This window comes from Ovis canadensis, chromosome 9, assembly GCF_042477335.2.
Source record: "Ovis canadensis isolate MfBH-ARS-UI-01 breed Bighorn chromosome 9, ARS-UI_OviCan_v2, whole genome shotgun sequence".
Taxonomy (NCBI): Eukaryota; Metazoa; Chordata; class Mammalia; order Artiodactyla; family Bovidae; genus Ovis; species Ovis canadensis.
Genome location: NC_091253.1, coordinates 39,167,528 through 39,429,225, shown reverse-complemented (window position 1 = coordinate 39,429,225; position 261,698 = coordinate 39,167,528). Strand labels below are relative to the sequence as shown.

The 261,698-nt window shown below is 43.5% G+C and overlaps 3 protein-coding genes, 1 long non-coding RNA gene, 1 other non-coding gene and 1 pseudogene across 15 annotated transcripts; 3 read left to right on the top strand and 3 right to left on the bottom strand.

Annotated features, from left to right (window-relative positions):
* Window positions 1–73,516: 73,516 nt before the first annotated feature.
* Window positions 73,517–74,039, bottom strand: LOC138445845 (ribonuclease H2 subunit C pseudogene; annotated as a pseudogene).
* An 11,372-nt stretch (window positions 74,040–85,411) lies between these two features.
* KLHL38 (kelch like family member 38) lies at window positions 85,412–97,254 on the bottom strand. The gene is made up of 4 exons (XM_069599934.1): window positions 97,011–97,254; window positions 94,960–96,547; window positions 87,899–88,004; window positions 85,412–86,754 (listed from the first exon to the last, which is right to left on the bottom strand). Exons 2-4 carry the CDS (start codon window positions 96,385–96,387, stop codon window positions 86,465–86,467), a joined length of 1,824 nt encoding a protein of 607 aa, XP_069456035.1. The 5' UTR covers window positions 96,388–96,547; window positions 97,011–97,254; the 3' UTR covers window positions 85,412–86,464.
* TRNAG-UCC (transfer RNA glycine (anticodon UCC)) lies at window positions 93,510–93,582 on the top strand. Its single transcript has one exon. It is a non-coding gene; the product is annotated as a tRNA-Gly (tRNA).
* A 28,953-nt stretch (window positions 97,255–126,207) lies between the features above and the next one.
* On the bottom strand, window positions 126,208–183,956 carry ANXA13 (annexin A13). Of its 2 annotated transcripts, XM_069599932.1 has the most exons (12): window positions 183,867–183,936; window positions 182,453–182,575; window positions 157,596–157,713; window positions 149,693–149,787; window positions 145,751–145,921; window positions 142,355–142,388; window positions 142,170–142,249; window positions 140,502–140,570; window positions 139,989–140,090; window positions 135,350–135,425; window positions 131,028–131,140; window positions 126,208–126,801 (listed from the first exon to the last, which is right to left on the bottom strand). In XM_069599932.1, the coding sequence occupies exons 1-12, from the start codon at window positions 183,915–183,917 to the stop codon at window positions 126,682–126,684; spliced, it is 1,152 nt and encodes a 383-aa protein (XP_069456033.1). In that variant the 5' UTR covers window positions 183,918–183,936; the 3' UTR covers window positions 126,208–126,681. The 2 variants fall into 2 exon arrangements, with proteins under 2 accessions (XP_069456033.1, XP_069456034.1); XM_069599933.1 differs by lacking the exon at window positions 182,453–182,575 and having other exon boundaries at window positions 183,867–183,956.
* Window positions 157,400–202,630, top strand: LOC138445719 (uncharacterized). Its single transcript, XR_011258977.1, has 3 exons — window positions 157,400–157,737; window positions 158,449–158,517; window positions 202,270–202,630. It is a non-coding gene; the product is annotated as an uncharacterized lncRNA (long non-coding RNA).
* Window positions 202,631–209,510: 6,880 nt separating this feature from the next.
* Window positions 209,511–254,516, top strand: FAM91A1 (family with sequence similarity 91 member A1). Of its 10 annotated transcripts, XM_069599930.1 has the most exons (25): window positions 209,511–209,853; window positions 214,963–215,047; window positions 216,207–216,358; window positions 217,914–217,971; window positions 218,660–218,727; window positions 219,410–219,523; window positions 220,741–220,831; window positions 221,241–221,303; window positions 224,054–224,160; window positions 224,696–224,734; window positions 225,229–225,341; window positions 225,764–225,879; window positions 226,708–226,820; window positions 227,140–227,226; window positions 229,626–229,758; window positions 233,488–233,636; window positions 235,212–235,346; window positions 235,480–235,593; window positions 239,201–239,273; window positions 241,237–241,386; window positions 243,712–243,816; window positions 244,365–244,488; window positions 245,654–245,723; window positions 251,129–251,149; window positions 252,665–254,516. In XM_069599930.1, the coding sequence occupies exons 1-25, from the start codon at window positions 209,782–209,784 to the stop codon at window positions 252,713–252,715; spliced, it is 2,403 nt and encodes an 800-aa protein (XP_069456031.1). In that variant the 5' UTR covers window positions 209,511–209,781; the 3' UTR covers window positions 252,716–254,516. The 10 variants fall into 10 exon arrangements, with proteins under 10 accessions (XP_069456031.1, XP_069456025.1, XP_069456024.1 ...); XM_069599924.1 differs by lacking the exon at window positions 252,665–254,516 and having other exon boundaries at window positions 226,711–226,820; window positions 251,129–252,053; XM_069599923.1 differs by lacking the exon at window positions 252,665–254,516 and having other exon boundaries at window positions 251,129–252,053.
* Window positions 254,517–261,698: the final 7,182 nt, after the last annotated feature.

Sequence of the window (261,698 nt, the reverse complement as noted above, 5' to 3'; positions counted from 1 at the left end):
TACCTTTCAGGATTGTTTAGAAAGTATTTTAAATGGGATTATTGTTACCGGTTCTTTTCCCTTTGGTTGTGTAATGCCCTCACGTGGCACATAGCCTCTTAGTAATATGTAATTCCCTGATTCCTTTTTAAAAGTTGAAATATAGTTGACTTACAATATTATATTAGTTTCAGGTGTAGAGCATAATGATTCAGTATTTTTATAGATTATACTCCACTTAAAGTTATTACAAAATAATGGCTATAGTTCCCTGTGCTGTTCAATATATCCTTGTTGCATATCTATTTTGTACATGGTAGTTTCTATTTCTTAATCCTCTACTCCTATCTTGCCCCTCCCCCTACTATTATCCATTACTTTGTTCCCTCTGTTTTGTCTGTTTCTGTTTTGCTATAGATATTCATTTTTATTTTTTAGATTACACATATAAATGATAAAATATTTGTCTTTCTCTGACTAATTTCACTAAGCATACTATTTTTTAGGTTCACCCACATAGCTGCACATGGCAGATTTTTGTTCCTTTTTTATGACTGAGTAGTATTCCATTGTGTATATACACCACACCTTCTTTATCCATTTGTCTGCTGATGGAGACTTCTGTTGCTTCCATATCTTGACTATTGTAAATAGGGCTGCTATGAACATTGGGGTGCATGTATGTTTTTGAATTAGTGTTTTCATTTATTGTGGATGTATTGCCAGGAGTGGGATTGCTGGATCATATGGTAACTCTTATTTTTAGTGTTTTGAGGAACTTCCATACTGTTTTCCACAGTGGCTGTACTAGTTTACACCCCCACTAACAGTGTGCATCCATATCGTCATCAACATTTGTTATTTTAGACTTTTTGATAATAGCCGTTCTGATAGGTGTGAGTGATATCTTATTTTTGTTATTTGCATTTCTCTAATAATTAGTGATGTTGAGTATGTTTTCATATGCGTGTTAACTATCTGTACATCTTCTTTGGAAAAATGTCTACTCAGATCTTCTGCCTGTTTTTTTTAAAAAAATCACATTGTTTGTTTTTCTGATATTTGAGTTGTATAAACTGTTTACATAAGTTGGGTATTAACTCCTTGTCAATAGTATCATTTGCAAATATTTTCTCTTGTTCAGTAGGTTGTCTTTTCATTTTGTTGATTTTCTTTGCTGGGAAAAAGTTTTTAAGTTTAATTAGGTCTCATTTGTTTATTTTTGCTTTTATTTCTTTTGCCTTAGGAGATAGATACAAACAGTCTTGCTGCCATTTATGTCAAAGAGTGTTCTGTCCATGCTCCCTTCTAGGAGTTTCATGGTTTCAGAATTTACATTCATGTCTCTCATTTTGAACTTGTTTTTGTGTATGGTGTGAGAAAAGGTTCTAATCTCTTCCTTTTACATGTGGCTATCCAGTTGTCCCAGCACCACTTATTATTGAAGAGACTCTCTTTTTTCCAGTGTATATTATTGCTGCCTGCGTTTGTAGCTCAGCTGACCATAGGTGCATAGGTTTATTTCTGGGCTCTCTATACTGTTCCATCGATCTGTGTGTCTGTTACTGCCTTACTATCATGCCGTTTTGATTATTGTAGCTTTGTCATATAAACTCAGTACTTCCCTTATTCTTAACTCTGACTTTGGCCATGTAGCTTGCTTTGGCCGATGGGATGCCAGTGGATGTGATGTGAGCAGAGGATATCGTGTGTGTGTTTGTCTGACTGGGCTTGTCTTCTTGTACTTCTACCAAAACCATGGCAAGAAAATACTCGAGTAGCCACTGCTTCTCAAGCCTTGGTCCTAGGATGCAACACATGAAGCAGACACCCCACTTGTCCCACAGATATGGTAGCAAGAAATAAATATTTATTTTTGAATGCCACCCTGATTATTGTGGTCTTTTATTACACAGAATTCTTGTGTCAGTTGCTGACTAGGTTTGAGTAGATAAAACTCTATGGAAGTTTTAACTTAAAAAATTTAAGCACAAGTAGGAAATCACAATTTTGAAGTCCTTGGCTTTTTGGCTAGGAACTAATCTCAGGAAGCTTCAGTGTTTGTCTCTAGTCCTTTGGCTTTCTCCTTCTGTGACTATCATATCTTAGCTCTGCCATTACTAATGTCTGAGTGACTGCTTTAGATTCCCCACACCATTAAAAATCCAACTTGACACTTTTTCCAACACATAGTTTCTAACCAGGAAGCCTCGTAATGCTGAGTCCTTCAGTATAAAGAATGTACTCGGCCATGTCTAGACCAATTACCTTGACTCTGCAAAGGCTGTGAAGTTGGAATCCTTATCACGACTGAGCAGTTGAGAACCACAAAGACAAAATGTTAGTGTGATGCCTGTGGACTCAAGATATAGAAGCAGAAGGGTACTCTGAGAATTTCCCAAGGCCCAGTCTGGGGAGGAGCATGGCCTAGGGGCTTGAGCAGTTCACACAATGCAGGTACTGTGGCTGAGTTCCACTGCACAGATATTGAGCCTCTGCCTCTGCTGAACAGCTTTGTGCAACAGACTGACCAGATCGCATGCTGAGTATTCAGTTATTTATCTATGTTTCTCCCCTATGGGCTGGGAGCTCCTTGTTGGCAGGGCTATGTCATCACAGTGCCTACCATAGTGCTTGGTACATAACAGATTAACCATAAATAACACAGTGAATGTTGAGCTAACCCTGGGATGCTGGTAGTGCCATGTCTTTACCTAACTGACACCTTATTATTTCTAAGCACATGCAGAATAGGGAGATAGGAGAGTAACGTTCCCTAGTCCTGCCCTGCATATCTGAATTTTCCAACAATGATGCCTTACCAGTTGATGAGGCAAATAGAGAAGGTTGTGGCTTCCCTCAAAATGATGTTTTCATGTGCTTGTTACCTTGATGGCAGATACTAGCCATACTGAAGATAGTGTGCCAAGAGCTTTGCAAATGTAATCCTGCTTAACAATCCTCACAAAAGCCTGTGAGCTAGGTACCATTATTCCCATTTTATAGACGAGGAAACTGAGGCTCAGAAGAGTTAAATAGCCTGCCTGGGATAAACCAGCTAGTATGTGGTGGAACCCAGGCTGGTACCCAGATCTAACTTCAATTCCAACTGGAGCCAGATTGACTCAAATCATAGTTCCCTCCTGAAATGGCTGTGTGACCTTCGGCAAATTACTTAACCTCTCTGTGCTACTCATTGTGAGGATTTATTGAAGTAATGTGTAAAAATAACATATAATAGTGCTAACATCAGTAGTAGTTATTATTTTCATGCAAAATTTGCTTAAGTCCATTTATGCCATTTCCCCACCAAATTTTAAGTGTTGAGGACATGGAGCACAGCTCACTTAGCTACTTTCCAGATATGAGACAATGTGTCTATTGGAGCAAACTGTACAATGAAACGATAGTTTACATATTGTTAGTAATTATTTATTGCACTTGAACTCTGGAAGTGGGCCTTATTCTGTTCCAAAGACTACATTTTCAAAGTTAAACCTGGCACAGTTGTAGCCTGATTACTACCATGTAAGGCTGTTTAGAGAAGCTGTTTGTAGAGAGAACTGTGAAAAACTTGGTAAGTATAATAAATATGATAAATATGTTTCTAATTCAAAATGACATATTTTTATAGCTTTGGCTGAGGGACTGACTTCTTCTCCCTGAAATGTAATGATATTTTGATTTTTCATAGTTTCTCTTTCTAAAAGGGTGTTTTTTTTCTCTGTGTGAAAAATACTTAGCAGCAGTAATTGTGAGTTAAAAATAGCTTGTTGGGTTGGGCGGGGGCTGGAATCAACAAGTTTGTTGGCTCAGCCTGTTCAAGTTAGAGTAAATTTTATAAAGGAGGAGTTAGTGTGTTTTCAACCTGCTAGTGTAGTCACGAGGAATGCATGTTTAATGCTACAGAAATTTGCATATGACCTTGTGCCTTGGCTGTCTGGGGCAGGGCATCCTTGAAACAGTGTGAACTATGTCTGCTAGGTGTGTTTGAGCAGGAACTGCCAGCTGTGTGTTATTTCTGGGTCTCTGGCTGCCAGGAGTCCTGCCAACAAAATTAAAGTTGGTCAGACACATGTCACTGCAAATATTCTCATTACTTTAATGAGAATCATTTGCTGTTCTTCAGATGGGGGTTTGGTTCTGTTTCTGAGAGAGGGTCAAGGACATTTTGCTATAATCCTTCTTTTATAGGTCAACTTTAATGAAAATTCTTTTTTTTTCCTCTTGATAAGTAGCAGAAAGGATTTGGAGACAAAACTACTAACTTTTGTATAATATAGGGAAATAAATGAAACGGCAACATTTACACCAATAGCCCAGACTTCTAGTGTCTTTTTAAAAACTCCACAGATTTTAAAATATGTGAATGTTAAATTTTGTTATATTAAAGTTTTATGTTACATTTGTAATGGATATAAAGCTTTAAGTACAGTATGAGTGCTTGAAATTGGTTAAAACTGTCTATAATTCTTCAAATAGTATCTTGAATGGTTGAGTAGCAAATCTGAGTTCTGAGATTTCTCCTATGCAAAAGTAGCTCAAACTAAAGTTTGCCTAGGCTTTGTGTCTGTGGTTTACTTACTTATCAGCAGTCATGTTCACATAACTTTGTGAGGTATGTGATTTATTCCGTGAATCCAGATGAAGGTGAAGAAACTAATGACCCAGATGAAGAGACTAATGCTCGGGTATGTTAACCACTTGCTTGAAAGTCTGCTTATAAAAATCAGAACCAGCTTTTAGAGGTTACGTAGTCCACTTCCGAAGGAAAGAAACTCACTCAGGAACAGAACTAGTTAGTAGCAGTCCTGGGAACTGAGAAACATGATACCAAGCCAATAGGGTTAGAATATTCCATTAACCTTTTCGTACTGACCACTGTCCCTGAGAAAAGTAAAATTTGAAATAAAATTCAAATCTTTGCTTTGCACATTCCAATGATTGGATTTTATCAAGAGTTTCATCAGTGAGTTTGGTCCAAAGAATAGAAGAAAAATGGTCACAGGTATTTGAACCCTTAAAGAGACTCCTCTTCAAAGTTAGGCTCCTGAAGAAACAGCACATTTGAGAAATCAAGTGCCTTGTAAGTCATTACTTGAGCATCAGATTGAATGCAGATGTACAGCTTGTTATATTTTGACAAATTGTAATCACTGCAGGTTTGGACTTGTCAACCCTAGTGATTGGAGAGATGGTTTATGAATTATAGAGAGTGTGTTTCCTCATATGAGTCAGCTACTGATTTGTCAAGTCCTGGAGAAGTCACTTCACCTGTTTGCTGTTCATTTTTCACATTTGTGTACACATGCATGGAACAGACTTGGTTATACAATTCTATGACATCATTGGTTGAAGGGTGATCAATAACAATCATTATAAATTTTCATTGGGAAATAGGAAAACAGTTCTCTGCTGTGCTTTTTCTTGGGTCAGTTGTCTATCTTGTCTATCTCGGTCTGTCTTAGCCATGGTTTTCCCCAGAGTCTATAAGTGAATTTTCTTCTCTGATGTGTGCCCGATGCCTGGTGCATAGGAGGTCTCTGTGTATGTACAATTGAATTTCTAAGTCATAGCCTAGAACTGTGGTCTCTGAACTGAAAACCATTTTACTGTTTGCCTCAGGTGATTCGATGAACCCATGATTTCTTTTAAACAACAGTACATTCATTTCAGGAAGAAGAAGGTAATTTTAAAAGAAGTACAGAATGTTCATCTTTCCCATTTTGATTACTGCCTGAGAAATTCAGTCCCTTAAGAGACATAATATTTTCAACCAAGATTTACTGTTGATAGTAATTTAAGAAATAATTTAGTCTTTTAAACATCTGCTTTGCTAAAAATGGTACTCCATAAAAGCTTTTGCTAAATGTCTTCAAATGGTATGTTTATTAAAGAGATGGTACGTAAATTAGATTGTTTCTTCTATCAACCAAGTAAAAGGAGAGGTTATCTTTCTTCTGTTTTTTGATCATCTTACAGGCTGTAGAATTTATGATAGAATGTCATTCATTCATTGTCTCAGCAAGGATACATCACACCTTTGCTATGTTCCTGGTCCTTTTCTATCTAAAGCAGCTTAGAGAACACAGAGATGACCATTTACTCTCAGAGGGTGTATAGGCTATAGGGAAAGAGAGACGCATAAAAATACACTCCTAAAACTGCATGATATGTGAAGTGATTGAGGTTTGCGTGGAAGTCGTTGGGACATCCACAGGGAAGGATAAAGCACTGAAGCCAACCTGGGACAGTCAGGCGAGGCTTCCTGGAGTTGCTCCTGGGGTGAGTCTTAAAAGATGAGTAAGAACTGATGTGGGAATTCCCTAGTGGCTCAGTGGTAAAGAATCCACCTGCCAGTGCAGGAGATGCAAGTTTGATCCCTGGGTTGGGAAGATCCCCTGCAGAAGGGAATGGCAACCCACTCCAGCATTCTTGCCTGGGAATTGCCATGGACAGGAACCTGCTGGGCTATAGTCCTTGGGGTCACCAAAGAGTTGGACATGACTTAGCAACTAAACAACAACAAGGAGCTGATGAAGCAAAAGGAGATAAAGATGGGAGTGGGGTGGCTACATAGGTAGGGGAGACAGACCAATGACAAGAGGAGGGGAATGGCACTGGGTGCAGCAGAGTTCAGACTATGAAGCAGGGAGTGAGGAGAGCTGGGGTGGGGGTGGGGGGCATGGCAGAGAGTTCAGTGAGGATTGTTGGAAAGCCTGGACTTATTGCTCTAAGTGGTGGGAGCCAGGGAAGAGCTGTCAGCAGGGGAATCTCATGGTTGATGGTGCTGTAGATACGTATCTCTTGGGTGTCAGAGGGATTAATGGAGAAGCATGTGGACAGGAGACAGGGGACAAGTTAGGAGGATGTCTCCAGGCAGCAGCTGATGAGCATCAGAGCCAGGAGAGAGGCACCTGGGGCGATGAGGAGGGGATGGACTTGAGATGTGTATAGGAGGTAAACACTGCAGGATTTGGCAGTCGATTAGATGCAAAGGATGAAGACGGAAGTGCTGAGGAGGGCTTTCAAGATTCTAGCCTAGGTGAAAGGAAAAGTGAATGCTTGGATGGGAGGCTGAAGACTAGAGTCTCATTGTTTGAATGAGGCCTCACTTTCACTGGTTTAAAGTCGAGAACAGAACAAACTCTGTGTTTTCTTTGTCTGGGGGTGGGTAGGGGAAATTGCCTGTGTAGCTGGAAGGACCTTTTCCTACTTGCCCAGACCTGCCCAGAAGGAGGCAGGAACTCTCTTTGAAACAGCATCCAGAGGGGCTCTTCTCTTTTGCCCTCCCCTATCTATCTGGTCCATATGAGATGGCTCTTCTCTGCCAGTGGTTGCAGCACACAGCCTTGAACCATAAAATGAAAAGCTCCCTTTTCACGGGCTGTGAAAAATGTTACAAATATATATAGCGCTATTTCTCACTACAAATAAGTTCAAACAAACTTTCTTTTAAACAAATAAGCCAAGAATTATAAAATGCCTAAAACCAAGTGAATGCATGTGTGTTGAAAATTTGTTGTGTGTATGTGTTTACCATCTGGTTAGTAGCACCCTACTGCTAGCATCCTGATTTAGGGGGGATACCCCACTGTGTCTTGGTGGGAGGTAGTGCTTATTTCCAAATATAGGACCTGAGGGGACCAGATTTTCTTGCTCCCTGCTGTGGTCGGGCCAGGGGCAGACATGTGACTTAGACTTGACTGATTACAAACACTCCCAGGAGAACGATGGGAGGAAGTTGGTGGCTTCTTGTTGGAAGACATTCCTGGCCAGCATCACTGGAGGGGTGCTGCAGCAGCTTTGCCGTAGTCCTTGGGCTCTCTCGGTTCCCACCTATTTTCCACACCTGTTTCTTCTGTCTCTTGCTGATGCTATGGACCCTGATAGTCTTCCAATAAAATCTTCGTGCTCAAGAGAAATCAGCAGGGTTGATTTCTGTTGCTTGCAAACAACAATCTTGACAGTATGGAACTCCCATGTAGGAAAGGTATTCAAACACTGGGTCTCACACACACACACACACACACACACACCCTCCCCCCACCCTGCACTCCTTTAAGCCCTGTAGTCTCATGTGCTTACGTGTAAACTGGGGCCAAGGGTTGAGTTAGACCAGAGAATGATTTGTAAGTATTAGGGCTTACCAAAAGAAATCATCTGCTGAGAAAACTGGACTCAGGCCCAGACAGGGGATTTTGGTTTGCACAAAACTGGCAGATTTAGAAACATTGAGACAGAGAAGAATGCTGAGCTTGCCGTGTATGAAAGAAAAAGATGAAGAATTGAAAAGCCAAAAGCTGTAGGTTTTTCTTGTAAATCCATGCCATGTGCATCATCAGGGCAGCAAGACCGAGGCAGAGAAAATTCAGTGGGTGATATAAGTTTCCTTAAGGTATACATTTTGTTATAAACAACTTCTAAAATTGATGTTTCAGGTAGGGGATTTAGCTTGAAGACAGAAGAGAGGGAGGTGTGTGCCTGACTTTTAATCTACATTAGTTTATTTAATTCACCCTGAAAATTGCAAAGTAACTGTACTATCCTGATTTTATTCACCAAGAAACTGTATAGTTAGACTTGCACAGCTTATAAGAGGCTGAGTTGGGATCTGAATCTGGGTCTTTGACCCCAAAGCTTATGCTCTTCCTATGAAACTTTTCTGCCTTCGGAAGTTTACATGAAACCAACAGGGAGAATAAAACAGAGAGTAGGATACTAGACCTCAGGAAGAAAATTCTTCCATGTAAAGGAGAGTTGAGACCATACCTGACTGGTTTGTAACACAGCTGCCACGTGGACTTGGGGGGGGCCTCAATTGTCTTGGTGTCCCATACCATCTCACCCCTAAATAACCAAGAAACTCACTTTACAGCAGAGGAAATATAGCGCTGGCCTCTTGTTGACAAAATTAGCTGATATGACTGTGTGGCCCATCACTCAGAAGCTTGATAGAATCATAGAATGACCTAAAGACCGCTGGGAAATAATGTCCTTTGAGTCTCCTGTCCTAAGAAATAGAGTAAATATAGTGTTCCGCCAGATTCAGAATACAAGGTCTTGGAACCCAGGGGGAGGTGGTGGTACCTTCATCTTGTTTTTAGATTATTACACCTAACAACACACTTAGAGTGTTTTGGGGCTTTCCATCCCTGAGATCTTGGGTTGGTGGGTTTGGAGGTCCTGGTTTTACCAGGGACCACAGACATAGTTCCATTAGAGCTGAAGCTGAAAGTGTGCCTGGCCATCTGAGGCTCCTCACCGACTTCCCAGGTGGTGCTTGTGGTAAAGAATTTGCCTGCCAAAGCAGGAGAGGTGGGTTTGATTCCTGGGTTGGGAAGATCCCCTGGAGGAGGGCATTCCAACCCTCTCCAGTATTCTTGCCTAGAAAGTTCCATGGACAGAGGAGCCCGGCGGGCTAGCCCAGCGGGGTATAGCACATGTGGTCACAAGAGTCAGACATGACTTAACGAATAAACCATGGTCGCAAGAGTCAGACATGACTTAACGACTAAACCATCACCACCATGCCACTGGACCAACAAGCAGTCGGAAGGCTACTGTGTTGTCTAGAGAGATTGATTGATCCTCATTATCAAGGAAAATTAGGTTACTGCCACCCAACAAAGCCAAGAAAAAAACCACATCCAGAACCCAGAAGACTCACTGGGTCACTTCTTAGTGCTCTCACATACAGTAATAATGGTTAGTGAAAAACCATGACAACCCAGTAAATATTGGGTCACTAAGGGCTCCAAACCTATGGAAATAAAAGGTTGACTCATCTGTCAAGTAAACAAAACTCCAGTCCTCTGCAGTGCTGAGAGTGGGGAGAAGGTAGATTGGGTGATGGAAAAAGGAAGTTTGGTTGTTGATTTCGGTTCCTTGATCAGCAGCTGAGGAGTGGATGGTAGTTGCTGTAGGTGTCTTATCTAATCAGTTTCCTTTTTCTGCTTGTCTTTCTGCTACCTCTAGTAAAGGGTGTGTTACAAGTTAGGTTCCAGGTGAGAATGTGACCGTTCTGAGATCTTTTTTCCATGACAAGGCAGTTTGTGAGACTTGGTGTCTCAATAATGTTGGGGATGAGAGTTTCTTCATCTGAGTGAAGGACAAGATGGATGCTGAGTGGATGCAACAGGGTGGCCCAGGCTGGTGACTCTCAGCCTCTCTCCCTTTCTCTTCCCCGCAATCATTTTCTAGACCTTCTCTAGACCTAGGGGCTTCCCAGCTGGCGTTAGTGGTAAAAAAACCCACATGCAAATGCAGGAGATATAACTGACCCAGGTTCGATCCCTGGGTCAGGAAGATCCCCTGGAGGAGGACATGGCAACCCACTCCAGTACTTTTGCCTGGAGAATCCCATGGACAGAGGAGCCTGGCGGGCTGCAGTCCATAGTGTTGTGAAGAGCTGGACACGACTTGGGTGACTTAGAATGCATGTACACACTTTAGACTTAGGGCTGAGCCCAACAGACCACCTCATCTGGGCTCTCTTGCCCTCTGGTTTCCATTTGGGTTTGGTCAATGGGAGTTACTGGCAAAAAAATTAGAGAGTGGGAGGAGAGAGGTCAGAATATTTCTTTCTCTTTGCTTCAGCACCTTTGGCCCAAGTCTTCTATGACTTTGGTTCCTGCCAGGCAGCTCCTCTGTCCTAATTTCAATTCTCACTGGATTCTGCAGAATTGCTTTTCTCCCCTTGCCCTGGAAGACCCAGAGGTAACAACAGCTTCCTGCTGTCCTTGTCTCTTGAATGCTCTCTTAACTCTATCCACACCTCCGTAACTTATGCCTTCATTAAAACCGCTTATGTTAAACCATTGGAGCAGAGTTTTGTAACCTGCTGGGCCCATGTGTGATACAAATTGGGAGCTGATTTCATTTCATTGAAGCAGAATGTTTTCATTTTATTGAAGCAATCTTCATTTTCCCAGTAGTATTTCTTGAAAAAGAGTTTCTACAATATTTAAATCAATTTGATCTACAAATGTTTGATTTACATGCAGCCATGCCAGGAATCATACAAAATAAGAGGAGGAGAAGGGCTATCTTAAAAGTCTCTTTTACCTAAGAAAGTTAGGCAGACATATTTTCTTTCTTTTAAGTTTTGTTTTTTAAATTGAAGTATAGTTGATTTACAGTGTTTGCCAGTCTCCGCTATTCAGCAGTGATTCAGTTATACACACATAGACATTCATTTTTAAAATATTCTTTTCCATTATGGTTTATTGGAGGATACTGAATATGGTTCCTTGTGCTAGGCAGTATTCCTTGTTGCTTATTCATTCTATTATAAATGTAATAGTTTACATCGACTAATCCCAAACTGCCAACCTTCCCCCACCTCCTCCCTTCCCCTTGGCAATCACGAGTCTGTTCACTACATAGATGTACGTATTTTCTTCCTAGTGTTTTTTATGGTGAGTTACATCATTTCTATGTCATAAACGAGAAAGTTGATTTCTATAGACTTGTGGTAGAATTTAGCTGTTACTCTACTCTTTTTGATTCACTGTCATCAAGTTATAATCCTATGGGATATGCAGTAACCAAACATTCATTTATTCCTTCTCCAAGGTTTTATGGGGTACTTACTGAATGCCCCTTAAAGTCCTGACACTGATGGAAAAAGATGAATGAGGGATTGTCCTCAATCACCAGCACAGTTGGGCACAGTGAGAGAGCCATGGGCAAGTTCAATCAAGTCTTTGCTTTTGAGTGTCCTTATTGGTGAAAGTGATACTAACATTTATTCATTTAAAAATTATTTGTTGCTGCGTGCCAATGCTAGGCACTGGAAGAATAAGACTGAAAAAATGCCCAGAATAGAAACAAATGCTCCAAAGCATACAAAACAAAAGCAAAATCAAGGTGAAATTAAAAAACCCCGAAGCCAAACAAAAACCCCCCAAACATATACTCAGATGATCTCTGCGGTAGTAACACTTGTAGTCTAGGGACCCATGTGGAGTTCTTGTGAAAGTTAAAGGAGACGTTTGTGGTGCACCAAGCACATAGTCAATGCTTAATAAATGTTTGAGATTATGATCATCATTTGGGGAGACAGATCCATTGTAATAAAATGTCATATATGGTACATGTGTGCAAAATAGGCGTGGGGCACAGTTGGAGGAAGGAACGTATTCTTTTACGGGGAAATCATGGATGGTTCCATAAAAGAGGTAACATTCGAAGGGCAAACCTCACTTCACTGGACAAAGTAAAGTCAGTCATATCCTGATTCTTTGCAACCCCATGGACTGTGGCCCACCAGGCTCCTCTGTCCATGGGATTCTCCAGGCAAGAATACTGGAGTGGGTTGCCATTTCCTCCTCCAGGGGGATCTTCCCAACTCAGGGATCGAACTTGCGGCTCCTGCATGGCAGGCAGATTCTTTACCACTGAGCCACCAGGGAGGTGAAGCCCTTTATTCCTTGAGCAAGTCTTATTCTATTGTGGAAACGTTATAATCTAGTTCACTGACCCCCTGTCGGCAGCTGGTTTCCAGTCCTCTGCTCTGCCCATGTCATGGTAATTAACCTGGATACACACCTTTTCCCCACTTACCAAAATATTTGTTGGTTAGGTTCCTGGGATGATAGTTTCCAAACCAAAGAGTGTAGGAATTTTAAATTTGACAGGGATTGTCCAACTGCCATCCAGAGAGGCTTAATCAGTGTGCACCCCATCAGTAATGTGCCAGGGTGTGGGGCCATTATTAAGTGAAATAAGTGTCAGCGGAACACGGGCATGCAATACCATGACAGTCGATCTGACGATACCCAGACGGCTACTCGGGAACTAAGGGATGGGATATGCTGGATAAAGGAATGATTCACCTCCCAGGCGGAATGGAGCAGGATGGTGCAAGATTTCATAATTGGCCTTTTTACCTGCAGTTCTACCCTCCCAGTTCAAACCTGTGTTGTTCAAGAGTCAACTGTATTACGACCCGTGATTTGTTACCTCCACCTGTAACATTCTCCCTCAGGTATGGATTTTATCTCACTAGTTGCTACTCATTCTTTAGGTCTTAACTGTGTCTAGGGAGGTTTATTTGGCACCAAAAGAACAGACTTGGTTTCTGTAGTGATCATGGTGAAGCAGGACAGATGGTCAAGCATACCATCCCATCCCCACCTCTTTCGGTAGCAGTTACTGCTTTCCTTTGGGGGAAGACGTCCCCTTTTATGTGGGTTCTGGTGGGGCTGATTAACAAAGCCCACCTCCCACCACAGGAGTTGCCAGGTAACCAGGTTGAGCCAGTCATAGTCCTTACTGATACCTCCCCCCACCCCCAGTGACTAGCCTATCCATGGTCATGTGACCTAAGCAGAGCCCATCAAGGTCTTTCAAGAACTGACTTCAAGAAACCTGGAGAGAGCGAGGGCATTTGTTTCTGATGGGGCTGCTAAGCTAGAAGCCTGTGCATCTAGGAATACTAGAGGCTTATCTTTCTCAACGGTTGAGAAAAACTATCTGCATTTGGAGAGAAAAGGATAGGGGACAAAGGGAAGACAGAGATGAGGAGTAGAGTAAGAGTGAGAGCCCTCTTTAGAGATTAGTTCACCTACTCTAAAATTCACCCTTTTGAACTATACAATTCAGTAGTTCTTAGTAGAGTCACAGATTTGTGCAACCATCACCACTGATAACCTGTATAATTCTGGAACATTTTTATCACCCCAAATGAAAACTGTCACCTTTTATAATCACCCTCGATCTCCCCTCCTGGATCCCCAGCCCTTGGAGACCAACAATCTACTTTCTGCCTATTCTGGTTGTTTCATAGAAATGAACTCACACAATATGTAGTCTTTTGTAGCTTGCCTTCTTTCATTTAGGATAATGTTTTCAAAGTTTACCCATGTTTTGGTGTATATCAATACTTCAGTTCTTTCATGGCTGAATAATATTCCATTGTATGGATATGCCACATTCTGTTTCTCCATTCACGAGCTGACATACATTTGGCTTGTTTGGGGGCTTTTATAAATTATGCTTCCATGAATTTTTCATAAAATCTTCCACAACAGTAATAAATTATTTCTGTTAATTTATTAGATTAACAAGAAAACTTGTTAATCTCGGTCTTTCCCATCAGACTCTAAGTCTATGAGTGTAGGAAAGCTAGACAGTGCCTAAATCCTAGCAGGTTTTCAATAATTACATATTTGCTGAGTGAATAAATGAAAGACATAGGAGTATGATCCCTATTTTACAGATAGGAAAGCTGAAGGTCTGAGAGATTAAGTAACTTGTCCAAGTCACATAACTAGTACATCCATCAGAGTTCCTAATTATAAACAACAGAAATCAACTCTGGCTGATTTAAGAAGAAAAACAGTTTATTGGCAGACTATTGGGGAGCTCATAGAATTATAGGAAGACCCAGGCTTAGAAAATGAGATGGAACAAAGGGAGGCAGCCAAGACTAAGGCCAAAATCAGGCCTGAGAAACAGCCTAGTAAGAACACTGCTGAGACCTCCCCTGAGCAGAGTATATTCCCCGTGCACTGCAGTCACCATCACTGTCGCTGGATATCAGACACTACTGCTCTGCTGCTGGCCTCACCAGAATGCCTTTCTCTTAACCCTACTTCTTTGCACCACCAGTTTCTGATTGAAAGCTCATGGACCCAGCTGATTGAATGACTTAGCTGCAAGGGAAGCTGGGAAAGTGAGTATCTTTTAGGCTTCTATAGTGAAGATGGGCTCTGTCTCACCCTGGAACTCTCAGTGGGGAATTCTCTAGGACAGGAAGATTTAGAATTTGATAGAAAAAACATATTAAAAAAAAATTCCAATAGTAGATGGAAAGCTAGGTCTCTCCAAATTGAATACATTGTAGTTGTTTGATAGCTTCTGACAAAATGCCCAGTTCTCTGAACCTTTTGAGTCAGTGAAAAGCTTACTGTGTTATTTCTCATCTACTCCCCACTCTCCAAATGTCAGGTGTCAAAACTTTGACAGGTCATCATGTACTCAAGAGGTCTGTTAATTTCTTATCTATTCCCTACCTTTTATTTTAAAAGCAAATCCTGCCAGAACACAGTGCCCTTTTAAATGTAAACTGAAGCGAGTGGAGTGCCTTGAGAAAAGAAAAAAAAAACAACAAAACAAAAATACCCAGAAAAACACTTGGGCTTCAGCTTCTGATCTTGCCATGTGATCGGGGAGTTCCCCTGCTGCTTTGACCTTGAGAGGAGTGGCCTGGTGGCTGTGTCTCCCATATGGCTCTTCCCTGGGGTGATGTCCCCAGGACTTTTCATGGATGAACTCCCTATGTCATTTCCTCAACATCACATCAGGGGAAGCCAGCCCCAGACCATCCATCAGGTGTTCATTAAACAGAAATGTGACAAGATCCTAGAGGCTTCAGGCTGAGTGAAGCAGGATTTGATTAGTTGTTCAGTTGCTCAGTCGTGTCTAACTCTTTGTGATCCCATGGACTGCAGTATGCCAGGCTTCCCTGTCCTTCACTATCTCCTGGAGTTTGTTCAAAGTCATGCCCATTTAGTCAGTGATGCCATCCAACCATCTCTTTCTCTGTCACACCCTTCTCCTCATGACCTCAATCTTTTCCAGCATCAAGGTCTTTTCTTATGAGTTGGCCAAACTACTGGAACTTCAGCTTCAGCATCAGTCCTTCCAATGAATATTCAGGGTTGATTTCCTTTAGGATGGACTGGTTTGATCTCCTTGTTGTTTAAGGGACTGTCAAGAGTCTTCTCCAACACCACAGTTCAAAAGCATCAATTCTTTGGTGCTCAGCCTTCTTGGGCTTTGATTAGATCAGTGTAAAAATGTACTCCCTCTCCTCTGCCCTTGGGCACACGGATAATTAAGCCACATAGTTGCTCACAACCACTGTGGAGGTGCCAACCTCCCTGTATTAAAGCCAAGAGACTTCAGCTTTGCCAGACGTAGGGAAGTACATTCCAGAGAACAAGGCCATTTCTCTTTATCACCTTGTATATTCCAGCTGGGGGTTGGAGCAGGGAGAATTCAGAGAGAGTTTGGTTCACCCTGACCATTTTACAGAAATTAGGCTGGAAGAGGTACAGTGCTTGCTTGAGCTTACATAGCTCAAAAGTGGTAGGGCCAACACAAACTTCAGTTCTCCATCTCTAAAATGGAAGTGATAAAAATTAGAAAATATTTGGGACTCTCCTGGCCATCCAGTGGTTAGGACTCTATGTTTCCATGCCAGGGGGCCCAGGTCTGATCCCTAGGTGAGGAACTAAAATCCCACAAGCCATGCGGTGTGACAAAAAACAAATTAATTAAAAATTAAAATAAATGAAATATTTGCGAATCAGAAATTTGCTATGGCATCAAATCAGAAAATATATGTGGAAGCAGTTTTATACATAAATTTAGCACACCTTGAACAAGTGCTTAATCTCTTTGTACCTCAGTCTCATCACTTGTGAAATGGGAGTAACATCATCAGTCCCAAGTCACCCCCTGGGACACCAAGTGCTAACCACTGGGCTACCAGGGAAGCCCCTGTGCCATCTTTGAGAACATGCAGCCTCAGGGTACTGTCCTGAAGGCTGGACTTGTTTTACACTCTGGCTCTGTTGGGGCCTACAGGCTGGCTGGGTGTCCACAGGCTTCCTTTTTTGGGGGACGTCCATTTCCTTGGTTGTAAAAACAGGGGGGCAGTGGGCTCTTTTCAGTTTTAGTAGGAGGTGTAGATATTGGAACTGAATTTACTCATTTCCTAGAGTAGTTAAGCTTGTGGACTCTAGAATCAGAGTTCTGGGTTCGAGGGCAGTCTTGTGTGACTGGGCAAGTAATTTAACCATGCTGAGCCTCAGCTTTCTATCTGTAAAATGGGGATGAAGAGGGTACTTCTTCAAGGGTTGTTGTGAGGATGGAATTAGACAGTACGTGTGCACTACTTAGCCTGGTATCTGGCACCACGTGAGCTCCTGGTAAGTACTGGCTATAATATTAATGTTAGTCGCTCAGTTGTGTCTGACTCTTTGCAGACCTATGGACTGGGGCCTGCTGGGCTGCTCTGTCCATGGGATTTCCCAGGCAAGAGTACTGTAGTGGGTTGCCATTTCCTTCTCCAGATAGTATGAGTAGTAATAATATAATATTAGTAATCACAGCTACTGGAATGGGATTTCTTTTCTGATGTGGACCATTTAAAAAGTCTTTATTGAATTTGATACAATATTATTTGTTTTACGTTTTGTTTTTTTGGCCATGAGTCAGGGATCCCTGACCTGGGATCAAAACTTCACCACCTGCATTGCAAGGCAAAGTCTTAACCACTGGACCGGCAGGGAAGTGCCATGGAAGGGGCTTGTTTCTAAAGCTAACTCTCTAGTATTAGATTCTTTCCTCCACATTCTTAGTCTTTTCCTTTGAAGTCAAGTTCAAAGTTTTGGTTAACCAAGAGTTCCAGTTGATTGAATACTGGTTAATCAAGTTGGCTTCCCTCTTGTTTGGTGGTTTATGCCTATTTATGGATAGAATTTGTAAGGAGCTTGCTGGGCATCACGAGGTGCTTGTCTCAAGCACATTTGTTCTGAGAGAAGGAAATAGGTGTAGGTTCCCACACAGGGAGAACCACCCTGAAACCATGAAGGCAAGCGGCCTCTGAGAGATTCAGGTTAGACAATCTCTTACCAGAAGTAGAAGCAACTTCTTCTGAAAAAGAAAAAATATATCTAATATCATGTTTTGTCTGAGTGCCACAATGAATACATTTTTCTTGGAGATAAATAAAAAAGCAGCAACTGCCCTGTCCACACAAAAGTAATAAATGGCAATAAAATCTCCTTTGAACAGCCACTTCCTAGAAACCTGGACCCAAAAATGTGGGCTCAAAGTCAAGGGGTAGATAGATATTAGATGCGCTGCATGAAAACACAAAGAACGTGGAGAACTGGTTATAGATTTATGACATGTTTATGAAGTTGAATATTTGCTTTTTAAAAGTCTCCTTCCCATGGCTTTGCAGAGAGAGAGGAGGCTCTGGGGAGTGTTTCCACTCAGCCTCCGGGAGAGCGATTTGGGGAAGAGGTAGGGGGAGACAGAGGGGCTGTTTATCTGTTGATGGAAGAGCAAGTGAGCAAGTGAAATTTCTCGAGGCTCCACCCCTTTGCACAGGAAGTCGATTCAAGGGTCTTGGTTTTACTCAGCATCTAGACAAGTGGTCCTTCTGGAAGGGAGGTCCTGTGGGGGTTCTGCCTCCAGCCAGCTCTTGGGCTCCAGGCCATGGCGTGCTTGGCACGGTGGCAGTGGAGCTGTTTGTCTTCCGTGGCACTCACTTCTCGCACAGTTTCTGGTCCGCTCTGCAACCTCTCTGTCCCTTGCATCTTGCTGTCTGGTGACTTCCGTCCCACTGGCCATCTGGCCACTTTCAGCCCCCTCTCCTGGGCCTTCTTTCAGTGGGTTCTCTGTTCTCACCATCCTCCCATTCATCAAGCCCATCACTCTGCTCCAGATCAACCAATTATAGTACCTAACTACTAATAAAACCAGGCACTTTCTTTGCACTCGCTGTGAGGCACTTTACAAATATCTCAAATCCCTACACAACCCCAGAGAGATAGGTATTCTGAGCTCCATTTTTCATGTGGGCAAACTGAAGCTCAGCTTGGTGAGTTAGCTTATTCAAAGGTGCATAGTTAGTTAAGTGGCAGAGCCAGAATTTAATCCCCGACCTTCTTTCTCTTGAAGAACTGGGTCTTTCTAAAACTCCAGTGGTCTTCAACTGATGTGCCCCCATGTGACTTTTCTTGGAACCAAGTCACACGGAAGAATATAAATAAAGGCAGTGCTCCATGGGGAGCGGGGCTGAACACACCTGTTGGAGGTTGACAGCTGTTCGAGTTCATTGCTCAGTAAATTTTATTAATTAATTCATTGGAATTGAGCTCTTCTGGGGTGCATACCTTCTTGTAAGCAAGTTCCTGGGCAACTAACTTGTGAACTGGGGATAATAAACCTCCTGGTAGGTCGTCGTTAGGGTTAGTGGAGTGTCTGGTGCAGGGGAAGCAATGATTGTGGCAGTGATTATGATGACTTCACATGCAATTTTAGTCAAAGTACAAGTCAAGATTATGAGGATTAAATTCTCATTTAATGGATGACCTAGGAGGGTGCTGATTTCTTTAATGACACCAGAACCCAGATGGATCTGATAGCTCTCCTGTCCCATCTACCTGGGGAAAAGTAAGGAGGGCTGGTATTAACAGATGTTTAAACCTGGGAGGGGATGCTCACGGCTGCTCCAATGAACCAACCAGGCACACCACTGGCAGGGAATTTTGAAACGAGACACTTACAATAGCAAAGCAGTTCCACAGGTGCTTTGTAAACCTCTTCAGTTCCCTTGCTCCTTGTGGCAACTCAGAAGGGCTCTAATTCTGGCCTCCGCTGGCTGGCAATGGCTGTTTCTTCTAAAGTCCTCCTCCATGCTGGATTCCCGGCTTCTGGTTACAACTGAGTAATTACTGTATGCATTATTTATTTGACTGCATGGGGTGTTAGTTGCGGCACACGGGCTTCTCTCTGAGGCACGTGGGCTCAGTAGTAGCAGTGTGTATGCCTGTGGAATCTTAGCTGCCGGACCAGGGCCCCTGCATTGTAAGGCAGATTCTCACTCACTGGACCACCAGGGAAGTCCCCAGGTTGCGTTTACAGGAGTGTCTTTTGCTTGGAGCTGAGCCAAGAGCTGGATGGTGGGGAGGGACTCAGGCCAGAAAAGCTGTGCGTGGGATGGGGCTGTGGGAGAAAGGAATGAACTATAGGTTCTCTCAGCTGTCACTCAGAGAAAGAAAGTGGTCCTTTCCCTCTTTCTTCTGCAGCCACGGATTTCCATACGGATGCCCTGCAGGAGCTATGCCTGTCTCTGGTTCCTGCCGGAATGTTTGTTAGCATTCCCAGCAGATGCAGAAAGAAAAGAGAAGTCAAGGGACCAGGAAGGGCCCCTGGTTGCAAGGGGGTTTCCCAGGCAGAGTAAACGACTTGGCAAAGTCTATATGCCTTTGGGCCGAGCTAGGCTGAGAGAGGCCAGGTGTTTGAGGGTCTGTTAGGGCACAGAGAAACTGGAGGGCCTCCTGGGTCCTGCTCATTGGCTTAGTGTCCAAGTGTTGAATAGTTGGGATGCAGGAGATGCTCCAGGGCTCTGGGAAGTTGTGACTTGCCCCAACAGGAATATTTCTTGAGCATATTAGTCAAGGTACTTGGCTGCAAACTCAGATCAGTTTAAGGAAAAAGAAAAGCGCAGAGGGAATGTTTTGGTTCAGGAGCATTGAAAGTCCATGGGTGGCTCTTGGGCTGTGGGCATGACTTGAGGTCCCCTGTGCCTCTCTGTCTCTTCCCCACCCCACCCACCTCGCCCCATTATACATTCTTGCTCATCTCTGCACTGGCTTCAACACCAGGCAGGCTTTTCTCAGCAGTGACGAAGATAGCCATTGGCCCCTCCCAGCTTCCGTTGTCCTCTGAGTCGATTACCTGAGGGGAAAAAAAAAAAAGCATCATTCCTCAAATTCCAGTCTAGGTACCAGGAAAGACACGATTGACCTGGCTTGGGTCACCTGACCATTTCCTGAAGCAACGCTCCACCTAGGAGCATTCTGATTAGCACTGTTTGAAGCTCAGAGGCTGGGAGCCAGCCCACGTGAACCACCTGGCTGCACATAGGGGAGGGGTATCCTTCAGAGATGCTGGGCAGACAAGAAGGCTTCCCTCCTCCACAGTGGGCACCTCCCCTGCCATCAACACCTTAGTGAGCACCCATGATCCAGTCTGGCCCCAAGGAACTCATCTTTACCCTGGCTCACTTCCCCCCACCCCCCACCACCCCCATCCTACCCACATGGAGGTAATAAGAATGCAAGTTTTAATTAGCATTGAAGAGCTTGTCTCTAGGTGTCTGTGTGTGACTTCAGGGCAAATCATATGTACAGTAATTAACATTTATTGAGCACTTACCATGGGACAGAAAGTTGATTACGTGCTTCATATTTTAACTCCATTGAATCCTCAGAACGGCACTGGGGGATAGATACTGGTGCTCACTTTACAGGAAGGTAAAGGAACTGAAGCTGATCTGCCAGAGAAGTTTAAAAATTTGTCTGAGGCCACTCAGTGTATAAAGAAGGCTGTAGGGTTTCAGAGCCCGTGCTATGATACATGAGGTGGCTGCCTCCCAGATCCAGCTAGGCTGTATTCTGCATAGCACTTCACTGCAAGTGTTTACATGATTGTGAGTGATGGCTCAGGGCATCAGGCAGGGCCGCCATGTAAGGCTGTATGGACTATGAACGTCACAACTCAGGAGGGGCCATACATGTTGTCATCTATGTAATTGTAAACCCTGGAGTTGTGCAGTGGACAGCCTGCACAAATATATGTGGCTACTCTGAGGCTTGGGGCCTGCATAAACCGAGAGCCAGAGGTCACATGGAAATGCCAGGAGCTCAGTTGGGGAGCTATTAAAAACTGTGCTTGGGAGTTGGTGTTGAGATTAGGAATCAGGGAAACAAGCCAAGGTAATGGGAGAAGGAACGCGGAGGACTCTAGCTGGGGCAAACTGGCAGACTCTGATGGATGGTTTCTTTCATTCCCAGACCTAAACTAAGTGACTTTTTAAAAAGGGGGGAGGGGCTAGTTTCATTGCATCATAGAAATATATACGCTAATTGATGAACACTTGGAAAATATAGAAAAGTTTAAGTATGAAAATAGTAGTCCCGCATTATCCACGACCCAGAGAAAACCACTGCTAATATTTTATTGGATTTTGTCTAGGCTTTCCTCTCTCTGTTTCTTGAGGGGTGATTCAGATAGATAAATAAATAGATATAGATGTCTGAAAGTGAAAGTGTCGGTTGCTCAGTTGTGTACAACTCTTTTCGACCCTGCCAGGCTCCACAGTTCATGGAATTCTTCAGGCAAGAATACTGGAGTGAGTTGCCATTCACTTCTCCAGTGGATCTTCCTGACCCAGGAATTGAACCTGGGTCTTCTGCATTGCAGACAGATTCTTTACCATCTGAGCCACCAGGGAAACTCTGTATATAAACATATACCTATATATTAGTTATCTAGATATCTATAAATAGATATATCTGTATCTGTATGTAGGTAGATATAGATACAGAAATAATATAGACATTGATTTGTACATGGTTGATCATGTTAAGGGCTTCCCTTGTGGCTCAGCTGGTAAAGAATCCGTTTGCAATGCAGGAGACCTGGGTTCAATCCCTGGGTTGGGACGATCCCTTGGAGAAGGGAAAGGCTACCCACTCCAGTATAAAGTACTAGCTCATACTGTTTGCATAGTTTTCCCCAGCTCCTCTAGAAATGGTTTAGATGGGATAGAACTGACTCTTGCTGATCCTGGAACATCTTCAAGGCCCCACCTGACTGCTAACACAAGCTTTGGAGCAATATTTTCAAGAACGAGTGGGCCACAGAATAGAGAGGCCATTGATAGAACTGATCATTAAGCTGGTGGCTCAGATGGTAAAGAAACTGCCTGCAATGCAGGAGACCAGGCTTCAGTCCCTGGGTTGGGAAGATCATCTGGAGAAGGGAATGGCAACCCACTCCAGTATTCTTGCCTGGGAAATCCCATGGACAGAGGAGCCTGGCAGGCTACAGTCCATGGGGTTGCAAGAGTCGGATATGACAGTAACTTTCACTACACTACACTAATAGAAGTGAAGGAAATAGGAATGGTCATTGGAATGAAGAAGAATATGCCACAGTCAAACCCAGGGGTGCTGAGTGTTCAGGGGTCTCTGGAACCTGTGGGCCAACACTCAGAGTCATGAGCCAGCTAGTACACCAGGGCGCTTGGTGACCCTGCATATCATGAACTGGTCCTGCTGAAAGGGACCTTTGAGGTGATGTGGTCCAGCTTCCCCTCTCCTCATCACCTTCCTGCCCTGACTTGAACACACAGACACATTTTCTGGATGAGGAATCTAAGATCTAGGGAGGTACCCTGCCCTGCTTGAGACCACAGAGTGAGTCAGTGGCAGAATTCAGGGCTCCTGACTGCTTTCCAAGAATCCAGAGCATCTGAAAATTTGGGTTGGGAAAGGTCAGACTTACCCTGGAATAAAGAAGTGTTCCATGGTCAAAGCAGCGCTTTGGTCAAAGGCTGCATACTGTAGTCCTCAGCTTACTAAAGGCTCTGATAAGGTCTGCAGCTAAGAAAACTGCTGAACTTGGTTCAAGTCATTGTTTCCTGAACTTGTGAAGACAAAGAGCTCTTTTCTCATGGGTCATCTAGTCACGTCTTGAGGTACATGCTGGGGGGAAGAGAGGCTGTGTCATACTCACTATGCGGCCTGTCCACTTAGGCCAGCAGAAAGGATATCTGAGGATATAAGAAATGTCATGCTGGGTCAGAGTCATAGTTCTTCCAGCCTGGGAGTGTGCTCTGTGATAGGGCCACCACGAAGAGTGTTGCAAGAGCCCTCTGCTGAGGCCAAGTGTGGAGGCTGGACACTGGATTTTCCTTAATGGCCTGATAGCTCAATAGGATACTGTGGTCCCCAAATAGATTTAAACTTTAGAAAATTTCAAATAGCTCACAGTAAATAAGTTCCATGGGAGCAAATTCTTGTGTGTCTTGTTCTTTTCTGTGTCTCTGATACCTGTGCCAAATATATAGTCAGCATATTCAGCAAGTAAAGACATGCAGAATAAATGGAATTAAATTTCCAATGTCCTTTTTTTAAAGAAAGATTTTTTTTGATGTAGACCACTTTTTAAAAAGCCTTTATTGCATTTGTTACCATATCGCTTCTGTTTTATGTTTTGGCTTATTGGCCTTGAGGCATGTGGGATCTTAGGTCCCTGCACCGCCTGCATTGGAAGACAGAGTCTAAACCACTGGACCTCCTTTTGAGGGCTGCAGAATTCTGTAATCATTTTCCCCTGCGTGACATACAATCTTTAACTTTCCTCTTTTAGGCTTGGAGACTTACAACTTATGACTGAGATTTAACAAATACTTATAGAGTGCTTAATGTATGTGACTCCTGGGCTAGACCTGTTCCCATATAAATAAAATCTTAATATTGTCAACGACCCTGTAAAGTACTCTAATCCATTTTTCAGGTGAGGAAGCTGAGGCTTGGAGGTGTCAAGTGACGTTTTTAATAAGTGGCAAAGCTGGAATTTCAATCCAGGTATTCTTAATAAACGGCAAAGCTGAGATTCATGACGCCAGGTGTAGCTTATTCATGGACTTCACGTGGGATGATCAAGATTGACGTGTGATGAATCAGCAAGGGGTAGGTCCCGAATAAAGGCTCCTCCGGATTATAAAGGTAGGCACTTCCTCTTCTGAAAAGTTGTTTGTGGCAAGGCCTGGTCACTGTGGCTTTCCTGGGGGCTATGTGGGGACCCGAGGCCACCTGTCATGTGTCTTTGTGGAAAGTAATTCTGCCTGAGGCAGGGTAGCTCTGAGAGTTCAGAAACATGAACAGGTCACAGCTGATGGGACAGCTGAAGCCCTAAGCCTCCCGCCCCTGGTTACAGGAACAAACTGTAACATGCCAGCCTGCCTCCCATTGGCCTGTCCACTCAGCAGGTTGAATTTTCCATCCAACCCACTGAATGCCCAGGCATTGATCTTATTAGCACTGGAATAGCTTTTTTTGTTTGTTTGTTTTTCAGTTTAATTTAAAAATTGAAGAAAGACAACTGTTGTTAACTCCTGGCTGCTCTCTGAAAATTGTCTGCTCCTCTGAGCTGGGGTACAGAGTGGCTAATTAAACTGCCTCCAAGACAAAGTGTGTGTTTGGATGGGAGGGCTTGGCGGATGGAGGGTTATGTCTCAGTAGATTCATGGGATGTCCGCTGGGCGCATCCTGGGGGTCATTGGGTTCCTCATCTTACAGAAGAGAAAACCGAGACTCTGAGGTCACCCGAGGTCACATAGCTCTTGACTGGGAAAGCTGGATTTCAAACTCAAGTCTCTTGTTTTTGGGTGCAGTTTTCTTTAACCTGCAACATGCTGCTATCGTGAATACGATCTTGCCTTCATCGTTACACAATTATTTAGCCTCTCTGATCTTTACCCATCTGTTAAGTACAGGCAATCATAGTTAGCTACCTCGTGGATTGATGGTAAAACATAAAAGGGATTTTAGCTGTAAAGTGCTTTCCCCATGGGCCTGGTACACATAATTGTTTAGTAAATTAGAACTTAAAAATTTAACTATAGTCTCAATATTGTTCTTTATTCTAGAACAGCATCATCTCCCTAGGTAGGGGAACTGGCTTGTGAGGAGGAAGGGGTACCTCTGTCTGCCTACCCTCTGCAGCCTGGGAATGCAGCAAGGACACTGCAAGATGTTGTATTTGTGGGCATCTTGCATGCTAGTTTCTGTGCGCTGCCATACATGCAGTTCAGTTCAGTCGCTCAGTCGTGTGCAACTCTTTGCAACCCCACGGACTGCAGCACGCCCAGCTTCCCTGTCTATCACCAACTTCTGGAGCTTGTTCAAACTCATACATACAGTGTTCTTGTGAAATGGGGCTTTTCTTGCCATTGAGAAAAGCGATCTGATAAACCCACTCATGTGAAGGGTCAATGATAATGTTTCATTCCTCTCAGAATGGCTTGGAGCTGATACTCAATGCAGAGGAATTCATTTCTGAGGAGGGAATCTCAGGTAGTGGTGCCAGGTGAATAGGAACAAGAAGCGGCCTTTGGGGCTTGAGCTTCCTGGAGCCCCTCAGGTTTAACTAGACGGGGTGGTGGTTTGCTAGGCCCATACCTGGGACTCAGCCTACAGGCATGTCCCTGTCATCCTGACTATGATATGTCCTCACATGGAACTTTCTGTTGGGGAAGCTGGTTCTGGGCGGTGGGAGGGCAAGGGCTGAGCTGTCACCAAGTCAAGGCGCCCGGGATGCGAGCTGCACTGCAGAGGCTTGAATGTGCAGTTTGTCCACAGTCATCTCCTAAACTCTGCCTGAGCTCTGGGTTCAAAATCAAAAGCTTCCCACAAGTGAGATTAGCTAAGTGAAAACCTGGTGCACTTTCTAGAACTATTAAAAAACCCAAACAGAGAAAGTATTATGTTAGCACTCTTAGTAGGAACAACCCATTTATTTATTTATTTTGAAAGCTTTTTGTTTCATATTGGGATATAGCTGAAAAGTGTCAGGTGGACAGCAGAGGGACTCAATCATATATATACATGTACCCATTCTCCCCAAACTCCCCTCCCATCCAGGCTCCCATTATAACTTTGAGCAGAGTTCTCTGTGCTATACAGTAGGACCTTGTTGGCTGTCCATTTAAAATATAGCAGCAGTGTACAAGTTGATCCCTAACTACCCCCTACCCTCATCCTTTCCCCCAGCAACCATAAGTTCATTCTCAAAGTCTGTGAATATTTGTTTTGTAAGTAATGAATACCTCATTTAAGTAATGTGGATAAGTTTCAGTTTTATGCTGCTGCTGCTGCTAAGTCGCTTCAGTCGTGTCCAACTCTGTGCGACCCCATAGACGGCAGCCCACCAGGCTCCCCCATCCCTGGGATTCTCCAGGCAAGAACACTGGAGTGGGTTGCCATTTCCTTCTCCAATGCATGAAAGTGAAAAGTGAAAGTGAAGTCACTCAGTCGTGTTCGACTCTTAACGACCCCATGGACTGCAGCCTACCAGTCTCCTCCGCCCATGGTATTTTCCAGGCAAGAGTACTGGAGTGGGGTGCCATTGAAGACACTTTGCTAATTTAACATTTGAATCAATATACATTTTTGTACAAGGTACAACTCTGTGCTAGACAGAAACCCAAAAGTGCTTCTGTGTCCTTCTTCTGCTCCATCCCCATTTTAATCTGGCATTGATATACTTATAAATATCTCTTGAATCCATCTTTATCCCTCTATTATTGCCATTGTCACCCCACCCTCACTCCATTCCATACTGCAGTGGCCTCCTCTATGTCCTTACTGGATCCTTCTTGTCTAGTCTTTATTGCAGAGTCTCCAAAACTTTGCATACAATGTGATCCACTAGGGTGCAGGCAGAAAATACTAGAACTGTTCTTTTTATTAATATTAGGAATAAAATTTTACTTATATTCAACAAGTGGCTTTACCGGGGCTCCTTGCCCCAATCCTTATACCAGACAGTCTTGTGATTTTGGTTTGACAGGCATACTGGAGGCTCCAGAACATGGCAGAGCTCAAGGATGCCCTCGTGGTTTTCTGCTTGTTGGTTTTTTTCCCCAGATTTATTTGATGATTACAAGTTGTACATATTTAATGTGTACAGTTTGATGATTTTATGTACATATACATTGTGAATATTCACAACAATCAGCTAATTAACATATCTATCATTTCATTGGGCTACCCTTTTTTTTGTGGTGAGAACCCTTAAAATGTACCCTCTTAGCAATTTCAAGTATACTGTATAATATTCTATAGTCACATGGTTGTATAGATGGGATCTCTAGAACTGATTCATCTTGCGTCACTGGAACTTTGTACCCTTGACCAACCTCTCCCCATTCTCCAGCTCCTGGTCACCACCATTCAACTGTTTCTATGACTGACTGACTACGACTCACTTTTCCGTATATACGTGAGATCATGCAATGTTTGTCTTTCTGCATCTGGTTTATTTCACTTAATACAATTCTTCTAGGTCCATTAATGTTGTTGCAAATGGCAGGATTTCCTCCTTTCTTTTTTTTTTTTAAAAAGACTGAATAACATTCCAGTGTAATAAGGGTGCCACATTTCCCTCATCCATTCCTCCATCAGTGGACGTTTGTCTCTGTATCTGTCGTAGGGAATAAGACTGCAGTGAACATGGGGGTGAGGATACCTCTTTGAGATCCTGAATTCATTTCATTTGGATATGCTTCTGGATATATTCCAGAGGTAGAATTGCTGGATCACATGGTAGTTTTTTAATTTATTGAGGAACCTCCATACTGTTTTTCATAGTGACTGTCCAAATTTGCATTCCCATAAGTGGTGAATGAGGGTTTCCTTTTCTCCGCATCTTCACCAACCCCTGTTACCTTTCATTTTTTTGATCATAGCCATCCTAACAGGCGTGAGGTGATCTCTCCCTGTGGTTTTGACCTGCACTTCATGATTTGTGAAGCTGAGCATCTTTTCATGTATCAGTTGGCATCTGTATGCCATCTTTGGCAAAGTCTATTCAAGTTCCCTTGCCCATCTGTCCTCAGTGTCTTAGAATGTGGTGCATCTTGTATCTTCTCCAGGAGAAGCTGTTTATGGATTCCATTAAGTAACTTTAATTAAATGAGCTTTCAGAAAATGGACGAGCAACTTAAAAGGATTCCTGCCTGATAGCTGTAGATTGAATACATACCTAAAGCAAGCAAGAGGGAGTGAAAGGCTAGTGGCTGAGCCATTACATCTCCTTGAATCTGTAACGACAATGATCAAGTCTTTGGATCTAATGAAATCAGACACCAAGTTGACCCCTGAATTCAGAGTGGTCAAAAATATCACATGAAGGGACTTCCCTGGCAGCCCAGTGGTTAAGACTCTGTGCTTCCAATGCAAGGGGCAAAGTTTTGCTCCCTATTAGGGGAACTAAGATCTCACCTACCCCACAGCATGGCCAAAAAAAAAAAAATCGCATGAAATATGGGCAACATCTATTGTTGTTGGTGACAAACCTCACCCTAAGTGTACATTGTGCTTTGAGATATTAATTAATGATAATACATAGTCATCATCATAATTTTCAAGAAAATCTTTTCTTTGTGCTCATTTTTAAGCATACACTGAAAAAAAATATAGTTATGAAACTCCATGTACCTACTACTCCGCTTCAACAATTATCAGCATTTTGCCAAGACAAGACTATGAAAACTATTTCTTAGTTCCCTTTAAAAACATCTATATCTGTATGTTTGATAATGTACACAAACTATACAATATATATGAATATACAAATATACAACACATAAAATTACATAAAACATTTTTACTCTTAAGGATGTATAATCCAGTGTTTAGAGAAGGCTACTCCACCTAGCAGGTAGGAGACCTTTTTGATGTGCAAACTCTATGACACAATGTACACCTCAAGGGCTTCTCCTTGCTTTTAAGGAAAGTTCTGCAAAGATCCATCCAAGTCTCTTGCCTTGCTCCCTTCTAGCTCCTGGTCCTGTCTCTGCTGTGGTCCCAGTTTGTCGACCATGCAAACTTGCACGGTACACGTGTTGACCCGCTCTTCCTCCCGTCCAGGGCCTTCCTGCCTTCTTCCTCTGCTCTCCTTCTCAGCTCCAGTGCTACTTTCATAGGGAATCCTTTCCTTCCCTCCAGTCCAGATCGTATTTCCTAAATGTGATCCATTCTCTTTGGATTGAACTCTTTCCCTTCCTTTTGCTTGTTTAGTCTGTAATATCTAACTATAGACTCATTTGGGTGATGGCTAGAGTTTGTTTCTATCGACTGACTTCCCCAATGTCTAATGCATAAAGATGAATCATCATTGCATGAGAAGTCTAACCCTGGAAGAGATTATGAACAATGCAAGACAGCGGTTCAAGTTCATGGACAGTGTGTGGTTAATTGCCAAACATGCACAGTGGGTGTCAAATGCCCCACTGTATGGGGTGGGCTTGGCTACTTTCTGAAGGTATTATCTTTTGAAATATAAAAGTCACATGTGAACAAACACATATGGACATCCTGGAAGCTGAAGTCTTTGTGTGTGATACTGTAAGCGAATAATTTAATTTTGTTATACAAGAGTCTCCAATTCAACCCTGAAGTCAAAATGATAATGTCATCTTCCCAGATCATTCCAGCGTGAATGAATCTACCCTTTTCTCAGGCTTCACATCTATTCCTGCCTTGAAGATGAGGCTGTGGTTTATCAGCAGCTACATCTTTCCTTGGGTCTTGCAGCTGTCTTTCCCGGTTTGACTCTTGCCCGGGGCTCTCACATGGTGTTTTCTGTGGTTTTGTAATAAGGGGACTTATTTTTCTAGGATCTGGTAAATAGAGAACCAATTTGGTATTAATTTAGAAGATTGGAGGCTGATTTGTGAAACTCAGCCTGACATCCATACGATCTGAGCTTGTTTCTGTCCAAGAGAAGCTCTATTTGCATCTGTTTTTCTTTCGGCACGCACTTGTTTATTTTCTTGGTTTCTTACTTGTCCCTTGCCATTAGAATCTAATCTTCATGAGCTGTTGTTCAGTCAGCTCTGCAACCCCATGGACTGCAGCACGCCAGGCTTCCCTGTTTTTCACTATCTCCCAGAGTTTGCTAAAACTCATGTCCACTGAGTCAGTGATGCCATTCAACTATCTCATTGTCTGTTGCCTCCTTCTCCTCCCGCCTTCAATCTTTCCCAGCCTCAGGGTCTTTTCTGACAAGTCAGCTCTTCGCATCAGGTGGCCAAAGTATTGGAGCTTCAGCTTCAGCATCAGTCCTTTCAATGAATATTCAGGGTTGATTTCTTTTATGATTGACTGGCTTGATTTCTTTGCTCTCTAAGTGACTCTCAAGAGTCTTCTGAAGCACCACAGTTTGAAAGCATCAATTCTTTGGCACTAAGCCTTCTTTATGGTCCACCTCTCACATCCGTATAGAGCAAGGGCCTTAACGGTCCCCATTGTAACCTTAGCACCTAGGAAGGGCCTGGCACAGAGCAGGTACTCAATAAACACTTATTGAATGAGTGACTGTAGGGCGAAGTTCTGAAGGAGAGGTTGTGTTTGAAAGCACATTGGCCAGAAGGCTCTTCACCATTATTTCAAAATCTCTCAGTCTTGTAACTTGAGGGAAGAGGACAATTCTCTACCCCCTCATTTCTATATTTCCTATGACACTGGCTACTACCAGGTACTGGTTCATAGTAGATCTGAGAACATCAGCTAAATAGAATCTGTAGAAATTCTAGGTAGTCATTACAGTAATGGAGAAGAAGGAGAAGGTGGGAGCTCTTGAATGAGAGGAGCTGGAGTGAAGTCCTAATTTCCTTTCTCGCTCAGTGAGCAAACTTGGGTGAATCACTGGATTTCTCAGCCTCAATTTATTTATCTGTACAATAGGTATATTAATAGCAGTAGTCTTTGTCACAGGGCCATGGGGAGGCTGTCTATCTGGGAAGGGCTCTGTAAACACTGAAATGTCCAGAGATATGAGTTGCAGTGGACTCTGGCCAAGGCAATTAGGAAATGCTGGAGATGCCCATAGGACTGTTGGCAGTGCCCTTGGCCTTCAGATGGACACTGGGCTCAGAAGCTGAACTTGCTGGGTCCAGATTTCCAGGTCTTTGCTTCTGTAAGCTCCTCTTGTCATCACCTTCTTTTTTACCCTGCTCTCCCCCATGGCTTTTTCCTCCCTCCCCCACCTCTGGTCTCTTTTTATGCTGGCTCATCCAGCTGGTCTGGATTGCCAGATGAAATGTAACTTGATAGATAGCCTGCGTTATCTAGAATTACATTCCAAAAACATCTCTGTGTTTCCTCGGCGGGGGGAGGGGGTGGAAGGAAAACAGGGACCAGGGTGCAAGAGGGTAGAGAGGACACTCTGTAGCCCTGGTCTGCCTTTTCTTCTCTGGAATCTGGCTGTTGGTTTCCTAAAGCAATTTCCCCAAACAGTGCCAGCACTGTAGGTAGAATAGAGAGTCTCCTATTGGGTATGATCTGGAAGGAATTAGAAGACCCTGCCCTGATCTCTCTTAGTGGTCTGATATTCTCCCATTTCCTGCACTTTTGATTCTGAAGCTAATATTTTCCCAGTTGAAGATTATAATTTTTATGATCTCTTATTATCACCTGGGCTCCAGTTAGGGCTATCTCAGACTGCAAGGGCCTGGAACACAGAAGATAGGAAAGACATGATTTTTTGATAGAAAAGACTCAATCAGGAAAGTGCAACCTGGAAAGAACCAGAGGGAAGGAATTCGGAGTTGTGGGGCTTTAAGATCTGAACTGGGGGAAGGATGGAAAAATTGAGAGGGAGGAGCAGGGGAAAGGGCTGGAGGTACTTAGAAACTGACCTGCACACAGTAACTCTGCTCTGCCTTGGAAATTTTAAGCCTCGACCAACTGGTTCATTATTCATTATCATGAGTTAAGGTTAGTGGAAGTATTATTATGTTTCATTCCATTTTAAGATGCTCTTTATTTGGTCAGGATGACCATACTCCTGTTGATCTTTTAGACTTTCATGATACCTTTAATCTCTTCATCTCATAGTTAAATTATAAAATCATGTGGAGAGGGACTTCATTGGTGGTCTAGTGGTTGGGACTCTGAGTTTCCAAGGCAGGGGGTGAGAGTTCGATCCCTGGTTGGGGAGCTAAGATACCACATGCTGAGTGGCACAGCCAAAAAACAAAAAAAATTAAGAACAGTTCAATTAAAAGATAATAATAACGTGGAGAAGACTGTGAACTCTGGAGAACAGCGTCTGATTTCCGAGCCTGAAGCCTCCTCCTCAGGCTCACGGTCCTGCTCTTTCCCTGTCTGGGCCACCCCTGCACTTTTCGGGCTTCCCCCAACCCCCACCTTCCCTGGAACTCCCTCACTCTCCCTTCAACTCTACCCTACTGGAATCCCTCAAAGATGAGCCCCGACTTTATCACCCCACGAAGTTTTTCATGATATCTGTGTCATGCGCTGAGCCTCACTCACTTAGTTGCCTTGCACGCACCCACGTCCCTGTCACAGAGGCGAGGGTGTGTCTGCTTCTCCACTCTGCTCCTGGCCCCGCCCCTCTGGCTGGGTGTGATGCACAGAGCAGCCCTCAAAGGGTGCTTAATAATGTCTGTTGAATTGAATTGTATGCAGCTGGTGCACAATGCATGTCTGCAGTGATTTCAGGAGCCTCAGAGAGATGATATCCAGCGCTGTGATTGATGACTGAAACCCCCTCTCTCCCTTACAGTCCATGTAAAGGTCTCATTTTCTCTTCAAAGGAATGCTTACCAAAAGGTACATTAGGTTTCTAGCTTTCCTGGGAATATATATATATATTTTTCTTTTAATTTAGCTGTGCTGGCTGTTAGCTGTGACACATGGGACCCTCGATCTTCACTGCAGCATGTGGGATATTTAATAGCAGCATGTCAACTCTTGGTTGTGGCATGTGGGATCAAGTTCCTGACCAGGGATGGAACCCGGACCCCCAGCATTAGGAGCACAGAGTCTCAGCCACTGGACCACTAGAGAAGTCCCTCTCCTGGGAATATCTGATCAAACATCCTAACCACAGAGCTCTAAGGTGTTCTGTATTGAAATATAGACAATTTCTCTAAAAAGATACACTGTATGGCATATAGTCAATATTTTATAATAACTTTAAATGGAGTATAATCTACAAAAATATTGAACCACTATGTTGTACACCTGAAACTAATATAATATTGTAAATAAACTATTCTTCAGTAAAAAAAAGAGTTCAGTTCAGTCACTCAGTTGTATCCAACTCTTTGCGATCCCATGGACTGCAGCACGCCAGGCTTCCTTGACCATCACCAGCTTCCGGAGTTTGCTCAAACGCTTGTCCATTGAGTTGGTGATGCCATCCAACCATCTCATCCTCTGTTGTCCCCCTCTTCTCTTGCCTTCAATCTTTCCTAGCATCAGGGTCTTTTCCAATGAGTCAGTTCTTCCTATCAGGTGGCCAAAGTATTGGAGCTTCAGTTTTAGTATCAGTCCTTCCAACAAATATTCAAGGTAGATTTCTTCTAGGATTGACTGGTTTGATCTCCTTGCAGTCCAAGGGACTCTCAAGAATCTTCTCTAATACCACAGTTCAAAAGCATCAATTCTTTGGTGCCCAGCTTTCTTTGTGGTCCAACTCTCACATCCATACATGACTACTGGAAAAACCATAGCTTTGACTAGATGGACCTTTGTCGGCAAAGTAACATCTCTGCTTTTTAATATGCTGACTAGTTTTGTCATAGCTTTTCTTCCAAGCAGCAAGTATCATTTAATTTCATGACTGCAGTCACCATTTGCAGTGATTTTGGAGCTCAAGAAAACAAAGTCTGTCCCTGTTTCCATTGATTCCCCATCTATTTGCCATGAAGTGATGGGACCAGATGCCATAATCTTAGGTTTTGAATGTTGAGATTTAAGCCAACTTTTTCACTCTCCTCTTTCCCTTTGAAGAAGTTCTTCAGTTTCTCTTCTCTTTCTGCATTAAGGGTGGTGTCATCTGTATATCTGAGGTTATTAATATTTCTCCTGTTCTAAAAAAGAGTAGAATGAATAAAAAAATTCAAATATACACTGTCCTCCATATACTACCCAGAGAGGTAGTATAATAATCAGTTGAGCTTGGGCTTTGCTACTAGCCTGTTTGGGTTCAAACCAGTTGCTGATCTGTAGAGTTCCTATCACACAGGGATGCTGTGAGATGAAATATGTTAATATTCATAAAGCGAGTGGAGCAGAGCCAGACATGTGATTGGTGCTCAGCAAGCAGTGTTGGTATTATTATGTTACTGTTATGTGTTACTACTGTTATTTTCCATCTACTCTTAATGTGACTGGACGCCTTTGCACAGCCCCTTCTCTCACTCTGTACCCACCTTGAGACCAAACTCAGCACCTTACTGGATCCCTCCTCAAATCAAATTGAATTCCAGAAGTTTTAGTGAAAAAAAAAATGCAGACTTTACTCAAGATTACTTGGGGGAAACCTGGAGGATGATAATGCATACTACAAAGCAAAACATAGAAAGCATTCCCCTTTTAAGCATCCTTGTTCTTTTCCCAAAGTTCCACTGTCAACACAAGCAACCTCATCTCTCCTCCCTGCCCAAATATTCTCCATGACTTTTGGTAGCTTCTCCAGCCGTCCAGACACATCCTCTTTGGGATTCACGTTCCTGGGGAGGCAGGGAGGGTAGAGTACAAATGACCTTCCCCCCACCCCCCACATGTAGAATGTTAATTCACAGATAGTGCTATTAATTATTATTAATATATATGTGGCAAAGATTAAGTGTGAATGTTAAGCACCTAGGGTTCCTGGATGCCCCAGACTGCAAAACCCACTCAGGTTACCTGCTGGCCAGCGGTATCTTAGGGCTGGTTCAAGAGTGCAAGTTGTGAGCATTTCTTCCCAGCTCTGCTACTGGTAACTTGAAATCAGCCATGGTGGGAGTATTTACAGCCCAGAAATGGGCGTGCGCTAGCGACCAGGGCTTTCCCCCGAGAGCGGTTGTTGAGCGTTGGCCAGCACACCACTGCTGCGTCCACTGGCACACATCTTTCTCTGGCTTTCATGCGAGACTTGGGGGGCACCCTTGTTTGGCTTTCTGCCTCCTGTGTTCCTGGCATTCTATGTCAGGTGGCTGAAGAGAATTGTTCTTAGTTCTACCCCCGTCCAGCCGTCTTCGCTCCTTCTCTTTCTTAGGCTTAGCTCTGTTTATTTTCCCTGATATTTGAACTCTTCTCTCGGTGTTAATGAACCTAGGTCATACTTCAGACTGTTCAGGTCACTCTACACATTTTTGGGGTGGGGAGAGGTGTGAGTTTTCAGCACGCCCCATAGCAGCGTGTATGTGCTCAGTTGCTCAGTTGTGTCTTGACTCTTTGCAACCTCATGGACTCCACCAGGCTCCTCTGTCCACAGGATTTCCCAGGCAAGCATACTGGAGTAGGTTGCCATTTCCTACTCCAGGGGATCTTTCTGCCCCAGGGATGAATCTGGTTCTCCTGCATTACCTTCTGAGCTTAAGGAGTCATATAAACTAAGCGTGTGTGCATGCTAAGTCACTTCAGTCATTTCCAACTCTTTGAGACCCTGTGGATTATAGCCTGCCAGGGTCCTCTGTCCAAGGGATTCTCCAGGCAAGAATACTGGAGTGGGTTGCTATTTCCTTCTCCAGGGGATCTTCCTGATCCAGCAGACACCCCAAAAGGTGTACTATAGCCTATACATAGACTTGCCACCAAAAATAGAAGTTAATCTACAAATGGTGATAAGACTGGGAGAATGAGAGAGAGAGAAACTAGTGGGTCCGGGTAGCTAAATGAATGCAAGGAGTTCCCACCAATCAATAGGGGAAATGGTGGTTAGCTTGTCTCCCTGGGCCAGAGTTTTATACTCTCATCCCAAGGGCCTGGAAAGGCCAAATATTCCCAAGGCTGATTTTCTGGCTGCCTTTGGGCCTCTCATGCCAGTGGAGGGAAGAAAATCAGATGGACTGGTGCCCAGTCTGCAGTGAGGAGCTGGCTGGCTGCGGAGCGGGTTGGCATTATCCAGATCCCATCTGACTAACATGGAGTTGTTGACGATGAGGGAGGGTAGACATTCCTAAAAGAGGGAGCGAGACAGCCATAAGAGGCCTGGGGCTCTCAGGGTGAGTGTGCTGTGGAATAAACATCCTGGGCTGTAAGCATCCACACTGTGGATGACCACCGGTCAAGTGCTTGTCGAGGCCAGGGGATGTACCAGGAAATACGACGTAGCGTGTGCCATCATGGAATGCAGTGTAACATAGTGCAACAGAAACGCAATCAAGCCATTGCGGGACAGTGTGGTTGGTGAGTGCTCTCAGAGGCATCAAGTACCAGGGAGGCGCATGGATTGGGGACCAACCATGAGTGTCAGAGAAGACCTCCTGGTTGCTTGTGGTTGTGTTAATTGCTCAGTCGTGTCCGACTCTTTGCAACCCCATGAACTGTAGCCTGCCAGGCTCCTCTGTCCATAGGGATTCTCCAGGCAAGAATACTGGAGTGGGTTGCCATTCCTTTCTCCAGGGGGTCTTCCCAATCTGGGAATTGAACCCAGGTCTCCTGCATTGTAGATGGATTATTTACGGTCTGAGATATCAGGGAAGCCTGAAGACTTCCTGGAGGAGGTGATATTTACGTTGTGACAAAATAAATAAGATTTAGCCAGGCGAATGAGGTTCATGTTGGGGAGAGACACGAGGAATAGGATTTCAGGCAAAGGAAAGAGTATTTACAGAGTCTGCAGATGAAAAGTGTATGATGTCATCCAGGAAGTCTAAGTGGTTCAGAAGTCTGGAACCCCGACCAGCAGGTCCTCTTGGGGTGGGCCTGTGTGTGTGATGCTGTTACCTCATGGTTTCGTGTGTGGGAACCTTGTGTTCCTCATCCATGGAAGGTGTCCTCCAGTATCATGGGCTTTGACTTCATGAGAGCAGGGCATGGGGGATCACAACATCTGAGTTAACCTCCTTGGGCTGGCTGTGGTTGTCTCCTCTGTAAGGCATCTGGGTGGGACAAGAAAGCAGTTTTCAAATGGAAGGGGATGTCACTATTTCTCTTACCTTCTGCAGTTCCGTGTTTTTGTTTTTTAATCTTTAAATTTTGGCTGCACCGCGTCTTCACTGTGGTGTGCCGGCTCATCACTGCAGCGCAGGGGCTTCTCTAGTTTTGATGCCTGGGCTTAGCTGCCCTGCTGCATGTGGGATCTTAGCTCCCCAACCAGGGTTCGAACCTGCCTTCTCTGTATTGGAAGGTGGATTCTTAACCACTGGATCACCGTGGAAGTCCCTGCAGCTCTCTGTTTGAGGTGGTACCATTAATACTCTTTGGATGATTGAATTGTTCCTTTGACCAGATCTGTTTTCTACGGCTGGTCCCTACCGTCCTGCCCTGCTATGTACCTGGCCTGCTCAACGAGTACCCTCGATGTTGATAATACCATGATAATGGTTGATAATGGTGTCATGGTCCCCTCACCATCCCCATGACCTGCCAGAAGATTCTTCTCACAGTTCTGAAAACTAGGTGCCCTGGAGCAACAGTTAGAACTGGACATGGAACAACAGACTGGTTCCAAACAGGAAAAGGAGTACATCAAGGCTGTATATTGTCACCCTGCTTATTTAACTTATATGCAGAGTACATCATGAGAAACGCTGGACTGGAAGAAACACAAGCTGGAATCAAGATTGCTGGGAGAAATATCAATAACCTCAGATATGCAGATGACACCACCCTTATGGCAGAAAGTGAAGAGGAGCTAAAAAGCCTCTTGATGAAAGTGAAAGAGGAGAGTGAAAAAGTTGGCTTAAAGCTCAAAATTCAGAAAATGAAGATCATGGCATCTGGTCCCATCACTTCATGGGAAATAGATGGAAAAACAGTGGACACAGTGTCAGACTTTATTTTTTGGGCTCCAAAATCACTGCAGATGGTGATTGCAGCCATGAAATTAAAAGACGCTTACTCCTTGGAAGAAAAGTTATGACCAACCTAGACAGCATATTCAAAAGCAGAGACATTACTTTTCCGACTAAGGTCCATCTAGTCAAGGCTATGGTTTTTCCAGTGGTCATGTATGGATGTGAGAGTTGGACTGTGAAGAAGGCTGAGCACCGAAGAATTGATGCTTTTGAACTGTGGTGTTGGAGAAGACTCTTGAGAGTCCCTTGGACTGCAAGGAGATCCAACCAGTCCATTCTGAAGGAGATCAGCCCTGGGATTTCTTTGGAGGGAATGATGCTGAAGCTGAAACTCCAGTACTTTGGGCACCTCATGCGGAAAGTTGACTCATTGGAGAAGACTCTGATGCTGGGAGGGATTGGGGGCAGGAGGAGAAGGGGACGACCGAGGGTGAGATGGCTGGATGGCATCACTTACTCGATGGACATGAGTCTGAGTGAACTCTGGGAGTTGGTGATGAACAGGGAGGCCTGGCGTGCTGCAATTCATGGGGTTGCAAAGAGTCGGACACGACTGAGCGACTGAACTGAACTGAACTGGAGCTTCATTCTCTGGGTGTGGGGGATAATTTACTGTGGCATCAGTGACCTCATGGATAACCAAGGTTGGTTGGCTGGGCAGGTTACCCCCCTCCCCATCCCCACTGCTCTGTTCATGCCATCTCTTGAGCTATAGGACAGACATAGGGAAAGCCGAGGTGGAAAAAGACAACCTCCTTGACTGATGGAGGCACAAGCTGTAGTCAAGCTTGAGAGAGGAGCTCTGTTTCCCATTAGTATCTTATCACCTCCCTGGGCCCCAGCTTCCTTATCTATAAAACAGGAGATTAGACGGATGCTGTCTGATTTGTTTGCCTACCTCCTGTCCAAGCGTCCAGACCAGATGGGACGGAGGCCTCCCAGGTACAGGAGGGGAGGTGCATGGGTAGGGTGAGCTGAGAGTCCTGCTGTGTGCAGACCAGAAGGACGAGTCACAGGGATGAGGGCACCTGAGGAAAGTGGAGTGTGCCCAGCTGCCCCTTCTGGATGGGGCTGAGCTCTGCAGTTTGTCCTGGTGCCCTTCGGGGGCCTCCCCTGACTCCTTTGCCCCATCTGGCCTGGGTGGTGGAGGATACGCCGTTGCCCCTTTGGCTTCAGTTTCCTCCCTGATGTCCTTGTCATTCCCTCACCCAGCTTCCTCATGCCCTGACTCGGGGAATTTCCCCAAGCCCTCTGAATCATAATGGTTGCCTCCGTTTGTTGAGTAACTTCCATTTGTTGTGTCTGGTGCTGCACTAAGATTTTCCACACTTTATCTCACTGAGTCCTTATGAAATAATGCCCTCTGAAGCAGGTTCTGCCTGAATGAGCTTCTCCTCATCTTCACGTGGCTGGTTTTGTTTCCATCCTTCATCCATCAGTGAGCTGTTTGTTCTAATGTTTCACTGCCCTCTTTCTCCCACCAATTTCTGTCACATCCTCCTGTTTGGTTTTCTTTATAGCATTTGTTACAGAAACCATCCTCTGTTGTTCTGTGTTCTCATCACCCCTCCCTGGGATGTAAACTCCCCAAGAGCAGTGATCACGAACGTTTTGCCCTCCGTTGTCCCCTCCCCACCTCCCAGCATCTAGAAGAGTGCCTGGTGTATACTAGGTGTTCAACATTTGTTGAATGAAGCAATGCTATTGTCACCATTTCATATGAGAAATTAAAGCAGAGAGAACCTAAGTCACTTGTAGTTAATACAACGGCAGAGCTGGTTCAAACCCAAGTTGCCTGTGTCCAAAATAAACATTCTTAATCCTCATGTGTTTCTGGCCCCATCCTGGTATGACCTTTTTTTTTTTTTTTTTTCCAAGACTTGTGTTTGATGTGGACCATTTTTTAAAAAGTCTTTGTTATATACACCGAGGAAATCAGAATTGAAGGAATTGAAAGAATTGTACCTCAGTGTTCATCACAGCACTGTTTATAATAGCCAGGACATGGAAGCAATCTAGATGTCCATCAACAGATGAATGGATAAGAAAACTGTGGTACAATGGAGTATTGCTCAGCCATTAAAAAGAACACATTTGGATCAGTTCTAATGAGGTGGATGAAACTGGAGCCTATTATACAGAATGAAGTAAGCCAGAAAGAAAAACACCAATACAGTATACTAACGCATACATATGGAATTTAGAAAGATGGTAACAATACCCTGTATGCAAGACAGCAAAAGAGACACAGATGTATAGAACAGGCTTTTGGACTCTGTGGGAGAGGGAAAGGGTGGGATGATTTGGGAGAATGGCATTGAAACATGTATAATATCATATGTGAAATGAATTGCCAGTCCAGGTTCGATGCAGGATACAGGATGCTTGGGGCTGGTGCACTGGGATGACCCAGAGGGATGGTACAGGGAGGGAGGTGGGAGAGGGGTTCAGGATGGGGAACACGTGTATACCTGTGGTGGATTCATGTTGATGTATGGCAAAACCAATACAATATTGTAAAGTAATTAACCTAAAATTAAAATAAATAAATTTATATAAAAAATAAAAAGTCTTTGTTGAATTTATTACAATATTGCTTCTGTTTTATATTTTGGCTTTTCGGCCAGGAGGCATGTGAGATCTTAGCTCTCCAGCCAAGGATCAAACCTGCACCCCTGGGAAATCCCAGTGTGGCCTTCTTGGTCTGATTTCTCCTTCTAGGCTGAAGTGGACTGGGTTACTTTTATGCTCTGACATACCGCCTAATTCATGCTGGTCCTTACTTTTCTTAACATGAAACCCCTTTTTGCAGAACTATGCTTCTCATCTCTCTCTGCCTCCTGCCTGTGTAAATAGTCCTTGGTGTGGCTGAGTTTTTTTTTTTTTTTCCACGTCTCTAGAAATTGCAGGAACCGATGCCTTGCTTATCTCTCCACAAAGCTAACTTTCAAGAGGGTTTCCAATTACTGACGAGAATAAGAGGATGGAGATTTGAGTCTTTGAAAAATATTCTGAAGGGAAGAAAAGGTGAAGATCCATGGCCCATTTCTCTTAGTCATTTTTCAGGAAGATTGTAAAAACAGAAACTCTTGCTCTACCAAGAAACTATTAATGATGAAAGTACATAAAAATCACATATAGAATTGGCAAGGGAAGCAACAGCAAAACATGAAACTCCATCCCAGTTCTGGGAAGAATCAGAGGAAACGGATGTGACTAGTTCTGTCCTTTCTCAGATTCTGTATTTATGGCATATAAATAAAGAAGGGATTGGAGGAGGAGAGATGGGAACATGGAAAAAAAAATGTAGGCTTCCAAATGATACAAAAGTGAGGTTGATGAAGTCATGACTGAAACCTCCAAAGTGTTTGTCTCAGAACATCTTAGACCTGTCCCAGACTGCAGGGTCCAACTCGGTGACCCGAGAACAGACGGAAGGAGCTCAGCATTTCCTGAGCAGCTCCCTTGCTGCGGTTTTTCTTCAACCATGAGAGCTCCATCCCCTGCAAAAGTCAGTCTTGACACATGCTTTAAATGAGCCATGATTGAAATACACTATATTTAATCTGCCCTCTGACCCCACATTAAAACACAAAATCCCTCAGATAAGAGAAAATAAAATTCCAAGGAAGTCTGATTTAGAAATAGAGCCTCCCATGTACCATCCTCCCCACCCCAATTTCGTTTTTGCTAAGAGAAATTTCTACCAAAAAAAAAAAAAATCTCAAGAAGCAATATTGCTTAAAATGAGTCACTTGGTTGTCTTTTTTTTAAATTGGTTTATAACATTTTATATGTTTGATGTGTACAATATTATATTTTAACTTCTATATAGACTATAGCATGCTCATCAAAGGTTTAGTTTCTGTCACTATACAATTAACCCTCTTTAACCATTTTTCTCTTCCCTCATCCCTGTTCCCCTCTGATAACCACTGCTCTGTTCTTCGTATCTATGTGTTCATTTTTGTATGGTTTGGTTTGTTCATTTAGCTTTTAAATGTTTTATTTAAAAATTTTTAAATATTCACAGATGAATGAAATCATACAGCATTTGTCTTAACTAGAATTCTACTGAGAAAGCTGAGCATGTCATTTTCTTGTCTGTGTTGCTGTTGGAGCTCAGCTGCTGGTGGGGCTCTGAGCTACGCAGTACAGGTGACCATGGAAAGGCTTTCCTTGGACCTGGGAGTGTAAACAGTACACTCGTGGAGGTCAGATAGATGCACAAGGCGCCCTCAAGAAAGAAGCAACTCTGAACCTTTTTCAAGCTCATGGAAGTAGCCTCCTACTGAGGATGAGATGAGGGAAGAGCAGGAAGTTGTCTATCCTTTATACCTTGGCAGGTGCCTGGGAAAGCGTGAAGCCACAGGAGAAGCTTGTGTAGCTTCCCAAAGTTTGTTGTTGTTGTTCGGTCGCTCCGTTGAGCCTGATTCTGCAACCCATGAACTGCAGCGTGCTAGGCTTCTGTCCTTCCCTATCTCCCGGAGTTTGCTGAAGCTCATGTCCATTGCATCAGTGATGCCATCCAACCGTCTCATCCTCTGATGCCCCCTTCTCCTCCTGCTGTCAATCTTTCCCAGCTTCAGGGTCTTTCCCAATGTCAGCTCTTTGCATCAAGTGGCCGAAGTATTGGAGCTTCAGCATCAGTCCTTCCAGTAAATATTCAGGGTTGATTTCCTTTAGGATTGACTGGTTTGATCTCTTTGCAGTCCAAGGGACTCTCAAGAGTCTTCTCCACCACCAAAGTTTGAAAGCATCAATTCTTTGGTGTTCAGGCTTTTTTATGGTTCAACTCTCACATCTGTACACGACTACTGGAAAAACCATAATTTTGACTATATTGAACTTCGTTGGCAACATGATGTCCCAAAGTTTACTATTTAGGATTTGGGAAATGTATTTGCTTTTTGTTAAAATAAAAACATGCATATAAGGCAGAGCAGAAGGCAAAATCACAGAGTTTTTTTTTTTTCTCAGATTCTTGCCTAGATTTATGTTTTTAATTGAAGTATATTTGCAAACTCACATAGAGTTTTAAGATGAAACAGTTTCAAAGCAAGGATGTGATTGTGGTGGGGCATTTGGAGTTCTGGTGCCCTCAGAGGTCACCAGCTTCCATGGGTTTACACTCCTGTGTCATTCAAGGTCATGGGTCTGTTTAAGGAGTGTTCACACAATGGACCACATTGGTTCTCTGAGGGGAAAAAAGTGCTAATCAAAGGGGAACCATTAGTTAGTGTGGGTCAGAGGGGAAAGAGCTCACAGGGCCCAACCAAGGTAACTGTCCAGAGACAGATTCCTCTGGAGAGTGTGAGGCTGTCCCAGGTCAAAGTCATCGGATATTTAAATCAAATTTTCTTTCTTTTTTGGTAACCGCCTTTGTCCTGACTTCCTGCTCTCCTAGCAACCTTCCGTGGTAGTTTGGTTGCTCTTGTCATTTTCCTGCAGAGCAGCATCTGGCTTTCCTGGCAGTTACATTTCTCACTGTAAATCAGTGGCCCTCAACTGGGGACGATTCTGGCAACACCCCCACAGGGGACGTTTGGCAGCTTCTAGAGACATTTTTGGTTGTCACAACTGGGGGAGAGATGTGATACTGGCATCTGGAGAATAGAGGCCATGAATGCTGCTACACGTGTCATGACGTCACCGCCACACACAACAGTCGCCCAGCCCCCAAAGCCAACAGTGCAGAGGTTGAGACACCTCGCTGTAGGTGACAAGTCCCTATTTCTCCATCAGTCACCACTAAGCTTAGCTACTTTGAATTTGCTGCTGGGAGGTTAAACCACTCTCAGGTCTGGTATAGCAAAGTCTACTTAGCCTGTTGGGCTGGAGACCAACACCTGGACTGTGCTGAATTCACCACTTAGAGTTCTGGGCAGCCCACTGGTCTCCTTTGACTTAAAAATTCTTGGGACTTCCCCAGAAGTTCAGTGGTTAAGACTCCACCCTCCCAACGCAGAGGGAACAATCCCTGGTCAGGGGAGATCCCATATGCCACACGGCACAGCAAAAAAGAGAAAAGAAAATCATTCTTTCCACTTTCTCTTGTCATATTTTAAAATACTCTTTCTTTTGCTTTAAAAAATTCAATAAGTGAAATAGGAATTTAAAAATATTCTTATTTTTCTTTCACTATAAAAATTCAGTAAGTGAAATATGAATACATGTAATAAAATTTTAGACAAGGGACACTTTCTCTGACACTTGAATTCACACAAACACATCTATTTTTAAAAATACAGGTCAGATCACACCCTGTACTTCTATGATACTTGCATTGTTTGCTTGTCATCCTACCTGTGACAAGACAGAGAGATCTGCCTTATCGTTTTTAATTGTTGCACTTGGTATTCCTAAGATAGATATGTTGCCATCAATGTACCTGTCTCTTCATTGATTGTCATTTCAGTTGTTTACAATGTTCTGCTATTACAAGCATCCACGTTAGCATGTTGTCCATATATCTTTCTGCAAAGATATCCTAGTGGGGTTTTCAGTTGCGGATTTGCATGTGAACTTAATGCACCAGATTGCTGCCTCATTGGTTACTAGGGAGGGTTCCACAACTTTTCATAAGCATGGGGTGGTCTGTATGCCTCTTGTTTTCAGAGGCCCTCCTCAGTTCCTGGAAAAGAATAAGATTTACATGTTGGCCCAGAGTTCTGGGGATCTAGGTTCTAGGGAGACTCAGAAAGTCTTCTAGTTTCCTGGCTCCTAAGATAAACCGGCTGTAGAGAGGCAGAGGTAGGGAAAGGATTTCTTTGTGTTTGGATCCTGGCCTCTGCTTTGGCCTAGACCTGTCTGGAGCAGGATGACAAATGCGGAGAACTGAGGTGGGTGTCCTTCAGCTCCCAAACTTCTGGACAAGTGGAAGTAACTGCAAACTCTGCCTTCCAGACACTTCCCCTCTCCACCAAGGAAGAGCTTACACCTGTGACTGAGGCTCTTTTTGGCATCATCTGGAGTTCTTGAGCTCTTTTCTTCAGTTTTACCACTTACCGCATTTATGTTATCATGGTTAGCCATTTGCACTTTTTACCTTCATCTTGATCAGAAGCCCTTGGAGTTATTCATCCCTGCATCTCGACGCCTAGCACCTTGCTTTCTAGTAATCGTAGCTTCTCTGTACATGTCAGTGGAAAGGGTGTTTTTATTTCTTTATCTAAATAGAAGGATCTTTGACTAAAAGTTTTGAGTCATTCATTTTTTTTTGAAAGCATACAGAATTTGATGAAGTGAAAATAGGTACCCATATGAGCTTTACAAACCACCCTAAGGGAAAAAGAATATTTGAAAAGATGTATGTATATACATACATGTGCATATATTCATGGTAGGCATGTTTCCATGTATATATGCACATGTATACACATATATAGATAGATACATAATATATGTATATATACATTATTGTAATTTTTGGTCATTTTATTTTTCTATTATAGCAACAATAAAAGACCCTGATGCTGGGGAAAATTGATGGCAGGAGAAGGGAGCAACAGAGGATGAGATGGTTGGATAGCATTATCAACTCAACAGACATAAGTTTGAGCAAACTCTGGGAGACAGGGAAGGACAGGGAAGCCTGGCGTGCTGCAGTCCATGGGGTGGCAAAGAGTTGGATACAACTGAGCGACTGAAGAACAATAACAATACCTATTCCTTGTTTAAGATTTCAAATAGTATAGAAGGTATATGTGAGATAAAAAAGCTTCTTGCTCTCTCCTGACGTCACCACCCCACTTCCTAGAGGTGCACATTCACCCATCTTCAAATGTTAACTTTTATAAATTAACATTATGGTTACAACCATAAACCTAAATGTTGTCACATGTTTATTTTTTGACTTATGCTATCTTATCAATTGGACAACAGTTCTTGGCGTCTTACAATTGTAGTTGAAACTTAACAGTCACGTGACCTACTAGCTCTCTTTTCCTGTCTCATTCTTCTCTTTTCAGAGTCACTTCTTGATGGCTGCCACTTTTATCACAGCCAGACCTCGGAGGACCACCCTTTGAAAGCAGACAGGGCAAATTCCTGGCCGGTCAAATCATTAGGTAGGAATTTCCATGGGTTCCCGTTTCCTGAGCCTGAAAAAGTGGCAAGAGCGCTAGTTTCTGTTTTGTTTTGCTTTCCCTGGAAGATAACTCAAAAATATCTTCTTTAGTAGACTGCTGCCAACAAACCAAATTCCACCATGCATATTCTTGGCTTCATTAATTTTTTTCCCATTTATTAAAATAATATTTACTTGACCATGTACCCAGCTCCTAGAATGATTCTAGTCTGCTTCTTCTAGGTAGGCCTTTTAAAATGTAAAAACATGTTAAGAGAGGGGATTCAGCACTTAGAAAACTTTATAAAAACACTAAAAATAATGCATAAGAATAACATTAGAAAATGAGATGGATACTTAAGTTGAAAAAATAAAAACACCGGAGACATGAAGGTGTGAGGTTTTAGAACAGTTAATTTTGAGTTGCAAAACAGAGAGAATCTTAGGATACCAAAAGCAGAAGTTCAAGAGTGCTGTTTGTTGGGGACATTAAGAACTATTTCTCTTTTTGGAGACACAGTTGTGGTGATGGGATAGAACCCGTGAAAGGGGAAGGGAGTACATAGGGTGCTCTGAGAAAGACTGCCAGCTCCACTATTATTAGTTGTGTGATTTGGGGCAAGTTATTCAGCTTCTCTATGCCTCAGTTTCTGTGTGGGTTCTCGTGAACATTAAAGGATATTATGAGTGTGGTACGGTGCTTGGCACATCATGAGCCATTGCTATTATATTATAAATGTTATTTTTACTGAGGCGATTAACACTAACAGTCTACTTTATGTACAATTTCAGCACAAGTGGGAGCAGACCTGATGAGTAGTTGAACTTGGCTGTATAATAGTTTAGTGACAAGGGTATTTAATTATATGAGCTTTGTTCTAACATTTATTGCAAGAAGAATATGTTGTTGCAAGAAGAATATGTTGTCGCAAGAAGAAAGTGAGATTAATACAAAGGTTGTGATATTATACTGAGTAAAGAGCAACTGTGTGTTTGATGAGGAAATATATTAATTCTGTGACAGGATGTGCATAACTGTTTCTCCGCATTAGATGTGTTAAGCTGCTGGACCTATGAGTGAATAAACCTGTAGCAACTCCTCAGCGTTCAGACAGAGGGTCTAGGCGGAACGGATGAGTCTTGCTAAATCATGGGTTGTCATCCCAAAGTTTTCAAGTGGTGGATGGTTGTGACACTTGCCACACGTCCTAGTCACTGAAAATGCATCCTTTTAGAGACACACCTACCTGAGAGAGTAGCTCATTAGAAAGAAGCGTCACCCGTGGACCAGGTTGATGAGTCCATACTAAAGATCTGAGAAGGTAGGGGTGAAGCTGAGGTGAGAGAAATGGACTAGAATCATGAGGGGAAAGGAGAGGACTATGTGCCAGGAGGTGGCAGAAACTTCCTTTCAAACTTCACCTGAGAGGAAGGTGGCAGGTGGCAGGTAAAGTGATTGGGCAGAAGGTAGGGTTTCTTTAGCCTCAGAATCAACCCGAAAGCTCTGAATTAAATGCAAAATATGGGGACTTCCCTGGGGGTGTCCAGTGGTTGGGAATCCACCTGCCAACTCGGGAGACATGGGTTTGATCCTTGGTCCAGAAAGATCCCGCATGCCACAGGGCAACTAAGCCCACGAACCACAGCTGCTGCGCCTGTGTTCTAGAGCTTGTGCTCAGCAACAAGAGAAGCCGTAATGAGAAGCCCGCGCACCGCAGCCAGAGAGGAGCTCCTGCTTGCTGCAGCCAGAGAAGGCCCGTGCACAGCAACAGAGGCCCAGGGCAGCCACACCTAAAATGAAAATAAATAAATAGATAAAACAAAGAAAAACCAAAAACCAAAATATAGCATTGGTGATCTAATTTTCATTTTTAACTCCAGGACTTTACTGTATTTCCTTTTCTTGATCAACAAATTAATATTGACGCATTGTAGAGAACTATAGAAAGTTACATAATTCCATTATGTAGAGACAACCCCTGATAACACTTTGATTATTTCTTCTCAGTCTTTGTTCTCATATAGGTATTTTTCTTTGTGACCATGCTCTATTCATTATTTTACATGCATCTTTTCTTTATTAAATTGTATTTTATTACTTTTAAAGTTGAGACATAATTGACATACAACATTATATTAGTTTCAGGTATACAATGTGATGATTAGACATTTGTATAGATTGTGAAATGATGAACACAATAAGTCTAGTTAATATCCATCACCACGCATGGTTACAATTTTTTTTATACGAAGAGAAATCTTGGCAGCTTTCAAATATGCAGCACAATATTACTATAGTCAGCATGCAGCACGTTAAAGCCCCCTGACATTTATTTTATAACTAAAAGTTTGTACTTTTTGACAACCTTCACTATTTTGCTCAACACCCTCGTCTCTGGTAACTATCAATCTCTTCCCTATTGATGAGTTTAGTTGTATTTTTTTTTCTAATTTCATGTACAAGTAAGACCATATGGTATTTGTCTGTCTCCATCTCACTTATTTCACTTGGCATAATGTCCTCAAGTTTCACCCATGTTGTTGCAAATGGCAAGATTTCCTTCTTTTAATGGCTGAATAATATTCCATTAAAAACATATACCACATTTTCTTTATCTGTTCATCTAATGATAAATACTTTGGTGGCTTCCATGTCTTGGTTTTGTAAATAATGCTGCAGTGAACAGGGGGTGCATTTATTTTTTTGAGTTACTGTTTTTGTTTGCCTTCGATAAACACCCAGAAATGGAATTACTGGATCACACAGTAGTTCTGCTTTTAGTTTTTTTGAGGAATCTCCATGGTGTTTTCCACAGTGGCTGCACCAATTTACATTCCCACCGACAGTGCACAAGTGATTTCTCTACTCCAAATCCTTGCCGACACTTGTTATTTCTTGTCTTTTTGATAATGGCCATTCCAGTAGATGTGAAGTGATCTCAATGTTGTTTTGCCTTGCATTTCTCCAATAATTAGTGACACTGAGCACCTTTTCATGTGTCTATTGGCCATCTGTATGTCTTTGGAAAATGTCTCTTCTCTTCCCATTTTAAAATGGGATTGTTTGTTTTTGCTATTGAGTTGTATGAGTTCAGTCCAGTCGCTCAGTCTCTCTGCAACCAGCACGCCAGACTTTCCTGTCCATCACCATCTCCCAGAGCTTGCTCAAACTCATGTTCATTGAGTCAGTGACACCATCCAACCATCTCATCCTCTGTGGTCCCCTTCTTCTGCTTTCAATCCTTCCCAGCATCGGTGTCTTTTCCAATGAGTCAGTTCTTTACATCAAGTGACCAAAGTATTGGAGCTTCAGCTTCAGCATCAGTCCTTCCAATGAATGTTCAGGACTTCCTTTAGGATGGACTGGTTGGATCTCCTTGCAGTCCAAGGGACTCTCAAGAGTCTTCTCCAATGCCACAGTCCAAAAGCATCAAATCTTCGGTGCTCAGTTTTCTTTATGGTCCAACTCTCACATCCATACATGACTACTGGAAAAACCATAGCTTTGACCAGATGGATCTTTGTTGGCAAAGTAATGTCTCTGCTTCTTAATATGCTGCCTAGGTTGGTTGTAGCTTCTCTGCCAAGGAGCAAGCATCTTTTATTAACCCCTTATCAGATACATGACTTGCAAATATATTCTCCCATTTGATAGCTTGCCTTTTCATTTTGTTAATGGCGTCTTTGCTGTGCAGAAGCTTGTTACTTTAAGGTAGTCCTACTTGTTGATTTTTGCTTTTGTTGCCTGGGCTTTCAGTACCAAATCCAAAAAATCACCACCAAGATTGATATCAAGGAGACTGTCACTTATGTTTTCTTCTCTGAGTTTTATGGTTTCGGGTATTACATTCAAGTCTTTTATCCATTTTAAGTTGACTTTTGTGTATGGTATGAGATGGTGGTCTAATTTCATTCTTTTGCCCATGGATGTCTAGTTTTCCTAACACTATTTACTGAAGAGCTGCTCCTTTCCCATGTCTTTTCCATATAACATTATGTCACCACATTTTCCTGTAACTTTTAATACCCTTTTGTGAACATTGTTTTTAATGCCTGCCTAATGGTCCATTGTATCAAAGAGACATATATGACTCAACTATTTCCTCAGTGTTGTTTTTCTAGTTATAAATGATATTAATGTGATGATTCTTATATGTAAAAAACTGCCCATATTTCTTTTTATTTTTTGACCATGTGGCATGTGGGATCTTAGATCCCAGACAGGGATTGAACCCATGCCCCCTGCGTTGAAAGCATGGAGTCTTAACCACTGGACCACCAGAGAATTCCCTGTCGTCCATATTTTGTTTTCCTTTTATTTTATTTCTGGCTGCTCTGGGCCGTGGTGCTGCTCTTGGGCTTTCTCCGGTTGCTGCAAGAGGGGGCTACCCTCTAGCCGTGATGCACGGGCTTCTCACTGCGGTGGCTTCTCTTGTCGCAGAGCACAGACTTGTGGTGCTTGGGCTTCAGTAGTTGTGATACACGCGTCCATATTTCTGATTGCTTCATTAAGATAGGTGCTTCGATGTGTAATTACTGGGTCCAAGGGAATGCCAGAATGATTTTTGGAAAGCTTATTTATACTCTCAGCTGGTTTTTATAAAGCATGGGAATTTTACAAGCTCTCTATTTATGTGCCTTCCCAGAATCTCAGCTTCCTATTCTCTCTCCGTAATCACACAGGTTCTACTCCTTCCTTGCCTTGCTTTCCCTGCTTCGGGAGTCATATTGGAGTCACTGTTTTACTTATTGCCCGGAGGTTGTTGAACGCTAGTGATTTCTCAGAATTTGGGATGGTACATTTTCTCACACTTCCTAAGGACTCCCAGATGCAGCCAGTGAAGAGGCAGGAGAATTCTAGTGCTGAAAAACAAAACGAAACATAACCCAACAAAATAAAACAACAAAACAAACAAACAGCACAAATCCCACTGAAGCTCACATACAGAAGAGTGGTCTATAATTTCCCAACCTTTCTCTCCCTGCTTCCAAGCTCACCTGAGAAGTTGCGAAAGGTCAAAAATGAATAAGAATGGTTGTTTTTCCTTGCTCTCTCTCTCCCCTCCTTCCCTTGCTTCCCTTCTTCTTTCTATAATTCATCCCTAACTCATTACCTTTTCATACTGTACATTCTGTACATCATGAGAAATGCTGGACTGGAAGAAACACAAGCTGGAATCAAGATTGCCAGAGAAATATCAATAACCTCACATATGCAGATGACACCACCCTTATGGCAGAAAGTGAAGAGGAACTAAAAAGCCTCTTGATGAATGTGAAAGAGGAGAGCGAAAAAGTTGGCTTAAAGCTCAAAATTCAGAAAACTAAGATCATGGCATCCGGTTCCATCACTTCATGGCAAATAGATGGGGAAACAGTGGAAACAGTGGCTGACTTTATTTTTCTGGGCTCCAAAATCACGGCAGATGGTGACTGCAGCCATGAAATTAAAAGACGCTTAGTCCTTGGAAGGAAAGTTATGACCAACCTAGATAGCATATTCAAAAGCAGAGACATTACTTTGCCAACAAAGGTCTATCTAGTCAAGGCTATGGTTTTTCAAGTAGTCATGTATGGATGTGAGAGTTGGACTGTGAAGAAAGCTGAACGCCGAAGAATTGATGCTTTTGAACTGTGGTGTTGGAGAAGACTCTTGAGAGTCCCTTGGACTGCAAGGAGATCCAGCCAGTCCATTCTAAAGGAGATCAGTCCTGGGTGTTCACTGGAAGGACTGATGCTAAAGCTGAAACTCCAATACTTTGGCTATCTCATGTGAAGAGTTGACTCATTGGAAAAGACCCTGATGCTGGGAGGGATTGGGGGCAGGAGGAGAAGGGGACAACAGAGGATAAGATGGCTGGATGGCATCACCGACTTGATGGACATGAGTTTGGGTGGACTCCGGGAGTTGATGATGGACAGGGAGGCCTAGGGTGCTGTGATTCATGGGGTCACAAAGAGTCAGACACGACTGAGCGACTGAGCTGAACTGAACTGAACACATTACCTGTTAGCTGCCAAGCACTCTGGGCTTCCCAGGTGGCTCGGTGGTAAAGAATCCACCTTCCAATGATGGAGACATGGGTTCCATCCCTGGCTGGGGAAGACCCCCTGGAGAGTGAAATAGCAACCCATTCCAGTATTCTTGCTTGGGAAATAGCATGGACAGAGGAGCCTGGTGGGCTACAGTCCATGCGGTCACAAAGAGCTGGACACGACTAGCCACTAAACAACAGCAACAACAACCAAGCACTCTGTTAGATGCTGGAGCTAAGGACAGGCAACACTAGGTTTGGCAGTCAGAGCTCTTAGGTATAGCCCAGAAACTGATTCTAGTAAACTTATTCATAAGAGGGATGTGTCAGAAGGCTACTGCTCACTTGTTAGAGTGATGGAGAGCAGGAATTGGGCAGCAGGCAGGGCCAAGGGAGCCAGGCTACAGAGAACACAGCCCTGGGCCTACCCCGGGGAAAGTCTGCTGGTTAGGACTCACTGCCAGCGCCACCCTGCTGGGACAGCCCCCAAGAACGCTGGAGCACGGAAAAGTTCTGAGGGAACCTACCTCTTTGCTTTCCTCTCACCAGATTTTTATCCCCAGGGAGGAGGCCTCTGATTGGTTGGGGCCAAGTCATGTGATCATGACTGCAGGGTGGGTACGATGGCTCCCTTGACTTCTGTCCAGGAAGTCAGAGGCCTGGCCTTTTACCATCTCTCACTTAGTGGAGGATTTTCTGCAAATAAGAAGGGAGTATTAGAATTCTGGGAACTACCTCCTCTACCACCGCCCCATCACGCATACAGATAAACGTCAGAACTTTAGGGCTTTGCTGTCGCATGGCTGACTGCTGAAGCAGAAAGGTCAACAGATGACTATACTACAAAAGGAATGATGGTGCCTCCTTCCTCATTCTAGGTGAAGGAAGAGAAAACTGAACACGTAAGAAATATTAAGAAGGCTAGAACTTGGAGACTCACTGAAATTTGAAGGTGATAGAGCAAAAGAGATTCAAGTGATGTTCAGATTTTAGGTCTTAGCAAGAAAATGGGTGGTGGAGAGAGCCACCAAAATGACGATCCCAGGTTTTGAGGGAAAATCAAGTGTTTGGTTTTACACACGCTGAGTCCAGGGGAGCCCAAGTGGAGATGTCTACTTGTGGCTGTGTGCAGTTCATTCACCAATTCATAGATTAATAAACAGATATTTATTAATCACTGATTATGGTCCAGAAGCTGTTCCAGGCGCTGGGGACATAGCAGAGAACAGGAGGTGACCGTCTTTGGTCTCATGACGCTTGCATTCTCCGGGAGCTTTGCTCAGGGGCACAGGAGAACAGGAGGGCTGGAAGTCTGGACTTGGGGTTCACCCAAAAAGGGGTGAAGTTTGGGGACAACATGGAAGGGTGTAGAATGGAAGAGAAGAGGGCCTTGGACAGGACACACAGGACTTAAGGAGGAAGAAGAGACTGCAGTGGAGCTTGAGAGTGAGCTGCCCTCTCCCACCTGTGGCCTCTCGAGTTCTGAAAGCTGTGGCTGGGATCTGCCTGGAGTTGTTAAGGAAGAGCCATGAAACAGTCCTAGAGCATCCAGATGACAGCTGGTGTGGGGCAGGTGCTTCTGATGCTATGGTCTCCAGACGGGTTTCAGTATCTGTCTGCTCTCCCTCCCTCTTCCTTCCCCCAGTTCTATCTTGCAGAGGCAGGCTCTTTGTCTACTCTGCAGCAGACACTCTGCTGTACAGCAACACCTCATCCATCACACACACACACAAAAAACCCCCACCAAAAAACCTTGCTTCCTGCCTCTGAAGTAACAGTGTCATAATGCAGTGAGTATCCGGGGAGGTCCTGATAGTGGATGGCAAACCCAGTGGGCTGCCTAACATCCCACCTTGGGTTCCTCTTGGCTGCGTTCATATCAGTTTATCTCTGTCCATACCCCACAGTACATAGTGTTCCAGTTCTGGAACTACTGGCATTTATTGTTGTGCTGAGGAGGCCCATTGCATAAGTCCTCCTGAAAGAGGACATTGTCCTGATCATTTTGACATCCCTGCCCTGGGGAGCCACAGCCTGAGAAATGGGCCCCCACCTTCCCCTCTGCCACCAATCAGACTCCAGCATCTTAGAACTAGAAAAGAGTTTGGGGGGGGGTGTATTAGTTACGGTTCTCTAGAGAAACAACCAACAACCAACCACACATTCATACATATACATGTTATAATATAGACACATACATATATACATATATACTTAAAAAAAAGAACTGGCTCTCATAATTATGGAGGCTCAGAAAGAGTATAAAACAAATCTGCAGGGTAAGCTGGCAGGCTGGAGACCCAGGAAGAGATGAGTTTGAGTCCAAAAACCATTTTCTGGCAGAATTCCCTCTTGCTTGGGGGAAGTGAATCTGCTTTACTTGAAGTCCATTGTGCCACCTGGGAAGCCCTATTTTATACATAACAGTATATATAGGTCAATCTCAGTCTCTTCCCAATCCATTCCATACTCCCCTTCCCACCTTGGTATCCATGCGTTTGTTTTTTATTAAAGTCCACAGATTAAATGTTAGTCTCACCCAGAACACCCTCACATAAACATCCAGAATAACGTTTGACCACATACCTGGGCACCACGGCCTAGCCACACTGACACGTGAAAATAACCATCACAGAAGTCGTTGATTTCAGCCCCTTCACTTGGCACTTAGGGAGATGGGAGATGGCAGTCCAGGGAGGCTCTGTGATCTGCCTGTAGCTGTGCAGCAGTTCAGTGGTGGAGGTGCTGGGGTGGTTTGCCATTGGAGATGCAGGTGTCCTGGCTGTGCTCCTGCCCTCTTGCACTACTTCACTCACTATGGTGTTTCCCTACCGGGGCAGAGCAGAGACCAGTGCACAAGGAGGTTGCTTATTGCTTTGGCACCAAATAAAGGGGAGTCCCACCACATCATCATTTAGTTGCCTTGGATTGGCTTGTTTATAGAGCTGCAGTGTATGTGTTAGAGGAGAGCACATTGGAAGTTTGGTGTGTATCTTTGGGGATCTTCCAGCTTAGTACCTCAGTTAGAATTCCGGGAAAGTGAATGGCTGAGACCTGAGGATGTTTTCCTGGAATGAATGCCTTTAATCAAGCCATAAATCCCCTCGGCAGGATATATCTCACTGTCTCCCTTGTTTTCCAGGGGAATTTTACAGTACAGTTTTGAGCACTTGCCATGTACCTCAATAAATACTTGTTGGGTGATGAATAATGCAAAATTCATCTTGACTTTCAGCCCAGGTTGGGAAGATAGGGTGTGATTCTTCACCATGGCTCTGACTCATCTTTTGAATGGTCAGTCTAAGTCCCGCCTCTTTCTTCATGTAACCTATCAGGTACCTGCTCACTTACCAGCAACCTGGGGTTCCCCTCCCGCCCTGGGAACACACCACCTCAGAAGAAGTCCTGATCTCTAAGTCACAGAGGGTGGGTGGACTTAGAAAGACAGGGCTTGTCTATCCCTTTGTGGAGGAGCTGAATTTAGAAGTGACAACCACTGTGTTACATACTAGTAATGGTCATGAGCATGGTAATAACAGTGGCCTCTCATTGAGAGACCACTATGACCAGCCCTTGGGCTAAGTAAGCACTGTGTTAAATTTCTGTGTGTTTGCTCACATGTTCACATCTCTCTGCCCTCGTGGGCAATTGTGGAACCTGGTTCTCAGAATTACAACTTTTTCCACTGAAGCAGAGTGGAATACCCAGGAAATGACCCAGAGTAGTGAGAATAGTGTTAATATGACATATGAGACACAAGAAACTTGGGATTGGTCCAGGGGGACTGCAAATATGGCATCATAAGGAGGAATCTCTGAGAAGCATTTTTTAGTCTCGCAGGGCTAAGAGCCCCTCATTTGCTGATTGTGTTGGTGAAAGAGTTCATCCTTAGGTAGGTTGATGAGGAGTCCAGGACCCTTGAGAAAGAGACAGGGGTCTGGGGCTCTCCAGGAGAAGAAAAGGACAGACATTTTTTCTACATTGCTTTGTCTTTGTCAATATAACAATGTATCTTGCTCAAGGATATGTTTCTCCTTAAAAAGAATCTTCTGACTAATGTTGTTATCTTAAGGTGTATGTTGTGGGAGTGGGTCTGGTAACAGCATATAAGGCCTTGCAAAGACTAGTGAGCGAGGCACCCTCTGTCCTCCTTGTGGTGTCTATGTCAGAAGCTTTCTCTGTCCCTTTTATACTTTAATAAAACTCTGCTACACAAAAGCTCTTGAGTGATCAAGGCTGGTCCCTGGTCCTGAAGCTAAATCTTCTTTGGAGATCACAAATCTTACATCATTCACTGTAAGCTATCATTGGAGCTTTTGTAGAGGAGGACTTTATGGAAAATAATAGGGGAGCTCAACGTTACTGTGGGTGACCTGGTTTAAGTACTGCCTCTCATAATGCCCAGTTGGTACTCAGAGATGTGACTCCCTGCTCCAAGTCAAAAAAGGAACAATGATGGGAGCTTGGAATAAATGCTAACAGACAATATTATTGAACCAATTAAGGATGCTTTAGGCTGTGAGTGACAATTGATTTTTTATTTTATTTATTTATTTATTATTATTATTATTTTTTACTTTACAATATGGCTTTGTCATACATCGACATGAATCTGCCACGGGGGTACATGTGATTTTTTAATTTTAAAAAAATTTATTTATTTGGCTGTGCTGGGTCTTAGTTGCAGCATGCGAGATCTTTGATCTTTGTTGCTGCATTTGGTACCTTTAGTTGTGGCATGCGAACTCCTAGCTGCAGCAGGTGGGATCTAGGTCTCTGACCAGGGATGGAGCCTTTCCCCCTGCATTGGGAGCTCAGAGTCTGAGCCATGGACCATCAGGAAAGCCCTGTGGCAATTAATTAATAGTGGCTTAAATACCCAAGCACTTCTTATCTCACTTAAGAACGCTGGAGGAGAGCATTCTGAGGTTGGTTCATCAGCTCTAGGGTCTTATCAAGGATCTAGAGTCAGTTCTTCATTTCAGCTTTTCTGTCTTTAGCTTTTGACTATTGCCTTCATGTTTATCACTTCATGGTCACAAAATAGCTACCATAGCTCCAAGCATTTCATTCCAATTCAAGGAAGAAAGATGAAAGAAAGTGTGTGTGTGTGTGTGTGTGCGTGTGTGTGCATATGCAGGTTGGGGCTCTTATGTGTATTATATCATGCCTGCCTCCTTTATAGGAAACCAAAAAAAAAAAAAAAAATTCAGAAGCCTCTCAGATGACCTCTCTTAATCTCTCATAAGCCAAATGTTTGGTATATCCCAGGCACGTTGCTAGGCACTTTACGTGGATTTTCTTACTTAATCCTCATTGCAGTTCTAGGAGATACATGCTACTGTTTCCTGATTACATGACTGAGAAGACCGGGGTGGAAAAGTGGAGGAACCTGGCTAGAGTCAGTGACGGAAAGTGGCTTGGAGGCCAGATCTGCCTCCCACCGCTACCTGAGTTGTTCGTCAGCAGAGCACGTGGTTTCTTGGAAACGGACTCTTATGTGGGTGAAGATTGCATGTGAAAGTTGTTCCCAGGCTTTCCTATGTCTTATCTGTACTCTGTCAAAAAACACACAAAAAAACGGGAGCCTATCATGACAGATTTAAAAAAATCCAGTTTTCCCAAGGCCTTTCATATCTTTATAGATATTAAAAAATAAGTTTTAAAAGCAAATAAAATGCTATGTCTTGTAGCAAATTCTATTTCATAGCCTTAAAACACCAGTGAAAGTAACAACTGCTCTGGCAATTGAAGATGGCGGTGATGGTGAACGTGATGCGTGCTTGTTTGCATGTACTTTCTTGCTCAGCTTAGAATCCGTGATTGCTGTGTCAATCAGCCCTTGCCCTCTTTCCTTCTGTTAGATGGCAAAACTCGCCTCCTCTTCTTGCCTTGTACACCAAGTGAGCTGAATAAGGCTGGAGAAGAGCACTCAGTAATGTTGAGTAACCTCACTTCAAATTGGGGACCATCATTTTCAAGAGGGCTCTCAGACACACACAGCCTTTCTGCTCTATTTCTCTGGTCAATTTTTGTCCCATTCTCCCAAAGGGTGATTTCACCACCTGTCTTCTCCAGTTTCTCCCATCTTCTCCTTCATCCTCACGTTCACGGAGAACACAGGAACAATTAGAGGAGAACTTCCTCTTCCTTTCACTGCCAAGTCTACAAAGCTCTCAACAATTGTTCCCCTCTGCTCCAACCCTCTGTGGTCCTTGCTCCCTGGCAAGACCCCGCCTTGCCATCACACACACTGAGTCCAGCTCCCGCCACCGTCTCCAGCACTTAGCCTTCCTGATTATCTCCTCTTCCTTCTGCACCGTCACGTTTTCTTCTTCATTCTGGATGATTCCCTTCATAGCACATAGCCATTGTCATACATATCTATGTGCATGCTCAGCTGTGTCAGACTCTTTGTGATGCTATGGACTGTGGCCCACCAGGCTACTCTGTCTGTGGAATTCTCCAGGCAAGAATACTGGAGTGGGTAGCCATGCCCTTCTCCAGGGGATCTTCCAGACCCAGGGATCAAACCTCTGTCTCCTGCATTGGCAGGCGGGTTCTTTACCACCTGAGTCACCTGAGAAGCCCCCTTCCTATATGTACCATCTTAGAAAAACACAAGAGGAGGGACTTACTTGGTGGTCCAGTGGTTAAGAATCCAGTGCAGGGGGGCACAGGTACAATTGCTATTTGGGCGAACTAAGATCTCACATGCTGTGGGACAACTAAACCCTTGCCACAACTAGAGAGAAGCCTGGAAAGAGCCCACGTGTCTTCAAGACACATCCTGCACCTGGATTCTGAAGACTGATACTTCCATGTGTTTGCCTGACTGGCCTCCTCTTCCCGTCTTATAGAGTCCCATGTGGGAATGCCAGGCATTTGACACTCATAATAATCCTGTGAAATGGGTTTTATTACTCTTACAAATGACAAAACTAAGACTCACAGATTAGGTAACTGATTCAAACTTGAAGCATCTGACATCAGAACCACATTCCTTTACAATCCTCTTCGTTTACTCTGTCTTGATTACCCTATGAGATCAATGTCTCTTCAACAATTATCCGAATTACCTGCCCCAGAATCACCTGGACTGTTGTTTGGAAGAATCATTGAGTCAGACCTCTGGAATCAGAGTCTCTGACAGTGGAACCCACCCCTTGTCTATGTAACAAGTTCTGCCAGTGATTCTGAGGTCATTCACACTTAACCCCCGCCCCCCCCCTCCACCCCCACCCCGTGCCTTGTGACTGATTAAGCATGCATGCGTGCTTAATTGCTCAGTCTGACTCTTTGCAACCCCGTGGACTGTAGCCCACCAGGCTCCTCTGTCCGTGGGATTTTCCAGGCAAGAAAACTGGAGTGGGCTGCCATTTTCTTCTCCTGGGAATCTTCCCAACCCAGGAATCGAACCTGCATCTCTTGTGTCTCCTGCATTGCAGGAGGATTCACCTGCTGAGCCATCAGGGAAACCCAGCATCTATGAGACTGGTCCGATTTCTAGGATTGATCTCAAATATTTTTGCCACTTGCTCTGTACTCCCTTACCGGGGAAGAATTAAACAGATGAGCCATGGATTGACACTTCCTGGGTAGCTGTTTTAAACTGAAAATTGTCAGAGCCCAACCTGCAGAGTCACCCAGACAGGACACCAGCACTGGCCACCGTACCATCTGGAGACGGTTTTTGAGGTTGTCCCTGTTTAGAGAAGATGCTACACACACTCAAGTTGGGTTTTAAGGATCATTTCAGAGCAAACTTTGGTCTGTAGATGTGACTATTGAAATCATTCATTGAAACATTCATTGAATGTTTTCTATCTGCCAGACACTTTGGTGGCACTAGTGGTAAAGAACCCGCCTGCTGATGCAAGAGATGTGGGTTTGATCCCTGGGTCAGGAAGGTCCCCTGGAGAAAGAAACGGCAACCCACTTCAGTATTCTTGCCTGGAGAATCCCACAGACAGAGGAGCCTGGTGGATTATAGTCCGTGGGGTTGCAGAGAGTCGGACATGACTAAAGCCTTAGCATGCATGTAGTTGCAAAGTACTTTGATTGTAGTATTGTCTAACAATGCTATGATGTGGGTAGTAAAATGTAACAGAAAAATCAGACTGTAACACAATTTATGAACTTTGTGTGATAATCACATGTCAAAAATTAATTAATTATTATGAATGTACTACTTTGTTGGGAAACATTCATAACAGGTAAGTTTGTGGGGAGGAGAGAACTGTCTATGTTTTGGGGAACTGTCTATGTTTTCTGATCAATTTTGCTGTGAGTCCAAAGCTACTCTAAAAAATTATTGTTATTTAGTCGCTAAGTCACGTCCGACTCTTTGTGACCCCATGGACTGTAGCCTACCAGGCTCCTCTGTCCATGGGATTTCCCAGCCAAGAGTGGATTACCATTCTTATTGTCATTTGGCTGCTGCAGAAGCTGAGGCCTAGAGAACAGGTTGAGCTCAAGGTCACAGAGTTCATAAGCATTGGAGCCAAAACACAAACCCAGGCTATGGTATGGAATATTCAGTAGCCATGTGAGTCTACTTCAGGATACCAAGTCTTGGGCTCAGGGAGGTGAACTGCCCACTGGTAGTTTTGGCTAAAGGGATCAGTGGACCCTTTGGGCATTTAACTCTTGAAGTTCCTGGAGCCTGGAACTCTGCTAGATGCTGTGGGGACCCTCAGAGGTTGAGAAGACACAGTTACTTCCAGAAACTCACAGTGTAGTTAAGAGAACAACTCACATGCAAGAACCTCTTATGACTCACATGGACTTGCTGAGAGTTTTGTTCTGTGGGTCCCTGTGTGTGAGAGTCTGTGTTAGTGTGAGTGTTTATGAATGTATGTATATGCATACGTGTGTGTAACAGGAGCGGGGGTGTGAGAAGAGACGGCAGTGCTAAGGGGATGGTGGTAGGAGAAGTGATGCGGCTGCAGAACCCACTTGAGGGGGCTGGGAGCCCAGGGTCCTGCCTGGATGGTGAGACAAGAGGACTCCTTGCAGAGGTGACACTCGAAGTCAAGTGACAGCACCCTAGACTCTCTGGGGAGCTCTGAAAAATATCAGTGCCTGAGAATTCCCTAGTGGTCCAGCAGTTGGGACTCCTCACTCTCACTGCTGAGGGCTTGGGTTCGATCCCTAATTGGGGAACTAAAATCCCACAAACTGCCTGCAAGTTGCATAGTACAACCAAACCAAACCAAAACAAACCCTGAAATTCCCAAAATACCAGTGTCTGGGCCCTGCCCACATGCTAAGTTGCTTCAGTTGTGTCTGACTCTTTGCAAACCCTATGAAGCTGGCAGGCTCCTCTGCCAATGGGATTGTCCAGGCAAGAATACTGGAGTGGGTTGCCATTTCTTTCTCCAAGGGATCTTCCTGACCTAGGGATCGAACCCATGTCTCTTGTGTCTCCTGCACTGGCAGGGAGATTCTTTACCACTAGTGCCACCTGGGATAGCCTACCTGCAGAGACTCAATTAATTGGACCAAGCCAGGGATAGGAGAGAGACAAGTCATTTTTAGAAGCCTTCTTCTTAATTCTGCAAATATCTGGACTGAAAACTGTACAAGTGCATTCTTTCCCAGCATCTTCCAGACCACTCTGTTTTGAATCCAAACTGCAGATCTTTCAACAAACTCCCTGGTGCTGGACCTTCTTGTGCTCTCTTTCCTGTGACCGAGAGGTCGGATGACCGTGTAGACGCCTGCTAGGCAAGGCCACCACCTGCTGCTGTAAATCTGACGCAGTTGCATCATCGCTCTGCCCCACGTATCGTCAGTATCTTGTATCTACATCTGGACGGACAGTCTGTTGTTTTCTGCTTTGTAGCAGTTTGTGCAGTCACAAGGGGACGTGTGCTGGGTGCTGTTCCACCGCTGGGGTTTTTGTCCTGTAAATATATGCTGGGGTGAGTTTATTTATAGGAAATGATGATGGTTCCTTTTGATTGTTATTGACCAGAGCAGGTTTTCATGTGTCTCATCTTTCTTTAATTCATTGTTGTGGAAAGATTTTCAAAGAAAGGCCAAGTGAATTCTAACCACTTCACGGAAGTTCTCCCTATGTGGGAGCCTCAGTGAGGCCCGAAGAAATGATCAGAGTAATCAGAAGGATGGGAAGTCTGGGAGAGAAGAGCGTTGTAGATGTATTTGACAGTGCATTAAGGTAGTGGTTCTCAATCTTGGCTGAGACATTAGAATCTTCTAGGGAACTTAAAAAATCAAAAGAAACACAACAAAACCCCCAAACCTCAGACCTCATCTTGGAACAATTGAATAAGAATTTCTGGGACACAGTACCCAGCATCAGTATGTTTTGGAGCTCCTCAGATGATTCCACTGGTAGCCAAGTTTAGGAACTGCCGGGTGAAGGGGTAAGAGTGCGGCCCTCTGGACTGTAGCCCACCAGGCTCCTCTGTCCATGGGATTCTCTAAGCAGGAATACTGGAGTGGGTTGCCATGCCCTCCTCCAGGGGATCTTCCGGATCCAGGGATGGAACCCGGGTCTCCTGCATTGCAGGCAGATCTTTTTACCATCTGAGCCGCCAGGGAAGCCCTAATAAAGATGAAGGGGCCCCAATATGTCGCATGAAAGAAGAGGAAGAAAGTAAGATGAGGAAACAGTCATCTACAGCAGCTTTGGAATGTACTAGTTAAGTTCAGCCAGATCCAAGAACTCAGTTTAACTTTAAGAAACTGATGGCCAATCTCCAAACATTCTTGCAATCCTTAGTTCATGAGCCATTTGCATCACGAGCCCCAGGGTCTGTGAGGGCTGACAATGAGAAGAGTATCTTGCTGTTTCTGTGCCCCATGGCCCAGGGAAGAAGGGACTCCAGGATCACTCTGGTTCTCCATGCAGCCAGTGATCCAAACAGATAACTGCCAAAGAGGGTTAGGAAAGTGTAAGTGTGGGGACGATAGGATTGCTCTTCAGGGGTGGGGTCGAGAGAGCCTCTGGTTTCTGCCTTTGTGGTTGTGCGAGGGGAGAACCACAGACAAGAAATAAGTCCATCATCTGTTGAACAGGTGTGGTCTGTCTGCTCAGTATAAGCAATTAGCTGGGGACACTTCTTTTATTTGGAGATAATTACAAACTTAGAAAAGAGTTGCAAGGAGATTACAAAGAACTTTCTCACCATTCATCCAGATTTACTAATCATTCATTCGCAACCACATTTGCTTTATCACTCCCTCTCTCTCTAGATGTATATGAATTTTTCTGAATCATTCAGAAAACCTTTTACTCCTAAACTCTTCATTGCTATTTCCCATAAGTAAGGACATTCTCTCATGTAATTGCAGAACTGTGGAAATAAACCAAGACCCACCAAATGAAAAATATCGAAGGCTATTTATGCTGAGCTTACTATAGCAAGAGAGTTGGTTAACATCACTTAGGCAGGCAGAGGAGTGGGAAAGCTATAAATTTATAGTGGGGAAAAAGGAAGGCTTCCAGTATACCCTGATTGGAGGCTGTTGGCAAGGGGATGCTGGAGGTGGGCTAGCTAGAAGTGGGGGATCCACATGATTGGTTAGGGGTGCATGATTGAATTTCTCTGGTTGATCCTAAGTTGGGAGCAGGAACAAGCATTAGGAAAGGTGTCCCCTATTAATCAAGTCCTGGCCATTTGGGACCAATTGTTACTGAATTATTGTTTGGCTTCCTGCATTGTCACTAGAGACAGCAATCTGGTTTTGTGCAAGTCTGACTTATAACAGGCTGCTACCTGGGCTCTTTATTGTAGATGGAGGGTTGGTTTTCTGGGCAAGTGGCTACAAGTTGTGGGTCAAAATTTTTTTTTAACAGTATCTGGCCTTATCAGATTTAGCTTTAGGGTAAAACACTGTTAGCTAACACACACTCCATATTCAAATATTGTCAGTTGGCCCAATTATGTCCTTTATGGTAATATCCATCCCTCCCCCTGCTCTGGTCCAAAAGGCACCGGAGGGTCATTCATTGCATTTAGTCATCATGCCTCTTTTATCTCCTCTAATCAGGAGCAGTTCCTCAGCTTTATTTTTCACCTTTCACGACACTGACTTTTCTGAAGCATACAGAAAACTCTTGAAGACACACGCAGCTCAGCTGACAGTGAACCTGGGTCAACAGCCTGGCTCCAGGCCTCGTTCTTGACTCCTGTCCTAGAGACTCTGAGAATTGTTTGGGTTGAGGCAGCTCAGGTAACCAGATAACCAGCCCTTCAGTGAGGACACGGAAAGTCACGTCTCCATGCAGGGCGGAGCAGAAGCTTTGTAAACAGAGTGTGGTACCCGCAGTTGTGGCCTTTAAAAGCTAATCCTTCGTCAGGTCAAGAGAGTTTGTGAAACGTGTTTTGCTTCCACTTGTGGAAATATGTTCTCTCATTCTTCCAGCTTCTCTCTGCGTTTTACAGACGCGGACACTAGTTTTTGTTTTTTTCTACTCCTCACCTCTCCTCCCTGCCTCCTTTTCATTCCAGTTTCCCATCTCAGGGCCAGAATCATTTGCCAAGGGAGGGTCAGGGTGCCGTTCCATAGGCTGGGGAATGGTGGCCGCCGTTTGTCCAGGATGGTTGAAGTTGGTCTGCTGTGCTTTTTAAGAACATCAGGGACACAGAGAAGGTTTTGTTTGGGGGCCTGAAAAGCTCTGGGGACAGGACTGCCACTCCAAAAACCTGCACCTCTCTGTCACTCCGAGCCGCTGGCAGAGAGTGGTCTCTGGATCTGTCAACAGCCTGGATCATAGCTCAGATCCCCTTTAGCTTTATCCATCTTAATACACTGAGCAGTAACACGCTTTCATTTATGGGAGACTGGACTAAGATAAGTTTGCTTTGTACACTGGTTAAGATCTTGGTCTTTGGTGTCCGATTGTCTGGCTCCAATCTTTGCTATCTAACCATATGTCCTTGGGCGCGTTACTTAACCTTGGGTTCCACAGCAGTGAAACAGGCAAATATTAGCTATTTTATAGGCTCCTCTGCCCGTGGACTTCTCCAAGCCAGAATACTGGAGTGGGTAGCTAATCCCTTCTTCAGGGGATCTTCCTGACCCAGGGATTGAACTGGGTCTCCTGCATTGTAGGTGGATTCTTTACCATCTAAGCTACCAGGGAAACCTGTAAGGGGCAGTAGGTAATAGACAATGAATGTGTCTCTCTTTTCAGGGAATTAATTCGTATTTTAAACCAAGACCTTCAATCCTGGAATCCTAGATATTTCAAGGTGAAGAGAATTTCCAAGTTTTGGAGTCTTCATTTTTCTGTTAAGTTCAAAACCCCATAGTGAGCGGCAGAACCTGGATTAGAAGTCAGCTCTTATTTCTTGTCTGGATTTTTCTTTCTTTTTTTTTTTTTTAAATGTGAAAAGAGAGTCATGGAGGAAATCTTGGGTCTAAGGTACACAAGTTAGAAAATTGGCTTTGGTCAGAGGAACTGATCAGTGTCCCCTTTCCTCCATGCAGGGCTGAGGGTGGTGATATGTCTTGAGTGTAAACCACCCACAAAAACATGCCATGGAATCAGCCGGTAGAACCTTGGGAGGCTGAGTCTCAGGTTTCCATTTCTTGAAATTTAATTTTTTGAGTGGGTTTTATTTTCCAGATTTTAAAAAGAATTTTTGTAAATTTGCATAGGGAAGAATAGATTCTAAGTTACAGGAAAGGTCATTTTTACTCCAAAAATCTGGACATATTCACTTATACCCTCATTAAGAATGAACTCTCCTTTCTTCAGTACCCAGGACCCTGCAACTCCCTGAGCCTCTGAGCGGGCTTAGTACAGAGAAAGAATCATACATTGTCCTTTTTCCCCTTCAAAGTCTTTTTTTTTTTAATTGACAAATATAATTGTTGTAAATATTATATGTTATAAGCATATAATATAATTCAAAATTTTAAAGGTTATACTCCATTTATAGTTATTATAAAATACTGGCTATAGTCCCTGTGTTATACAATGTGTTCTTGTAGCTTATTTGATAACCTAATAATTGGTAGCTCTTATTCCCCTACTCCTATCTTTCCCCTTCTCCCTCCCTCTCCCTACTGGTAACCACTGCTTTGTTCTCTGTATCTGTGAGTCTGCTTCTCTTTTGTTAGATTCACTAGTTTGTCGTATTTCCTAGATTTCGCAGATAAGTGATGTCATACAAAGAGAAGTATTTGTCCTTCTCTGTCTGACTTATTTCACTCAGCGTAATACCCTCCAAGTCCACCCATGGTGCTGCACATGGCAAAATTCCGTTCTTTTTAATTGCTGAGTGGTAGTCCACTGTGTGTGTGTGTTTTCTTTATATCTTCTGTATTGTACCATATCTTTTTTTTGATTAATTTTTATTGGCGTATAGGAAAGTTATGAGCAACCTAGATAGCATATTGAAAAGCAGAGACATTACTTTGCCGACTAAGGTCTGTCTAGTCAAGGCTATGGTTTTTCCAGTGGTCATGTATGGATGTGAGAGTTGGACTGTGAAGAAGGCTGAGTGCCGAAGAATTGATGTGTTTGAACTGTGGTGTTGGAGAAGACTCTTGGACTGCAAGGAGATCCAACCAGTCCATTCTGAAAGAGATCAACCCTGGGATTTCTTTGGAAGGACTGATGCTAAAGCTGAAGCTCCAGTACTTTGTCCACCTCATGCGAAGAGTTGACTCATTGGAAAAGACTCTGATGCTGGGAGGGATTGGGGGCAGGAGGAGAAGGGGATGACTGAGGATGAGATGGCTGGGTGGCATCACGGACTCGATGGACATGAGTCTGAGTGAACTCCAGGAGTTGGTGATGGACAGGGAGGCCTGGCGTGCTGCGATTCATGGGGTCACAAAGAGTCGGACACACCTGAGCAACTGAACTGAACTGAACTGATGGTTGCTTTACAATGTTGTGTTAGTTTCTGCTGACAGCAGAGTGAATCAGCTATGTGTTTACATACATTCCCTCTGTTTTTGGATTTACTTCCCATTTAGGTCACCACAGAGCATTAAGTGGAGTTCCCTCTGCTATATAGTAGGTTCTCATTAGTTACCTATTTTACGTATAGAATCAACAGTGTATGCATGTCACCGTGTCATCTCACTGCAGTGAGCCTGAAGATTTAACTACTAGTTTACTCCCAAAGGATTGCTTCTTTGAGGTCCCTATAAATTGCAAAACCAAAATGTAAGGATAATAATAAAAATTCTCTTCTATTAGAGCTGCCAAAAGGATGAATAGTCAGATTGGTGAGGCATGGGGAGGGTCCAGAGGGCATGGATATGAGCAAGTTATGTTTTGATGGAGGAGGTGGGCTGATGGAAGAACGGAGAGGAAGACATTGCTGGAGCTTCAATTATTTCCTAAAGAAGTTACTTCTAGGTGGGAAACCTAAGTGTGGGGAACAGCAGAGGAACAGAAGGGCAATATGAAGACAGAGGATAAAGCAAGGAGCGGTAATACCAAACACAGAGTTGGGAGAAGGTTGCTGAAGTAAATGTCCCCTGCTTGCCAAGTTTGCTAACACTGACCCCATATTTGAAAACTCCAGGCTTGTCACTTTGAGACTTATCAAATGTCCATTTACATAGTATTTGCCTCTTTGGACTGGCTGTGGGAAAAGGAGAATAGTCCACGAATTTAACTTACAGAGATTTTGTTTCTTTTTCTCTTTTTCTTATTCTCAAATAAACCATTAAACAGGAAAGAACGCACAGACCTTGACCCGATTCATGTCTGACTAGAGCAGGACTGTGGGAGTCCAGTGCCTGTAAATCATCTCTCCTATCTGGACTCCTCAAAGAAAATCTTTCCCCAAAGCAATTGCCTCAGCCAGAGTTCACCCACACTGACCAGCCCTTTGAAAATTCTGTCTGCAGATAATGGCCATCACAGCCGGCCTGTCTTCCTGAGAGGATCCTGTTGTCTGTGATATAATCCAGAAGAATCCCTAAGGTGGCTGATGAGATCTGCCTTTTGAAGAATATATATATATATACAGCATTTCACATTGCAGTTTAAAGAGGCCTTTAATCTCACAATCCTAGATATTTTAGGATTCTAAAATTAGGAAGATGATTAAGTCTTCAAATTCAATTTAGAGAGAACTGTGGGTTAATGAGGATTCAAGCACCACCATCTCCTCTACTGAGGTGTTTTTTTTTTTTTTTTTTTAATTGACACAGGCTTTTGTCAATACCCATGGCCTTGATATCCAACCCGTTTTTAGGCTACAAATAACTAACACTGATTGTCAGGGGCTCAAGTCAAGGCTAATCTGGGGACACAGCAGGAGGGAAAGTCTAAGTGGATGTGTGTGTGCGCTGGTTCTCTAAGTTGTTTATCCAAATCATACTTTTAGTCCATGATATCAGAATCAGCTGGGATGCTTGCTTAAAATGTTTGATGAAAATATTTCTAAGTTCTACCCAATCTGACTAGGTCAGAAATTTGGGAGAAGGGTGGTAGCCTAGAACTTTGTACGTTTCACACAGTTTTTCCATGTGATTCTAATGCACACCAAGTGTTGCTTTTAATGAGACTCAGCTCCTAAAACTTCCAATATCTGTTTAACCCCAATTGAAATTTCAAATTCCTGGGGGACAGAGAGAGAGAGAGACTATGGTTAGCTTCATGTTGGGGTGATCTGTTGCTGAACATCAAATTATCCCAAAACGTAGTGACTTCAGACAATAATTTTGTTTCATCTCATGATTTACAGGTCAGGAATTTGGGCAGGGCTCAGATGTGTAGCTTATGCAGCAACAGCTGGTGCTGCTGAAAGATCCAATTCCAAGATGGTCCATTCACATGGCTAGTAGGTGGTTCCTGGTTGTCAGCTGGGAGCTCAGTCAGCCCATCAATGGGGAGACCTCACTTTCTCCCCATGTGAGCCTCTTTATGGGGGGCTGCTTGATACCCCTACAGTGTAGCAGCGGAGTTCCAAGAGCAAATGTTCCAAAGGACTAAGATCAAAGCTGCAAAGCTTCTTTTGACCTAGACTTTGATGTCAGATAGCATCACTTCTGCCATAATCTTTGGTCGAAAAATTCGCTAAGATCAACCTAGATTCAAGCATAGGTGAAAATAGACTTCTCTGGATGTGAGGAGTAGCAAATTCACAGGAGAAGGAAAGGAATAGATGGTGGCCATCTTTGAAGACTTTCTGCTGTACCCTGCTTGGGTCAGTTGTCAACCCCTGGATCAATCAATCATGAACACAGGGATTGGAACACAGTATAGATTCAGCCTCTAAAAATAGTCTCATTTTAGTTTTTGTTGTCATGATTTTCTGCCAAATGAATTTGCTGCAAATATACAAAACAAAGAAGCAACAAAACAAAACAGAGGTTTTCAGAGATTTTTGGATTTTGAAATTGTGATAGAAGGTTGTTGATTTGTATGTTTTTTATCTTCCCAAGTTGACTTTTCCCCAGATGTTAGCTCCCTATCCTATCTACTTGGTCTCTGGTTATCTTTTTCTACTTATTTAGATTATGAGACCAACATGGTCTCTATCACAGCTTGGAGATTCAGCGAGTAGTAGGTTGAAGCAATGGAAAAACCAGAGGTCCAGCTATTGGATCTTTCTCCTTATGACTTTAGTTCTCATTTCTGGGTCAGCACCTGATAGTCATGACCCCAGAGGAGACCAGTGAATCATCCAGTCATGGGGTTTGGAGGTGATTCAGCAAGATCGAAGTGGTGTCAGGAGTGTTTTTGGCTTAAGTTCTTGAAGGTACTGATTACATATCCAATTATGCAACTGGCCATGGAGGATCACATTGTGGTACACTGATTCTCCCCCAACTAAGGGTGTGAGACAGGGCCCTCACCTGGTGGGGCATGGTCTCCTGGTAGATCTCAGGCCCTTGGAGCCCAGTAAAATTGCTCCTGCCAAGATGGTTTATGTACCTTTCTTGAGAGAATGGGAGACTCGGAGCTACCCTCATCTACATTTATCCTCCCAATATTATCCTCTTCCTCTGAACCAAGGACAGAGCTGATTTGGGGAAAAACCAGAGGTGATTCCTGTGTCATATTCTCTTGATGTGTTGTCAACCTTTATGGTACAAGAGAGGACTTCTCCGGGTTGAATCAGTTCCTGATTCAAATGGGATCACTTTGTCCCTGTTTTTATAGGCAGAATAGTGTACTAGAACTTGACATCATGAGTTTGGATTCAAACCCCATTTTTGCTGCTGACTTGGCCCATTCACTTTATCTTTCTGAGCTTCATTTTTGTCAGTCAAGTGGGATGATGGTGGGAAGCAAGATAGAAAAACATAGGAGAGACTCCATTACCTTTAGTATTCTGTTATCCTTGAGAAGGCTATCTGAATTCCTTCCCTTTTATTCTCTACTCATCCAATAAATATTTATTGTATACCTACTATTTATATTGTTCTAGTTGAAGATACACTGACTGTATCTGCTCTTAGTTTATATTCTCGTGTGATAAGGCCAAAATCTTAAAAGAGGAAATGGGAGGTAGTGATAAGTGCTGCCAGGAAAATGAAGCAAGATAAGGTCCAGGTGGTGCTAGTAGTAAAGAACTTGCCTCCCAATGCAGGAGACTCAAGAATCACAGGTTCAATCCCCGGGTAGGGAAGATACCCTGGAGGAGGGCATGGCAACCCATACCAGTATTCTCACCTGGAAAATCACATGGACAGAGGAGCCTGGCAGGCTATGGTCTATAGGGTCACAAAGAGTCAGACACGACTGAAGTGACTTAGCTATAATGGTCTAGAGAGTGAACATGGGGTGGCGGTCGTGGTGTGGAGTAATCTTGACTCACTTGATGGTGATCAGGGAACGATCTTTGCAGGGAGATGACATTTGAGAAGGAATCTGATAATCACTCCATAATATTTGTTGAATGTATGAATGAGCCAGGCAGAGTCATTCATGGTTTGATTTGAAAGAAAACATTTTAGACAGAAGAAACAGAATATATGAAGGATCTGAGTTGGGAATGACCAAGGCATATCTGAAGACTAGAAAGAACCTGGTTGAGTGGAGGAATAGTGAGGAGAGGGAGAGGTCAATGAGAAAGTCAGAGGTAACCAAGGCCTTATAGGTCAAGCTGAAGAGTTAGGTTTTATTCTGCATGCAAAGCGAAACTATTGGTGGAGTAACATAATCCAGTTTACACCTTAAAAATATCATTCTGCAATATGATGCCACTTCCAACCCACCAAAATGGCTAAAATTAAAAAGACAGACAATATCAACTGTTGAGATGTGGAGCAACTGGAACTCTCACACACTGCTGATGGGGGGAGATGAATACAATAATTAGGAAACTAATTGGCTGTATCTCGAAAGCTGAACTTATATATATACCCCATGACCCACTGATTTCATTCCTAGATATACACTCAACAGATAGGCACACATATATTTGCCAAAGGATACGCACATGAATGTCCATAATAGCCCCCAATGCTCATCAAGAGTAAAACAGATACATGAATGTGATATTGTTATGTAATTGAACTATAGGGAACAAGTGTAAGCAAATTATAACAACACATACAATGAGAATGAATTTCATAAATTTAGTGTTGAGCAGAAGCTATACCGAAGGTTCAACTGTCTAGCTCCATGTACACGAACATCATAAACAGGTCCAAATAAAATGAGGTGTTGGAAGTGAAGACAGTGGTTGCCCCCAGAGAGTCTAATGACTGGAAGGAGGTATGTAGGGGCCTTCTGGGGTACTATCGTATCGTGTTTCTTAATCTCGATACTGCTTACACACATGTGTTCAGTGAATTTCTCTAATTGTTGGGGCCTTCTGGGGTATTATCATATCCTGTTTCTTGATCTGGATACTGCTTACACACATGTGTTCAATGACTTTCTCTATTATCTCTTTACTCTTGCTTCCCCAGGCCAAATGGGCCTTGAGCCCAGAGAGATGAAGAGTGTGGGAGAGTATTTACCCCTGGCCACTAGAGCATGGTCAACTTTTCTACTTACTATCACAGTGTTCTCAGGGGTGTTGAGCAGATGAGATTCATCCATTTTATAGGCCAGGACTTTGTTGTTAAGTGATCTGCCCAAAGTCCTGTGCCCTCGTGGAACCCACCATTGTTTCCATTTCTCCATGTTGCCTGTCTGATTTGGAACAACTGGTTTCTCATGCTCCCTTTTAGCTCCATGAGTCCAAAATATTACATTTACTTTTGAGAATTTGAATTTTGAAACTAATTTAAGAAAATACGATGCTTTGACCATTATCCTTATTTATAGAGTCTTGTATCTAATTATAATTTTTTAAAGCAATGTTGCTGATTAAGGGAATAAATATTATAAGCAAAAAAAAAAAAAAAAGGAGAGAAAGAGAGAGACTGGAGGCCCTTAAACTCTAGGGGGAGAAATGGTGGTTTTTTTCATTGTCAGATTTTCTCAGCCCCATTGCATGGACATATGGAACCGTGTGTGATATTTTTACTCTAACCACAAAATTTCATGAATTTTCAGTCACTGAATAATAAAATAAATCAACATTCTAGGTGAAAAGATGGAAGCAATTTTGAGGGTAAAAATATTTCCTTGAGAATTTCTTGAGAATCTAAGACTTTGACCGCATTCGCTGGGACTGAGCCCTTAAAATGAAAGAGTAGGTCACGTGTCCCCATAAGCCATAGGATGGGGAACCAGTGGACAACAATCTGAGATCAATTTAGTCAACTGCAGCTAATAGCTAAACATTGTTTGTTAATAGGCAAATAAGAGAGTTCTCTTTCTGCCCTGTAGAAGAGAATAGGAAGTGTGGGCCCATCAAGGAAATTAGCATTGGCTGAGTGCCTCTTGGGTGGGCCCTCTGCTCTCCTGTTATTTGTTACCTAAACAAGTAGAGGCTGTTTATTCTTACACATACAAAGGACCTTATGGGTATGGAAATAGAGTTTGACTTTCTTCCTAACCGTGAAGTGAAGTGAAGTCGCTCAGTCGTGTCCCGACTGTAGCCCGCCAGGCTCCTCCGTCCATGGAATTCTCCAGGCAAGAATACTGGAGTGGGTTGCCATTTCCTTCTCCAGGGGATCTTCCCGACCCAGGGATCGGACCCGGGGATCGGACCCGGGTCTCCCGCATTGCGGGCAGACGCTTTAACCTCTGAGCCATCAGGGAAGCCCTTCCTAACCCTGCCAGAGATTTAAGAAAGGGAGTGATCCGGTGAGATTGATTGATTGAGTGAGTGGTTTTCCTGTGAAGAGCTCCTTGATTGCCTGAGGGACTCTGGCTCCACACTGAAGAAGGGGTTTATTTGGGTGAAGGGATTGGTGGCTTTCAATTTCAAGCTCTGGTTCTCAGCCTTCCAGTACCTGTGCAAGAATCGCGGCAGCGAGGGTGCACCAGGTTAGGGCCCCACGCACTTTGGCTTCTGGACCAGGGATAGATTCCAGGCCCCACAGGGTGAAGCTGCTGAAACTGGCTGGCTGTGGCTCCAACCAAGCGGTCGAAGTCCCGATCAAGCCATCGAAGTCCCGTTCCAGCGCCTCCGGGTTTTCCACCAGTTCCTGCTCCTCTCGCTGCGGTCATCCTGCCTCCCCAACACCTCTGCCTTCTCTTCTGTCACCAGCTGTCCCACGAAGCCGGGCAGCACCCCCACCTCCTCGCCACGTAGACTGCGGGCCCCGAAACGACGCTTCCAATGCGTCGGGACACTGGCGGATGGATGGCTGGGCAGAAGAAGCGCCCCACGGAGGTGGGCGGGTTAACCCGGACCTCGCAGGGCAGAAGGTGCAGGGAGACGAGAGCGGGGTCGGCCAGGGCATCAGGGCGCAGGTGGACGCAGCGCTTGGCGATGGCTTCCTCGTCGCTGTTCGCCATAGTCCGTCGCGACTCCGTAGCTCGCAGGCCAGCTTTATGTTTTTGAAAGATAAATGGATCTATTGTTCCCCCACTTCTTCTGGGAGTGTCGCTCCAATCCTGACTCCTGGTGGCAGGGCAAGAGTGATAAGAGGAGAGAATGGAGCCAGAGAGTCGTTAGGGAGCCCTTTTGCATAGTCTGGCGACAGATTCCCATCCAGTACACCCGTGAAGCATCACCATCACCTTTTCCCATCCTTTCTGCTATCATCGTCATTTACAGTGTCACTGTATATTTATATTTCAAATGGCATTGACATTCTTAATGTCACTGCACATTTTTACTTCTCTATGTGTTATTATCTATGTGTTATTACCTCCACCGTATATGGTTACTAGTTTTGCCTTCGACATTTATATGGTCACCTTAAGTGCTTCCTCCTCATCAAGCCCTGAGAAGGAGGAGGATATTATCATTCCTAAAATATAATTTGGGCATCATGTCCTAGTGGGGTTGAGTAGCTTGCCCAGGGTCTTCTTTCAGACTGGAAGGTCTGGAGGGTGACTGCTCAGGATTCTGTGATCTCACCATCACCTCCAGTTTGAAGATGGGGTTAAGTAAGGGCAAGTGCTCACCATCCTCCATGATGGATATAGAGATATGAAGACTGTTCACTGGGGACATTGTCCATCATGGATCTTTGAGATGATGGATAGAGGTAGAAAGAGAGAGAAAAGGAATTATTATAACATGGTCCCAACTTGCCATGTGAGGGAGCTGAAGGATGAAGGAGCTGGCAGAAGGTAGCAAAAACTTGGACACCTTCATTGCATGTAAATTCTGATTTTACAGGTGGGGAGACAAAGGTCCAGGGAAGGGAGGTAAATTATAACAATGTTGTTGCTGTTTAGTTGCTAAGTCCTGTTCGACTCTTTTGCAACCCCATGGACTGTAGCCCGCCTGGCTCCTCTGTCTGATTCTCCAGGCAAGAATACTTGAGTGGGTTACCATTTCCTTCTCCAGGGGATCTTCCCTACCCAGGGATCAAACCTGCATCTCCCGCATTGGCAGGCAGATTCTTTACCCCTAGCGCCACCAGGGAAGCCCGTATGGGTGTTATCTCTTCCAATTCTTGCAGGAATCCTATGAAGGAGTTACTGCTTTTCTGCGGGTGCTATAACATTCCCATGGCCTGAAACAATAGAAATGCACTATCTCAAGTTTTGGAGTCCAGAAGTCCAAAATCAAGGTATTGGCAGGGTTCTCCCCTTCTAGAGGCTTTAGATGAGGAAGGACTCTTCTTTGCCTCTTTGGGTTTCTGATGGCTTCAGGCGTTCCATGGCTTGTGGGCTGCATAACTCCAGTTTCTGCCTTCGTCTTTGCCTCTGTGTCTCAAATCTCCCTCACCCTTTTTCTTAAAGGACATTTGCCGTTTGATTTATGATCTGCCTAGTTAATCCGGGATTATCTCATCCTGAGATCCTTTATATAACTGCATTTGCAAAGATCTTTTTTTTTTTTCCAAATAAGGTTTTCTGTTTTGGGGCCATGATTCAACCCACTACAGTGAGATAGCATCATCATCTCCATTTTACCACAGGGGACCCTGATGCTCAGAGAGGTTAAGAGATGTCCCCAAGGCCACATAGCTACAGATGGCTCTTTGTAATGCATTATGTTTGATAGCAGAAATGGTATTTACGGCCAACCCACAGATAGCACTTATGTATATTAATTCAGTTAATCCTCGCAAAAACTCTATGAGGAGGCACGTGTTATCATAATCCCCAATTTAGAGAGGAGGAAACTGAGAAACAGAGAGGTTGGTTAATTTTCTCAGGGTCACACAGCCAGGCACTTTGGCTCCATCTGTGCTCTCGAACACTCAGAAACTGCCATATAGCCTCCTCTGCAGACGCGAAAGGTCACCACGCAAACCACTGTTAGAGATGTTTTCAGTGGTGACTGGAAAGTCTCAAAAGGGGGTTTTGAGAAGGGTCCCTAAGATCTAGTGGGGGAGATAGACTATGTGCTCAGTCACTTCAGTAGTGTCCGACTCTTTGTGATCCCCTGGACTGTAGTCCACCAGGCTCCTCTGTCCATGGGATTCTCCAGACAAGAATACTGGAGTGGGTTGCCAATTCCTTCTACAAGGGATCTTCCGAACCCAGGATCGAGCTCGCATCTCTTTCATCTCCTGTATTTCCAGGCAGATTCTTTACCACTGCACCACCTGGGAAGCCCCAGACAGACAGACTGTAGGCAAGATTACAGATCCATGGGGCTGTGCCAACCCTGAGGTACGGGGGACACCGCTCTGCACATAGGAGGCCTCAGTTCCTGTCTCTGGGCTCTCACCTCCTGGCTAGCGGTCCCAAGGCGGACCTCCCTGTGCCTTTGTCCTGCACTTCTCTGCTTATGGCACAGTCATCCTGAGAGTCCGTCAAGCTAGCAACTGCGTGCTCTCTCTCCTCTTTGCTCCCCACCTCCTCCCCTTTGTGCATCAGTTAGTGTCCAGCTCCCTGTGGACTCTGTCTCCTTGTTTCCTAGGTCCTTGCTGTTCTATGAACAGCTGTAGCTCACTGTGGGATAGGAATAGCAGCGCATCTAAACTCTCTGGATTCCTCCATCCTTCCCCTGGCTGCCTGCAGAGTGGTCTCCCTGCAGCCCTCCCCTGGAAGGGCTGAGCATTCATTTGCTGAGCAAACCTGTGTTGGTTACCTTCTCTGTGTCAGGAACCAAGGAGACAGATATGGCCAAGGCAACCCTGTTCTCCGTCCTCATGGGACTTCCATTTGGGTGAGGGCATCAGCTAAATAAAGTAAGGAAAGCAAATTAAATAATAAATAGTTATGATTAAAGGTATGAAAGAAAGACAAAGGGGTGAGAAAGAATAATGCAGTGGGTGGGGTGGAGGCTGTATTTCATTTTAGACAGTTGATTTTTTTTCTTTTTTTGGCTTTACAGCATTCAGGATCTTAGTTCCCTGACCAGGGATTGAACCCTTATCCCCTGCATTCAAAGTACAGAGTCTTAACCACTGGACTGCTAGGGAAATTCCAGAAGGTATTTGATATAGGGTTTCAGGAAGGTGCTGAGGAGAATCTGGAAGAGTCTTATGATACCTGAGCCAGGTAATAGGGTATGGTGCTTAGTAAGGGAGCAGTAAATGTTAGTCATTGTCATTCATGGATTACTTCACTCAGCAAACATTTTCTGAAGGCTAATTGTTATACTGGCTTCCCTGATGGCTCAACAGGTAAAGAATCTGCCTGCTAATGCAGGAGATGTGGGTTCGATCCCTGGTCTGGGAAGATCCCCTGGAGAAGGAAATGGTAACCCACTCCAGTATTCTTCCCTAGATAATCCCATGGACAGAGAAGCCTGGCAGGCTACAGTCTGTGGTATCTCAAAAGAGCTGGACACAACTTATCAAGTAAAAAGCAATTGTTATACCTGTGTGCACAGCCCCTGGTGGTCTCAGTCTCAAGTGGAGAATTATCTGGGCCCTCTCAAACCCACTAGCATTCTTACTTTTGCCATGCAGATAAGTTAAGTCAAACACATCTATAGCCAAAGTGGGGATTAATTCTGTTTTCTTCTCCAACACTTCACAAAAGATAAGTGTCTCAGAGGCTCCGCTAAGGAATTCTACTATTTTCTCCTCAGTCTTATCTTAGGTGTCTGCACGTTGCCTCACTTCCAGGCTGTCTCAGAGGGTTTTGATTTTGCAGTTGCCCTGGGGTGGCCTCTGGTCTCTGAATGTAAGGAGAGCCAGAGGGTCTTTTGGGGAAAATGCAGAAACAGCCTCCAATGTTGAATAGGACCAGGCTCTTGTGCTTGCATCCCCCTAACTTACAAACACTTGGGATTCTTGAATCTCTGTCCTCAAATCACCATTTTCTGGACCATCAACTTGTTCTGGGAGCATCACTAGGGATTTCTGGACCACAGGCCCTGGAATCCTAGTTAAATCAAACAAGTAAAATGAAGAAGAAAAGAGACTCGTGGATATCTTTAGGGAAAGCAAAACCCAAACTCCCTGCATGAAGAAAATGATGTGGTGTTTGAATGGGAGACTAGAATTCCTATAAGACTGTGTGAGAGCTGACATTTCAGAAACCAGATCCTTCCCTCCAGCCCCCTCAACATTGGCTTCTGTGTTAACGTGCAGCCTTTCAGGATGTCATCCCAAAGGCTTATGTTGGCTAGACGGAGAATAGGGCGTGGTGGTGACATTGTGCTAGCACATGACTTCTCTTAGATCATTTCTCGTGCCTGATCCTGGGCTTCTCTTCCTAGACCCTAACTCCTCCTTGATAGGGATTTGGCAAACATTGCTCACCTTGGGATTTTGGGAAGCTGCTCAAAAGCTATATCTTGTATATATTGACCGTGGAGTCCATTAAAGAGTTGCTAGTCCCTATGAAGTGGTTTGGTAGTGATTTAGTCACTCAGTTGTGTCCAACTCTTTGACCCCATGGACTGTGGCCCACCAGGCTCCTCTGTCCATGGGATTCTCCAGGCAAGAATACTGGAGTGCGTTGCCATTTCCTTCTCCAGTGAAATGGTTTAGTTCAGTTCAATACACATTTACTGAATACCTTCTGTGACGTGGTCCCCATCCATGAGATGCCCCTGATGAAAAGGGAAGATGAGGAGGTGTCTGTCGTGGTGGCCCAGCCTGGGACCGAGGATGGTGCAGGTCATCAAGATGCCTTCTGGGGAGAGATGTTGTCTATGTGGGATAGATAATACCTCCTCCCCAAATTCATGACAACTCGGAACCTCAGAATGTGACCTTGGTTGGAAGTAGGGTCTTTGCAGAAGTAATAAGTTAAGGATCAAGATGCGATCATATGAGTTAGGATAAGCCCCAAGTCCTATAAGAGACAGAGGAGGACATGCAGGGAAGGTTGTGTGATGATGGAGGCAGAGATTGGAGCAATGCAGCTACCGGCCAAGGAATGGCAGTGTTTTCCAGGAGCCCCTAGAAGCTGGAAGAGATGAGGCAAGATTCTTCCTTAGAGCCTTCAGAGGGAGCCCAGCCCTGCCGATACCTTGATTTTGGATTTCCAGCTTCCAGAACGTGGGAGAACAAATTTCTGTTGTTAGAACCTGCTGAGTTGGTAGAGTTTGTTATGGCAGCCTTGGGAACCCCTGGGAGCCAACACAGTGTCTGAGCTGAGTCCTGAAGGAGGTGTCAGAGCCTTGCCCTCATTCCCACACTCTTCTCCCAGGTTGGAGCACATGTAGTTGGGAAAACGCCATTGGTCAGTGAGAGCAGGAGCCTCATTCACCTCCTTACCACTGTGCCTGCATGTAGGGGCTTCTGCTCAGTACTTGCTGAATGCATAACAGCTTATAAGTGAATGAAGGAAGAAGAGAGCAGTGCTCTCAAAGGAGGATCAGTGAGCAAGAGGCAGGAAATGGGGTTTCAGGTGTGAGAAACTGTGGCAGCCAGAGGGGAGGGGCTGCTAAGTGTTATCTGTGTCAGTTGCTTCTCCTTGGTTCAAGTGGGTACTGAGTGAAGTTTTTCATGGGGGATGTGCAGACTGGCCAGTGAAGAAGACAGAGAGAAATACCTAATACAGAGGAAGAGAAGGGACCTTGACTGTGTCCATTGTCCACTCAATGTCAGACACTGTACTGTGTCTGTTAATGGCCATCATCTGTCTTGTCGTTCTCCAGACAATCCCTCAGGTAGGTAAAAGTCCACCCATTTTCCAGATGTGGAAACTGAGGCTCAGAGAAGTGAAGTAACCTGCTAGATGTTGCACTGCCAGGGAGTGACAGACCCTGAATCCAGGCCCAGGTCTCTCCCGCTCCCACATTTCTGTGCCTGCTTCCAGAAATAAACAATTGTGGGCAAGGGAAGGTCGTTGGGGTCCCTGAGGCTGGGGAAGGACTCAGTGCCGTCCAAGTCCAGATGACTGGATTGGGTGAGGGGAAGGGGAAGATTTTCTGAAAACTGATCCGGGTGGGCATGTGGAGTTCTGGGGACCTGGATCTCCTGATGGCTGTCAGCTGTGTCATTTTGAATAGTGTTCCCGTGGTTAAAATCAACGTCCTTTTCTTCCCCATCATATTTCATACTGCTCTAGTCTGTGTTTTTCATTGTTCTCAGGTCGGTCTGCAATAACAATTTTTAAAACTTAAGCACCATCGGGGTTCTTTCCTGACTTAAAAGCACCAATGCATCTGATAATTAAGCCCTAGTTCTCACCTACAGCAGCAAGAACACCCCAGTGGTGTTTAGGGCCTGTTCGTTGTGCAGGCGCTCATTCATTCCATAAGCACCTCAGCATCATCTGTGTGCCAAGCAGTGATTGAACTTGGCCCAGGGGTTTATAGGGCACTGAGTCTCTGTCTTTGCCTCCACAAAGAGCACCTCTTCTGGCTTCATTCCAGGTCTCTATGGTGCTATGGTATGAAAAGAGCTGGAATAAAGGGAGGGAGGGAGAGGGGAAGGTGGGTAGAAAAGTTGGAAAGGGTTCCATGGAGGAGGTGAAGGCTGAGTAAGAGTTCAGTAGGTAGGGCTGGGGGAGGCGTTGGAGCAGAAGAAGTAGCCTGTGGAAAGGCACGGGGGTGTGTTGGAGCTGTGTGGAGAGGGTGGTGTCAGACGTACTGAGAACACGTTTGAGTTAAGCCAGTTATCGTCCTTGTCAGGGTGTTACAGAGTTTCATTATAGGCGGCAGGGGTACTTGGTTTTTAAAACGTGGCTATCTGGGGCTTGCTCTCCTTCATCAGACAGAGCATGTGCTCACGCTCAGTCACACCGTCATGTCAGACTCTGTGTGACCCCATGGACTGTAGCCTGCCAGGCTCCTCTGTCCATGGAATTTTCCAGACAGGAATACTGGGGTGGGTTGCCATTTCCTCCTCCAAGGATCCCTCTCACCTGGGGATCGAACCCACGTCTCTTGCGTCTCCTGCACAGGCAAGCAGATTCTTTATTACTGAGCCATCTGGGAAACCCTCATCAGACAGGATATAAAAGAGGATGAAGCAGGATTATGAGGGGGAGACCATCTGGAGGGGAGACTGGACCCTCCAGGGCGGGGTTCACCTTCTGAGTCACCACTGCTCATAGGGACGAGAGTCAGAAAGGGTCTGCATGGGGTGGGGCCAGGATGCCAGCAACTGTCTCTCACTGGGGCCATGTAGCTCTGCCAGGGGACTGCTCTTGTAGTGTCTGCTGGTCATTTCCTGGTCAGCGTGGGGCCTGATGGTGGTCTCAGCACAGCAGGCCTTCTTAACAAGATGCCTGCTGGGAGTCAGGGCTGCGGCGGGGGGAGGAGGGGGCGTGTCTCAGTGCAGAAGCTGGCAGCCCCTCCTGTGCCCTGCTTACCGCTCCCCCGCTGCAGTTTCTTTCCTCCGGTGCTGTTTTCTCTGCTAGTCCCCCTCCTGCTCCCTGGTGTGCTGGGACAGGGTGTTTGATGTTCTTGTTGATGTTTTCTTGCTTACTCCTCACACTGCTTCATTTCCCCCTCTTCCCTTGTTGCCTGTTGAGATGATTAGTCAGCCTAGTTGACATTTTTCCACTTAAAATGTTTCACTGCTCCTGGCTAAATATATTTTGACCTCAGCTCTGGACCGTGACTCTCTCCTCAACCAGCAAGACTGAGGACACTTTGTGCCAAAACCTTCTCTCTCTTTCGTGTTGGTCTGAGTTTATCGTCAGCAGATTGGAAAGGATTCCTCGGGTGCTGAGGGTCATTTTGCAGCCCAGTTCAGATGTGGGGATTGACCTCGGGAGGCCCAGGTGTGTGGCATGCACCTGTCACAGAGGCATCTGATCTGACGCACGGAGCTGGCCTGCGATGTGTGTCCTAATGGGTTTGGCTCTGGGACATCTTTCTTTATAAATCCCAGCAGGCAATTTACATAGTTTTGTGCCCCAGGGAGACTTAGACAGCTCTGAGTAGCCACAGACTCTGGCAGCTTATTAAATATTGGATAGAGACGAAGGGAAAAGAAAGTCAAAGCATTAGCAAGTCTCTGACAGAAGGATTGTTGGAGGCCACAGAAGGAGTTTATAGATGGCAAGACGCCTCCTTCTAATTCCAGGCAAATAGGGCCCTCTGGACAAATCCTGCAGGCTTGACTGAGGTAGGCTGTGCCACCCAGAGTCACCAAACTTGGTTTAGGAGGGGAAAGGAGAAGGAAAGCGGGAAGGACAGAGTGTTCTCTTAGCAGAGGGCCTGGGGGAGCTTAAAGCAGTGCCTATGCATACTTAGCTCTGAGTTTGAGATGGAAATCCCAGAGATGATGTTGATTCAGCCTCTGGGTCCACTTACTAATTCTTTCATCCACTCATCATGTTTATCAAGGATCTGCAATCCTTGTGGCTGACACTGAGCCCAGCCAGCCCTGGCTCTGGGAATGCAGAGGAAAATGGAACAAATGTAAGACTATAGAGGGGAAGATGATGACTGAATTATTACAGATAGGATGAGGGCTTCAGAGGGGTCATATCAGAGACAAGGGGGTCATTTAATAGGAGAGTAGGCCCAGGCCAGAGTGGTGGGGGGCATGGAAGACTTCCTCAATACAATGACTTTTAAATCTGGAGTGTCAAGTATAAATTGAAATTACATTAGGTGAAGAGGTGAGGGAGGTGGTGTGTATTAAGCAGGGGCAAGAACAAGTGTAAAGGCCCTGTGGCAAGAGAGAGGAGGGGGACTAAGAAAGGATGACTGAAGCAGAGATGACTGTAGGGAGCAGGGGAAGCAAAAGAAGTCAGAGAGAAAGGCAGGGGCTGGGTCAGAGAAGCCCTGGAAGCCAGATAAAGGCTAGATTCTTGCAAAGATCTCTGGAAGACTTAACGTCATTTTGAACAGGAAGGTAACATGATCAGAACTGAATTTTTAAAAGAATACTCTGCCTGTTATTTGAGGAATGATCAGAGGGACAGGAATGGAAGCAGTGAGTCAATTAGGAGACTGGTAGGAGGCGGGGGGATGGCTGCACTCAGAGAAGCAGTGATGGAGACAGAAGGGGCCGGAGGTATTGGAGGTCTATTTCAGGTTTGTCATCTGGCGACAGGACCAGATGAGGATGGATCAGATGGAGGCATCAGCAGAGAGTCCAGGGTGCAAAGCACATGGTTATGAACTGGGCAAGCATTTTCTGGTGGAGGGCACAGCAAGCTTGGAAACAGAAAGTGGAGAATTGCTGGAAATGTATGAGCTGGAGGCTGAGGCTGAACAAGAAATGGGGGACGTATTGGGAGGTGAGATCAGGAGATGAGAGCAGAGAGGTGTCCAGGGCTGGTGGGGGAGCGAGATTGCAGGTCCCTGCAGGTGGCCTGAGACAGCTGGGAAGGCTCTGGAGGGAACAGTGGAATGATCGATTCTGTCTCACTTTTGTGTGTACCAAAGGTCACTCCAGGTACATGGTAGGCAGGAGGAGAAGGGAATGACGGAGGATGAGATGGGTGGATGGCATCACCGACTCAATGGACATGAGTTAGTAAACTCTGGGAGTTGGCGACGGACAGGGAAGCCTGGTGTGCTGCAGTCCATGAGGTCGCAAAGAGTCGGACACGACTGAGCGACTGAACTGAACTGAACTGAAGGGCACTCAGGCTGCTGTGTTGAGAAGAGGTTCAGGGGCAAAGTGGAAGCAGAGAGGCCGGTGAGGAAATGGTGGTGATGGTTTAGCTGGAATCAAGGTGACGGCCAGGACCAGAGGCAGAGCTGTGGGTGGTGAGGCGCCGTCGGTCTCTGGATAGTCTTGGAACAAACAGAAGGAGGTGTGAGAGAAAGAGCCAAGAGGAGTGTCTGAGGCTTTGGGCCCGAGAAACTGGGAGAGGGTATTGTTCTCTCCAAGGATGGAGAAGTCCATGGAGGGGTTGTCTTGGAGAGAAAAGGGTGATCTTGAACATGTTTAGTTTGAAGCGTGTCCTTAATATCGACATGGAGATGCAGGGCAGGCAATGGGGTCTAGAGACAGAGAAAGCTGCCAGTCAGCAGTAGTGGGGCAGTGTGGACGGCCAGGCCCTGGGTGAGCTGGTGCACCCAGGGAGTGATGTGCTAAGTTGCTTCAGTCGTGTCTGACTCTTTGCGATCCCATGGACTGTAGCCCGCCAAGCTCCTCTGTCCATGGGATTCTCCAGGCAAGAATACTGGAGTGGGTTGCCATTTCCTCCTCCAGGGGATCTTCCTGACCCAGGAATCAAGCCCACGTCTCTTATGTCTCCTGCATTGGCAGGCAGGCTCTTTATCCAGGGAGTGAGAGTAGATCCAGAAAAGTTCTCAGGGCTAAGCACTGAGGTTAGCAAAGCACCGTGTAGTCTCCAGGAAAACAAGGAGACAAGAGCGAACTGCAGGGAGAAGGAAGAGAAGGGTTGTTCCGGAGGCCGAGAGAGGAAGGTATTTCAAGATGGAGGGAGGGTCTGCTGTGTCATATGCTGCTGAACAGCCAAGTCAGACATGAAGGGAAAGTGGGCTGCCTGTGTGGGCTTATGGAGTCATTGGTCGCCTTCATCGGTACAGGGTCAGGGGAGAGGTGAGACAGAGCCTACTCAGAGAGGTTCAAAGAGAAAAAGCTGGAGTAAGGCCAGCAGCAAAGTGGTCTAGGGAGCAGGGCAGAGCAGGAGAAGGAGTGCAAAAACTACAAAGGGAGGAAATGAAAAGTCCGGACCATGGACCCGGAGAGCCGGGTGGGGAGAAAGGCTTCAGCTGGGGGGCACCGGCATGCTGGCTCAGGGCAGCAAGACCCATTCTGGACACTTCCCTTGGCGGTGACAGGACTTCCGCCACTGGGCTGGGGCGGGGCTGGCAGGACAGGATGGGACTGGGACCAGCACGTGCAGGTCTTCAGTGCCCGCACCTGAGCAGGGTGGTGCTTCTGGACCTCAGTGCACGTACATTACAGTCATCCGGGATGCTTTTCAAAAGTACAGCACTCTGGGGACTTCCCTGGTGGTCTAGTGGTTAGGACTCCACACTTTCACTGCTGAGGTGGGCAAGGGTTCAGTCTCTGGTTGGGGAACTAAGATCCTGCAAGCCACGTAGTGAGGCCGAAGAAAACAACAACCAAAAACAAAAAAACCCAGAGCTCTGACCCTGCCTCTGAGAATCCCCATCTGTGCATCCTCAGTGAGGCTCGGCCCCATTTTCAGACTTCTTCCCAGGTGATTGTAATGTGCCAGCAGCTTCAGCTAATTCCCACATGTGGGACTGAGCCAGCGCGGAGACACTTTGAGATAAAGAGGGCCATAGAGAAATGGCCAGCCCTGGCATTGGAAGGGCCACGCTTGCGGTAAACTCTGAAGGAATTTGTTGGCTTTCCTTAGGACAGCAATTCTTATAACATTTATCAAAATGAAAATTTTGATAAATTCTGCAGGTTTATAGCTCCCCAGAGGCCAGAGAAAAACATCACTTGGCAGCAGAAACACACTTTATTTATTTTTGTGTGTGTGGTGGTGCAGATAGTTCAGCAAATACTAGATACCAAGTTTCATATACTCTTCTGGCATTCCGATGCACTACATCCTAGAATGCAGAGAAATAGTGTGTGGATGTGCTTAGTCACTTCAGTTGTGTCTGACTCTTTGTGACCCCATGGACTATAGCACGCCAGGCTCCTCTGTCCATGGGATTCTCCAGGCAAGAATACTGGAGCGGGTTGCCATTTTCTCCTCCAGGGGATCTTCCCCACCCAGGGATCAAACCCACGTGTCCTGCATTGGCAGGTGGATGCTTTACCTCTGAACTACCTGGGAAGCCCACAGAGAAACACAGTCAAGGCCTGTTGTTCCTGAGGCCCCCTGGAAGAAGGACTTCCAGGGACCCTGCTGGGTGTCTTTGCCCTCTCATTCTGAATTTCCAGGATGTTGTGGAAAGATGTGGTCTTGTGAGCTCAGCGTTTATTTCTTGCACTGGGAAACTACTTCTATCCATTATGTGCAGTTTAGATAGGTTGTCAGCAGCAACTGTTAAGCCCACCTTGGCCTGTAGAGACACAATCCAGGACAAGCCAACTATAGTAACACAGTCGCTGGAAATGGCGACTGGCTCAAGAGGGAGGCTTGGAATTCAGAAAGGGCCAATCATCATCGTTCTGGGGGAGCAGTTATTATATGGAGAATGGTAAAGTTCTTTCCTGAAGCTAGAGAGTGTGGGTCTGGATTTATCAATTGCTATTGTTCCCACACTGGGTGTATAAAGAAGCCTACAGATGAGGTAGAGAAGGAGGGAGGCAGAGAGAGACAGAGAGAGAGAGAGCGCGAGAATAGACACAGAGACAGAGGTAGAGTGAAAGATGGAGTTCTGCCAGCAGTGTGCTTGGTCCCAGGCCTCCAGGCTCTGGAACTTTCCCTCCTGTCAGCTCCCGCTGCACCCTTCTAGGGTTAAGCTTTCTGGAGCTGGGCTCTGGCTCTTGCAACCAGAGCATCTTGACTAGGACAGATGACTTCTCAGTTTCTCACGGAACTCAGGGGACGGTGGAGTGGTGGGGGATGCACTGGAGGGTGAGGCAGGCGTGGTCAAAGAGCTTGTGAGGCAGCTGGCCCTGGGACGTCCAGGTGTCAGTCTCGGGGTCGTAGCAGTCGAAGGAGGCCGAGTCCTCGATGCTACAGTCCGTAGTCAGTCGCCGCCCGCCCGTCACGTAGAGCTTATTTCCCATCACCGTGGCCCCATGGTGCATCCTCCGGTCTTTCATGTCCGCGCATTTGACAAATTTGTTGGACTGAGGGTCATAAGCAAGGATCCTCCTCGTGTAACCTGAAAACCGAATGGCATATCGAGAAGGTCAGCGATGCTTAGTTGGGACTGGAGGTGGGTGGTCAGGGATCTGTCTGATCTCCGCCGTCACCTAACACTGAGGCTGTACTTTGAACTAAAGCGTGGAATATTTCATTAAGCTGGGGTCTGGACCTGGATCTATCTGACTTGAGTCTCTGCATCTTTTTTTTTTAAATTTTCTTTTTAGTCATGCTGCGTGGTATGTGAGATCTTAGTTCCCCAACCAGGGATTGAGCTTGTGCCCTCTGCAGTGAAAGTGTGGGGTCTTAACCACTGGATGCCAGGAAAGTCCCTAGTCTCTGCATCTTAACTCAGAGTGAAGGCAGCACACATGCCATTCTTAAACTGAGAACAGAGATTCCAGGGGCCTCTCAGCTTCATTAGCTTTTTCATCTTTCACGTATGCTCATTCGAGAGCCTTAACAATTCTAAGAAGGAGCTTTGGGAACTCAGAAAATGGGTCCCCACAACAGGCGTATCTAGTGGGTACTTTTAGGACCTCCATTTTACAGATCAGCAAACATAAGCACAAAGAGATTAAAAACATGTCTAAGAGCATACAGACAATTAGTGGTAGAGTCAGGGTTTGAACCCAGGTCTATCTGTCCCCCCGACCCCAACCAGCCCTCTTAACTGTAACATCCTGCAATTGCAGAGAAATTATCCCTTAGCAGCTAGTCTTATCCACAATAGCATTTTTTTTTTTTTTTTTTTTAGTTTTTGCCCTGGATCTGGGATAGTGCTAAATGGTTTAGACAGGTGAGCACATTTTATGATCACAACTCTGTGAAATAGGTATTACATTATTTCATTCCTTTTTTACAGATGAAGACAGGGAGAGACTTCTGGATGAGAAAATAGCTTTGTCAAGTCGTCCACACTCCCCTAGCTGGATGAGTGCTTTTATTTTATTTCCTTATTTTTTTAATCTAATTTTTATTTTATATTCAGGGGTATAGTTGACTTACAATGTTGTGTTACTTCCAGGTGTACAGCGAAGTGGTTCAGTTATGTGCTTTTAAAAAGGCTGTCTTGTAGGACAACACCTGTCTATCAGCGACCCTTTTACCCAGGAAAGATGCCAGGTTCAAGTCTGGCCTCATGATCCTCCATTCAAAATTACCTCCCACGATGACAATCCTCTCCCCAAGCACCACGGCAGGGGCACACACATTCTTGATCATTCTCGTCTCCATTTTGAACCATGTGTTTCTGGAAATGTGATAAACCTGAGGGAGAAATAAAATCACGGCACTGCATTTTAAAGTGATATATTTTTTTAAGAAGTAGAAGTAGTAGTTAAAAGGGTAGAAGAGCAGTGATTTCTCTTTCTTTGCATTTTTTCTCCAGTTCTGAAAATATAGGTATCTTACCATCATTAAACAAAATATATAACAGAATGAAGAAACTGTTATCAGAAATTGGTCTTTATGTGGTCCATGAAATCAGTGACTGTGCTTCTGTGGAATGGACTGAGAGTTATGCATTTGAGTTGATAGCATGTGTTTGCTTACCTTGCTTGGAACATTTCTTTCTTTTCAATGAGAAATGGAGCAACTTGGACTTGCATAAAACCAATGATCTTTGAATCATTTTTATTTCTGGCTCATGTTTAGATTTCAACATGTTCCAGTCTATCTGAGAGGGTCTTAGGGCCAAGAATAAATTTGGGTCTAAACGGGGAAGGCTTTTGAACAGGTCATGCCTGAAAGTCATTAGAATTATAGAGAAAAAAAAAAAAAGGAAGCATGAGAAAAGGAAGAAAGAGGAAAGAGATGGGGGCAGGATTTCTTGGCCCTGGTCTCAAATAGAGCAGCAAATCACGATTCTCAGACACACGTGTGTGTGCGCGTGTGCTTGGTCGCTTCAGTCGTGTCTGACTCTTTGCGACCCTGTGGTCTGTAGCCCGCCAGGCTCCTCTGTCCGTGGGATTCTCCAGGCAAGAATACTGGAATGGGTTGCCACTTCCTCCTCCAGGGGGTCTTCCCGACCCAGGGATCAAGCCCATGTCTCCTCAGTCTTCTGCATCACAGGTGGACTCTTTACTGCTGAGCCACTGGGGAAGCCTTCCCAGACATGTGCTCCTATTAAATCCCTCAGTTTAAAGTTTAAATATCAAATGTAAGTTAGTTCATGAGAGATACAGGATGGACTTCATGTAAGAAAAGCAGGAACAAAAACTTTCCAATATTCTTCACGGAAAATTCTTTCTGTGTGAATTATAATTACCGCCATATTCGGTTCAGTTCAGTTGCTCAGTCTTGTCTGACTCTTTGCAATCCCCTGGATTGCAGCATGCCAGGCCTCCCTGTCCATCACCTACTGCTGGATTTTACCCAAACTCATATCCATCGAGTCAGTGATGCCATCCAACCATCTCCTTCCCCTTCTCCTCCTACCCTCAATCTTTTCCAGCATCAGGGTCTTTTCAAATGAGTCTGTTCTTTGCATCAGGTGGCCAAAGTATTGGAGTTTCAGCTTCAACATTAGTCCTTCCAATGAATATTCATGACTGATTTCCTTTAGGATGGACTGGTTTAATCTCCTTGCAGTCCAAGGGACTCTCCAGAGTCTTCTCCAACACCACAGTTCAAAACATCAATTCTTTGGTGCTCAGCTTTCTTTATGGTCCAACTCTCACATCCATAGATGACTACTGGAAAAACCATAGCCTTGAGTAGATGGACCTTTGTTGGCAAAGTAATGTCTCTGTTTTTTTAATATTAAAGACCTTATATTTTATCATTTTAGCAAATTGATCTTCACAACCATCCTATGATGTGGATACCACTACTTCCCTCCATTTTTTAGATTAGACCATTGAGGCTGAGAGAGGTTAAGTAACATGCCCAAGGTCACACAACTGGACTGAGTGGAAGAACCTAGAGTCCATGCTTTTATTCACCACACTCATGGCTCTGCTTGGGGTCATGGAGGTATGGCTTTTCTTTTCTTTTTAAAAGATTTTTAAAAATCGTATACTACTCTAATTTGCATTTATTACAGTATTAGTAGTGTTTAAAGATATCTGGTGCTTAGTGGAGCTTCCCTAGTAGCTCAGCTGGTAAAGAATCCTTAGTGTTTAAAGATATTTGATAACTGTTTTTATTTTTGGCCACACCATGCAAAGCATACTGGATCTTAGTTCCTCAGCCATGGCTTGAACACACGCCCCCTGCAGTGGAAGCTCAGAGTCACTGGACCACCAGAGAAGTCCTTTTTGTAGGTTTTTAAAAATCGAAGTATAGCTGATTTACAATATTGTGTTAGGTATTGTTGGTACTCTTGCCTGGAAAATCCCATGGATGGAGGAGCCTGGTGGGCTACAGTCCATGGGGTCGCCAAGAGTCGGACACGACTGAACAACTTCACTTTACTTTTCACTCTCATGCATTGGAGAAGGAAATGGCAACCCATTCCAGTGTTCTTGCCTGGAGAATCCCAGGGACAGGGGAGCCTGGTGGGCTGCCATCTATGGGGTCACACAGAGTCGGACATGACTGAAGTAACTTAGCAGCAGCAGTGTGTATATGTTAATCCCAATCTCCTAATTTATTTGCCTGCCACCCCAGCTTTCTCCTTTGGTAAACCGTAAGTTTGTTTTCTATGTTTTTGTATTGTAAATATGTTCATTTGTATCTCTCTCTTTTTTAAAAGATTCCCCATATAAGTGATATTATATGATTGTCTTTCTCTGTCTGACTTACTTCACTTAGTATGATAACCTCTAGGTCCATCCATGCTACACAAATGGCGTTATTCCATTCTTTTTTATGGCTGAGTAATATTCCATTGTATATATGTACATGTTTATTCATTTGTTGATGAACATTTGGGTTGCTTCCATGTCTTGACTATTGCAAATAGTGCTGCAATGAGTATTGGAGTCATGTATCTTTCTGAATTATGATTTTCTCCAGATATATATCCACAAGTGGGATTGCAGGATTGTATGATAACACTATTTCCGTTTTTTTAGGGAACTTCCATACTGTTCTCCATGGGAATCCTTGGTGGCACATCAGTAAAGAATCTGCCTGCAGTGCAGGAGATATGTGTTTGATCTCTGGGTCAGAAAGATCCCATGGAGAAGCAAATGGTAACCCATGGGGTCGCAAGACTTGGACTTGACTTGGCAACGAAACCACCGCCGCCGCTGCCACCGCCATACTGTTCTCCGTAGTGGCTGCCCCAACAGTGCAGGAGGGTTTCTTTTTCTCCTGTGTGGCTCTTCTTGATGGAGGCTTTCAAGACTGAAGCTCTCTTGAAGTCTCTGTCAGTTCTCAAAGTTGGTGAAGCAAAGAAGAGGCCACAGCTAGAGATAGGTTCAACCACAATGGCTTGCAAGCCTTGTGTTTTAAACTATCTGCAAATATGCAGGTGACACTCTGAAAAATGAGATCCTTGGAGGAAAGCAAACACTGATTGCATTTTACTTGAGTAACTGCCTCCTGGCTTGCTCTTTTTTTTATCAGTTTTGAGGATGGTTTCAAAAATAGATTAAACATTTGCTCACAATTCTCATGATACCCTCAGAGAGGCTGAGGCAAGGACAACAGGATGGTTTGTACCCTGGAGGAAGTGATACTTTGTTCCCGTAGAGGGTTTGCCTAATGCCCTCCAGCAGTAGAAGCGGAAAGAAGGCCAGGTAGAAAGGTTTATCTACATACACAATTTGCATAGTAACGCCCCCACTCCCCGCCCCTGGCCCCGCCCCCACTCCCCGCCCCGGCCCCGCCCCCCTGCTCCCCGCCCTGGCCCCGCCACAGCAGTTTAGTCCTTTAAAAGAATGCTTGCATGCAGGTAAACCATCTGATGAAGAAGTCTTTGTCCCTGTATCTGAAAACCCAACCTTCCCCTTCAGGTAACCCAAGCATTCATCCTGAACTATATATCTGAATGAGTACAATTTCCATGACAAAGCTAAATTCTAAGTAAATAAGAAGAGCTTCCAAACTGATACTTTTCCCATTTTCCCCTTCTCTGGACTGCAGGGTGAAAGGATCACTCACATGTTAGCGTTTTGGGTTTTGGTTTTCAGCTTTTTAAGATTCTTGTTTGATTGTCTTGTGCATTTCTGGATGAAGTAGCTTATAAAGTCTTTTGAGCTTTGCATTTATTCTTAATAATTGATAACAACTTTGTAATGTGAACATCATCAACATAATTGTTGACTTAATTTTGAAAAATAGTTTTTTTTTTTTTAATAGGAGGGGCTCTAGCTGTTCACAGAAGCACTTTATTATAAATCTGAGTGGTGTGGCCAGAGTTTGGAGGGGCGCAGAACATGTCTCTCTAGGCTCAAGTACACAGGTGAAATCTGGAACAGGCTTAGAGTCTGCCTAGATGGTCAGGGAGGAGTGGGAAATATGGGCTGGAGAAGTGATGGGAAGAGAAAAACAAGGAAAGGATTGAATAGAAATGATCACTCTTCTGTGTCATCACTGGCACCAACTTAGTCCAAGCTGCCATCATCCTGGACCTTGCCTGGACCTCTAGAAAGGTCTGCCAGTTCTCCTTCCTTTGTCTTCTCAGGCCTCCTCCAGTTCCTTCTCCACGAAGCATCCAAGTGAAGTGAAAGTCTCTCAGTCATGCCCGACTCTTTGCAACCCCATGGACTATACAGTCCATGGAATTCTCCAGGCCAGAATACTGGAGTTGGTAGCCTTTCCCTTCTCCAGGGGATCTTCCCAACCCAGGGATCAAACCCAGATCTCCCACATTGCAGGCGGATTCTTTACCAGCTGAGCCACCAGGGAAACCCATGAAGCATCCAAAGGAAATTCTAAAAATGCGAATTCAGGTACTTCACCTGCCCTGCTACTCTCAGGATTGAACCCCAGTTCCTTGACAAGGCCTGGAAAGGCAGACCAGCCTCGTCAACATAAACACTCGTCCCCCAGAATGTTCTAGAATTTCTGTAGGAAGGGCTCAGGGGCAGCAATCTGGGTAGAGGGAGTTGCTCAGTATGACCTGGGAAGGGGGCTGATGGAGATTACAGGGGGACTGACCACCCCCAGCTCCGCCTTGGTGCACAGCCTTTCTGCCCCTTCCTCTGTGTTACAACCATCTTGTCAAGCTTTTGGTTCCTCCAGGGGATGTGCTGCACACCTTTCTGCTTTAGGGCCTTCTGCCAGCTATCCCCTTACCCAGGAGCACCACCCCTCCCTCAGTAGAAGAGTCTGACTCCTCCTCCTGATGGCAGACTTCATCTGCTCAGAGAAGCTGCCTGCCCATCTCAGTCCACGTGAGTCCTGTGTCCACCATGTGTCCTCTTCCTCTTTTACCCTCCATCCTCACCTCCTTCTCTCTTCTCTTGCCTCTCTGCTAAAGTCCACTTAAACCAACCTCACAGAGTTCTCGCCAAAGGCCTCTGCATCCTCACACCCTCCTAGATTCCCTCCAGACTGGTTTAGGGGACCCCTTAGCTGCTGCTGCTACTGCTGCTAAGTCGCTTCAGTTGTGTCTGACTCTGTGTGACCCCGTGGACTGCAGCCTACCAGGCTCCTCCGTCCATGGGATTTTCCAGGCAAGAGTACTGGAGTGGATTGCCATTGCCTTCTCCTTTAGAGCACCCCTCTATTCAGCATTTGAATCTCAGTTCTCTCCTAAGCTCCTGGAGAGCAAGTGCGATTTACAGCTCCTGTCCGTATCCCCAGGGCACCCAGTGTAATTCCTCTAAGTGAACAGAGCTGATCTCAGGGGCCTCCTTGATCACCTTTAGGAGAGGGACTTCCCTGATGGTCCAGTGGTTGGGACTCTGTGTTTCCAATGCAGGGGGCTTGGGTTCGATTCCCAGTTGGGGAACCAAGATCCCACATGCCACATGCGTGACCAAAAAGTAGAAAAATAAAATAAAGAGAGGCTTTTTATTAAAGGTGAACTACAGAGATTAGAATGTGCATAAAGTTGGAAAACACCCGATATTCTGACATTTTGATCTTTATTAATCACACTTCTCAGGGAACTTGTAAGTGAAATTGGCATCTACCTATCATTTAAGGCAGGGGTTCCACAACCTGGCTGTGCCTTAGAATCTCCTGTAAACTTTAATAGCAGTGAATATCAGGATCCCACACGTGGAGATTCAGATTTTGATTCAGCAGATCTGAGGTCTGGCTCCTGGTCTTTTGGTAACAGACTATGGACCAGGGCTTGGGAATCTTCTTTTAAGGCCTTACTGATTTGGGTTAGAAGCATCTGCAATATTTCTATTCTGTTGTTGTTCAGTCGCTCAGTCGTGTTCAACTCTTTGACCCCGTGGACTGTAGCCCACCAGGCTTCTCAGTCCATGGAATTCTCCAGGCAAAAATACTGGAGTGGGTTGCCATTTCCTATTCCAGGGGATCTTTCTGATCCAGGGATTGAACTCATGTCTCCTTCCTGGCAGGCAGGTTCTTTATCACCAAGCCACATGGGAAGCCCTGTAGAACTTCACTATCTGACATTTGATGTATTCTAGCTAGATCCTTCGGAGAAGGCAATGGTACCCCACTCCAGTACTCTTGCCTGGAAAATCCCATGGACAGAGGAGCCTGGTAGGCTGCAGTCCATGGGGTCACCAAGAGTCGGACATGACTGAGCGACTTCACTTTCACTTTTCACTTTCATACATTGGAGAAGGAAATGGCAGCCCACTCCAGTGTTCTTGCCTGGAGAATCCCAGGGATGGGGGAGCCTGGTGGGCTGCCGTCTATGGGGTCACACAGAGTCGGACACGACTGAAGTGACTTAGCAGCAGTAGCAGTAGCAGCTAGATCCTTTAGAGGTATCTGATGTACCTTTGTATGTATTGACCTTACCCAAAAGAATTCATAAATGGATAAGATCTTGCTGAAATTAAACTTCCTTCCTTCCTCCCTCCCTTCCTCCTTTATCCTTCCCTTGCAACTAACAAGCATGTATAATACGCATATATGTGCATAGGTATGTGTGTATTCATGTATCTGTGTATGTACACATGTGTTTGCACATGCACACATGTATACATGTGTGTGCATGCAGTGCACACACGTGTGAGCATATGTGTCGTGCATGCATCTGTACATACGTGTGTGTGCATGCATGTGCTTGTTTGTAGGTGTGTGTAGACATAGTGGGAAGAACCATTTACCTGGATACATGTATGCATACGTGTGTGTGTGTGTGTGTGTGTGCACTTGTATGGTGGGAAGTACTGTTTACCTGGATAAGGCGCACAGGATTCTGCATGATGTCTTCTCCCCCAAAAAGGTAGAGTCTCTGGTCTTTCACAGCAACCGCAGGGTGGAGGACCCCCACTGGCATGCTGGCCATCCTCTCCCAGACGTTGCCGACACTGTCATATCTCTCCATGGAGCCCATGACCTCGTGCCCCTCACCAATCCCCCCGATGGAGAAGATGAAGTTCTTGTGGGCAGCGCTTCTGTGGGAGTAGCGGGCCGCCAGCATGGGCTGCCCTGGCCTCCACTGATTCAGTTTCAGGGAGAAGACGTAGACCTTGGCACTGGGCACACTCTTCCCCACAGCCATGCCCCCCAGCACGTAGATGCCGCGGTGCAAGGAGACGGCTGAGGCCTTGTACAGGCGGGCCGGGAGTTTGGCAAGGCTCTGCCACCGGCCAGTCTGTCCGTCATACAGCAGGACATCCCTGGTGGTCTGCTGGTTGTCCTTCCTTCCACCCAAGAGGATGAGGAAGTCTTGGTACGAGTTTCTTGGCGGGACATGCCACAGAGGTTGGAGGCCCGCAGAACTAGCGGTGCTGTACAGAGAAAACACCTGCCTCTTGGCGGTCTCCAGGATGGTCTGGCAGGGGGGCGAAGACTGGAGGAGGGCGTCGTTGGCGATGAAGTGGTGGAAGAAGGCCGGGTGGACGTACTGCAGCCTGACCTGCTTGAACAGTTCCTGCACGTATCGCTTCCGGGTCTGGAGGTCATGCTTGATCCAAACCATGAGGGCCTCGAACACCTTCTCCTCCTCCCCACACAGCCCATCGTCCCCCAGGTAGTCTCTCAGTTCCAAGGCACAGAGCTCCTTCAGGTCAGCCGACGCGGCCACTTCTGGGAAATACGTCAGGGCCACCTCCCTGGCTTTCTTCCGGAGGGTCTCACAGCTGAAGATTTCAGAGAGTCTAGTCATGCCCAGGCAGTTGCTGGGGCTCAGCTGGCTCTGGAGGAAGGAGGAGCAGGCCTCGAGCAGCTTGGGGTACTGCAGCATGGATGCAGCCTCCATCAGGGGCAGGACACTTTCCACAGTGATGTGTGCCTCACCCGTGTACACATACAGGACGATTCGCTCCAGAGTCGAGGCATCGATGCCTTTCAGCTGGACCTTGGCCTCTCGGCTCTCCCGGAAGTTGCTGCAGAACATGGCCCTGAAGTAGGGACTGCTGGAGGCCAGCACGTTGCGGTGGCAGGGGACCTCCCGGGCCCCGGCGCAGATGCTTACGTCGGTCAGGATCCGATTTTGCCTCAAGTCGTTGAGCTGCCTCAGCAAGTCAGAGGAGAAGTCATGGTCTTTGAAGAGGAGCCCCTCTGATGACTCCATGTCCATCCTGTAAAGACGGGGAGAAGTCCCAAGAAGGAGGTCGTCCTGGAGGGTTAAGCTGTGGCGGCTCCGAGACTTACAGCACATCTATCTGTCCATTCACTAAGCTCTTTGTGGGTACCACCAAGAATACACCTTAGTGAAGACTGGAAAATGGGACCACCTAGTGTACGGGCCTCAGCGAAAATCTCTCTATTTGGTTATGATTATTCTCAGAGGTAACAGAGAAATAGCATCTGCAGACAATCTGAAAAAAGAAAAGAAAAGAAAAAAAATTTAGAAGAGAGAGAGAGCAGGTGGTAAGTTGGGAGAGTTGAAGGTGGTAAGTGGTTACAGGGGCTAAAACGTTAGCTTGAAGCAAAATGACAGTCTGTGCATTTGAAGCATAAGTCTGTGAACTTTTCTCCGGATTCTCAGCATATCTCTTACTTAGTAAACTCATCCAAACATCTTTCCGGGTGTTAGTCATTCCCCACGGATGTCATGCTGGGGGCGTGGCCTCTGGTATCGAGACAGAAATGAGGGATGGAAATGGATCTTTGCAATGTTTTGTTTTTATTTTTAAACATGACCTCACGGAGTCTTGTGGCTTTTGTTTTTAAAATGAGATAAATAGAAAGCAGAGACCGACGGTACCCTGGGCAGGGTTTATTGGATGACATCTGGCCACCCGTTCACCTGCAGAAGAATTAAACATTAGAGCTATTTACCTCGTTTTCCTGCAGTGAAAACCATCGATACCTGCCGCGGCTGGTCCCTCCGGAGACTTTCCACCTCTGGCTCCAAGTGAAACCATAAAACCAGGCCTTTCCTTAAGCTGGCAAATAATTTGTCCTGGGAGAATTCTGGATTTGTTTATGCTGAAGGCGCTTTCACAGTTTTCTAGAGCTTTGTGAAAGAACTGCTAGGCAGAGAGACCGTGTATACATTCCAGGGCTAAGAATAGTTGCGTATGTACTTTCCACTGTTATGACATGTGACTTTCCATTTGCCTTTTGCAGCAACCCGAGGGCCTGTGGGCCCAGCGCATGCCCACATGCCTTGTTTCCTTGGCAGATGTTTACATGGGCAGAAATAGATTTGGAGGAACAGCTTCTCTTAGACAAGACTTTGCTGCCCACTTGGACACATCCTGAGTGCCTTGTCCTAAAAGTGCCTGGGAATTCTAGATGTCTGTAAACAGGTTGCTGTGACCTGGGAAAAGTCACTGAAGATAGTTCTGGGTGAGTTTAAGGTGGCAGATGGTCACAGGGAAGCCAGAACATGGGGGCCCAAGGGCATTGCTCAGTTGGTCTCTATTTCCTACTGTCTGCGGGCAGGATTGTTGGAGAAGGGCTGTGAGTTCCTCCTCCAAGCTCCAAGGTGATGGTCTCTGTGATGAAAATTGTTTTAGATATTTGTGGAGCACCCCCAGGGTTTCCAGACTTGGGGGAGACCAAAGCATTGTGGATCCTCCTTATCACAGGGGCTTCTGTTTTAAAGTGGCCGGGGCAGTACTCTTGTGGGTCACACCTGCTTCTCACCAGAGCCCTGCTGACTGTTCTTCAGTTCATTAAAAAAAAAATATTTCAGGCTTGCTTTTCTGTTTTATTTTTCCAATTTTTCCCATCAGAGAGGCTTGAGCTAGAGGAAGGAGGAAACTGTGTTGCTCCAGGAGCAGAGTGTGGGCAGGAGAGAGAGAGAGAGAGAGTGAGTGAGTGAGGATGAAAGGAAGGAGAAGAAAGAGGAGGGGGAGGAAGAAGAGAAGGAGAATGCTGATGGTGATGGAGTAGGATGCAATCTCCAAATATAAGAATTAGAGCCATTCTGGAGGGCTGTAGAGCTGCCAGGGTGAGTTAAAGGGACCCTGAATCTATCTTGCCTCTCCGTCCAGGGAGGTCCTGATTGAGGGTACCAGCAGTGAATGATGGCAGGGAAGCCTGGCTTTCTCTCCTTCTCAAGTCTTGCCGGGATTATTGCAACAGTTGCTCCTAACCCTCGCTCCTTGTCTCTCCCTCCAGTACATCCACCCTGTCACCACCACAGTCACCCCCAAGAAGCCAAATCAGAATCTTCCCATCCCTCAGCATCATGCCCTTCAATGGCTCCCACCGCCCTGTCTGCAGGATGAAGTCCAGACTCTTTAGCAGGAATCAGATTGGCCTCCTGCCCTCCTCCAGAAGCATCTCCTGCCACTTTCCTGTCCCACTTATGTTTTTCACTCTGGTTCCCTCAGACAACTTGCAGATCCTTGTAGGTGTCTGGTCCCTGTTGGGGAAACTGGGCTGGGCTGCCTTTAAGGACACCATAGAGCATGGTGGTGGTGGGTTGTCTCACATAGCTGCACATCACAGAGTCGAGAATGTCCAGAAAGTCTAGAAAATCAAGATCAGGAAAGCATATCCATCACAGGTCACTGGGGACAGGTGCCTAGAGGTCAGAATTAGGAGCAGAAGATCTGAGCCAAACGCAGTCAGAGACCCTGGGAGGTAGAAGCAGGGGGCTGGAGAGAGCAGCTGTCAGAGCTGGTGGCTCTTTTTGCACTTCTGCCAATGAAGAAACTGCCTGCCAATGCAGGAGATGCACGAGAGATGGGTTCGATCTCTGGATCAGTAAGATTCCCTGGAAGAGGAAATGGCAACCAGTTCTAGTACTCTTGCCTGAAAAATTCTATGGACAGAGGAGCCTACAGTCCATGGGGTTGCAAAGAGTGGAACATAACTGAGTGAGCACATTTGCACTTCTGAGCTATGCTGGGGATATATGAATGAGTAACCAAATTTTAAGGGCCTGAGGTCCTTCTATTTGTGCTTCTGGGCCTTTGCACATGCTCTTCCCTTTGCCATCCTTTCCATTTTCACTTCTGAACTCCTATTCATCCTTCAAAACCTTGTTTGTATATCAGCATCTCCAAAAGTCTTCCTTGACCCTCTGAGTACCCAGTCCTCCTCTGTGCTGTTTCCATGCCCTCTACACACTTCCAACAGTACATGCCTCACACCCTCATTGCAATTATGTTTGCCTGTCTGTGTCCCTTTTGTTAGAATGGAAGTGTCTGGACAGCAAGAACCTTATCTTAATTGTTTCTCCATCTGCAGTGTCTAGCACAGTGCCTGGCTCACTGTGGCTGAACTATATATAGTTCCTGAATTGAGCATAACAAAGGGGAGACTGGGGAGACAGAGCAAGTTCTGCCGGGTGCCTTTCATGCCCCCTCTTTGCCATATAGGTTTAGCCGGGCTGCCGTGTTCAAGGCCTCCCTGATGGCTCAGTGAGTAAAGAATCCGCCTGCATTGCAGGAGACACAAGAGATGCAAGTTCAATCCCTGGGTTGGGAAGAGCCCCTGGAAGAGGAAATGGCAACTCACTCAGTATTCTTGCCTGAAAAACCCCATGGACTGAGGAGCCTGGTGGGCTTCAGTCCAAAGGGTCTCAGAATCGACTGAGCAACTGAACACGGGCATGCACAGCTTGGCACATGCCCATTAGAACACAACGTAAACAGTGCTCTGGAGCAGTCCTGGATGTGCCTCGTTTTAATCAAATTCAATAACATGGTGAAGGGAAAAGGAAAATGAATGCTTCATACCACAGAGCAAGAGTTAAGTTCAAGTCTGGGAACTGAACTGTGAAGTCTTCCCAACTCCAGACCTAGTGCTTTCGTCTTTGGCCTTGCAGTCAGCACAAGGAAAACAATAATCTCCTTATTGCTGAGGCTCCTGTATTATTTCTCTTCCAGACAGTGGGCAAGCCAAGATTTGGCGTGAGGGTAATAGGTAGGGATTTCTGGGCGTGAACTAACGTGGTGCCACCCATTGGTAGGAATCCTGGAGTGTCCCCTACATTCTCTAATTAGACCTTCTGGGATCCAGCCCTGTCACGTGTTCAGACGAGCCCTGGTGTGCAGCGTCAATGTCTGACCAACTTTAATAAATCTTTTGGATTCTAAAGTTTTAGAAAAAACAAGCCCCCTTCTGTTGGCCTGCCTATGAGGAAAACTGCTTTTGCTTAGTCACTTTAGTTATGTCCAACTCTTTGGGACCCCATGGACTGTAGCCTCCAGGCTCCTCTGGCCATGGAATTCTCTAGGCAAGAATACTGGAATAGGTTGCCATGCCCTCCTCCAGGAGATCTTCCCCACCCAGGTATCAAACCCACGTTTCCTGCACTGGGGGTGGATTCTTTTACTGCTGAGCCACTGGGGAAGCCTACGAGGAGAATTCCACATTAAACATTTGAAAAAAGACACAAACACAGTCTTGGTGTTTACCTCCTAGCAGGCATACACGTATAACACTAAACCCAGCCCCAAATGTGTATCTGCTGCCCACAACCCTGTGTAACCCCAATTGGCTAATTTCAATTCATGAATCTATTTGTGTCCAATAGTCTTACGCTCTTTGCCTTAACTTTATTTCCTGACCTTTTCTGGGAGATGTCTTAGTTTAGGGTCTGAACATATGGGAACTTAAGATAAATGAGCACATTAGCTCCTTGCCTCTCCTTGTGATGAAAATCAGTGTCATAAGGAGTCAAGAATCAGGCTTCAAAGGCATGAAGACTCAGGAGAACCTTCCATCTCCTCTCGGCATCTATGTGGTCTTGGGCAGGTAGCTTATTCTTAACTGAAGTACAATTAGTTTACGATATCATATTAATTTACCGCATAGTGATTCAGTATTTTCACAGATTGTACGCCACTTAAAGTTATTATAAGATAATTGCTACAATTCCTTGTGCAGTACAGTATGTCCGTGTTGCTCACCTATCTGATACAGAGCAGTTTGGATCTCTTTATGCCATACCCCTAATTTGCCCCTCCCCTTCTTCTTTGGTAACTACACTTACAGCCTCAATGTCTCCATCTGTTAAATGGGGATAACTTGATCACAGAGAAATAATGTGTGGGAAGCCTCTAGCAAAGTGCCTGGCACAGTGTAGGTTCACAGGAAATTGTGGCTAGTATTATTCTATTACTTTGAAAATAACCTCATGAGATCCCAATATTTCCTGTACTCAGTTTTCAGCATCTAATTTAGTCTCCCTCACTGTTTCCTTTGCCCTGAGCAAGTGCCACGTTCCCTATTATCTAGTCAGCTTTCAGGAGTCCTGGATTCCAATCCAGGCTCTGCCAGGGTCAGACTGTATGTTTTTAGACCAGTCACGTAGCCTCTTTGGCTTTGTCTCTTGGCCAAGAAGTTATGGGAGGGTAACTTCAGAATCCTGCCTCTCTCAGCTCACCCTGTGGTTTGTGCCCTCAAACAGACCACTGAAGGGACTGCCAGGACCTGAGCCTCAGCAAAGGGGGCTTGTCGGAGCTTCTGCACATCTCTGGCCTGAAGCTGAGGCTCTGGCCTCCACACTGGTCAAGCTGCCAGCTGGTACTCTTTATTATTTTGCCCACTGAAGTAAGTTCAGAAAGCTTTCCGCTTCCCCGTGGAGTTTTGCATCGCTATCACTCGGACTCGGGAGGTCTCTGCTTATTTCCTGTCCAAAGCTGGGCCTGGATTCTCGTGGAAGGGCAGTGCTGCTGGGTCAGGTCTGACAACTACAGGCAAGGGAGTCACAAAATATGCTCTGCCACACGTGGCAAGTCCTCCTAACACGCCCTTCAAGACAAGGAAGGTGTTACCCTGACACTAAGCAGGGAACCGCGGCCGGGGCAGTTTCCAGGGCCTGTGTTTCAAGAAGGGACATATGTACACTTGAAGGCCTAGGGACAGCTCCTCGATACCTGGAAGACTGTTCTCTGTTGACATCGGAGTATCTCCAGCTTCCTCACTCTGCAGGTGCTGGATAAAAGTGAGGAGCAGACAAACGAGGTTTCAGTGATCTGGATCATCCAAAACTGTAGGAAGGAACTTGCCTCTTGCAATGTGGTTTTTAAACTTTTCTGTGTCTGCGAGTGCCTGGCCATCAGCCTCTGTACCTATCTGACTGGGTATGTTTTTTTGACCAGCTTGTGGAAAGCTGAACATGGACTTTGTGCTGCAGTGGCTAAAAGGCACCCTGCTTCTTGATTCTAGAGTTGCCATGACAACCATCCTCTGAGAGCTACAAGCCCAGCTACTTTTACTAGGCCAGTAGTGCAAATGACTGCATTCCCAACTCTTCCTCCATCCTGTCCCACTGCCAGGAAATATTTTATACTTTCTTTCCCCTGGGGAGGGCAAGGGGGAGAAAGGGCCGACAGAGATGACGTCAAGACTGCTAGGGGATTGTTGGTATATAACCCGGCTGTCTGGTCCCACTTCTCCCCACAAACTCAAGTCTGACCTCATATATCATTTATGCCACAGGTCAGCTTTCTGGGCTCTAAATCAAATCAGGAATAAAGAAACAGTATGATCAAGGATACATTCTTACTCTCCCATTTTAGCACTGTGAGTCAGAAAAAATAATACATTGCCTTGGTGTTTCTGTTTCCTAGGGCGGGTGCTCCCTGATGGGGAGATAGGAATTTAGGCAGGAGCATCATTCTTTCTAGGCCACTGAGGCTTAGTTTACCCACCCAAACCTTCTTGGCCAAGTGACAAACACAGAGCCTGTCCCAGGCAGAGCCTGGATTGGAATCCAAGACTCCTGAAGTTTGGCAATTTGCAGCTGTGGTACAGAAGGTGGATGACCTACAGAGGAAGGTCTGTTGGGAGGGTAAATTTTAATCCTTTAAAAGTAGGAGTGATTAGAATCCCCAGGGGAAATGTGAATTGAACAAAGTAGGAGAAGGCGACAACAGAGAACAAGGTGCTTGGAGGGCATCACGGACTCAATGGACATGAGTTTGAGCAAGCTCCGGGACACGGTGAAGGACAGGGAAGACTGCAACCACGGGGTTGCAAAGAGTCGGACAAGACTGAGTGACTGAATAACAGCAAAGGGTCTAATTAGCTAAGGGTCCATCCAGCTGTCTATCCTATCATCCATCCATTCATCCATCCTCCATTCATCCCTGGACCACCAGGGAAGTTCCTTTTAATTCTATGTTTGATTACTGCTTCTACTGAAGTCTTGTTTCTTCATGAACAACACTGATATATTTTTGTAACTTGGCCTCCTCATTTAAATGATTATCTCTTGTAAAACATTTACTTGCTTGTCCTTGCAGTCTAGAATACCAACCCAAATTTACCTTTTATACCATTGGTGTATTATTCCATATGATTAGTTTTCCACTTTGATGCTTCTAGTGCAGAACTGAAATATGTTCCTGCATTTTTATCCCTCCAAAATAATCCCATAGCTCTTCTAGCTCTCTTTCTGTCTCAGTCTGATTATTGTGGACTTCTGCCTATTTTACAGAAGGAATGGCATTTTTCTTTCTATTGAGGCTGAAGGTTTTGAAAAGGTTTCTTCTGGACATACTCTTGAGTCTTCAGAATGGTGTTCTCTTTTCTTGTCCTGCAGTATATTTCCAGTCTGTCTCTTTTCTTTATGTATTCATCTTTGAATGAGAAGATTTATCCAGACCCAGTGATGGGGCAACTAACAGACTATATAGCTTGCCTTTGGAACTGTTAACTATCCCTTTGGGTGCTACTCGAATATCCTTCTTACTTCTACAGTTGGAAGGATGGCTGATTATTCTTCCCACTTCCTAGCTCCATTCCCACAGTTTAGTGACATCCAAGAAGTTTGACTCTGCTGGACTGAGGAGTGATTTTCTTCTATCTGCAATGTATTTGTGAGTCTATAACCCCAACTCTAACAAATGCCTCCAACAGACTTTTCTGGTCTCCCTCCATGGCTTTCAAAACTTTATGCCGACTGCACTCCACTTTTGGGATACAAAGGGTCCCTGGCAGGGACTTTCCCCACCATCTTCCACATCCTGTCCTATTGGTTGCTTGAGAGCTGCAGCCTGTAACAGGATAGGATAGCTTTTGTGGGATGTGTGTGTTGTCAATAAAATTGAACTCTGGGTGCCTCAAAAGATATCACTTCTGTGATGGTGGATAACTGGTCAGTTTTTTTTTAAATTTATGTATTCATTTTATTTTTGGCCACATAGAGTCTTTGTTGCTGCACGTGGGCTTTCTCTTATTGCGGAGCAAGGGCTCTAGGGCGCGAGGACTCAGCAGTGGCGGCTTGGTGTCCCCACTGCATGTGGAATCCTCCCAGACCAGGCTTTGAACCTATGCACCTGTACTGGCAGGTGGATTCTTCACCACTGGGCCACTAGGGAAGTCCCTAGCTGGTCAGTTTTAAGATTAGTCTAGTCTCTGAGTCAAGGAGCAGGAGTGTCAAAGAAATGAACTCTCTCCTTACCTTCAAAGAATCCAATCTCCTCTCTTTCATAAGGTAAAGCATGAATAGGTCACTCACTCTTTCTCACAAGCCAACCGTATCTGCTTCTGATATTGAGTTGATTCTGATATTGAGTTGTAATCAGTCCTACCTTTCTGAGGTTGTGGTGGGTGTTCCCCATTCCTTGTAAATAATTTTTGGTGGGAAATAGACACTACCGGAGGGACACTTGTATATTAGCTTTACACAATGTTTTTGAGGTTCAGTTCTCAGAATCTAGAGGCATCCGGGAGCCCTCTGGGTAAAGTCTTCCCTTGTGAGCTCCTTGTTTTATCCTACACCTGAATAATCAGAAGGTAGGGAAAAAAAGTGAGCAAAGACAGCTGCCGTTGATTTGGCGGCTCAGGCAGGAAAGCATCCACCTGCAGCACAGGAGACCCGGGTTCGATCCCTGGCTCGGGAAGATCCCCTGGAGAAGGGAATGGCTACGCACTCCAGAATTCTTGCCTGGAGAGTCCCATGGACAGAGGAACCTGGCGGGCTACAGTCCATAGGGTCACACGGTGTCAGACACGACTGAGCGACTGAGCACAGGGTTACACAGGATTGCTAGGAAAGCTTGTCCAAGTTTCCAGGGCTTTGGGTAGGGAAGAAGGAAGTATCTTCCTGTGTTTCCCATTCAATGGGCAGGCCAGCACAGGCTGTGGAGTTTCAGACATGAGCTAGAGGTCAGGGAGTCTGCTATTTAAACTTTTCATAACATCTAGTGTGTTGTTGTTGGTTGCCCAAAGGCATTACACAATATTGGTAATAATCATAGCAGTCAGAAACCTGGGAGACACGTACATTTTCCTATTTCATCTCCAGAATTTTCTTCAGCACAAGTACCTGAAGGAACACTTTCTCAGTGGCTCCCAGAGAAGAACATTTATAGACAGTGGAGGTGGGGGTGGGGGTGGGCAGCCAATGACACGACCGAGATTCCCAGTTGTTAGTGGCTGTTCCTCCAGAAAAGACTGTGTAAGAACAGTAATGAGGGGATCTTTTCTGAAATTAGGAGAGACACCAGGGCACGCTAACTGATTAAATCGTCCCAACACAAAATGATGGAATGCCTACTGCACACCTACTGCCTTCACTGAAGACACGCGAAGATCTCATTCTTACCAGGCCACACGGTAACCCACTCTCCTCCCTGAAAAGCATTACTTATCCCAGTCAGAGCAGGCCATGAATTAGACAACAATGGGGAGAACAGTACAGGGGAGAAGGGGAAAAGATTGTTCCAGAAGATGTCTGTTGCTGTTTTTTAGTTGCCTCTGACTCTTTGTGACCCTATGGACTGCAGCCCATCAGGCTCTCTTGTCCTTCGCTATCTCCTGGAGTTTGCTCAAACTCATGTCCACATTAAGTTGGTGATGCCATCCAACCATCTCATCCTCTGCCACCTCCTTGTCCTCCTGCCCTCTATCTTTCCCAGCATCAGGGTCTTTCCCAATGATCCGGCTCTTCACATAATTTGGTCAAAGTATTGGAGCTTCAGCTTCAGCATCAGTCCTTTCGATGAATCTTCAGGGTTGATTTCCTTTAGGACTGACTGGTTTGTGTGAATGATCCCTAGAAAGAATGTCCCAGCCCCATGGCTAGTTTGTCACGTAGGATTGAGGGTCTGAGAAGGAGCCCTTTGGACAAGTAAACAGAGCAGTGCCAAACCAGGGAGGAGGGGCTGGGGGTGAAGGTGGTGCTTTTCTTAGAACTAAGAGGGGATTGCTGGGTAGAGGGGTGGCCAGACTTGGTATTACTGCTGAAAAGGCAGAGGAAATGGTGGTGAAGACAGATTTATTGCCTTCCCAGCTGTGCCTGAGGTTGTCTGTGAACCTTTGAGAATCATTCCCTGGGCTTCATGCAAGGTGCCCAGATGTTCTGATTTAGGCACACAGGGCCTTCCCCATTGACATTTTCCCATCCATTTTCTTCATGGGTCTTCCCAGGTCCTGTTTCTCTCCCTTCCCCCCACTCTCCACTATCTCCCCATCTCATTTTCTCCTCTTGCTCAACCAAGTTATTTCTATTTGCAAGACTTCTTTCCTGTTATCTCTTCTATTATCATTTCTCATGAGGCACTTTTCTGGACTTGACTGGTTTGGCCAAAGGATTCTACCCTTTCCCCCTGCTTTCCTTGGGGGCAAAGAGAAAACAAAAGAACCTCACCTACCGAGAGGAGCAGTGTTTTCTCCTGGTGAATTTGCTTATTAAACTGTGAGTCAGTAATCCGTGGTGGCCATTTTTCTGTTTTGCAGGAGGGTCCAGGGCAGAGTGTGTCTGCCGATTCTGTTATATAGAGGACAAACGGCAGTCTTTGAACGGAGATAGTGCTGCACTTCACCATAGTCAGGTATCTTTGAGCACTTTAGATCCTGTGTGTTCTTTCATTCTCATCATGAACCTGGCAGGCGGGTCTCCTTAAGCTAGGGTTTTCAGCATAAGTATGTCCCAAATATTGCGCAAGACATGCTTGGGCTAAAATACTTTCTCATGATTTGAAATTCAAATTTAAATGCGCTTCCTGTCTTTTCATCTGCTAACTCTGGCAACAGTTCATTAAGTCCAAACTGCAGAGCAGGTAATGTGACTTGCTCGGGTGCTTGATCACGTTAGCTTCTTACTCCTGGTCTTCTCTATCTCCACTATTTGAGCAGTCCAAAGAGAGAAAAAAAGAAAAGAAATATTATGCAAAATGAATGAATATTCTCCAACCCTCTGCCCACGGACCATTTCATTAAACACTGTCAACTATTATCAGCAGCAACCTGGCAGCACGGAAACTCACTGGAGGGCGCAGTGATGATCGGATACTTTGGCTGAATCCCGAACCGGAGTTTTGACCTTTCTGAAAGGGACGTAGCAAAGCAGAAGCCCGGAGGCCTTGGCATCCACGGCCGTGAATAATTGCCCTGGCTTTGGCACCCACTGAATCTATGAACCAGGCTACCTCTGTTAATTCTTTCATGAGTTTTGTTTTCTTTGTTGAAAAGTTGAGAATGGGACTATTGACCTGCATTCTTCACAGGACCAGGTGATGCAGTACAACTCAGCAGCTGGTACTGGACGGACCTGGGTTCGAATCCCAGCCCTGCCACTTACCAGCTGTGTGACCTGGGGCAAGTTACTTAACCTCTCTGTGCCTTGGCTTTCTCACCTGTAAACTGGAGATAATGTGAGTGCAAAATAGACTGAAGACTGTGAGGTCTGGAGACAAGGTTTACTAGTGAACTCTTGCATTCGAACAAGCACTGAATTGCTAACAACCTAATCAAATCCTCCATTAAGAGCATTGGTCACAGGGTATGAATGAATGCTTAGCTCTGTGCGAGGAACGACTAGGGATAGAGGGGAACAGAAAACCTGATTTATGCCCGGAAAGACCAACAATCCCGTGGGAGGAGACCAGTTGTACCTAGGTGAAACAAGACAACAAAATCAAGGGTGTGATGATTCAGTGCAAACCCAGGCAGAAGGCTCAGGAGGTGTGAGTAGCGACAATCGCATCTCATGGTTTTACCCTCATTGCCGTTTGCCCGGGGCATTCACAGACGTGTCAGGAGAAGCAACGGGCGGTCGGAATGCGGAGGGTCTGGACCTGGGAAGCTACTTAGAGGAGGGAGTTCTTTTAGTAGTCGTAGATTTGGATCGGAAGATGGCATTTCTGATAGGACGAATCCAAAATGGGAAGGTGGGAAAGCTGGTGGCCCCCAGTGGATGGCAGAGGCATTGAAGTGGGCCTACAGGAGGCTAATGCTGGGCCTTGGCACGTACCTCACCCTCAGGGAGCCACATGGCTGGCTTCTCGGTGTGCAGGACTTGGCTCATATTACCCCATCACATGTATCTTCCCTGGCCACCTGAAGCGGCTTGCAGCCCCTTGCCTGTTGATGTCATATCACCCTGTTTTATCTTTTATCACACTTTATGTTTTACGGAATTATTCTATTTGTTACATTTGATTGCTTATTCTGCCTCCCCTAGCAGAATGAAAGCCTCATGAAAGCAAGAACATAGAACCCGTGGTGATGCTCAATGAATGTTTGTTGGATGAATGTACAAGCAGATAGAAAGATGGCTCAGAATTCTAGCTTAAGGAATTGGGATTTTATAGGAAGTTACGAGGACTTCAAATAAAACCTGTATCGACGTACGTTCTATGTCCCCGGAAGGCCCTTTTTGTAACAGGAATCAGTGAGTGGTCCTTCCCTTTCCTCTTTGCTTAAAATGAGTCTGGAGAATGATGTGAGTTTCTGGGAGTGTCCACGGGTGAAGACGGGGTGGGTTGTGGAGCCATCAGTTTGCAGCTGTGTTAGGGCAGTGGTTCTCCCCCGAGCTTCCCATTAAAGCCCTGGGGAAATTAAAAAATTCCCAGTTCCCAGGCTGCACCCCTAAAATCCAGGTCTCTCAGAGTGGGGCCCAGGCTTTGCACTCTGGAAGCTTCCCTGGCAATTGCACTGTGCAGCCAAAAGTGGAAAACGCTGTGCTAGTGTGGGGCCCTAAATGGAAGCCTTAAAAAGAAGGGCTAGCTTTGCGGTTTAGAGCTAAGATGGTGCCTGGTGGAAGAGATGAGGGTGCGGCTTAAGTTGTTTGTCAAAATTTTTGATTGGCTCTCTTGATTTCCGTGCACGTGGACAGCGCGTTATCACCATAGACCCTGTCCTGATGTAAGCACGTGGTAATCTGACCTTTAACTTGATTGGTAGAACTATGGAAAGTCCCTAGCAAAACCCCCCTGCTTGCCTATATAAACCAGGAGCTTACGACAATAAAGCGGAACTGCTTAGACAGAACCCCTGTCGCGTGTGATTGTCTCTCGCTGGCCGAGGGGCTGGGTTGGCGGACAGCAGGCTCACTTTTCCTTGGGACCCCTCAGCTCTGCTGAGGGAAGTTCCACTGCCTCTCTCTCTGCGGAGCACCCCCCGCATGCTAGATCCCACTCACGTCACTTACAAACTCAGGCAGGATCAACTAGCCTGTCTTACTCATATTAAGATGTCAAGTGGAAACCATAACTCTTCTTTTGATCTTCCTTACAGACACTCTGCCCAGAGGTGAAGTGCGGCCAGCTAGCTTCTTGGGTACATTTGTGTATTTGATAACCTGTTTGGAATTAGCCATACATTTCCGTCTGCTGGGGCAGGCCAGTCCTAGCCAGGACTCATATGTCCTCTGATGAAACATTATTTTGGGGACTGGTGGCTGGCAACCCCTGACCTGGCTTCTGTTCTGCTGGCCCCATTGGCTGGCTCAGTCCAGCCTCCGCTTTCTCTGCCCTTGTGGTGGCCACATGGTGCAACTTCTACTTGTCACGTCTTCAGCAATGCTGGGGGCCTGGGATGACTTAACAGGGTTAATATTCATTTCATGTCACATGGAAGATGCCAAGCCGACGTTGCAGCAAATCTCATGTCCCTACTCTCTCCAGCTGGCCCAGGTTGAAGGTCCTGGAGAAGGCCAGGTGACCTGAGGTCTCCCTCTGGGAAAGGGACTGTTGAAACGCCTTTAAACCTTCTTGGCCTTTGAGACCTGTTTGGTTGAGTGTCGTCCCTTCCCCCATCCTCTGTGTGCCAAGATCTATGTTAATCTTCCTGGGCTGCATAAGCCATGTGACCTCTGATGAAATCAAACATCTGGGCAGTTAATCTACAGACCTGCTTCTAATTGGACTAATTGGCATGGAATTGGTAGAGCTGTAGAGAAACCTGCTGCTCCTGACTGGGCTCTCAATGCCAAACAAAAGAAGCAACTGGTCAGTCCTTCAGGCTGTGGATGCCCTGGAACAGTTGAAGACCCAGTTTGCTCAGTAGACAATTGTCTCCTTGCCTCTCTTCCCCTCCCCTTTTCCGTCTCTGCATCAACATGTGCTTCAGAATGTGATTTTCATGAATTGTGTCCCTGCATCTTGTTTTGGAAACAATCAGTGACTGCTGTAAACATAGCATTGAATGCCCCTGCTCTTTGGGTATCCTGAGATATATAGTGGCCACAGTGGCTAATTGATGGACAGTCCTTCATTTAACAAATGTATTGAATAAGCCCATTGTGAATAGATCTTTATTGAGCACCTACTATGTGTCAGAGATACAGTGTGGGAGGCAGGTAATGCTAAAAGACAAGCAGAACAAATAACTGAGTAACCAGAGATGAGATGATTTGGGATGACGATGAGTGCTACAGAGGTGGCACTGCGTAGAGAAGAGGGTGGAGGAAAAGAGTCAGTTCAGTTCAGTAGCTCAGTCGTGTCCGACTCTTTGTGAACCCGTGAATCGCAGCACATCAGGCCTCCCCGTCCATCACCAATTCCTGGAGTTCACTCAGACTCACGTCCATCGAGTCCATGATGCCATCCAGCCATCTCATCCTCGGTTGTCCCCTTCTCCTCCTGCCCCCAATCCCTCTCAGCATCAGAGTATTTTCCAGTGAGTCAACTCTTCGCATGAGGTGGCCAAAGTATTGGAGTTTCAGCTTTAGCATCATTCCTTCCAAAGAAATCCCAGGGCTGATCTCCTTCAGAATGGACTGGTTGGATCTCCTTGCAGTCCAAGGGACTCTCAAGAGTCTTCTCCAACACCACAGTTTGAGAGCATCAATTCTTTGGCACTCAGCCTTCTTCAGAGTCCAACTCTCACAGCCATACATGACCACAGGAAAAACCATAGCCTTGACTAGACGGACCTTAGTCAGAAAAGTAATGTCTCTGCTTTTGAAGATACTATCTAGGTTGGTCATAACTTTTCTTCCAAGGAGTAAGCGTCTTTTAATTTCATGGTTGCAGTCACCATCTGCAGTGATTTTGGAGCCCAGAAAAATAAAGTCTGACACTCTTTCCACTGTTTCTACATCTATTTGCCATGAAGTGATGGTACCGGATGCCATGATCTTCGTTTTCTGAATGTTGAGCTTTAAGCCAACTTTTTCACTCTCCACTTTCACTTTCATCAAGAGGCTTTTTAGTTCCTCTTCACTTTCTGCCATAAGGGTGGTGTCATCTGCATATCTGAGGTTATTGATATTTCTCCTGGCACTCTTGATTCCAGCTTGTGTTTCTTCCAGTCCAGCATTTCTCATGATGTACTCTGCATAGAAGTTAAATAAGCAGGGTAACAATATACAGCCTTGACGTACTCCTTTTCCTATTTGGAACCAGTCTGTTGTTCCATGTCCAGTTCTAACTGTTTCTTCCTGACCTGCATACAGATTTCTCAAGAGGCAGGTCAGGTGGTCTGGTATTCCTATCTCTTTCAGAATTTTCCACAGTTTATTGTGGTCCACACAGTCAAAGGCTTTGGCAGTCAATAAAGCAGAAATAGATGTTTTTCTGGAACTCTCTTGCTTTTTCCATGATCCAGCAGATGTTGGCAATTTGATCTCTGGTTCCTCTGCCTTTTCTAAAACCAGCTTGAACATCAGGGAGTTCATGGTTCACGTATTGCTGAAGCCTGGCTTGGAGAATTTTGAGCATTACTTTACTAGCGTGTGAGATGAATACAATTGTGTGGTAGTTTGAGCATTCTTTGGCATTGCCCTTCTTTGGGATTGGAATGAAAGCTGACCTTTTCCAGTCCTGTGGCCACAGCTGAGTTTTCCAAATTTGCTGGCATATTGAGTGCAGCACTTTCACAGCATCATCTTTCAGGATTTGAAATAGCTCAGCTGGAATTCCATCACCTCCACTAGCTTTGTTCGTAGTGATGCTTTCCAAGGCCCACTTGACTTCACATTCCAGGATGTCTGGCTCTAGGTGAGTGATCACATCGTCATGATTATCTGGGTCATGAAGATCTTTTTTGTACAGTTCTTCTGTGTATTCTTGCCACCTCTTCTTAATATCTTCTGCTTCTGTTAGGTCCAGACCGTTTCTGTCCTTTATTGAGCCCATCTTTGCATGAAATATTCCCTTGGTGTCTCTAATTTTCTTGAAGATATCTCTAGTCATTCCCATTCTGTTCTTTTCCTCTATTTCTTTGCATTGATCACTGAAGAAGGCTTTCTTATCTCTTCTTGCTATTCTTTGGAACTCTGCATTCAGATGCTTATATCTTTCCTTTTCTCCTTTGCTTTTCACTTCTCTTCTTTTCACAGCTATTTGTAAGGCCTCCCCAGACAGCCATTTTGCTTTTTTGCATTTCCTTTCCATGAGGATGGTCTTGATCCCTGTCTCCTGTACAATGTCACGAACCTCATTCCATAGTTCATCAGGCACTCTATCTATCAGATCTAGGCCCTTAAATCTATTTCTCACTTCCACTGTATAATCATAAGGGATTTGATTTAGGTGATACCTGAATGGTCTAGCGGTTTTCCCTACTTTCTTCAATTTGAGTCTGAATTTGGCAATAAGGAGTTCATGATCTGAGCCACAGTCTTGTTTTTGTTGACTGTATAGAGATTCTCCATCTTTGGCTGCAAAGAATATAATCAATCTGATTTCTGTGTTGACCATCTGGTGATGTTCATGTGTAGAGTCTTCTCTTGTGTTGTTGGAAGAGGGTGTTTGCTATGACCAGTGCATTTTCTTGGCAAAACTCTATTAGTCTTTGCCCTGCTTCATTCTGCATTCCAAGGCCAGATTTACCTGTTATTCTAGGTGTTTCTCGACTTCCTACTTTTGCATTCCAGTCCCCTATAATGAAAAGGACATCTTTTTTGGGTGTTAGTTCTAAAAGGTCTTGTAGGTCTTCATAAAACTGTTCAACTTCAGCTTCTTCAGCATTATTGGTTAGGGCATAGACTTGGATAACTGTGATATTGAAGAGCATGCCTTGGAGACAAACAGAGATCATCCTGTCATTTTTGAGATTGCATCCAAGTACTGCATTTCGGACTCTTTTGTTGACCATGATGGCTACTCCATTTCTTCTGAGGGATTCCTGCCTGCAGTAGTAGATATAATGGTCATCTGAGTTAAATTCACCCATTCCAGTCCATTTTAGTCCGCTGATACCTAGAATGTCGATGTTCATTCTTGCCATCTCTTGTTTGACCACTTCCAATTTACCTTGATTCATGGACCTGACATTCCAGGTTCCTATGCAATGTTGCTCTTTACAGCATCGACCTTGCTTCTATCACCAGTCACATCCACAGCTGGGTATTGTTTTTGCTTTGGCTTCATCCCTTCATTCTTTCTGGAGTTATTTCTCCACTGATCTCCAGTAGCATATTGGGCACCTACTGACCTGGGGAGTTCCTCTTTCAGTATCCTATGATTTTGCCTTTTCATACTGTTCATGGGGTTCTCAAGGCAAGAATACTGAAGTGGTTTGCCGTTTCCTTCTCCAGTGGACCACATTCTGTCAGACCTCTCCACCATGACCTGCCCGTCTTGGGTTGCCCCATGGGCATGGCTTGGTTTCATTGAGTTAGACAAGGCTGTGAGACAAGCTCCTGATCAGGGCTTCCAAAGTGGCTCAGTGGTAAAGAAACTGCTTGCAGAGCAGGAGCCACAGGAGACATGGGTTTGACCCCTGAGTTGGAAAGATCCCCTGGAGGAGGGCATGGCAACCCACTCCAGTATTCTTGCCTAAAGAATCCCATGGACAGAAGAGCCTGGTAGGCTACAGACCACAGGGTCCCAAAGAGTCGGACACGACTGAAGTGACTTAGCATGCAAGCACATGTGATCAGGGCCGGCAGGGCGGTGAGAGATGTAGAGAACTGCTGTGTGGGTTGGGCCTGGAAGGCTGAGGAAGATGTGGTCCTTCATGTCATGGATCTCCTGGTCTAGTTGGGGATGTGGACAAAGAGAATGATGAAGAATAATACTTTAAGGGCTCTGATGGAATTGTGTAAAAGGGAGAGCTTAGGGGGGCCTGGCTACATGAAGGTGGGGCAGGCAAGGCAAGATGCTACAACAGAAAGGAAAAGTGGAAGTCAAAGGATAAAGTTGGGGGCCTTTCCTGGTGATCCAGTGGTTAAGATTTAACCTTCCAAGGCAGGGGATGCAAGTTCAGTACCTGGTTGGGGAGCGAAGATCCCACATGCTTCACGGCCAAAAAACCATGACATAAAAAAACACAACAGAAACAATACTGTAACAGATTTAATAAAGACTTTAAAAATGGTCCACATAAAAAAAATTCTTAAAACACACACACACACACACACACACAAAGGATAAAGCTGGCGGAAAGGGGGAAGAAGGAAATTGTGCTAGGTGTTCATTTCTTTCCGGTAGTCATGTACGCGTGTGAGAGTTGGACCACAAAGAAGGCTGAGCACTGAAGAACTGATGCTTTTGAACTGTGGTGCTGGAGAAGACTCTTGAGAGTCTCTTGGACAGCAAGGAGATCAAACTAGTCAATCCTAAAGGAAATCAACCCTGAATATTCATTGGAAGGACTGATGGTGAAGCTGAAACTCCAATACTTTGGCCACCTGATGTGAAGAACTGACTCCTTGGGAAAAAACCCCTGATGCTGGGAAAGACTGAAGGTAGGAGAAGAAGGGGCCAACAGAGGATGAGATGGTTGGATGGCATTACTGACTCAGTGGACTTAGTTAGAGCAAACTCCAGGAGATGGTGAGGGACAGAGAAGCCTGATGGGCTGCAGTCCATGGGGCTGCAGAGTTGGACATGACTTAGCAACTGAGCAACAACAACCAAGTCCCAGGCGTTGTTCACCCCTGGGGTTATAGGGTAGACATGAATATATAAACAAATGAGATAACTTTGGATGGTGACAACTGTTATGAAGTCAAAAATGCCATAAGGTTGAAGGAAGACTTTGGGTGTGTTTGGAGGGTAGTGATGGGAAGGACACTTAAAGGGTAGCTGATGTAGGCCTCTGGAGGAGGAGACGTATGCTGAGATCAGATCACAGGATCGTCTGGGAGAAGGGGAGTTCTAGGTGGAGGAAACTACAAGTACAGAAGTCTGGAGGCAGGAGGAAGCCTGGCAAGTCTGAAGAACAGAAAAAAGGCCTGTGTAATTGATGCCTGGAGAATAAAGGGAAGGTGGGTCAGTTCTATAAGGAGTCAGAGATGAAGCAACCAGGGAAGCAGAAAACAGAGATATGAAGCCATTGTAGTGATTCAGATTAGAGAGGGTGGAGGCCTGACCTGGAGTGAGAGCTTTAGCGGTGGGAAAACATGGAAAAGCGACGATATTTTGAGTAATAGAACTATCACAATAGGACTTCTGATTCTTGGCCCTTGAGGACTGAGGGATGGAATGAATCAAAGATGATGTTGGCTTGAACAGCTGGGTAGTTGGGCGTGGTTACCAAGATAGGAAAGACCAGGAAGGGAACTGGTTTTGTGGGAGAAATCAAGATTTTTCTTCGGATGCCTTTCGTATGAGATGTTAGTTGGACATCCACCCCTGGAGAGGAAGCATAAAGGCTTGAGGTATAAGAGAAGCAGACCCTTCTGGGAACCTGGGATCAGTGTGGGGGAGAGCTGTGGTTAGGAGCGCTGCAGTGCTGGCTGTGGGATGAGACAGCCTGGAAGAGGGACGTGGCTGGAGGCAGGGAGACCACCGCAGTCTGCCTTGTTAGTCCAGGTGGGGAAAGGTGGGAGTCCTGAATCCATTTGGTAGTAGCAACCTAGATTCACTTCCTCATGCGATAGACTCCTTTGTGATTCCATCTCAGAAATCATGGCCATTTAGCGCAGAGGATGGGGTGACTTGGCTAGACAAAAATTCAGCAAGCATATAGGGAGCTTGTGTGATGGGTCCATCTCTTTGCTAAGGCTTTCTGATACTTTATCTCATTTAACCCTCACCGAGATCCTACTGGGTAGGTTTAGCTCCTCCGCATATGCATGAATCAAGTTGTTGCTGATGTTTTTGGTAGACTCAAAATGACACTGAATCAGTGACCTCTGAAGACATCTCTTGTTAGCAAGATGCCTTGTTTGTCCTGAAGGTGTATTGTTCTTGCCTATGGAGGCTCTTTTACCTCTGGTCCTTAAATAGGGAAGCTTCTGAACTGTTATCACCCCCATTTCATAGAAGAGGAAACTGAGTCTCAGGAGGGCAAGTGGCTTCCCAAAGCAGCACAGCCTGAGAATGGAGCCTCCATGGTCTTTCTCTCTCCTCAGCCCCTCCTTGCTCTTAATCACTGCACAGGGGGTTAGGTATCCAGAGAAAGAGAAGGCAGTGTTGATGCCTTGGAAGTCTCTGACCAGAAGAAAAGCATGTGTAATCATTATGGACAGATAAGTGCTTCAGAAGGAAGAAAAAGTATGTACCGTGTGGAAACCCTCTTGTCTGACACACTGGATAAGAGCAATAGGCCATTTTATTTAAGCGGAAAGCAAAGAATCATTACAATGAAACATACATAATTTTATTGTTCATAAAAAGCATTCAAATATACATTGATTTATTGAGAGGTTTTTCTTCACAGATGAGCTACTGATGGGCATCAGTGCTGTTCAGTCTTTTTATTTTAAATGCAACGCACCTTGATCTTTCCAAAGTATTTGATTTAACTTTCATAGAAACAAGAAAATTGTTCTTTTTGAATTTATAGTTGATTGACTTCTTTGATAGTGAATTACATTATGTAGTTATAGTAGGGAGTACAATAGGTAAAGATAGGTTAGGGAGCAAATTTGGGGAACTCTTGCCATAGGCATGATCCACCAGAAGGGAGGGCTTCCTGCCCAGTGCTCTACCAGCCACCAGCCTTCAGAGCATCCAGGACCTCCACCAATAGACTCTATAGAGAGGATGTGGCAAAGTGGTTAAGTGAGATTCAATTAAAAGATCTCCTGATAGAAATACATATAACAGTGCATATTTGTATGTACCAGACACTTGAAGTGAATGAAATCACTTCAGTTTGAAATGATTTTGCCTTCCTAATTTTTGTTTCTTCTGGCTCTACCATTTCCAAAGACTGGTTCTAATTTGAACTGGTTCAGTAGGATTTTAAAAACAACAACTTTGATTTTGTTTTCAGTGCAGTTAAAAAAAAATTAATATGTGGGTTGGGTTCAGAGTTCAGCCAGTTAGTGTGTCCATTTTGGTTTGTGAGTCATATTATCTTGGTCCACATTACTCACAGTGAGGAATGATTCAAAACCAGTGCTTTTTTCCTTCTAGCCCAGTGTCTAAAAATGCTTCAGGCCTCTTTTGTCCTGAGACATCCTTGTTCTAAGGAATTCTGAAGTTACATTTATCAGGGAACAAAAGTCGTTTACAGGAAGAGACTGGCATGAAAACCCACTGTCTTATGATTCTGACACTAAAGATGAGCTTTGTTTCTCTTTCCTTTGAGTTGTATCAGTATTGGCTGAACACATTTTTTTTTTTTTTTTTTGCCACACTACATGGTATGTGGGATCTTAGTTTCTCAACCAGGGATTGAACCCATGTCCCCTGCAGTTGAAGCATGGAGTCTTAACCACGGGACAATTGGGGAAGTCCCAGCTGAACACAGTTTGAACTCATTGAAAGTTGGTTACCTTAGGAACAGAAGACTTCTGGTTTAGTGTTTCTGGTTTAGTCACAAAGGAGCCTTGGAGCATTGTCTTCAGAACCTAAGAACAATTCCTTGGGTACCTGGTAGGGGAGGTCCAAGGCCCACTCTGCCATGACCTACCCTTTCTCCTGAGACCTGGGCACAAAGGCTGCCATTCGAAAGGGAGAGCCACTCAAACAGTGGCACACGCAGGCCACTGTGTGGTTTTCCTTGCTTCTTCCCATGGCTTCTTTTTCCAGGAACTTCCCTTCCAAAGAAAGGAAAGTTTGATAAAAGCAGAGTGAGTCCAATGCTGCCTGGGTGTGCAACCAGTGATTCTGAAAGATGCTAATTATGTGTCATTGTCTCACAATGTTTTCAAGATGTCAAAAGTCAGACGTCCCTGGTGGTCCAGTGGTTACGACTCTGCCGTTCCACTGCAGGGGAACAGGTTTGACCCCTGGTGGGGGAAGTTCTGCAGGCAGCGTTGTATGGCCAAAAAAAGAAAAAAAACTCAATGCCATTTCTATATGTTAACAACATACTTGTGGAAAGCACAAGTTTTAAAAACATGATACTGTTTATTATTTTTTAAAAATGTCAAATGTCTTCCTAGCATGAGCAACGTGGTACCGAATGAAAGCTGAAGATATGGTATGAACTTGTGTTTAGCTTAATGTGATTGCAGGTGGATTTATGTCTACGTCTACATCTACATCCATACCTATGCAGCTGTATTATCTATCTACATGTATGTATAAGTGGAGATACGATGCATACCTGAATTAGTATATGCACTTATGTTTCCAAACTCTGTCTACTGAGTGGGCCTGGAAGCAATGAGCACATCTTGTGCCCGGACTTTGGTTTCTAATATCATTCTCCCATAAAAGGAACAGGATTTCCTGGAGAAATGGCAGATTGTAGGGCTGGGAAGGAAATATGCAAAATGAACATCGAGTATCATATAGTGTCAGAGATAAAAGAAATATTCAAGAAGCAAAGCAAGAGGGTATGTTCAAGGGACATAGGCGCAAACTGCAAGAGCTCCCAATAGACAAAGCTGAAACAATTTGAGCAACAAAATGAATAGTGTAGTCTTGAATTATAACCCAAAGTTGTTGTTGTTCAGTCACTACATTGTGTCCGACTCTGCCACCCCATGGACTGTATCCCAGCAGTCTCCTTTGTCCGTGGAATTCTCCAGGCAAGAATCCTGGAGTGGGTTGTCATTCCCTTCTCCAGGGCATCTTCCTGACCCAGGGATCAAACCTTGGTCTCCTGCCCTGCAGGCAGATTCTTTACCATCCAAGCCACCAGGGAAGCCCATCTTAGCTCACAAGTCGTGATAAATGTACCATATAAATGATATTTTTGGAAAACTGGGAGGATGATATACGGGAACTCTCTAATATAATTTTACTTTTCTATAAACCTAAAACTTACAAAACAAACGGTTTGCTCTGGAACCCTCCTATCCCCCAGCCACTTTCCTTTCTCTTGACCCGATGTCTTTAAACATACTGGTCGTCACTCTGAGTCCTGGTCACGTAAGAAATTGTAGTGACACAAACAGGCAGCCTTGACATCTGTCTGAGCTCAGTGTGGCAGTTCTTGCTGTCGGTATGGAGAGGCGAATACCATTTCCCAGCACTGTTGTTTCTTGGCTTATCCAGCTTCTGGGGGCTTATCTGAGGCATTTTTATTGGCTGTCGTGTGATCTGAGAAATAGTTAGTTTGCAGCCTGGAGGAGTCCTGGGCATCGCTCTTTTGCTGCTGAAGCAGCCAGACCCTGCACCACTGACACAGGCACACAGCGTCCTGATTGGGCTGACACCCTCCTGAAGGCAGCCTGGGCATCCCTTTCTGCTTTCGCCTCTATCTCCGTGTATGTGATAAAACCTCTGTCTCATCTTCTGGATCATTATTCTCATCTTTTTCTTCTTAATCTTTACTTTTACACACCCTCCTTAGATTTACAGGAATTGATTATATGACTATGTGGGGTGCCAAGAGGGGCAGAGCATAAATTTTTTTTAAGAATAAGAAGCTGGTAGAAGCATTTTGTCCAGGGGGGAGTCTCTTGATGGCCTCTCATCAAGGCCTCTCAACAAATGGCCTTTCGTAGGTAAAATAGATTACTCACAGTTCCAGGACCAGTCCATATGGCACCTCGGTGAATAGTAGTGGAAGGTGCCCTCTCTAGGCAGCTGCAGTCCTAGGGCTGGATTTCAGGTCCCAAACATTCCCTCTGTCAGGCAGCCTTGTTCAGTAGGCAACATACACAACCATTCACTGTGTCCCTAAAATGTAAGGTAGGTAGCAACCCATTGCCACGAGGGAAGAGGACAATCACTGTTCAGGATAATCCCTTCTTGTGTAGGTACCTGGGGACAGGGTATGAATTGTCTTGGGAGTCTTCTGGAAGAAATGGGATGGAAACTTACAACAAACGAAATGCTAGTGTTGTCTCCTGTTGGTTCATGGGAGCTAATTGTTAATTTTTCACAAATTTGATGAGCTGGTTGTTAATCACAGTCACTGTTAAAAATTATATTATGTAAAGCTACAATTAAATTGGGGCTTCCCTGGTGGCTCAGTGGTAAAGAATTTTCGCCTGCCAGTGCAGGAGACATGGGTCCAATCCCTGATCCAGGAAGATCTCCTGGAGAAAGAGATGGCAACCTACTCCAGTATTCTTGCCTGGGAAATCCCATGGACAGAGGAGCCTGACAGGGCTACAGTCTATAGACTTGCAAAGAGTCAGACACCACTTAGTGGCTGAGCAACAACAAAAATTATGTTGATAACAAGTGTAATAGATACTCAGAATTTATCACTGTCTAATTATTTACTACATTTTACTGGCATTCGTGCTCTTGAAGTCATTTGCATCTGTTGTATCTGTATAATGGGAGCACTAGATGGGTGTGCACTCTTCTGTTCAGTAACATTAGTAACTTGAAATTGGCTACAGTGGAGTATTTACACCCCAGAAATCAGCAAAGGCTAGAGAGCAGCTACCCCTCCCCCAAGAGAGTTAACTGCTAAACATTTACCAACACACCACAGCCCTTCAATGTGATCCAGTGGGATCCAGTGTTTCTAGAAACTCTGTGACATGGTCACATGGTTCTAAGTCACTTTGTGGGAAGGGACACCAAATCCTCTAAGAGAAACTCAGCACTGAGAAGAGGGAAGGTGAGCTGTTCTGGGACTGTGCTTGGATGATATCAGCCCCCACCCTGACCTGATCCCAGTCATATTGGGAACCCAGATGGTTGCACCTCTTAACCAGTGTGGATTAGAGGTGGAAACTCAGAGTTTGAATGTGGGGCTCTCCCACAGGATAGACACTTGGAATCAGACCCAGACACCTTACCGTGGCCTATGGATTCCTGTTTCTGCCTTGCTGACCACCCCTCACTCTGCCCTCACTCACAGAGCATCGACCACACTGGCCAGCCAAGGCTTTCCAGATCACCCTTGTTCTTTCCCATGTTGTCCCAAGTTGCCCTCATCTGTCCTGGATGCTGAATCTCCTCCACCTGAGACATGGGTAGTTGTTGTTCAGTTGCTCAGTCATGTCCAGCTCTTTACAACCCCATGAACTGCAGCGTACCAGGGTTGCCTGTCCTTCACTATCTCCAGGAGTTTGCTCAAGCTCATGTCCGTTGAGTCAGTGATGCCATCCAACCATCTCATCCTCTGTCACCCCTTTCTCCTCCTGCCCTCAATCTTTCCCAGAGTCAGGGTCTTCTTTTCCAATGGGTCGGCTCTTCGCATCAGGTGGCCAAAGTATTGGAGCTTCAGCTTCAGCATCTGTCCTTCCAATGAATATTCAAGGTTGATTTACTTTAGGACTGACTAGTTTGATCTCCTTGCAGTCCAAGGGACTCTCAAGAGTCTTCTCCAATACCACATGATATCGAAAACATCAATATGGGTGATTCTCTGTTATTACTTATGTTTTAATGCTCAATGCTTTCTCCTCTGAGAAGTAGGTCCCAGCTGCTACATTTAAGGTGGTTCCTTTCTCTGTCCCTCAAACCCAACCACCACTTCATTCCTTTAATTGTTGGTATCATAATCTGTGATTATTTTCTCTCTTGGTTTGTTTACTTGGGCCCTCTGGTGGCTCAGATGGCAAAGAATCTGTTTGCAGTGCGGGAGACCTGGGTTTGATCCCTGGGTCAGGAAGATCTCCTAGAGAAGGGAATGGAAACCCACTCTAGTATTCTTGCTTGGAGAATTCCGTGGGCAGAGAAGCCTAGTGGGTTACAGTCCATGGGGTCACAAAGAGTCAGGCACAACTAAGCAACTAACAGTTTCATTTTGTTTACTTGGTAAATGTGTGTCTCCCCCTGGACAGGAAGCTCTCTGAGGGCAGAACCAGGTGTGACTGACTCACCTTTGCATCCTCACGGCCCAACACTGCACCCGGCTAGCGGGAGGTTCTCTGATCCTGCTCGTGTTGCGTGATTAGAATAGGAGTCAGTTGCCCTCCAGCCCCTTGCCTTTGATGATCCTGAGTCCGGGTGAGGGAAGAGCCAAAATAAAGAAGAGAAAAATGGCAAAGGGTGATCTGCCTCGAGGCTGAGTCAGACCCCAGAGGTCTGGTTAGGTGGAGTCACCAGGGCAGCAGATGGCAGTCTGTGGGTGTTGATGGAGGCGGGTAGTTTGCTCATTTGATGTGATTAAGGCTCATGCAAGGTCCCAGCAGCCTGAGCTGGCTCTTCTCCTGAGAGGAGAAGAGATGGGAGGCTGGAGGAAGGTAAGAAGGCAAGTGGCCATTGCCGCTCAGAATGGCTCATGGAAAGGACTCCCTGCTCTGGGCCCCTCTCTCAGGGAGGATACCCTGTCCCCACCTAGCTGCAGTTCTCCTGTGGGGTGAGGGGTGCATGGGGCCGAGGAGACACACTGACCTGCCGCTTGAAGCCCTTTCTCTAGACCTTGTCTTTGTTGGGGCCCTGAGATGGCTTCCAGGCAGGCACCAGCCTCTCCCCAAGGTTCATGGCAGGGCTGTGGACAGCACTTGGGTGTGTGGGCTGCATTGTTTCCACGGAAAGGGAAAATCGAGAAGGTGGGCTGGGACCCACAAAAATTGAGAGTGGGCCTGCATAAGGGGCTCCAGAGCCCCTTGGAGGAGCGGCCAGGGAGCTGGAGCACCTGCAGTGGGTTGTGGGACTCCCTTTGCTCCTCAGGGGGAACCTCAGCATCTGCTCAGCTTCCCACAGGCAAGTGTCCCAAAGTCTGCATCACCAACCAGCTGTGGCCAGGTGAGTCTCTGGGGATGAACCTGTCAGGGCTCAGAAGGGAATTTCCTGGGGAAATGGGTGGCGAGTTACCCCATGCACCCATGGGACCTGCCTGCTCTTCCTGCAGCCCCAGAGGAGGGATTAGCACCCACTCCCCACCTCCTCAACCCCCCTGGGTGGCAAGAACTAGGATGTCCCCAGTGAGTGGCCCTGGAGGAAGGGAGTGGGGTGGGGGCAGGGTAGGTGACAAGGCAGGGTTGCCTGCCCCCCCTTCCTTCTACCTCTGTCCTCTCCTCCTTCCCCATCCCCACTGGCCACCCTGCCCTCAGAGAGTGGGGGCTTGGGGAGCGGGGAGGGGGAGCCTGGACGGGGCAGGGGTGTAGCAAGGGAAAAGGAGGGGGTTCCTGACCAGGGGACTGGAAGGGGGGCACTCAGGGGACAGACCGGATGGGAGTTCTCTCTGAGGCAGCCCCCAGGTCAGGCACAAAAAACTGGCTTCTGCTTGTGAGCGTGAGCGCTGAGCAACATCAGGGAGGTGCCTTGTGCCTTGTGTGGCAAGCTTTGAGGGAAACCCCGTGTGGACATGAGCTCGTGTGGCAAACAGCTCAGACATCAGGGTCAGAAGGACTTGGGTTTGAATTCTGGCCCTGATTCATTCTTCTTATGTGTGACTTTTTCTTTATTGCAATGTCTTTTATTTTTTTAAAATGCCATACAGTATATATAATTAAATGTATATTTATAAATTCACATATAAATGTATATAATGTAAATACACATAAATTTAGAAATAAGTGTATTATGTAAATTTTAGAAATAAATAAAATTTATATATAGACATTTATTTATGTAATATATTTATATAATATATATTTCTATTTGTATATATATTTAATTTTATAAGCAGCTCACACAGCTCAGTATTAGGAAAACAAGCAACCCAATCAAAAAATGGGCAGAAGACCTAAACAGACATTTCTCCAAAGAAGACATACAGATCTCCAATACACACCTGAAAAGATGCTATGTGTGACTTTGAGCAAATGACTCTGCTTCTCCATCTTCCTTGGCCTGCTTCCTTCCCTGTGAAATCCCTTTCCTCTCTTCTTCACGTCAATCTCATCCTTCAACACTCTCTGAGGGTGGCTGTTTTCAGTAGTTTTCCATAGATCTCTCTGTAGCCCGTTGGTTTTTCTGTCCTTACTATTAGCTCAGATCCCAAGAACTGGCTGTTTTTGTTACTGTCTTTTTAAAAAGTAAAGGTCAGCTTTGACAACAAGTAAATATGAGTATGTTTTGTCACAGAACCATTTACCTGTTAGAGCTCATAGTGACAGCAGTGACTGGTAGGTAGATACACGGGTATATTGAGGATGGGGATGTTAATGTAAGGTCTTCATTTGCTGATAACCCTTTTACAACCACTGGGAAGGGCTCAGTATGTTTGGGCTATATGCTCTGTGGTGATTACACCACCAAAGTGATTTCCCAGGACCAAATCTGATCATGTTCTCAGTCACTCAAACATTCCCAGTGACCACCATTGTCCAGAAGACCAAGCCTACACTTGGGAAGCAAAGCCACAGCTAATGTGGCCCAAACATATACCCCGGCAGCTTCACTGCCTGCCTCCACAACCCTCTCCTTCTGCCCACATGCAAGCCCCAGGGGAAGGGATTTACCGCTTCCTGAACACATCATGCTCCATCATGTTTCCAAGCCTCTACACATGTCATTCTTTGTTTTTCTGGAGGATTTCTATGCATTCAAACCCCAGCATGACTGCATCTCTGTGAAGCACATCCCCCAGTTCCCCCAGGTGGAGCCCTGTGTTCTCCTCTTCTTACTCAAGGGTGGAGAGCTTTACCTGCCCATATTAATGTACTTAGGGCTTCCCTGGTGGCTCAGTGATAAGGAATCCGTATGCAATGCAGGAGACGTAGGTTTGATACCTGGGTTAGGAAGATCCCCTAGAGAAGGAAATGGCAACCGACTGTAGTATTCTTGCCTAGGGAATCCCATGGAGGAGGAGCCTGGCAGGCTATAGTCCACGGGGTCGCAGAGTCAGAAACAACTTAGTGACTAAACCATCACCACCTTTAATGCACTTACAGGGTCTGGTGAGTATTGAGGCATCTGTCAACACCAGCGACCCGGGAATGAAATGCCCAAGGTGTGGCTAGCGTTCTCTTTATCTTTGTAGCCCTAGAACCCAGCAACAGTGATTGGCAAGCAGTAGGAACTGAAGCAGGTAAATGAGTATAGACCCATTTCCATGTACTTTGTGTTATTCTCCCAAGAAAAGCAGTTACCAGTGTGAATTCTGGACTCAGCCACCTCTGAATGCAAATCTCTGTTCTGTCACTTGTGAATGAATTTAGCCAGGTTGTTGAATGTCTCAGTTGCTTCAGCTAATAAATGGGTAACAATATTAACCTTAAAGGGATGTTGGGAAGATTAAATATGAAAGTAAGCTACTTAGCAGTGCCAGGCACAAATAACCATCCAATGAAGGATGACTATAATAATTAGACCAAAGTGCCCATGTTCTCATGACAGACCCCTTTATGTGGAGTTGCACGTGGCTATGAGACAACCATCTTGGAACAGAGATGCTATTGGTACAGAATTAATCCATTTAAGAGTCAGACCATTAACCTTGATCCTAATGGCACTGTGCCCATCCTAGTTGTATTTGAAGATCAGAGAGAAGACTCAAGTGGGTCAGTTGTCTAGAGGAGCAAGAAAAACCATTTAAACCAGGTAGCAGATCAGTGAATTATACCCTTCGTTACGTTTCGTATCGACAAGTCCATTGTTTCCTTGCTGTTGGCCTTGATGTCTGTCCTTGGTGATTATCCATAAACGTAACGGTTTGCATTTTCCAAACATGTTTGAATTTCACAAGTCATATATTTCCAGGACAAAAGCCAAAATGAAATCAACCCAGTCTTTGAAAAGGCAGCTGATGAAGGCATAATCCACATCTTTAATTAACATTGAGGATTTGAAACTGAGTACACAGAGGGAAAATGAATGAATTGCTTAATTTTGTCTTTCTTGTACTTCACCTACTCTCTCTTTACCCAAAACATCCATACCCCTGTATGACATATTCTTCTAAAGGTTTTATTACGAATGCATAGATTTTTCATCAACTGCAGACTTTATTTGTGCTTAGAAAGCATTCAGTTATTACCCTCAAGGAAAGTTAAGAGGCTGCCCAGGTACTCACTAAGCCAGCATTCAGGGTGATCAATTCAAGCGTCTTAAGGTTGCCACCCTTAACTTAAGCAGCTTGGCCTGGACACTTGGCTCAAGCTGCCAGTGAAATAAACCAGGACTCTTGAGGGTGTTTCATGCTGGAGTTGTATTTGCAAATCTGGTTTGGGAGAGGTTTTCAACAAAGGTTCCTTCCTCTGCTCCTGCTGCGCTGGGTTGGTTTAGTGCAAGAGGGCGACCAGAAGCTTCTGGAAGTCCCCAGAGGTGTCTGAGCGAACCATGTCAGAGAGAGACTTCTGGTACTTCTCTTGGAATCTGGCTTTTATCCCCTGAAGGTCTACCTGTAAGAGAGATGATAGCCAATGGGACGTTTATAGTGTTTCCACCATAAACACAGGCAGCCACTGTTCTGAGCACATTATTCTCACTTGCTCATTTATGCCTCAGAGCAACCCTTGGAGTTGGAGTTACTATTCTTCCTATTTTGTAGCTGAGAAAAATAAAGTTCACTTCAGCTCCCCAAAGGTGGCAGAGGTGTCTGGGTGTCTGTGTGTATGTTCCAGTACAACTTGGTTTATGGACACTAAAACTTGAATTTCATAGGACTTTATGTGTTACAAACATCTTATTTTTCCTTTGAGGTTTTTTTTTTTTTACAGTTACTTTAAAATAATCACTTTCTGATAATAGGGCTGTATAAAAATGAATGGTGAGCCTGATTTGACTTGCCAGCCATACTTTGCCAACTCTTAGTATAAAGTTAAAAAAATTGTCAACACAGTTTGAAATGAAGGCTTTCTGTTTTTGTCTCTTATACCCTGATCAGCAAGGATATTAATGCCAAACAACAAAATTCAAATCACCATCAATTTGTAGGACTTAATTTTGAATCTACAATTGACCCTTGACAATACAGGAATTAGGAACACTGACTCTCGGGCAGTCTAGAATCTGTGTATTGCTATCTCTGCCTCAAAAAATGAAAGAACTGATCAACGACTCATGCAAGGGCAGGAAACTGAAACAGTTTGAATAGAATCAGGCCTCAAACTTTAGTTCTTTTGATGCTACATATTGGGCTCCAAAATCACTGCAGATGGTGACTGCAGCCATGAAATTAAAAGACGCTTACTCCTTGGAAGAAAAGTTATGACCAACCTAGATAGCATATTCAAAAGCAGAGACATTACTTTGCCAACAAAGGTCCATCTAGTCAAGGCTATGGTTTTTCCAGTGGTCATGTATGGATGTGAGAATTGGACTGTGAAGAAAGCTGAGCACCCAAGAGTTGATGCTTTTGAACTGCGGTGTTGGAAAAGACTCTTGAGAGTCCCTTGGACTGCAAGGAGATCCAACCAGTCCATTCTGAAGGAGATCAGCCCTGGAATTTCTTTGGAAGGAATGATGCTAAAGCTGAAACTCCAGTACTTTGGCCACTTCATGCAAAGAGTTGACTCATGCTGGGAGGGATTGAGGACAGGTGGAGAAGGGGACAACAGAGGATGAGATGGCTGGATGGCATCACCGGCTCAATGGAAGTGAGCTTGAGTGAATTCCGGGAGTTGGTGATGGACAGGGAGGCCTGGTGTGTTGCAATTCATGGGGTCGCAAAGAGCTGGATATGACTGAGTGACTGAATTGAACTGAACTGAATGGCAAGGGCTTCCCTGGTGACTCAATGGTAAAGAATCGGCCTGCCAATGCAGGAGACTTAGGTTTGATCCTTGAGTTGGGAAGACCCCCTGGAGAAGGAAATGGCAAGCTACTCCAGTATTCTTGCCCGGGAAAACCCATGGACAGAGGAGCCTGGTGGGCTACAGGCCATGGGGTCACAAAAGAGTTAGACAACACTTAGTGACTAAACAACAAGGAAATACAAACTTTTCCTCATACTTAGTTAATTTAAAGATCTGTAAAATGAGAACACAGGTACTATTATTTATTGGAAAAAATCTGCATATGAGAGCACCCACACTGTTCAAATCTGTGTTGTTCAAGGATCAATTGAAAAACTTGAAAAGGTACCACCTAGGTGCTGGAGGTGGAGAAAGGACCTAAGAAACATGAATAAAAAGATTGGTTTGCTCTAAAGACTCTTACAACCTAGTAAAGGAGATAATAGTTGTGCCATGGAAGATATTATTCCAGATAGAACACAGGAAGTCTCATAAAAGAAGCACAGAGCTCTCTTTAACCAGGAATTCTTTTGGTTTTTGTTTGCAATTTTGTTTGTTATCATTATTGTTTTTAAATTAGACTATATCTTGCTTTCTAGTATTTGTTCAGTTGCTCAGTTGTGTCCGACTCTTTGTGACCCCAGAGACTGTAGCCTGCTAGGCTCCTCTATCCATGGAATTCTGCAGGCAAGAATTTTGGAGTGGGCTGCCATTTTCCTCCTCCAGAGGATTCTCCCGACCCAGGGATGAAACCTGTCTCTTGCATCTCTTTCATTGGCAGGCAGATTCTTTACCACGAGTGCCACCTGGGAAGAGCTTTCTAGAGAGACCCACAGACCATTGCCCAGGTTTCTGGTTCTTATTTTCTCCTATCCCAATTAGAGGGCCCAACAGGAGACAGAAAGTGAGAGAAAGAGAGGGTAGAAGAGTGGAGGGCTGTTGGAAGGGGATGCTGTGCGAGAGATCAGGCAGGTGGCGCGTGTCCCCTGCTTCCTTGACTGGTAGGCTGTTTGACTGGGGGAGGGGGGTGAGTGCAGGGACAGGATGTGGCTCTCCCGGGCTCTGTTCTAGTATCAGGCAGCTTTGGGGGACTAGGGGACCTGGCCAATATAACTGTCTTGGCCCGAAGCATTCAGAGGGAATGGTCCCCATATGGAGGTGACCCAGGGCCTGTGGTCAGCACTGAGCTAGGACAGAGCATGTTGGAATAAACAGTCCACAGTCCAGCATGCTGGAGTGACCGTGGTACCCTGGGGATCACTCAGAGAGCTCCAACCCCTGGGCTCTTTAGCATCCTTGCTGGCCTTTGTCACCAACCTGCTCCTCGGAGTGTCCTAGGATCTGCAGAGACTCTGGCTGGGTCTGAGATACTAAGAGACAGAGAGACAGAGAAGGCAGAGACCTGGAGAGATTAAGGAAAGAGAGAGATTCAGAGCAACAAAAACAAAGTGAAGAGGGTGGCAGAGAGACTGGGGGAGGGAGAGAGGAGGAGGAAAGGGCAGGGGCTTTGGGAGAGAAAAGGAAATATGAATCAATCATGGAGAAGGAGAAAGAGAGGGAGGAGAAATTCCAGGAATAGAAATAAAAATGAAAGAACGGTTGTGTTGCTAAGTTATGTTTCAAAACAGTGTCAGATGTTAAGTATTATTTGTCAGAAATACGGGGGCCAGAATTTGGGTTGGTATCTCTTCCCCCTCATTTAACACGTTTTTGAGGGAAGATGTCAGTGGTTTTCAAGTTCAAGTTCCACTTCACCCTCCAAGGTCTCTCTGCTGTGGATGAAATGCCGCTTCCCCTCTCTTCTGTAATTCCTCCTCTCTGTGGCCCTGTATTCCGAATCTGAGTCTTGACAGTTGTTTCCAAACTTTTTGGGCTATTTCTCTCCCTGGGCCTTTGTTATGCTCAGGCATTCTCAGAGGGGGGCGATAATGCTCCCAAAAGGGGCAAAATTGGTTCTTAGAGGCTGAAAAAAAGAATCCAAATCTCTTAATGTAAATGTAACTACGTCTATACATAAGCAACATAAACAGATATACAGTGTAAGCTGTGTTAACGTTTCTTGGAGGGGAGTAAAAATTAGGAAAAAATGAGGTCTAAAAAGGCTCCCTCGTGCGGGGATCGCTAATTTTAAAAAGGTTGAGAAACCTTGTCTTGTACTGACGTGGTTTTTGTGCAGAATTGTGCTTTGGGAGTGTGTTTAAGGAAATAAAGGCCTAACTCAGGAGTCTGGAAAGGACTTGCTAAGGCTCTGCTGCTGGGTGACCTGTTGCCAAGTGAAAGTGTTAGTCACTCAGTTGTGTCCAACCCTTTGCAACCCCTGGACTGTAGCCCACCAGACTCCTCTGTCCATGGAATTCTCCAGGCAAGAATACTGGAGTGGGTAGGCATTGCCTTCTCCAGGGGATCTTCTTGTCCCAGGGGTTGAACCAGGGTCTCCCACATGGCAAGCAGACTCTTTACCATCTGAGCCTTTACTATCCTTAAAAAGGAGCTGCCCTACCCAGACCAGCCCCTCCAGGTCCCTTCCAGGCACCGCCCCAAGCTCTCTGGAGGCACGGATGGCAGAAATAGAAGCTGCTGACTTCCCTGGTAGTCCAGTGGTCAAGACTCTGCACTTTCACTGCAAGAGACATGGGTGTGATTCCTGGTCCAGAAACTTAGATCTCACATGCCCCACAGTGCAGGAAAGCAACGATGGAAAAGGAAAAGACATAGAAGCCACTATGGTTATTGTGTTTTTATGAAAAGAAACCGACTGGAGCACAGCACAGTGTCCTTCCACAACGTCTGGGAAAGCAAGGGCCATCTCTGTAGATACACCCTTAAAAAAAGTGATCTGTTGATGACCTCCGTGGTGGCAAAACAAGAAGGTGGAGCCAAATGCGTCTTACCTCAGCCCGGGTCACAATGATGTCAATGAGGGTGTCCTCGTCGGTGCCCGCCCCCTTCATGGACTTGTACAGACGGTCAGCGAAGTAGCCCTGGAGGTCCCGGGCGCTCCTCACTGGGCAGGACAAAGGGAAAGAGAGCATGAGGTGGTCACGTCTTGTTCAGTAACAGGGAGATGCTGGGGAGGAACAGAGCTGGCTTGCCCTCGGAGCGGATGGAGTCATGACCTTTGAAAGGAGCAGACTTCACACTGTTGATAAAGTGTCTGGAAGATTCCCCTGGGGTCAGGGCACCCGACTCTTCAAGCAAGTCACCTTCAGACACATAAGAACCTCTCCTATTCCCTGAAGACCCTGGGGGGGAGGAGGAGCGTTGTGGGCACCCTCAGGCTCTCCCTGCAACGTTCACGATTCTCACCAGCAAAAATGCCTTCTCATCTTTAAGAGAAATCTCTGATGCCAGAGTCAGGTGTGGAGGGGAAACACAGTGGTGGTTTAGTCTCTAAATCGTGTCCGACGCTTGTGACTCCATGGACTGTAGCCTGCCAGGCTCCTCTGTCCGTGGAATTTTCCAGGCAAGAATACCAGAGAGGGTTGCCATTCCCTTCTCCAGGGGATCTTCCTGACCCAGGGATCAAACTTGGGTCTCCTGCATTGCAGGTGGATTCTTTACCGACTGAGGCACCAGGGAAGCCCCCGAGGGAGAACACAGACTGGCCTGCAACCTCTCCATAACAAAACCTGGTAATCTTGAAGACTGGCTCAGTTGCACTGTGATCCTCCTGCCTGCCGTGCTAACCAAACTTCCTTCCCTTCATTTTTCATCACTGGGCTTTAGGTGTGAGCTTCATCTCTGAATCTTTTCCAAAGTCTCCACAACCTTCATCGTGTGTGGCCTGGGATGTGGGCTTGATGAAATGTTTGGTCCTGTCTACACAGCATCTTCCTGCGATGCTGCTAATTGCTCTTTTTGAGCCCTGCCCCAGTCAGAAATGAATGAAGTATGAGCTAGTCCACAAATTAACAAAGTATGGTCTCTCATCACCACTCAGGGGATGGGGTGCACCTCTGCTCCTGGGGATAAATCTTGGCTTGTCCTCCCTCCTCCCAGGTTCACAGGTGTCTAACACTTTGGGGGAATGAACTCTTTTCTGTTTATGTTGTTGATGTTTTTCCTAGAACAATGAACATTTTTTATGTTAGGGATAAGTAATAAATTCAGCATAAGTGTGGAATGCACATCCTTACCATGTCCTGTAATAAGAACTCTTGTTTTCTAGGTAATTGCCAATGGGATTGATGCTTACAAGCCAGAGGCAGGAACAGAACTGGGGAAGCAGAGTCTAGTTTGAGGGTCTGTCTCCTTATTTTTTAGATTATGTGGTAGTCACCAGAGTGTCAGTGGAGAAGCTCAGATCCAGGTGTCTGAATCCACAAGCTGCTGAATTGGTGGTGGTTTGGGGGGTGAACCTGGCAATTTGAGGAGCAACGTATCTGAGACTCACTGTGGCACCCCCCTTCCCAGGCATTCTGAGCTGGTGACCTCACAAGATTTTTCTGAGGACCTTCTGCCATGCATTTGTATTAATTGATGTTGAAATAATCATCTGCCTGATGTCAGTGTGTTCTGAGCCTACACTAGGGGTGACTTCTCCCTTGAATTCCTTCTTCCTGATATTTTGGGGAGAAAATTCTCAACTTTGCTGCTGTATACAGGCTATGCCTGGTGAACAAGCTCTGCTGGTCACAGCTGCAGGAAGGCCCCAAAAGTTTGGATGGGGCTAGCTTGGCAGGATTTCCCAGATGGCTCAGTTGTAAAGAACCCACCTGCAAAGCAGGAGTCATAGGAGATGCAGGTTCGATCCCTAGATCGGGAAGATTCCCCGGAGGAGTACATGGCAACCCACTCCAGTATTCTTGCCTGGAGAATCCCATGGACAGAGGAGCCTGGTGGGCTATCGTCCATAGGGTCACACAGAGTCAGACATGACTGGAGCGACTTAGCATGCGTGCTCACACAGCTCAGGAGGATATGGGAATAAAGCTGTTTGTTGCTGTGGGTGCAGGGCAGCCAGATGCTCTGCTGTGTCCCCTGCTCCTCTGGGCATGCAGAGCAGGGATTCTCAAACTCCAGGGAAAGTAAGACAACCACTTGGGGAAGTTGTAAAGGTGTGGCTTTGGGCTGAATTCCTGCAAGTTCTAAGTGGGTGGCCTGGACTGGGACTAGGAAACTGCATTTTCACATCCCCTTCCCCCTGGTGCTTCTGATACAGGGGGTCGTCAGACTCCAGTTTGAGAACTGCTGTTCCAGAGACTGTGAGCACTGAGAACCATTTGGTCTCATAAACACCTCCTCCTCAATTTTAGCTTCACACTGGCATCTTTACTAGTTAGGTAGGAGCAGGGTGGGGAAGTGTCTAGAGAATTTAGTTATGGAATCATGTTCCACTCTCTTCGTGGTTCATTTTCAAGGTCTTTTCTGATCTCTTTTTAATTTACTACCAGGGGAGTCCACCTCGCTCCTGCCTTTCACGGTCCCCCAACTGTAGGGCCGGGCCCTTTCCTTCCTCTGTACTCACTTTGCTCTGATTGCTTTTATCTTTGCGCATTTGTGCTTGTGCGTGCATGCTCAGTTGTGTCTGACTCTGCAACCCCATGGACTGTAGTCGGCCAGGCTCCTCTCTCCATGGGGATTTTCCAGGCAAGAATACTGGAAGGGGTTGCCGTTTCCTTCTCTAGGGGAATCTTCCTGACCCTGGGACCAAACTCATATCTCCTGGGTCTCCTGCTTTGCAGGTGGATTCTTCACCTGCTGAGCCATCAGAGAAGCCCATTTTATCTTTACTATAGCTCAGTCCATTGGTTTGTGTGTTTGTCCTGACCTTGACGCTTCTTAAGAAGAGGAAATGGACCTGTTTCCCACTGATTCCCATGCCTGGCACAACCCCTGGCCCAAGCAGGTGCTAAGTAAATGTTACAGACTTGAATGGTTTTATTACCATTAATACTTAATATCAATAAGGATTGATATTAATCTTTTGACTGAATTCTGGTGTTTTCCTAATTCTTTACAACTGCGAGTACAGAAAGAATTTGGAGCCTTATAAATGGGCCATGAGTAGATCTCTCTGTTTACTTGAGACAGTCATCCTTAAAGCCCCAAGGACAGTCATCTGTGTATATCCATCTTGGGACAGGGGCAACATTAATTAAGGATGCTCAGGCCTCTGCACTGGATCACAACAGCAGAGCTGCTAGTTTGAATGCAAAATGTTGATGGATTAAAAAAAATAATCAATTGCTGACATTGCTCCCAAAAGTCCCATAAAAAAAGAAAGAAAGAAAGAAAGAAAAAAGGCAAAACAAAAGAGTTTGGCAGCGAGAGGACATTTTTTAAGCTTCCAGGGGCTGCTTTTTTGGTTCTTCCTCTTCTTCTGGGGATATTCTCTCCATTTCTTGTGCCATTTGGGATGCTGCCCTGGCCTCCGCACCACTGGAGTGTGGACAATGGACAATGCCTTCCTTCCAGGACTTGCAAAAGTGAGAAAGGAGCCTGCCAGTCACAGCCCAGTACCCATCTCTCTGCTATTTCCTGCCTCACGGGCAACACCTGGAGAGAAGGGCCTGGCGTTTGCTTGGCATGGCCATGATCTGGTCTCCTCCCCCTTGCTTTCTAAACAGACCTCATTCATTCCAATGTCGAAGGGAACCAAATGGAAAAGGTCACCCTCGAGCCATCAGGCACCTGCAAAAACTTGTCCATGGATCCGAACCTGAGTGCTTTTGAGTGTGTGTCATGTGACCCCTTGCTGCCCTGGGACTAGACAATGGCCCCAGGCTATTGGTGGTTGCTGCTGGGGACCCACAGTCTCAGTGGGACTGTAGTGGATGCTGTGATGTGTCCCAAAGCTTCTGTCTTCAGGACCATGGCACTCAGGCACAGTGTTATGTGCTGGCTGCTCACAGCTGAGTCACTTTTCAGGAGGGAGGGAGTGACTGGGTCATGCACATTAGGAGTCAAAGGAGGGAACTGGCTTCCCCAAGGTTGCACATGCCCTGTGGGTTCAGCCAGCCAGCTGCTTGATGAGGGGTGCGAAGGCCTGGGGCCCTTGCCTACACTTCAGACATCTCGAGTTCAGGGCTTCCTGGGGACCAGAAAAGCTCCTGTTGCAGCTGCATCAGAACCATTCTCTCCCTTCCCAAGGCTGCTTAGATGTGTTGCGGTTCTCAGACTATTACCTGAAGTCTTCCTGCACACAAACCTCTATCTCCGAGTCTGGTTCCGAGGAGCCTGACTGAAGTCGGGGGCTCCTGGCTTTACTCACCAAGTGTCAAGTAGGCCTTCTGCAGGTCTCCTGATGTTTCTGCCTCGATGGCCTCTTCGATGTCTTTGCCGATGAGCTAGAGAGAGAAAGTCTAGCTGTTAGCCCAGCTTTTGCTCTTGGCCATGGTGCCCTGGAGGCTTGTTCCCCCACAAAAAGATTCATCCAGATTTGGTCATGCAAGGACCAAGGAAACTTTGAAACTCCCACATGGCCTCATCCCTTGCAGGGCTGGGAGTGGTACACCCCCCCCCCCCATTTGAGTGGGGACTCTCGGGGCCCAGGGAGTTTGACCCCTATTGGACGTGACCGCAGGCAGGACCACCCCCTCGGCCTCAGTTTCCTCTTCCGTAAGAATCAGAAAGTGGAAGAACAATGAATAAATACCGAAACAACATTCTTTGTATTTCTATAGTACTTGAGTTTCCCATGTGTTTATAAAAATTCTTTCCATTTCCAGTTTTTCAGGAGCCTGTGGTTATAATCATCTCCTCCGTTGTAAACTGAGACGGGGAGCTCAGGCGGCTACAGTCTGGGCGATATAGGTAGAGGCTGTGAAATTCACGGCAAGGACTTGGTCTAATGTTTCTGATACGATGGGGCTACGTGGACTAGGAGCAGGGTGGGGGTTGTGTAGGGGGCCTGACCACGTCAAATGCCAATTTCCTTCCCTCTGGGGAGACTCCGAATGATCTTATATTCACCCCCAGCTTGCCTATCATTCTGCGTAGCATTACACGTTAGGTGTCCTTCCAAATATTTATAGAAGCTGAAGTTTAGAGTAAATTGTGACCACACTTAGCACAAGTACCGCCTGGGCTGAGCTCAGAGCAGGCATATAAAGAGAAAGGAGAAACTTCAGGTTTGGGAAATGCAGTTAAGCATTAGAAATACTGAAACTTCTTCCTTAGAAATTATCTTTTGAGGCTATGACACAACTGTGAGTCTATAAATAACCAGGGCCTTTGAGGACACAGCAGGGGAGTTTATTCTGAAAATCCTGGTAAACAACATTTTCTTTGTGGTGGGAGCACGATGGATGCAGGGGGAGGAGGGTCTGAATTCAGTGAAACCCGTCGCTTGATCTTCTCATCATAGCTGGCCCATCTAGAGGTCTGGTGTGGAATGGACCTAGATAAGATGGGAGTTGGGTTGGGGGGCTTTCAGTCCTGTCCCTTTCTTAGCTGTCCTCAGTTGTTTAGGGGTTGGATGTGGAGCTAGTATTTCAGAAGAAACTGCTCTCCCTTTCAACCATGAACAGGGTTCTTGTTCTGTAGACAGAGGTTGTGTTACAAAAGGAGATTGTATTCACATAGGTCTGTGTTTACTTGAAAAAAAATCCTCACACTAAACCACTTTCTGTTTTTATTGTTAATACTGGGCTAGAACAGTATTTTTAAATTTTCTATAGCATCTCACTCTACATGACAGATAAAAGCAGGAAAGCAGAGCTGTTCTAGGGAGGCGGGAGAAGGCTGACCCCAGCCCTAGACGCCAGGCTCCCCTCCCCTCAGAGTCTCATCGCTGCCTGTCTCCAGGGGGCGCTATTTATGAGCTACAGGGAGATGGCATTGTCCTTTCTTCTCTGCCTGTCCCTTGACCCTGTCCCCTCCTGATAGCTCCCAAGTCACCTCCAGAGGCTCCACTGAACACAAATGGAAAACAATCCACTGGCCCAAGGCACTAGGACTCTCCTTTGCAAATGGCATGCTCCCCACTGGAACACTTAATTCTCAGGGAGCTCTTTGAAAAAAACCAGGTTTTGTGATCTCGGTACAAAAACACATTGCCAGGGTGGATTCCAGACAAGCCTCAAAGGCTTCTAGTTTACCTGGTAGCATTGTCTGTGGAGAGATTATTAGAAGAATAGGGGAGACATTTCTTTCTTTTAAAACCGATGCCCCTGACTGACCACATGCCCACAGCAGAACCATAGGCACTCTGGTTTTAGTTATAAAAGCTAAAGGGCTAAAGGCTCTGGAATGGGCTTAGAAAAACTTTGTAAGGGGAGGAGAGAAGTGATGAGAGGTGCGGTGGGGAGGAAGTGACCTGGGGCTGAAGGTATGTGTAGCTACAATTTATACTGAGCCCTGTTTGGGAACATCAGAACTCTATAAGCCTCTCATGTTTGGTAGACTTGTGGAGAGTAATAACTTTTCACAGTGCGGCACAGTTGGGAAGCTTTGTTGTTTGGGCTGGGATTTCTGAGAGTGTCAGCAGTTAAGATTCAAGTTTAGAGGACAAATCAAGGGCAAAGTTTTTGTGCCAAAAATTAAAATTCAACTCTATGCCAGCAAAACCTATGTCACATAATAGACTTCAATGATCTGACTCTAGCATCTTAGTGCTTTTAGCCAGAGACCATGAGAAAATTTATGGAGCCAGATTCCCAAGATCATGGTCATAGTGAACCCTCAAAATCAATGATAAAGATCAAGATGAATAATGTCCCAGCAAGGTTTTTGGAATAGATGAATAGGTATTAATAGCATTTTAAAGCTGGTTTCATGTAAAGAATCCTCAGATCAGTAGATTATCTTATTTTCCATTTGAGTTTCAGCTGTTTTTTGTTGCTGTTGGTTCACACAGGGAGACTCCTACCAACTGCTAATGTTAGCTGAGCACCCACTGCATGCCAGGCACTAAATGCTTTAAATCTGTTATTCATTTAATCCTTACTAACTCTATGAAGCAGGTACATTATTATCCCTGTTTTGCAGTTGGGGAGATGGAGGCACAGAACCCTTAGTAATTTGCCCAGGGTCATACAGCCTAGAGCAGACTTCTTAAACTTCCACATGCATCAGGATCTAGAGGACTGATTAAAACACAGATTGTAGGATCCCAACCTCAGGGAATCTGATTCAGTTGATCCAGGGTGGGGATTAAGAATTCTTATTTTAAGCATGTTCTCAAGTGATACTGATTCTGCTGATTCAGGATTAATTTTAAGAACAATTGGCTTAGGGAGTATCCTTAGGTTGTCAGTAACTCATGTGTACACACACGCACACACACACATGTACGTGTGTTTCTACAGCGATGCCCAATGACAACCACCCCAGAAACTCCATCCATGGCCCCTGTCTAATGGGAAGAGGCTCTAGGTCATAGAGAAGGCTTCCAGCTCAGTCTACTCAGCTCCAGGCCCAAAGGCCAGGGGAGTTCAGGGTGAGCTGCCTTTGATCAGGACTCTGGGCACGATTTGAAAGCAGAGGGCCCTAAAGGCTTATATACAGCAATGATAAAATTCCAAAGCTTTCTTGTCTTTTCATCTGCTGGCAACACGTCGGAAACGCTATTCTGAGTGAGGAGCGGCCAGCTCTAGCCGAGGTAGGAGCTCAGGCTGGGGAATCTTGGAGCTCTCATCCACTTTCTGCTACTGACTTGCTGTGTGGTCCTGATAAGTAACAGATGGCTCCTTACTCATAACACACTTCCCTTGTCCAGCAGTTGTGGGTAACAATGGCTGTTCAGCCTACATTCGAGTTACAGTATTGTTGTGAAATTGAAACGAGACACAGGGTACAGATGTGCTTTGAATAGTTAAAAGCACTCCACAAATAAAAAATACTAGACAAAAGAATATCTGATAGTCCACAAAAGCCTTCCTGAAATCAAAGACTGATTTTCAGGGAAGGACTAACTACTAAGTGTCTTGAAATAGCTAACTCACCTTGTTGGCTTAAAATGATCATCAGTTTGAAAAATAATTGTATAAAAGCAATTTATACACATCTTTTCAGGAATGTATCTCTGAGGTATTATTGCATCTGTCTCAGGCACTGTTTAGCCAATTGTCAGTTGGAATGAAAATAAGGGCAAACATTTGTATGCTTACTATAAGCCAGATACTGTCCTGAGCCTTTTATATTCATCTTATTTAACTCTTAAAATAATCCCTTGAGGTTGGGAAGATGATGTTCAGGGTCTTTTTTTTACAAATGAGGATGGAGACATCTGGTCACTTGTTACAGTAAAACCAGGATTTGAACCTGGGCCCTCTGACTCCAGGGCTTTGCTCCTAAACTTGACCTGCTGTCCTAGCCTCTGCTGCAAAGTGGGGTTTCCCAGCCTCAGCACTGCACTGGGGCCGAATGGTTGCCTGTTGTGGGGAGCTGTCCTGTTCATCGTGAGATGTTTAACAGCATCCCTGGTCTTGACCCTCTAGATGCCAATAGCACTGCTCCCCCCAACACATCTGGTTGCGACATATTTCCAGGCATGATCAAATAATCCCTTGTGTGCGTGTGTGTGTGTGTGTTCAGTCATGTCCAACTCTCTGTGACCCTATGGACTGTAGTCCACCAGGCTCCTCAGTCCATGAGATTCTCCAGGCAAGAATATTGGAGTGGGTTGCTGTGCCCTCCTCCAGGGAATCTTCCCAACCCCGGGATCAAACCCGAGTCTCTTGCATCTCCTGCACTGGCAGGAGGATTCTTTACCACCGTGCCATCTGGGAAGCCCCAGATATCCCTAAGGGTGTGCAAGATCATCCGTGATTGAGAACTGCTATTGTAAAAGACACCCGCCGCCCCTGCTCCCACCGCTCAGTTCCATATCCCAGATCTCAGCTTCTTTTGGAGATAACTTGAGACTCTGTTCCTGTGTGAACTCCTTGCCTTAGTGCTGGGTCACTTACAGTTTGGTAGGCTTCAAAGGTGGCTCGTAACTGCTTGTGGCTTCTCTTGGCCAGGAGTTCATTGAAGGCAAGCTCGTCCGTGCCCCAGCGGCCTTCCCCTGCCTAGAGAACCAAGTGCAAACATTTTGAAAATGACTTTTGCAAAAAGACCAAATATACACAGCTGTGACCAGGCCTCACTTACAGGAAACAATAAAACATGAGCCTAAGAGAAGCCAAATGGATTGACCTAGCGCTTTCAATTTCTAACCCACAAGTATACCTCACCTATCTATTTATATTATTTATATGTCCCTTTATTTCAGAATGGATCTGAGGTGGTTAACACGAGAGTAAAATAATAGAATAAGCAATTCTTTTAGGTTCATGAAGACAGTATAGATGAAAAACACTTTCAAGATCATACTTATTTCCCAAGTAATTCCGATTCACATAAAAGAAAGACATAATTGTTGAAAATCATGTTAAATAACAGAGAACCATTTGCAGAGACTGGCACACCCGCATACTTACATCATACAGCTCTTTGGCATCCTGCCCAGCTAGATCTTTGTCCACATTATCTCCTTCATCACGATTAGCCTAGAAAAATCAACACGTTGTTATTAACTTGAGTTCCTGCTTGAGCAAAGAAAACAAAAAAGGGAAAGTCCTCGAAAAAGCGGTGATTTCAGAGCAGTGGCCTGAAAATTAGACTCAGCCTGGCAAAGGGGCAGCACTGCTCTTTGCTGCCATCTTTTGGGCACAACTGATAAACAGAGTAGCTTCTGTGACAACACATTTTTCCTTTTTTTTTTTTTTGTAGAATCCAAGGTCACTCACAAACCCCTCTGACCTCTAAGAAACCTCATGATGTCCCCTAGAATGAGTCTGTTGGGAAGGTATCTCTTTCCTTCCAAAATATCAAGTTGCACCTCTCAGGGTCCCTGTCCTGAAGAACCCTGGATGTTGGTCATGGAAGGTCTTGGAGGTCTCACTTAAGCCCTTTAGTGGCAGGTGGAATTCTAAGGTGACCCTGATGGCCCACACTAATCTCCTCCCTTTGAGTGTGGACAAGACCTGTAAACATGGTGAGGTGTCACCCCTGTGATCGTGTTATGTTTATGTGGCAACAGGGATGTTTGCAGATGTAATTAAGGTCCCTAATCAGTTACCCTGGGTAGGTCTGACCCAATCAGGTGAGCTCTGAGAGGTCAGAGATGGAAGAAGTCAGAGAGATGAGCTCACACTGGTCTGGAAGAAACCATATAGCCATGCTCTGAACTCTCTCTGGGGCCACATGACAGGGGACTGTGGGTAGCCTCTAGGAACTGAGGGTCTTTTTAGTTAGCAAGAAAACAGGAGCATCAGTCATACAGCCCCAGAGAGCTAAAATCTGCCAACAGCCAGGGAGCTTAGGAGAGGACCCCAGGCCTCACAGGAGATGGCAGCCCTGGATTCCAGCCTATAGAGACCCTGAGCCAGGGACTCAACTAACCTGTAACAGGAGCCCTGGCCCGTGGAAACTGCTGGGTCATAGATGTGTGTTGTTCTAAATCTGCAGCAATTTGCTACGTAGCAGGAGACCATTCATATAGTCTTCCTGCTATAGCTCAAGCTTATTCTATGTGTTCTCTGCTATCAGTCTATCCACATGGAAAGTAATCAGAGGAAACACACAAAGCTCAGAAAGACGGGTGTGTCAATGAGAGGGCAGATGCCATCTGGCTGGAGGTCCAGGGGCTGCGTCCTCGCAGGGCCAGTTCTGAAAACCCTGCTTTCCTGGCCAAGAGGTTCCTACAGGCCTAGACTTAGGGTGAATCCTGGAAGTTAGTTGTATCATGAGAAGGACCCTATTTGGGGTCAGATGAGTTGGCTCTTGCTCCCGGCCTGTATGTTACTGTGTATACCCCTAGAGGTTCCTCACTGGCAAAGTGAGATGGCAATGCTTAATGAGATGACTCACTAACAGAAAGGGATTGTAGACTGCAAATGACAAGGCAGATTGTTACAGGGGGAAGAATCTCCACTGAATAATTTCAGAAGAGCTAGATGGACAGAAGACAGGTTGGTGGTTCCTCAGTAGCAATTTAATAAGAGAAGGAAATGTTTATTATCTACACTGACTTTTACAGCATGGTAGCACGTTGCCAAGGGCTGTTTCTCAGGATCATGAAGCAGGTGAGGCCTCTTCACTCTTACCTGTAACAGGGAGACCAGAATTTTTTTTAGGCTTCCACTTGTATCCCCTTTGACATCTGATTCAAGGCTCTTGTCAAACACTTTAGCGGAAGAAGAAAGGAGGAGAGGAAGCAGATTTAGTTTCCCAGAGGTAGTTTGCAAGAAGCATTCTTTAGTATCTAAAGTCAGAACAAAAGGTCACTTACACCTTTGGTAGGCCTCTTTAATGGCAATGATTTCCTAGGAAAGATAATAAAAAAAAAAATCAATACTTCAAGGCGGGGTTTATTGATAAGATAGGCAGAGCCTGTTTCTGGACACAGGATGCCTTCATGACTTCCTCCAAAGGGGGCAGTCCCTGCAGCTCAAGGTCCAAACCTAGAGCAAGTCAGCAAGTCCCTGGCTGTGTGGAGATAAGGGGTTTCCGTGGTGCTTCAGGGGGTAAAGAATCTGCCTGCAATGTGGGAGAGTTCAGTCTCTAGGTGGGAAGATCCCCTGGAGAAGGGAATGGCTAGCCACTGTAGTATCCTTGCCTGGGAAATCCCACAGACAGAGGAGCTGTTGGGTCACAGTCTATGGGGTCACAAAGAGCTGGACACGACCGAGCGACTAACACACACACAGACACACACACACATCCTTAGTTAAGAGTGAAAGCATTACAGCTAAGCTGATTTATTTTTTTAAGATTCCTCGATGTGGATCATTTTTAACGTCATTACTGAATTTGTTACAATACTTTTTCTGTTTTCTGTTTTGGTTTCTTGGCCATGAAGATCTTAGCTCCCCTACCCAGGGATCAAACCCACACACCCTACACTGGAAGGAAGTCTTAACCACTGGACCACCAGGGAAGTCCCTAAGCTAACATAGTCATTCACTACCTTCTTGTTCCATCTCACTCCCCATCCTCCCCACAAGGGAGCCAGTTTTAGAAATTCTGTGTGCATTTTCCTTTTGCATTTGTACATACATGTTTGTGCTACTGAAAATATATAGAATTGTTTTGTGTATGTGTTTAAAAACTGGAATACTGTATATATTTGTTCAACTTATTTTTTTCACTCAGTAATAGGTCTTTAAGGTCCTGCTATGCTTACGTACTCTTAGTCACCTAGCATTTTTTTATTAAATGGAAACAAAATGTTCCATCCTACAGTAAGCCCCAGTTTATTTAGCCAGCCTCTGACTGATGAACATTTAGACTGTTTCCAATTTTTCTCTACTTCAAACAAGGCTGCACTCAGTCAACAATTTTGCTATGTGCTGCAATGCAAGTCTCTCTCTAGGGTGTGTGCTGGGAAGGACTGCCTTACAGGCACATGCCACCCTGATAAAATGAGTGTCGTAATAAAGTGAACTACATGAATCTTTTGGTTTCCCAGTACGTACAAAAGTTACATTGATGTATATGTACGGCTGAGTCCCTCTGCTGTCCACCTGAAACTATCACAGCATTGTTGATCAGCTATAATCTAATATAAAATAAAAGGTTAAAAAAATAAAAAGAAAGAAGTTATACTGACACTCTACTGTGGTCTGTGAAGTGTGCAATAGTGTCTAAAAAAATAATGCACATACCTTAATTTAAAAATACTTTATTCCTAAAAAATGCTAGCCATCATCTGAACCTTCAGTGAATCATCATCTTTCTTCCAGGGGAGGGTTTGAAATATTATGAGAATTGCCAAAATAGGACACAGAGACAAGAAGTGAGCAAACGCTGCTGGAAAAATTATGCTGATAGACTTGCTCCAAGAAGCATTGCTGCACACACTCAGTTTGTAAAAATGCAATAAAGTGAAGAGCATAAAGCCATGTATGGCTATAGGGTTCACTGGCTCGTCCCAAGGGGGCCGCTTGGGAGCTGCCTCAGTCTACACTTGACCCAGCAGCATATAAGAGCCAGTGTCTCCCCACAGTGCCTCCCACAAACTGTTTAAAATGAAGGTCACGAGGCAGCAATGGGGAGAAGCGAGTGGGGCTGATGGAAGGTGAGGAGCCAGGCCCGTGTTGCTGCGGTGGGTGGGAAGAGGGTAGGAGGAGGTGGGGGCTGAACACCTGTGACTCTGCAGCCCCCTCCCCTTTCTCCTTCCAACCCACTACCAGGATCTGCCTGAACCTGTTGCCTGCTCCCTCCCTGCTTTTCTCCTTTTTACTGTCAGATCTATTTGATTGCTCATTGTTCGAGACCAGGACCCAAAAGAAACTAGGTTGAGAGTGAGCCACATGGGGACAAATGTGATTAGAAAAAGAATGACCAAATTAACCTTCTGGCCAAGGGAGGCTGCCCAGATACTGGCTGCCGGGTCACTGGCACTTTGGTGCTTCTGGAAAAGACATGGATACTGAGTAAGGAGAGTTGTGTGGTTATTGGATAGAACCAATGCCATCTGCCTGTGTTAAGGCTCCTCTAAACCACTATCTTAACCCCAAATAGAGGGGTTTTATTATCTGTGGGAAGAAGAGGAGTCCAGGGATGTTCAGGAAAAGGGTTTGCTCCTGTAGCCTGGACCCCGGTGGTGCCTCGGGTAATGGGCTGGACAGCACAGGCTGAGCAGAACGAACAAGCCTGGGTTATTGACATTTGAGGCCTAAGTATTAATAGCCCAGCAGCATCAGAGCGCCAGGGTGGTTTTCCTCGCCGTCTGCTCCAGGTGCTGCTTCTGTTTCCTCCCTGGAGGAATCAAAAATGTTGGGTTTTCTTGGCACTTTCCTTGCTGGACCTCCCCACTCTACATGATGGATGTTGCAGAAGAAGAGGACATTTCCAGAGAATGACCTGGGGACCCTCTTTACTCTTGGTGAAGTCCATGGTCCCTGGGCTTCCCTGGTGGCTCAGATGGTAAAGAATCTGCCTGCAATGCAGGAGAGTTGGGTTTGATTCCTGGGTCAGGAAGATCCCTTGTAGAAGGGAATGGCAACCCACTCCAGTATTCCTGCCTGGAGAATTCCATGGACAGAGGAGCCTGGCAGGCTACAGTCCATGGGGTCGCAAAGAGTTGGACATGACTGAACAGCTAACACGCACACATGGCCCCTATGGGTTCTGGAACCAAATATGAATGGGCCTTCACAAATGTCCTTTTTAGCTCCTGACATGATGGCATGTACCCAAGGGACAAGGGGAGAGGGCTGCTAACAGAAGGACATGGAAACCTCTGGGGAGGTGGTGGCAGCCCCAGATGTTTCCTGGGATCCCCTTGGCATTCCCACCCACCTGCCTCATTCCTTTGCTCCCTGCATCCACACTTGGATTACTAATTGCAGTATTGGTGCTAGGAGACCTGCAAAGTCAGGCTGGGCAGGTAAAGTAGGACTCGTATCCCACATATGAAACTGCATCTCTTTGGAAAAATAAATTTGGATTGACACAGCTCTTCTGGAAGGCTCTATCCTGTCAAGCCAGGGGCAGTAACACCAAAACCGACCATCGGAATATTGGAAGAGGTGTCTCTCCAATGTGAACCAAGCGGGCAAATTGCTTGCCCAGACACTTGCTCACCACAGGGTGGAGGGCTAGGAGGACTTTCCCTTCTTGCTGCTGTAACCCTCTCTGACGGGCATGTGGACGCTCCCTCAGGGGCTCGGCTGGGACTCACCTTATTGGTTCTTGTGCACAGGACCTCGATGAGTACTGCCTCACTCGTGCCCAGGCCCTTCATGGCCTTCTGCAGCTGCCGGGCAGCATACTCATCGGGGCGATCCAGAAGGGCCAAGGCTGCCTTCTCAAAGTTTCCACTCAGCTCACTCTTGAGCACCTCCTCCAGGTCCTGTGGGAAGATGGCAGGAGTCCTGACTGAGAAGGGCCTGAGGGCAGGGGGACAGGTGTCTGCTTTCCACACGGCACGGCCCGAGGGGAGACTGGACACTTGCTGTGGATGCCCAGGGCACGCTCTAGACAGGAGCTCTACAGGGGTGAGCAACCTTCTCTGGAGGACCGTGGTCACCCGACTGCCCATCCATCTGCTGGGGACACTGAAGATGAGTCACAATGACAACAAGCATTTGCAGAACACTTTAGGGTTCAGACAGCTTTCTCATTGATCCTTGAGACAGCCCTAAGAGGAGAGGTATTTATTGCTTTATCCCCATGGGCTGAACCTTGGTAAGATAAAGGACTCATCTGCAAACACTTGGCTAGAGAGGACTAACACAGGTTTGTCCTCTCCAGGAGACTGGCTCATTCACTGGCCGGATGGGGGTGCTTTGAGCGTGAAAGCACATGCATGCTTGGTTGTGTCCAGCTCTTTGCAACCCCGTGGACTGTGCCTACCAGGCCCCTCTGGAATTTTCCAGGCAAGAATACTAGAGTAGGTTGCCATTTCCTTCTCCAGGGAATCTTCCAGACCCAGGGATCGAACCTGTACCTCTTGTGTCTCCTGCATTGACAGGCGGGTTCTCCACCAGCTGAGCCAGCAGGGAAGCCCTGAGAGTGGAAGGGGGGCACTACCAATAGTCGTCCCCTGTTGTCACAGAGGGGTGACAGGAGTAACGTGAGACTGTCCTGGGCAAGCTCCATGGACAGCCACTTTGGTGTTTTGTTAAGTCCTGAAAGGGACACACATGAGAAAGAACTCAAGTAGGGGGAGGGAAGTTCATGAAATTCTCCCTGGCATCGGTTTTTGGCAAGCCCCCTCTAATCGCGAGTAGACTGCTTGCTCCCACCTGCTCCCTCTGGCTAGATGGTTTAATGAGAAAAGCGTCAAGAATGAACGTTCAGTCCAGCTAGAGCTGTCGACATCCTAACCAAAATGAAGGACCTCAAAGAAGGACTTTCATGCAGAGAGACTGCTCCGTGTGGGTCAGAATGGAAGCCAATAGACCAAGCTACAGCCCGGAGTGGGCCTGGCTACTCAGCTCCACGCATGATGGCTAACAACGCAGCCACGGAGTTCTGTGACCTTGGAAATGCGCTTAATTTCATCATCTCTCTGTTTCCTTCTTTGAAGAATGGGGAGAATAGCAAGACTTACTTCCTAGGGTTGTTGGGAGAATTAAATGAGGCAGTCCTTGTAGACACTGAACACAGTGCCTGGCACATTTTCGATGTTCAGTAAGTGATTATTATTGTTGCTGTTATTATTATTCTATGTTGATGAAACTTTCAGAGAGAAGGCAAATCAACTATTCCTCAAATGAACCTTTGAGTTCCAGATGTGGGAGAAAAACCCAGAAGATTTTTGTCCAAGGCCCTGGGATCTGCTGCCTCAGTAGTGGGTTGTGATGTTAATATTAGTAGCTTCATTCCGTGGCAGCTGCTGCCTCTAACCCTGACCTTGTGAAGACAGGCCTCTGGTCAGTGCTCTGGTGTGGATCCGCCTGAAGACTGGAATCTTTTTTCAAGTCAGATGGGCATTATATAGAACTGCAGAGAAGAGAGATTCCAGCTGCCTGCTCTTAGAAGCCACAAGCATGAAAACAAACCCCTGTGTGTTTACATTCTATTTGGACATAGGAGCCAGCTCAGGATACCTTGGCTCTGACCCTGGTTTCCTGCTAACTAGCTGTGTCACCTTGGGATGCTTATTCTCTTTGGAGCTCAGTTGACTTGAGGATTTAGATTTGTTTGTCTCTAATGAACTGAACTGAACTGAACTGAATGTCTTCCAGGGTTTCCCTGATGGCTCAGTGGTAAAGAATCTGCCTACTGATGCAGGAGATGCTGGTTCAATCCCTGGGTCAGGAAGATGCCCTGGAGGAGGAAATGGCAACCCTCTCCAGTATTCTTGCCTGGAGAAACTGCATGGACAGAGAAGCCTGGCAGACTACAGTCCATGGGGTTGCAAAACAGCTAGACATGACTGAGCAGCTGAACAACAATGACAAGAGATGTCTTCTAGCTTTGTAATATGATTCTGGAGGTCTCGGCTGTCTGATACACAGCTGAGAATTGGAAAGTAAAAAAAAAAAAGTGATTGGCAGATGTAGGTATTGCAGATTTTGTGCTATAGAGTGCCCACTTTAACAAAGCCCAAGGGTCTGGCTTTGAACCCATTTACTTTTATTTTACTGCTTCCTAAGTGGTGCAGTGATCAAGAATACTCCTGCCAATGCAGGAGACACAATAGACACAGGTTCAGTCCTTGGGTCAGGAAGATCCTCTGGAGAAGGAAATGGCAACCCACTCCAGTGTTCTTGATGAAAAATCCCATGGTCAGAGGAGCCTTATGGGCTACAGTCTGTTGGGTTGCAAAAAGTCAGACATGACTTAGCACACACACACACACACACTTATTTTACACCAAAGCTCAAGAAGCCTGTGTCTGACTTTCCATATTAGCAGGATAGAAGTAGACACAGTGCGTGAGGGGCTGCTACAGTCAGGCACACTGACAAGGATGAAAGTTCAATGTCATTCAATTAAGTTTAAATCAGCTAAACTGAAGCTTCACCTATCTTCACCAGTGTCATCAATGAATGACATTGACAAGCCTCATCGTGAGGAGGGAAGCAGGAAAAACTACAAAAGCACAGCTGTCTGGGCCACTTAATATAGAAATAAACTGCTCCTCCTCTTATGGCAACGGGTTCTCCAGAAGTGATGGCTGGCCCTGGAGGTGGAAGGCTTAGACTCGAGGCCTAGTTCTTTTTCTTAGTAAGTGTGTGATTTTGCATCAGTCATTTAAATAGATGAGCTCCACTTTCCTCTCTGTAAGATGGAAACAGCCATCCCTTATTAGGGCTTCCCTTTGCTGGAAGGTGCCAGCATTCCCCTGCCTGATTCTCCCAGCAACCTGAGAAGGGAGGCAAATTTATCATTGTATTTGTGAGGAGACCAAGCCTGGAGAGATGGTTGTCCACCCAGTGACAAACCTGTAAGAAAGTCCATTTCTATCTCTCTATCCAATTATACATAGGATTATTGACACTGTAAAGATTTTCTAAATTTGGAATTAGAATGCAGCATAATTAATATTTATTTTGTAAACTGATCATTCTAATGACATTAAGAAAATGTTAAGTTTCGTTCATGATATATTAATGAAGAAAATACTGTAGAAAGGCTAGTGTATTCTTAAAGATTTCTGTACGTAACACTATCAACAATAAGAATAAAAGAAATGTGTAAAGAAAGGAAAAGGTATAGATGCTTAACGCAACAGAGGGTGTTTTCACTTTTTGGTTTTTAAATTTTTGTAACAGTCATTTATGAAGAATAAATCATTATTGAAGACACCTGAATAAATAATTCTTATATCAAGACCCTCCCGCAAAAACTGATTTTCAAATTAGTGGCCTATCTATAAGTTAATGTGTGAAAATAGTCTAAAAGAATGGGGAAGAAATGTCTGAGGGATTAATTTATAAAGAAGTCAATTTAAAAAGCAATGAGTTAATATTGATTTTACAGGCTGTTAACAAGGCCATTTCAGTTTTTCTGAAGTCGATTAAAGCTCTAAATAGGTGTCTTGTTTTGTTTCTCTTGGGCTAACTAGATAAAACTTTAAAGGTATCTGTCACTGTCTTGGGAACGTAAAGGAAGCGGAAGAGACAGTTAAGGCCAAGGCCGTGTGCGCGTGGCTGAAGGTCCTCGGCATCACCTTGCCGTATGTCGTCTTGTACTTTTGTTTTATTTGTTGCCTCTCACTTGATGTCCTGCTTGATAAGATTTCAATGATGGCGGCTTCATCAGTTCCTAAAGTGCAGGAGAAAGAAACAAAACCATGGTGAGCAAGAAACAAGCTGGAAGTTTATTTTAGTCCAGCTGGAGAAACCAGGGTAGAGGTCACACACTTTGTATAACCTAGATGGATCATTTGACTTTAATATCTTGTGCTGATAACTGTATTCTCCTTATTCACTTAACAAGTATCCACTGAGGCCTCACATTGCATAAAGCACAGTACTAGGCGTTGTAGTGGAAAGAGGAACAAATACAGTATATCCCTTAATTTCACTGCTCAACATAAACTTAAGAGAAATGAAAACTTATGTCCGCACAAAATTTGTATTCAAATGCTCACAGCAGCATCATTCGTAATGGTCAAAAGGTGCAAACCACTTGAATGTCCATCAGTGGATAATGGAAAAATGAACCGTGCCATATTCATTTGGTGGAATGTTATTTGGCCAGAAAAAGAAATGGAGACCGATACATTTGACGACATGAGTGGACCTTAAGCACACCACGGTAAGTGAGAGAAACCAGTCACAGAAGATGCAGTATTGTGATTCCATTCATATGGAAGCCCAGCACAGGGAAATCTATATTAAGACAGAAAGAAGAACAGTGGCTGAAGGTGGGGTGGGCAGAGAGGCGATAGCTCAAGTGTAGGAGGCTTCTTTTTAAGGTGATGAAAATGTTCTAAATTGGCCATGGTGATGGTTTCACACATCACCACATTAAAAACAACTGGACACTTTAAATGGGTGAATTGTATGGTGTGTCTATACCTCAAAAAAAAAAAAAGCTGTTTAAAAAAAATGGTATGTTCCTTGGCCTCCAATTACTTAAAATGGGGTGGAAGAGGTTAAGACAGAAGTCCCAAATTGCTGCAATATCAGGCCCATTCATAAACTTGTTAATTTCAGAGAAAAGTCCTAATCGGGAGCTTGAGGGGTAGTTACCCCTTAAACTCCTTTGAACCACACTTTTCCCCTGATGCTCAAAATAATCCTTGTTCATCACAGGTGAAAGTGAAAGTTGCTCAGTTATGTCCAACTCTTTGCCATCCCATGGACTATACAGTCCATGGAAATCTCCAGGCCAAAACCTTTCCCTTTTCCAGGGGATCTTCCCAACCCAGGGATCGAACCCAGGTATCCCATATTGCAGGCGGATTTGTGATCAATACTGAAATGATAATGACTAAGAAAGAAGGGCAGTGTATCATTTTTAGAACCTGGACACAGGATGGGAAGGGGCTTTCCAGGTGGTGCTAGTAGTCAAGAACCCTCCTGCCAATGCAGGAGACATAAGAGATGCAGGTTCGATCCCTGGGTGGGGAAGATCCCCTGGTGGAGGGCAACCCACGCCAGTGCTCTTGCCTGAAGAATCCCATGGACAGAGGAGTCTGGTGGGCTACAGTCCATAGGATCACAAAGAGTTGGACATGACTGAAGTGACTTAGCATCCTTGCATGCACAGAGTAGCAAAGATGTCCCAGGGGTTGCAGGTATGGGAATGAAACAGACTCCTTGATCAACAAACCGTGAATTCAATTTCTTCAGACTGGGTTCAAGTCTGGCTCCACCCTTAAACTACACGACAAATCATCAGATTCTGGAGCATTCCTGCCTGTTCCTAGACCTCCTCTCATGCCTGCTGCCTGTAAATAGTGTGTACTGGCAAAGATGAAGTGTTTGGCCCCAGCCCACATTGCTTTATTTGGAAAGTCAGTGCTGGGACTTAGAAAGACTGCGCTGACCCAGGGGTTGGAGGGCTGTGCGCTGCTCCTAGGAAAGACACAGCTCCATGTCTGTGGACTGTTCGTTTAGTCTCAAGGACTAGTTCCACCTTTACAATTCCAGGAAGATCTAGCTCTTTGATTCCAGCTGGAAAACCAGAAAATTTTAGGATGAGCTCACTTGCAAAAATAACGTTCGCTGCCTGCTTCATTCCGACTCACTCCCAAAGCTATTTCTGCTGTCCCTCCTCATTTCCTCCTGCAGCCTCGCCTACGGAATCTGTATGCAGTTACTTCCTCTGCGACATGATGTCTTTTTAACCTCTGAGTGCTCACCTCAGAAGGGATTTTTTTTTCTCATAAAAAAAAAAAAAAACAACTCTGAATCCAACCCCTTCCTTTTTTTTTTCCATGTGGGCTGCTCCATGGGGATCCTGCCTTACTCTCACCTTCTCTGGTCAGAATTCACTGTCCTGAGTGGCCTTTCTGCTGAACAGATCAGCCTGCCCACCCCTCTGCTTCAAACCATTCCATCTAGGCCCCTTTGGATCCAGAACAACAGCCTGGATTCTTCTCTGCCCGCAAGCCCTTCTGTTAGCTTTGCGCCCCTCACCTTCCCTCCCATTCCTCCTTCAGGACTCAGCTTGCTGGACTCTCCTGGGAAGAGACAGACACTCCTTCCTGGGTCCCTCCTATTGCCCTTCCTCCTCCTCTGCCATCCCTCACTGCAAGTTCCATGGGAGCAGGAGGCACTGCTCATTGCAATCTCCACACAGAAGGCTCTCAGTATTTATCAGACCTGACTTGCTGAGTGAAGGAATGTTTGAATGCATGGGGCCGTTTGCACTGCCTTTTGACGGCGCTGGTCTCTGCATGGGTGTGAAGCTGTGTGCTCTACTCAGGCGCCCTGTTCATAGCAGGTGATGTGATGTGTGTGTGTGTGTGTGTGTGTGTGTGTGTGTGTGCTTGTGTTGAACTCTTTTCGACCCCATAGACTGTAACCTGCCAGGCTCCTCTGTCCATGGAATTCTCCAGGCCAGAATATTGGAGTGGGTTGCCATTTCCTCTGCAGAGAATCTTTCCGACCTGGGAATCAAACTCGAGTCTCCTGTATCTCCTGCATTGGTAGGCAGATTCTTTACCCCTCAGCCCCCTGGGAAGCCTGCATGTAGCAGGGACCAACAGGAAATCCTCTGCTCCGATGCTTCAGTCAACCTATATCTGCATAATTCAGGACGATTGAGTTAAAAATTTAAAAGTAAGGCTTTCAAGACTTTGCTTCCTGCAATACTTTTTAAAAGGAGAGCAGAGCAGTCTGGGGCTGGCCCAGCAGCAGCCTGGAGGTGAAGTGGGGGAGCAACTGGAAGTGACTTGATTTCCCTCAAGCTCTTTGAGTCCAGGCATCAGGTTTATGTGGGGCACTGTTTCCACTGGACCAAGGAGCGATTTACTGAACAGTGACCTCATCTTATATTTCACAGTATGTGTGTCATATAAGCAGTCTGTGCAGGGGAACAATTTCCTGTAAACATTTACAATGGTTTGAGGATCAGGGCCAGTCACCAGGGATTCTGGGAAAGACTTTTTTTTAATGAGGAAAGAAGGAACCTCAGCCTTGACTGTGCATAGGACACAGTAATTACACAGTCAAGGTCAGAAGCCGGTGACCGTCAGCCTTGGAGGGCCAAGAGCCTCCTGACTTTGGCTTTTCCAGTAATTTTCTGGGAAGGCACGGAGCTGAGTTTCAGCAGGGTGGTGCGGAGCTGAGTTTCTGCTGGGTTTGAAGCGACCTCCCTGGTACCCTCCCTGATGAGTGACCACTTCTCAGCAGGCCCCAGAGCCAGCCAGAGCCACCCTCCAATGGTGCCATGGTAGCTTCTCCCTCTGAGACCCGTTTCTGTATTTTTCAGGAGGAATGGCAAACCTCCTTTTGCATTTCCAGAAGGATAATGAATGTTGGGGTCCATGCGCTATCAGATTAAGGCATTATCTACAGGAGGGATCTGCTGGGATGGGGGTTCACAGAGCCCCGAGAGGAAGGCCTACCGGGGGTCAGTGTCGAGGGATTTGGGTTGACCCAGACCAAGGGTCCAAGGTACTTAGGAGCTAGGGAAGCATAAGCACCAAAGATGTGAAAAGGAAATTTGCCAGTTTAGCGTTATTTGGAAAAATCAGTTGTTATTTTATGGCATAGCATTCTTTTTTTTTTTTTAATTGGAGTACAGTTGTTTTACAATTTTGTATTAGTTTCTTTTTCTGTATCAAAGTGAATCAGCCATACTTATACACATATCCCCTCTCCCTTGGATTTCCTTCCCACTTAGGTCACCACAGAGTCCTGAGTAGACTTCCCTGTCTATGCAGTAGGTTCTCATTAGCTCTCTGCTTTATACTGTAGTGTATATATGTCAATCCCAATTTCCCAGTCCATTCCACCACCCCTTCCCTGCTTGGGGTCCATATGTTTGTTCTCTATGTCCGTATCTCTATTTCTGCTTTGCAAATAAGTTCACCTATAGTGTTTTTCTAGAATCCATATATATGTGTTAATATACAATATTTGTTTTTCTCTTTCTGGCTTGCTTCATTCTGTATGACACACTCTAGTCAATCCATGTCTCTACAAATGGTCCAATTTAATTCTTTTTTTATGGTTAAGTAATATTGCATTCTTATAAGTTGGACTTTCATAGTTGGGTGAATGAGTGGGAGCCCACATAACCTTTTTGATGCCTAGGGCCTCTAACCCCTCTCTATGCAACACAGTGGATGCATGTGGTTGCTGAGGATGCAAAGTGTGGCTGGTCCAAGTTGAAATGTTCTGTAAGTGTAGAATATATATAGTCCTTTGATGACTTAATGTGAAAAATGGGATGCCAGGTATCTCATGAATAACTTTGAAATTGGCTATCAGTTGAAATGATATTTGCAATACAGTATTGAGTTAACTAAAATATATTGTTAAAATTAATTTCACCTGGATTTTAAAATATAGCTTCTCAAAAATTAAAAATGATCCGTATGTCTCACCATGATGGCTATTGAACAGCATGGCCCTAGAAATTTAAATCCAGCCCTGGCAGGGATGGTATAGCAATAAGTACGTGGTCTTACAGATGAGTTTTGCCAATGATACCATTTTGCTTGGATTTACTAATAGAGGTTGGAATTCTAGATCTTTATCCAAATGATAGCTTTTCAAGATAGCTCTAGGTCCAATCACCCCATCCTCATTTCATAACTTTTTGACTTTGGACAAGTATTTAACCTCTGAGCCTTGGCATTCTCATCTGTTAAGTCATTACAGTACAACCTTACAGGATTGTCAGGAGATTACAAAAGATGATGTGTGTGGTACCCAGCTTAGCACTTGGCACGTAGAAGGGACTCTCCAACAGTCACCAGCACAAGAGTGGTTCTACCTCGTGGCCACAGCCAATTGGAGGCGGGAGGAGAACACAGCATGACTTTGACATTCAGTAAGTGCTGCATCTGTGCTTGGCGAACTAAATTCGTGTGGTAGCTAAGAACTCAGGGATTTATCATAAACCACAGCTGACTCATTCCACACCCACTTCAGCCCCTGCCTCCAGCCCACATCCAGATGTCAGGCCCTCATTCAGGAGGCAGCAGGGAAACACCTGTGAGGCTGGCTCAGACGCTCAGAACTATAAACATCCTGACACTCACAGGCAAGCAGGCCTCCTGATCAGCCAGCCAGGATATGAGCAAGGACCAGCTCCTCTCTGCTGAGCTCACCTCTGATGCCCCCAAACCGAACAACCTGGTTGTCACCCTTCATTTCCAGCCCTCCCACCTCTGATTTATTCAACAATACTTACTATGTAGAAATCCCTACTACTTCCTTCCACATTGTCTTCAACCCCAGCTCCTTTGGGATTTCAGCGTTTCTTTTGGGCTAGAGTTGGATAGTTCCTTCTACGGAAGCAAAAGATGTCTTCCTAGAACTTCCACTGTGGATCCCAGGTCTTTCCCCTGGACTCACACAAAAAGTTTAAATGGCCATCTTCTACCACAATACCCATTCCTAGGAAAGTAAATCTCCACTGATTTACCTCTAAGTAAAATCTAGCACTTGTCTTCATAAAACATTATGCCAAGAGAAAAAAGACAGACATAAAAGGCCACATATTGTATACAGTGCGTCCCCTACAGATGAACCTTCAAGTGTCGAACTTTCCAAGATACGAACGTGCGTTCTATCGACGCCAGCTGTGAGTGAAACTGCAGCCTGCCCTCCAGGCTGCACTCCGGGCTCCCGCCTCGTCTCCCTCCTGCAGGCAGTATCTCTTCTATCCTGTTCACTCGATGCCCCAGTCCCTGTGTGTGGGCTCTTGTACTGTACTATTGTGCTTTTCAAAGTACTGTCAAATTAAAATGATTTTCTTTATTTTTTGTGTTTGTTTTTATGTATTATGTGTGTGAAAAGTATTATAAATGTCTTACAGTACAGTACCACGTAGCCGACTGTGTTAGCTGGGTGCCTAGGCTACTTTGTTGGACTTAGGAACAAATTGGACTTATGAATGCACTCTTGGAATGGGACTCGTTTATATGTAGGGGACTTAATGTAATTCCAGGTGCATGAAATGTCCAGAATCAGCAAATCCATAGAGAGAGGAAGTGGACCAGTGATTGCCTGGACCTGAAGGTGGAGTGGGAGCGGCTATGAATACATGTGGGGTTTCTTTTGGTTGATGAAAATGTTCTGAAATTAGAGGTGATGATTACAAAACCCTGTGAATACATGAAACCCCATTAAATTGAACACTGCAAAAGGGTGGATTTTATGATATAGAAATTATATCACAATAAGAAAAAGAAACATTTAGTAAAGCAGCTTTTGGATTCAGATGGCTCCTACCAGCCATGTCTTCTCAGGCCTGAACCCACCCATGGCCATTGTGTGGCCGAGGTGGCTTAGCTGTGATGTCTCTAAATTGTTGGCGCTTGGAGGCAATGACAGAAATTGGTTCAATCCCAGAGCTCACTGCTTACTGGTGTCGTGTCTTTGGGCACGTTACTGAACTTCTCATGTCTTTCCTCTCATCTGAAAAATGGACTTTCGTGAGAATAACTTAATGAGATCTTATATATAAAGTATTTGGCTCAATGCCTAGAATATTAAAAGTTTCCCGATAGGTATTAGAAAGAAAATTGAGGAAATTCATCAACCTCGCCCCTCCTTTTCCTCCCAAGCTATTGCCGTCACTTCCTTGTTTTCCTGGAACCCTTGATCCACAAACCTGGGATCAACCCAGTGACTTCCTTGGGTTCCAGAGCCTCTGTTTATGGCCCCAGCACTAGGTGCTCTTTCCTTCATCCCACTTTGTTCCTGGGTTTACCTTTCTCTTGATCTCTTGCTTGTTGTTACTATTTAGTTGCTAAGTCATGTCCGACTCTTTTGCCACCCCATGGACTGTAGCCTGTCAGACTCCTCTGTCCATGGGATTTCCCAGGCAAGAATACTAGAGTGGGTTCCCATTCCCTTCTCCAGGGGAATCTTCCTGATCCAGGAATCGAGTCTGCGTCTCCTCCATTGGCAGGCTGATTCTTCACCACTGGGCCAACAGGGAAGCCCAATCTCCTGCTTAGACTCCCATTCTTGGCCGCACTTAGGCCTGGATGTAAATAGCTGCTTCAGTGTGGCCCCTTGATTCTTGACCTTGGTCATAGTTTTGTCTCCACTTGTTCAGCTTCCAGGTGAAGTGCCAGGTCCTTAATTCAGTTCTCATCAGCCCTGACTCCCCACCACCTCCCATGAAATACATCAGAGGGTTTAGATGACATTAGGATTGTAGAAACTACACTTCTCATGAAGCTTCCTCCAGCTCAAGTTCAAATGAAATGTCATAATTTTCAATCTCTAGCTATTTTGTTGAATCCTGAAATGAAATAGGATCTGATAACTTTGAGAGCTTTTATAAAGGGAAACTTAAAAACGATCAGTTTAGCTTGGAAGATATTAATACAAGATAAATCGGAGGTCATCTTCCTGAGATCATGGGAAAGTCAGATGTGAGATCAAGTTTAATAAGGGTCAGGAGTGAATGAGGAAACAAAATATCTTTCATACCCATTCCTTTGCAGGCTTTGTTCAGCTTTTTGGCATCTCGATCGGCATCAAAACGCTGATGACTTTTTGCTTTGGTATCTCGACCAGCATCCAAGCCCTGATGACTTTTCCCTTTGGCCTAGAAGAAAAAATAATTGCAAAGGTGAGTGGACAATTTGTTGTTGTTGTTGTTGAGTCATTAAGTTGTGTCTGACTCTTTGGGCATTAAAAATGATCTCTGGCTGAAATTGGCAGCTAAAAGGAAGACCAAGCAGACACCCAGATGAGGGAACAGCTGCCGCTGTACACATGGGTATGTGTGGAAATCAGCTGGGGAAGCTCTGGCTGCAGAGAGATGGCTGGTACCTCCTGGAGCCAGCTGGACTCGGATGCCCACAGAGAATGGGCCCCTTTGTTCTCTGGGACAATCAGCCCGGTCAGCTCTGGGAGGAGTGATTTTCTCGTCGACTCCTCCTCTGTGTGTCTGTTTCTGAAACAGAGAGTAATACAGTGGGCCAGTGTCTTGGAATGCTGGTTTTTCCCCTTTGCCTTGAGACACAGCCTGTCTAGGGAATAGTTGCTGCCTGCCAGAAGCTGAGGATTCTAGGATCTTATTACAGATCCATTTTGTAAGCTGGGCTAAAGCTTTACCATTCGCACAATGAGAGATGTACTGTTTAATTTGTCAGAGATAAGAGGTATTGGTTTTTACTGGTCCTTGGGAAGAGAAAGTTCTGTATGTATATTAATCTAATGTTTCCCATATTTTAGTCATTCGCATAGTATATCCACTAAATGTCCACAGCTATCTAGGTCTACATTATTATTTGCTTATTATTTTTCTCTCAGTTGACCTAGTTTGTTTTGCTTAAAGTTATTTTCCAGAAAGAAACTTTCTGTTAGCACTGAAGCGGAAAACGAGTGTTGCTTGCTTAAACAGAAGGTAAGCATAAAAAATCTGCACCACTATTAAAAATTTAAAGACGTGAGGTTAATTGCAGTTATGCAACGAGTAGCTTTGAATACACTCTGGCTTTTCTCAGCTCTTTGTCTCTCCTCAGAGACCTTCTTTAATGACAAGTGTCATTTATTTGCCATCCTTCCGGGAAAGCTGGCTCAAGTGTTACTGTCTACACTCCCAGATTCTCCTCTCCCTCCTTTCATTTCTGTGGGCGCCTATTGGGAATGAGCAGTAAACCACATAAAGCACAGAGGAGGAGTTTCATTCATTTGCCTGGCAGCTCTGTGTCCTCTGAGGACTTCCCCTCCCCTATTCCACACAATCTCACTGGGGCTGTCAGTCATGAGGCTTGAGCCCCATTTTCTTGCCCTTGGGTGGACACGCACCCTGTCACTCAGGCAGTAGTGACTGGTTCCAGAGTGGGGATGTAATCCAAGCAGGATCAGTTAGAATTTTTCCTGCTTTGATATATAGATATTAGGAGAGAGATGTCTCTCCCTGGTGGGTTTGCTAAGCTAACTGAGCGTGAGTGTAGTGTGTGTTGGTGGCCATGTGGTCCACTCCATGAAGGAAGCATGGGTTCAGTATGAAGCAAAGCAGAGGTAATAAGAGTGGAAATACAGAGAAAGAGAGAGATAGAGAGAGAGAGAGAGAATATAACTAGGGACTGGAGGAGGGCTGACTTTTAGGTTTTGGTTAATGGACAATCATATAATTTTAGAGCTGAAGGGATATCAGGACCCCTCCCTGCCATTGCCTTTTGCAATATAGTGTATAGCCCATCTTCCCCACCCCCCTCTATTTTTTGACCCCGTGTGACATAAGGGATCTTAGTTCCCCAACCAGGGATCAAACCCACACTCCCTGCAAGTAGAAGCACCGTGTCTTAACCCCTGGACCTTTAGGGAAGTCTCACCTGGCCCATCTTAAAGTATCTATTCCTGAAACAAGCTGGAGAGGGACTCATATTTGTTGAGCACCTGCGACATGCTAGACGACTCCTTCACTGACAGACCTTTCTTCACGGGGAAGAGTAGGCGTTAGTCACCTGATTTACAGAGGAGGAAGCCTGGGTTCACGCAAGTCAGAGCACCTATCTGTGTTCTTGCAGGATGCATGTGTGCACCAGCTCAATTTGTCTCCTAAAGCCCATGCTCTTGTGTTTCCTGCACCATCCTCTGTGTGTGCATGCTCAGTCACTTCAGTCGTATCCAACTCTGTGCAACCCTATAGACCGTAGCCTTTCAGGCTCCTCTGTCCATGGAATTTTCCAGGCAAGAATACCAGAGTGGGTTGCCATGCCCTCTTCCAGGGGATCTTCCCAACCCAGGGATCAAACCCATGGCATCTCCTGTGTCTTCTGCATCGCAGGCAGATTCTTTACTGCTGAGCCACCTAGGAAACCCTGCACCATCCTGCCTCTCATCTAATTATGACTGGTACCTTCACATTCAGTGGAGGGATGGTGTGTCCCATTTTCCTTTCCCAATCTTTCGTCCTGTAAGAAAACTATCTGGGACTTAGGAAGGCTTGTTGGCAGGACCAGAAATATGATTTGTGGAGCTCAGTGCAAAATGAAAATGTAGGGCTCTTTGTTCAAAAGTGATTGAGAATTTCAAGTGCCATCCAAGCATTTAACCAAGAGCAGGGCCTTTGTAAGTGCGGGACCCTGTGCAGCTGCGCAGGCTGCACACTGACCAAGCTCACCCTGCTCTTTGATCACATTCTCAAAGGGCTGGTTCTCTGGGTGTGGGAGTGTGGGAAGGAACAATCTCAAAGAAGTAAACTGTGTCTCTGCTTTTCATCAGGAGTATTATGGGTGGCTCAGGAAGTGAGGTGGAGTTGAACCAGAGCAGCAGAAATCTCCTAGTAACAGGCTGATTCATAAACAGTTCTGTAGGTCACTTTAGCTTCATCCATGAAAGAATTCAGTGGAACTCTTATTATCTATCCCACTTCCCAACTGACAAGTTGAAACAGAGATGGGGGCTCTGTGAATGGTTGGTTATGCCTGAGGGTCCTGGCTGAGGGGCGGTGAGGGTGGGGAGGGGTCCAGGTGGGTTTACACTTGCCCAGCTCTGTGCTGGCAGTCTGCTTCTTCCCCAGGGGGAGACTTTTTTCCTCATTGGCACGAAGATGCTGCCAGGGCTTGCAGAAGCCATGAGGAGACTTGTTCAAGATCCCCGGGCCAGGTAACTGCAGAATTGAAGCCAGGGCTTTAACCAGGACTGTCTGGTAGTGAGCTACGGGATGCCATTCCGTCTTCTGTTTTCTGTCTCCATACAAATATCATGGAGTTGTAAGAGGGGAGGGATGTGAAAAGGAACCTCTGAACAGGGGCAGTTTGTATATCCAAGACCAAAAAAGTACAAATAAGTGTCCTTTAGGCCAAAATAATATTGATGTCTGAGCAAGGTGGCGGGACCATGTTGTGGGGAAAGGAGGCTGGTGGAGGGTGTGCATTGGGAAAGGGTTGAGCCACATGTCAGGAATAAAGATGATGTAGAGACTTCATTTTTTTATTTACAACTAATGCAGCATGTAAGTCTCTATCAGACATACAACTCTCAGCAGGGCAGGATAAAGTAACTGCCCCCTTCTAGGAATGAGTCTTAGCTGTCTTGGTTATCTTTCCTTATCAGAAGAGAATTCCATCTTGTTGCTAGTTGTTTAATCACTTAGTCATGTCCAACTGTAGCCCGCCAGGCTCCTCTGTCCATAGTGTTCTCCAGGCAAGAATACTGGAGTGGGTTGCCATTCCGTTCTCCAGGAGATCTTCCCAACCCAGGAATCAAACCCACATCTCCTGCATTGGCAGGCAGATTCTAACAGCAGGATATTCGATGTCAGAGGGAAGGAATTGTGTTTTGTGATTTAAGAAAGGAAAAAAGAAAAAGAAAACAGTCTGTTTGGAAGGAATCTTCCCCTCGGCACAGCCGGGACTGCGTCTACAATGGCTGCATTCATCAGCCATGGCCAGTGTTGATGCAAGGGCTGTCCTTGGCTTGTTCTGATGAGCCGGGTAACAGCTTCTCCGGAATGCACATGGAGCAGACATTCGTCCTCCATGGTTCATTGTTAATGGGCCGGGCAGCTGACTCTGGGGCCTTGGACCAACCTGACTCTGGGGCCTTGGGCCAATTTGCTCATCAGAAGATTTTGTTTTGAAACCTGAGGCCTCTGAACAGAACTTCCATACAAAGCAGGTCTGCAGGAATGTGAACCAGACAAAAATGGCAATGCAGGAGACCCCAGGTTGGGGACGAAAGGTTGAGTTTGTGACATGGTTATTCTACCTGCTTTCTACTGCTGCTGCTGCTGCTGCTAAGTCGCTTCAGTTGTGTCCGACTCTTTGCGACCCCATGGACTGCAGCCCACCAGGCTCCTCCGTCCATGGGATTTTCTAGCCAAGAGTACTGGAGTGGGGTGCCGTTGCGTTCTACTACAAGGCGTCAAAGAGCTGGGGCAACATTCCTTTTTTTTTTTTTTTTAAATAGCGTTTGCACTGATACTCAGGAGACACGTAAAAAAGACAAGATGCGAGTTGTTAATAAAAATGATTACAGAGTCCGGGTTTGAGGCCACACAGATTCAAGTTTGAATGTGGTCCTGCCCCTCTGCAGCCATGTGAACCTGAGCCAATCAAACTCTAAGCCACTATTTCCTCATCTGTAAAATGGAGGCAGTGTCTGCCTTCTGAGATCAGAGACTTACTTGAAATAACATTTCCAGTGCCAGATGATTAGATAAGCCGCAGACATGTTAGTCTTGTCTCTGCTACTTAGGGCAAACTCTCTTTTGTTGTTGTTTTGTAGTGATAGTTAGGCTTTCAAGTCTGTGTATTTTGACTTGGCAAATTTGGAAGGTATACACGTATTTTCTAAACTTGAAATTATGAGATTCTATTATCTATCTATTCATCCATCTATCATCTATCTATTATCTAGCTATCTATTCATCCATCCATCTATTATCTATCTTGCAGTGCCCCAGAAGACATCATGTTTATAATAAGTAGCCACTGAAGATATGTTAATGGGCTTCCCTGGTTGCCCAGTGGTGAAAAATCCTCCTACAATACAAGAGACACAGGAGACAAGGGTTGAACCCTGGGTTGGAAAGATCCCCTGGAGGAGGGCATGACAACCCACTCCAGTATTCTTGCCTGGAGAACCCCATGGACAGAAGAGCCTGGTGGGCTGCAGTCCCTGGGGTCGCAGAGAGTTGGACAAAACTGAAATGACTTAGCACACATGTACAGGGATATAATAGTCAACTTTAAGTACACAGTTTTCTAGTCAGACTGCATTTGAATCCCATGGGGACTGCTTATTTCCTCTGTGACCTTGGGCAAGATTGGGAAACTCTCTGTGCTGTGGCTTCCTCATGGCGAAATGTAGATAATATCGCCTATCTCATAGGTTTCCTGTGAGAGTTCAAATAAGTCATTCATGCAAAGCATCTGAAAGGAAGCCTAGCAGAACGCATGTGTTAAAATAAATGGAAAAAATATTTGTTGAAGGCAGATCAGCCCTGACCTTTCTAGAATATTCGAAACCTTTCCTGCTTGAGGGGTTTTCACCTTGTAAATGGCTCTCTAAAGATCAGTTTTTCACTCATCACCTGCAGCGTGGCTCCAGAGTTCTAAGCATGCACTTCACTGCGGGCAGTAAAGTGGTTAATAGTTCAGGCTGTGTGGAGTCCAGATGATCTGGGCTGACACCACAACCACATTCTGGCCAGCATGACAGTTTGCACCCACTGGGTGTGAGGGTCCCATTGAGATTCAAGGCTGGTGCAGAGCCAACCTTCGCACTGCTCAGTCCAGGCTCAAAATGAAGCAAATACTTCCAACACTACAGAGAGCACTGCCTGGTACATGATTCCTCTGGGAGATTTTTGTTTTTTTCTTTCTTGTCTACATGTCATCTTTCTGTGTTTTCATGTCCTTGCATCTCAAACAGGGACACTGAGGATCCATGTTTCTGGAGGAAGGACGCAAAGAAAGTAAATCGATTCCAGGAGCCTAGGAAGCAGTGCCACCTAGGCAGAAAAAGGGTTGAGAACATCACTCTGAAATGACTCAGGTTTAGCATATTGATTGTCCAGGAGGAAAGGTAGCTCTCTATTGAGTTCTGACATCTTTATCGAGTTTTGATATCTTTATCGAGTTTCGATACTCCCAGCCAGAAGGATGAAGGGGAGGAACAGACACCCAAAGGCTTCTGACTCCGTGCAGTTCAAGCAAGGCTTAACTCTTAGGATCAAGAGGGAATATTTTACGAAATCTTCCGCCAGCTCCCAGCAGACTCTGGCGATGGTGTGTTGAGACAAAGGATATGGTTTGCAAATTCGTTGCTCTATGCATTACATCGTAACTAAGATTTTCCAGATAGGTCATCCAGCCCGAGTACATGCATATTTAAATACACTCCTACTCATCAGTAGGTGTAACCTGCTTAGGTGACCTGATCTTCTACTTGGTTAACATCAAGACTGGAAAATAATACAGTGTCTCGTGAGAGACAAGTGAATTCATTGAAAAGCAATGCCCTGCAGGCAAATTAGACTATCCTCTAGCAGTTCCTCCCCTTTCACCTGCTTTCTCGCCTCCCTTCTCCTTTTCCTTTTCCTTCTTCCCCTTTCTCCTTCCTCCTTCTATTTTTCTTCCCTCCTCTTCCTTCAACAAACAAGCACTGAAGATCTATTATGTGGCAAGCACTACCCTAGGTGAGGGGGACTCAATGGGTCTATTAATTGTAACCCTTGTCCTCAGGGAAATACACACAGAAATAGATCAATGACCATTGCGTTAGGGTATAGTAAGCACTTTGGCTGCAAACAGCTGAGAAGAGAAAGAGGAATTTCTATGGAGAAGTTGACATTTGTGCTGGCTCTTCAAAGATGCATAGGAGTTCAGTTATGTCAGTTCAGTCACTCAGTCGTGTCTGACTCTTTGCGACCCCATGAATCGTAGCACGCCAGGCTTCCCTGTCCATCACCAACTCCGGGAGTTCACTCAAACTCACGTCCATCGAGTTGGTGATGCCATCCAGCCATCTCATCCTCTGTCGTCCCCTTCTCCTCCTGCCCCCAATCCCTCCCAGCATCAGAGTCTTTTCCAATGAGTCAACTCTTCACATGAGGTGGCCAAAGTACCGGAGTTTCAGCTTCAGCATCATTCCTTCCAAAGAAATCCCAGGGCTGATCTCCCTCAGAATGGACTGGTTGGCTCTCCTTGCAGTCCAAGGGACTCTCAAGAATCTTCTCCAACACTACAGTTCAAACGCATCAATTCTTCAGCGCTCAGCCTTCTTCACAGTCCAACTCTCACATCCATACAAGACCACTGGAAAAACCATAGCCTTGACTAGTTGGACCTTTGTTGGCAAAGTAATATCTCTGCTTTTGAATAGGAGTTAGGCAAGCACAAAAAAGGGGGAAGAGGAAGGGTGGAAATGGAAGAAAAGGGACAGTCCAGGGAGGAACTATAGCATGATGCTTCCTGGGTCTGTGTGCATGCGTGCTTACTGTGACCTGTGATAGCGCTGCTGCAGGACAAGCATGATCTGAATGTGACGTAAAGACAAAATGTGAACTTGGGAGTCGGTCCCACTGTGTTCAGTTACTCTTTGCCCCTTGCTGGTTGTAGGCCTGCAAGCAAGCCGACCCATCTGTCTGAGCCTGTGCTGTCTCGTCTTCACAGCAGGGCGGCACCAGCTCGCCGCAGTGTGCGCTTTGGCTGTGGTCGTGCTCCGCACCATGCCAGGTTACAATCAGCACACGGACGGTGGCACGTAGGCGGTGGGGTGCTGGATGACAGGAGGAGGTAAGGGTCATTTGTAAACTCGGGAGTATTATCAAAAAGGAATGGGAGTGGCATTTGGATTGTTTGCTCTTTCCAGCGCTGTTCTCCAGAAGCTTTCGCTGTCTGCAGTCTGCTGGGTAAATATTTAAAAGTGGTTGCTTGGTATCCAGACTCTGAGACAGGAAGTCTCCGAGGCAGAGCTGGGGAGCAGAGGGCAGAGGGCTCACTGTACGCTGATCTGAAGAGGCCTGCTGTGTGAGCTGAGGTGGAATCAGGAGGGGATGGGGAAGACTAGTAACAAGGGGCGGGATTAGAGCTAAGCAATGGCCTAGGCTTATTAAACAGGAGCAAAATGAAGGCTGGGCTAGGGAGACCCTCAGACACACCTGCACTCTCCTCAGCGTTAGCAAGACCATTGCCATGCTGGTTTGTGGTACCTTGAGTGAATGTTGGCCATTTGGGCTAAACTTGCCTTGTATAGAGTTGGGGCAACTGGGGTTCACTTTGGGCCAGAAACTTCTTTCTGATCACATAGGTAACCATCCCACCACACACCCCTCTTCAAGATATCTGCCTTTGAACTTAATGTGATGCTGGTTCTCTCATCCTTTCAAAGTCTCTGTTTTCCCATCTGCAAGATGGTAATAATAGTATCTCTCTCTTGTGGGTTGTTATAAGGATATGGGTCAAAAATGCTTAGCAGGATACTCGGCATGTGGTAAGGGCTCAGGGTTATTTTTAGCACTTCCTTCTATCTTGACCTGATTCCGGCTGTGTTGAACAAGCCCCTGACATGGTGCCTTGTATGCCAGCTTTAAAATAGCTCATTACATAATTTTGTCCAAAAACCATTTTTTACTTGTAGCTAAGTAGTAGCAGGAGCTAAGAGTTTAAGAGAAATTTACGGGAGAAACACTTCAAATTGAGAATGACAGCTGAATATGACACATTTACTACATGCCCAGCACAGATCCAAACAATTGACCTATACTCACTCAGTCTTCACAATAACCCCATGAAGTAAGTATGAAGGCTGGGCTAGGGAGACCCTCCTATTTTGCAGATGAGGAAACCAGAGCACAGAGAGGTTAATTAATTGCCTGAGGTCACACAGCTAGTAAGTGATGGAATTCAAACCTACACAGTCTGGATTCAGAAACTCTACTGTTGACTTCTCATCAACCAATTTTTTGTCCCTGTCAAAATTGTTTATTTAAAAAAAATTTAATGGTAGAAAAGTTCATTTCAACTCTTAAAATGCTAGTTTTTAAAAATAGAAACATCAGTGGAAACCTGTGACTGGTCTGCTGACCAGGGAAGCTGAGGACCACGTGCATGGCCATGGGGTCAATAAATGTTCCTGATGATGAGTCAATAGGAACTGAAATGAAAAATAAAGGCCAGTTATCACTATTTGCAAGGCAAAAGGGAAAGCCTCTCCCAGGGCAAAGTGTGTGTGCAGGGCAGACGTTATTGTCAAACTCTGCTACCAATATTCCTTCTGAGTCAAATGAAATTGTATTTTCAGCTTCTTTTCTGTAAAATGGGACCAATACCTACCGTACCCAGCAGAATCTCAGGAAGATAAGATGAATGGTGTTCGCAATGACAATGTGAATATCATTCACCACAGCCAGGATTTAGAAATGACCTATGGGGCTTCTCTGGTGGCTCAGCTGGTAAAGAATCTGCCTGTAATGCAGGAGACCCAGTTCAATCCCTGGGTTGGGAAGATCCCATGAAGAAGGAAATGGCAACCAACTCCAGTATTCTTGCCTGGAGAATTCCATGGACAGAGGAACCTGGCAGGCTACAATCCATAGAACTGCAAAGAGTCGGACATTACTGAACAACTAACACTTTCACTTTTCGTGTGTCTGTCAATGGATGAATAAAGAAGATGTGGCAGATAGCTAGCTAGCTAGATAAATAGACAAACAAACTTGAGATATTATGTCATATATATATATATATATAACGGAATATTATTCAGCCATGAGAAAGAAGGAAATCCTGTTATTTCCAACAACATGGATGGATCTTGAGGGCATTATACTAAGTGAAATAAGTCAGAGAAAGACAAATACTATATAATATCACTTATATGTGGAGTCTAAAAAAGCTGATAGAAACAAACACTGAAATGGCGGTTACCAGGAACCAGGGGAAAAGGAACGAGGTTAGCTAAAGCATACAAACTAGCAGCTGTAAGATGAATAAGTTCTAGGGATCTAATGCATAACATAGTGGTTATAGTTAAATAATACTGTATTATATACTTGAAAGCTGCCAAGAAGGTATCTTAAATGTCCTCACCACAAAAAAGAAATGGTAACTGCATGCCACGCTGCAGGTGTTAGCTAATGCTATGCTGGTAATCATTTTGCAATATGTAAGTGTATCAAGTCAACACGTGGTATGCTTTAAACTTACGTAATATTATACATCAGTTTATTTCAATAAAGCTGGAGGGACTTCCCTAGGGGTCCCGTGATTAAGACTCTTGTGCACCCACTCCAGTGTTCTTGCCTGGAGAATCCCAGAGACGGGGGAGCCTGGTGGGCTGCCATCTATGCGGTCGCACAGAGTCGGACACGACTGAAGTGGTTTAGCAGCAGCAGCAGCTTCCACTGCAGGGAACACAGGTTCAGTTCCCAGTTGGGAAACTAAGATCCCACATGCCACTATGGCATACACATAAGTAAATAAATAGCAAAGATTATGTTTAAAAAAAAATAAAACTGGGGAAAAAAGAGAACATGTGAGGACTGGGGAATGCTTTCATTACAGTGATCAGAGTTGGCCAGGGAGGGACTGACTTTTCCGACTTGCTCCAATAGGCTCTTGGGACTCTTCCTCCTCTCCCCATCTCATCTCAAGTCTTCCAGTTACCCCTTTTCCTGCTACTAAGACATCTTGCCATAGGGATCATCGTTCGAGGACCACAGTGCCAGGGAACTGAATTTTAGCAGAGGCATTGTGAAGACTAAGAAGGCATGAGGCCAGCTGCAGGACCAGTTTCTGAGGTTTGCCCCCTTGGGGTGACTGCTTACCAGCCTAATGAACTGTCCAACATTCTCACAGGTAAAAGGTCACTTCTCTCTGCCTGACAGAATCTATGCAAAAACGACTGCTGGTTTGTCTTACTAGCCAGAGACCTGTCCATGTGAGGCAGGGGAAGCAGAGGGCGGATGCTGTGATGAATGGATTCCTCCCTGTCCTGCCTGAGTCTGCAGAGGGCCAGAGGGGCTTAGAAACTGACAGCATGGAGCCTCATGTCCCTTTATTTTTAAAACACCTGGTTGCCTACCGTTGGTTCTATGGGCAACAGAGGAGAATGGATCTACTTAAGGAAATTTACTGAAGCTTCATCTTCTGTCTGAAACTGTCCTGACCCTCCTGGAAAGAAATGAGGATTTTCTGCCAGTGGTGGGCTGGCACTAAGGTGAACAACCATTTGACTGCCCAAGATGGAGCGTTTCCTGGGAAATCCTGGGTTTCCAGTGCTAACACTGGGACAGTCCAGGTGAACCAGGATAGGTGGTCATCCTAGCTGAAACTGACTATGCAAGTTTGCAATAGCCAGCATGTGCACACACAAATGACTCAGTCCTAATAAATCTGAATCATTAAGATATATGGCGATGGCACCCCACTCCAGTACTCTTGCCTGGAAAATCTGCGGACGGAGGAGCCTGGTAGGCTGCAGTCCACGGGGTTGCGAAGAGTCGGACACGACTGAGCAACTTCACTCTCACTTTTCACTTTCATGCATTGGAGAAGGAAACGGCAACCCACTCCAGTGTTCTTGCCTGGAGAATCCCAGGGACGGGAGGGCCTGGTGGGCTGCCATCTATGCGGTCGCACAGAGTTGGACACGACTGAAGAGACTTAGCAGCAGTAGCAGCAGCAAGATATATGTATATACTAGGTATGGGCTTCCCAGGTGGCTCAGTGGTAAAGAATCTGCCTGCCAATGCATAGGAAACGTGGGTTTGATCTCTGGGTCGGAGATGGAAATGGCAATCCACGCCAGTATCATTGCCTGGATAATCCCATGGACAGATGAGCCTGGCAGGTTGCAGTCCATAGGGTTGCAGAGTCAGACAGGACTAAGTGACTGAGCATGCACGCAGATATATGAGGTATAGGTATTTTAAAAACTCTCCAGATAATTCTAATGTGTAACCAAGGATGAAAACCACTGGTCTCATAAAAATTAAGACATTTCCAACTGATATTTCAGTGAATGAGAAAGCTTTAAAAATATATACACTGAGTGTTCGTACAAGTAAGAAATCCTAGACTTTATCCAGGGTGTAAAAGATTAAGGGAAGAGTTTTATCAGAGATTCTTAGGGTAGAAATTCAACCGAGTGAATTTTGAAACCAAGTTTTCAAAGTAGATAACATGGAACACTGAAGATGTTAAAACCCACTGGATTTCCAACTGGGAGAGGAAGTCCTTTTAAAATTCTCTCTAGATTCTTGTGAATAGTCAGTCTTTGTCTGGTAATATGTTTTTCACACTTTTCCAGTCCAGGAGCTGGCAAACTATAGACTGGGGCCAAATCTAGTCCATTACCTGTTTTTGTAAATAAAGTTTTTATTTACTTAACAGAACGAACATGGGACATAACCAACCCACTCATACCCATTTGGTCAATGATTGCTCCCACACTACAATAGCAGAATTGAGTAGCTACAACAAAGGTTGTAAGGCTTCCCTGGTGGTTCAGTGGTAGAGAAATGGCCTGTTATGCAGGAGGCACAGGTTCAGTCCCTGGGTGGGGAAGAGCAACCCACCACAGTATTCTTGCCTGGGAAATCCCATGGACAGAGGAGCCTGGTGGTCTATAGCCCATGGTGTGGCAAGAGCCGGGCACGACTTAGCGTCTAAACCACTACCAACAACAAAGATTATGTGGCCCAGAAAGCCTCAGTAGTTACTCTGCAAACACCTTCTCTATTTTATGCAAACTAGTGTTTTTTATCAGAAAACAAATGACAGAATCTGAGCCTTTGGCTGGCAACACTATTTAGATTAATACCCTCTTCTCACTTTTGTATTTATGTCAACTGATACTAGTTTCCCATTTATGGTATTAATACAAGGTTTCTTTTTAAGATAAATTTGTGTCAAAAAGACGAGTGGATTCAAAGAAAATAATTAGAACTATTAATAAGACATGTGGCACAAGTATTTGGAAGCATTCCAAAAGGTCACACTTAAGTGTGAAGTCTGGGAAACATTGTTCATTGTATTCAATCACCTCATTTTACAGATACACTGAAGCTTGGTGGTGAAGTCATCTGCCCAGAGTCACTTACTCGATTATGGAAAAATACTGGATTCCTATCTCCAAGGACAATGTTCTTTTACCCCTAACTGGCCACTCATCTGTACTTTGAAACCAGTTAGCATGAATGCAAAGTATTGTACTATTTAAAGTCGATGAATTTAGAGCTAGATACTGTCCTGGTGACATTTCCACAGATACATTTAGTAGACACTGAGAGGCAATTTGAAACACAACAGAGGGGTCATTCACCTCTTTAAACATGAATCTTGGGTGACTAGTGGCATATTGTTTCATCTAGTTGATTGCTTCTTGGCCATGGTTTCCTTGAAACAATAAGTTTGATTAAATGTCTTGCTTTTTTGGGTTTTAAATCAAAATCCACTTAAATGCTTGTCAGAACAAAAAGCTAAACTATTAAATAGAAAAAAAAAACATATAGTAGTATATTCTGTTGGGTATATTTAAGCACAGTTTCAATCTTACAAGAATATTTGGTAATTTTTGCCATGCAACTATTCCTCCATTTTAATTAGGACTTACCATGGTCACATTGACTAACAGCAAAGCTGATTCCTCTGTTCTTAGATCCTCTTTCCACTTGAATCAGCTTTTGAAGTCTGTTAGCCAAAGATGTGGACCAGATAGCTAGGAAAGCATGTTAGGAAACCTTTGAAGGGTGCTGAGAACCAGGGAGCTCTTTGTTTCTATTGATTCATCCTTTCAAAGATGGAATTTTTACAGTGACAGGTGTGCCTGTTAAAGGTTTGGCCATCACTCTCTTAGCCTTAGTCTCAGTCGTGTCTGACCCTTTGTGACACCATGGACTGTAGCCCGCCAGGCTTCTCTGTCCGTGGAATTCTCCAGGCAAGAATACTGGAGTAGGTAGCCATTCCCTTCTCTGGGGGATATTCCCGACCCAGGGATTAAACCCAGGTCTGCTGCATTGCAGGCAGATTCTTTACCATCTTTACCATCTGAGCCACTAGGAAAGCCGTCACTCTGAATGAGTACAAATATTTGCAAGACTGGGCAAATAAGGCTGAACATAGAAAAAGTATCCCCTTGGATCAGATCTCAAAATGATACACTTACATAGGCTGTGTGTTCTGAAAAGTAAGTGCAACTTTTTAGATTTTAAAAAGTGATCTTTCTTTTAAATTTGGGGTTTCTATAAATTTAAATTTTATAGATTAGCATTTTAAGAACAACGTTTAAAGAAGATTGGCATTGTTAGGTCATTTTCTAGAAAGACACAATTTCTTAGGCTATGCTCTGTGGGTTATACATCTCAATGTGGTATTTACCGTCAAAGGTGACTATGAGGTTGAGACTTGACCTTAAGGAGATGTGAACTTAAGACTCATCAAAGTGGTGGGTGCCATTGTTTCCAAAGATACTAGCGGTACACTCAGAAACACAAACAATTTGAGAAGCCTACCACACCCTGTCTCTGGTCTTGAAAGTCTTGCTTTTCAGGAGTTTTAAATCCAAATCCACTTTGATGTTTGTCAGAGCAAAAAGTTAAACTGTTATTAATAAATAGAAAAAATACATTGCAGTGTACTCCATTGGGTATATTTAAGCACAGTTTCCATCTTATAAGAATATTTAGTAATTTCACCATGTAGCTACACCTCCATTTTAACTAGGACTGGCCAGGGTCACATTGACCAGTAGCAAGCCTGATTCCTCCATTCAGGGGGAGATTGACTGGGGCAAGTCTTTGAGGGGGCTCCACCCAGAGGAGAGGTGAGCAAACTGACTTCTGATTATTTCAGATAGTCTTTCCAGATAAGCACTGTTCATCTAGGTAGGAAAACCAGTAGCTCGGCAGGCTTGTCCCTGGGTATTTCTGCAGGGAAGCTCTTTGCATTCTGGCTATCAGAACTTAATTAATGAGCTAAGGACTTTTGGGGTGGGGGGAACCACTGCCTCTCGACTGCCGAGGTCATCAACAGGAGGACAAGGGTCAAGGTTCAAGATGAGTTGGCTTTTGCCCTGTGATAAGAGGGGCAATCGGTGGGAGAGAAAGCCTGGGCCAGAGGGGCAGGAAGGCATGATTGCTGGTGGAAGCTCAGCCAGATAAGGACATTATCGGGACTTCTCCTACCCAGTGGCCTTGCTTTCCCATTTAAGGTCTGTGCCTCGTGAAGTGGTTCTCAACTGACAAGGAGTGATTTTGCCCCTCTAGGGACATTGGGCAATGTCTAGAGAGTTTTTGGTTGTCACAAATAGGGGAGTGTTGGTGGTATCTAGTCACACAGGCCAAGGGACTCTAATAAACATCCTACCGGGCACACAACCACCCCCTGCAGCAAAGAATTACCTGGTTCCAAGTGTCAGTAGTGCTAAGCTCTGATCTGTGAAGGGTCTACAGCCCTGATCACATGGCTGTGACAGTTCTGTCAACATGTTACCTGCAGGTGTTGAGAAGGCCAAGCTTCTGGTGGCAAATGACACCTAGGTAACAAGGTCCCAAGTCACAAAGAGGGCATTGCTGTGGTTACTTAAGAGAGGGGATTAGAAGTGGACCATGGTGTCTTTCTCTTTGATTCTCTTTCAAAGGAACCTAGATGACACATCTGAAAGATGAGTACGGGGATAAGGTAACTAGGAGGAAGAGCTCAAGTTCAAGTTGGTCCCATGGTAAAAGCTTGTTATCCCCACCTGCTTCTTTGTCTGAATCACAGCCTCAGCTGACAGCCCCAGTTGGCAGCTCCTTTGGGAGGCCTTTCAGTACTGTGTTGGGCTGGACAACCCCGAGTTTCTACTAGAGGCAGAATGCCATCAGTGTCTCAAAACCAGATTTTGTGTCCTGGGGGAAATGTCTGCTTTGAAGTTGCCCACAGATTGTTTGGGGATTTAGAGGCCTCTAAAGAGTGTTACGCCTTCAGATAGTCAATGACTGCTGTATTGCCTTAACAAAAGTGCACTTGGAGGATAAGGTGGTGATGGGGTGATGATGGCTATTTCTCAGCTATGAAAGGAGACATGCTTTCAAGAGTGATGAAAAATGAAGCGCTCTTCCCATTAGAGAAGAATTGTCCATGTCCTTTTTCTATTGCCAAAAACTGTTTTTTCTCCCCTTCCAATTCATTGAGCATATAAACTTGGGATTCATTGCTTACAGGAAAAAAGGAAGTGAGTATACTCTGGGATCCTCCGGAATCAATGATAAGTGGGCAGATGGAATTGAAAATTGAAAATATTAGGGGTTGAGCTGAGCTATTGCAGCACTGAATAGTGCTGTGTATTGGGGCATAACCAACATTTTATGAACAAGTTCAGATTTGCTGAAAAGGAAACAAGGTGAAAGAGTGAAATTTGCTTTAAGCAGATTTTTGTCTCCTCTAGAATCAAAACAATGAATGCTATTCTTTCCCCTGGTAAGAGAGTTGAAATATGCATTGGATCCAAACTTCATAATTATTTCTCTAAAATTCTTTTCATCATTTTTGTCTTCCTTTTCATTCTCACCACAATCCAAACCCACATCATCGGAAGGGTGATTTATTCTACTGCCTTCCCATCTGATCTTCAAATCTTCCTTCTCTTTCTATTTCAATCGTAGTCATATTTGTACTCATAGTTGGGGGTGGGAGGGAGGCGCTAGAAGGAGAGGATATATGTACAAATATAACTGATTCCCTTTGTTGTACAGCAGAAACAGCATTGTAAAGCAACGCAACATTGTAAGGCACATATACTCCAATAAAAAATAAAATAATGAAACTATGACTCTACATTTAAAAACAAAAAAACCAGTAGTTGTAAGAAAGTGATACTGACAAAGCAATGCCACCCATCCCTAAGAATAGGTAAGGCCAACCTTGGCTAAGGTGATAGTCCAGGAAACAGGTACATACCCAAGTCAATCAGAATTACCCTTGGCATTGAATGTATGGATGCTTAGAGAAAACTCTTTTCCTTAGGGTAGTTAATCTGGAGCTATGTGAGGCTGTGGAATTCTCTGTGCTGCCTGAACTGTCTGTGACCAGGTCTCCCTCTCATCAACTCCTTTTGCCTTCCCCACCATTCAAAAGGCAAGGTTCATTTTCGATAGGAGAGAATGAGGCCAAGACATAGAAAGAAGGAGAGAGTGAGAGAGAGAGAGGAGAGGGAAAGAACACTTACTGACAAGATGACTTCCCCAGCGCTCGGGATGAATCGTGATCCATCACCGTGCTCTTCATCTTTGTCCGTCATTGGTCTTGGAGTGGGCTTTTGACCAATTCCGGCCAATGTGAGAAAGGCATGTCTGCCTGGGGTTTCCCAGAAGATTTTCCTCACTGACAGGGGACTGTTTACAGGAAGAGAAACCCACTTTTTCTCTACCCCTTTCCTTTTTGCCTGTGACCCTATCCTGTGAGATCGCAAACCTGAGCACACACGTGGCCATTCTCTTGCATCCATGAGCGGAGATGTTGCCAGTACCTCGGGGGTGGCAGAATGGAAAGGCAGAGGTACCCTGAGTCCCTAGTGATGGGACTGAACTGCTGAACCAGCCCTGGAGTTTCCTGCATTCAGGCTTCCGGTCAGAGTTAATAACTTAAGGTCTTTGTTATTTAAGCCACTGTCAGTCCAGTAGTTTGTGAATAAATACATACTCACTTAAAAACAAAACGAAACAAAACCCCAGAATTTATACTTACAAACCACCTCAACCCCAGACTTGTTTCTTGAGTTTCAGATCCAGCTATGTTAGGTATAATACCCAGATATTTCAAACCCAACAGATCCCCAAACCAAATTCATCGTTTCACCTTGCAGACTTGTCCTCACTCCCAGGGTGCGCCGCTATCATCCCGCATTCACAGCCAGGTAGGTACCTGGGGGGCCCTGTGGAGTCTTTCTTGTCCCCCACCTCCCATATCCTGTCAGTCAGCAAGTTATGTCCGTTTGACTCTCCCATCTGTCCTTTTCTCTCCAATCCCACTGTCCCTGTTTCAGTTCAGGGCAGGGGTTCATCATCTTTCTCCAGGGCCACTGTCTTTCAAGGGCTGTACTCTCTGTTGGTCGTGTTTCTCTCCAAACCTTTCTCTACCAGCTTCCAGCACAGTCCATCCATAATGCCCACCTTGCCATCCCCTTGCATGAGATTGACCGGGACTTCTCTGTTGCCTAAGATAGTAGTTCTCCAGGTGTGGTACCTAGACAGCAGCGTCAGCCTCACCAGGGAACTTGTCAGAAATGCAGATTCTCAGGCCCCACTATAGAGCGTCTACTGAATCAGACTCTCTGCAGATGGGGCCCAGCTCTCTGTTTAAATAAGTCTTCCAAAGGAATCTGCTATGCAACGTTTGAAAACCACTACTAGCTTAAGGCAATGAAACCCAATTTCCTTGGAGTAGTGGGTTGACTAGTGCCCCTGAATTCATGTCTACTCAGAACCTCAGAATGTGACAGTATTTGGAAATTGAACCTTTGCATATATGATTAGTTAAGGAGTTTTAGATGAGCTCAGACTGAGGGAGGGTCCTAAATCCAGTGATTGGTATCCTCATAAGAGGAGGAGACTCAGGTTCAATCCCCGATCCAGGAAGATCCCACATGTCACAGAACAGCTAAGCCCATGCACAGCAGCTGCTGAGCCTGTGCTCCAGAGCCCAGGAGGCACAGCTCCTGAAGCCTGTGCTCCGCAGCGAGAGAAGCCGCTGCAACGAGAAGGCTGTGCACTGCCACTAGAGAGTGGCCCCCACTCTCTGCAAGCAGACGAAACCCCAGCAGCAACAAAGACCCAGCACAAAAATGAGCAAACAAATGTAGTGAAAAAAAGAGAGAAAATGCAGTGAACTGATGAATTCATTCACATTTGCTGTGCACCAGTTATTGTGTCGGTACTGGGGAAGCTAAGCCAAACAAGACACAGTCCACCCCCAGGGCCGTTGGAGCCGTCCATCCGGTTCTGTCCAGTGATGTATAAAAAGTTCCAGAATCACCTGGGAGAGAAGTGATGGCACTATACACAGAATGTTATGGAAGCACTGCAGAAAAGCATCTATTCCAGTGCGGGGATGAGGAGAGAAGGAGAAAGCTCAAATGGAGTAAAGACATCATGAAGTGATAATCCAGTTCCATAGTTGTATACATCCCAGTTGGTTAACTTCTAGGTAGTGTAATAGGAGCCCAAGACATAGTGTGAAGAATTTCTACCCAAACCTTAATTCATGTTTACCTCTTATTCAGTTTAGTTCAGTTCTGTTCAGTTGCTCAGTCGTGTCCAGCTCTTTGCGACCCCATGAATCGCAGCACGCCAGGCCTCCCTGTCCATCACCAACTCCCAAGTTCACTCAAACTCACGTCCATCGAGTCGGTGATGCCATCCACTCATCTCATCCTCTGTCGTCCCCTTCTCCTCCTGCCCCCAATCCCTCCCAGCATCAGAGTCTTTTCCAATGAGTCAACTCTTCGCATCAGCTGGCCAAAGTACTGGAGTTTCAGCTTTAGCATTATTCCTTCCAAAGAAATCCCAGGGTAGATCTCCTTCAGAATGGACTGGTTGGATCTCCTTGCAGTCCAAGGGACTCTCAAGAGTCTTCTCCAACACCACAGTTCAAAAGCATCAATTCTTCAGGGCTCAGCTTTTTTCACAGTCCAACTCTCACATCCATACGTGACTACTGGAAAAACCATAGCCTTGACTAGATGGACTTTTGTTGGCAAAGTAACGTCTCTGCTTTTGAATATGCTGTCTAGGTTGGTCATAACTTTCCTTCCAAGGAGTAACCATCTTTTAATTTCATGGCTGCAATCACCATCTGCAGTGATTTTGGAGGCCCCCAAATAAAGCTGACACTGTTTCCACTGTTTCCCCATCTATTTGCCATGAAGTGATGGGACCAGATGCCATGATCTTAGTTTTCTGAATGTTGAGCTTTAAGCCAAATTTTTCACTTTCCTCTTTCACTTTCATCAGGAGGCTTTTTAGTTTCTCTTCACTTTCTGCCATAGGGTGGTGTCATCTGCATATATGAGGTTATTGATATTTCTCCTGGCAATCTTGATTCCAGCTTGTGCTTCTTCCAGCCCAGTTTTTCTCATGATGTACTCTGCATGTAAGTTAAATAAGCAGGGTGACAATATACAGCCTTGACGTACTCCTTTTCCTATTTGGAAGCAGTCTGTTGTTCCATGTCCAGTTCTAACTGGTGCTTCCTGACCTGCATACAGGTTTCTCAAGAGGCAGGTCAGGTGATCTGTCATTCCCATCTCTTTCAGAATTTCCCACAGTTTATTGTGATCCACACAGTCAAAGGCTTTGGCATAGTCAATCAAGCAGAAATAGATGTTTTCCTGGAACTCTCTTGCTTTTTCCATGATCCAGCGGATGTTGGCAATTTGATCTCTGGTTCCTCTGCCTTTTCTAAAACCAACTTGAACATCTGGAAGTTCATGGTTCACGTATTGCTGAAGCCTGGCTTGGAGAATTTTGAGCATTACTTTACTAGCATGTGAGATGAGTGCAATTGTGCGGCAGTTTGAGCATTCTTTGGCATTGCCCTTCTTTGGGATTGGAATGAAAACTGACCTTTTCCAGTCCTGTGGCCACTGCTGAGTTTTCCAAATTTGCTGGCATATTGAGTGTAGCACTTTCACAGCATCATCTTTCAGGATTTGAAATAGTTCCACTGGAATTCCATCACCTCTACTATCTCTTATTAGATATATTAGTACAACCTCATACAAATAACCTAACCTATTTTTGCTTCACTTTCCACAATTTAAAAGAGGACTAATAATAATAGTACCTTACTATTAGAATTGCTGTGAGGACTGACACTTGTATATATGAAGTGCTCTGTAAAGGGTTCAAATTTCGTGGACCACTGTGCTCAAAGCTATTCACTGTCTCACAACAACTTAAAAGATGTCTGTTTTCATTACCATCATCATTTCAAAAGGCCCTTTTAAACCTCCAGTGATGCCCATTATTGCTGGGCGTTGGGGTCATGTTGCTGTGCTGTAGAGCAGAGATGCTTGGCTGTGTTGGGATGTGCTCAAATCCATCCTCTACTCAAAGCGCCCCAGGCTCCTACACCTTCTGAGTTCCTGGGTCAAGTTTGTCCTGGGTCAAGTTTTCAGTTGCATGCTCTTCTTCTGTGAGTGTATTTGTCCTTGCCAGTCTTTATCCTGCACCTCTTTTAAATGACTGTTTTTAATCTGTTATAGCCAAGAAACCTCCAAAGCCAAGATTGTGTAATTTTGCCTAAAACATAGCTAGACTTCATGTGGGAGAGTTGTCATTAAATAAAGCTTGCTTTAGTGCATGTCACGTTCTGATGGCAGAGGCCATTTTTGTTTCCTCTTCTGGATGGTGATGATCTAAAGGACTAACTTTCCAGGAAAAAAGTTTTCCTGATAGATATATTCCCGCATAGTCTAGGCTGGTTTGTATTTGGGGGTCACTGTGATTCTTTGAGTTTGGGGATCACAGTGTAAAGCACTCTTGGTTAAAGCCATACGTACTTTTGTCTCAAATTCCCCATCACATTTCGGCTGTCTTTAGAGCCTCGCTGCTTTTCTTAGGAATCCTGACCTAGGCCCCACCTGTCATGTATCTCTCGGGTGTTCACGGTCCACCACGTAGTCCCATTTCAGACAATATTTGTGTTGGCTAAATATCAGCACAAGCGAGTCATAAATGTGGCATCTTGACAAACACCCTGGGGACCACTGAGCAGATGTTCTGACATTTACGAGTTGGTTTTCATTTCCAGGCACTCACAATGGCATTTTGTTCATCAGCAGTGTGCTGAGCTCGTCTTGCCAGGATTGTGGTGTGCAGGTCACCATTTCTCAAACTCTGTGCTCATCAGCATTGCCTGGGGGAGCGTTTAGAAATCCCAACACCCAGGCCAACTACCAGACCAATTAATTCAGATTCTCTGGGGGTGGGACTCAGGCCTCGCTGGTTTCTAGAACCCCCAGGTAACTCCAACATCCAGGCAAGTTGAAGTTGTTCCCCAGTCTGGTGCTTCTCGACGTCAACGTGCATGGGAAACACTTGGGGACCTCGTAGAAGCGTAGGTTCTGATGAAGTAGGTCTGGGTGAGCCTGAGAGTCTGTGTTTTTTCCTTTGTCTGAGTCAGGTCTTAGCTGTGGCACTTGGGCCCCAGAGTGCAAGGGCTTCAGTAGTTGCTGCAGGCGGGCTGTCCGTTTGCAGTGTGTGGGCTTAGTTGTTCCTTGACCTATGAGATCTTAGTTCCTCGATCGGAGAAGGCAATGGCAACCCACTCCAGTACTCTTGCCTGGAAAATCCCATGGACAAAGGAGCCTGGTAGGCTGCAGTTCATGGGGTCGCTAAGAATCGGGCATGACTGGGCGATTTTACTTTCACTTTTCACTTTAATGCATTAGAGAAGGAAATGGCAACCCACTCCAGTGTTCTTGCCTGGAGAATCCCAGGGATGGGGGAGCCTGGTGGGCTGCCATCTATGGGGTCGCACAGAGTTGGACACGACTGAAGTGACTTAGCAGCAGCAGCAGCAGCAGCAGTTCCTTGATAAGGGATAGAGCTCATGTCCCCCACATTGCAACTGGATTCTTAACCACTGGACTACCAGGAAAGTCTCAGATTCTGTATTTCTAAAAGCACCCAGGCCATGTGGACATTGCTACTAGCCCAGGGTCCATACTCTGAGTAGAAATTCAGTAGTACTTTTTTAGCACCTGTTCATTAGTCTCGAAAGAATTTTCCAGAAATCAGTAGTCCTCTTGAGTTTGTGATGACTTCCACATTTATCCATGGCATCCCTAGATCTTGCTCCCTGTCTATGACTCTGCCCTCTGCAGCCACACTCTTGTGACTAAGTCATCTCACTCTTTGTCACAATATTCTATTTTCCTCCAAATGGTTACTCTCTTGAAAATAACTCACACAGAGGAAGAGTCATCTGGCTGAACCTAAGCTTTTTTCATGAGGATCTATTTTTCTGTCTCTGCACAAAGCTCATTGAGCAGAGACATGGCCTCTAGGCTAAGCAGACTCTGAACACTGTGTTTCAGCAAATGATAATAATATACTAGTGTCAGTTCTTACTGCTCCAAACAGGTTAGGTAGAAACACTATGTCTAGAATTCAGAAAAATCAGTGATGATGGCGAAAGCATTGGAGAAAAACATAAAGGAAAAAAGTAAGTTTCAGTTTTCAGAATTGACTAGGATTCCATATCAGAGTACCTTGGAAAATATGATTTCCAACTTTCAAATGGCTTTAGACCAATATTTGTCAAACAGTTATCTGTGGACTCTGCTTTATGGACATAATTTGAGAGATTCAGCTTTCCTAGTAGGTTTTTGAACTGTGGTTTTGGAGAAGACTCTTGACAGTCCCTTGGGCTGCAAGGAGATCCAACCAGTTCATCCTAAAGGAGATCAGTCCTGGGTGTTCATTGGAAGGACTGATGTTGAAACTGAAGCTCCAATACTTTGGCCACCTGAAGCGAAGAACTGACTCATTGGAAAAGACCATAATGCTCGGTGGGAAAGATTGAAGGTGGGAGAAGAAGGGGACAACAGAGGATGAGATGGTTGGATGGCATCACCAACTCGATGGACATGAGTTTGAGTAGGCTCTGGGAGTTGGTGTTGGACAGGGAGGCCTGGCGTGCTGCAGTCCATGGGGTTGCAAAGAGTTGGACACGACTGAGCAACTGAGCTGAACTGAACTGAAGAACTAGTATGAAGCATGCTGAATCATCAGGTTGAGTAGGCGCTAGCACATGATCTCAATGCCTGTGTTTGTGTTTCTATTTATAAAGCATGCCAAATAACATACTTTAATTGTTACAAGCTCATGATAAAAGAACAAAGAACAGAAGGAGGTTTAATGTAAAAAGCCTGCATTTTGGCCAAGAGAATGCCCAGTTGTCTTACAGGGAGTCTTATAAACAAAAGTTTCTCAGTAGTTAGGATAGAGAAACGTGATGCGAGAACTAAGAAGTCATACACCACATCATATTTCAGGGATGCTGTAACTCAGAAAAACCACATAATAGCTATCAGTGCCATTTTTGCATTGAGCCCAGCATTTAACCTCAGCACAAGAACATTATCTATTACTAAATCAACAACATACTTTTGTACATCATGGACTTGTATTTTGCTAACATTTAGTTTCCAAATGTGTTTTGGTTGAGTGTGTGTGTGTGTGTGTGTGTGTGTGAGTTGACTCTTTGCAACCCCATGGACTGTGGCCCACTAGGCTCCCCGTCCGTGAAAATTTCCAGGTAAGAATACTGAAGTGGGTTGCCACTTTATTCTCCAGGTGATCGTCCTGACCCAGGGATTGAACCTGAGTCTCTGGTGTCTCCTGCATTGGAAGGTGGATTCTTTACCACTAAGCCACCACCAGGAAGTATAGCTGCTTTAAAACTATAAGCATCTTAGTTTTAAGTTTGTACGTATTCAAGTCATTTTCTAACACAGTCATTTGTCCTTGTAAGAGATTTCGCATTTACTTATCTAGAAACACAATCTTAGAACATATCATTCTTTATACATGTTAAATTCCACTAATATTTTCTATGGTGTCATAGGAGCATAGTGTAGGATCACATTCCCGGGTCCCGGGCACCATTAAAGGACACTGTTGGGAAGGGAAGCTCAGTTCCTAGATTAAATTTTCACCATAGCTGCAAATATGGTAACAAACATTTTCCAGGGAAAAATGCCCCTGCTTGGAAGGAATGCCTCATGGGGATCTTTTCAGATTGGAGGGTTCAGCATGACAAGTCATTGGTGAGTAATATGGGGCCCATGAGAAAGCCTGGTCATACTTATGATTTGGAGGGAAAATAAATGCTTACAGGCTGGTGGGACTCTGGCTCTCCACTCCCTGATGGGTGGCTGAGAGGCTGCAGGTCTGCCGAGGGTAAGGCCTGCCCTTTGGGCAAGTGTTGACTGCCTTCTGGCAGGGAGTAAGATTGGCTCTGAAGATTCAAAAAAGAAATACATAAAATGCTAGACCACTCACACAAGCCACGGCCCCATGGGGTTGACTTTCAAGGGGTGAAAATATCCTCTGAAGTAGCTAAGGCAGGAGCCAATAATTTTTCCTGAGGTCCTCTGCACGGATCAGAGTATCTTATTTTATTTATTTTAAAAAATAGTAAAAAAATTTTTTTTTCTTTTGGCCACATCACACAGTTTATGGTGATCTTAGTTCCCCGACCAGGGATCAAACCCAGGCCACCTTCGTTGGAAGCTTAGAGTCCTAGTGACTTGCCCACCAGAGAGTTCCCAGGATCAGGAGTATTTTTAAAAGTAGGTTTCAGTTTCTCTGAAAGACCGACTAAATGGAAGCCTCATAACCTTGGCTAGTATGATAATGGTATTTACAGATGACTTTAAAAATAATGCCTCTCTGAAGACAATGCTTGTAGGTTTGCAGCCATCTGAGTGCAAGTCTGATGTAGGGCAAAGGAGAAATATCTTGTAAATAAAGTTCTACTTTACGGAAAATTTTGGATTTTTATTCTCTTCATTCCTAGTGTACACACAATAAATCCTTCTTCCTGTGGAAAGCTACAGTAGGTGCAGCAAAACCTTATTAAAATTCTTATTACCATAGCTTTGGGTATACCTTTTTCACCTAAAAAAAAAAAAAATCAAGATTTAACTCTGAACTGCCTTGTGCCTAGTTAGTTCCAAATGGTAGTATTTTCACCAACGGACATGCTATTCACGTGAGCCTAGACATTCAGAAGAAAAGTAAAATATTAAATCTATTTTGTGAATATTTACAAATACCTGGTTGTTTGGTACTGGGATATTTTCACCTTTCAATCCAAGCTATATAGGCTTGTGAGAATCCTAGTAGCTTTGTCTACTAGGATATTATCATGTCTGATATTTACAGCATGAACCTGTAGTCCCAAAACATTGAGGGTGACATCTATGAAGCTTTGTTTAGCTTTGCTACAAACTAACAGCTTTAATCACACATTCCTTAAATTTTTAACCACTTGCTCTCTGCAAGGCATTGTTTTCCACCTTGTTCCAAATACTTCTCTTTCATCCCTCCTAAAATATTTCTAATGGAAAAAAAATACATTTCAAATGCATTTTCAAAGCATAGTTTGCTGTTGTGAAAACCAACAATTAGGAGTGATCACAATGATAAAGTATGAAAGCATCAATCATGATTTCATAATTTAAATTTCTCCACATGTTAACCAAAATTAGAACTTGGTTTGAGTCCCGAGAGCAGTAAATACTTACATGACGATTGCCCATTTTCGTTTCTTCAGAGACAGTTGTTCTGTATTTCATGAAGAGATCAGTTCTCCTAAAGGCCAAGTTTATAATGGTTTTCCCAGGGCATAATATCTCTTGAGTTTAATAAGTAACCATTGCCATTGCATTTGAATACTTTGCTGGAGATGGGTAGGGACTGACTCCAGCAACAAGTGATCTTAACCTGTCCATGCTGCCTTGGTTGGCCATCTTTTTAAAAGTAAAATATTTTTTTAAAATAAATTAAATATAGGCTTTTAAAGTTGATCTTATTCACAACTAAAGGGCTAAACCTGTCTTACTCTTAAACTATTGAAAGCGTTACTCTTTTTTATTTTAGGTGTTCATTTAAAACTTTGTATTTGGAGTGATAAAAGCATTAACCAAACAAGACTGAACAATCTTTTTATTTTACTAACATCACTGTTATTATTACAGAGGATCTTTTTGAAGGCTGCACTGAGTTATGCTACCATCATTTTTTATAATCTAGCTAGCTTCTAAATTTAAAAATAATATGTGCAGATGGTACATTTTCCCCCAATAATATGAAAAGGCACCATGAAAAGTAAGCCTACTGACTACTCAGCCCCTCCCCTCTGAGCTTTGAGTCCTTATAGAGATGGTATGCATACACAGCCACGTTTATCTGTCTATCTATCACTGGCTTCTTTTTCTCAAAAAATGGGTTTGTGCATTGCCTTTGTCCCATGCCTTGTGGGCTTCACTTAGTAAATAGACACAAGACACTGGCACATTTCTTTTTTGGTGGCCACATATTAGTTTACTGTGGGTATGAACCAAACCTTATTTAATCAGTCCACTGTTCAAGGTTGTTTAGATTATTTTGGTCTTTTGCATGACTGTCTTCATGTATGCATATTTGCATATGTGTGCATGTTTATCTGTAGAATAAAATCTTAGAATGCAATTGCTGGCTTAAAGAGTTCTGTTGCTTAGTGGTGTCCAACTATTTGCGACCCCATGGACTGCAGCCTGCTAGGCTTCCCTGTAAATTAGGTATTGGAGCTTCAGCTTCAGCATCAGTCCTTCCAGTGAATATTCAGGACTGGTCTCCTTTAAGATGGACTTGTTTAATCTCCTCACAGTCCAGGGGACTTTCAAGAGTCTTCTCCAACACCACAGTTCAAAAGCAGCAATTCTTCGGTGCTCAGCTTTCTTTATAGTCCAACTGTCACATCCACGTGCTTTAAAATTCTGAGAGATGCTGCCAAGTTGTCCTACACACAGACATAAAAATGCTGAGTGACTTTCAAGACAATGTGTATACCCTTCTACAGTTCTATGCCAGTGCTTCTTTCTCCGTATATTGACCAGCGCTAAAGATGATCAAACTTCATTTCTGCCAATTTCAAAGATAAAAAATGGCTATCTCATGATTAATTTACATTCCTTTCCTTGGTATTCTTAAAATAATATATCCTGGTCCTTAAAAGCCATTTGTATGAGTTTTACAGTGTTCTGCTTGTTTATGTCCTTTGTTTTTATTTTGAGTTACTAGAGTTTTTATTATTTACTTGTAAGAACATATATAATAAAATCCATGTTTTTGTCAAGTATGACAATTATAATTCCCCAATTTATCTTTTGTCTCTGTTTACGTTTGGAACATGTATATATGTGTATATGTGTGTGAAGGAAGTGTTAATTTTTACATATTTAAATATATCCATCCTTTCTTCTTTGACTTGCTTAGAAAAAAGTCTCTGCATTAAGATTATTAAGGTTTCTTGTATTTCTTGTATATCTTCATCTTCAAGTGTTTTTTTTTTTGAATGGCTTAATTTTTTAAGATTTATATCTTTGACTCATTTGGAATTGATTTTGATGTAGAATAAAGAAGAAATGGATTCTGCTTTAGTTTTGGTTATTTAATCGATCATAGATGGTTATTAATTAATCCATCTTTCCTCCTCTGGTCTAAGATGCTATCTTTATTTTATGCCACCTGCCCGTGTAACTTAGGATGAAAATTCATATTGGTTTATTACCTCTGCTTATATTCTCATTCTTTTGCTCTTTAACCTTTATCTATTGAGACTCTTGGATGGGCTGGTCACTGGGACTACAACAATGAACAAAATGGATATGAATATTTTCTCTTTATGGAATGTACAGCCAAGCTGAGGAAATGTACATAGAATTATTACAAACTGTAGTATGGGCTGTGGTGGAACCAAACAGAATGCTGTGATGGAAGCAAATGCGTGTGTGCACATATATCCATGCATATGTGCAAGTGTGTCTATAATTTACTCTAAATAGAAATAGAACTCTTTAAAGAGCTAGCATTTAGGCTGTGAACCAAAGGATGAGAAGCAGGGCATCATTGATAAAGTGAGAAAATCTTCCAGATCTGATGTTTCAGTTTATGCTATGGCTCTAGAAACAGGAAAGTGAAGTCCTTCAGTTGTGTCTGACTCTGTGACCCCATGGACTGTAGCCTACCAGGCTCCTCCATCCAAGGAATTTTCCAGGCAAAAGTACTGGAGTGGGTTGCCATTTCCTTCTCCAAGAAACAGGAAAGAGCTTTGCAAATGGTAGGAAATGAAAGATGGCCAAGGAGACTGGAGTCTATCAGGTGTCAGGTGGGATGCTGGGTGCTGGAGATGCAGTGGTAAGCCAAACACTGACTCTCCTCTGCGTACCACAGTGGAATGGGGCGGAAGGCAAGAAGACTTGAGTTAACAACTAACATTTTGACTGTCCATGATGATTTTGTCTTTAGTGTCTAATGTGTGTTCTATCATTCACTGCGTCCTTTTCCATCTGCGTATTTCTTGAGGTCAAGTCCTCCCTGCCCCACCTCTGTGCTGGCTTTGGAATCTACCTCTGTGTCACTAACCCCTCCTAGAACCCTTGATCAATGACAGTCTCCCTCCCTCCCTTCCCTTCCCACCCCAGGCTGTTGAGGCTCAAAGTTCAGGAGGAAGAGGGCAGTTTGACACGCGCTGCTCAGTGTGGAGATAAGTTCTGATCAAGGGTGCCCAGTCACAGAGCACAGGAAATTCATCAAGAAGAGATATGGTTTATGGCTGCAGGCAGGTGAAAGATAGTAAGCTTGGAGGCCAAAGAAGAAACCAACACACCTCATTTTTCAAGATCACCACCACTGTAGCCACCTCTGGATGATTTAACTGCATCCACAGTCAAGTTTGGTATGGGCTGAATCAGAACTATTTCTAGTGTCATCTCATCCTTTTCTCCTTCCCCAGCTGGATGAGGATGTGGAGAGGTGGCTGGGATAATCCCAGGCGACAGCAGCAGTGGGTGGAGAAGGCAATGGCACCCCACTCCAGTACTTTTGCCTGGAAAATCCCATGGATGGAGGAGCCTGGTGGGCTGCAGTCCATGGTGTCGTGAAGAGTCACGACATGCGACTCTTCATCGTGAAGACACGACTGAGCATCTTCACTTTCACTTTTCACTTCCATGCATTGGAGAAGGAAATGGCAACCCACTCCAGTGTTCTTGCCTGGAGAATCCCAGGGACAGGGGAGCCTGGTGGGCTGCCGTTTATGGGGTTGCACAGAGTGGGACAACTGAAGTGACGCAGCAGCAGCAGCAGCAGCAGCAGCAGCAGCAGCAGCAGCAGCAGCAGCAGGGGGAAAGGGAAGGGAATTCCTATAACCCCAGGCCATTTCTGGAAGAATGTCAGGGCTGGAGGTCCAGAGGGCAGAAAAAGAACAGCCTGGGAAAGAAGAATGATCAGCCTTGATAGGGGAAAGAGGGCACAAGTGGCATGCTTGGAGAGGTTTGGGGATTTTTGTTTTGTATCATAAATACTTAGTGATTCTAAATTATTATAGGCACTGCATCTTTCTTGGCTAGACTGGGCCTGTATATTTACGTCACATATTTGGTGGTTCTCAAAGTGGTGATGCCAGCCTAAATTATAATCTCCTAACTTTACCAGAAAAAGAAATGCAAAAAAACAAAATGGCTGTCTGAGGAGGCCTTTCAAATAGCTGTGAAAAGAAAAGCAAAAAGCAAAGGATAAACGGAAAGATATACCCATGTGAATACAGAGTTCCAAAGAATAGCAAGGAGAGATAAAGAAATAGAGGAAAACAATAGAATGGGAAAGACTAGAGATTTCTTCAAGAAAATTAGAGATACCAAGGGAAAATTTCATGCAAAGATGGGCTTGATAAAGGACAGAAATGGTATGGACCTAACAGAAGCAAAAGATATTAAGAAGAGGTAGAAAGAATACACAGGAGAACTGTACAAAAAAGATCTTCATGACCCAGATAATCACAATGGTGTGATTACTCACCTAGAGCCAGATATCCTGGAATGTGAAGTCACGTGGGCCTTAGGAAGCATCACTACAAACAAAGCTAGTGGAGGTGATGGAATTCCAGTTGAGCTATTTCAAATCCTAAAAGATGATGCTGTGAAAGTGCTGCACTCAATATGCCAGCAAATTTGGAAAACTCAGCTGTGGCCACAGGACTGGAAAAGGTCAGTTTTCATTCCAATCCCAGAGAAAGGCAATGCCAAAGAATGCTCAAACTACTGCACAATTGCACTCATCTCACATGCTAGTAAAGTAATGCTCAAAATTCTACAAGCTAGGCTTCAGCAATACGTGAACCGTGAACTTCCAGATGTTCAAGCTGGTTTTAGAAAAGGCAGAGAAACCAGAGATCAAATTGCCAACATCTGCTGGATCATGGAAAAAGCAAGAGAGTTCCAGAAAAACATCTATTTCTGCTTGATTGACTATGCCAAAGCCTTTGACTGTGTGGATCACAATAAACTGTGGGAAATTCTGAAAGAGATGGGAATGACAGATCACCTGACCTGCCTCTTGAGAAACCTGTATGCAGGTCAGGAAGCACCAGTTAGAACTGGACATGGAACAACAGACTGCTTCCAAATAGGAAAAGGAGTACGTCAAGGCTGTATATTGTCACCCTGCTTATTTAACTTCTATGCAGAGTACATCATGAGAAATGCTGGGCTGGAAGAGGCACAAGCTGGAATCAAGATTGCCGGGAGAAATATCAATAAACTTAGATATGCAGATGACACCACCTTTATGGCAGAAAGTGAAGAAGAACTAAAGAGCTTCTTGATGAAATTGAAAGAGAGTGAAAAGTTGGCTTAAAGATCAACATTCAGAAAACGAAGATCATGGCATGGGTCCCATCACTTCATGGAAAATAGATGGGGAAACAGTGGCTGACTTTATTTTTGGGGGCTCCAAAATCACTGCAGATGGTGACTGCAGCCATGAAATTAAAAGACGCTCACTCCTTGAAGGAAAGTTATGACCAACCTAGACAGAATATTAAAAAGCAGAGACATTACTTTGTCAACAAAAGTCTGTCTAGTCAAGGCTATGGTTTTTCCAGTGGTCATGTATGGATATGAGAGTTGGACTATATAGAAAGCTGAGCCCCGAAGAATTGATGCTTTTGAACTGTGGTGTTGGCGAAGACTCTTGAGAGTTCCTTGGACTGCAAGGAGATCCAACCAGTATACCTTAAAGAAGATCAGTTCTGTGTGTTCATTGGAAGGACTGATGTTGAAGCTGGAACTCCGCTACGTTGGCCACCTCATGCGAAGAGCTGACTCATTTCAAAAGACCCTGATGCTGGGAAAGATTGAAGGTAGGAGGAGAAGGGGATGACAGAGGATGAGACGGTTGGATGGAATCACTGACTCAATGGACATGAGTTTGCGTGAACTCCGGGAGTTGGCGATGGACAGGGAGGCCTGGCCTGCTGCGATTCATGGGGTCGAAAAGAGTTGGACACGACTGAGGTGTAGCCACCATTACACCTCAACAACAGAGTAGTGCCCCCCTCCCAGCACGCTACACCCCTGCCATTCAACTGAAGAAGACCCAGAGCAGCCATAAATAAATGATAAATAAACACCTGTTTTTAAAAAAGGAAAGAAAATAGGGTCTTTGCAGATGTAACCAAGCTAAGAGGAGGTCATTAGGATGGTCTGGAACCCACTGTAAATGGTGTCCTTGTAGGAAGAGGGAAATGCCACGTGAAGACTCCATCAGACAGGACAAGGCCCTGCGATGACACAGACAGGGGCTGGGGTGACTGAGCTGCGAGCCAAGGAGCACGAGGGACTGGTGGCCACCACTGGACTCCAGGAAGAGGCAGGGAGGGATTCTCACCTACAGGTTTCAGAAGGAGAGCAGCCCTGCCAACATGCTGATTTTCAACGTCTAGAGTCCAGAATTCTGGGAGAATATATTTCTGTTGTTTCAAGCTGCTCAGTTTGCGGTACTTTGTCATGGCAGCCCCAGGAAATTAATGCAATATCTTAGAAAACAAACAAAAGAACCTCATCAGTTGCTACAGTCCTCACAGCAAATACATTTGGCTGGAAAATTTGTATTCACTAAAACGTCCATTTAGAAATACCCTGGGAAAAGCTCATGTGATAATAAGACCACAAGTATTGCAGATAATTTTGTAGCCATACAGTATTCAAAATAAGAGAAATACACAGATGCTGATTTTCTAAATGTGATAGTCACGTTGAACACATGCCTAACATCTATTTCTGCAGGGAGAATTAATAGTATATTCTTGATTTAGTGTCATTTCATTAGGACCCAAAAACTATAGTTGATTTTTGGACTGATGACTTCTTCCATATAAACAAAAGCAAAAATGTTAATATTTTGTCATATTTGTTTATATTTTTTCTCTAAACTAAATCATAAATATAGATGTTAATAAACATTGCTATATTAAGACAACAGAACTGAAATCTGCAGGAAATGACTATGGTTTCTGAAACAACTGTATTTTCATACTTCAATATTTTTTCAGTAGTAAAAACCTTGCAAGTAACACATTTCATCTTTCAAGCATAAAATTAAAAATCTCACAGAAAAAATTACCTTCTTAACTCACTGATTGGTTAACAAGGACATATTGCATATTTGCCTCATGTAAGACATGATGCTAAGGTGCAGGGCATGTGAAAACCTTAGGACACACTCCCACCACTGCCCTGCTGGATGCTTGTGTTCTGGTTGAAGAAATAAAACATCTACCTGAGAGAAAACACCTTGATTTAATGTAGCATTTTGTGGCAAAACAAACAGAACAGAATAACACAGGGATTCCTCCAGTGGTGCAGTGGTTGAGAATCCACCTTATAATGCAGAGGACATAGGTTCAATCCCTGGTGGGGGAACTAAGATCCCACATGTTGTGGGGCAACTACTGAGTCCATGTGCTTTGGAGCCTTCAAGCCAGAACTAGAGAAAAGCCTGCCCTTCATGCCACAAGACAAGAGTCTGCACACCGAAACAAAATGATCCTACATGCCAGAACTAAGACTTAAACCATAAATAAAATAAAGATTTAAAATGAATAAATATTTTAAATAAATATTTAAAAAAACCCATAACTCTGGGAGAACAAAGACTTGAGTTTTAGGTGGTCTCTGATACAACTATCAGAATTACTGTCTCCACTTCTTGGGTTTTAACTAAGTTAAAGGAAGAGTTGGACTTCCTCTCTACATTTACTTCCAGACATAAAATATGACTGAGCACATGTGCAATGGGGACACAGTGGATACTGAGTATCTATTGTGTGTCTGGTGTTCTGCTCAACACTGGAGGTTGGTGGTGATGAGACCAACTCTGGGCCCTGGTGGAATTCACACTCTATTGCTGCTAAGTCGCTTCAGTTGTGTCCGACTCTGCGTGACCCCATAGACGGCAGCCCACCAGGCTTCCCAGTCCCTGGGATTCTCCAGGCAAGAACACTGGAGTGGGTTACCGTTTCCTTTTCCAATGCATGAAAGTGAAAAGTGAAAGTGAAGTTGCTCAGTTGTGTCTAACTCTTAGCAACCCCACGGACTGCAGCCCACCAGGCTCCTCCATCCATGGGATTTTCCAGGCAAGAGTACTGGAGTGGGGTGCCATTGCCTTCTCCATCACACTCTATTGGGGAAACATAAAGACTGGACAGTGACACAAACAGTGTCATTTACAGACTGAAAAGTGCAAGGCTGTGGGGAAGAAACAGGGTGAGATGAAAGTGAGCAGTTGGGGAACCACTGTCAGGGACGGGAAGGAGAGCCAGTGTGAGGGGAGGACTGGGTGCTTAGCCCTTAAAAACAGACACAGCCTTTAGAGGACAAGGGGAGGTGATTTCAGGCCAAAAGAGGCCTCAAGGCTGAAAGGCTTTGGTACAGTTGAGTATACTACCCAAAGCAATCCATAGATTCAGTGCAATCCCTATCAAGCTACCAACGGTATTTTTCAAAGAACTAGAACAAATAATTTCATAATATGTATGGAAATACAAAAAAACCTTGAATAGCCAAAGCACTCTTGACAAAGAAGAATGGAACTGGAGGAATCAACCAGCCTGACTTCAGACTATACTACAAAGCTACAGTCATCAAGACAGTATAGTACTGGCACAAAGACAGAAATACAGATCAATGGAACAAAATAGAAAGCCCAGAGATAAATCCACACACCTATGGACACCTTATATTTGACAAAGGAGGCAAGAATATACAATGGAGAAAAGACAATCTCTTCAACAAGTGGTCCTGGGAAAACTGGTCAACCATTTGTAAAAGAATGAAACTTGAACACTTTCTAACACCATACACAAAAATAAACTCAAAATGGATTAGAGATCTAAATGTAAGACCAGAAACTAAAAAACTCCTAGAGGAAAACATAGGCAAAACACTCTGACATAAATACAGCAGGATCCTCTATGACCCACCTCCCAGAGTAAAGGAAATAGAAGCAAAAATAAACAAATAGGACCTAATTAAACTTAAAAGCTTTTGCACAATTAAGGAAACTATAAGCAAGGTGAAAAGACAGCCTTCAGAATGGGAGAAAATAATAGCAAACAAAGCAACCGACAAAGAATTAATCTCAAAAATATACAAGCAGCTCCTGCAGCTCAATTCCAGAAAAATAAACAACTCAATCAAAAAATGGGCCAAATAACTAAACAGACATTTCTCCGAAGAAGACATACAGATGGCTAACAAACACATGAAAAGATACTCAACATCACTCATTATCAGAGAAACACAAATCAAAACCACAATGAGGTACCATTTCACGCCAGTCAGAATGGCTGCTATCCAAAAGTCTACAAGCAATTTTTGCAAAAATTGCAAATAGAACTGCCTCATGACCCAGCAATCCCACTGCTGGGCATACACACTGAGGAAACCAGAATTGAAAGAGACACATGTACCCCAATGTTCATTGCAGCACTGTTTATAATAGCCAGGACATGGAAACAACCTAGATGTCCATCAGCAGATGAATGGATAAGAAAGCTGTGGTACATATACACAATGGAGTATTACTCAGCCATTAAAAAGAATACATTTGAATAAGTTCTAATGAGATGGATGAAACTGGAGCCGATTATACAGAGTGAAGTAAGCCAGAAAGAAAAACACCAATACAGTATACTAACACATATATATGGAATTTAGAAAGATGGCAATGATGACCCTGTATGTGAGACAGCAAAAGAGACACAGATGTGTAGAGCAGACTTTTGGACTCTGAGGGAGAGGGAGAGGGTGGGATGATTTGGGAGAATGGCATTGAAACATGTACAGTATCATGTAAGAAATGAATCGCCAGTCTATGTCCGATGCAGGATACAGCATGCTTGGGGCTGGTGCACGGGGATGACCCAGAGAGATGTTATGGGGAGGGAGGTGGGAGGGGGGTTCATGTTTGGGAACGCATGTACACCTGTGGTGGATTCCTGTCAATGTATGGCAAAACCAATACAGTATTGTAAAGTAAAATAAAGTAAAAATAAAAATTAAAGAAAAAAATTCTATAAGCAATAAATGCTGGAGAGGGTGTGGAGAAAAGGAACCCTCTTACACTTTTGGTGGGAATGCAAACTAGTACAGCCACTATGGAGAACAGTGTGGAGATTCCTTTAAAAACTGGAAATAGAACTGCCTTATGACCCAGCAATCCCACTGCTGGGCATACACACGGAGGAAACCAGAATTGAGAGAGACACGTGTACCCTAATGTTCATTGCAGCACTGTTTATAATAGCCAGGACATGGAAGCAACCTAGATGTCCATCAGCAGACGAATGGATAAGAAAGCTGAGGTACATATACACAATAGAATATTGCTGCTGCTGCTCAGCCATTAAGAAGAATGTATTTGAATCAGTTCTAATGAGGTGGATGAAACTGGAGCCGATTATACAGAGTGAAGTAAGTGAAAAAGAAACACCAATACAGTATACTAACACATATATATAGAATTTAGAAAGATGGTAACGATGACCCTATATGCGAGACAGCAAAGAGACACAGATGTAAAGAACAGTCTTTCTTTACAGTCAGACTCTGTGGGAGAAGGCAAGGGTGGGATATTTGCAAGAATAGTATGAAACATGTATATTAACATATGTGAAACAGATCACCAGTCAAGGTTTGATGCATGAGACAGGGTGCTCAGGGCTGGTGCACTGGGATGACCCTGAGGGATGGGATGGGGAGGGAGGTGGGAGAGGGGTTCAGGACGGGGAACACATGTACACCCATGGCTGATTCATGTCAATGTATGGCAAAAACCACTACAATATTGTAAGTTAATTAGCCTCCAGTTTAAATAAATTAATTTATTTAAAAAAAGAAAAACGTCCCTAAAGGTCAGGAGAAGGGGCTGAGAGAAGGGAGGAGTAGGTCAGATGGAGCAGAGCCTTGAGGGCTGTGGTGAGGGATTTGGAATTTACTCAGAGAAAACTGCAAAATCACTAAAGAATTTAAGATAAGAGTAAGATAAGCGAGTCTGATTTAGTGTTTGAAAGATGGCCCTTGCCGTGTACGTGATGGGACTCAGGGAGGAGGAGCAGAAGAGTCAGGCAAAGAGGTTTTTGCAGCTGAGCAGGTGAGTGATGCAGGTGGCCTGGATGCAGAGGTGGGGTTTAGAGGCGGGCGCCAATTTGGAGGTGGAGCCAAGAGAATTTGCTGATGGACTGGATGTGCAGACAGAGGGCAAAGGAAAGTTGAGGATATCTCGTCCAGATTTGAGCTCAAGCCCCTGGATAGAAGGTGGTGCCAGTAACTGAGGTGAGGAAGGCTAGGGTGGAAGGAAGAGATCTCCCAGCAGGAGATCAAAATTTTTGGCTTTGGTCATGTCGAGTTGTGAGATGCTTATTAGACACCTAAGGGGTGATGGCAGACTGGCGGTTGGGCATGAGTGCTACCTGGGTTAGAGAAACCTTCAGGAATCGTTGGCATGCGTGAAGTCATAAGCTGGGTGGAGATTACTCATAGAGTGTGAGGATGAAGAAGAGGAGAGATAAACGAAGGCCCAGGACTGAGCCTTCCCTATACCATCGCTTACCTGCTGGACGGAGAGAAAGCACAAGGCAGTGAAGGAGCCGTGAGTCAGAGCAGAGGAAAACTGGAAGAATGTGGTGTCTAGAAGGCAGGATAAGAGAGTGCTTCGAGGAGAAGAGCAGTTAACTGAGCTCAGTACCCCTGGGAGTCAGGAATCAAGCAAAGTATTTAAATTATGTGCTGTGCTTAGTCACTCGGTCGTGTCTGACTCTCTGTGACCCCCATGGACTGTAGCCCCCCAGGCTTCTCTGTCCACGGGGATTCTCCAGGCAACAATTCTGGAGTGGGTTGCCATGCCCTCCTCCAGGGGATCTTCCCAACCCAGAAATCAACTCGGGGTCTTCCACGTTGCAGGTGGGGGTCTTCTACATTGCAGGCGTATTCTTTACCAGCTGAGCTACCAGGGAAACCCATCTAAACTGTATTTGATGGTAAACACTAACCCTGCAGGTTTTCAGGAATATACTTATCACATGAACAGAAACAATCTTTCCTCAGATGGCTTTATTTTTTCATTCCAAAATTAACAATAAGCAAATTTTATTTAATTAATTTTTTGGAATTAGTAAAGTTAATTTCATTTGTGTAAAGAGATCTGATTAGAGTCAGAGTCTGCCTGATTGCCATGAGTTAGATAAGGTCGCAGTGTACAAGGTCACTGCAGGACGTTGGGGTCTCCCTGGCCACCTCAGCCCAAGACGCTCCACACCGTCTCATGTTTCTGTAATTAGCGGATGACCATACCCAAGTCCCTTCCTCTTTATGTGCTTCCATTACTTATAATTCTAGAGTGAAGAGGGTTAGACCAAGTACCCTGTAAAGTTCCTTCTGTTTTAAGATGACTCCACCTAGGATCATTTATCCAGACCTCTTTTATTACAATATACTAACATCAATAAAAAGTTTTTTCGATACTGTTGTTCCAAAAATTTCCCCAAGGCTAACATTGCCTGTGTTAATGTGCAAAAGAATACTTTTATTTCTGACTTTTCATTTCATGATTCTGGGCAAAGCAGAGTCAGTAGCAAGATGCAAAATCCCAAATTTCAAATTCCTAGTGCTTTATGGCATCTTAAAGCCTGACTCATATATTCTACTTTTTAAGGGTACACTATGACTAAGATGCCTGAGATAAGAGTTCCAAGCCTTTTGAACACCCCCACGCTTTGGCTCTCTATTACTGGCAGACTTCAAGGCCTGAACTCTCTATAAAGAAGGTACGAACTGAAAGTTATTTTTTCTGAGGCCTTTGCTCTCCCAAGGACCACAGCATGTGTGGGCTCCTCTCAGGAGTCTGATTAAGCGTTATATGATGAACCACACATGGCAAAATGTAGACTGACTTTTGAAGTTCTGTAACAATCTTTTTTTCAGACCTCATGAATATTCCCAAACTGTCTTTAAAGAAAGGCTGCAGCAAATTGTAATGTAAGTCATACATACTGATAACAGAAAAATAGTTACTAAAACAGGAAGTTAATAAATCACTTGCTGACCAATATGCTATTGAAAATGTAGTTGCCAAAGGGTGAAGTGATGAAGGTTATGTGTCATATTTTAACAGATTACCAGGCTGCTTTATCTTTCCTGATAGTTAAGACTATTTTCAGAGACAGGGTTCTTAAAGTAACAAATGGCATTGAGCATTACTAGGAGTTTAATTCATGATTTAAAGATAGTGACTTATTTCGTTTCCCACAATTTATGTTTTTAAATCCACCTTTTAATTCCATTCTTATATTTTTCAGCCCCTGGAGAAGGGAAAATTGGAGATTTGGCAGTTGACTTTTGGGATACATGGTCAATGGCTAGAAAACAGGAAGCCTTTTAAAGTATCAGTGAGTGAAGTGTCTAGCTGGGTGCTATGTACCCAGATCTCTAATAAATAGCTGAGAAAACAAGCAAACACACAAAGAATCATTACGTAGTAAGTGGATGCAGAAAATGACAAATGGAAAAAAAAACAAAAGGCAATTTTTCCCCCTAAAAAATGCAAAAAATCCCATACGAATGGAGACTCCTTTTCTATATAAAAATGCTCACTTGTTGATTCAGTATCATCAGGGAGATTCTGGAGGTGGAAAGAAACTCTACTGAGGCAAGTGTTGAAAACTACTTAGCATGAGAGAGACCATTAAAAGGAACATTTTTTTATTTGGTTGAAAAAATACACAATAACTTTCTTGAAGAAAAATCAACTGTATTATTTAGACTTGTGAACATCACTCAACAACCACAAGAATATTATACACACCGCAGAGGTTTTAATTTGGTAGAGATTTGTCTAGAGCAACCATCAAAGGCAAGATAGTCCTGTGGGACCTAAAGAGAATCTAGGTTCCTGAAATGCCAGAGTGGGTGGGAGAGGCCAGAGGAAACAGGATGGAGAGCATGGCCAGAGGTCCATACACCTTGGATTGCTAAGTGTGCTGGTTCTCAGGTGGTGCTAGTGGTAAAGAACCCACCTGCCAGTGCAGGAGACATAAGAGACCTGGGCTCAAACCCTGGGTTGGGAAGATCTCCTGGAGGAAGAAATGGCAACCCACTCCAGTATTCTTGCCTGGAGAAGCCCTTGGATAGAGTAGCCTTGTGGGGTGTGGTCCATGGGGTCTCAAGGAGTTGAACACGACTAAAGCAACTTAGCACGCAGCACACACTGGTTAATTTTATCTGTCAGCTTAACTGGGGAAGGGGATGCCCAGGTAGCTGGTGAACATTCTATCTGGGTGTGTCTGTGCGGATGTTTCAGGAAGAGATCATCATTCTGTTCAGCAGACCAAGCAGAAAAGATCCACTCCCACCAATGGGGCAGGTACCACCCAATCTCGGAGACCCTAATTGAATGGAAAAGGCAGAGGAAGACTTTATTCCTGCTCTCCTTCATCTCCTCCCACCCTGGGACTTCAGAGCTCCTGGTGCTCAGGCCTTTGGACTCAAACTGAATTATGCCACTGGCTTTCTCTGTTTTCCTGCTTGTAGACTGGATCCCCTGATAAAGGGTTAGTGTGGAAGCCTTGTCCACCTGTTTTCTCGAGATTTGGGATGAAGACATTTTAAAAACATGTTTGGAATATTATCTCCGTGTATTATGGGGTACCTAACCTCAGATGGCTGTGTGGAGGAGGAGGAAGCAAGAGAGGAAATCGGGAGAAGCTTCCAGAAGGAAGTGAGCCTTGAATAGAGTTTAGAAGGAAATGTAGTCAGGCAAAGACGGGCTGGTCAAGGAAGATGAAACAGCGTGAGTAAAAGTACAGAGACAGGGAACTGTGTTGTATTCAGGGAGTAAGGCATCTATGTCGAAGGCTAGTAGAAAATATGGAAGTCTTGAAGTCTTACTAGTATTACAGTTGCCTGCAAATTTGCTTAGTCATGTCCAACTCTTTGAGACCCTATGGACTATACCCTGCCAGGCTCCTTTATTCTTGGGATTCTCCAGGCAAGAATACTGGAGTGGTTGCCATTTCCTTCTTCATAGGATCTTCCCAACCCAGGAATCAAACCCATGTCTCCTGCACCGGAGGCGGATTCTTTACCACTGTGCCACCTAGGATATTATAGTTATTTATTATTACTACTTAATAATATTATTGAATAAATCACTTGATATTATTATTATATTTTATATTAAATAAGGTTATCACTTAATAATATTAAGTGATATTGCTTATTATTATTATTATTAATGATGTTATAACTTAATATTATCAGCTACTTGAAGTCTTACAAATACTACAGGGATAGAGAGAGGCTGCTTAAACCTCCCTCTCCATTAAACCTTCCACGGTGGGCGAGGTGAGAAGTGAGAGGACTTAGGAATAGCCTGAAATTTGTGTGTAGGTGGCCTGAGGACTGAAGCCGGCTCATAGGCACATGCCCGTCAATGATGACTTGTATTAGGGGTCCCCAATCCCTGGACTGCAGACTAGTACCAGTCCATGGTCTGTTAAGAACTGGGCCACACAGCAGGAGGTGAGCGGTGGGTGAGCAAGCAAAAGCCCCATCACTTACGTTACCACCTGAACCATCCCACCCCTCCACCACCCTCTCTCTGTCCATCAAAGTTTTTTCTTCCACAAAACAGGTCCCTGGGGCCAAAAAGATTGGGGACCACTGCCCTACATGGTGAGTGTCTATTTGTGTGTGTGCATTGGTTGGCCATCAATTTCACATAAAATTCAGAGTTCCTGTTTCACTTGAAAAATCATATCTGGTAGTACAGGGCTTCTACCTCCACAAATAGCTAGAATGCAGTAGTGGATGCTCAAGTTAGAAGAAGTTGTGAGACCTCAAGATTGCATGGTACCCCCTTCCCTTTGACCTAGCTCTTGTTGGTCATTTATTTGCCTAGTCCCTCCCGCATTTGAATATGTAATTCTGGGAATTTACTCAATTCTGGGTCGTCTTGGGCCAGTGAGAGAATCTCTGCCACCTCGGCCTGCCAGGGCTGCATGTCACTACAGCCACTGAAGCTCATCTTGTTGAGACTGAGAGATTGACACATGCCTGCTCCTTCTGGTCACCAGCTGATTCACACTCTGGCACGAGTATGTGTGATTGGTGAGGCTGAGGTCACATGCTCATGCCTCAGCTGCAAAGGCAGCTGGGAAAAGGCATCTTGGCATTTGTAACGTCCTTGATGGCAGGTGGACTCTGCCTCCAGCAAGATTAATAAAATGTTTAGAAGCAGAGCAGCCAAATGAATGACAAAAGTCCGCCAGAAGGGGGTTGGCCATCTAATTGCAGCATGTTTACCAATGGGATATATTGATGATTTCATGTCAAACACAAAATCTTTGCTTTGATGTATGTGTTAGTCATTCATTCATGTTTGACTCTTTACGACCCCATGGACTGTAATCTACCAGGCTCCTCTGTCCATGAGATTCTCCAGGCAGGAATGCTGGAGTGGGTTGCCATATCCTACCCCAGTTTGCTGCGATAGCGTGGCATTATTTTATGTGCATTAGGAAAATACAGTACAGTTAAGACATCAAACAGCAAAGGACAGGAAAAGTTTATAAAGAGTATGAAGTGTGATGATTTAAAGAAAACTCTAAACAGTAGTTAAGGTTTAATTACTTTAAACTATTTTAAGTAGTTAAAAATCTAAACAGTAGTTTGGATGATATTGGAAATAATAAAATTCTTATTCAAATGACTGCATTTTTGGAAATTAGATAAATACAAGTCTCTACATTTTGCCTTGTTCCAAGTAATGATGATGGTAAAATTGATACTAATAATACAAAATTTTACGATTATTTAGCATTCTGGGTAAGACTCTGTTCTAAAAATTTTCCATTTGTTTGCTTACTTACACATCATATCAACTTTATGAGATAGTTACTATTATTTTCCAAGTTTTACAGATAGGGGACTTAAGCCCCAAAAGGGTTAAACAATGGGAGTTTAGTCAGTAAACAGTCAAATGAGGATCTGAATTCAGGCCACTACTCTCTACCTGATGACTGTGCAATTTAGGGTGAATGTGGATTCCTGTACAGTGATTGCACCAAAAAGCTGCAGAACTGACCTAGGATTTGGAGTCAGAAGTTTGGGGCTGAGTGCTTTTAGAGTACTCATTTTCATGCCAAAGAGACTGCTCAGCCTTGGCACTACTGTTATGCTGAGCGTTAGTTATTGTGTGTATGTGAGAAGCTGTCCTGTGCGTTTTAGGGCAGCATTTCAGGCTTTCACCCACTAGATGCCAGTATTATCTTCTTCAGTTGTGACAACCAAACATGTCTCCAGACATTGTCCAATGTCCCCTGGAGGCAACATTGCCCCTAGTTGAGAACTCCTGGCCTAGAGAATTCTGAAGTCTCTCAGCGAGAAGCCTAGGAATCATGACCAACATGATAAAATGATGTGACTAAGTTGCCCTGGCATGTTTTTCCTGGGTATTCTTCCACAGTATCATGTCATTATTTATTAATAGCAGGTGTGTCTCATTTCTCATATCAGAAACAAATACACAGTGCCAGCTTGTACCAGCTATTGGTTTTTAATGCAATAGGTGGTAAATCTTTAACTTTGTGGTTTACGTATAAAATGAACAACCAGCTTCTCATTTTTCCAGAACCCTGTGGCTGTACACTTGGCAAGAAATGACAAGTGAACTCAATCTTTTGAAATATTTAAGCCAGTACCTGTTTCTTTCCTTGACTTGTTTGGTCACGTCAAGAATTTGTGTGTGTGTGAGAGAGAGGGTGTTCTATGTAAAAACGGGACAGACTATACATTAGGTCCATTCTCTGTATTTGAATATGGTTGTTAGGATTTTCAGGACGATGATCAATACTATGTTCACGATGTAATAATACATCGTAAAACATTGAAGAGCTATGAAATGACAAATCATCTCTCAGGTGGGGCTTTCTGGTCATTAAGTCATCAAACCTTACTAGACACCAGAGTCTAGCAATAGCATCATCTAATTCTTTTTATTTTACTGTGCCTTGGCCTCCATGGTGTCTCCCATAGCCTTCTCTGCCAGCTGAAACCGTCCTTCCAACCCCTTCAGATCTATTCAAGCATCAAAGCCCAGCAAAAGTCACCTCCTCCATGATTGCCTCCAGAAGCTGTAATCAGAAGAGCCACTTCCTTCCCCTGGACCCACATGTTATCTGTTTCCCATCTTTGTATTCTTTATATTCCATCCAATTAAGTGGGGGACTAGCCTTCCAGTTCAGTCTTGCTCCTTATCTCTTCTGTGCAGAAATAAGTGAGCTCAAATTAAAGCTGGCAGTTATTTTGGGGTTGAGAAGGTTCATACATGACCATTCATATCAACAAATACTGTAGCTGCTTTATTTTTGAAGGTGGATCATTTCATTCTGACACTCTCACCCTACTGGGTAGTATGTGTGCAGGGGGTAGGGTCTTAAATCTATCAGTTAAGATACTCTTCTTTAAAAAAATTATAGTTGATTTATGATTTATTTATGCTAATTTCAGGTATATATTACTCCTGATTTGGTCTCTTTCTGTTTAAATGCAGCCATCTGACACGGGCTACGGTTTCTATTCAGCGACCCTCCACCTGGAATATTTCGTCTTCCTATTCCGTTTCTCCTCAAGATATGCCAGTAGAAACTAAAATAAAAATAAGTCAGGAAACTCTTTCTCAACAAAACTTGTTTTTCAAGACTGTTATCTTATTTGGACTCAAAAATCCCATTTTTAAAAATTTCAGAAAATGAATCTTGACTTTCTTTGTAATCATCCTTATTTGCTCAAAGGCAAATGGATGATCTTGACTTTTTGATTAAATTTTTTTCCTGAATTTTGCTTTCCTAGGCCTACCTCTCACCAGATACCTGATTCAGTAATATCTTCCAAAAGAAAAAGAAAGAAAGAAATTACTATGCATTGAGGCTTTACAAATTCTAAGACGTTATGGTCACTAATGACATTGAATTCAACCTTTGCAAATTTTTAAAGAACGAGAATTTACTTCTGTAAAGTGAGAGAACAAATGCTTACATAGACCTGGGCCAAGAAAGAACCAATATCCATTTTTCCTGGGATCAGCTATAATGGGAGCCAAGAAAGTATCCTATCTCACACTGAGGTCTCATTTTCAGAGGTCATGAAACAGTCCTATGACACTTAATTTGATCCTTGATCACAGATCATACTAGTAGACAAACTTGTATTTCTCGTTGGACAGTTAGATCCCTTGTTGCTCGAGGTGTAAAGTTTGAGTGACACCTTGTAGAAGGGAACAAAAATATTCCATTTCAACCAAGTTCTAAGCCATTGTGGCAATATACCCAAATAAGCTAAAAAGATTTGAGATGGACACATACCATATATGTAACACAAACTCAGATAATTTCCATATTAGTCCAATAGCAAGAAATTCTTCATTTATCTCATGGCTCTCCCAATGGCTAACAAGGGGTAGAGAAATTATTTCCCTGATCTTGTTTATTCAGTTGCTAAGTTGTGACCCCCATGGACTGTAGCCCACCAGGCTTCTCTGTCCATGAGATTTTCCAGGCAAGAATACTGGAGTGGGTATGTTGAATAGATGCTTGCTTATTTCTTGTATGGAAAAGTCTAGAATGGGGGGATTATTTTGTGTATGAAAATATTGTATTATGATTGGGCATGGGATTACTGAACTGTAGAGTTAGAATGGACATTAGATGTCATCTTTGTTAGCCTCTTCATTGGACAAATTTATTCTAACGTGCTTATTGAGCGCCTGAGGCCCAAAGAGGCCTGAGAAGTGGTTGTCAACATTGTGCTTTGAGTCACCAGGGAATATTTCTTAAAAACATGCATTTCCTGGGCTCCAGCTGAGGAATTCTGATACAATTGCTCTGGCCTGAGGTCTGGATGTTGGTAAATTTAAAAGACTTCTCAGGCGATTTTTCATGCTCATAAAACTACATTCTCCCTCCATTAAAAAATGACATTAAAATTTTTATTCTCTTATCCACTTACTTGATTTGCTATCAGATGAAGGAGAAAAAAATGACAGGAAACTCTCTAGATACTTCCTCATTTCTATCGGCTTTATGATCTTGTCACTTTTACCTCTAGAGTTATTTTTGCAGCTAGTCCAACCTCTTTGGGGCTTCCCAGGTGGTACAGTGGTAAAGAATCCACCTGCCAATGCAGGAGACGCAAGAAACACATGTTCGATCCCTGAGTCAGGAAGATCCCCTGGAGTAGGAAATGGCAACCCACTCAAGCACTCTTGCCTGGGAAATCCCATGGACAGAGGAGCCTGGCGGACTCTAATCCATGGGATCACAAAGAGTCAGACATGACTGAGTACACACAGTCCAAACTCTTAAAAAAAAAAAGTTGAATGCCTACTGAGAAATTCAGAAATTCTATTCACTTGAAATGTGATTTTATTCCCCATCGTGGATATTGTGAAAGTATTTTCAATGAAGGATAAACCGTGCCTTGTAGCTGACTGACTTTACCATGTCTACCCGAGGTATCAAGGAACACAAAACCTGAGGCTCAGTGGTGACCTTGAGACTGTACAAACCTTAATTGGACCACTGCTCAGCAATCCAAAGTCCATCAGTTTCCAAGGAAGTATTTGGTGCTGTCAGATACTGGAGACAAATTAGACAAAGAATTACAGGAACTTTAAGGCCTGAGAAAATGGTTTGCATAAAAGTCAACGGTCAGAAATGGGGAAGTATAGAAATTGGAGGTTGTAGGTGTAGAAATGTTGTGTGAGATCAGCCCCTAGCGGGCAGCTTAATGATTACAATGGTTCAGCCCTGGAGTTGAGATGATGTGGCTTGATGCTGGAACAGTATTCATGGCCACGTCAGACCACAAATATTCTAAACACAGACTGCAGATGGCAGAAATATAACATTCTATTTTTTATATATAAACATTTAATATATGTTTTTATATATAAACATATAATATTAATCTGGCAAAGGATCTCCGTGCTTCTCTCTAAAACAGACAGCTCTTGTTTTCCATCACTTGTAGAAGAGAATGCTAGAAACTCTTCAATGCAGAGAACAATGGTCCCATATGATGGTGCTTCTTCCTACCTCTCCGTCCTCACCTCCTGATTCTCCAGTGTTTCATTCACAGTGTCAGGACGAGAAGGTTTTCAGGCAGAGAAGGAGGAAAAGCATTCTAGACAGGGATAGTCTGCATGCAAAGACCCAAAGGGAGCAAGTGGCATGGCATGTTTAGGAAATTCTAAATGTCTTGGTGTTTCTGAAGTCTATAGTGCAGATGAGGATGGACAGCTGGGCTTTTAGGTCTAGTGTTCATTTCCTTCACTTACCACTTGCAACAGAGACAAGGTTAGAGAAGTACTTCTCTACCCTGAGATAACGTACAAGCGGGATGGTTTTCGCAACTGACAGCTTCCTATCAGAGGCAGGGGTGATGGAGAAAGCCCACGTTCTGTCTCAGCTGGGAAGCCTGTCCTCAGCTTCACTGACTCATGTGGGAATGGGGGTCTAATGCTCTGGGATTTGCCACATTTTCGAGAGAATCCCCCAATTGTTTATTTAAATGGGATTTCTACTCCCTAGGCCATATTTATTCATTTATTCAATACTAAGTGCTGTGCTAAGCCTGAGGACACGGCTGAGAACAAAGCAGATAGAAGCTCCCACCTCTGGGGTGCTTCAAGTTCTAATTGAGGAGACAATTTTAAAAACTTATTAAGTATATTAAATGATAATAAATGTTATAGAGAAAAATAATGTAAAATGTGGCTGAGGAGGACTGGAGATTGGTTGTTATCTATTTATTTATTTTGGTTGAGTAACCACTCATAGGGCCTAGGTCTTTTCAGCCTCTGCTTGTTTATTTTTTAATTTATTTTTGATTGGAAGATAATTAAATGCTTTACAATGTTGTGTTGGTTTCTGCTGTACAACGTGAACGAGCTGTAAGTATACATAGATCCCCTTCCTCTTGAGTGTCCCTCCCACCTCCATCCCCATCCCTCCTCCCCAGCTTATCACAGAGCACTGAGCAGAGCTCCCTATGTTATACAGCAGCCTCGTACTAGCTGTCTATTTTACACATGATCATCAATCCTGCTCTCTCAATTTGTCCCACTCTCTCCTTCCCTCATTGTGTCTACAAGTTGGTTCTTTATATCTGCATCTCTATTCCTGCCCCGCAAATGGGCTCATCAGCAGTGTTACAATCTTAAACAGCGTCGTTGGGGGAAGACTTAACCGAAAAGGTGATAATGGGAGAGCTCAGATGTCACATAACTTATTCACTCATTCAGCGTATTCAGTGACATTTATTGAGTGCTTCTTATGTGTGAAGCATGAATCTACATATTGGGGATAGACTGATGAACAAGACAGACAAGCTTCTTTCTTTCACAGAGATTATATTCTTGCTGGGGAGACAGACATTAAACAAGAAATCACACAAAATAATGTCAAAATAGCAATTCCTTGCATCAAAGAAATAAACCAAGATACTACATTGGAGAGGGAAGGGGGAGAAGTGGCTAGGCTGGACAGAGAAGTTGGCGAAGGTCACTCTAAGTGACAGCGGGTGGAATGAAGGGAAACTGCTGAACAGAGGTCTGGGGAAAGGCATTCAAGGCCAAGGGAACAGCAAGGGCCAAAGCCGTGGGGTGGGAACAAGCTAGGCCAGGGGTGATGCCTTGGTTCATGGAACAGAACAAAGCACATTCAGGAGGCAAAACCATGGCCAAGGCCAGGCTCAGACAAAACTGTGAAGCAGAAAATGTTCACAGTGATTTCCTCTTTCCTTTCTTTAGCTACTTTGTCCTCCTCTACTGGTGGTTCCCTGGCCTCATTTAATCCTCGGGCTCTTTCTCTTTCAGACTGCCTCTCAGAAAAACATGTGACAGGGACTTCCTTGGTGGTTCAGGGATTACGAATCCACTCTCCAGTGCAGGGGACGTGGGTTCGATCTCTGGTCAGGGAACAAAGCTCCCACAGGCCATAGGGCAACTAAGTCCATGTGCCACAGCTACTGAGCCTGCACATCACAACTAGAACAAAGCTGACACGTGGCAACAAAGACTCGAAGCTGACAATAAATAAGTAAATAGATAAGTAAATATATATGTATTTTTAAAAAGATGTGATAGCTTGTCCATAATAAAAAACGATAAGGCTAAAGAGGTTTTATTCCCACTAAGAGTATGTATGTGGCCTGTGTACTCAGTCATGTCTGATTCTTTGCACCCTATGAACTGTAGCCCACCAGGCTCCTTCGTCCATGGGATTCTTCAGACAAGAATACTTGAGTGGATTGCCGTTGCATCCTCCAGGGGCTTCCCGACCCAGGGATTGAACCTGAAGTCTCTTGCATCTCCTGCATTGGTAGGCAGATTCTTTACCACTGTGCCACCTGGGAAGTTCCAAGGGTATTTGTACTTCAAAAAAAAAGATTTAATTATGAAATTTGATGCATCAGCTATTCGAGTGTTGGAGTACTTGATTGGTGTGGGAGGATATTAATTTCCTATGGATGTGGTAACAAATTATTGCAAATGTAGTGGCATAAAACAACACAAATGCATGATCTTAAGAGTTCTGGAGATTAGAAGTCCAAAATGAGTTGGCAGGCCTAGGATCTTTTTGGAAGCTTAGCCAGAGGATCTGTTTTTCTTTTCCAGATCCAAGAAGGCCTGTGGCTCTGTGTCACTACATCCTCTGCTTCAGCTGTCACACCTTCATCTCTGACTCTGGCTTTCCCACCTCCCTCTCCTAAGGACGCTGGGATTACATTGAGCCTGCTCGGATAATCTGGGATAACCTCCCATCTCAAGATCCTTCGCTTAATCACATCAGCAAAGTCCCTTCTGTGAGGTTAACATATTCTCAGGTTCCAGGGATTGAGACATGGACATTTTGGGAGTCATTAATCTGTCGGCCACAGGGAGTAACATTCTGGAGACCGTGAAATTAGACCACCAGATAACTCCCTACTTCCAGGTTGTTTCTGCTCCTTATTTTTGTTGTAGGAATGAAATAGTTCTGTAGTCTTTCTGAAGGGCAGCTGCTCAAGACACCTGAGTAATTTTCCTTAGTCCACATTGGGAAAGTCAGAGAAGACTGAATCTCATTGCACTTGTAATTTTAAACATATTTTTTACCCATAAGGTTAATTTGAATGGTAGCTTCTGGTATGGGGCTTCCAACACTCTGCAGTTTCTGACCTCTCTGAAACTTGAATAGCAAAGTCCTACTGAAGCAGAAATGACCGGAGGCCTGGGTCAAGGACCTAAAAGGATGGACATTACTGTTTACCAAGGCTCCATGGGGACTTCCCTAGTGGTCCAGTGGCTGAGTCCGAGTTCCCAATGCAGGGGGCCTGGGTTTGATCTCTGGTTGAGGAACTAGATCCCATATGCCACTGGCAACCAAGAGTCACATGCTGCAACTTAAAAAAGATCCCACGTGCTGCAGTTAAGAAGACCCACTGCATGCCTGCATGCTCAATTGCTTCAGTCATGTCCGACTCTCGACTCTTTGTGACCCTATGGACCGCAGCCCGCCAGTCTTCTCTGTCCATAGTATTCCCCAGGCAAGAATACTGGGGTGGGTTGCTACTGCCTCCTCCAGGGGATCTTCCTGACTCAAGGATGGAACCTGTGTCTCCTGCATTGGCAGGCTGATTGTTTACCACTATGCCACCTGGGAAGCCCATTTGTTTCAACTCATCAGACATAATGAGGTCCCTGCTATGTGTTGGACTGGCCAGCTGCTGAGCTGTGCCCTAGGCATCATAAAACTTTCCAAGTTGTCTATCTGGCATGTGTGTAATAGAATATTTTTTAAAACCATTGTTTAAAACTGAAATGTAGTCACAAAAATACTGAACTGGTCTGTGGCTACTTGCCAGTAGCAAAGGTCATGAATTTGCTAAGCCACTGTAACAAATTCTGGATGAAAGTGTTCGCAAAGATCTTCCTAATAGAACCGAAATTAAGATAGGCTGAATTTTTGCCTTTTAAAAGTGACTCTGGAGACATTTGTAAGGAGCAGAGCAGCTGTATGCAAGAATGTTTATCTTAGATTCCCTCCGGGCCTCTCCCACATCAGCACCAGCTGTTTAACATTCAGTTCCCTGAAGTCCTGATCTGGACCTTTGTGGGAACTGCTTGGTGGTCCAGTGGTTAGGACTCTGCCATTCACTGCTGAGGACCCAGGTTCAATCCCTGGTTGGGGAACTAAGATCCTGCAAGCTGCAGGGCAGTCCACAAAGCAAAACGAGCATTTGGACCTTTGAAGGAGAGCCCAGTTGTTTCTCTTGCACCAGATGCAACTACCAGGTGGAGATGAAGGATCACTAGCCCTTTGCTCTACCACTCCACTGTGGCGACAGCTGACTTACCCATTCCTTTATGAGCTTGGACCCCTTCCCCCTGGCCTCGGTTCAGGGCTGGCTGTTGGGGGGCCCCCGGGAACCTCACCGCTCTTGCACTTTTTAAAATCGACTATGGCCCCCATCCCAAGTCATTCCTTCTAGGTATCCCACCCAAATGTCTGTAGCCGCCTGCTCCAGGGCCATCCGGGCTCACATTTGGGGAAAGTGGGTCATCCAGCACTGGCACTACAAACCCAATTGATTTATCCAGAGACTGACAGAGGGATACGGGGCGCGCGGACAGGGAGTCACTATCCGGGTACCACCGGCTCCACCTGCCTGGTCCACTCGCATGCAGGGACCTGAGCAGCAGGCCAGCCCCGGCCCCGCCCCTCGGCCCCGCTCCGGCGAGCGGAAGTGACGCACACCCTAAGCCATTTCCGGCCAGCCCGAAACTAGGAAGAAAACTTGGAGCCGCCGAGGTGTCCGGCAGCCCCTCTCCGCTGCTCCCGTGCCCCGTGGCCCGGGCCGCGCCGAGCTGTCGGGAGCCCAGGCCATGGGGCAGCCCGGGCCGTCCTCAGTGTGAGGCGCGGGGCCTCCCGCGGGCTCCCTGGACGGGCCGAGGGCGGGCAGGCGGGAGGCGTCGTTCCAGCGGCGATCCCGGCCGCTGCCGCCCCGCCAGGCTTCTGGCATCATGAACATAGACGTGGAGTTCCACATCCGGCACAACTACCCCTGGAGCAAGCTGCCGGCCAACGTGAGGCAGGTACGGAAGCTGCGGACCTGGTCCAGCCCCGCTGCCACCTGCTCGCGCGCCTCTGGGCTCACTCCCGGCCTTGCCCCGGCTAAGGGTCTGGATTTAACCGATCCCAAACCCGCGGCTGGGGAGGGGGGGCCCTGGGGCCAGAGGGGCAGGATGGGGCTGTTGCGAAATGGGATGGAAACCACAGGACTCGCCTGGCGCCTTCGCACTCGGTCTTCGTTTCACCAGGCACTAGGCTAGACATCTTCGAAACAGATTTGAAACACAGCTCCTGATCTTCAGAACTTGGGGATGGTGGCAAAGGGACGAGAAACAAATGACTGCGTTACAGGCTGATAGCTGCTCACACGAACCAGCATCATAGTGTAGGGGCGCGCACAGAGGAGGGACTCAGAAACTGGCAATGGAGCATCAGGAGAATGTGTAAGAGAGCTATTTAAAATGGGTTTTAAAAGACAAATAAGAGATAGCTAGAAAAGAGGGGGATTAAAGATTTTCCAACGAGAGAGAAAGTTATTTTGAAAAGCTTAGATGAGCGAAAGCGTGCTTTCACAATCTGGAGGTGGGGCTTGGTTAGGGTTTGGGGGTGGGAGCTGTCAGGGCCGGATTTTGCAGAGTTTTCCTACTTTCTTTTGTTGGGCTTTAGCCTCCCGACGAGGTGGGTTTATTAGAGATGTTGCAACAAGAGAGTGACAAGGAGGTTTGGTCTTTTTTTTCCCTCAGAAGTAGTTCTCAAATGCTTGAGAGTCATTTTTACTCAGTTTTGCGGATATCTGTTGAACACCTGCTGTGTACTATGCGTTGTTTGAGGTGTGGGTAATTTGCAGCAGTCAACACAAGGAAAGCCCTGTCTTCATGGAGCTTACATTTTAGAAAAGAAAGGCAGTAAACAAATGAGTAAATACATGATACGGGGAGTGGTGGTGAAGCTTATGAAGGGAGTGATGAGTGCTGTATAGAAAGCACTGTTTTTCTCTGGCCAGTGGTTGACCTTCAAGTTCCCACCGCATTACTTGGTTGGGAGTGAAATTCTATTTTCCATTGGTCCTGAACACTGGCATATTTGGAGGGTTTGGGATGGTGGTGGTGATGGTATACAGATTGTTACTTTGCCGCAGCTCTCAGCTTGGGGTCTTAGTTCCAGGCAATGAATAATTTAAGGTTCTGGCAGTGTATCATGTGGCAGAGAAAATGCTTTCACTTCAAGATATCAAAAACACAAGTGGAAAGATAAATTTAAGGAACTCCGAATCCTTGGGTGGCAGTGGCCGCCCTTGTGACATTAATCTTGAACAGGAGGAAGAAAGCTCTAAAGCTGGAGAAATCAGCTTCTCTTGTTAAGCTTGAATGAGGGCCTTGATGGACACTTTCTGTCTTTAGAGTTTTGTGGCATATGGCAAGACAACTGGAAGAACCAGTAAGCCTTTGTTTCCATGTTTACTCTTCCTTTCACAAAAATAAATGTAGCTTGATAGACAAGAGATGGATGATTCCATGATGCCCAACAAATAATCGATCTTAACTAGTGTTGGCAAAGCCTTTCTAAACCTTAGTCACAACTATTAAAAATAATCTCCAAACAGTGTTATAATCTGGTACAAACATGACATTAAATTAAAACTTCTTTTGGTAACATCAATTAAAAGAATTGATATTTTCACTTAGGATAAGCTTCCACTTGTCGAAGGTGTTGCAAAACCCCTCTGTACAAGTTCTTTCACGGATTTAGCCTTGCTCTGTTTTCCTAGGTCAGGCTCTACCTTGGTTTACTACATCAGCTTTCTCTCTGGTCTCTTGCCTTCAGAAAAAGACCCTCCTATCCATTCCTCATACTCTACTGGGGTGAGGTTTCTAAAATATATATGGAATTTAGGAAGATGGCAATGACGACCCTGTATGCAAGACAGGAAAAAAGACACAGATGTGTATAACGGACTTTTGGACTCAGAGGGAGAGGGAGAGGGTGGGATGATTTGGGAGAATGGGAATTCTAACATGTAGACTATCATGTAAGAATTGAATCGCCAGTCCATGTCTGACGTAGGGTGCAGCATGCTTGGGGCTGGTGCATGGGGATGACCCAGAGAGATGTTGTGGGGAGGGAGGTGGGAGGGGGGGTCATGTTTGGGAACGCATGTAAGAATTAAAGATTTTTAAATTAAAAAAAAAAAAATGCAAACCCAGCCCTTTTACCACTTGTTGCCATAGATTACTTGTTGCTTCTTGAATCCAGATATTAACTCCTCCAGGAATGTTTCCCCGACCTAAATCTAGAGTAGTTGACCCCCAGCACTGTATTTCTTATCTATAGGGCTGTAGTTGTCTTCCAGTAAATATTTCTGGAGTGAAGGAATGATAGCATCAGTTTGAGATTTTTTTCCTGGAGCTAAAGTCAGTTTAAAAATGGGGAATAGTCCTTGTGTGAAAAGAATTTGGGTTTGTGTGTGTGTGTGTGTTAACAGATACTAAGTACTTTGATAAGAGTTTCCATTAAGTTTTGAGGCATTTAATTTGAAAGTGATTGATTTCTGAAAGCTGGGGGAAGGTGATTCAGATTTTTTTTTAATTTTTAAAAATTATTAAAATTTTTTAAAATGTAAATAAGATGAAAGGTTTTTTTATTTGTTGTGAGCTATACTTGACTTCCAAGAATATATTAAAAAGTTGTGGATCACACCATTGTTTGAGGATTTGGGGGGGATTTTTGAGGATTTGAGGATTACTGGTAAAACTATAGGTTTACCAGTACTCATTGTTCAAAACAATTCATAGTTGTTTTATTTGAAGGGAGATTTTATGATGTGGTTCTGTGTGATCCAAGGAGGGTCAATTAAAAAAAAAATACTATGTACTTCTTTGAGGGGGGTGCATATTGGGACAGGATTTGTGGAGCAAAAGCTTTAGAAAACAATGCGTTTATGCTAATCTGATGCACGGTGGATGTTTTGCAGCCAGTTTCTGCGGCACTCCATCTGTTACAGTTCCTTTTATATGCGGCCCAGCTTCGTTTGTCAGACCTGGTTGGAATTTCTGCAGGGTCAGCACTGTCTCAGAGTAAAATGACCTTTCTTTAGTGGCCTCCTATAGAGGCAACAGTGTTTTAAAATGTGAATGGTGGGAAATTTGGGGTAGGAGTGGAAGAGAAGGCAAAGCATCTTTGTGAACATAGCAGTTAATATTTTATGTACCAGGGTAGTGAAGAATAGAATCAGCTTTTAATGTAGCTTTTAGTTATTTGTGTGAGCACACATGTATTGATTAGAACCAGTCGTCACTTAATGACTATGGCAAAGACTTAGATGTTTAATAGCTCTGTTCTCTAATTAGCTTACAAATAACAGGGCCCTTATAATTTATGTAAGTGGTTTGATTTACACTTTTTATCCTGGAGTTAACCAGGAACAGAATTTTAAAGGAGGAAAATGGTTGTAAGTTAGGATAAATTAAGGGACTTATTTTGAAACAGAAGAGCAAATCCTCAAGTTTGAGAGTTGTTAAGATTTTAGCAGATTGTCTACTGTGTGAGTGAGTGAGTGAGTGTGTGTGTGTGTGTGTGTGTTTTGTGTTCCTTGAGAAAGAGACTTCTATTTAGCAGTAGAGCTAGAGGAGATCCTTTAAAAGTTTTACAGAAAGTCTGGTATTTTGAATCCCCTAAATATCTTCAGTCCTGAGCTCGGCTTTGGGGCTGCATCAGAGACAGGAGAGCAGTTTTCTCTGTGATAAACTTGAACTTCTAACTACCTGTAATGTTAAAGTGGATGAAAATAACGTAAGCACATACATTTCAGCATTTTAGTTTTCTCACGTTATGTCCCTTTTTTCTTAAAATGGTACCAACCAATAGTTCCAGTTATGTACCAGTTAGATGTGTTTTATCTGCCTAATGAAGATGGTCTTAAATGAAAGTGTGTATGTGGACATTTACCTTGACTCTCAAAAACCTACGAGTAAGAAGTATAGTCACTGAATCCTCTAATCTTTCCTGTCATTAATCTCTTCAGTTCAGTAGCTCAGTCATGTCTGACTCTTTGCGACCCCATGGCTTGTACCACACCAGGCCTCCCTGTGCATCACCAATTCCCGGAGCTTGCTCAAACTCGTGTCCATCAAGTTGGTGATTCCATCCAACCATCTCAGCCTCTGTCGTCCCCTTCTTCTCCTGCCTTCAATCTTTCCCAGCATCAGGGTCTTTTCCAGTGAGTCAGTTCTTTGTATCAGGTGACCAAAGTGTTGGAGTTTCAGCTTCAGTATCAGTTCTTCCAATGAATATTCCATTAATCTCTAAGATGTTTTTTATAGTATATTGGAACGATCATGGCTAATAATTAGAAGGGGAATAGCAGTCACATATTAAATGTAGTTTATGGTCTCACATTGAATGTAATGTTAACTCTAATCAGACCAGCTTACACTTTGCTTTCATGAAAAACCAATTTTGAACTTAAAACACTAAGCTCACAGCTAGAAAGTATTTTGCTCATTAAAAAATATATTGGAAATTTAGACAACTCTATTTTCTAGAATTGTCTAAATGTTTTCTAATGAGACCATTAGATGACGTTTTTAAGGAATAATCTTACTTAGAGGTACATTTGAAATATATATTCCTCAGAAATCTTAATTTTTAATAATCATAGCCTTCACCTGTAAGTAGTTATCAGACAGGGATCTGTTCTTAGTGGCCATTCTTAAATTTTTAAAAATGTAATTGCAAGAAACCATCCATCCCCATTCACACAAATTGGAAACCGGCAAGAAGGAAATTCTTTATTAGTAAAATTTAGTTTTTTGTTAACTTAAGTGCAGTTATGCTTTCTGACTGCTCTTTAGAGATACACACACACACACACACACACACACACACACACACAAAATACTTTAGATAGTGTCAGTAAATCCTTTTAGAAAGGCAGATTGAAGATAAACACATTGTTTTTTTTTTGCTCTAATACCATTGCAGAAAAGCTTGTATGATATAATTTAAGAAAACCTTTACTCCGTTCTTGAACTTAGAGATTCCAGGATAAAATTAGGGGCATGGTATTGAAATTTTAAGGACAGAGAGTACTGTTGGTTTAGTTATTTTAAATCTATTTGAATTTTTTTTTTTAGAGTCTTGGAAATTCACAGAGAGAATATGAGAAGCAGGTTGTCCTGTACAGTATCCGCAATCAGTTACGATATAGAAACAACTTAGGTAAGTAGAGCCATTTTTACATTGAGATAGAATTGACTGTTACTGAGTTATTATTTTCATAAATCTATCTTTTCACCATATTTCATAGTACTGAAATCATTTCATGTACAGACTTTGTGGAATTCTATAATGACCCATTACACGTAACAATAATTTGCATTAGCAAGTAGATTTTTCCTTTTAATTCCAATGATAATTATTTTTTAGAGTCTTGTTTATAGATTTATTTTACCTGCAGAATACTAATTTTGATTCAGATGTCCTCTTGTTTACTTTATGTGAGAAAATATGCCAGAAAGAATTGCATTTCTTCTTGATTTTTGACTTTGAGTTTTTTGTTTTGTTTTGTTTTCTGTAAATTTTCCAAATAATGTAACTTTAATGAAGCCTCTTTCTATAATAATTGGAACAAATTTTAAACATAATTGGTTCCATTTTTTTTAACTTCTCTTTTTTAATGTTTGCCTTTTTAAAAAAAAATTTTACTTTACTTTACAATACTGTATTGGCTTTGCCTTACATTAACATGAGTCCGCCACGTGTGTACACGTGTTCCCAATCCTGAACCCCCCTTCCATCTCCCTCCCCATAATGTTTGCCTTTTATTTGTCAGATTATTCTGTTGCCCTGCTGATCTTCCCTCCCATTTGTTGCTCTTATTTTAAACATAGTATTTCAGAGAGAGGTTTTCTATGTGAAGTGTGTATTCTATGGAACTCAGAGGTCTTTTTGCATTTAAAGCACAAAGACCAGCAGATAATTTTTTAAAATAAACTTGATTTCACAGAAAGCTGCCATTCAGATTGGCTATTTTGTAAAGTATCATAGTAAGGGATTGGATAGTTTATAGCTTATGTTTTGGGCGGGGGAGACAGTCCATGCTTGCTTCTTTGCTTTCTGATTTGTTAAGAATTCCTTTTGTACTTACCTGTCCCGTTATGCACTTTACTTACATTCTGTGACGTCTGTTTCTTGTGCTGGAATTGTTTCTTTGTTCCAGCTTAGGTTGTTCTCTTTCAGTTTACATATTTTTAATTAATACCAGCTTGTAAAGAATTTAACATTGCATTTACAATACTAACTTGTAAAGAATTTAACATTGCATTTACTAGTAAGACGTCAAATAAAACTGGAGAATTTCCCTTTGTCTCCCTCCCAGTTAAGCACGTCAAGAAAGATGAACGCAAGTACTATGAGGAACTGTTGAAGTACAGTCGCGACCATCTCATGCTGTACCCTTACCATTTATCAGACATCATGGTGAAAGGCCTAAGGATAACACCATTCTCATATTATACTGGGATCATGGAGGTGAGTTTGCAGGATGTATGAATCAGGGGAGGGGTGAGACTTCACGTCACGGACACTTTGTGGATGATGACCAGCTTTGTGGCACCCAGCCACAGTGGACATTGTTTCTGAACTGATAGTGTAAAAAGGACAGTCGTTTACAAGGCAACTGTTGTGCTCCAAGTAGTTGTGCTTAGCAGTGTTTTCACAGCGGGAAGGTATCTGTTCTTATTCTGTGTTCTTGAAGATGCTGTTGACCCCTTGTGCTGTTGTAGGTTAATCAGTCATTTATGTTAGCACAGTTTGTATAAAATTCATTGCTTTTAATGCATGGTTAAGGTTGAGAATGTGGCTGACAGAATTGAACATTAAGCTCTGAAGCTTAATGCATTTAGCTATTTGCTGACTGTAGAAAGAATCATTGATGATATAGACTCAACATTATATAATGCATGTGTCAGAAGACTAGAAATATATTACTGGTCGTGGCTGCTAATCTTTCTGTGATTATTAACTTATAGATGTTAGCCTTTTTCCAAAGGCAGTGTTTCAGCTTGTGTTGAATAGCCTTAAGTACTAGTTCATATACTGCTTTTAAGGGAGCTTTATGTAAAGATGGGCAGTATTTATCTGGTATTCATTGATGATTTAATTCTGTTTGAGTGCTGCTGTTCTGGGCTCACTAGCCTCTTGAAGAGCAGAGGGCACATAGAACTGAAGAAGCTGGGCGCCTGCAGGATAAGGCTGCCTTCACAGGAGCTCCCCCTACTTGTCTTCTTAAGCCCCCTTTTCAAGGCACTGCTACCGCCCCGTGTCTCCTGTGTGTCCCTGTTTTGGAGGAAATACAAAGTAAAGGTTGTGGCCTGGCAGCTGAGTTTCTGTCAGTCCCTTTCCCTGGAACCAGTGCAGCGTAAAGAAGGTGGCAGCTGAGCAGTGTGTAGAATAGTTGTTGCTGTCTCTGATTATTTTCCTGGTGTTGTCCACAGGTTTAGGGGAGATAACAGAGCGAGATTTTGTCCCAGTTTCCAGCTCTCAGTTGCATCCATATGCTTGCTGTTCTCTGGTTTCTGTTCTTAAACCACTGGGTATAACTCCTGGGTTGAAAACGGGTCTTATCCCCACAGTAAACAGCTGGTTTATTACTGGAGAAACAGATGAGGGTTGGAAGAAGCCAGATACTGACTGTGTCTGAGTTGCTGGTTGTGACTTGGAGGAGCAAAGACTCCTTAGTCGTTAGGTCTTTGTTGGCAGCGCTGTGACCCACTGTCAGGCCTTCTCGGGATTCTCTCTTGCCCTGGGGTAGGAGTCTAGGATCAGGTTTGAAGTGTGAAGTGAGCTCGAAGGGAGGTATTTCTTGCATAGCCTCTGCAGGGCAGAGGTTGCAGGGCAACTGTCTAGGCTTCATAGCGCTGTGAGGAACCCAGAGCTGAGAGCCTGACCTTCAGATCTTAGACAAGAGACCACGTGGTCTGTGCCGCTGTGTGACCTGTGTGCACTGGGTTGCCAGACTCTGATCTCAGCGTTTTGTGTAAGGACATCTGCATTTATCATTTACTTTTTTTTTTCTTTTTAAAAGGACATTATGAACAGTGAGAAAAGTTACGATTCATTGCCCAATTTCACTGCTGCTGACTGTAAGTATTGCTCTGAGCCAGGTAACGGTTAGTGTCTGTGCGCATGTGTGCTCTTGTCTGTGTTGTAAGGTGTGCATTTTAACGTGAAGGATGGGAACATAAGCAAGATTCTTGATAATTTTATCAGGTGGTTTAAGTCAAGTATGAGATTTAGTTTTAAATGTCTAAGAGAGGGATATTTTGGAGTGGAGGAATCAGACAAATGGGACTAGTCTTTTCCTAGAGAGTCAAGTTCCTTTTCATACTTGGGCTATGGTGTATACTAAATGAGGAAGAAAATTCACTCACAGTATTTTTGCAGCACAGTACATGGTTTTTACTAACAAAATTCGCTGCTTTTTAAAATTATACTTATTTTAATGAAGTGTGTCTATTTGAAATGTGACAGCTCTGTTGTGTTAAGAAGAAACTTTTGCTGAGAAGTACATTTTGACTTCCTGGAATTCGGAGGACTTCTGCTTTGAAATCTTTTTCTCATTTAGCATTGTCAAAAGTGTCAGCATGAATTTATCTCTCCCAATTGGTTCTTCTGTATTTCGTTTGAAGACTTCTTTTTAATTTGATCCTAATTGTCAGTAATAATCAAAAGAAAAACGAAAGTCAAAAGGTTTTTTCCTAGTAAGCTTGTGTGTGTACTGACTTTTCAAGATGTATTAAATGATTTTAAAAGAAAGACTCTTTCTTTTAGGTCTAAGGCTTCTTGGCATAGGAAGAAACCAATACATTGATCTGATGAATCAGTGCAGATCATCAAAAGTAAGCTAGTTGTTTCTCTTTCTCATTTCTTGTCCCTCTTATCACACAGTCTTGTTAAATTTTTAAGTAGTAGAAATAATGAATTGTGATTTTTTTTGGATCAAATAAAGTATGCTTAATATAGAAATAATACAACAACAAGTCATCAGTGTCTCTAGGTTATAGCTTAAGTGCTTATTGAATTTAAAATCTTTAAGGCATAGGACACTTCATTTATTTTTAAAAACCTGCTCCATTGATCTTCTAAGTCATTCCACCCCCAGGGTTCAGTTTATGAGTGAAATTGATACACATTTTCACCTGGGTTTCTTTTGAATATCTGGATTTAGATTTAGATTTAATGATAGTGTTTTGAAGTAATTTATTTTGAAATAATTTAAGAATGACTTTCTCCATTCAGTATATCTAAAATATGTTAAGTTTTAAAACATGAGAATTTTAAAAGGTATTTAGCCTGTTAGAGAAGGAAATGGCAACCCACTCTAGTGTTCTTGCCTGGAGAATCCCAGGGATGGGGGAGCCTAGTGGGCTGCCATCTATGGGGTTGCACAGAGTCAGACACGACTGAAGTGACTTAGCAGCAGCAGCCTGTTAGAAATGATCTTGTTATAGTATGATTAATAAAAAAGAAAATAGTAATTTTAGATTGATTGCAAATTCTCAGATATTTGAACCATTGCAGAAATTTTTCAGAAGGAAAACGGCGCGTGATCTTTTACCAGTAAAGCCAGTGGAAATTGCCATAGAGGCCTGGTGGGTGGTGCAGGCTGCATATATCACGGAAGATGACATCAAGGTAGGTATCTTTAAAACATTTTTATTTTTAAAAATTATATTTAACTATAGTTGCAGAAGTCTTTTTGAAACGTGACACTATTTAGTGTTCCTGAAGGAAATTAAATTCAAAATTGTAAATGATCTCAGTAGGCGAGATTATCGGTACATTTCGAAAATACTCTTTATTAATGAGGGAGACTTGATGTGGTTCTTGTACGGTCATCTGGAGATTTAATTAGATGGACGTTTCATGTACAGTTGACATGATGCTGCAACTAGCAGCAGTAACATTGATAACACTTTTGAGTGCTTGGTGTGTGCTCAGGGTGCCAGACACTGTTCCAAGTGCCTTTTATACTGTCTCATTTGACTCGCATAACAACCCCAATGGTGTGGGGTTGTTTGTAGCCTATTTCACATGTGAGGAAGATGAACACAGAGAAGTGAAGTAATGACTCCAGTCACAGTAAAGTCCAGGGTTTTAAATCGGACAGTTTGCTGTGCTCTTAAATCACTGTTGAGATGCTATACTCAAGTGTTAGGTGCTTGATAGAGCACTAAGGTCAGGATCAAGGGAAATGCTGTTTGCAGTGGTCAGACCACATTTGTTACAAGCTGTATACGTTTAAGAAGAGATGCTGATTTAGAGGAAGGAGGTGGAGCAGTAGATGAGGTGCCTAGAGACCAGTCATATCCCTGTGGTTGAAGGAATTAAGTGAGCATGTGGACTTCTTTTTAATTTGCATTTTATTTTACTTCCAAGGACAGAATAAATCCAGTGAGAGCAAGGCTTAGAAATTCTGCTTCAGTGCATTTACTTTCAATTAAGATATCAGATTGTTTCATAAGATAGTGGTCTTGTCACTGATAATAATCCTGTGGCATGTGAATTAGCTTTTGATTTGAGAGATTCAGAATCAGTATGTGGATCAGATTCCAGTTCAAAAAGGGTGAATGAATATTAGTATTATTAGTGAACATGTTATTTATCAGCAAGTATTAGCACTTAAAATTACTTTGTTTTGTGAGTTCTGTTGGTAGCATACTTTGGCACCTTAGTTGATGGTTATGTGCATAGCCTTTTCTGTTTGAATTCTAGAGTAAAGAATGAATATAACAGGTAGTTCATATAATTAATGACATATAATCATTGGTTTAAACGTCAATAGATTTGAGGAGACTTATCAATTAGTTAATTTGGACAGAACTTAATTGAAAATATTTTGCTTTTCCTAGATATGCACTTTGCCTGAGAAATGCGCTATTGATAAGATCATTGATGCAGGCCCTCAACTCTCTGGATCACTAGATTACAATGTAGTCCATAGTAAGTGGTTAGTAGAAATGGTCTTCTGTCAACATAAAAACTTATTTTAAGCCATCAACAATTAGCAGCAATTATTTATCAATTAGATAAGAATAGTAATGTTTCCTAAGGCGTGGTATTGTTTGAAATGTGGCCTTTGTCCATTGTTTTCCAGTGTGGCTGTAATTAGTCACACAGATTAGAAATTTATGTGAATGAATCATAAGAAAAATTTTGCAGTTCTGAGCATTTGAGGGAAACCAAGATTTTGAAAGCTTTGATAATAATTTTTTTCTTCTGTCTTGTCTTTTTCACATACCATTAAGTTGTAAGACTCTTTCTGGAGAATCAAGAATAAAGTTTTTATTTTATTTTTTTAACTACTAATGTTTACTGTTTCATCTAAAACGAGATACTTTTGCTTCTATAGGTTTATATAACAAAGGATTTGTTTATCTGGATGTACCAATCTCTGATGACAGTTGCATAGCAGGTGAGTATGTGGTAATATTTCTCAGTGTTTTTTGAATGACTGCTAGGTGCTGGGCACTGTATCACCCTCATAAGTTAGACACACATCATCCTGGGATCTTTGGGTTAGAATTTTTCAAAGAAAACCGTTTCTTCCTCATTACATTACAGCACACTGTGGTGATTTTACTTAAATTCCTTCTTTTTATTTTTATCTTATGGTGTAAACACTGTATTAAAATAGAAATCCAAGGTAAATTTCTTAAAATCCTAAATCAAATCTGTCTTTATAAATTTATGTCACCTTTTAAACCTTGTTCACTGCGTAAGTTTCTACATTATTCAGTAATATCATAGAGTTGTATGTTGTTCATTTTTACCAGACATATCTGTGTCTTATTTTTTCATGTAATGACTGTCTTTTTTGGCTTATCTCTTCCTCCCTTCTTCACTCCCTCTCCAAGTTAAATCAATATTAAGACCCGTGTATATTTCAGTTTGGGGCTTCCCAAGTGGCTCAGTGGTAAAAAAATCCTCCTGCCAGTGCAAGAGACACAGGTTTGATTGGAGAAGGAAATGGTAACCTGCTCCAGTATTCTTGCCTGGGAAATCCCATGGACAGAGGAGCCTGGTGGGCTACAGTCTGTGGGGCTGCAAAAGAGACACCACTTGGCAACTAAACAAATGAACAAGAACAGCAGTGTTTCAGTTTACTAAACCATTACTCTGTTGCTGGTTATTTAGATCATTTCCTTATTTATCTGTTTTGGTGATGTGGTTAACATCTTTGAACACAGTAGAGCTTTTTTTTCTATAGGTTAGATTTCTTACCAATTTGTAGAAGCACTTGTTACATTAAGGTTATGTGTTGTAAATGTGTTTTCCATCATATCTTTTAGCTATTCTTGTTTGTGATATCATCTGCATTCTAAGATATTTGTATAATCAAATATATAAAGAGTCAAAAAATTTCAGGAACCTTACTGTTAGCCACTGAGTGATAGGGCTTATTACAGAAACACTCCCTCACATCAAGTGGTCACGCTTCAGTGTGTCCTGACCTTTATGTTTTATTTGTATTTACATGTGTTTATGCCCGGGCCTTCCTTGTCCTTTATTTTTTTAAAAAATAATTTTCTTTGCTATTTTCAGGTATTTTTCTTTACTTTTATTAATGTCTTTTTGAGTAGGCAATAATTAGGATTATAAAATCCTAAACTTACAAAAGAGTATAAAAACACCTGCTTCTGATGCCTGCCCTGAGTTACTCAGTTTCTCTTGGCCACTACTGCTAAGTTGCCTATATACTCTCTCAAAAACATACTATGCACAAATATATATATATCCTTTTTTGTGTGATTTTATTCTTACATAGATGGTATATCCAACGCATGCTTTGCTTTTTTAACTTAATATATATTGAAGACTATTCTATATCTCTTTATGTAGAGATAAAGAATTTCTCATTCTTTTTGCCCAAATGTAAATTGCGTATTTCCAATCTCTTAGTGCCTTGGTTTCTTCATCTCTAAGATAGGGTATAGTTTTTAACAACTCTTGATATTAAGAGGATTAAGTGAATTTGTATATATAAAGCAGCTAGAAGTATAGTCTGGCATTTAGTAAGCATTCAATAAGTTTTGACACTTCTAATTCACCTAGTTGATAGTGTAGGAAAAGAGTTAATTATATTGAAAAAAATGGTGAAATATTGCTGAAATATTTCTAAAAGGAAACTTTTGATCCTTAACAGTTCTTGGGTGATTAGAAATATGGGTAGCACCAAACCAGAAAATGCCATGAGACAGAGCTGTGACTTGGGTAGCCTATGTACGTTGTGGTTCTTCACAGTGTCTTCATTTTGCTCACTTGAGTTTTGTCTTACAGTTCTCTCTCGGGAATACTTTTAGGTTTTGGGTGTAGTGAGGTAGTGTTAGGGTCAGAGGACACAGGGACACCAAATCCTCCTGTGATCTAGGCACACATCTTCCCGAATGCTTTTAAGGAAAGTGTGTCCACAGGGGAGACTGGCAAAGGCAAGCATGGTGCCTCCTCATTATGGTCGGGAAGAGCAGCCTAGTAAATTGGAGTAGGGCATCTGGACCAAAGAGGTGGAGAGAAGTGAGTACAAACTGCCAGGTGGAGAGTAGTGACTGGGCAGCCTCTTGTGCTGACAAAGGTTTTGACCCTCTTCCGCATTAAGGAGGATACAGAATAGAAAGCCCCAAAGAGCAGATTACATCAATGATAAACGTGGCAGTCACACATAGGAGTTTCTCCTTTTGTCAGGATGGAACAGGGATGATGGGAGGAGGATGAGCTGATACTTTCTGTCCTCCTGGTTTTGTATAGCATGGCAGCTCGTAGCCCTTGTTTCTCAGCTTCAGACCAGGCATCCTGCTGCCTAAGACCAATCAAAAACATACCCTTGGCAGGCTTCTGCATTCTGAAGCAACCACAGTCCCCCTTGCCTTTCTACTGAGTCCACGCCTGTATGCACTTCTCTGCCTGAGTAATGCTGAGCGGTCCCTGGGGGTGAAATTACTTTTATGGATTTATGCTGTGCCATCAGAGTCTACTAAGTGTAGATAGCATTTGTATATGACCTTTACTTTGGGAATTTTAGAAAAACTTGCAGTGGAGTTGATACAATGAGTCAAAAGCTGAATTCATTTCCTAAGTTGGAGGTCTCTTTTTGAATAGATATTTGAATTGAACTTTCTTCTTTTATAAAATTAAATCGCTGAGAAACATCTATTTTGTTTATTTTAGTTCCTCCTCTTGAAGGTTTTGTAATGAATCGAGTGCAAGGTGATTATTTTGAAACTCTGCTCTATAAGATATTTGTGTCAATAGATGAGCATACTAATGTTGCAGAGGTAAGTGTGACAGCATCTTATGAAAGAGTTTAGCCTCAAGATTATAAAATAAGTTTGTGTAAAGTGGAGAAAATTATTTAATGATATAACTAAAATATTTAAAAAATCCATACATGGTTAGATCTTAGACTATTAATATACTTAAGTTACTATTCTTAAGTTACTTCCTGCATATGTATATAGTTATAATTTGGTTGAATAACTTTATATGACTTTATAGTAAAAGATTGTAAATGATCTAGAATTTTTTCATTTTAAATGAGAAAATTAAAGCTAAGTAATTCTAATTAAAATTCTAATTAAAGTAGCTCAAGTAATTATTCATGCTAAGTTGTTAGGGTCACTGCCTGGATTTGTACTACTATAAGTATCTTAAAGATATGGAAAGAAGAAAATTCTGCTTACCAAATTTATTCAGTATTTCCATTATTAATAATTTAAATTTTGCTGATGATGGAGAAGTTATCTGTAACTGTTTATTATGATATACTGATAATTCTTAGGATGTAAAATAATTTTTAGTTTTATTTTCCAGCTTGCAAATGTTCTTGAGATAGACCTGTCTCTGGTTAAGGTATGTAATTTTCCTACTCTTTTTCACTTGTGTTACGAGCACTGAATGGATTACAGATTTTTGTCTTGATATTGAGAAGCAGAATTAGCTGTCAGAGGAAGTAGAGCAAAGCAAGACCAGAACCCTGAAGCAGTATCCCACCCCAGGGAGTGAAAGCTGTCCTCACCTGTCTCTGCCCAGCAGGGAGCAGCCTGACCAGTGAGTGCCTTGTAATGAAGTCACAGTGTCTTGCAGTGACGTCAGTTAAAGCAACAACTCCTGCTTCTTGCGGGGTGGATCTAGGGAGGGCCATGCCAGAGGTTGGAAGTTTTCCTTCTCCTGTCTATGTGGAGATTTTAGGGGAAGACCAGGCCTACTGAAATATTTTTTTCTGGCTACAGGATGAAGATATTTGAGGATCTCTATAAATGTAATCCATAATAGTTTTTTTTTGTCTACAGACATTCTGACGTCTGGTTTATTTCAGATACTTGTTTCCTTTATATTCCTTTTAGAATGCTGTATCAATGTACTGCCGATTGGGGTTTGCCCACAAGAAAGGACAAGTAATAAATTTGGACCAGCTTCATTCATCGTGGAAGAATGTTCCATCCGTAAACAGATTAAAGTAACTCATTTATTTAGTATGAGAATTTTTTGTTTTGGGGAAAAAAATACAATTTTATGTACAAAATTTTATTTATTCAGCAGATTGAACCCTGTGTATTAGTGGTGTTTAATCTTGTGTGTTCTGGAATTTTTTTAGAATCTGGTGAAAACTATGACACTTGCCCTAGAGAAAAGCTCATAGCTCATATATGTTACATATAAATTAAAAATGTTCTCAGATTCTCTGAAGCCTATCCATGGGTTTAGTTAAGAACCTTTGCTGGGGGTGCAGAATATTTTAGGGCTACATCCCAGTTTGGGGCCTGAGTGTAAGAGTGGATTTAGGTGAATGTTTGTAACCTCAGTACTGACTTCGGTGGCTGTTTTTGTATATGGTCATCTATGTGGTTTTTCAGACGTGACTGTTTTCTTTATCAACAGGAGTACTTTAGATCCACAGAAGATGCTCCTGTCGTGGGATGGCGGGGAAAGTAGGAGCCCCGTACAGGAAGCTTCATCGGCTACTGACACGGATACAAACAGTCAGGAAGACCCAGGTTAGCTGTGACTCAGCAGGAGCCTGTCTGTAAATAAGCCGTGTGTCTGCACGTACACTCGTAAGGCTAACTCTCCAGGCTTAACGGTTAATTTGTGATTTGGTCTGGATTTTCCTCTCTCAGTATGTATCTTTGAGTACTTACCCATATGCTGCCAGATCTTAGGGGTATAAAATTGATAGGAAATACAATAGTTTCCTTCTAAAAACTGAGTCTGGAGAATGTAGCCGTAAGAACCACCATGGTGTGAGAGGCACTGTGGTGTTTGTGGGGAGCAAAGAGGAAGAGCCCTCCTTCTGCCCATAGGGGCTTAGGGAGCCTTTGTGGAGAAGATGGTATTGGGGCTGAGAACGACTAAGAGAGTGCCAGCTGGCGACTGCAGGAAGACCGTCGCAGGAAGGCCTCTAGGTACAGAGGGGGACAAAGCATAGTGGACGAGGGGCTCGCACGTGCTTGTGTGGGGAGAGGAGAAGGGCACAATCAAGTGGCTTCTATTCCTGCCCTTGGTAGCTCTGTTCCCTGGGCCCGGCGACTTGTCTACAGAGGTTAAGCTAGGTAGTCATTTGATCTGACAGTGATCAAGTCTTGGTTTATTATTGACTTTCAAAAAATTTACTGCACAAGTGAATGTCTTAAAAAAATTTTTTTTTTCTTTCTCTATGTTGGAGATAAGGTAGAATTGAGACCTCTTATGACTACAGTATTGCCTATATTATGTACTTTTGATTATTAAATAAACCTGAAATGAAATACATTCTCACTCCAAATGATAAGTAATGAACAGTTTTCATTTTATTGATTTTTAAACTATGATTTTTATCCCCCCAGCAGATACAGCCAGTATAAACAGTTTGAATCTGTCTACAGGATACACAAAGCGTATCGCTTTCCTATTTGACTCAACACTTACTGCCTTTTTAATGATGGGAAACCTTTCACCAGTAAGTCAAATTCTTATTGAAATATGAAAATGTTCAGCAGTTAGATACATAATAATTCAGTGTTCTTATATCTTTTTTTTAGTACCAAATTTATTCCTGAAAATGCAACCAGCTTTGTTTTATATTCTTTAGAGGAGTGTGGCAGCTTTTTAGTGAGGGCTGCTTTTGTAATTAGAAGAATCAACTCTTTATGCACACTTGAGGTTAAATATATTGGAAAGCATAGTATCAAGATAAGATGCTTAGCACTCAGAGGGAAAGTTAGAACGTATTAATAAATAAAGTACATTTCAGTTTTGTTATTGTTTCTTTATTGCAGAATTTGAAAAGCCATGCAGTCACAATGTTTGAAGTTGGCAAACTCTCCGATGAGTCTCTGGACAGCTTTCTTATTGAACTAGAAAAGGTAAATCTAGGTAGCTTATGGGATGTCAGGGTGTTTGGACTCTTTTCTTGCTTGATAAAACATCAGTTGTTGGTTATGTAGGTTTTTGGTATATTCTTGCTCATTCCTACCTCATTCCCACCCTAATACTGTGGCAGTCATTTATTTTTAAACATATTGAGTAGATGAATGAATTTTGTGATTTTAAAAGAGTCATTTATCTCATCTAAGCTCCTAGCATAATTTGACTTAATGAAGAAATGGGGTATAGAAATCATAAAGTCTATGTGCAGTTTTTATGCACTTTTCTGAAATAGCCTTTATTTATTTTTTTTTTCATCATAACTTTAAAAATCTACTCTTAAGCAGTTTTATTTGAAATTTTTGTTCCACTTAGTCTGGAACAATGTCCCTGGGTATCATATTTATGTCCACTCTCACTATCCATTTTAGCATCTTGAAGACTTCAGCCATATTTGTTTTTAACCATCTTTTCCCCGTGAGTACAGCCTAGTTTTCCTTAACTCTAAATCTTGATCGCCTTTTCGGTGTGTTTCATTCCCTGAGTATTTTATTCTGTCCTCTGTGCTTCTTTAAGCAAGTAGTTTGTGTGTCTAATCTCTTCCTTGACTAATAATTTCTGTACCTTCCTTGCTTTGGTGATGAACTCATGTATGTTTAGAGAATGTTTGGTAATTTTGTACTTTATATCTCAAAAAAAAAACAAACAAAAAAAAACCCAAAAACCACCAATGACATTTTTCCTCCCCACCTTCTCCATAGGATTTTTACTCTTTTAGTGTCTGAGATGATCCTTGTTATGAATTTATCTCCTTAACTTTTATCTTTATATTTTCACTATTTCCTCAATGCTTTTAATATCTTGTTTAGCCCCATTTCTTATTGTGTTTCATCTTTTCCAGTAAATTTTTTATATTCTAGCACATATTAACATGTTTTCCAGATTTTTATTTTTCTCACCTCAGCTGGTCTTTTATCAAGTACAGCAAATTGGAAGATCTCTTTTACGCTTTATATATCTATTTTCTTTTTTACCACATAGACATTCTTAAAAAAGCCCTTCAGTCTGAAGTTTAGTTTTTAAAAGTAGTTTCTTAGCTGTTTTTTAAGAAGCTTCATCTTGATCTAACTTAATTGGCTGATCTTGTTAATGTAATACAAATATAATTAGTTATTTCCCCCTGTAGACCTGGCCTTCCATTTTCTCTGCTGCTTCTGGAATGTGTGTGCTTTTACATATTAAACAGGTGACTGACTCAGTGTCAGAAGACCATGCATTAAAATGTAAACCCAGTGAAGGCAGGAGTTCTGTCCACTCCTCTGTCCTTACATCCTAAAGCGGTCATAGCACAGAACAGTGGCTCAGTGAATCCTTGTTGAGTGATTTAAAGCTGTGTGTTCAGCGATACGGAACAGCTGTATTGAGTCACATGCTCTGTTGTCCCTTGCAGAGTTGTGAACAGGGTGATGAAATGGTGGCATCATTGGTGACCATGGATTAGACTACTTTTTGAGACAAAGCAGAATATACAGATCTTAGAGTTTTTTGAGCACCCTGTTTGAATCATATATGGAACATATAATGTTATGATTTGGCATTACTTTGTTGTTAAAGTTGTTTTACTTGTTGGGGTAATTTCTGTCACCTTCCAAAGTGTAGTCAAATGGAAGCTCAACCAAGATTGAGGTTAATATGTGTTTCAGTATTGCCTGGGCAAATTTCTGATTGGCTGATTTTTCAGTTCAGTTCAGTCGCTTAGTTGTGACTGACTCTTTGTGACCCCGTGGACTGTAGCACGCCAGGCTTCCCTGTCCATCACCAACTCCTGGAGCCTGCTCATGTCCATCGAGTCAGTGATGCCATTGCAACCATCTCATCCTCTGTCATCCCCTTCTCCTGCCTTCAGTCTTTCCCAGCATCAGGGTCTTTTCCAATGAAACAGTTCTTCACATCAGGTGGCCAAAGTATTGGTGTTTCAGCTTCAGCATCAGTCCTTCCAATGAATATTCAGGACTGATCTCCTTTAGGATGGACTGGTTGGATCTCCTTGCAGTCCAAGAGACTCTCAAGAGTCTTCTCCAGCACCACAGTTCAAAAGCAGCAGTTCTTCAGTGCTTGGCTTTCTTTATAGTCCAACTCTCACATCTGTACATGACTGTTGGAAAAACCATAGCTTTGACTAGATGGACCTTTGTTGGCAGAGTAGTGTCTCTGGTTTTTAATATACTGTCTAGGTTGGTCATAGCTTTTCTTCCAAGGAGCAAGCAGAAAACTAATTTCACAGTATGAAAAGGCTGATTTTTTAATAATGTCTAAATATTTCTACCTTATGGTTGTAAACTAGCATGAATGGCATGGGAGTGGTTTTTGTTGCAACCCGTACATTCTCTTGTTTCAGGTTCAGAGCACTGGTGAAGGGGAAGCACAGAGGTACTTTGACCATGCGCTCACTCTGAGGAACACAATACTGTTCCTGCGTCATAATAAAGATCTAGTTGCTCAGACTGCACAGCCAGACCAACCCAGTTATGGTATGATAAATATACTCGATTTTGAAGACATGATCTTTGGAACTTCTTTCTAAGAAATTAAAGTCATGCTCACTTATTTCATCATCACTTATTTTAAAACATTTCTTGTTCTGTGAATTTCTTTACTCGTCAGCCATTTCTTACATTACTTTCTCTCTTCTCTTGTGTGCCGCTCACATTTGTAGTGTCTAAATTTGTTTAGCTATCTGCAAGAAGAGTGGGAGTGTTAATTTGTTTAAGTAGCTGGATGGGATGTAGGCATCTGTAGATACCTATCTACAGATGTGAAACAGGCATCTGTTTTGAGAGGTGCACAAATGACTATTTATTTAGGAAGCATGAAGCATCAAGAATGAAGAATTCATTTTATAAAGATAAGAAATAGGGCCTTTGTGTTCAAATGCTGCTGTAATATTTACTGAAGTATTTTACTTGCTGCCTTGGTGTTCCTTCTCAGCTTTGTGATAGAAAGGGGTTCCCAGACTTGAGTTGAGTTGATGTAGTAGCTCCTGAATTGAGGAGTAGCCCCAGGAATGTGCTTTTAAAAAGATGCATCAGCTTGGGCACCAGTGTAAGAACATTACACTGTGAATGTAATTGCATCCTGTAGTCCTTGGACATTCATGGGAGTTGCCTTTTGGAGGCCTTGTGAATTTTGGCACCACTATCACATTTGATTTCACTCATTGTCTCATTTACCTAAAAGTTCTGTTTTCTGGCCAGGAACCATCATTTTCTTAGTCATACCATTTTCATTCTACTTCTTTCACCAGCATCTGGCTTTCTTTTCAGCTCAGTTAAAAACAGTTAGGATGGAATCATTTGTCACTTCACAAGAGTTGTGGAGGGGAGAACAAAAACCCTGGATAGTTGAGCTGAGTGAGGCTAGACACTCAACACCTGGTGACCCACTGCCTCAGCTTAGCGTGTTTGGTTCAGAGTCGTGCTTTAGCAGGATTGTAGATGATTCCATGCTGGAGGTTATTCATAAACGGTTGAAACTGAGTGTTAAGTCACCAAATACCAAGAGACTAAGGCTCTTTTTGATAAACATTTGTTGATAGTAATCATTTTTTTGTTACCAAATATTAAATCATGTGACCTAGCAGTGAATGCCACAGTCTTGAATATATCTCTGGATATACAAACCCTGGAATTTCTTGGACTTTTAAGTGATTTTCAGAGATAATGGGTTAGAATATTTGAAGTGTCCTCCTGCCCATCATAGAATCCAAGAATGTTACAGAGTGCTAGTGACCACCCAGGGGCAACTCATTTTATAGATAAAGAAATTCAAGCTTTCCTTGATTGACTCTCTTGTGCATTTAGTCATTAAAGCTCATATGATTAGTAAATGGAAGAGCTGGGGCTTGAATCCATGTCTCTTGAATATTTTCCCTTTGCGCTGTCCCTTACATTATCTTCTCTTGAACACTGAGGTTTTTATTGATTTATTCCTGAACAGTCTATTGCTTAAGGGGTTGCACTCAACTTTTTCGCATGAATAATAAATAGTCTATGTATCATCAACGAACTGGTAAACCTAAACTTATTCTGTGTGAAAGTAAAGTATAAATTTAACCTTTAAAGCAGATTTAGTAGTTGACTGTTTCTGGAGCTTTAATTGCTTAGAATAACTCATGTGGCTCCAAAGTTAAAATGTAAGTAACTCCTCCCTCCCCTTGAGACCAGATTGGCGATTGTTTATGAAGTTTCATTCTTCTAACCATCCTTTCTTAACTGGGGCTACTCATTAGAACCACAGAAGATGATTTAAGTGACTATTTTCAATGTTTCTAATAATGGTGTGTAACTAGTACCGTTTCAGATTCATAGAAAGAAAGGCCATTCATTCCAGATAAAGAATTAACTTTTTATTAGGGCATTAAGCCTTAATACCCTCCATGTTAACAAAGTAGCTTTTTGTAGGTGCCAGACGGGATAACTCAGTCTTACTCCTTTTTAAACAAGAAACTCTGTAGTATTGGTGTTTAAGCATCTATTTTTGAGTAGAAAGAATTTTCTTTTTATGTCGTTATCAATTTGTAGTTTGAGTATATTATATAGTTCTTGATATTCATTGTAAAGCAAAAAGCCTTGTGATGCTATCAGAGAAGCAAACCTCTGATACTGTGACAAGACTAATTTCTTAGTAATCTTCTGGTTTTAGACAGCTTGAGGCGCACTGCTTGAAAAATGAAAACAATGTGTGGTCTAACTTAGTTAAGATCATAGGCATTCCCCTTATTTGTGAGAGGCCAAACACAAACACCCTCCAGAATCCCTTTGCCTCATAGGCAGTTAGGTAGACTGCTTGTCCCCCCGATCATGCAAAACAAAACGCTTGCTAAACAAACTATGATTAAGCATCTGTCCTTGGGATATTAGCGAATTTTGACCCCCCAGGTAGTGTGTTTTCTGACTTCTACATTGTTTGCTTTACCTTACTTCCTCTCCATCATGGCAGTGCCATCTTATGAAAGCCGAAATGCCAGGGGAAAGCTGTTTCCTTCCCTCCCCCAATTTTCAATCTCTATAAAACCTTCACAGCCAAATTCTGAAGTGACCAGAGGGGTCAGAAAATTATGGCTTCTTCTGTATTATTCCCCCCACAGCTAATAAGCAGTCTGTAGAGGGAGACACTTTACGACCATGCAAATACCTTTCTCTGTCAGAGTTTCCTCCTAGATTTAGCATTCTCTGTTGGTCCTTGTCTGAACCATTCTTGTCTGTGATGGCTGCGAATTGATCTTTTTTTCCCCAAACTCCTCCATTTCTTCCTCATTTAACGTTTGGGACCAAGTTTTCTCTTTTGTTCCCAGTATGGATTTATCAGTTTTTGTTTTTTCAATGATTTATAACCAGTCATTATTGTCCCATTATTTTTTTGCTACATTGTCTCAGATTTTGCCAATGGGACTCCTCTTGTCATGCTGTGCCTCTATCTTTTTTTTCTTTTAATTTGGTGGGGAGTAATTCCTTATTTTCTGACAAAGCTATCTTTGTGTTTCTGCTCCAGCCTTGGAATCAGCCTCCTCCCCTAGGAGCCTGGTTTCTTTTAGTGGTGAATGGTATTAAAGACCAAGATTTTGGGTGCCAATTGTACTCAGGGCTTCTAGGCTCTTTTAGCTAGCCATATCCTTTGTTAGATTCATTTTTGCTTAGAGGACTAACTTGATCTTCTGAAGTTTCAATGAACTCTTTTTAGAAGCAATAGAATTGGAATTTTCCAGATGGATTAAAAGTGGGAACACTTAACATCATTTGCATGCTTAGCTCATGCTTTATGGACCCCAGTTTAGGGCATATGCTTCTAAACAGGAATTCTTGCCCCTCTGGTCAGTTCAGAATTTGGCTGTGAAGTTTTTATAGAGATTGAAAATTGGGAGGGGGAAGGAAACAGCTTTCCCATGGCGCTTTGGCTTTCATAAGATGGCACTGCCAGGATGGAGAGGAAGTAAGGTAAAGCAAACGTATTTAAAGTGGAAGGTTAGCTCGAAGAAACATCCATCTTTCTGGATCAGAATAAAGACTTTTAGCTTTAAATCTTAGAAAGTCTTAGTTGACCTCCTAGGAAATAAAGTGCTTTTAAAAAATATTCTACCTTATTTTTTTTTAATTAAATTTTTATTTAAAAAATTGAAGGCAATTCTCAATATTTTCATCTTTGACATTTTTGTTTCATGTTGTCAGTCTTTCATTCTGTGTATGTGGTTGATCACAATTCAGGTTTTCCTCTGGATCTCTTGCGCTGCGAAAGCCTTCTTGGGTTGGACCCTGCAACCTGCAGCAGAGTTCTAAACAAGAATTACACATTGCTTGTTTCCATGGCTCCTCTCACCAACGAAATCCGGCCTGTCAGCAGCTGCACCCCTCAGGTAAAGAAAGACCCATTGGGAAGCCTGCTCTGCCACTATTTTCTTCTTCCTCATGGCAACTTGAAGGGGAGGTTTAACAGTCTCATGTATTGATTCTCAAATTGTAGGCAGCAGATACTAGAATCATCAGCTCAGAAAACAGTTTTGTACGTATTGCTGTTGTAAGATGTTCAATTTGTGAGGTATAATTGGTACTTTATATATATATATATACACACACACACGTGTATGTGTGTATATATATACGCGTATACGTGTGTATATATACACGTATATATATATACGTGTGTGTGTGTGTGTGTGTGTGTATATATATATATATAAAATATAATCTAGTGTCCGTAGGGAAGGAAATGGCAACCCACTCCAGTATTCTTGCCTGGAGAATCCCATGGATAGAAGAGCCTGGTGAGCTACAGTCCATGGGTTCATGAAGAGTTGGACACGACTGAAGTGACTAAACCACCAACCACCGTTGTCCAGTGATTAATGACGCATTTGATTACAGTTTTCTTCTTGAAAGCAGAATTTCAAAGAGAATGTTTTTGAATCCTCTAAGAAGGAAACCTGGATTGCCTTGAAGGATAAGATAACTTTAATGAGGAAGAAACGAAGTATTTAGGAAGTGGGGCTGTGATGCTGAATAAGCTGACAAGAAAAGATTATACTTGAAAGATAGAACTCTAGTTACCTTTAAAATTGTGAAGATGACTTCTGGTCTTTTTTTTTGAAAATAAATCAGTTTCATATATTTGCATACTTAGCAAGGCATGTACCATGTGACGTGTACCATTTTCAAAGCTCGAGGATTGTGCTACATCCTGCCTGGTTTCCTCGGTGTGCTGGGTTTCATGGTGTAGGAAACAGGAAGGGATTCTGGTACATGGATGATTCTGTTGCCTGTGCAAATCTAGCTGCTTCATGAGCACACTCCCCCCCTTAGCCCAGTTTTGTCCTCTGTTCAGTGGGAGTGGGTATAGATTTGCATTTACTGACCTTTGTTTTATAATTCTTTGTGTCCCCTCCCCTCTGCCACACATACATACTTCCTTCTACTGCTTAACACAGCCTCTGGGCATAGTAGGAATCCATGAATTGAATGAGTGGTGAGATGGATGCAAGGATAGATAATCTCTCTTTTGAGAAAAATTGTTAGTGGAAATAATTAACACTTTGATAGTGCTTATCATGTGCTGCCAGGTACTGGTTTAAACTTCTAGCAGTGTCCTGAAGAGGTAAGTATTTTGTTACCGTGTTACAAATGAGCAAAAGGAGGCACAAGAGACCTTAAGTAACCTGCGGCGATATGGCTGAGGGGATGAAGCCAAGTTTCAGACAGAACCTGACTGCCCCAGAGTCCATTCTCTTAACTGCAGTGACAAAAACTGCCTTCTCAATTCCAGTATATATATGAAACTGCTTGAATGGATCATTTAACATTTATCTTCGTAAGGCTAAGAACAGTTTAAGCACTTCCATGAGGCATTAGCTGTAAGAGTATACTTAGTCCCTTGTGAAATGTGGCTTCGTTAGGTAAGTATTTACAGCTTTACTTTTCCTCCTCTGTGACTTTAGCACATTGGACCAGCTATCCCAGAAGTCAGTTCTGTCTGGTTTAAACTGTACATCTACCACGTCACCAGGCAAGGCCCACCATCTCTTCTGCTGTCCAAAGGGACAAGACTTCGAAAACTGCCAGATATGTTCCAGGTATGTTTTTGTGGGTTTTTTAAAAATCATTTCTGAGGAAGATAGAAACTGGTAAGCACTATTCTAGATAACTTACTTAAGTTTTTAAAATTCCTAAATGCCCTGGTATGTATTATTTATTTCTTGTCCCTAGGGTTATGATCGATTATTAATCACATCTTGGGGTCATGATCCTGGGGTGGTTCCTACGTCAAATGTGCTCACGATGTTGAACGATGCCCTGACACATTCAGCGGTTTTGATTCAGGTACAGTTACCTTATTTCAAACAGTCAGTTTTGGATTTTAGTTTCAAAGATTGTGATTTGTTTGACTCTCTGCTGAGTCACAGTCAGACGCCAGTAATTAGACATCTGTCAAACTGACACGTAAAGAACCAGAGCTCGGGATTTTCATCCTGGCCTTTGTCTCGCAGATTGAGAGTGGTGGAAACGATGTGGGCTTTGAAGGCAGACTCGGCTTTGAGTTCCAGCCTCAGCTTTTGCTACCAGTGTGGCCCTGTTTTTTTTTTTTTAATAGTAGCTCTAAAATTTAGATGTGCTTCACATACCATATTCCCCAGTTGAATTGTGTGATTCAGTGGTGTTTAGTGTATTCACAGATGTCTACAGTCAGCACCACACTCAGTGCTACAGCATTTTCCTTTTCCCCTATGCCACTCTGACTGCACCAACCCCCCACCCCCGACACTTGCTGTCTCTGTAGAAGGCCTGTTGGGGGCATTTCAGATACATGGAATCATATACAGGCTGCTTTCCTGTTGTCCAAGTGGCCATGTTGTCACTTCTTTGGGGTATATCCTTAGGAATGGAAATGTGGAGTCATGTGGTCGCTTTATGTGTTGTCTGTTTAAGGAACTGCTGGGCTGTTTTCCAAAGTGACTTTACATTCCCTCCAGCCCTTGGTATTACCTGATTTTTTCATTATAACCACCCTAGCTGGTGTGAAGTGGTATGTAACATTTTAGAGATACTCTTCTTAAACTTAGTTTCTGCCATCTGCAGAATGAGGATGGTAATATCTACTGTGTAACAACAAAAATAATAGTAAGAGCTAATGCCAAAGGAAGCATTTTTAGCTTTAGAATTGTTGAGAGAATGAAATGAGGTGCGTGTGTGAAGAATACAGCACTTTTTCTGGTACATAATAGTTTCTCTATAAAGATCGCATTAATTCATTGTACTGGCAGTTGTACTTGCCATATTCTGTACTGATTAATGTGGGTTTACAAATGAGACATGGTCCCTGTCTTCAGGGAACTTAATTCTGATGGGAAAGGTTGTGTAAGCAGTTGCTTCCAGTTTTTAACTGAGGGTTAGAGAGAGTTTTAGGGGAAGTGTTAAAGAGAAGTACCTTCTAGCTTTGGGGCAAGGACAGAGGCTTAGGGAAAGCTCCTTGGAGAAAATGAGACCTGGGCTAGGTATAAAAGGATTTAGAGGAGAGTGAGGCCAGGCAGAGAGGTACGGTTAGCATGAATAAATCTTTGGGTAGAGAGTTTTTTCTTCTTTCTTCATAACTAGTTCCCTAGTGCTTGGAATAGTGCCTGGCTCGAAGAAGTTGCTCAGTGAGTGAGTGTTGAATGAATGAATAGGAATATGAAGCGGTAGCATTTTCTCAGACCTGTGAGCTGTTACGTCATTTTGAGGGGTGGGCTGCAGTGTGATGGATGGTGATCAGAGATACATCTGGAGCAGTAGGCAGGCCCTGCCCTGGAGGGCAGTGCACCTTAATTGTCCTATCGTAGTGCTTAGACTTTCCCTTTAGATCCATGGTAGCCAGTGAAGGGTGCTGAGCAAGGGATTAACATGGTCAGTTGCGATTTAGAAGATCAGCCTGAAGACTGTTGAGAATGACTGGGTGGGAGAAGATAGGATTAGCGTGCAGTCTTGGAGGCCAGATAAGAGATAAGGACAGTCTAGCTATAATAAGAATGAAAAGGAAGAATTATTACAAATACAAAATAAATAGAACTGATCAGATATCTGAGAAGGAGGTGGGAAGAGGAAGAGGGATTCCTCAGGAACCTGGCTTGTGAAGGTGGGAGAATGGTGGCATCACATTTGAGAACACAGGAGGAAGAGCTGGTTTATGGGAGCAGATGAGCGTGGCGTGTTTGGGGCCTGTGGGACATTTGGGTGGTAGAAGTATCTAGGAGGTAATTGAAAATATTCTGAGATTCAAATCAGAGCTCAAACAAGAGAGATTGGCTTGAGTGTCAGCATCAGCACATGGGCAGTAGTAGAAACCGTGAGAGGCTGCGTTAGCCAGGAGGGCAGACATGAAGTGTAGGGGGTGGCGGAGGTAACGGAGTAGGAGGGGCTGGACGTGAACTGAGCGGTCACACCGCCCAGGTTCACATCTGGAGTCCACCACCTATTGGCTAGATTGGATAAGTTAACTAATTTCCTTCAACTTCAGTGACTTCACCTGCAAAGTAGAATAAAAGGTCTTACCTTTATATGATTGTTGAAAAGAATGACTGAGATGGGAGATTCAACATAAAATGCTCTGTGTTTAGTACATCAGAACATCTCAAAAAAATGTTCACTATAGTGGCAGTGAGTGGTGGAAGCAGAGTGAGAGGAGTTTTAAACTGTTTGTTAAGGAGTTGTGCCTTTTCTAAAAAAGAGTGTCTCTTTTATTAGATTTTATGGAAAAATTTATCTTTACTGGAACTTAAAACAGCAAAATTAAGATTTTTTATTAAAACTATGTTCTTGTAAATAACCGTCTTGTTTAGGATTGGAATCATAAATGTATCAATAGAATAGAAGCAAGATATTAGAAGCATATTCAAGTTGTTATATGAACCAAGTAAATGAATATGATTTTGTTCCCCCGAAATTATTTTTTTCTTTTACATCACAGTATCTTGAATTTGATTAATGTGTGGATCTTCTTTAAAGGGAAAGAATGTATAGATCCCCAGTGTTAACTTTTCTATTAAAATTATTCTATATAAGCATAAAGTGAGATACCTTATGCTTATCATTCGCAACTGTAATTATTTGAATGTGAGAAATCAATTGTTTGTAACATGGGACTGAAGTGGGTTAGATTCATAGATTTTTTTCAATTTAACTTTTTAATTGATAGTAAGTTCACGTTTCAAAAATAAAACACTATTAAAAGATACACAGAGAAGAGTATCACTGCCCTCTTAACACTCTGTCCAGTCCGCACTCCCTGATTCTCCTCCAAATTAGACAACCACATTTGTTTCTGCTGTACCCTTCTAGAATTTCTTTATACACATGCAAACAGTTACATACAGATATGCCCCATGCTTTTTCCACTTAGCGCCTGGAGACCTTTGTGTTTCATTTCGTCGCGAGCGCCCTTTTTTTGCAGCTGCCTTGAAACTGTGCGCATTGATTCATTTCATCAGCCCCTGCTGACAGGCATTTTGGTTGTCTCTGATTGCATGCAGTTACAGTGCTGCAGCAAGTCACTTTGAATATGTGTCCTTCAGTGCAGGGTTTTGAGATTTGCACTCCTAATCCACAGCGAGCCAGGGAACTCAGGGATCCTCCGCCACTTTTCTTCCTCAGCACTACAGCTAACCCTCATGAATGCACAGGATCTCATTCAGGCTTCACTCAGCAGACACCTGATTGACCAGTTTTTTCACTAATCCGTACCCTCACTTTAGACACATTGCCTTAATAGGTTAATAAAGATTTAAGATTATGTTCACTTGCTAGAGAAAAGCAGAGAATTATTGAGAGCATTTCGATGGAGTATTAAGGTGGAATACACCATCATGAGGCACAGTTTTAATTATCATTTTGAGTATCTACTGTTGGAAATACAGGTTTCACATATACCTTTCAACTTGTGTTTTTTCATGTTTAGGGACATGGTTTGCATGGGATAGGAGAAACTGTCCACATACCTTTCCCATTTGATGAGACAGAACTACAAGGAGGTACCTTACTTTCAAATTGTATCCATTTGGCTTCTTTATAAGTAGTCTTGTCAATCAGTGGAAGCATAGCAAGAAGTAAATTCTTAAACTTTTTAAGTTCTAGGGTCTTAAAATCATTCTGCTTCTAAAGAGTGTTGGGAAAGGTAGTTTTCTGTCACATGCCTTTTCCCACAAAGAACTAATAGGGTTAGACTCATTTAGGACCTAGGACTAGAAGGAATACTAGTCTGTCCTGCAGATAAAGAAGCTAAGTAGGCAGCTACTTAGATGGAAGACCAGCTTTTCTGTATGTTTAGCCTTTTAGTTTCCTTTTATTGTTTATTTGTTTGTAGGTTGGCAGAGAATACAAATCACAGGGAGGATTTTATGCTTAGAAAGTTGATTTTTTTTTCCTCCGACGTTATTACAGTCCTTTTATTTAATTATTTTTGTGGGGCTTCTATGGCCATTAATGAACATTTGTGAATTAACTTATAGTTTACAGAGAACTTGTGTGTTATTTCCTGTTTCAGCATTTGTTTTTAGCAAAAAAAAATTGAATTTTTTTTTATTAATGGTCAGTGTGTTTTGATTTGTTTGTTCTAGAGTATTACAAGTTCCCAATCTAGAGTCCTTAGAGAAAATGAGAAAACATTTTAAATAAAACCTAATTTAAAATGAATAAATAATTTAAAATTGTTTTTAAATTTTATTTTTCCTGCTAGAGAGGACTTGAGTGAATTATAGAGTCTGAGCTAAATTAAGCTGATTCTAGGTTGAAGGGTGAAAAGGTCTGTTTAATGTTACTCCTTTCTAGAATTGTGAGCTGTAATACATTTGATGAAAGATGCTCAGGGAATTTCTATAAAAGCAAATTCATTCTCCTTTTGTTTAATGTAAAACATCTCTCCTCTGTTAATTATTAAGAAAGTATCTTCAGCATCTATGTTTCCTGCTCCATTCAAAATTGTCATTCTAGAATCTATTTTTCTTGTTCTTAGAGTCATATTGCTTGGAATTTTAGAGAGCAATGAATCATTCAAGTAATTTAACTTTTGTTAATTCATATAAGAACTTTTCTTCCAAAATGTTAGTCACCATTGTCCCTCCTTCCCTAAAGCAGGGAAAAAAGAAGATTTACTTAAGGATTTTTTTCCTTTTCACATGAGCAGGCTTTAAATGCTTCACATTTGAAGTTAAGTACTGTCTTTTGGCTGTTGTGAAGTAAGTGTGTACAGAATTTGAAGAGGAGAGTTTTCTCCTCCAAAATAGAGCCCCTGTTCAGAAATAAGTATTTCTCTGCAACTAAACTTTGCTAGTTAATCCTCTGGTACTTTATACATTCTGTGGACAAATTAATTGTTCAGAAGTTACAGGATGGTGACAACAGGATCTTAAAAATCATAAAATCTCGAGAACTGATCAGTTACTCTCTTGCCTTTGGAGATTATTGTGAAAATTCTAAAAAAGAGAAATATTCGTATTTGGCTATAGAGCATCTTTCTCTTTTGTAAGTTCACATACTTATGAGAACTTGAGCTGATACTTAAATAATTTATTAGGGATATAATTTCATGTACATTGTTAGCTTTAGTTTCAATAAGAATACTTTTACTTTTCTTAAAAAATAAAAAATGTGATTTAATATGGAATTTCCTGGTAGAACCCCACTAAGTAAGTACTTAAGGCAGAATGGAAGTACAAAGAGAAGCCTAGAGAATTTGCCATTGACAGGCCATGTTTGTTTACTTAGAGGGTAAATTGTTTTGTTACAGCAGTTGCCTTCTGAGGTCTATAAAGTATGTTGTAAATGTACAGCATCGTTTTACATTTACAGATATTTATTCATTGGAATCAATTTTGATAAAATATAAAAGTAGTTCTAAGAATTGTTTGATGTTAACAAAAGGAAAGTATATTTAAGTTTTGGGTGTTTTGTTGTAAAACTATTGACTCATAATTGATGTCAACTCTTTGTTCTTAGAGTTTACTCGTGTCAATATGGGTGTTCACAAAGCATTGCAGACATTGAGGAACAAGGTGGACTTGCAGCATTTTTGTGGATATGTCACCATGTTGAATGCTTCTAGCCAACTTGCAAACAGAAAACTCAGTGATGCTTCTGATGAGAGAGGTTAGCCAATAGTTGTGTCCTTTGAGTTAAGATAACTGGCATTGAGTGTATCACAAACTTAATATTTAAAAAGCATGGGGACTTTGTAGGGATGTTGACTTATTTAATACTTAATGTTTCTCCACTGAAAATACTCTGTGACGTCATTGGGACAATTATCAGTTATTCAAATGAAGAAAATACTAAGTGTATAAGTAAAGAAGTGATGACCTGGGGTTGGAATACAGAATGGTTATTGAGTGGTTATTGTGTTTTAGCCCTTTACTGTCATATTTCTGTTTATAGGCTTTAAGTTCCTTTATGGGGTAATGGTTTCAAAACTTTAATCTCTTTGTAAAATTATTTTCAAACCCGGATGAATAGTTTTCCCTTCAGCTTTCCTCTGTCGGAGGCACCATTGTCTCAGTTATGCAGGCCTTAAAAATCATGTTTTTGTCTCATCCTTCTCCTTTCCCACTCAGCCTAGTTAGTTCTGTGAGTTAGTCTTTAGAAATGTCTTATATTCATTTCTTTCCCTCTCTCTTTAATTCTCTGTAACTACCATTCTAGTCTGAGTCTTAATATTTTACACGTTTTATTGCAACTATTTCCTGCTTAGTCTTCCTGGCCTCATTCTTCTTTCTGTCTCCAACCCATCTTGCATATTGACAATAGCTAATTTTCCTTAGATAACCTTTCTTTTTAAAGATTCATTTTCAAATCACCTTCTCATTACTAACTGCTTTCTGCTCTGGCATAATTTTGGCTTGTATGTGGCTTTGGTTGCCATGGTGTCACCTTTGGTCCACAACTCTAGGGAATTTTTTAATTCAGATCTCTGTATCGTCGATTATATTCACTGAACCTCTTCCTTTGAAATGCTGAGAGAATATGATTAATTGCTAGCCATCTAGTGAATAGAACTAGGTATTCACTCCTGGTTCATATACCTTTGGCCAGAGGAGTTGGGTAACTTTTAACAGTTGACTGCCAGGAGCATTTTTAGAGAAGAGGGCTGTGGATTAGTCATTTCAAAGAATGTTACTAGAGCTGTCATGTTTTATTTCATTCATTCTGTGCACATTTACAAAATACCTGCTTAGGTGCTGGAGATATTGCTATTACTAAGACCTAAGGAGAAGGAAATGGCAACCCACTCCAGAATTCTTGCCTGGAAAATTCCATGGACGGAGGAGCCTGGTGGGCTACAGTCCATGGGGTCGCAAAGAATTGGACACGAATGAGCGACTTCACTCTCTCAAGGAGTAAAAAACCCTGGGGGAGAAACAAGCAACTGAATCAGCCTACTGTGTAATGTTAAGAGACTAAGATACAGGGGTCTGCTTCAAGTGCTGAAGCAGGACGGGAAGGCTTATCTCAGCCCAGCTGAGCTATCAGACCCTCTTAGAGAGGGTAAAGTTTGAACTGAATTTTGAAAAATGAGGTGTTATCTACACATAGATGATTGTTGTTTATTTGGAGGGTAGCAGCTTTAGGCAGAGGGGATCAGGCAAGTGAGTAGCTTATCTTGGCCAGAAGAGTTTGATGGGCTGTTGTAGACGAGAGTATGGAAAAGGCAATGGCACCCCACTCCAGTACTCTTGCCTGGAAAATCCCATGGGCGGAGGAGCCTGGTAGGCTGCAGTCCATGGGGTCACTAAGAGTCGGATATAACTGAGCGACTTCACTTTCACTTTTCACTTTTATGCATTGGAGAAGGAAATGGCAACCCACTCCAGTGTTCTTGCCTAGAGAGTCCCAGGGATGGGGGAGCCTGGTGGCCTGCCATCTACGGGGGTCGCAGAGTCGGACACGGCTGAAGTGACTTAGCAGCAGTAGCAGTAGAAGAGAGTAGAGAAGTAATAGGTAAGATCTAGAGGATCTCAGGATGTATTATGCTGAAAGATATAGGGAGTCAAAATATTTTGAAAGGGAATGATGTAATCAGACTGCATGTTTCCATGGGGACAGAAATGACTTTAGTAGTGAAGTGAAGGTCTAAACTTGTGTTCTGCCTTGTGAATCTTGTTTTTTTAGGCCAAAGCTTCACAACCTCAATACTGTTAATGTTTTGAGCTGGGTAATTCTTTGTTCTGGGCAACCGTCCTGTGCATTGTAGGATGTTTAGGATCCTTAGATATCAGTAACATCCTTGTCCCCGTTCATGGTGACCAAACCTTGTCAAAATTGCCAAATATTTCTTGTGGGACAAAATTGTCCCCCCCTTAACAGGGCTAAAGACCATTCACTATATTCCATTGTTATTTCTGTTAAGACTGACTTATCAACAATGTATACCAACTTCTAGAATCCTAATATTTATTGTGTTTGCCCTTCACTTATAAGGAGAACCTGATTTGGCTTCAGGCTCAGATGTGAATGGGAGCACAGAGTCATTTGAAATGGTCATTGAGGAAGCAACTCTAGATTCAGCTGCAAAGCAAAACTCTGGTAAGGCTTTAAAAATTATTTGCAAAAAAAAAAAAAAAATATTTGCAATCTCTGACTAATTTCTGAGATTTAATCCTTTTGCAAATGATACTGTTTGGATATCATTTGCTCTTATTGTAATGGACCGTTTCATAAGTATTTTCTAGGAAATATTTTTATATATTTAGAATAATTAAAATATTATAAAATGTGACATGAAAATAAAAAATGTTTCACTTTTCCTATGTTAATTTTGTCATCTTGTAGATGTTTTGAATTAGATTCTTTTTTTCTGGTGTAAAAATCCACTTTGAGTGTCTGATGAAAGCTGTGTGCCTTCTTCCCAGAAGCATGTACATACTCAAAAAACATTATTTCCCGTTTCAGAGACTCACTGACACCCCTCTGAGTCTTCTCCCCTGCTAAACCCACGTGGGTGTCAGTGGAAGCAGGAGGAATCTATGAAAATCTCTGGATCTCTGACCAGAGATCAGACTGACCAGTTAAACCCTGGTCAGTCATAATACATGAAATACACATGATTAGTAACTTTGTGTACCCTTTTGTAGTTGCCACAACAGAAGCAGATTGGGTTCCTCTGGAGCTGTGCTTTGGGATTCCACTGTTTAGTTCTGAATTAAACCAGAAAGTCTGCAGAAAAATTGCTACCCATGGCCTTTGCAGAAAAGAGAGGTGAGGGTTTCTGTTTGCTGTCCTCTTTTCATGAATGAGACTTTTTAAGCTCTCAGTATTAGTTGCCGTACCTTACTCTCTCTTATTTCACACATGCTTGTTCATTGAGTGAATAAAGATGGCTGATTTAAAAGTTTTGCTGTGTATTTTAAAATTAAAGTTGAGTCCCTCAGAAATCAGGCACATGCAGATATTTTGGACACGTTTTGGTTAATGATACTGAATTACTCAGATTTGGTGAGAGTATGGATTAAATGGGCATACTTCTATGACTGTGTGCACCTAGCTTATTTTAATATATAAATAGAGAAATATCTCCTGTGCAGTTCTCTCTTAATATACACAACTCAAGTTATGTTAGTAATGATTATCTCCTAAAGTAGAATTATGGCTGACTTTCTAAATTTTCTTCAGTTGCCACATTTTCTAAATGAACATATGTTACTCATCAGTCATGACAAGTAAGTTTTATCTTGTACGCTCACTCCGATTGGTTAGGAGCAGCTGCTGAGAGGCAGCATGGTAAGGGTCCTGAGTCTGATTAGCAGAGAAGAGTATCACTAAATCTGATGATCATGGTGGGTGGCTTAGAGAAAGGTGTTATCTACAGACATCCTTGACATTGTTAATTAGGAAAACAAAGTTGGAGAATAAATAATTTAATTGGCCTAATGTAGTCTGTATAAGAAAATTTAAGGTATTTAATTGACAGATAATTTTAATAACTATCTTGAAAATAAAATAATATACATGAATAAAAAGGTAAAACTACTATATAGCTTTAATGATTGCCACTATAATGGTTACCAGTTTACATATGTTACCAATTTACAATTGAAAATGTGTTCCTACATTTTTATTTTTAAAGTGTTCTTGCATTTAACATTTATATTTGGTAGTAGTTTAAACTTTTCCTTTTAACAGTACTTTTCTAATTTTGGTTGTACATGATGTTTTATTTTGAAATGGTCTTTTTAGTTCATCTTTACTCCATATTATTAAAACAAGCAGAAATTTCATTGATGAGAACCATTGCAATTGTTTTTAAAAAATTATGTGATTAATTGAGATGTATATACATATATTAACATGTTTATTGAAATTAAACTCTTATAAGATATTAGTTCTTATTATATTTGTTTTAAACTTTTCCCCTTTTTTTCAGCCTTCAAAACCTCTTACATTCCAGTAGAAAACTATCTCTACAAGTCCTTAACTTTGTTCACTCATTCCAGGTAACAAAAACCAAAAAAAACCCAGGGTGTATTTGCATAGAGCTTTTATAGTGTCCAAAACACTTCAGTGTTTGTGCTGAGTCTCCACAGCAGTAAGACATGAAATAAGTTGTAATTTCAAGGTATAAATGAAGATACTGAAATTCAGAAAGTTTACTGGCTTATACATGGTTTCACTGGCCAGGTCTTTAGGCGGCTTGAACTGTTTGTTCTAGTGGGGGTGCTTCCTTTAACAGAAGTGTTTTAAGCATCTGCCATGGGCCATGGGCCATGTTAGGGTCTGGTTCTTGGGTCAGTTGTTCAGTTGCTAAGTCATGTCCAACTCTGTGACCCCAAGGACTGTAGCCCGTCAGGCTCCTCTCTCCAAGAGATTTCCCGGGCAAGAATACTAGAGTGGGTTGCCATTTCCTTCTCTTAGGGATCTTCTTGACCCAGGAATTTTACCTGTGATTTCTGCATTGGCTGGCAGGTTCTTTACCAGTGAGCCACTAGGTAAGTCCCCTCTTGAGTCAGTACACTTCCATTAATAACTGCAGTGATTCCCCAGTGCAGTGATTAATAAGATGGGACTGACTGTTACGGTAGTGAAAGCCAGTGCTCTAGACCTTCTGTCTTACCCCCAAGGAAAGAATGGATACCGTAGACTTGATTTGCAGATAAGCTTTTAGAATGGAATATTTTTTATTTGAAATATCTGTTCTAACATTATGAAATTAGTATTTTGGAATTTGGCTTCATTCATTCTCTCAGTAAATACTTGAGTCAGAGTCTTTACAAGGTGCTGGGGAAGCAGTATGCTAAGACACTAATGGAGCTTAAGTGTTGTGTGAGAGCTAGTCAAGGAAACCCTGAAATATACAAGTAGTTACCGATTTCAATATGTGTGCCTTAAAGGAGCCACACCCCTTCAGATTTGATAGAATCTAAAGGCAGACCAAATTTAAAAAGGTAGAGGTGATGTATAAGCTGAAATCTAAAGAACAGGAAAAAGTATTCCAGGCCGAGGTTAGTAGGTATGTCAGTCCTGTGTCAGGAAGGCACTCAGCCTGCAAGGAAACGAGAGGACCAGTGTGGCAGAAACCTCGTGGGGTAGGGGCAAGAGGTGAGGTGGGTGAGGAGCGGAGGGCCTTCTAGAGTATGTGAAAAAATGTGTTTTATGCTTACTGCAAAGAGAGACTCTTAGTATTAAAGACTTATAACAGGGAATGACATTTCTAATTGACTTTTTTAAAAAGATTAGTTACTGTTTAGAGAATAGATTAAAAACAGAAGCTTAGAAATAAGACAAGTTTGGAGACTGTTGTAATAACTGTAGTGAGAGATATTGATAGACGAATACCTTTTTCATTAAAAAAAATGTATCTGCAGTAAAGGTTTGTTTATTACTGCTTTACCTGTAATATAATAAATTGTGTGTATTATAAAACATACACAAAAACAAATTTTATTGTATGCAATAAATAGATAAAGATTTTACAAATTTTCACACTCCTGCACCTCACTGTGGTGTGAGGACTGCACTTCAGTGGAGACTGGTGGCCTTGGCTGTGGTGAATGAATCAAGTAAACTCCTTTGGGATACATGCTGGAGGTATATTGAGGGAACGTGGTGATTAAATAAATGTGAGGAAAGATTGAGGCTGTGGTAAGGAAGGGAAGAATGAAGGTAATTTTCATACTTCTTGACTAGCTTGATGCATGGAGTAGGGGAAGGACCTGGTGGGGCAAGATTTAAGTTTGGTTATGGACATGTCAAATGTGAAATTTATGGTGAAACATCCAAAGATAGATGTTGGATAGGAGGAGACTGGATCCTGGAGTTCCAAGAGGTCTGTGCTGAGTGTGTGAATCTCAGAGCCTTGGGGGTGGATGGGTTGTTCTAGTGCTTAGTGTTGGCCTGAGGGTTTTTGTAGATTATCTAAGAAATGCTTCTTATTCTCATAGCCTGTTACTTCTCTTTATTTCAAAGTACTTATCGTCATCTGAGTGCATTTGTCATTTCTGCATATGTTAACACCAGTCCTTGATTATTTGGGGTTCGTGAGGTACATCTTTGCATCTCCTATAGTGCTCTGCATTCCATAAACATTTCTTAGGTAACCATTAGCTGAATTAAGTGGTTTGGTAAAGTGTTGAATAGGATTTTTTTTTGTCTTGTTTCTCACTCTCTCTAGGAAGGTGCTTCAACACTGGATGTTCACACTGAGGCCAGTTTCCCAAGTTTGCTTTCACAGTCATCCTGTGCTGACATGGGAGTCCCCCTTCCTGCAAAGAACTTAGTATTTAAAGATGGTATCTTAACGGAGTGGAGTGGACGATCACCCTCGTCACTTCTTATTGCTAATCTCCATTTGCAATAATTTGGTCACATCATTTGTTGCCCACCCTTTCTGACTTTTTTCTTTCTTAACGTTAGCTTTATAGTGCCAGCCACTAAAAAGCTTCCTGCTGCTGCAGTGCAATTCATGCTTAACTGATGTTAAACTTTGGGGAACTTGTTCATGTTTTTGGAAGTTTTCCTCATTCCTGCACCTCCTGTTGCAACAGAGCTTTTTAGCAGCCTGCACTGTATTTTTTACCTTGAGACAATCTGCGTTTCTTTTATAAAACTGAGGATATACTTTATAGGCTTTCTGATGACTGTTATGTTTATAAGCAGTCACTATGAATATCGCAATGGTAATTTTATATGTTAGTTTATCAAACATAAATCTTGTTTAGTTTTATATTTTGTTACCTACTCTTTAAGGGATCATGGGAAGAGGTGGAACTCTTCTTCTGAAAAGGCTTCTTGGTATTTAAAGTAGAAAAACTATAAAACTGTTAACATCCATTATTGAGAGATGATCTGATGGGGCATTACGAATTGCTGTGGATGTTTGTAAATTATGTATATCAATTGAACATTGTTAAAGGTATGCAAATCAGCATAGTTAGGTATGGCTTAACGTTGACTTAGAAGATCTTAACGCAGACTATGACTATACGTTGACATCTCATAAGAAGCTTGGGAAACATTCTATTTTTAAACAATGTTTATATGTGGACTTGCGTTGTCGCTCATTTGGGGCTTTATATTTTCATAGAGTCTTTATGGAAAAATAGAATTTATTTTCCACTCTTGTAGCTGTGGCTGCTGCATGTTTTCTCCCTGACTCATTTACCCGTGAGTTGTTACGGAATTGGATTTGAGGTTTCAAACCAAGGATTTTGATTTTAGCTTAGAATTACATTTAGAGGCATTGAGGCTATGTCTTCTGATCAAAACATTTTAGTGACAAACCTGCTGTGAGGACACATTGTTAGGCAATTTGGATCTTAAATTTATGTGACTAGTTTTAGACAAAATGATAAAGAAAAATCGAGTAATTTCAAAATGTTTTTCTTGAGTACTTGATTCTTTTAGTATCTCAAATGTTAATTAGAATAATTGGAATCACTTTTTAGATTTTTCGAGTTACCTTCCTTGGGAAGTTTGTGCAGTGTTATAGTTTAGCTCTTCTCATAGAATAACGGTTTGCTAGTTTAAAACTGTAACCAAACTAACTGGTCAAACAGCATATATCTAAAATATTTAAAGCATTAGAAAATTTGGGAAGGTTAAACCTGAACATTTTTGCTGATAATTGTTGTTATTTATAGAACTGACATTTGTGTATTTAACATACTTCTGGAAATATCTGTCTTTCTAAAAACTGTTAGCATAGCCATGATTCAGTGCCATGGCCTGCCTATTCAATGTTTCGAAGCAGGTTACCTGTGGCACAGTCACTGCTGGGTTTGGGGTAAATGCAGTAATGTTTAGTATTCTCCTTTGTCTTATATGAGGTGGAAACCAAGTGTATGTTATAAATGTTTGTCTATAAAAGGAAAAATACTAATATTAAAATAATTTCTTATAACTGTGAATCACTCATTTATTTTTCCAATAATTGATACTGTACATTCCTAGTGCTATTAGGTATGTATGTAACTTTTATAGTTTTTCACCTGATTGTTGTAAGTATTTCACTTGATCAGGGCTCTTTAATCTCATTTGCTTTGTTCAGATTAACTGTAGTTATTTTATTTATTTCTGTGTTAACAAGCTAAGCCTATGGTGATGACATGTACACTAATAAAGCATTGAATGTCTGTAGTTGGTAGTGAACCCTGTTGTTGGTGAATTTAAAACTTAAAATATGGGGGTGATTTGCTGCTATATTTCCTTTGAGGAATAATAGAGGAAGAAATGGAACCTAATACTGATCATGAATTTTAGGGAAAGTACAAGAGAAAGCATGTGGCCACCTCTGGTCTCTCATGTGTGTGAGGAGAGTCTCCTTCCAGCTGAAGGCCTCTCGTACTTTTAAAGACGGAGAATCTGCATTTTTAGAGCTGTTAGCAAAATGTGAAAGCCACTTTTATGCTTTACTTTGTGGATTTGGTTTTGTTTCATTCATACATTTAACTCATGTCGAGATGCATTGCTTAAATCTTATGTGTTGATCCTATTCAACAAAAAAGGTAAAATATAGAATTTATTATTTGCCAAAGAAAATTTATGAAAGAATTTTTATTCAGTTTTTCTGCAGACATTTAAATTTCATTTGGCTTTGCGCTCCCTCCTCTCTTTTTTTGTCCTTAATGGAGCTTAAACCATTGGCAAACTTCAGAAACCAAGAGAAAAAAGAAATATAAAAAAAAGACAGAATTTAGAATGGTACAATTTCACCTTTCACATAGGTCTGAAGAAATGTAACTTTATGTTGTTAAGATCATCTTACTTCCTTGATTCCTTTTTTTCTTTTAAAATTGTAATCAGATAGTTCTTTTTTTTTTTTTTTTAGGAATAATGCTTTCTTTTACCTGTTTCCGCTTTTCTCTGCCATTTGTGTTTCTCTTTTATGTTCAGTGTTTCAAATACAGTTTGTATTTAAAGATTTTAAAATACCAAAACTGTAACTGAGTACAGTGGATTTTTTTCTGGTATGATGTTAATATTATACAATGAAATGTATAAAGTGTTGTCAATTTGATTATTGACACTATAATATGTTTACAAATAAACTGTGGTGTTGATCAAGTTGCTGTGAAAATGTGGATAATCTTCTGTTAAGTCCCTTTCATAATTTAAAATACAAGCATGCTGTCAGTGCTGAGGCTTTTATACTTTAAAAGAAAAATCAAAAGCAACAACAACAAACTAATTTTACAATAATTTCAAATTAGCAGAAAAATTGCAAAGGTAATCTGGAGATATTCCCTATACCCTTCCGCATACTTCCCCTAATGTTAACACCTTATATAAACTATGACGCATTTGTCAAAACTCAGAAATTAATGTGGGTACCATACTATTCACTAAAATACGGATTATGTTTGATTTTCACCCATTTTTCCTCTGATGTTCTCTTCTGTTCCAGGACCGTGTCCAGGGTTCCATGGTGCGTTTATTTAGTCATCACTGCTTCCGTCTCCTCCAGTCTGTTGACAGTTTCTCAGTCTTTCCTGACCTTGAGGCTGTGAAGAGCACTATTTGGTTATTTGGTGGGCTGGCTCTCACAGTGGGCTCATCTGGTGTTTATCAGATTGGAGGCTGTAGTTTGTTGGGGAGGGTGGCGCCCTTCCACAGTGCCTCATATCAGGGGGTCACATAGTTAACAGACGTTACCAGTGATGTCTCTTCACTGGTCACAGTGATGGTGTCTGCAGGTTTTTCACTTGCCATACTCTTTTTTTTTTTTTTGAAAGTGAGTTACTCAACCTAGCCCACACTCAAAGGGAAGGAGTGGTATCTATATTTTTTACAAATTTTCTTTTAAAGATTTGTTCTATACACACACACACACACACACACACACACACAGGAGTATTACTCAGCCATTAAAAAGAATACATTTGAATCAGTTCTAATGAGGTGGATGAAACTGGAGCCTATTATACAGAGTGAAGTAAGCCAGAAAGAAAAATACCAATACAGTATACTAATGCATACATATGGAATTTAGAAAGATGGTAACGATAACCCTGTATGCAAGACAGCAAAAGAGACACAGATGTCTAGAACAGGCTTTTGGACTCTGTGGGAGAGGGAGAGGGTGGGATGATTTGGGAGAATGGCATTGAAACATGTATATTTTCATATGTGAAACGAATCTCCAGTCCAGGCTCGATGCTCGGGGCTGGTGCACTGGGATGACCCAGAGGGATGGGATGGGGAAGGAGGTGGGAGGGGGAGTTCAGGATGGGGAACACGTGTACACCTGTGGCGGATTCATGTTGATGTATGGCAAAACCAATACAATATTGTAAAGTAATTAGCCTCCAATTAAATTTATACTAAAAAGATTTGTTCCTTTCCTTTATTTGGTCATTTGTTTATATTAGTACGTAAGCATGATTATTTATTTTATACTTTTGAGTCAAAGTTCAGTATACCAGTTATTTTGTTGTGCAAATTGTTTAGCTTTGCCTCTTGGGAGCTCTTTGAAGCTGGCCTCTAAATCCTTTAACTTTTTTTTTTTTTAAGACTAATCTTACTTTCTAGCACTGTAGGTGTTACCTGGATGCCAGCCCTAGAATTAGCTATTTCCCCAAGGAGCCTTGGTTCCTTTCTTGCAGAATGGCATTTAGAAAGCAAGATGGGGGTTTAGGTGTGCTTGCCTTCGCCTTTTCGGTGAAATGACCTAAGGGGTATAAATATGTATACTGACCAGTATATGGGCACACATGTCTATGTTTAGATCTGGCATATTCAGTTAAACTGATTCTCATTCAGCACCGTAAGTTTCATTCTGAGAAACCTGGCTCCTTTTATCTACAATTTATCTGCTTATTTGTTGAACCCTGGAAATCTCATACAGTGGTTTCAGAATAACTATGTTGTACCCCTGTGAGAAACAGATTGACCAACTAGGGTATAGTGTTCCTTTAAGTATTTTTTTTGTCTTTAACCTTAGATGCTGCTGCTGAGTCACTTCAGTGGTGTTGGACTCTGTGCAATCCCATAGACGGCAGCCCACCAGGCTCCGCCGTCCCTGGGATTCTCCAGGCAAGAACACTGGAGTGGGTTGCCATTTCCTTCTCCAATGCATGAAAGTGAAAAGTGAAAGTGAAGTTGCTTAGTTGTGTCCGACTCTTAGTGACCCCATGGACTACAGCCTACCAGGCTCCTCCGCCCATGGGATTTTCCAGGCAAGAGTACTGGAGTGGGGTGCCATTGCCTTCTCCATTAACCTTAAATAGTACCCACTCAAAACATTTTCCAAAGTAACTTAGTACAGCTCATTGTTCCCTTCATTGAAGTTATACATTTGCAAAACAGATTTCATTTGTCACACACTGCATTCCATCTGGGATCCCTTGACATCACAAACCCAAAGTGCAGAGTTTTCATTTTCTCCAGGAAGTTTTACATTTTTCCCACATAATAAAATTCACTCTACCAGGTCTTTGACAAATGCGTGGGAAGTGTTCACCCACCATCCCTGTACTATCCAGAATGTCTGTCACCCTAAAAATTCCCCTTTGTACTCAACCCCTTACCCTACACCTCACAACCACTTACCTGTTCGTATAATTTTGCTTTTCCCAGAATGTCATATAAATTCATGGAATTGTACAGTTTGTAACCTTTTAAGCCTAGCCACTTGTGTATAACAAAATGCGTTTTAAATTCATGTGTTGTGTGAGTCAATAGCTCTGTTTCTGTTGCTGAGTACTTGATTATATGGACATATCAATGTCATTTAAAATTCATGTGCAAATTTTAATATAAACAATTCATTTTGCTTGGATAAATATCTAGGAATGGGATTGCTGAGTCATTGGTAAGTGTGTATTTAACTTTATAAGAAACTGCCAAACTTGCCAAAGCGACTATGACATTTTACATTACTGCCAGCAATGAATAAAGGTTCCCATTGCAATGGTATCTTACAGTGGTTGAAATAATTCATTTTCCCAGTGAAAAATTATGTTGGGCGTCTTTTCATATGCTTATTTGCCATACATGTATCTTCTCTGGTGAAGTATCTGTTCAGATCTGTTCCTCATATTTTAAAAATTCGGTGTACTGAGTTAAGTAAATGAGTACAAGTCTTTTATCCGATGCATGCTTTGCAGGTGTTTTCTCCCAGTCTGTCTTGTCTATTCATTCTCTTAACAGTGTCTTTTAAGGTCAAGAACAAAAGTTTTAAATTTTGACAGCGTCTGATTTGTTAGTGGTTTTTTTTTTTTTTTTTTTTTTTTTAATGGATTGTGCTGTTGATGCTGTTATCTAAAAATTCATCACCAAACCCAAGATGGAGCATTTTCTTCTCAAAGTGCATAGTTTTATGTTTAGGTCTTTGACCCATTTGAGCTGATTTTAATGTATGAGGTACATGTTTATCCTTTCTTTGCTGCATCACCATAACACCTTTGCAAAAACCAGTTGATGGGCACTCCTCTGGTGTTTCCATGGCTAAAGACTCCATGCTCCTGAAGCAGAGGCCCTGGCTTTAATCCCTCATCAGGGAACTAGATCCCACATGCCACAACTAAGACTCAGCGCAGCCAAATAAATATTGAAACAAGAAAATCGGTTGATAGACCTGTAGAGACAAAAGCAGATCAGTAGTTGCCTACGGGGGAAATGAGAAGTGGCTGTGGATGGGCATGAAGCATCTTCTTGGAGTGCTGGAAATGCTATAAAAGAGGGTCGTGGTGATTGATGGTGGTTCAACTCAAGTTTTCAAAAAAATGCACTGTACACTCAAGTAAATTTTATCATGTAAATTGTACTTCAATAAAGTGGTTTTAAGAAATCAATTGACATTTTTTTTTTTTTGGTCTGGATCTATTTCTGAGCACTCAAGTCTGTTTCATTGATCATTGTGTTTGTCCTTTTAATACCATGCTGAAATTGGATACTGTTAGTCATCCAGATTTGCAGGGTGGTTTTTTTTTTTAATTGATTTTGGCTCTTACAGTTCCTTTGCCTTTCCATATAAATTTTAGAATCAGCTTTTCAACATCTACACACAAGCCTGCAAAGATTTTAATCAGAATTATATTGACTCTGTAGATCAAATGGAGGAGAGAACTGACCTAACAAATCTCTGTAACTTCTTTGATTTTGTTGGATCACTGTTTTGTAGATTTTCTTTCTCTTTTTATTTTGGAAATGTTTTGAGCTCCAAATTAAATTTCTATAATAGGTGTATTCACATTATCTATGTCTTCTTGAGTGAGTTTTGGTAGTTTATATCATTCACAAAATTGGTCTGTTTCCTCTATTACTGAATTTAAGGGTATTTATTTTTCATAGTGTACTCTTGCTCTCCTTTTATCTTGTGAGATAATACAAAAAGATGAAGTGAGATCAGTTCCAAAGAGAAAATGGCCAGGAATGATCTGCAACAGATGAAAGATGGGAATCCAGAGACACAGGAATCCAGTGCATGGTATTTATCGATAGTGTTAATCAGTAATGAACTCAGAAAACAATTACATCATTAAAGTACTTAGAGAAAATGACTGTGGACCTAACTATTGCGAATCCAGCAAAACTATCTTTCAAGAACAAGTGTGGAAAAGACATTTTCAAATATAAAAAGACCAAGTTTATCATTAGATCAATCTTAAAAAAATAAATTTTTCACAAGGAATGTCTGTTTATGAGAGGAATGCTAAGCAAAGATACTGATTAACCTTAAATTTCTTTTCTGAATGAAAATAATAGATTTAATTTGGAAGAGTGAAAAAATAGGACTAAAATCCCCAAAAAGTTATGAGAGCTATGATTACACAGAGTGAAGCACTCAGCTCACTATCGTTTAGAGGGTAAATAATATTCTTTCATGTGTACATTCATCACTTACTGTAGATTTACTAAATGGCAGACATGGCACTAGTTTAGGAGAGGGATGGATCAGTGAATAAGAAATTCTGGTCTTCGTGGAGTGTACATTTTAGTTAGTGGAGACAGTAAACAAATTGCATAGCAGGTTAGAAGGTGGTAATTGCTAAGGAAAAAATAGTAAAAAGGATGGGAAATATTAGGAATTGGAATTGCTATTTATCAGTAGCTGGTCGGAGAAGACCTTAATGAGAGGATGACATTTAAGCAAAGGCTTAGAATGTGGGCCAAACATCCAGGGAAGAGTGTTCAGGGAGAAGAAATAGTCTGTGCAAAGGCTAACTGGTAGAGGCATGCCTGGCATGCATGTCAAAAAAAAAAAAAATGATGGGACTGGGGTAAATGGGGCTAGGGTAAATTGTGTTAGATATATCAGAGGCCCCCAACCTCTACATTCTAGTACCTGATGATCTGAGGTGGAGCTGATGCAACAATAATAGAAATAAAGTGCGCAATAAATGTAATGTGCTGGAATCATCTTGAAACCATCCCTTCCCCCTTCTCCCCCCACTCCCCTACCGAACACGACTCACTCCCTGGTCCTTGGAAAACCTGTCTTCCATGAAAGCAGCACATGGTGCTAGAAAGGTTGGGGACCATGAGCGAGAACGGCAGCAGTCTGCTTTCATATGTTTTGCTCATGAGGAAAAAAAATATATGAATGGCTTTCGTTTTCCGGGCAGGCATCTGCTGAATGCCGGGCAGGACAATCAAGTTGAAACCCACATTTAGGCCTTTCCTGCTCTCTTTTGAAAACCACTGAAAATTTAGAATGCCCAAAGGGAACAGCTGCCCAGTTAAACTTTTCGTAACTTCTTCTCTCTGTGTTTTTATTGCTGGTATTTCAAAAGTCGCTGTCCGGGTCCCTGTGGGCAAAGAGTGGGAGTTGTGTGTAAAGCTCAGGGTCCAGGCAGCTGAGGGCTGGAGTGGGTTTCAGTAGCTCCTTTGTTTGCCTGCAGGCTTCTCTCTTCCAGTGGGTGGCAGTGTCTCACTTTTTAATCCTCCTTTCTCTGAGGGACTTCACTTTATGAGGACAACAGAGTAAGCGGAATTCATTTACAGCCCCCCTCGTCACCCACTGCCTCCAGCCCCGTTAAAGGACTGAGTTCGCTTGGATAACTACTTTGAGGATGTTGGGACTTACTCCTCCCAGTTGATTGTCCTGCAGTTGGTCCTTAAGTGGCTGTGTGACCTAATTCTGGCTGATGAAACAGCATGGGAGGTCTGTTGGGGAGGGCACCCCTCCCAAAGGGAAAATATGAAAAAAATACTGAACAATGAGGGGAAATGAAACCCCATCTATGGTCTTTGGATGCTGTTGGTTACTACGAGTGAAATGACACAGAACATACAAGACACACAAGAGACAGACAGGACACCACTCTGGCCAGAGGAACAGAACTGGGCAAACTAATTGCCGTTTATTGTTATAAAGCCCTCCTTAGGCAGAATTCCAGACTGTAAGAATAAGCCTTTCAGTGCAGTGCAGGTGCATACATGTTATCGTACAGCAAAGGGGAGTGAAATCTCTGTCTACTGCAGAGTCTGCACAAAGCCCTCATCTCCCTCTTATCTCAAGAAGGGAATGCTCCCTCGTTTGTAAGGGACCATTAAACTCAAGGCTGTGTCCAGACTCTTTGGCAGAACGCCTCGTATTTAAGGACGCTCAGCCTAAGCAGAGAGACCCGTTTGCAGGCACATCTCTGCTACCCTGTTAACCCTTCAGGATGCTATCTCATTGCTTTTCTGAGACCTTCTAGGTCTGAATCTTAGTGGTTGTGTAATGGTGGCATGTTTACATCCTTAAGTTAGGTCCATTTGGTTGATACATGTGAGACCTCATAAGAGTGTCAGAAGAGAGCAATAAGAATTTAGTGAAGCTTAGAAGATAATGTGGGAGATCTGTTACCAAAAGATTGTGGGGTGGGGCCGGGGGTAGGGGGAAGTTCCAGATGTTTGCCCCTCGAAAGCCAATAAACAGGCTGGGTTGGTGGAAAGGACCAACATGCAGAAAAAGCAGTCATCTCTAACAGTCATCTTCAGATTGGTCATCAGTGGTCTCACCAGCATCATCTTGATTGTTTCAGTTCAGTTCAGTTCATTTCAGTCGCTCAGTCGTGTCCGACTCTTTGCGACCCCACGAATTGCCGCACACCAGGCCTCCATGTCCATCACCAACTCCCAGAGTCCACCCAAACCCATGTGCATTGAGTCGGTGATGCCATCAAGCCATCTCATCCTCTGTCATCCCCTTCTCCTCCTGCCCCCAATCCCTCCCAGCATCAGGGTCTTTTCCAATGAGTCAACTCTTCACATGAGGTAGCCAAAGTATTGGAGATTCAGCTTCAACATCAATGCTTCCAATGAACAACCAGGACTGATCTCCGGTTGGATCTTGCAGTCCAAGGGACTCTCAAGAGTCTTCTCCAACACCACAGTTCAAAAACATCAATTCTTCAGCACTCAGCTTTCTTCACAGTCCAACGCTCACATCCATACATGACCACTGGAAAAACCATAACCTTGACTAGATGGACCTTTGTTGGCAAAGTAATGTCTCTGCTTTTGAATATGGTATCCAGATTGGTCATAACTTTCCTTCCAAGGAGTAAGCATCTTTTAATTTCATGGCTGCAATCACCATCTGCAGTGATTTTGGAGCCCCCCAAAATAAAGTCTGACACTGTTTCCACTGTTTCCCCATCTACTTACCATGAAGTGATGGGACCAGATGCCATGATCTGAACGTTGAGCTTTAAGTCAACTTTTTCACTCTCCTCTTTCACTTTCATCAAGAGGCTTTTTAGTTCCTCTTCACTTTCTGCCATAAGGGTGGTGTCATCTGCATATCTGAGGTTATTAATATTTCTCCCGGCAATCTTGATTCCAGCTTGTGCTTCTTCCAGCCCAGCGTTTCTCATGATGTACTCTGCATATAAGTTAAATAAGCAGGGTGACAATATACAGCCTTGACATACTCCTTTTCCAATTTGGAACCAGTCTTTTGTTCCATGTCCAGTTCTAACTGTTGCTTCCTGATCTGCATATAGGTTTCTCAAGAGGCAGATCAGGTGGTCTGGTATTCCCATCTCTCTTAGAATTTTCCACAGTTTATTGTGATCCACACAGTCAAATGCTTTGGCATAGTCAATAAAACAGAAATAGATTTTTCTGGAACTCTCTTGCTTTTTCGATGATCCAGTGGATGTTGGCAATTTGATCTCAGGTACAGTTAATCTTCAGTTCCAGGGTCCACATGTTCCCATTTCTCTGTGGCCAGTTCTCAAGTGCTTTATTTCAGATGCTGGCAACTAGGGATGGGGAGGGTGGCAGACATCTTGTCCAAAGGCTGATTCCCGCCCCCTTCTCCCTGCCGAAAAGCAGAGGGTGAGAGCTCTTACAGACAGGGTGAGGGGGGCTACATGCAGAAACAGCAGTCCTCTCTGACAGTCATCTTCACATTGGTCATCAGTGGTCTGACCAGCATCATCTTGGTTGTTTAAGGTACGGTTACTCTTCAGTTCCAGGGCCCTTTGTTCCCGTTTCTTTGAGGCCAGTTCTCGGAACTGTGGCAGCTCATGTCCTGGGTACAGGCTGGTCAGCATGTAATTAACTTCTCCACCTGGTGTTTTAGTGTCGGTAAGACAGCTCACAGGATATGGCTCAGAATATTATCTATAGTCCTTGAGAAAGAACTAAAGGTCTAAATTATTGTTATTTATTCTCCTTTGACTGTTTTCCTTTATTTCTGTATTTCTCATTTCTCTGGTTAAATTTCTTTGACTAGAGTTTTCCACGGACAAAAGGCAGGCCGAGGACATGGTCGGGGGCAAGGACCATAGAGTCCTGCTCCGTTTCAAAACCACACAGCTGGGAGCAAGGGAGGAAATGGTGAGAGAGCCCCAGCAAAGCCCGTGCTCCTGCAAAAACGGTATGAGTGGGGAAGCCGAGGATGAGCCGCTAGCTTCTAGTAGGCAAATGTGAGCAGATTAGATTGGGGCCAGGGGACATCTGACACAATACTAATGACTGTATTGTTAAATATCAGGAATAGCAATAACTATTTCTATTGTGTGGGAAGGGTTTCTAATTTTCTTGACTCCTCTCATTAGACACAGTGAAGGCATTCAAAGAATTCTTATTAAATGAATTATTCTCTTATTAGCCCAGGAAAACCAAGGTCTTTTTCTGAGGATAGATAGAAATACAGGTTTGGTTTTTCCAGAAATGGAGCAATTATCCTTAGGTTATGTGTGCAATAATTGGACAAGACACACTTCTTAAATTTCCAGAGGTAGAGAATTACATAAATGCAAGACCACTAATAAAAAACAAGGTCATTATCCATGACATGTGCAGAGGACCCTGGGATGAATGGGGCTGTGTGCTCCCAAAGGCATTCAGCCAAGAAGAGAAAGTACACACAGAGCTGACCATAATACAACGAGGAAGGGTGGTATCCTATGGCTACTTAGAAAGAGGTGTAGAGCACAGAGGAGGGTGTTGTGCTGAGAGGAAAGGAGAAGAGAGTCAGGGTGGGGTTTATGACAGGCTGCTGTGACAATTTAATTGGAGTGGGGCTTCCCTGGCGGTCCAGTGGGTAAGACTCTGTGCTTCCAATGCAGGGGAGGTGGGTTGGATCCCTGGTTCAGAAACTAAGATCTCACATGCCTCAAGCCCAATAAATAAATACAACACCTAATGCTGGTTCTGAGGCTCTTTAGGAAACAGTAAAAAAAGAAAAAAAAAGAATAGGAGTTTGCCAGATGGGGAGTGCAGGAGTGTATATCCTATGCAAAGGATGGACACACAGGAGCAAGACAGTGTTACGCATTTTAAAGTAATGGCAAGTTCTCTGCATTTGTAGAGCAAACAATACTATAACAATACAATACTATAACAAAAGGATAAAAAGAACATTGCTTTCTGCAATCAGGAGAAAGCTAAATGCCTCTGGTCATCTGGAAATAAGCTGAGTCACCTAAGTATTCTGAATGTCAGTAGAATCTTCGTTGCTTTTGTGTTCGCATCACCCGATTAAGGGCAAAGATTTTGGGTGAGGCTTGCGCCTTTATATCTTGACATCCCGCGGTAGCTAGAAACAGTGTGGGTAGATTGCTCTTTGAGCTCTCAGAAGGTAAGCCTGAAATGAATCTTATTCATTCGAAGACTGTGTGGGCTCATGGTGGGTATGACTCATGCCTGGTGGTCAAAATACAGGTGTTGACTTGATTCAAACGCTGTGGATTACTGTGAAAGCAAAAAAGATGCTAAGTCCTGTCTCTGAAAAGGGAAAGTATGACATCGGAAGTACAAGTCTCTTGGAGAAGAGAATCATATCTTTTTTTTTTTTTTTGGCCAAATGGCATGTGGGATCTTAGTTCCCCAACCAGGGATTAAACTCGCACCCCCTGATTTGGAAGCAGAGTCTTAACCACTGGACTGACACAGAGGTCCCAGGAATCGTCTTTAATTACAGGGAAAATGAAGTAAATGGCTTGGATTGAGAAGTATTTTGTGTCTTCAGATCCTATGTTCTATATTCTTTCTTTGCCCTTGCATGATTCCTGCAAGGACCCAGGCAGGCTACACAAAGAACCTACTTTATGAATTAATCAACTTGAGACAAAGTTCTTATAATTAAGCTCAACCATGTGTTTTTTTTTAAATCACTTTCTTCTTTATTTTCTCTGACATTTTCTCTAAAGAGATAACAATTTTCTTGTCAAATTGTTTCCTTTCAGAGTTCATCTCCTATCCCTCTGAAATGTAAACTTCTCTGCTTGATGTATAATCTAGGTCTGTGGAGAAGAATTCAGATGTTAAAATCATAAAACAAGCCTAGTGTAAGAGATAATAATTGCAACTATATTCTACCCATTGTCAATCTCTTCAGTTGTATCTAAATAATGAAACTGGACATTTGGTACAACAAGAAACTAATTTTCTTTTTTTTTTTTCTTTTTTTTCTGTTTAATCATTTGCTTTGTGTGCTTAATAAAACCTCTGGTCTTTAAGAGACATATTTATAATTGCTGCTTCATCCTTCAGAGGTTTTCAACAAATTTAAATTATATAAAAGTGTTTTGGAC

Coding starts and splice junctions, on each gene's coding strand:
- FAM91A1 (XM_069599921.1), top strand. CDS start 209,782: ATGAACATAGACGTGGAGTTCCACATCCGGCACAACTACCCCTGGAGC. Junction 220,832..221,240: donor AGATTACAATGTAGTCCATA/GTAAGTGGTTAG, acceptor TTGCTTCTATAG/GTTTATATAACAAAGGATTT. Junction 224,161..224,695: donor AGCATACTAATGTTGCAGAG/GTAAGTGTGACA, acceptor TTTATTTTCCAG/CTTGCAAATGTTCTTGAGAT.
- ANXA13 (XM_069599932.1), bottom strand. CDS start 183,917: ATGAAATACAGAACAACTGTCTCTGAAGAAACGAAAATGGGCAATCGT. Junction 149,788..157,595: donor CAAAGCCTGCAAAGGAATGG/GTATGAAAGATA, acceptor CCTGCACTTTAG/GAACTGATGAAGCCGCCATC. Junction 135,426..139,988: donor CCTTTGAAGCCTACCAAACT/GTAAGTGACCCA, acceptor TTCTCTCTCTAG/CTCATCGGCAAAGACATCGA.
- KLHL38 (XM_069599934.1), bottom strand. CDS start 96,387: ATGTGCTGTAAGTCTCGGAGCCGCCACAGCTTAACCCTCCAGGACGAC. Junction 88,005..94,959: donor ATCCTGTGCGCCTTATCCAG/GTAAACAGTACT, acceptor TTTCTCCCTCAG/GTTTATCACATTTCCAGAAA. Junction 86,755..87,898: donor GAGGATTGTCATCGTGGGAG/GTAATTTTGAAT, acceptor TTCGGTTTTCAG/GTTACACGAGGAGGATCCTT.